Raw genomic sequence first — 288,358 nt, forward strand, 5'->3', positions numbered from 1 at the left:
TAAGTAAGTAAGTAAATAGCTACAGTGTGTCCCGAAAGGGAATTTTGGGAACCACGAATTGCCTCAATATATGTACTCCTTCGGGGAAAAGCTTTTAGGTATTGTAGCGAATATTAGCATTTTTATACATCACTATCCTGCTACTAAATAAATGCAAAACAACAGTAAAACAAGTAGCCACACATATGTGCATGTAAATATCAAGGCAAGCAGCCTACATGTAGGCAGCAGCTAAGAGCAGAAGTTATTACTCATACATGCACACGCATATAACTAGAAGACAAACGTGAATATCAGATACATAAAGGAGAAATAAATAAACAGCTTTTCGCAAAAAGTTCAGACATTAGGAGAAATATGCGAACGAGACAACAGAGAGTATAAAAGCAGCACAAGCTGAGGAAAAATCAATCAGTTTGATTTTAACACGTATAAGTGAAGTACGCGGTTGTTGTAATTGTGAATTACTGCTACTACAGTAGAGTTGTAAATAAAGGGCAACTGAATATTTGATTTATTTATTCGACAGTTCAGCGATTCAAGCTCTAACAGCAGGTGAAAAATAATGAGGAATTTCCCCAAAATTCGTTACATGATTATAAAAATTCATATATTCTCTACTAAGAAGTTCTTATCAATCTGCAAATATCAAGTTATTGACGGTAACGATATTTACATAACAAGTCCAACGGATTATAACCCTTAACAACAAATGCTACTTTGGACTGAGTGCACAATTTAAGAGAAAAAGTCGCACGACGATCAAAAATCTCGTTCTATAGGCTTCTCATCCTAATGTATTCCTCAGACTTACGGACGGCGTCGAAAGAAGATAATGCGTTGCTCCGCCAAGGCTGTACCTGGACATGCACTCTGACTCTTTGATGTGTTAACATCTTTGCTCACTGTATAGGGGAGTACAGAATGTAAGCGTTAGCATAGTGTAAACATAAGCGTAGTCTTTAGATGTGACATGTTATATGAAAGAATTCAGAATTTAAGCGTAAATGTAGTCATTTTACTGTTGAATGGTATAAAACCAATGCACATACCTAATAGAAAACAAGTAAGGAAGTCTAAGTTCGGGTGAAACCAAACATTACATACCCAGCTGTACACTTGAAATGCTGTTGTTGTTTGTTTTGTGTGCTTAATAGTGTAACAAGGCTGCGCGATAATACATATACATATGGTTCAATTCTAAACTAATTTTTCTTCGATTTATCGCCTCCTAAACATAGAAAATTGCTAATCATAAAAGGGGCGGTGCCACTCCCATTTTTAAAAATTTGAAGTTTTTCCTATTTATTGTTATAAATCCACTTGGGAAATGGAATACCATTGATATAAAGCTCTTTCTTGCAAAGATATAGCTTATTTTATTCGTCCACGACCCTTTTAAAAATCTTTTATATAAAAGTGGGCATGGTCCTTAACCGATTTCGTTAATTTTTACGATAGGTTTACGATTTTTTTACGATAGGTTTAACGATTTTTGATTTATGATTAATAATATTTGTAAAATTGATTTTATCACAAATGGGCGGTACCACGCCCATTTAATTTTTTTTTCAAATTTGTATCAATAGTCTCAATATCAGTCCACACGTCAAATTTTAACATTCTAGGTGTATTATTTACTAAATAATCAGTTTTTTTCTGTTTTCCAAAATGTTATATATATAAAATAACCACATCATCTGATTTCGCTCATTTTCATTACCAATCTATTCTGGGTCCAGATAAGCTCGCGTACCAAATTTGGTGAAGATATCTCAATAATAACTGAAGTTATCGTGTTAACGGACAGACAGACGGACGAACGTGGCTCAATCAAATTTTTTTTCGATACTGATGATTTTGATATATGGAAGTCTATATCTATCTCGATTCCTTTATACCTGTACAGCCAACCGTTATCCAATCAAAGTTATAATAGTCTGTGTACAAGTACAGCCGGGTATAAACAAGAGCAGTATAATAATAATGACGATAATGATGCGGCAGATAAAAAAGATGCTTATGGTTATCGTCACGGCTACAAAGATAAGGCAAGGCAAGAAAAGGCTGGGAAAAGAAAAAAAAAACGAATTATCGATGACTTAGCGACTTCTTCGACGAGCTATCGACGTCTTATTGCAAATTAACGTTTTCGATATGTTATAAAAAAATCATCGATATGTTATGAAAAATTTGTCAATTTTTTATCGGCGTGGATTCAAAAGTCTAGATTTTTTTATCGGAAAATTAGCTACTAATTTTGAGCATTTATCGCTATATTATCAAGAAAATTCTATTTGTTATCTAAAAGTTATCGATTTACGTATCTGTATTTAATTAGCGAGACACGCTCATATTGCTTTATATAATTGTTTTTATAACCAGCTGTACTTGTACACAGGCTATTATAACTTTGATTGAATAACGGTTGGTTGTACAGGTATAAAGGAATCGAGATAGATATAGACTTCCATATATCAAAATCATCAGTATCGAAAAAAAAATTTGAATGAGCCATGTCCGTCCGTCCATCTGTCCGCGCATCAGTCTGTCCGTTAACACGATAACTTGAGTAAATATTGAGATATCTTCACCAAATTTGGTACACGAGCTTATCTGGATCCAGAATAGATTGGTATCGAAAATGAGCGAAATCGGATGATAAACACGCCCACTTTTTATGCATATAACATTTTGGAACGTGGAGACTGATATTGAGACTCTTGACAAAAATTTGAAAAAAATTTTAAAATGGGCGTCGCACCGCCCACTTGTGATAAAATCAATTTTACAAATATTATTAATAATAAATCAAAAATCGGTAAACCTATCGTAAGAAAATTCGGCATAGAGGTTTCCTTTACTAAAAGGAATGCTTTGAAGAAAAATTAATGAAATCCACGCCCACTTACTTGTAATGCCATAAGTCGAAAAAAATTTACCAATCCTTATGAAATTTGGTAAGGGCATAGCTTCTATAACGATAACTGCTTTCTGTGAAAATGGGTGAAATCGGTTAAAGCCACGCCCAGTTTTTATACACAGTAGATCGTTAACACGATAACTTGAGCAAAAATCGATATATCTTTACTGAACTTAGTTCACGTACTTATATGAACTCACTTTATCTTGGTATTAAAAATGGGCGAAATCCGACTATGACAACGCCCACTTTTTCGATATCGAAAATATCGAAAAATTAAAAAAAATACCATAATTCTATACCAAATACGAAAAATATAACTTTAGAAAAAACTTTGTAAAATGGATGTGACACCATTTATAAACCATCTATGAAACCCTACGAAACCAACGCAGCTAAGCTCTCAGCTGAGTATGTAATGTTCGGTTACACCCGAACTTAGCCTTCCTTACTTTTTTATGCAACCCTATTGATCGCGGCTCTTACAAGTCTCAGGGGGCAAACTAGACATACATAAGTATACTCAAATATAGTTTATTCTAAATGACTACTTTAAAACTTTTTAGTAAACACTTTTCATCTACACAATTCAGTAAATTAGGTTCCATTGAACTGCACTAAAAACAGAAATATTTTTAAAGTGCACTTTCTAGTACACTTTCAATTAATATGAATGCTCATAAAACTAAAATTTCTCCCATTCCCAAGCGCAAAGTTTTATTCACCTTAACAACAAATCTGTGAAAAGTAAAATTGACTTAATCTTCTTTAGTAGTTCTTATGCGTTCTTAAATAAAAGTAAATAGTGAGAAAACACACATAAATATACAAACACAAAAATGTATGAATTCACTTGTATGTGTGTACATATTTATGGTTAAGCTTACTTTCATTGCACTTTTTAACTAAAAAACTTTTGTAAAGTTGCATTTTTAAACTCAACTTTGCTTAGCAAAGAGAATAAATAAGATAAAATTATTGATGTACGAGACAGATATAAAATTCAATACATTCGCTCCGATGGAAAAATTACTATATGGAGTTATGCCCGTCAGTTCGGAAGATACAATTTTCTAAAAATAGCGAATAGTAATGGGCGTACCGGAGTCAGGTACAAATCACAGTTTTAAACTCTTTCAAAATACGACAACACAATCCTGCACATATACCTGGAGTACAAGAAAAGCTTATACTCAGTTATACTGAAGTGAGTGGGACTAAACAAGTGCGTACCTAAAATACCCAAAGTTTTCTCGAAGGAGTGTACATCCCGAGCTAAGAAATCAAACGGATGATAACTCTTTGCAACAAGTGCATGAAGATGCTCCAGCCATGATATACTTGATCTTTGCACACAGTACTTATACGTTACTTGCGGAATTGTGGACGCTCCGTTGATTTCGTCATGACTATTGTCATACTTAATGCAAATAAATACTTGTGACCTTTAGAATATAGCTGGATGTCCCTGTAACTGCCCTCTTATGAGAGAAGGAGAGAGAAGAGAGGAAAGTGTTTTTTCTTAACTATCTCCTTCATGTGAGCAAAATTGATTTAAGTGAATTAAGAAATCCAATGCTTCCGTAACAGATAGTAGGCCTTCATATCCTTGTATCCAATTATAAGTGCTAACGTTTACCATCTTACATATTTTAATTTCCATTGCATGAAAGAAAAAAATTCTGACAAACCTTCGGAACTTGAATTGTGATTTTCTGAGCTCCAATTATAACTTTCTGAGCTTGGATTGTAATTTTCTGAACTTGAAATGAAAATTCTGAACTTGAACTGTAAATTTCTGAACTAGAATTTTAATTTGCTGAGCTTGAATTATAATCTTCTGAACTTGAATTGTAATTTTCTGAACTTGAAATGAAAATTCTGAATTTAAACTGTAATTTTCTGAACTTGAATTTTAATTTGCTGAGCTTGAATTATAATCTTCTGAACTTGAGTTGTAATTTTCTGAACTTGAAATGAAAATTCTGAACTTGAATTTTAATTTGCTGAGCTTGAATTATAATTTTCTGAACTTGAAATGAAAATTCTGAACTTGAACTGTAATTTTCTGAACTTGGGTTGTATTTTTTTATACTCAGTTGAGCAGAGCTCACAGAGTATATTAACTTTGATTGGATAACGGTTGGTTGTACAGGTATAAAGGAATCGAGATAGATATAGACTTCCATATACCAAAATCATCAGTATCGAAAAAAATTCGATTGAGCCATGTCCGTCCGTCCGTCCGTCTGTCCGCTAACACGATAACTTGAGTAAACTTTGAGGTATCTTGACGAAATTTGGTATGTGGGTTCCTGGGCACTCATCTCAGATCGCTATTTAAAATGAACGATATCGGACAATAACCACGCTCACTTTTTCGATATCGTAAATTTCGAAAAATCGAAAAAGTGCGATAATTCATTAGCAAATACGGATAAAGCAATGAATATTGGTAGGTGAGTTGAAATTATGACGCAGAATAGAAAACTAGTAATATTTTGGACAATGGGCGTGGCACCGCCCACTTTTAAAAGAAGGTAATTTTGAAGTTTTGCAAGCTGTAATTTGGCAGTCGTTGAAGATATCATGATGAAATTTGGCACGAACGTTACTCTTATTACTATATGTCTGCTTAATAAAAATTAGCAAAATCGGATAACGACCACGCCCACTTTTTAAAAAAATTTTTTTTTAATTCAAATTTTAAAAGAAAAGTTAATATCTTTACAGTATATAAGTAAATTATGTCAACATTCAACTCCAGTAATGATATGTTGCAACAAAATACAAAAATAAAAGAAAATTTAAAATGGGCGTGGCTCCGCCCTTTTTCATTTAATTTGTCTAGGATACTTTTAATGCCATAAGTCGAACAAAAATTTACCAATCCTTGTGAAATTTGGTATAGGCTTAGATTCTAGGACGAAAACTGTTTTCTGTTAAAAGGGGCGAAATCGGTTGAAGCAACGCCCAGTTTTTATACACAGTCGACCGTCTGTCCTTCCGCTCGGCCGTTAACAGGATAACTTGAGCAAAAATCGATATATCTTTACTAAACTCAGTTCACGTACTTATCTGAACTCACTTTGTATTGGTGTAAAAAATGGCCGAAATCCGACTATGACCACGCCCACTTTTTCGATATCGAAAATTACGAAAAATGAAAAAAAAATGCCATAATTATATACCAAATACGAAAAAAGGAATGAAACATGGTAATTGGATTGGTCTATTGACGCAAAATATAACTTTAGAAAAAAACTTGGTAAAATGGGTGTGACACCTACCATATTAAGTAGAAGAAAAAGCTCTGCAGGGCGAAATCAAAAGCCCTTGGAATCTTGGCAGGAATACTGTTCGTGGTATTACATATATAAATAAATTAGCGGTACCCGACAGATGATGTGCGGGGTCACCCTGGTCCACATTTTGGTCGATATCTCGAAAAGGCGTCCACATATACAACTAAGGGCCACTCCCTTTTAAAACCCTCATTAATACCTTTAATTTGATACCCATATCGTACAAACACATTCTAGAGTCACCCCTGGTCCACGTTTACGGCGATATCTCGAAAAGGCGTCCACATATAGAACTAAGGCCCACTCCTTTCTAAAATACTCATTAACACATTTCATTCGATACCCATATCGTACAAACAAATTCGAGAGGCACCCCTGGTCCACCTTTATGGTTATATCTTGAAAAGGCGTCCACCTATAGAACTAAGGCCCACGCCCGTTTAAAATACTCATTAACACCTTTCATTTGATACCCATATTGTACAAACGCATTCTAGAGTCACCCCTGGTCCACGTTTATGGCGATATCTCGAAAAGGCGTCCACATATAGAACTAAGGCCCACTCCTTTTTAACACCTTTCATTTGATACCCATATCGTACAAACAAATTCTAGAGTCACCCCTGGTCCACCTTTATGGCGATATCTTGAAAAGGCGTCCACCTATAGAACTAAGGCCCACGCCCTTTTAAAATACTCATTAATACCTTAAATTTGATACCAATATCGTACAAACACATTCTAGAGTCACCCCTGGTCCACGTTTATGGCGATATCTCGAAAAGGCGTCCACATGTAGAACTAAGGCCCACTCCTTTTTAAAATACTCATTAAGACCTTTCATTTCAAATTCTAAAGTCAACCTTGGCCCACGTTTATGGCGATATATCGAAAAGGCGTCCACCTATAGAACTAAGGCCCACGCCCGTTTAAAATACTCATTAACACCTTTTATTTGATACCCATATCGTACAAACAAATTCTAGAGTCACCCCTGGTCCACGTTTATGGCGATATCTCGAAAAGGCGTCCACATATAGAACTAAGGCCCACTCCTTTTTAAAATACTCATTAACACCTTTTATTTGATACCCATATCGTACAAACAAATTCTAGAGTCACCCCTGGTCCACCTTTATGGCGATATCTTGAAAAGGCGGTACCTATAGAACTAAGGCCCACGTCCTTTTAAAATACTCATTAATACCTTAAACTTGATACCCATATCGTACAAACACATTCTAGAGTCACCCCTGGTCCACGTTTATGGCGATATCTCGAAAAGGCGTCCACATGTAGAACTAAGGCCCCCTCCTTTTTAAAATACTCATTAAGACCTTTCATTTGATACCCATATCGTACAAAAAAATTCTAAAGTCACCCCTGGCCCACCTTTATGGCGATATCTCGAAAAGGCATCCACCTATAGAACTAAGACCCGCTCCCTTTTAAAATACTCATTAGTACCTTTAATTTGATACCCATATCGTACAAACACATTCTAGAGTCACCCCTGGTCCACGTTTATGGCGATATCTTTAAAATGCGTCCACCTATAGAACTAAAGCCCACTCTCTTTTAAAATACTCATTAACACCTTTCATTTGATACCCATATAGTACAAACAAATTCTAGAGTCACCCCTGGTCCACCTTTATGGTGATATCTCGAAAAGGCGTCCACATATAGAACTAAGGCCCACGCCCTCTTAAAATACTCATTAACACCTTTCATTTGATACTCATATCGTACAAACAAATTCTAGAGTCACCCTTGGTCCATCTTTATGGCGATATCTCGAAAAGGCGTCCATCTATAGAACTTAGGCCCACAGGGACTGGGGTATTGGGTAAGTCGAATCCCTTCATTCGCTGCACAAATTTGAGTGCTTATGTGGCCTGCCAAAAGGAGTTCGTAGCGTGGATGCTGGTACTATGCCTGTTGTCAGACGGCTTCTGAATTCCGAGATATTAGCCTTTGTTCTTATTATGCTGGAGTTTGGCATTGCAGTTGACTATACCAATTATCAACCGTAACATGTTGTATTGTGGAAGCTGAATTTTCCGACTATAGGATCAAAGGGGTCTTCTTTGTTCAACCTGGCTACAGCAGAAATAACTTTGGCAGAAACAAATAATTTTGAGCTATTTGAGAAGAGCTTTGCCTGCTCTTAGGTGTAACAATCGATATCGACGCGTTAAAACAAATAAATACAAGGCGCGTTATACCTACGAGGAGATTTAAACCAAACTTTTCTCCCAATTTAGGTGAAGCTATTTTTTTCATACGAATTGGCGGGACGGAAGCTGCGAACTGCATCTGCAAGGAAACGGCTTTTCGCTGAGTAGTTTTGCATAGCAGAAATACAGCTGGCGAGGAGTGACCACACTTTGACATTTCTTTTTTTTTTCTAATTGAAAATATCTTAAAAAGGTCGCAATACCAAAGGGTTATTGTTTTACTATCGGCTTACTATCGATAGCGCATTAATAGTCGAGACACCGGTTTGTTATCGCCGGTTAATCGGTTTCTTATCAGCTTTTAATCGACGGAATGTGGTACCAATTTTATTTCGTAAAAAAACCGATAAAAATCAATAATATAACGAAACCAAATTGAAGACACTTCGATAACAGATCGATAATCTTTCTATAATGAATCGATCACTTTTGAAAGTCGATAACTTTTCGATACAAAATACGAGATTTTTTGCCCTCGTAACTTAGGTGCGCGCTTAAAATCGCCCCAATTATGTTTATCAGAAATCGGCTCAGCGTCGCCGTACACTCCGGATTGGTCTGTTTATACTTTTTTCTGCTTAGGCATCTCACATAATTCTTCGAGTCGTGGTAAGGGTTATGATAAAAAAGGTTTCAGATCCAAGTGGAAAGTTCACAGGATCACCTACGCCAGGCAAACTTTCCTTGGGAAGTTATGTGGATATCCTGTACATATAGAATAGTGGCGTGTTAAAATCACTTGTTATTTACACCCTAATGGAACAGTTCTTGATAGATTTTCCTACAGGGATACGCAGTTTGTACAATGAATCGGAACCATATTGTTATTATGAATGGTCGAATGAATGCGAAAGAAAAGGATGACGGTTGTTTTATGAAATGTTGGAGGTTTGCTTACTTTGAGCTTCTAGATAATTTAAAAAAGTTATGCATTATCTCTAGAAAATGTTGCATTCGCTACTTGAGAATTTTACAAGACCATGCGACAAGCATATGCAAATACATACCAATGAACATAAATACATACATACGCATGTACCTACCCTGCAAAAAATCGTGCGATTAATCCCTAAAGAGATTGGTCTCCGATTGATGTCTTTTATCTAAATTTGGGCATAATTGATCCCCTATAGTCCCTTTCGGGTACAGATGGGATTAGTCAGTTTGATATCTATGTAGAAATATTACAAAAAACAGCAACGAAGTAAAATAAAAAAGATTACAGGTGATTGAATAGAATTATTCAAGAAAAATGCGAAGCCCTATTTGAGTCATTATACAACCGAAAAGGGAGTAGTCTTCTTATGTACCCATATAGGTACAAAGGGGATTGATCCTATCGATCCCTTTCGGGTACACTCAAACAAAAAAGTGCACGTGTACTAAGAAAAAGTGCGAATATTTTTAGAAATGTTCATTGAAAACCTCTCCAAAAACCGTATTCATAGAATTTAGGAATATAAATACAATCAAAAAATTTAGTCAAGCAGTTTAATGAATATGGTTCTTATATTATAAGAACGAAGCTTGGTCATAAATATAATTTTAAGAATTTTTTCTTAGATCATACGCAAGTTTCCTAAATTATATGCAATTTTTCTTATATTTTCAGAAAAAATTGGAGTGAATTTCTATGAAACTTTTTCTTAAGAAAACATGTACGTTTTTGGTTCAGTGTATAAATGGGTACAATCGACTGATTCATCGGACACGCTCAAACAAAAGGGAACAGTTCAACTCATACAAAGAGATCAAAACTGGGATTGGTCGCATACTCCTTTGCGACTCATCCCGGATTCATCCTAAACTAATCGCATTTTGTGCAGGGTACTTAAATGTTTTTTCACATGTGTAAATGCATACATTTGCATTGTTATCCTTGCCGGCACAACCATTGTGTAAAATGAGGTTTTGTTATTGCGAAAAATAGTAGAAGAAGAAGAAGAAACGTGAAAGTCTATAAAAAATGTAGTTACACTTTGTTCTAAACTCATAATTCACTTCAATTCACCTTCAAGTACATACTTGAATACATACGACTTATGTATGTATGTGTATGTGCTTGTTGATACGGAGGTATAAAAAAAACTTTGTAGTTTGTGGCTCTCTTTACAGAAAATCAGAAATCTCTTGCAAGAGTTCCAGATGGATCAAGCGTTGCATTTTTTCCAGTCACCCCCTTCAAAGCCCTCTCTCCCTGCCCTAAGCCGTGTACATATTGTAACGAATTTAATGCAGTTCCGCTTATTTGCAACTTTCTGCTAACGTTCGAATCACTAAACTGACTTTCGTGCCTCAACTGTTGCCGCTTTTATACTGTCCGGTTTCCTCGCCGACATATTTCTAGGCGCTTCTATTTCCAGAATATACTAGTTAGTTATCAGCTATAAATTTCTCAGCTATAACTACAGATGCACGATTTTATAGCTTCTCTCATACCCCATTCGCGTGTATATGTGAGTGATACTTGCACAATTATTGCATACTTTCGGGAGTATCTCAGATATATGCATGTGGTTGTGCGTTGCTTCTCCGGTGCATGTACGTACATATGTGTAGACATAATGATTGATTCGTTTATGTAGATACAAGTGACTGTCTGCTTTATTGTTGTTGTGGCTTCATTTACTTAGCATCAGACTGGTGATATATCACTTAGTGTCACTAATATTTGTCACACTGCCCTCCACCTAAGTCTGATCGTCCCGTTCAGACAAATATCTCGATCTAACCACTGCTTTCATCTCCAAATGAACCACCCTTCTATTTCGTGGTTTCCGAGTGGTTTGTATTCGGTGGATGGTATCACTGATATTCTTCACAACTTTGTACGGGCCTTCCCAACTGCACCGAATTTTGGATGGAACACTGCCGGTGAGGGTTGTATAGCAGTACCAAATCTCCCTCTAAGAAACTTTCCGAATTATAGTTCTTGTCGTACCTGTGTTTTATCCTACTACTCATTACCATGAGCCGTTCCTTCACACTCTGTTCTTTGGCCAATGAACCACTTCGCAGAGCTTGCCCTTGACGGATTGGCTTCGCATAATCAGTATCGTTCCCACGTTTCAGAAGAGTAGTGCGCCCTGGCTTGAAACTAACCTCGCATTCCTTCTGGGAAGTTCTTTCCTTTGTTTTCGTGAGTCCCTTTGGTTTTGTCAATGCCAGTGTTTCTCTCGAAGGTACTTTTGATTTCGCTTTATTTGGCACATTCTAACCATCAACCTTTACCTTTGACTTTCGTGGTCTTTGTCGACTCTTCTCCACCAGTACTCGATTACTGCTGAACCCTTTTTCCAAACTGAAGTTAAGTGGCACATTTTATAGTGCATAATCTTTCTCCGCATATCCATCCTGATGTCATGGTCAACTTAGAAGTCCACTCCCAATATGACTTCATCAACGGTCTCCGCCACAACGAATTTGCGTAGAACCATGATCTTCCCAATTAAGACTTCACAGATCACTTGTCCCAGGACTTGGTTATACCCGCCAGTGACCGTACGCAACCTTGCTCCAGGTAATGGCTTTATTCTCCTGTTGAGCGAATCAGATCGAATCAAGCAATGAGATGCGCCCGTATCTACAGTCAGTACACATTCTTTGCAATCGACATTCCTCTGATGGTAAGATTGCTTGATTTCCTTCCAATTTGCGCACAGATATCACAGTACATTCAATAGCTGGGGCAAGTTTTCGATCTTTACATCTGACTCGCTCTTGCTTATCTCCTCCAGCTTTGCGTTTACGGTCACCCAAGGTGGAACTACTAGGACCGGTGTTGCAATGACGAGCAATGTGACCTGGGTTACCGCACTTGAAACATTTCATAACTCCGGCATTTTTCTGTTGTGATCCCTTCAGTGCTTCCAAAATTGCGTCTACCCAATCTGACCTTTCCACTTCCACACGATGAGCTTTGTATGCTGGTTTACTCAATAGTGAGGTAGTTTCCTGAGTCAATGCATGTGATATCGTTTCTGCAAATGTTGGCATTGGGTTTGCGTTATGTGGCTCGCTTCGTTTCGACGTCCTGTATGCCATTTATAAAGCTCTGAATTTTTACCCTTTCGGTGTATTCCACGGGTGCGTCGGCATTCGCCAAATGTGCACGCCTTTCGACATCTGACGCAAACTCCTGCAAAGTCTCATTAGCTTTTTGGTAGCGGTTTTGCAACTCTATTGGTATATTTGCTTCCTGTGTTCGCTTCCGTATCGCCTCTCTAGAGCGCTCATTAATGTTTCAAAGTTGTTCCGTTCGTACTGTGGAATTGTCTGTAAGATTTCAGCTGCAGGCCCTTTCAATTCAATTCCTGAATTTATTTTGAAAAAGTTTTCCCAAAATAAATTTAAAATTGATAGTGTAATAGATTTGATAAAGAATCTTTAGGGCAAGGGAGCGCTTAGGTTAGGTTTAAGTGGCTGCCATCCGCATCGGAGCGGCAGAGCTAGGCCTTTATAGTCCCATTGTGAAACCACACGGATTTGTTCCTAATGTCCTAATCAAACCACTTCATTGAGTTTGTGAAGCTAACTTAGCGTCGTGTATTGCCCTCAGCTATATCAGTCAGATATACGAGAAACATCTTGCCCATAAAACGTTGTCTTCCTCTACCGAGCGCTGGACATTCGCGGAGTAGATGCCTAACAGTTTCAGGCTCTTCTTCGTTGCCACATTTTCTACAGTAATCATTAAATGGAGCGCCAATCCTTTCCGCATGCGGTCCAATACAAACTGGGCCAGTGAGAAGACCTACAACTAAGCAAAGCGTGAGAAGCTCTCGCGATCTCTTCTCATTCCATTCCGTGCATGTGAGTTTTGCCGTGTGGCATCTATCATGATGCTTCCACCTGGCTCCGGATTCCATCAGTAGAGCCTCCTTTATCTGGAGTTTGCAGGTGGAGAGTGGCATGCCCAACCTCTTCCAGGATGGCGAAAGTGGAAGGAAGGTACCCTTTCTTGCAAGCTCATCCGTCATCTCATTACCTGGTATGCTCTTATATCCCGGAACCCATACCAGATTCATAGTAAACTGTTCAGCCACCACGTTAAGTGATCTACGACAGCCTACTACGGTTTCGGAGTTAGTTGTGACAGAGTCGAGTGCTTTCAGTGCTGCTTGACTGTCTGAGAAAATATAAATGTGCTTCTGAGAGACTGCCTTCTGCCTAAGGCAGTCCACAGCATCTTGTGTGGCCGCAAGCTCGGCCTGAAATACGCTACAGTGATAAGGAAGGCGAAACGATATTTGTATGCCCAATCGTTCCGAATAGACACCCCCTCCGACCCTTTTATCCAGTTTAGATCCATCTGTGTAGATCTAAATGCTGTTAGTGGGCCTATCAGGGTCATTCACCCACTGTTCGCTCTCAGGGATTAATACCTCGCTCGAGGGAGCTCTTACAACTTAAAAAAAAAATGGAGTGAGTATTGAGTACTCGTGGAATTCAATGTGTGAGCATATAGACATACGTTGGGAATACTTTGACTCGTCGATAACAAATCGATAACGTTTCGACAAGAAATCGATATTTTTTCGATAGCCAGCCGAACTGCCAGTTTTTCGTAATTGCCTCAAGCCTGGACACATTAGCAAACAACTGCAAAAAGTGACAAACCAGTAACTTGACGGTAACGATTGTTACCTACCATAGGCTCAGTTATTGCTGGGAGCTCAGTCTGTCCAATCAGTGCAGTGTCTGCAATTCAGAGGTCACCGCTATAAAGGATGTGGTCGATGGGATGTTACCCGCCGATGTTATTACAGAGAATTTAATATTTACTCAGGTAGTCAGGTAGTTATTAAACTCTGAAACCGTGAGGTTGGTGGCAGTGAGGGATTGCTTGCCGTCTTTTGCGTTCGCAAGTAACATTTATTTTCATAAACAATATTGGGGAACCAGGATAGCCCAGGAAACTACCAGGCTAATCTCTTGCGCCGACCAAGCTTTGGTGAGCTGAACGTGTCTGTCCGGGTGACTTTGGGACTTCGCTGATCACTTGTCCTCTAGTTCTGGAGAGGTGGGCATCGAGTCAGCTAAGCAAAAGCTTGTGTCGAGGTCTTTCTGGCGCGATGTTGAGTCCAAGCGGAACGTACCGGGTCCATATTCGGCCAAGGACCACTAACAGCGCTAATAATCCCCAAAACTTTCGAGTAATGTCTTTATCGCTGTAACAACAACAACAACAGCAGGAAATGCTGTAGCACCTACTGGGCGAATATCGAAGAAAAACAAAGTTTCTTATAAAAAAAAGTCGCCTCGAAATTAAAAACTGTAGGCTTTGGAAACTGTTTCAAATTTAGACTACTTGATGATTATAGTAGGGCGGGATTCTCACAGCGAGGGAAAAACTTTCGTCAGGTTTCATACAAGTTAATTTTTGCCTCGGCGGAGCTATTCTAAGCTACAAAGCTAAGCTATGCATGATTATTCGAGTATTAACAGGGCACTGTACGATAGGAGATCATGCGATACGTCCTAATATACTGGAAAGTCATAGCTGCGTTAGCCGTATGGAAGGCGACGAGGTGCAAGCCTCCAGTCATTTCGGCTGGCCAGCCTTTGTGAGGACAGGGCGTAAATATATAATTCGGAGCATATTTGACTCTCTGCAGGAAATTTTCAAAATCCATGTGATCCTTATTCGTAACTTTATCCTTGCCAATTGCCATTGTTCAACATCTATTCATCGTTCTACTATTTTATTGATCATTTCAACGTTAACCCTTTCATTCTTACCTTACATTGAACCCACAACTAAGTTATCTAATGCTCGTATCTCTTTCATCCCTACCAGTTGAAACTTTTACTAAATGCATAGGCGGATCTACCTAATGGCTTTTTGGGCTTCAGCCCAGGGCCCCGTAGATGCTAAAGGCCCCAGCCACCAATAAAAATAAAAGACGAATGAGCTACAAGACGCACAGTGTATGAGTAAGTTATTAATATTATAGGCAAACAGATAGTGAAACAAATTATAAATTAAGTAAATAACGACGACACAAAGTATTATTCAATCGTGATGGATTCAACTCCAGATCTGTCTCACAATGACCAGCTTGCTATTGTATTACGATGCTGTTTTCAGGGAAATGTGTACGAAAGATGTGTCTCGTTCATCAAAATTAGTAGTCATACTGGTTTACACTTATTTAATATTCTACAAAACTTTTTAGAAAAAAATGGGCTGATACTGGATAATTGTAGCGGACATACCTATGACAACGCAGCCAATATGTCGGGTCAGTTCAAAGGTGTCCAAGCATTAATTAAACAACAAAATAAAAGTGCGGATTATGTACCATGTGCTGCACATTCGCTTAACCTAGTTGGTGAAGAATGTGTTAAAGTTGCAACCGAAATTGTAAATTTTTTTAGAGTGGTGCAAAAAATATATGTTTGCTTTTCATCTTCAACCCATACGTTGGAATTGTTACATCGTGAAATGTAACTAAAATTTACGTTAAAAAGTTTAAGCCAAACCAGATGGTCTTGTCATTATGAGGCTGTCAAAGCTTTAAAAAATCATTATTCTGAAATTACGAAAATTTTAAAAACTTTTAGCGAAAATGAGGGTGAGAAAGCTGATTTCAGAAAAGAGGCACGAAGGTCATTTAATAAACTGGTGAAACTCTCATTTACAATTTTGATCACATTTGGGGAAGAAATTTTGGAGAGATTTCATTTAGTAAATAAAAAAATACAGAGCCCTGGCATAATAATTGCGAAGGCAATAAACTAATTGTTTCGTTGAAAGAATTCGTATACAACGTACGACAGCATTCAGATCAGAAGCCAAAAGAGTACGAAGAGAAAGCTAAAAAATTAAGTACTAGTGTGGAAACAAATTACAGCGACGTTTACAAGAGACAAATTACTTCAAAATTTGCCGATAAGTCTACAGCTGAAGTCTCAGTGTGCGGCGCAGAAAAATTTAAAAGAGACACGCTAAACGTTGCATTGGATAAGCTGATTATGGATTTAAATGAAAGGGTTCAAGTAAATGAGACAACCAGCAAAAATTTAATTTTCTAATGGATTTTCAGAATAAAAACCAGGAAAGCGTGGATCTGGAAAGTGTACGCAATATTGTAAAATATTATTCAGATGACGTAGATGAAAACTTAGTAAATGGATGCATTCAATTAAAATCATATTTACTACAATCTAAATCAGACTGCTACACATCTTGCAGTGAAATTTATAAGCTTATCTATGAAAAGGAACTTGTTGGTGTATTTCCTAATTGCTACACCATTTAAAAAATTTGTTTGACGTTGCCCATGACCAGCTGCGAGGCGGAGCGCTCTTTCTCCAGGATGTCATATATTGAAAATAAATATAGGACAACAATGTCGAACGATCGACTTAATCATTTATCTCTCCTTTCTATAAATTGTGACCTAACAAAGGATTTAGCAGTTGATGAGCAAATAAAGGAATTCGATGCACGAAAATGCAGAAAGGTTGATTTGTAATTTAATATTCTTTATTGTCATATTTGTTTTGATAAATAAATGTTTTTAATAAGCTGATTTTTTTTCTGATAACTATATACTGCATCACCATAGAAAACAGGGCCCCCGAGTAACATTAGCCCAGGGCCCCATAATATCACGATCCGCCCCTGACTAAATGGTGCTTATGTATATCTGGTTATAACAACACCAATAATTAATATACAGTAATCAATAAGGGAAATGAAGTGGAACTTCTATTCTCATCTGTATTAGCAGCGTACTAGCCCAGCCTTCCTGTCATAGCTTCATTGTTCAGGGGGCTAAGGAAACTGTTGTGTGTGTTGTCTTCGAACTACATACAATGATGTCCCTTGAAACATCCACTTTTGCGGATCTCTTAAAATGGAAATTTGTTAGTCAAGAGGAGCTTCTGAAATATTTAAATTTATTTCAATGAATAAAGTGGAATGCTATTCGTGCAGGGGTTTTTAATCATTCATCACTCTTCCTACAATATTTTAAATAGTTAATTTATGAAATTATGATAGCTAATTGAAGTCAGAGGCGACTTGCAAAGTAATCAAACTATGCGATGTTGTTGTTGTGTTAGCATTGCTTCCTCCCATTCAATGGTGCGACCACTCATAAATTGTCATCAAACTCCTCTAATGGAAGTCCAAGGAAACTGGCAGTTTCAACAGGGGTGGCCCATAGGGAAATTGATCTTAGAGGCATAGGTTCCTTGTAACAGTTGAAAAGATGGTTGGTGTCATGTAGGGATACATCGCATGCACGACATACATACATTCCGTATGTCGCGACACGAGGATTTTGTTGCGGCTTTGTACTTTAGATACAATTTCGGTGGCATGCACCTAGAAGGTGTGGGTATTATCGAAGGTCACCCCTAAAATCTTTGGGTGACTGACAGTAGGTAGCGTAAAACCATCGGAGTCAACGTCCAATGTTTTTGTCATCTGTTCTTTCCACGTCCTAAGCATAATGGCCGTGGATTTTGTCTGTTAAAATTCCAGATTGCGCGACGTAAAGAAACTAGAAAGACCTTGGAGGTAGCTTTTTAACGTACAGTCGTCGGAATAGGAAATTATTGTAATACCTTCTGGATGGGAAAGGAGCTTTGATATATAGTAATCAAATAGAAGCGGAGATAGGACACCAGCCTGTGGTACCCCCTGTTTAATTCCTCTAGGTTTTGAGGTTTTGCTCCTGAATTGAAGCAACGCTTGCCGACCATTCAGATAATTTGCGGTCCATCAAGGGGGAGGCGGACAAGGAGGAAGGGCGAGCCTTCTATGTCTTGGAGTAGCGTGCCGTGGTTGACTGTGTCAAAAGCGTTTGACGGGTCGGGAGCAAAACTGTTTCCAATGTCTTCGCTATTGGCGAAAAGAGTGATATCGATCGATATGACTCGCCTTCGTTAGCTGGTTTTCCAGACTATGAAAGGAGATGGCACTGCTGATCGTGGCATTTATAATAACTTATGTACGTGCCTTTTCTTACTCCAGCCAAAATCTTCATTGGTAGCGTCTGACCACCATTAGGTATGGTTGCAAGCTGAGGTCTGTTTTGGATCAAGGGAATCGCTATCAAAAGTGGGACCCGTCAGGTAAAACCACACTCAAATGAAAACCACAAACATGCCTTAGATTCTAGATAAAGGTGTAGCTAAAATACTCAACAATGTATTCTCTTTAACCTTTACCAAATCAGAGTGAGTGTAAAAAAAAGTGGTCCACTGCATTCTCTTTTGTTTTCATGTGTGTGTTTGGTAGCATAACATTATCAAATATTGGCGCGAAAACCGAAATGCCGAGCACACATGCACTAAATAAAGAACGAATGAATGTAAACATGATAATGATTGTTTTGAAACGAACTTCATTATTATGATTTACATATGTTATAGCAAATGCTTCCGTAGCGGCAGCGGCAACTAACAACAGCATGCAGATAACCATTGTAAAAATGCCAACTGATGCTGCCGTGAACTTAGTTCGCAACGAAGCTTCAATGTATGAACACGGCCAGTGCTGCTGCAGCGGGTGATTTAAAAGCGAGTGACGTGTTTTTCAAATATCAATAAAAATACGAAAGCGTGTGCACTGTCGACAGGTGGCGCCAGTAGCAACACTAGAAATATTGCAGTAAATGTATGCAAATAACAAAAACAAATACGAAAAAAATATATGTTTTGTGTACTTTCAATAAGAGGAAGCGGCAATTTTCGCTTTTAAAAGCCATTAGCGCTATCGCCAATAAATGCAATTTTTTTGTTTTTTATTTTTTATTGCCGCGCGAATTTGTGCAAATTTCTCGAGAAAAACAAAGTAAGCGCGTTAGTTACAAATACATATTTATGAAATATTTGCATACTCATGATTGGTGTGTCTTTTTTGCAAACAAATAAACATATATATAGGAGTATGTATGTCTGCATTCATGTAGACCGATAAAAGCGAAATTTTGTGAATGCTCGTGGGTGCACAATTGTTGCTTTGTTTTGCTTTAGCTAATTCTTTAATTGACATATGAGCATACACATTTTTGATTCGTCGAAAATCATCATTTTTCTCAGAGTTTGTTAAATTTATACCTTTCATGAAAATGAAATGGTATATTAAGTTTGCCACGAATCCCAAAATTGTATACCAAAATGTTCAGGATGAAGAGCTGAGTTGATTTAGCCATGTCCGTCTGTCTGTCTGTGTGTTTGTATGCAAACGAGTCCCTGAATTTTTGAGAAATCTTGGTAAAATTTGGTGAGCGGGTATATTTAGGTGTCCGATTAGACAAGATTGTCAGAAACTGCCGGATCGGACCACTATGGCATATATCCCCCATAAAACCGATTTTTCAGAAAAGAGGATTTTGGCTTATCTTCCTCTGTTTGTCAGATTGAAGCTTCAAACTTCACCATATGCTTTCGTATATTGTTCACATTGTTGTCTGAAAAAATTAATGTGATCGGTTGTATATATAGAATATGTATCCTACAACCGATTGTTCAGATAAGAAGCTTTTCGTAATTACAGCCCCATTTTAAAAGCTAGCGGCTTCAAATTTCACCGAATGCTTAAGTATGGGGCAGTTATTGTTGTCTGAAAAAATTGTACAGACCGGTGGTATATATAGTATATATCCCATAAAACCGATTGTTCAGATAAGAAACTCTTTCGTAATTTCTTCCCCCTTTTTAACGGCTAGAAGCTTCAGATTTCATTAAATACTTACGCTTACGTCATATATTGTTGAGATAAATGATTCATGGTCATAGTTTTTTCATACAGACCACAAAAAACGTAAAACTTTGCATCCTCACAAAAAGTACCTACCAATTTTTATACTCAGCTGAGCAGAGCTCACAGATTATATTAACTTTGTTCGCATAACGGTAATCCGTAACGGCATAAACTAATCGAGATAGATATAGACTTCTATATATCAAAATGATCTGGGCGAAAAAAGAAATTCATTTAGCCATGTCCGTCCGTCCGTCCGTCCGTAAACACCATAACTTGAGTAAATTTTGAGGTATCTTTATAAAATTTGGTTTGTAGGTTCCTGGGCACTAATCTCAGATCACTATTTAAAATGAACGATATCGGACCATAACCACGCCCACTTTTTCGATAAAAAAATTTCGAAAAACCGAAAAAGTGCGATAATTCATTACCAAAGACGCCCCAAAGCGATGAAACTTGGTAGGTGGGTTGAACCTATGACGCAGAATAGAAAATTAGTATAATTTTGGACAATGGGCGTGGCACCGCCCACTTTTAAAGGAAGGTAATTTCAAGGTTTTGTAAGCTGTAATTTGGCAGTCGTTGAAGATATCATGATGAAATTTGGCAGGAACGTTACTCCTATTACTATATGTGTGCTTAGTAAAAATTAGCATAATCGGATTACGAACACGCCCACTTTAAAAAAAATTTTTTTTTAAGTCAAATTTTAACAAAAAATGTAATATCTTTACAGTACATAATTAAATTATGTCAACATTCAACTCCAGTAATGATATGGTGCAACAGAATACAAAAATAAAAGAAAATTTCAAAACGGGCGTGGCTCCGCCCTTTTTCACTTAATTCGTCTAGAATACTTTTAAGGCCATAAGCCGAACAAAAATTCACCAATACTTGTGAAATTTGGTAGGTGCATAGACTCTATAACGATAACTGTTTTCTGTGAAAATGGGCGAAATCGGTTGAAGCCACGTCCAGTTTTTATATATAGTCGACCGTCTGTCCTTTCGCTCGGCCTTAAACACGATAACTTGAGCAAACATCGATATATCTTTACTAAACTTAGTTCGCGTACTTATCTGAACTCACTTTATCTTGGTATAAAAAATGGCCGAAATCCGACTGTGACCACGCCCACTTTTTCGATATCGAAAATTACGAAAAATGAAAAAAATGCCACAATTCTATACCAAATCGGAAAAAAGAGATGAAACATGGTAATTCGATTGGTTTATTGACGCAAAATATAGCTTTAGAAAAGACTTTGTAAAATGGGTGGGTATTAAGTAGAAGAAAATTAAAAAGTTCTGCAGGGCGAAATCAAACGCCCTTGGAATCTTGGCAGTAATACTATTCGTGGTATTACATATATAAATAAATTAGCGGTACCCGACAGATGATGTTCTGGGTCACCCTAGTCCACATTTTGGTTGATATCTCGAAAACGCCTTCACATATTCAACTAAGGGCCACTCCCTTTTAAAGCCCTCATTAACACCTTTCATTTGATACCCATATCGTACAAACATATTCTAGTGTCACCTCTGGTCCACCTTTATGGCGATATCCTGAAATAGCGTCCACCTATAAAAGTATGGCCCACTCCCTTTTGAAATTCTCTTTAATAACTTTCATTTGATACACATGTCATACAAACAAATTCCAGGGTTACCCTAGGTTAATTTTGCTAAATGGTGATTTTCCCTTATTTTGTCTCCAAAGCTCTCAGCTGAGTATGTAATGTTCGGTTACACCCGAACTTCGCCTTCCTTATTTGTTTTTATTTTATATTTATCTTAAAAATCGCTTAGGTATGTACATCTGTTCACTATATATTTCTTATCGTATACAACCGATTATTTGGATATTACGAATGGGATAAGATTATTGTTCAGTCCCATTCATGAAAGGTGTGAAGTCTTTGGCACAGCCGAAGACAGTCACGGCCTTACGTATTTAATTTAAGATTCAAATTTCTTATTAATTGTTGGACGTCAACGAAGTTAAATCGAATATTAAGCAGAGTTAATTGGGCGACATGGCGTATGAGTGACTTTTAATAGCTTGGTGGTCTTCAAAGGAAAACAAAAGACATGTTTTTAAATGAAAGCTTTCAGATATCGTTTTATGCGTACAAATAAATTAAATGTCTAAACTGGAATATTTTAATTAAAATACCAAAAATTAATGAATGGATAAGTGAGTTATAGCTGAAGAAACAAGTCTTCAAAGTTTAGAGTGAAATTACGGAAATAATATGGAATAGATCCCAGAGCATGACGCAACAAAAGCAAATAGGTGAAGTCAGTAGTATAACAACAAAAATTGTATGGGTCTCATAACACGATCATGAATTGTGAAGTAGTAGGTAGGGTAAATTGTTGGTACTATTTTGCTACTTTTTACTAGCTTAGTAATGCAATGAGGGGAAAAAAGCCAAACTCAATATATCTCCACATTGGATACGGTGACACGAAAGAAAAGAGAAAACAAGGAAATGGAGAGAAAAAGTAGAGGAAGTTGGACGGAAGACGGATATAAGAGAAAAAGAGGGTTATACATAGGAAAGTTAGGTGGATGGATTTATAAAGTTAGAACAATGCCTGTGGGATTTGATCATACGGCTAAACATTTTCAGAGTCAGCCAGAGCTGTTTAAAATAAAGTTCTGATAAGCCAAAATCTTTTTTTTTTACCTTGTGAATCTACTTGTTGAAGCATTGTTGCTGTAAAACCTCTGCCACTATATATTTTCACACTACGCTTTTTAGCAACGCTTGGTTTTCATAGATAATGTTGGGTCTTGAGACCGTATACCGTCAATCCCGAGTTTTTATATTACAAGCGTCCCAGATACTCAATCCCAACGTTATAATATTGTTCAAATCATCTCATTGACGTCAGCAGTATGTTTCGATATTACTTAGTTGTAGACAAAGTGATACTCTGAAGACCCAGCTACTCAGTTTCGTTGACTAAAACTTGTCCATTTTTTTAAAGATAATTTTAGACATTTATTTATTTAGGTCCCAATCCGTTTGGGAGAAATGAAAAGGAGACAGGAGTTGCATATGATCCATCAAGCAGGAAAGACGTAGCCGAAAGCGCAAATTTTTTAAAATCATGTGCAAAGCCTACGATAATAGCCTCTTAAAGTGGCTCATATATCTGAAGAGAGAAGACTTAAGCTTCACCATGAGCATACTAACTGGACACTGTCTTCTATGCTTATTAGTTAGGCCTCGTCAGTAAAAGCAGATATAAGAAGTGCGAGCTGTAGGAAAAACGGTTGAGCAAGTTCTGTGTTCGTGCACTGCGCTCGCCAGGCCAAGGCTCGCTATTACAACCGGAAAAATTGCCAGATCTCGAGGCAGCAATTAAACTTGGTCCTAGAAAACTTCTACAATCTGTCTAAAGGACACAAGTTTTCTATAACATAAGTCCTGGCACCTAATTAGGGTTCTTTCGTTTAAGGGTAGGTTGAACTGGCCGGTCCATGAGGACGTGACATTGAATGAAGGAGTCCGTAGCGTTTTCGGAAGTTTGCTTAGCGTCCGAGCCGAAAAACCCTATCAAAAAACAGGACATATGTTGGAAAATAACTCCGTCCTCTTGGCAAATGCTAAAAGCTTTCTAGTGCCTACGCCACTTGCTGCTGTATCACTTCTTATAGCTGGATTATCAGCCTGGCAAGCGCAGGGCATGAGCACAAATCGTGCTCGATCGATTCCTCCTCCAACGCGCATTTCCTACATCTGCTATCACTGTTAAAGTCTAATTTAAAAGTATGTGACGTCAGAAGGCAGTGCCTAGTCAGAATACCCTTCATGAGTCTACAGTCCTGCATTTTTAAAGATAGAAGTAAATTTATTTGTTTAAGGTTGTAAGAAATACACATGATTTTCGACACTTTACAGCCCCGTGCTTGGTTCCAAATTTTTTCTGCTTGGTCGATCATATGCAACTCTATGGAAGGTCTAAGAGCGAAAGTTTAGGAAGCTGCCATGCACGTTCTCTAAACCCAATTTAGCCTTAAAAAATGTTGAACCTAGGGGGGTTCCCCCTTTAAGCCCCAAATAACGTTAATTCTTATAAAAAAATGTAGGGTTTTGTGAGCTCGAGGCATTGCTTTAAATAAAACACTGTGTTAGTATTCACACATTTATTTGGTCGATATTTCGACTTCAATCTGAAGTCATTTTCAAGATTGCATGTAAATGCCTGATAAACAAGGCCATCAAAAATCAAAAATTATGTTAATGTTTATATTTTTTCACTTTAGATAAAAATTCTGTTTAGTAGTTTAGGGGAATCCCCGCTTAAAATTGATAACACTTTATATAACCTCCCTTCCCTTAGAACGCAATGCGCAGCATCCAAATTTGTTGGTTAGATTATATGATAACAATGAGCGAATTCATATTAGAGAGAGATAGCTAGCGGGAGAATATATAAATGATTTAAGAGTAGAATCATCACCATTGTTTTCATTATTACGCACAAATAAGTAAACACAATAATTACATTGTGTTAGCAGCATCAACAACAACAACAAGTTCTATAAATATGTGTGTGTGTGTACTTCCGGTGCCTATAAGTGCCAACTGAAGCAACAATAATAGCTTTGGTAGTAGCCGCTTTAGCAGCATCCACGATATGGCAATCATTGATAAAAATGCCAACGGATGATGCCATGAACTTAGTTCGCAACGGACTTTTGACGAATGCAGACCTACCAAGCAGTGTCAGATGTCGGCAATTCTAAGCGGTTGTTATACCAATATAGTTTTACAAACATACATAGATATGTACACATCTAAAATGACATAATTTATTCGTAATTTGACTTCTTGCTTGTTGCTTGTTGGCAGCAAGATTTTGTGACAAAAAGAAGCAAAGAAAATATAAACAACAACAACTTCAGTGAAACTATTTAAAAGTTGTTAAAAAAAAAAAATAAAATAAAATAAGAAAAAGAAGAAGCAGTGATTAAGGGCATACTGCTGTTTATGTTTGTTTGTGTGTGCGCGCTAAAAAAAAAAAATTGTTGAAAAGAAATTGGGGGAAAAAGTCAAAGTGCATGTGACAAATTAAGATTTCAAAGCGCGTCCACCTATTTTGGCGTTATTGAGTCGTTTCAACATAGAACGTGCTGCATATTTGTAGATGCAGAGTTGCAGCTGTGCGCGTTCTCATCATCTCATTGCAGTTTCGAAGAATATTGTAAACAAATGAATAAGTTATAAAGCTAATAAGTACATGCAAAAAGGTGCATACTAACTCAAGTGCTTAAGATTGATTTAAGTGTGTTAATGCTTGCGAGCGCTATTTGTTTGTGTGTGTAAGTGTGCGAAGGCAGGCAGATTTTGTGACGCTTTCAGTGAATTACTAAGCTCCAATATCTTTGACTTGTATCAGTTTTGGTGGAATTTCGTCGCATTTGTAAAAGTAAGTGAATAATATTTTAAGTATAATTGTATGGCTACTGAAAGCAAATATAACTGCGATTTGTTAATTTATAAGAGATTCATGTGATAGAACAAAACAAAATTTTTTTAAATATATGTACAGCAGCGAATACGAAAATAGCAGTGGAAATTTTTATGAAATTTGCTAGTTAAATTTTTCTTTTTTCGATAATTTACGTAGAAACTTTTATGAATGGTATAACTGAAATTACTAAACTGGCGGCCGCCGTGGTGTGATGGTTGCGTGCTCCGCCTATCACACCGAAGATCCTGGGTTCTTGCCCCGGGCAAAGCAATATCAAATGTTTTGAAATAAGGTGTTTCAATTAGAAGAACAGTTTTCTAAGCGGGGTTGCCGCTCGGTAGTGTATGGCAAACAATCCAAGTGTATTTCTGCCATGAAAAGCTCTCAGTGAAAACTCATCTGCCTAGCAGATGCCGTTCAGAGTCGACATAAAACAAGTAGTTCGCGTCCCGCCAATTTGTAGGAAAAATTAAAAGGGGCACGACGCAAACTGGAAGAGAAGCTCGGCCCAAAATCTCTTCGGAGGTTAACGCGCCTTACATTTATTTTTTTATTTTTTATAACTGAAATTATGCCAGTCAATCTTTAAACTTCGAACTTTTCATTTCTTAAGGGTATTTTATAGGTTAAGCCATACGAAGGCCGTGCAGTTTTATTTTTTATGTGGAAAAAAATCTGAAACAATTCAACATCAAACTACAAAACTGCATACTCAAACAAATTCAGTAAACTCGAAATTTTCTTAATATCTCCTATACTTTTACGACTAATTCAAACGTCTTCTTCTTCACGAGTTTCGCTTTTGTTTATGCATTATTTCGCGCTTCAGTTCCTCTTCGGTTTTTTTTTTTGTTTGAATGTGGCAGAGTGATAGCCTCCTCTCCCTGGGACGTCTGCGTACCTCTCTTGCGAACTTACCTGAAAACAGGGCTTACGGGCGATAAATCGGCATACGACTGTACCGACCGTATATGCATGAAATTGAGGGCCGATTTATGCTCTTTTAGTTCCAACGACTGAGTTCTTGTATGCTGGATCTCCTAGGACGAGGGTCCGCATCAATCTCTTACTTAGACGTTCTGTGTTCTGGGAGTTTGGCAGAACATCCTTGCAGCACTTCACTCATCTCCTTTATGTGGTTATTTCCGCCTCATTGTGTAATTAATATTCAGGTACCATATGAAGATATGCCGTGCTGAAAATGGCTAAACCGATTTCGCAAACAATTTGTACAAGGCTAAAGCGCGTTTGATACAAAGGCGGATATACAAAACACAAAAAAGTTTCGAGGTATTCCAATAATGATAAGGTATACCCCGCTTTGATCTCAGCCCAGAAATAGTCCAGGAATTATTTAAAAGCAGCACCGAAGTCCATCTTGAAATGTTCCCAGTCAGGTCTCAACCCCAGCAAAGTGAGGCTTTTCAAGAGTACTGTAGGGGTATTTCCATCGTAAGTTTTAAAGCCAAATTAAACTTCCTTAACCCTAACGCCATAGTCGTAACCATACCCATATCCATAACCATCTCAATGTGATCGATTAATGGTGCCTTAACCTAAAAATCGTGAAAATTTCATAAAAATGATGAAAACGCAAAAAATTACAAACATATTCCACAAAAAATAAGTCTCTTAGTCATAACGTATCCAAAACAATGAAGAAAATCTAAAAAAAGTTATTAAATTCACCAACTCAAATATTTTTAGGTTATGGATATGGCGAGAAACCAAAACCAATTGATTGGCTATGGCGTTAGCGTTATGGTATGGCACCATTAATCGATTACATTCCTTTCCATAAGGTAGGTTCGATCAGCTGATTTATCTGGTTATGGCTTTATGGTTATAAGTCACCATTAATTCACCCCTTACTGGAAAGTCCAACTTGCCAAGCGCGCCCTGATCTTTTTTATAAACTTTGATATTTCGATTTTCATGTAAGTACTTAGTACAAGCATTGGATCGAGTTAATGGAGCCTGGCAAACCGTTGCGTATGAGCAACTTTTTAAATTTTTGTATGCACAACAGCTTGAAAGTAGAGTTAAACTCTTCATTTCTATTTAAAAAAAAACCAAAATCAAAGATTAAGTTAACTTGTTAAGTTGAAAGCTCTGGTTAATTGAACAAGGTCAGAACGAAAAGACCCAACTCTACTTGAAGGTAATACGTTTTCTGCTCATTTGTTGCTTCAAAGCCAATTTATAATCTTTCCTGGAATAACACGAAAGCTCGTGCAAGCAATTGGCAATATTTTTGAAGCCGCTTAGAGCTATCACATTAGGAGACGCTACTAGTTCAAATTCTGTTCCTTTGCAGTTCTTTATACTGACACTTGTAACATTGTGATGTTTTAAGAAGAGTTTTGCCGGCTTGTCATATAAATAAATAAAAATAAATGTTAGGCCGAGCTTCTCTTCCAATTTGCGTCGTGCTCCTTTTAGTTTTCCAACAAGTTGGCGGGACAGGAACTACTTGTTTAATGCCGACCCCGAACGGCATCGGCAAGGCAGATGCGTTTTCATGGCAGAAATACACTCGAAGTGCGTGCCAAACACTGCCGAGGGGCGACTCCGCTTAGAAAGTATCTTCTAATTGAAAAAACTAGTTTCTAAAATTTTCACGTTACTTTGCCCGGGGCGTGAACCCAGAATCTTCGGTGTGGTAGGCGGCCCCCTACCATCACACCACGGCAGCCGCACATCTTTTTGATATTAAGGAAGATATTTCAGCATGTAGTGATAAAAGAAACGTGTCTGTTTGAAGCCTGGAATTGCTAAAATTACTAAAAGTTAAACCTGATAACTACAAAAAATTATGAAAAGTCGCTAAAATAAATTTTAAATGCTTTTTAAGACTTAGAATTCTGCGTGATCTAATTAATTTTTTTTTGTTCTACTGCAAAGTTTCGTGAACGGAGCTAGCAGCTTTTATCGCAGGATATCTAGTTTATAAATTCAAGTACACAAATAGCTTTAAACTGACTGGCTCACCGACGAACATGCCTTAAAAGGCACAGCTTGCAAAACCAATCATTTGAATAAACTTTGGTCTATCCATTTTCATTCTAGTACCTTCATACTTTAACTGAAAATTAATATACAATTTCTTCCTCCTGAAAAGTACTTTAGTTTTGGGTACACCGTGGCGTATGAGCAACTTTTGCTATTCAACTAAAAATCGTTATGCACAACTTCTTAAAGATAAATACTACCTTGAGGCCTCTTAGATCTATTGTGCATGGCCTTTCAGCCTATTACTGTATGTGGAGGCTTTTAATGCATTCAAGTACCTCTTCAGGCTTTTTATTCCTCATCACGAGGGGAATGAGAGTCACGCCACCCACACAGATGGTAGAGTATTTTTGTTACCAGAGCGATGCATTTGCAAAGTATGTGAACCGGTGTTTCATCCTCAAGCTCACAAAAGCTACAGATTTAAGTATCGGATGGATTTAACATACTTAGTGATATCGTGAGAGTTCTTAGGTCCTCTCTGCTTGGAATAATGGGGTTGACTGATACCCTCGTTGCTGGGAGTATACAAAGTTTGGCCTGTCTTTGCCTGTTTTTGCTTTGGCATTCAATCCAGTGCTGGCCGAACTGTTTTGCTTTATTAGTGCCAAGAAGAGCTCTGGACCATACAATACTACTATAAATAAACACGCGAATCTTGTGTTACGATCCGTGATCGAAAACCATTTTTTAAATCACTATAGCTCTGAGATGGTTAATGGTAGTATAGGCATAGATTAGAACGGGACAATTGCTTACTCATAATAGGAATTAATGAATGTTATTTTGAAAAAAAAGGAGCAACAGTTTCTATCTATCGTTTGAATGAAAATGGTTTTCGATGCATGATCGTACAACACGATACGGGCCATGCTTGTGTTAAAGCGGCAATGCGAGGGGCACACTTAGGCCGGCTGGACCATTGTGATACCACTGTGTGCGCTATAGCCCTTCCTCCTTTAGATATGTAAGAATTTGAACCAATTTGTCCTTTTGGTTTAGCGTAAAATATTTTCGATTTCCGAAGAGTCAAGTTCTGCTAAGCAGTTATGAAATACGTATTCAGATATTCCATACGTATACTGGCCAGAGCAGGGCATCTACAGAGGAAGTGCTCGTCGCTTTCTATCTCCTCTTTATACCTGCAGCTCTGACAAAAATCGTTGGTTAGGCCTGCGACCCATATAACAGCTGCCTCGCATCGCGATGCAAGTTCGTTTAGGGTCTGTCTGCATTCTGTTGCTAATTTCGATAAGTCTGCCTGTCCATTACCTTTATATCGCCGATGCCCGGGAACCCATCCAAACAAACGTATAATGAGGATACTCTTCAAGTATAAGCCGCTTCCCATTGTTATCTTGAAGATAACAGCCCCCGTTTTTCGCCTGAACTTTCGATTCATCTGTAAGTAAGACATCTGAGTCAGGATCATTATATGGGTTTCGTATTTCTTAAAGAGTTCTGCCCACAATAGACACCTTCAATTTCCGTGAGCTTCTGACCGTACAAACCATTGCATCACATAGTTGCAATATTGGATTTTCTATGAATTTTATTATGACCTTCATATGCCTTTTAATTTTTCTGATCTTAAGCTCAAAAATATTTTGAAGTTTTAGGCAGCAAGCGCTGCCTTCTTCTCTAATAAATTAGGGAAAGGAAGTATTTACACTAAGCCATTAAGTGCATCAGCAGTAGACGTTCTCATCACACCCGTTATGCTAATACGAACTATTCGATGCAGTTTGCTTGATTTTGTTATTCCTGTTCTTTTCTTGGCCGCCAAACTAAGGAAGCATAGCTGACTATTGGTTTCACAATAGGCGACCATTCCTTTAATTTGAGGTTAGTGGGCAATATCGCTAGTTGATGGTTTCAAATCAATCTAAGGCTTGGTTGTACCGAAGCGATCAAGTACATTAAACGAGCCAGACTTTAGTGGATACTTCACTTGTGCGTTGAATAAAAACCGTTAATGATTTGTTTATCAAAAGAATTTGTTTCGGAAAAATTCCTATTTTCTTATATTGCATACATATTTCTATATAAATGTAAATGCACGAACAATGTCTTTAAAGTTGATGACAGATATCCAGGAATACAGAAAGTTAAGAAATACATACTTTTTTCTTTTCATTCGAAAAAAGGTTCGCTATGTTCTTTGACAATTTCGGCTTTCCACATTTTATAAAATTTGTGAAAAGTGTAAAATTCTAACCAAATATATGTGCAGTTGAAGTGTTGGTACAACTTTATTTATTTAAATACCAAAAAAAAAAAAAAAATTGTGTAGTGGCCTTTGAAAACTAATCTCTAATTCCGCGAATTATTTTCGTACAGCTGATGTTGTGATCTATGTATGTATGTGTGTGATGTTTACATGTCAGACACATAAACATGCAAATATTTCTTATGAATAACTCCAACACATTTCAGCATTGCGCGTGTTTTATGAAGAAATTGAAGAAATAAAAGTCTTGCGGCAATTCGGCAATTACACGTTTATTAAAAGTACTGAAAAATTATTTACTTTAAATGCAAAAAGTGTAGGTGGAAAGTTATTTTCCTTAAAATTGTAGTATCTTGCATAGGGGTTTTTTATACCCAACTGTACTTGTACACAGGGCATTATAACTTTGATTGGATAAGGGTTGGTTGTACAGGTATGAAGGAATCGAGATAGATCAAAATCATCAGTATCGAAAAAAAAATTGATTGAGCCATGTCCGTCCGTCAGTCCGTCCATCTGTCCGTTAACACGATAACTTGAGTAAATATTGAGATATCTTCAACAAATTTGATACACGAGCTTATCAGGATAGATTGGTATTGAAAATGAGCGAAATCGGGTGATAACCACGCCCACTTTTTATATATATAACATTTTGGAAAACATAAAAAACCTGATTATTTAGTAAATAATGCACATCGAATGTTGAAATTTGACGTGTACACTGATATTGACACTCTTCATAAAAATTTGAAAATATGTTTTAAAATGGGCGTGGCACCGCCCACTTGTGAAAAAATCTATTTTACAAATATTATTAATCATAAATCAAAAATCGTTAAACCTATCGTAACAAAATTAGGCAGAGAGGCTACCGTTACCATAACGAAATCGGTACGCCCACATTTATATAAAAGATTTTTAAAAGGGTCATAGACTAGAATAATAAGCTACAACTTAGCAAAAAATAGTTTTGAATCAATGCTATTTCATTTATCAAGTTTTATTGTAAGAGGAAATGGGGAGACATTTTTTTTAAACGGGCGGTGCCACATGTTATGTAGAAAAGTAATTTATCTGAAATTAAATGTACAATTGAAGCTCACGCTGAGTATATAATGTTCGGTTACACCCGAACTTAGGCACCTTTACTATACGCCCGGAGCGACCCCGCTTAGAAAAATTTTCTTCTAATTTAAAAACCTTATTTCTAAAATTTTGATGTTGCTTTGCCCGGGGTGCGAACCCAGGGCATACGGTGTGGTAGGCCGAGCAGCTCTACCATCACACCACGGTGGCCGCCAGCGACGATATGTATATGCATTATTGCGCAGCCTTATAACGCTAGCACACAAAACAAACAACAACAGCATTTCAAGTGTACAGCTGGGTATGTAATGTTCGGTTTCGCCCGAACTTAGACTTACTTACTTGTTTTTGAATAAACTACACTTTTTGCATATTTGTTTTATAACACAACAAAATTCGTAGTCGAACTGCCGCTTTAAGCAAAATTAAATTAAATTTATATAATATTTAATTAAATTAAGACAAAGGAAATAAAAAAATAGGTGTCAGAAATTAATAATAATCTAAGTCTTAGTGCAAAATGTTCTGCAAATTGAAAAATGCTCATAAACTGCTAACAGTTACTTTGTTTGCACGCTTTTTTTTGTGATAAGCATGAAAATACATATTGTAACGCATTTTGGGGATTTCTGCTAATTATGCACCTTCTAATAACGTTCGAGCCGCTGAACTGTCGCATAAATAACTCCAATATTGAGCATTGCAAAATGACCCTTATTAAGACTACTTTGGGAGTAGTACTTCACAATTATACTTCACTACTAGCGTGTTTGAATCAAACTGATTAGTTATTCCTCAGCTTCCGCTGCTTTTGTACTCTTTCTTACCTCGCTCGCATATTTTTCATTAGGTCTAGACGTTTCACCAATATGCCATCTAGAACAGTTGTATCTCATGCTTGGTTATTTAGCTATATATGTGTACATCTATGGTTTATGCTTTTTTTCTAGCCATATGCGTGTGTATGTGTGAGTAACAACTTCTGCTCTTAGCTGCCGACTACATAGTCTCTCTGCTTCAAGCCGTTGGTTATGTGTATGGAATATTCTTCGTTGCTTTGTACATAAGTGTGGCTGCTTGCTTCAATGTGTACATGTGCACAAGTGTGCTTGCTTGCTTTATTGTTGTTGTGCATTTATTTAGTAGCAGCATAGTGATGTTAATATTCGCCACAATATATAATTTATGACAGGTAAACATATTTTATTATTTTATTCTGTGTTGTCCGTATGGCCGAAAATTTCTGGAGAGACACGACATCAAGTTTTGCACAACTGCTTTATGCCCTTTTAGCGAAAATGTTCCCCACTCTCTTTTTATACACAGCTGTACTTGTGCACAGGGTATTGTAACTTTGATTGGATAACGGTCGATTGTACAGGTATAAGGGAATCGATATAGATATATACTTCCATATATAAACATCATCCGTCCGTCCGTCTGTCAGTCTGTCCGTACGTTAACACGATGACTTGAGCAGATATTGAAATATCTTCACCAAATTCGAAATACGGGCTTATCTGGACCCAAAATATGTAGATTGCTATTGAAAATGAGCGAAATCGGACGCCAACCACGCACACTTTTCGATAGCGAAAATTAATCAAAATGGAAAATTGAGATAATTCAAAAACAAATACCGGTAAGCTAATACAATTTGGTAGGTGGGTTGGGTTTATGAAGCAAAACATAGATTTCAAAACAACTTTGGAATATGGGCGTGGCACCACCCACATTTAGAAGAAGGAAATTTGGAAGTTTAACAAGCCATGAATCAAAAGCAATTAAAGATATTAAATTGAATTTTGCCAGAGACACTATCCTTGCCAAATTATATAGACTGAGTGGAGATAATCAAAATCGGTTAAGGACCACGCCCACTTTACCTAAAGGTCTAACCTTAACAAAGTTTGCAATAACCCTATGGTATTTCAATACATTTAACTGATATTCTACCTCAGTAGTGGTATGGTTGAGCTTAGAACAAAACTTAAACAAATTTTGAAAATGGGCATGACCCGCCCCTTTTTTGTTACTCTTTCCAAAATAATTTTAATGCCATAAGTCGAACAAAAATCTCCCAATCCGAACGGAATTAGGCATACACATTTTTTTCATATCTACAACTGTTAAACCGCATTTTTACCCGCTCAAGTTTATTAGTGGTGGCCTCTGTTAGTTTTTTGCTTCTTTTGAGCGAAAATGAGTTCATAATAGAACCATATTTGTATTATTGTGCAGCCTTATAACACTAATAGCACCACACAAAGCACAGTTGGGTATGTAATGTTCGGTTTCACCCGATCTTCGACTTTCTTATTTGTTACTTCTGTAATGGTTTTTGTTGGTTTCCCTATTCTCAAAGGTTTTGTTTCATCTGAGCCCAATTTTTCCTAACATTATGTACATTATTATCGTCGAACCACTTTTGGGTGACCCAAGCTTAATATTCTGTATCAAAGTCCGTCCAAAATATAGATTAACCATTATGACAACATAAAAATGTTGTTTCTGAAGACCTTCTTTCAAGAAAATGTCTACGTTTGTGGTGCCCATTCTAGAGAACTGGGTAACTAGCAACTTTCTTTGATCCATTTTCAAAGACGTTTCGTCGTTCATAATAACACAAAAATTGTTGTTTGCCAATTTGGTCTCATAGAGCTTACATGCAAAGGAAATTCTCTTTGACGTCGGTTTTTCACTTCGTTTTGGAACTTTTTGTTTTTTTTTTTGAGGTTTTAATACCATTTCTCCGCCTCATTAGTGAGGCTTGCACAAGTGTGATTTTCGTTATTTTGGCAACATCAATCTACTATTGACGTTGTTGTTTTGTCATTGGTCATACAATAGTCTACCATGTTTAAATGAAATATTACAGTAAACGGTTGGTGAGCACTCCAGCCTGTTTTCTCTCCACCTCTCCTTCTAGCTGTGCCTATGAATTTAACAATAGTTATACCGGTATCAGTATTTGTTATAAAATTCAAAACATACCACCTTAAACCGGAAAGCCCTCCTATCCCTGATCACACTCCCCTCCGTGTCTTCTTCCTACCCAAGCCTTTGAGCTTCACAATTCTAAAATAAAATATGGAAAAACCTTCCTCCTTTTTCATGTTGGGAAGAGCAATCAAATTTGGTTTCTAGTTCATCATAAGAGGAGTCCTTATCCACATCGGCCGCTTTTAGTTGCGACATGTAAACATTACGTTGAATAGCCTCGATTTTATGCGGATCGGGTCGTGATGGTCTTTCACAAAGATTAACGGCAATTGGCTGAGTTAGGTTTAACTGGCTGGTCCGTGAGAACCTCAAAAACCTGGTACTATATTATAAAATAGCTCCGTCCTCTAGGCATGCACAATAAGCTTCCTAGGATCTACGACACTTGCAGCTTCTATACGCTGTATCAGTCCTAATAGCTGGAGTCTTAGCCTGGCCAGCGCAGCGCACGATAAAAAAAAACCTGCTCGAACGTTTACTCCTTCAACCCGCACTTCTAACATCTGCTAAAACTTAATTAAAACGCACTTGACGTCAAAAGGCGGTGTCTATTCAGAATTCCCTTCATCAGTCTACAGTCGTCTCTTTTTAACAATGGGAGTAACTTTCTTAGTTTAGGTTTGTAAGACCTGCACATGATCTTGATATTTAACAGCCCCGCGCTTGGCTCTACGCCTTTCCCGCTTATTTGATCATGTGCAACTCTCGCCTTCTCTTCTTCTCGCCAAATATAATTGGGACGTGTAGGAAGCAAACTTCGAGGGATACGCTAGCTCATCCGCTTTTTCATTCCCCTATATTCTCATAACTGCAATACAAGACGAAGAAATCGTTTTCTCATCGAACAGCCAATATCATTTTTTTTAACTTTTCGGCATTCCCTGTATGGGTTCGACAGAGCCTCACATGCTAAAGAAACAGGATTGACCACGAGTAGGAGAGGTTGATAATTTGGTTGGAGAAACTGTTCCTTGCACTAGTGATCTTTGAATTTCTTGAAGCAGGCATAATAAAGCCGTGGTGTCTTCGTACCTTTCCACGCCCGCTGCAGTGCATATAGTCGGAATTATCAGACATTGCATTCACTTGAGCATAGATCAGCGGGCTAGCGGTGCCATTCCTTACAACGGATACAGACATTTCAAGTACTTGCCCTCAATTCATGGTCGTTAAAATATGTGGCTTGGTAGTCAACAGCAAAAACGTACTCATCCAAGACTTTTTACACCTACTTTTTATTGTATGTGATTTTTATGTGGCGCACAAGACGAAATCCAACAACGGTGACAGTAAACTAAATGCTTTGCATTTTTTCCTCCTACTGTAGATATTAGACTGGGTCGATTTATTAACCGATATCGTGCCATCGATTTTTCGATAGGATTTGGGCTCGGGAAAAAAATGTTCATTTGATTGTAAAATTTTCATGTATACCCTGTCCGACCCAAAAATGTCCGCATAAAACGTTGGTTGTAACAGTTTTTTGAAAACAAGAAAAAAAATACAGGGTATACATATGAAAATATTTTTAGTAGGTCATGAAAAAACCTTAAAAATCAAAGACGAAAAAAAGTCAAAATAACTAAATTTCGCAGGCTCGAAAATTATTTTTTTGGGTATGCGTAGTGGAACTCTTTTTTCCTGAGCCCAAATCCTATCGAAAAATCGATGGCACGATATCGGTTATCGGTCCTTATAAATCGATCCACCCTAATAGATATGCCTACATACAACATTTCAGTTGACAGACAAATTGCAAGCAGCCACATCATGAACAAACAAACAAGTGCTGCAACACAAGCAAAACAAAAAACTATAGCAAATACTTGAAGCAAAGCCAAGCGGATAATAAAAGATGCACAACGAAAATCAACTGAAAGCGAAAAAAAGAAACTAAAATTTGTTTACGAGTTCGCGTCATTGAATGTGACTTGCTGACACTTGTTTTTTGCATACTTTGCCCGCATATCCTTGTAGTACAATCATTTATATCAATATGTTATATGTATGTGTGGGTATGTGGGTCTGTAGTGTATATACATACTACGTTTTGAATGTAGTTAACGTCATAAATTCAAAATCACACCAAGAAAATGTATGATAAGCGTTCTAGTTGAGGCGTGAAAATACTTATGAGTAGTACGTCCAGTAGAATATGATTCGAAAGCTTATTTTTCATAAATGAAATATGCATTCAAAAGGTGAAAGTTTATGGTTAAAAACAAAACTTAAGAAAATACAAGTAAGGAAGGCTAAGTTCGGCTGTAACCGAACACCACATACGCAGCTGAGAGCTTTGGAGACAAAATTGTCTTTTTCATGGATACATACAAATGGTGATACTAAAGAGTGGAGCAACTTGCCTTTGCTATCTTTCTTCAGCTATCAATTCGTTTTATTTGAATATTTTTTTAAATCACCCCTGAAATATTTTCGAAGCGCTCTTAATTATGAGTCCGATAAGGTCCAAAATTGTAGACCAAGGGAGACATTTTTTGGAACGATTTTCTTTCATCCTTTGTCAAAGAAGGGAAAATCACCATGTAGGAAAATGAACCGAGGGTAACACTGGAATGTGTTTCTATGACATGTGTATCAAATGAAAGGTGTTAATGATTATTTAAAACGTAGTTCTATAGGTGGATGCCTTTTCGAGATATCGTAATAAGGGTGGAACAGGGGTGACTCTAGAATGTGTTTGTACGGTATGGTATCAAATTAAAGGTATTAATGAGGATTTTAAAAGGGAGTGGCCCTTAATGGTATATGTGAAGGCGTTTTCGAGATATCGACCAAAATGGGGACCAGGGTGACCCAGAGCATCACCTGTCGGCTACCGCTAATTTATTTATATATGTAATACTGCGAACAGTATTCCTGCCATGATTCCAAGGGCTTTTGATATCGCCCTGCAGAACTTTTTCATTTTCTTCTACTACCCACCCATTTTACAAAATATTATAGCTGTTAAAATGAGGCCACCGTGGTGTGATGGTAGCGTGCTCCGCCTATCACACCGTATGCCCTGGGTTCAACTCCCGGGCAAAGCAACATCAAAATTTTAGAAATAAGATTTTTCAATTAGAATAAAATTTTTCTAAGCGGGGTCGCCCCTCGGCAGTGTCTGGCAAGCGCTCCGATTGTATTTCTGCCATGAAAAGCTCTCAGTGAAAACTCATCTGCCTTGCAGATGGCGTTCGGAGTCGGCATAAAACATGTAGGTCCCGTCCGGCCAATTTGTAGGGAAAAATCAAGAGGAGCACGACGCAAATTGGAAGAGAAGCTCGGCCTTAGATCTCTTCGGAGGTTATCGCGCCTTAACTTTATTTTATTTTTAAAATGAGGCAGAAATCACGAGAAATTTCTTATTTCAACAATCGGTTGGGTGGGATAAATACCATATATACGACCGATCTCATCCATTTTTTCAAACAACAATATGTACAATATACAAAAGCATATAGTGCAGTTTGAAGCTTCAATCGGATAAACTGAGGAAGATGTGACAAAAATCCTCTTTTCGGAAAATTCTATTGTGGAGGGGGGGGGGGGGTATATTTGCTACAGTATTCCAATCCGTCCAGTTCCGACAAATGTCTAATCGGACACCTAAATATAACCGCTCACCAAACCTTATCAAAATATCTCCTAATTTGAGGGACTAGTTTGCATACAAACAGACATAATCCCATGGCTAAATCAACTCAGCTCTCCATCGATCATTTCGGTATACTTATTGGTGGGTCCATCTATTTTCCTTTAAGGACTTACAATTTTGAGATTCGTGACAAAATTAATATACCATTTCATTTTCATGAAGGTATAAAAATGTAATAAAAAATTTTAAATTCTGTGTACTTCAAATTTAGTACAAAATTGAATTATTTCTGTATACAAGTTTTTTTCGGACTAGTTGGATATCAATCGTCTTCATGTTGTAAACTAATATTTTTACCAGTTCGGTATCTCCCAGCAAGATATGGAAAAAAATGCAAATGGAACCACCTCAAACTTATACTTAAGCACATAAAAATACACACTTTTTAAGTGCACACGCAAAATTTAAATTAATATTGACAATTACCAATTTGTTGAAGAGGCACAAAAAAATCTTAATCCACGAATTATATTTGTAATAAGTAGGCCTCTTTTTTAAGAACACTTCAATTGTCAGCTTAGCATTTTTGTGAACAAAATTTGTATTTATCTGGAGCAAGCATTTATTAAAATATTTAAGAATGATAGGCTGTTGCATAATAAAAAAAAATGTGTGGCGTTACGGGACGCCTGGCAGATGTGAACCATCGACCATATTTTCTAAAATTAATATGCATAAAAGAACAGATTGCAATAGGAACTATATATGGCATGATGATAAAAAAAATGAAGTGGTACACGGTCATTTGGGTGATCCAGAGTGAGTCCACAAATTCACTTTCAACTAAATGCGGGTTGACTCCGAGAGATCTCCCGAAATGACCTCCTAACGGCCCAAAGTGATCCCCACCATACCCCTAGAGGATCCCGATAGAGTCCCTTAAAATTGTAGTTATCGTCATAGAAGCTATGCCCTTACCAAATTTCACAAGGATTGGTAAATTTTTGTTCGACTTATGGCATTGAAAGTATTCTAGACAAATTAAATGAAAAAGGGCGGAGCCACGCCCATTTTGAAATTTTCTTTTATTTTTGTATTTTGTTGCACCATATCATTACTGGAGTTGAATTTTGACTTAATTTACTTATATACTGTAAAAATATAAAATTTCTTGTTAAAATGTGACTTTTAAATTTTTTTTTTTTAAAGTGGGCGTGTTCGTCATCCGATTTTGCTAATTTTTATTAAGAACACATATAGTAATAGGAGTAACGTTCGTGCCAAATTTCATCATGATATCTTCAACGACTGCCAAATTACAGCTTGCAAACTTTTAAATTACCTTCTTTTAAAAGTGGGCGGTGCCACGCCCGTTGTCTAAAATTATACAAATTTTCTATTTTGCGTCATAAGGTCAACCCACCTGCCAAGTTTCATCGCTTTATCCGTCTTTGGTAATGAATTATCGCACTTTTTAAATTTTTCGAAACTGTCGATATCGAAAAAGTGGGCGTGGTTATAGTCCGATTTCGTTCATTTTAAGTGGCGATCTGATATGAGTGCCCAGGAACTGACATACCAAATTTCATTAAGATACCTAAAAATTTACTCAAGTTATCGTGTTCACGGACAGACGGCCGGACAGACAGACGGGTGGACAGACGGGCTGACGGACGGACGGACATGGCTAAATGAATTTCTTTTATCGCCCAGATCATTTTGATATATAGAAGTATATATCTATCTCGATTAGTTTATGTCGTTAGTGGGTACCGTTATGCGAACAAAATTAATATACTCTATGAGCTCTGCTCAGCTGAGTATAAAAACTGTCAACAAAAGACAAAATGATATTTTTTTTGGAACTACAGACAGAAAGACATTCGAAAAGACATTATCAAAGCCTTATACAGGGAGTCCAAGGAAACTCACCATAGGGAAGTTGGTTTTAGAGGCGTGGGTTCCACATTATAATTGAAAGAGATGGTTTTTGTCATGTGGGGACACATCGCATGCAGGACGTGAATCACGTATGCGGGTGCTAATTCTGGAGTATCCAGAACGAAGTTCAGCCAGGGTGTCTCCCTTTCTATCGTGCTCTCTTTTTACGCCGCAAATCTGCGGTTCGCTAACCATCAGCATGTTACACTGCCACCGCGCTAAATGCCATTATTGCTCAAACATACTGCGGATTGAACCAAGAAGATCACCATAGAACAGTACTTGTAGCGCTAGACCAGTCAAAGCTTTTGACATGGTCAATCACTTTTACATAGTCCCAAAAGGTAGATCGATAGCTATTTGAAATAACGAAAAGCATCGGTACATTTTAGGAACACAACATTAAAACCATGCAGAACTCAACGAGAGGTTAATTCATTTTGGTATCCTATCTGCACTTTTGTTTAATTTTTTCATCTCGAAGCGTCCTTTTCCACCGGCAGGTGTCACCATTATCTCCTACGCCGCAAGCATAAGTTCTGGCCCTTCCATAGGCGAATATTTCTGCGGCGACTTTATTTACGACATGATTATTGCATATGTAGGAACAATTGGACATATCATCCGAATAAAAAAATATGAGAATACAACCGCAATTGTACCTTCAGTTTAGAGCTGTATCGAAATCCTCAAGTCCCTTGCTGGCAGCACTTGGAACACAAAGACAGAGAAATGCTAGTAGCTACTTAAAAAGCAATTGACCAGCCGCTTGTGTGCTACGCATGTGAAGGAAGCTATTAAAACACCGCGCGATGTCTTGCTATGGCTTCAGAACACAATATTCCCAAGTTATAAGTTCACGCAAGTTATAAGTCTCTCAAAATTCGCATAAAGCTTTGAATTTCTTTTTACTGCTCAGTGGTGGTAGAGATATTGCACTAACCAATTCCTTGTAACTTTTGATCTGAAACATCTTTAGGCGCACGTATAATCGATTTCTGACGTGCCGACGCCTGACTTCTCCAGTGTCCTACCAGGGTAGTTTTTGGCTAATTTCGGACTGAAGTTTGGGAACTCCGTCGGAATTATCCCGGGGTAATTTCGGTATATTGTTGGAGCTCCCGGTCATGGTCATTTCAACGTAATTTCGTGATGATTTTGGCGACTCTCTCGAAGCACTCCCAGGGTAATTTGAACGTAATTTCGTGATGATTTTGGCGACTCTCTTGGAGCCCTCCCAGGGTCATTTCGAGGATGACTTTGAGGACTCTGTAGGGATCCTCCTGAAGTTATTTCGGTATGATATTGGCGACTCCCTCCGGATCCTCTCCCTCTCTAGGGGTATGGTGGGGATCACTTTGGGCCGTTAGGAGGTCATTTCGGGAGATCTCTCGGAGTCAACCCGCGTTTAGTTGAAATTGATTTTGGGGACTCACTCGGGATCACCAAAATGACCGTGTACCACTTCATAGTAATATTTTATTTTATCATCATGCCATATATAGTTCCTATCGCAATCTGCTCTTTTATGCATATTAATTTTACAAAATATGATCGATGGTTCACATCTGCCAGGCGTCCCGTAACGCCACACATTTTTTTTTATTATGCAACAGCCTATCATTCTTAAATATTTTAATAAATGCTTGCTCCAGATAAATACAAATTTTGTTCACAAAAATGCTAAGCTGACAATTGAAGTGTTCTTAAAAAAGAGGCCTACTTATTACAAATATAATTCGTGGATTAAGATTTTTTTGTGCCTCTTCAACAAATTGGTAATTGTCAATATTAATTTAAATTTTGCGTGTGCACTTAAAAAGTGTGTATTTTTATGTGCTTAAGTATAAGTTTGAGGTGGTTCCATTTGCATTTTTTTCCATATCTTGCTGGGAGATACCGAACTGGTAAAAATATTAGTTTACAACATGAAGACGATTGATATCCAACTAGTCCGAAAAAAACTTGTATACAGAAATAATTCAATTTTGTACTAAATTTGAAGTACACAGAATTTAAAATTTTTTATTACATTTTTATACCTTCATGAAAATGAAATGGTATATTAATTTTGTCACGAATCTCAAAATTGTAAGTCCTTAAAGGCAAATAGATGGACCCACCGACAAGTATACCGAAATGATCGATGGGGAGCTGAGTTGATTTAGCCATGTGCGTATACCTGTTTGTATGCAAACTAGTCCCTCAATTTTTGAGATATCTTGATAAAGTTTGGTGAGCGATTATATTTAGGTGTCCGATTAGACAATTGTCGGAACCGGCCGTATGGGCCCACTATAGCACATATCCCCCATACAACCGATTTTTCATAAAAGAGGATTTTTGTCATACCTTCCTCAATTTATCAGATTGAAGCTTCAAACTTCACCATGTGCTTTCGTATATTGTATATTTTGTTGCTTGAAAAAATGGATGAGATCGGTCGTATATATGGTATTTATCCCATACAACCGACTGTTCAGATAAGAAGTTTTCGCAATCTCTACACCATTTTAACAGCTAGAAGCTTCAAGTTTCACCGAATGCTTAGATATATATATATATATATATATCGTTAACTCAATGTGAAAATGTGCTAAGTCAACTTTTACGAATTTTACAGGAGATGAAAAAAACTTAATAATTTTTGAAATACCCTTCTTTTTTCAAAACTGTGAATGAGGATGCCTTAATTGCAATACTTTTGAGTGTAGAAGCTTTGAAAAAGATAAATAAAAATCATGTATGCTAACCCAGCAGCTATTTTATGACTTCGCACAATTTCCGCACTTAAAACAAATTTTTTCTCCTGACTTAGCACTTTTTACTCAATATGTTTTCCCATCACTCCTCCCCTTTAATGATTGAAGTATAACACTAAAACTATATATTTCAAAAAAATTACTATGTCTGATAGTTCTGATCTAGACTCTTTTGGCGGATGGTGCGCAGACAATAATTTATTTTTAAATCCAAAAAAAAAACTGCCGCATACTTTATCTACGAACTAAATGCTAAATCTCTTAATCGCTGTCCAGAGAGTAATCGCTTGGGTGTAATTTTTGACTCCAAACTCTCTTTTTCTAGTCACATTGGCTTCATTGTTTCAAAATTTGTTGCAATGGTTGGCTTCAGTAGCCGTAACACCAGTGCCTTTAAGGACCCTATGACGGTGAAGGCACTTTATATATCCTTGGTCAGAAGTGGTCTTGAATATTGCTCAATAATATGGAATCCTTTCTATGAATCTAACTCCTATAAAATTTAGGGAGTTCAAAAAATGTTTACAAATATTGCTTTACGTATGCTTCACTGACCAGACGGCCCCCATCATATACCAGCAGGCGCAAATTGCTTGGCCTTCAGGCTTTGCATGTCAGAAGAACTTTTATTTCACTCATGCTTGCCTATAGTGTACAAAACTTAGGCACGAATTGCTCTGATTTATCTAATTTTTTCATTCCATATATTCCACTGCGTGATCTTCGGCATAATAGATTACACAGGCCGACAGCATCTCAGACCCAGGAACCGGTTTTGCCCATATTTGAGGTTATGTAGCCTTGATGTTGTTTTCTTTCACCAAATTTAAAGGATGGCATCTTTGAATACAAGTCTTATTCTTTCAAATGGGGTTGAGTTTGCTCAAATATCATTTTTTTTCGCTAAGATATCGCATTCTGAAATTTTGTGGTGTGGTAGGAGTGGTTTCTAGGGGTTAGGGGATACGGAAGTGGATGGGTTAACAGTTAAGTTGGTTAGCCCACTTGTGGTGTGAGATATCTAGATAAATAAGACTTATTTTAGGAAAAATATGCGAATAAACGCTGTCCCCAGGGCTAAGAGGGTTAGCCTGCTTGCGGTTTGATAGGGGTGGTTTCTAGGGGTTAGGGCTGTATGTGACTTGGTACCCGAGTGTTAGATAGTGTAGGGGTGTGGTGAGTTAGCAAACTTATGATGTGAGACAAAAATTTAAGAAAAATAAGACTCAATTCAAGAAAATAAGTAATCAACTATATCATGTCTATGTTATCTCAATCGATTTTCAGGTGTAGGGAAATTTAGAAACATGAACATTTCAAAATGCGATATCTCAGCGAAAGAAAATGATATTTGAAACTCAACGCCATTTGAAAGAAGAAGACTTGTACTTAAAGATGCCATCTATTAATTTTGGTGAAAGAAATCATCTACAAGGCTACACAACCTCAAATATGGGCAAAAACGGTGTTTTTTGCACTTTAAGGTTAGGATATCTCAAAAACCAGAGCTGATAGAGCAAGGCCAGATTTGGATTCAGCGCATCATAAACCTTCGGAAATATATAGTCTGGTTTCTGGGTCTGAATAATGGTTGAATTTTGTCGGCCTGTGTTATTTATCGAAATAACTCATAAAACGAATTATGCTATGAATGAACCTATAACTAGAACTATACATCTATATAGATTCAGTAGAGTTATTAATTTTAGTAACACCTTATATAAGTTTAAGCTTGAATTGTTTTCTATTTTTAACTAGTCTGTAAGAAAGCATGTAGTTATCGACATGTAAAAATTGAAGTAGATGAAAGTCAGCGCAAAGCATTTATCAAACACCAAATTCATGTCTCCATTGGGTGAATCCAATTTCAAGGGGTTACGTTCGCAACCCTCTCAAGGGGTTGCCAGCGCAATATACAGCTTCTCCAACCCAATTGTCAACCTCGCCTTCCCGTGGCGAATCATGTTTCATTGACAGCCGAGGCTCTGGCGACCTCAAGTTCCTCATGGGGCTAGGGGTGGGGAGGGCGGGATGGCCTGGAAGGTTTAATGTGGTCATATAAATCGTTCCCGAGATGGTCGGGCTAGTGCCTTAATAGTGCTTTGTTATCGGAACGTACCGGATCTATATCCGGCAAAGAACCATCAACATGGGCCCAAAGCTCTCGGGGAGTGTCTTTATCGTTAATACAACAACAACAACACAGCATGTACTTTTAGACTGAATGAATTAAATAAGTAAATAAAATGCGCGCACAAAGAAATGACTAGTAATTCAGATTGATATTACTCACTGGTTGACTTAGCACATTTTTTTTGAACAACTGACGACTTAGCACATTTACACATCATTGCCCACAGCACGTAAAAATTAAAAATTAAATTTTTTTTTTGTGATCGTTGTATTTTGAATTCAGTTTTAAAACTGCATTAAAATACAATTTTTCTAAAAAAGTTACTTAGCACATTTTCACATTAAGCTAACGATATATATATTCATTGTTGTCTAAAAAAACCCCCTTGCGGAGGGACTGTCCTCCATTCACTTACTCCAGGGAGGCTTCGTACCTAACCTCGGTCTAAGGGATTGGTACTGCTGCGTCTGCCGAAAAAAATTTAAGTACTTAAAATGGTCTCACTTTTGCCTGTATGTCTCGTACAAAGCGTAGTTTCACCGAAGGAGATATTCTGATCTAACACCTAATACTCGTTGTCGACACGATTTCCTTAAATTATTTGTGGCCCCTTGCTGGTCACGCACAAAGGCGACTTACGATTGCTATTAATGGCCTCATGGCTCTCGTGGCACAGTTTTAACGATTAGCACCAAAGCTGGCCTATTATTGATCGCGGCAAAGGGCTCCTCTAGTCTTTTAAGAGCTATAATTCACGTTGTGCGAACAGTAGTAATCCTGTGCACCACCACTTTATCACTTTACTATGAGCTCTAGGTGTAACTCCGAAGACTTTCTAACTGATTTTTTTATCATGCTATGCTGCCAAGGTGGTGTGTTAGTAGCGTGCTCCCCGGGCAAAACAACATCAAAATTATAGAAAAAAGTTTTTTCAATTAGAAGAAAGTTTTTCTAATGGGGTCGCCCCATGGCAGCGTTTTGGCAAATACTCCGAGTGTACTTCTGCCATGAAAAGCTCGCTCATCTGCCGTTCGGAGTCGGCATAAAACAAATAGGTCCTGTCCCGCCAATTTGTAAGAAAAATTAAAATGGGCACGACGCAATTTGGCCTAAAATCTCTTCGGATGTTATCGCACCTTACATTTATTTATTTATGCTACCGAGCACTACCAGAGACACCTTAAAACATTAGGGAGTAACTATTCGGCCAAGGATGCCTCCCTCGAAATTATAAGCAGTTCGAGTGGATATACTTGCATAATTTATAGGTGAAAATCGTATAATGCTACATAATTTAAATTTAACAAAGACCCTGGGTAAATTTTTTTTAAATGTTGACCAGAATTTGCAGACATTTGTGTTTAAAACATTGATTTTAATAGTTTTGTTAAACCAAAACTTTATTTAAGAATGAAATTCGACCGATTTTATGTTGAAAGAAGTTAATGTTAGGCTCAGTCCAAACTGTTTTTTCCAGCCTTTGAATACAAGAATTTCATTATAATAACCGCGTAGCTTCAGTTTTCAGACTAGTTGGACTGTTCACTGCGTTAGGGTAGTAGCATATCCGGTCATTTGTTCCACTGTCTTGGGAAAGCCACCAATTTGAGTGTTCTTGCGAAGGACAAAGCCTCACCTCGTAAATATACATATGAGACTACGTATACACATATGTAACAGGAGCCGTAACGTCGTATAGATTATGTTGAAACTTGGTTGGTAGGCTATAATCAATGTGATTGCCTCTACTGGGCTAGTTGGCGATATGTCCGCCAACTTTAAGAAGTATCAAACCAAGAGATTTGGGTATTGAATGATGAAATGTGAAAATCAAAATTAACATTTCAGACGCTATTTTAAAGTTTCGCAAATAAACAACAGATGTGTGATTATACGCCAAGTGATTTTTCAAACCCTTCTCATACGTGCATATATATTCAACTTAAGTATGAGGTGCAAATCATTTCAAAGGAGTGTTAAAACCGCTAGAGCCTACTAAAGGATTTTGCATCACTGATTTCGCTTATTATTTTAGTCAATCGGAATATAGAATTTTTGAAAAAAATTGTCACTTTTTTCAGGTAACTTGCTTTTTTAACAATTTAAGGACAATTTGAAAACATGTTCGACTTGGGTCATTTTATTTGATTTCATTGTTCCTTAGTAATTTCTTGAAAAAATTATGCAAAATGAGCGTTTAAACTTTTTATATAACTTTTCTTGTAGTGCTTTGTTTTAATAACTTCGTGAATTGGATGATGCAAAAAAATAACTTTTGAATGGATGGAAAGAGTTAAATTTCGCAATTGATTTCTTATAACTGGCAGTGATGCGCATCCGTTGATACCCCTTTCGACCATATTGGACTAATTTTCCAAATGAACTGGCTTAGACAGTACAAGTAGAAAATGTAGTAACGCGCCGAACGTCGCCGCCGCCTCGTCGAAAATTTTGACATTCGGCGGCGTATATCTCTATAAGGCATGTACATCTGTTAACTATATACTTCATATCTTATTTAGTCGATTATTTGGATATTACGAATGGGATAAGATTATTGTTCAGCCCCATTCCTGAAAGGTATGAAGTCCCGTGCTTACTTGTTTCATTTAGCTTGTGCTGTTTCCGGTCCAAATGATCGTACACATGATTTCTTTCAAGTGAGCGGAACACATAGATTACTTAGTTTTAGGATATTTTACAACCGAGTTGGTTTGGCTGCAGGGCAAAAAAGAGTATTGAATTCTTATTCGAATAAAGCAGAATCAAATTTAATTGCACATAAGGGTACAAGTCGAAAATATGATAAAAGTTACCTGTACATGCATACATACAAATACATATATATATTAGACTGGGTCGATTTATTAACCGATATCGCGCCATCGATTTTTCGATGGGATTTGGGCTCAGGAAAAAAGTTCCACTATGCATACCCAAAAAATAATTTTCGAGCCTGCGAAATTTAATTTTTTTTTTTACTTTTTTCAACTTTGATTTTTAAGGTTTTTTGTATGACCTACTATAAAAACTAAAGTTTAGTTGGATCAAGTATTTTTTCTCGATACTATAAAATTTTTTTCATAGCTCTATCATATGATATGTACAGTTGTTAACATCTGTTTCAAACGTGTTATAGAAAAAAAAAAACGTGAAGGTGTTATGGCTGTTACAGCAGAAAGTCGTGAAAAACAACCACGAATGGAGAGCAAAAAAGAGTTTAAAAAATAATAACATAACATAAATTTTATTTTGAAAAAAAAAGCATTAAAATCGTCAATTCTAAGTAAAAAAAATATTTTTTTAAATAAATTACATTAAAATTATAAAAATTTTGTTTTTTTGCAAATTACTTGAAAATATAGTTTTTTTTTTGAAATTTTTTTTTCTACTAAAACGAATTCGAAAAAAGAAAAACTGTCTGAATGAAAGTTGTTGGAAATGTTCTGAACTTATTGTAGCTGTAATGAACAAAAAAAAAAATGTCCATAAGAAATTTGTTAAAAATGATAATATAATAGGTAAACGTTCATTTTAGGCTAATTTATCATAATTTAAGCCTGACATCTCTACTAAAATTCAATAACACTATAGATATTAATACAGATTCTTAAATGTACGCAAAATACCTTTAAAGTAAGCTCAATGTGATATTTTTTCTATAATTCTACCAGAAGCTAAGAGGCGAAACCCTACATTCATATGGCAAAATATCTATTTTACAAAAGTGGGGACTCAAAATCGGACTTAGAGCTATGGTGTCTTCAGCAATTTTTCTTAGAAGCATCTGTAGATTACGTTTTTGTATACTCCTGTTGAAAAAAAATCCATCAATACAATTTGACCCGCTCTAATATATATGTATTAATAACACACGTGTGACGTTTGAGTAATGTGATATGTATGCATGTATTTGTATCTAAAAAAAATGTTACGACATTTATTGAAATTTGTACATTTCCTTCTATCATGATGGAAAGTTTTTCTAGATTTATACTAAAACCACAATCGCCTAACTGCGGTCGGTCACCTTTGCCTTTGGGTCATTAAATTTTGTATAATTTTACGGTTACGCTTCTAAATACAAAGCATTGGTGGCAATGATGTTTGGTTTAAAACTCATGTACCGTAAAACGTTTGAATCATTTAAAACATGTAAAAATGTTAAAATTTCCAAAGTAGCCACAGATAGATAAAAATGCTAAGCATTTGGCTTTGCGCTCTACCAACCAATTGGGATGTATAAATCGTGTAGTCTTATGGGCGGATCGAGAGACATTTGGAGGGGGGGGGGGGGGGGGGGGGGGCGGTGTCGCCAGAATTTCGGCTGTTCATGAAACAGGATTCGCCACGGGTAGGTGAGTTTGACAATAGGGTTGGGGAATCTATATATTGCGCTGGCAACCCCTTGAGAGAGTTGCGCTATACAACCCCTTGAATCAATTTGGTATCTTAGTCACCTCCTGCGACAGGCATACCTATCGCGGGTATATTCTATGCCCCCTAAATCGCTAAGGGTGGCAGTGATTTGTACCGAAAAAATTGACTCTGCTTATCCATACATCTGTGCATCCGTCAGTCTGTCCGTCAGGGGAGTCATTCTCAAGTGTTTTTTGCTAATACTTCCATTCAAACAAATATATTTTGATGAAATTTAGCATGCTACTTACACAGCCTCACCTAAAATTCGTATTTAATTATTTAAAGAAAAAAACGGGCATGGCAACGCCTTCTACGACCGCTCGTATCTTTTAAAAAAGCTTTGCATGGACTTCGAGGACGCTGTGCAAGGTTCACAAAATCAACTGTCTACCACGACCATTTTGTATATATAAGTGGTAAAATACACATACAGGACACACATAGAAACTCGCGATCTGTAAGTGTCCCGTTTTTTTTTGCATAAATCCGGCTATGAAAAAATATATATGGATGGTTCCAAATTAATGGAAGGGGTCAGGTCTGCTGTTTTCTGTGTCGATCCAGAAATAAGTAGATCATACAAGCTGCAAGATTACTGCAGCGTTTTTCAGCCGGAAATTATAGCCGCGAAGAAAACTGCGGAAATTTTGAAGGAAGCGTGCTTAAGCTGCAGTCGCGTCAGTATATTGTAACGAATTTACTGCAAATCCTCTTATTTGCAACCTTCTGCTAAGTTCGAATCACTAAACTGTTGAATAAATAACTCCACTCTTCAATAATGCAAAATGGCCTTTATTAAAGTACTTCACAATAACACTTATACTTCGCTTACTGATAACTTGCTTAACTCAAACTGATTGATAGCTTAAATGAAACTGAATTCTCGCACCTCTACTGTCGCGGCCTTTTATACTTTTAATTTCTCGTTGCATACTTCTAGGCTTTTCCATTGCAGAACTTACTAGTTAGTTATCAGCGACAACATCACCAGCCACAACTATGTTTATAGCTTCTCATATGCGCGTGAATAATAAAAAAAAAAAATAAATGTAAGGCGCGATAACCTCCGAAGAGATCTAAGGCCGAGCTTCTCTTCCAATTTCCGTCGTGCTCCTCTTGATTTTTCCCTACAAATTGGCCGGACGGGACCTACATGTTTTATGCCGACTCCGAACGGCATCTGCAAGGCAGATGAGTTTTCACTGAGAGCTTTTCATGGCAGAAATACAATCGGAGCGCTTGCCAGACACTGCCGAGGGGCGACCCCGCTTAGAAAAATTTTCTTCTAATTGAAAAATCTTATTTCTAAAATTTTGATGTTGCTTTGCCCGGGAGTTGAACCCAGGGCATACGGTGTGATAGGCGGAGCACGCTACCATCACACCACGGTGGCCGCCAATAATACTTGCGCGTGAATAATACTTGCACAAATTATTGCCCTCTCTTGTGAGCACCTCAGATAAGATATATGCATGTGTTTGTGCGTTACTTCTCCGCTGCGTGTACGTACATATGTGTAGACGCAATTATTGATTCGTTTATGTAGATACATAATGATTGATTTATGGATGTGCATACAAGGCGCTGCTTAGCATCGGCTTAGAAATGGCAGAACCCCTTAGTGTTGCTAATATTCGTAACAATATATATGTAACCCGGTCTATGAAAAGGTGGCTTATGACTCAAAAAAGAAATTGCGAGAAACAGCTGTTAAAGATAAACAATGCATTGCATCTGCGAAATGTAAAGCTGCCATAAGCGGATGAAAATACCTCACTCACAATGAGTTATCACCAATATAACGATACCAGACATTATTTTCGGTTGGTATCTGAGTGGTTCAGGAATGGAGTCGTCACATGTATGCAATGGCCAGGTCAATGCTGACCTCAACCCGATTGAAAAATTGTGAAGTGACTTTAGGAGAAGATTGGCGTCCTTTTCATTTCACAACAAGCGTGTTATTTTGGCAGAAGACAAAGGGTTGGAATAGGATAGCACTCCATTGGAAACATACCAAAAATTATTTTAAGCCATGCTCAAGTGGAGTAAGGAATTATAATTATAATTTGTAAAAAAAATTTCATACACCTATTATTTTGACCAACAAAATTTTTTTATTAATATACAGTTTCCTTGTAAATGGATGAATTGTAATTATTTTCATATATTTAGTATAAGTTACTAAAGTTATTAATATTACCACACAAAATTTGTTTTCGTTTGCAAAATCTTGTAATGATAGAGAACCAAAGCTATGTACACCAATTATTTTGTCCATGAGTATATGTGTGTGTTTGCATAGTAATACACGCGTGTACACATTGCATCAATGGCTAATATGTATGCATATTTTTTTCGATGATTTAAGAACAAAATATGTGCTCAAATCGATGCATACATATGTGTGCACACAAGTGTAGAATATGTAAATTTTAAAATATGTAGCATACTTTTTGGCATTGAGCATTGTCAGCAAGCTACTACAATGCTAACAAAAATCGCGGTTTGTCTATTATACCACAAACCCCAAAAGTGACGAATGAGCAGCTGTTAAGTCAATGTGCATATAAAATATAAACCAAACGAAAAGAGAGAGAGGTGGGGGAGAAATATCGCATACGCCGTGTCAAACCAATATCAAAGACATAGCTACATGCATATATGCACAGGTGCATTGCTAACACAACAGCTTATGCATAATTCAATGTATTTATGAATATATATTTTATTCATACATACATATATGCAAACCATAAAAAAGCTCCCTTGGCTGAATGGGACTTATTGAAGTTATTCTTGAAGATATGTAGATCGTTAATTTTCAACCATAAAAAAAGACGAACCAAATCTGAATTCTGCTTTTGACATCATTCTTACACTCTTAATTATATACCAACAGGTAAGGAGTTGAAAATAAAAATTAAAACGATTTTTAATAAAACCAGAAGAATCCGCTGCTGGTAATATGCGCACAAACCCGAGCACAAACGGCATAAACTAATCGAGATAGATATAGACTTCTATATATCAAAATGATCTGGGCGAAAAAAGGAATTCATTTGGCCATGTCCGTCCGTCCGTCCGTCCGTAAACACGATAACTTGAGTAAATTTTGAGGTATCTTGATAAAATTTGGTATATATGTTCCTGGGAACTCATCTCAGATCGCTATTTAAAATGAACGAAATCGGAAAATAACCACGCCCACCTTTTCGATATCGAAAATTTCGAAAAACCCAAAAAGTGCGATAATTTATTATCAAAGACACCTAAATTTTGGACAATGGGCGTGGCACCGCCCACTTTTAAAAGAAGGCAATTTCAAAGTTTTGCAAGCTGTAATTTGGCAGTCGTTGAAGATATCATGATGAAATTTGGCAGGAACGTTACTCTTATTACTACATGTGTACTAAGTAAAAATTAGCAGAAACGGATTACGAACACGCCAACTTTAAAAAAAATTTTTTTTAAGGTCAAATTTTAACACAAAATTTAATATCTTTACAGTATATAAGTAAATTATGTCAACATTCAACTCCAGTAATGATATGGTACAACAGAATACAAAAACAAAAGAAAATTTCAAAATGGGCGTGGCTACACCCATTTTCATTTAATTCGTCTAGAATACCTTTAATGCCATAAGTCGAACAAAAATTTACCAATCCTTCTGAAATTTGGTAGGGAAATAGATTCTATGACGGTAACTATTTTTTGTGAAAATGGGCGAAATCGTTTGAAGCCACGCCCAGTTTTTATACACAGTCGTCCGTCTGTCCTTCCGCTCGGCCGTTAACACGATAACTTGAGCAAAAATCGATATATCTTCACTAAACTTAGTTCACGTACTTATCTGAACTCACTTTATCTTGGTATAAAAAATGGTCGAAATCCGACTGTGACCACGCCAACTATTTCGATATCGAAAATTACGAAAAATGAAAAAAATGCCATAATTCTGTACCAAATATGAAAAAAGAGATGAAACATGGTAATTGGATTGGTTTATTGACGCAAAATATAACTTTAGAAAAAACTTGGTAAAATGGGTGTGACACCTACCATATTAAGTAGAAGAAAAAGCTCTGCAGGGCGAAATCAAAAGCCCTTGGAATCTTGGCAGGAATACTGTTCGTGGTATTACATATATAAATAAATTAGCGGTACCCGACAGATGATGTGCGGGGTCACCCTGGTCCACATTTTGGTCGATATCTCGAAAAGGCGTCCACCTATAGCCCTAAGGCCCACTCCCTTTTAAAATACTCATTAGCACCTTTCTTTTGATACCCATATCGTACAACACACATTCTAGAGTCACCTCTGGACCACCTTTATGGCGATATCCTGAAATGGCGTCCACCTATATAACTACGGCCCACTCCCTTTTAAAATACTCTTTAATACCTTTCATTTGAACCCCATGTCATACAAACACATTCCAGGGTTACCCCAGGTTCATTTTCCCACATGGTGATTTTCCCTTATTTTGTCTCCATAGCTCTCAGCTGAGTATGTAATGTTCGGTTACACCCGAACTTAGCCTTCCTTACTTGTTATTTTTCACAAGTTGTACAACACTAGCGAGAAGCATTCAATTGAAAAAATTATATCATAGAGTAAGCGCAACCAAATCAATTCATCTGCGCCCACGCATCGACAGAGTAGTAAGACCACGAAGTGAAAGACGGTTTAGAACGCACATATGAGTGCTGCCCGAACCATGATATAAAATTCGTGTTTGGCGAATTCACCGCCAAGGTGAACGGTGTTTTTGGCCCCGTAGTCGGAAAGTTCAGCCTCTGCAATTAAATCCCTCCAAATGGGCAGAGGCGGATCGACATCGCCGGTGCTCGACACATGGTCATATCCAGAATAAGGTTCATGCATAAAAATATAAATCAAGCTACATAACTGCGCGGCTAAAAGCAAGGAACAAAAAACACAAGAAAATCAAGACGTCGAAGGGCTGCATCGCAATAGAGTGTCAATGATTTCTCAAATCGACTTTCAAACTTGCTCGCTGAGATCACAAGTAAGGAGCATTTATCTAAAGCACTGCGTACCGTCGCCGTTGAAAAAATTGGTTACTGGCGGCCACGGAAAAAACAAAAAGTGTATGTGAACGATATCGCGAGTTGAAAAGGGAAGCGAGTCATCTTAACAGGAAAAAAAGCAGAGACAGAAAGATGAGTGCGAGCAGCATAACCTGCTAGCCATCAGAAATAACGCTCGCAAATTTTACCAAAAATTAAGTCGGGGCAAACTCCTGTAAACGATGATCTTGCTACCGACTTCCAGAGAGAACTACTCGCCTAAATAGAGACAGCGATGTACCGCCCAGGGATGATCAAGCCGATCAAGCAATCGATGGTGATGGATGGAGTTAATGTCCCCCCATACGATTATAGCGAAGTCATAATAGCAATAACCAAACTACAAGGATGCGGGCGCTGATGGAGCCGGCAGGGCTATTGAAATATTGTGGCGAGAAGTTGGTAGGGCGCATGCGTCAGCATCTTTGCGAAATATAGTCGGACGAGTGCATGGCTGCCGATGGGAACTTAATTGTTCTTTTACCAGTCCATCAGAAGGAGGATCGTGCAGGGATCACGACCTTATCAGTGCAACCTCACGCCGGCCTAACTGTCGCTATCTCCGAATTTGGTTTCCCCGCAAAACGTATATGGTTGTGCAAAAAGACGTTGAGCAACACCATCAGCTCAGTCAGAATTAGGAAGAACCTCTCCGAGCCGTTCAAAATCAAACGAGGTTTTAGACAAGGTAACCCCCTTTCCAAACGACGTCTTTTATTTGATGCTGAAGAAATTTATGCAAGCTGTGGAGCAATATTTTAAAGGGTCATTCAATTAATGGCATATGCTGATGACATTGATATCATCGGCCTAAACCGCCGCGTTCTGCTTACTCCAAGCAGGAAAAAGAAGCGGTAAAGAAGGGCTTGATGATGAGTGAGGACAAACCGAAATACCTGCTGTTATCACGCAACGAGTCAGCGCATTTGCGGCTTGGCCACAACGCCACTGTGGGCAGCCATAGTTTCGAAATAGTAAAATACTTTGTTTATTTGGGAACGAGCATTAACACAAACAACAACGCCGGTCTAGAAATCCAGCCATTAATTGCTCTTGCCAAAAAATGCTACTTGGGCTAGGCAGGCAATTGAAAAGCAAAGTTCTCTTTCGGAAAACGAAAATCCAGCTCTACAAGTCACTTATCGTACCCGTCCTGCTATATGGTGCAGAATCGTGGACCATAACCACATCAGATGAAACGGTTCTGGGAGTGTTTGAGAGGAAAGTACTTCAAAAGATTTACGTTTGCAACGGCGAATACCGAAGCAGATTTAATGTTGAGCTGTGCGAGCTTTACGCAGACATCAATATTGTCCAGCGATTAGGTTACGTTATGTGAATGAAAGATGATGCGCCGGCTTAGAGGGTATTTTTGTCGAAACCCGCCGAACAGAATTTCGGTCGAGTTTTTCCTCCAATTTGCGTCGTACTGCTTCTTAATTTTTTCCTACTAATTGGTTGGACCGGACCTACATGTTTTACGCCAACTTCGAACGGCATCTGCAAGGCAGATGAGTTTTCATTGAGACCCTTAAGGGCAGAAATACACTCGGAGTTCTTGCCAAATCACTACCAAGGAGCGGCTCCGCTTAGAAAAACTTTCCTTAATTGAAAAAACGTATTTCTAAATTTTTGATGTTGCTTTGCCTGGGAGTTGAACCCAGGATCTTCAGTGTAGTATGCGGAGCACACTACCATCACAGACAAAAGTTTATGCAATTTTCCCAGCTCTGACGCAAGTAACCAAAAATTCAACCAACTTAAAAAGTAAAAAAAAAACTGCTAAAGCGTAAAACTCACAAGTACCAAAGTGGTTTGTAAAATTGAAATAATACGAAAGAAAGAAGCAGAAAAAATATACCGCAATAATAATTGAAAGTGAAGGTACCCAGTCAGTTGAATATATGTAGCCCATTTTAAGAAATATTAAAAAAAACGGCAACGAAGTAAATAAAATAGAAGAGATTACAGTTGATTGAATCAAGTTATTTAAGAACAAGTAAGGAAGGTTAAGTTCGGGTGTAACCGAACATTTCATACTCAGCTGAGAGCTTTGGAGACAAAATAAGGGAAAATCACCATGTAGGAAAATGAACCTAGGGTAACCGTGAAATGTGCTTGTATGACATGGGTATCAAATGAAAGGTATTAAAGAGTATTCTAAAAGGGAGTAGGCCATAGTTCTATAGGTGGACGCCTTTTCCAGATATCGCCATAAAAATGGACCAGGGGTGACTCTAGAATGCTTTTGTACGATATGGGTATCAAATGAAACGTGTTAATGAGCATTTTAAAAGGGAGTGGGCCTTAGTTCTATATGTGAAGGCGTTTTCGAGATATCAACCAAAATATTGACTAGGGTGACCCAGAACATCATCTGTCGGGTACCGCTAATTTATTTATATACATATGTAATGCCACGAACAGTATTCTTGCAAAGATTCCAAAGGCTTTTGATTTCGCCCTGCATAGCTTTTTCTTCTACTTAATATGGTAGGTGTCACACCCATTTTCAAAGTTTTTTCTAAAGTAAAATTTGGCGTCAATAAACCAATCCAATTACCATGTTTCATCCCTTTTTCATATTTGGTGTAGAATTATGTCATTTTTTCATTTTTCGTAATTTTCGATATCGAGAAAATGGGCGTGGTTATGGTCCGATTTCGTTCATTTTAAATAGCGATCTGAGATGAGTGCCCAGAAACGTACACACCAAATTTCATCAAGATACCTCAAAATTTACTCAAGTTATCGTGTTTACGCACGGACGGACGAACGGACATGTAAATTTCTTTTTTCGCCCATATCATTTTGATATATAGAAGTCTATATATATCTATATTAGTTTATGCCGTTACTGATTACCGTTATGCGAACAAAATTAATAAACTCTGTGAGCTCTGCTCAGCTGAGTGTAAAAATGCGGAGCCCTATACCAAACCTGAATTACTAGGACTTAACGACTACGCCGGAGTTAGGGTTAAATTTTCGGATAATATTTTTTATTCCTTTTTGAAAGACGGCCAATCAACTTACATCAAATAGATTTGGTGGCTTAGCAAACCCTTCGATTGTGTTTCTGCCATGAAAAATGCGACTGGCCCTATTTGAGTCTTCGTTGAACCTAAAAGGGACTAGTCTTTATATGATTTCGTATGGGTACAAAGGGGATTGGTCCTCTCTTGATCCCTTTCGGGTATAAATGGGTACAACTAGTCTCTTCATAGACATGCTTAAACTAAAGGGAACAGTTCAACTCATACAAACAGATCAAAGTTGGCATTGGCCGCATACTCCTTTGCGACAAATCCCCGATTCATCCTAGACTAATCGCATTTTTTGTAGGGTAGCGATAATGTGGGATATGTGTGCAAGCATTGTCGTTGTGGTATTAGTGGGATTGCAAATTGTGAATAATGCGCCGGAAATGTGATAATGTACCGCAAATAACAAAAAAAGGAAATTGAAAAAAATTTTATAAAAAAAATGTAAATATTTTGCGGAAAATGGAACAAGTGTACCGCACTAGCAAAATGTAGGCAAGTGCCACAACGACATTTCATAATGAGATGGTAATTAAAATCAATTTATGTAGTCGACGTTTACAAATATATGTACAGATGCACTCACAACCAGGCCTGCCTCATATCCACTACAATGAATAAGTCCTTTTGGCAACAAAGTTCTGATAATTTCAAGGGATTTAAAAAATTTCAAGGGATTTAAGATTTAAACTGTTGAATAAATAACTCCAATATTCGATAATGCAAAATGGTCTTTATTAGACTACTTTCAAAATAACACTTCTATTGCTCGACAAATAGCGTGCTTAATCAAAACTGATTGTCGTGCCTCCACTGTCGCTGCTTTTATACTGTGCAGTTTCCTCGTTGACATATTTCTAGGCGCTTCTATTTCCAGAACTTACTAGTTAGTTATCAGCTATAAAATTACTCAGCTGTAACTATAGATGCATGATTTTATAGCTTCTGTCATTGCATGCTTTCGGGAGTATCTCAGATATATGCATGTGGTTGTGTGTTGCTTCTCCGCTGCGTGTACGTACATATGTGTAGACATAATGCTTGATTCGTTTATGTAGATACAAGTGACTGTCTGCTTTATTGTTGTTGTAACTTCATTTACTTAGCATCAGACTAGTGATGTATCACTTAGTGTCACTAATATTCGTCACACTGCCCTCCACCTAAGTCTGATCTTCCCGATCATACAAATCTCTCGATCTAAATGCTGTCAGTCTTTCCAAATGAACCACTTTCATTTTGGTTCGTGGTTTGCCAATGGTTTGTATGCGGTACACTACATCGTTGATCCGTTTTATAACTTTGTATGGGCCTTCCCAATTACGCTGCAATTTCGGGGACAAACCTTTTTTTCGTTGTGGGTTTATAACAGCACCAAATCTCCTTCCTGAAAACCTTCCAAATTAATTGCTTTATCGTATCTGGCTTTCATCTTGTCACTCATAATCTTTGATCGTTGCCTTACAAAATCGTGTATCTCTCTCATCTCTTCTTCCAAGACACCAGTGGATTTCTTGACATGTCTCTCCGCATCGGCATCTATCCCAAACTTCAAATCAGGTGGCAGTCGAAGGTCATTGCCAAAAATTGCCTTTGCGAGAGTTTGGCCCGTTGTCTCATTTACTGCCGATCGGTAAGCCATCAAGAATAATGATATGTGTGTATCCCACTGCTTATGGTACTTGTCTACTACTTTCCTTAAATGCTCTTCCAAGGTTCTATTGAAACGTTCCACCATACCATCGGACTGAGGATGCAAACCAGTTGTCCGTGTTTTTCGAAAGCCCAATGATTTACACATTTCCAGAAACACAGCTGATTTAAAATTCCTGCCTTGGTCAGAATGTAACTCCATTGGTTTGGGATTGGGTATATCTCTGGCCATTTACTGAAATAATCCATAACCACCAGCACGTATTTGCTTCCGCGGTTGCTAGTAGGAAATGGACCTGCGACATCCATGGCGTTCCTTTCAAATGGTGCACCTGAAATATACTGCTTCATCTGGCCATGATTTCGTGTTTTGGGCCCTTTCGCTCTGTTGCAAACCTCGCAGTTGGCAATCCACTCGGTGACCGACTGCCGGCAACCAACCCAATAGAATATCTGATTAATCTTCTCAAGCGTCTTCGTGGTTCCAAAATGGCCTCCACTTGGACCATTATGCAGCTCGCTGAGCACGTCAGGAATCATCTTTCTGGGAACAACTATCAGTTTCTTCTTGCATTGAACATCCTCACTCTCCCATACTCGATGCAAGCAACCGGATATCAATTCTAAACTGTTCCACTGTGCCCAATATGACTTCGCAATGGGAATCTCTGCTGACATCTCCTCTCTGTTTGGTCTTTCGTTTCGTTCGAGCCCTTGCATAACATGTGACAGATCTGTATCTTCTAGCTGAAACTTTCTTAGTTGTTCCTTGTCCCATTCATCCGTACACGTTATAGTCATTAGCCGTACATCTATAATGTCTTATTTAGCCTCGGCCTTTCAACAGTGCTTGCATTCCAAACTACATGGTCTTCGTGACATTGCATCAGCATTTCCATGGGTACTACCCTTTCGATGCTCAATGGAAAAGTCATAGCTTTGTAGTCGCTCGATCCACCGTGCCAATTGTCCTTCCGGATTACGGAACTGCAGAAGCCATTTCAACGCTGCGTGATCTGTCCTGACGCGGAATCGCTGGCCGTAGGGGTATTTGTGAAAATGTTTAATGCACTCTACCAATGCCAACAGCTCTCTCTGTGCACAGCGCAAGGAAACTTCTTAATTCATGCAAGTTCTGTGGTCTTGGCCAATCCTTTACTGCCTCTATCTTTTCGTTCGCTGTACAGATGCCTTCTGTCGTTACCTTGTGACCCAAATAATTTACTTCCTTTTTAAACTCCGAACACTTTTTGGGACTTAGTTTCAGACCAGCGCCGCTATTCTCTGGAAAACTTCCTCCAAGTTCTTAAGATGTTCATCAAAGTTCTTGCCCAATACGATGATGTCGTCCTGGTACACCAAGCATGTTTTCCAATATAGTCCTTTCAGTACCTGGTCCATGAGTCTCTCAAAAGTAGCTGGTGCATTACAAAGTCCAAAAAGCATCACTGTAAATTGCCAAAGACCATCAGCGACACTGAAGGCTGTTTTCTCTTTATCTTCCTCCTTCACCTCAACTTCCCAGTAGCCGCTTTTCAAGTCCAGTGTGGAAAATCATTTCGTACCAGATAGCGGGCCCAGAGTATCGTCAATTCTTGGCAATGGGTAGCTATCCTTTTTCGTGACGTCGTTCAACTTGCGGTAGTCTACGCAAAACCTCATTTTCCCATCCTTCTTCTTCACAAGTACCACCGGTGAGCTCCACGGACTAGCTGATGTTTCGATGACGCCGCTGTCGCCCATTTTTTTTGTACGATTTGACTCACAACTCCCCGCTTCGCCAGTGGAACACTACGAGGAGCTTGACGTATCGGCTTCGCGTCTCCGGTGTCAATTTGATGTTTCACAACATTGGTGCGACCTGGTTTGGAACCATCATGGTCAAATATGTTTGCGTACTTTAGGAGCAGTTACTTTGCCTTACTCTGATAATCTTGATTTAACCCCTCCGTCCATGCCGTGATGTCATTTGAAAGATCAGTCTTGCTAGTTGAAACGTGTTCCTGGAGCTGTTCACAGTTAATAACTATTTTAGCCTCTTGGTATCTTCCCAATATAGCTCCTTTTGTCAGTTTGAGTGGTACCTTGAACTCACTGAGTACTTTTGCCGGAATAAGTCCATCCTGTTTTGTCATAGCCAGGGTTTTTCCTACAAGTATGCTCGGTGTTGATTTGTTTGCTGCCTCGACAACCCACAATTTGTTTGTACCACAATCTCCATCAACATTTGCCCAGATGACTGCTTCGGATTTTGGTGGCATTTACTGACTCTCTTCCACCAGCACTCGTTTACTTCTGAGGCCTCTCTCGTAGCCGAAACTAAGTGGCACATCCATGTTCTTATATCGCATCATCTTGCTTTGCATATCGATCTAGATGTCTTGGTCGATTAAGAAGTCCACTCCAATTATGATTTCATCAACAATCTCTGCCACTATAAAATTGTGTAGTACCGTGACGTTCCCAATTGCTACTTCTCCAATTACCTGGGTGTCCTCTCCCGTGGCTGTACGCAATCTTGCTCCAAGCAATGGTCTTATCTTCTTGTTGACTAAATCTGATCGAATGATGAAATGGGATGCACCTGTATCTGCAGTCATTAAACGTTCCTTTCCATCCACATGTCCTCCGACAGTAAGATTGCTTGACCTTCTTCCAATTTGCGAGATAGAGATTATGGGGCATTCAATTGAGGGATATATCAAATAGAATTGCAAAACCGGTACCAAAAAGCTAATGAGACTTTGCAAGAGTTTGCTTCGGATGTTGAAAGGTTGGCTCATTTGGCAAATGCGGACGCACCCGTGGAGTACACCGAGAGGGTAAAAATCCAGAGTTTTATAAATGACATACGGGACGTAGAAACGAAGCGAGCGACGTATGCAAACCCAAAACCCACATTCGCAGAAATGGTATCCCATGCACTGACTCAGGAAACAGCGTCACTTTTGAGCAAGCCCGCATACAAAGCTCATCGGATGGAAGTGGAAAGGCCAGACTGGGTAGACACAATTCTGGAAGCATTAAAAGGAATGCAGCAGAAAAACGATGGTGCCGTCAAATGCTTTAATGTGGAAAGCCAGGGCACATTGCACGTTATTGCAGTACCAATCCTAACAGTTCCAGCAATGTGGGTGAACGTAAACGCAGAGCTGAAGGAGATGAGCCAATCTTCAAATCCACTCAATCGCTTATTCGCTTCCGTGCCTTCGTTCTGCAGCAGCCATCAATGCGTCATAACTGTTCCGTTCGTACTCCGGAATAGTCTGTAATATTTCGGCAGCTGGTCCTTTCAATGCTACGAAGAGTGCAGCAACTTTATGTTCAGCACTCCAGTTGTTCACTGCTGCGGTCTTCTCAAATTGCAGCTTAAAGACATGGATAGGGACAGAACCGTCAAAGGATGGTGTTTTTACCTTTGGATTACTCGCTGAAACTGCTGGGCGATTTATTTGCAACTCCTGTATGCGATCTTTCAAAGCATCCATCTCGGCCTCCATTTTATCTTGTCGTTCACTAAAAGCCTCCAGCTTCGTTGAGAAACGCTCTTCCTTGCATCGAGTTGTAATGTTATGCGTGCCTCTTGCTCTTTTAATTGTTCTGCAATTTGTGACGCCATGTTTGTTTTCTGTTTATCCAATTGTGCTTCAATCTTCGATGTGATGCGTGTCTCCTGCGATTCCAGTTGGGATGACATTTGTGACGACATTTCTGAAATGCGTGCCTCCTGTACTTCCATCCTGGATGTTACTGTCGATGTTTGTACAGATATTGCAGCCAAAATCGTGTTCAAGTCTGTGCTCGTAACTGTCTGCGATGTTTCGTTTTTCTCTTCAGTTTTTGTTGTTGTCTCGTCGACATCAAGATGAAGGACATACTCTTCCACGTTAGTTCCTTCTGCTTCCATTGCCTCTCGTAGTCGTGCCTGAATTTCGAGTTTAATGCCGGTTGTATTCAATCCACGGCTCTCCAACTCCTTCTTCAGTTGCTGGATCTTCAATTCACTTAACTTTGCCATGTCCTTGTTGTCCTCTGGAATTTATTCAACAATTGCTCTTCTGACACCAATTGTAACGAATTTACTGCAATTCCGCTTATTTCCAACCTTCTGCTAACGTTCGAATCACTAAACTGTTCAATAAATAACTCCAATATTCGATAATGCAAAATGGTCTTTATTAGACTACTTTAAAAATAACACTTCTATTGCTCGACAGATAGCGTGCTTAATCAAAACTTATTGACGTGTCTCCACTGCCGCTGTTTTTATAAGGTGCGGTTTCCTCGTTGACATATTTCTAGGCGCTTCTATTTCCAGAACATACTAGTTAGTTATCAGCTATAAAATTACTCAGCTGTAACTACAGATGCATGATCATTGCATACTTTCGGGAGTATCTCAGATATATGCATGTGGTTGTGCGTTGCTTCTCCGCTGCGTGTACGTACATATGTGTAGACATAATAATTGATTCGTTTATGTAGATACAAGTGACTATCTGCTTTATTGTTGTTGTGACTTCATTTACTTAGCATCAGACTAGTGATGTGAGTATCACTCAGTGTCACTAATATTCGTCATAATATTGAATTTTGTAGTGCAGCTAGGTAGTACATTCTTGTATGTATATTAGGGTTGGCTTAAAATATACTGAAGCTTGTTTTTCTCAACTCTAATACATAATTCCCATACTTACTTGCTTACTTAATTGGCGCTTAATCGTCTAAACCTATGCCACTTGTTGCTTCTATATTTGATAGCCGTATCTCTAGTAGTAGCTGGAGGTTAACCTTGGAAGCGCTAGCATATAACGCGCTACCTCCATTGGGTTAGGGGCTTAGACTACACCCGCGACAGGCATGCTTATCGTAATAGGTGACTAAAATACGAAATTGATTTAAGGGGTTGTGTAGCGCAATCCTTTCAAGGGGTTGCCAGCGCAATATATAGCTTCTCTTCGACACTTTACGCCCTGCACTTGGGTCCACGCATTTCCCGCTTGAACGATCATTTGCACCTCTCCCTAATCGTACCCAACCTACATCTACGGAGTAAGCTTCAAGGGATGCGCCCTTTTAAGCTAGTTCATCCGTGTTTTCATTCCCATCTATTCTCATATGCCCTGGGACCCAACATAGATGTACGATTTTCCCTGCCCCTATTCTTTCCAGGGATTGCTTATACTCTAACACACTTTAAGATGCTGTGTTATGCGAAAATATTGCTTGTCATAAATGCTGCTTGGCTATCAAAAGTTTACACGGCTGCAGTTTAACTTATTTTCTTCCAGTGTTTCTAATGCTTTGCTTACAGCTGCTTCTTCCGTCCGAAAAACGCTGAAGTGATCTGGCAGCTTGTAGCATCTGTTTATTCCTGGATCAGCACGTGTTACGCCTCGTCCGCCATTTAAGCACCCTGCGCCGAGGCAGCCTGAGCCTGTTGTTGTTGTTGTTGTAGCAGTGCTTCGCCCCTCGAATAGGTGCGACCGATCACAAATTGTCATCAATATCCTCTGAGCCTCGTTGTAGCTATTAGCGCTATGCTCTTTGCCATCAGGTCTACATTTGGAATGTGCAGAAGGGCATACAGTGCAGACGTTGGGTTCGTTTTCAGGGCTGGTGTAACGTTAAGCATTGATAGCCTGCACATACCTTCTAATTTTTTGAGGCAGTTTATTTTTTGTGTGACTGTTCACCAAGTATGGACAGCACAGTTTAGGATAGGCTCTACGATCGCTGTAAATACCCAATGAGAGAGAGAGAGAGAGAGCGATAAGCCCCACGTACACTCCAGCATTCTTCTACATGCATATAGTGCCTTCTTCAATCTCTCCTCCACGTTTAGCTTCTACGACAACTTATTGTCTATAATGATTCCCAGATATTTTGTGCAAGGTTTGTCCTCCTAATTTTGCCCTGTCCTATTTGGTACCTTGAATCTCTTAGTAAACAAAACCAGATCAGTCTTCTCTGCATTGCCTGTCAACCCGACATTAGATCAATATCCCGAGGCGCCTGATCTATCAAAGAGCTAATCGCTGGAAGGCACTTTTCACTTATGACAATTGCAATGTCATCTGCGTAAACCGTAAGTTTAACGGGCCACCCATTAAGCACTTCCTTTATATAAATGGACAAAAATCAGCGAAATTGCAAAAATATTTATGAGAAGTAAAAATATAAAGGTGGAGCGCAATTGATTTACTAATAATATCTCATTTCCTACCAACTTTCCAATCGAAGTTGTGCGCTCCACTTTTATATTTTTTCTTCTCATAAATCTTTTTGCAATTTCTATGTCAAAATTTAAAAATCAAAGTTTAGCAAGAATATGTCTTCATATAAGGATACATTTTTCGCAGATTTTTGCCCATTTATATAAAGGAAGTGCTCATAATTTTTTTTATTTAATTTTTATTATCTCCTTTTCTTACATTTTCTCGGTATCTTAACCTATCTGTTAAGTGTTACGCTTGTAGTTCAATAAGAACTTACATAAAAATCAATCCCAAAATTACCCCTCCCCCCCCCCCCCCTTCCGTTTGATTTTTCTAAATATCTCAGTCCGTGCGCCCCCTAGCGAAACTTTTTGTATTGTGTCATCTGCTGTCATCGACCTCTGAATTAAGCCCTAAATTTTTAGCCTCTAACTCATCGAGAAGTTACTTAAAACCCGGTTTGAAATTTCCAAATTATTATCTAATTTTTTCGATCCGTGCGTCACCTAAGGGAATTTTTTCTCCTCTTCTTTAATTTTCTCGGCGTCTTATCCTATCTGAAAGTTTTACAGTTGTAGCTCAATGAGAACTTACATAAAAATCAATACCAAAATTCCCTCCGTTTCGTACGATTTTTCTAAATATCTCATCTAGTGCGCCCCCTAGCGAATCTTTTTGTATCGTGTCATCGGCTGTCATCGACCTCTGAATTAAGTTTGAAATTCCATGTCTCTAGCTCATCGAGAAGTTACTTAAAAGCTGGTTTGAAAAATTTCAAATTCCTATCTAATTATTTCGATCCTTGCGCCACCTAACGGGTTTTTTCCTTTTGTGGCTTTGTTACGGTGTTCTAACCTATGTGTAAAGTTTCACGTTTGCAGCTCAACGAGAAGTTACTTAAAAATCGATTGCAAGATTTATATGAAAAGCAGGCAAACATTCAACCGACCTAATATAAAGGAAGTAAAATTGGATATTTTCCAAAAGAGAAAATCTTTTGAATTTTGAAAGTTGTCACAAACAAACGAATTTCTAGAGATACCTCAATAACTTTTTGTATGATTTGATTGTCACAATAGCTTAATTCGATATATAAAAATATGAAAGAAACAATGACCTAATTTAAATGCGCACAAGCAGAAACGAAATGAATTGCAGTCAAAATCGTTGATTGAAATATTAAATCATATGATAATAGAAAACAAATTTCTTTATGGCCATCAATTTTCATTGTGCATAGCAATTATTTTGTCAATCATTGCAATCGAATGCTTTTAACAGACAAACCAACAGAAAACGTTAATTTTCAGTAGCTTATTAAGATCTAAAAACTAAAATTATAACAATAAATAATTATTCTGACCACTTAAATAAAAACAAAGTAATATCTAAAATTTAGTTCTGAGAAAATGTTTTAATTATAAAGGGATTGTTGAGATGAAATAATAAATTGTTTACGTTTAGTTAAGCGTATAAACAATTGTTATCTTATCAAGTCTAAAATGATTGAGCAACGTTGACAATAACAATTGAATCATTATCACAGTTTACTATTGAAGCATGTTTCTGAACAAATTTCTTATTGCTTACAAAAAAATCATGCTGTTTTTAATGGCTTTATTATTATTTATGTTGGGATACCGAAATATATAGCTCTTTCTGTAATTGTTGTTGTGGTAGCACTAAAGACACCCCCGAAAGTTTTGAGGAAGGTTGGTAGCTCTTTGCGGACATAGACCCGGTAAATTTCGGTAGCAAACATCATTAAAGCATAAGCCCGACTATCTCGGTAACGTTTAAATATAACACAATGAACATTCTAGATCATCCCGTCCTCACCCGCTAGTTCAATGAGGAAATAGGGGTCGCCAGAACCTCGGTGGCTTTAGAAATAGGATTCGCCACAGATATATAGGTGCGGTTGACAATTAGGTTGGAGAAGCAGTATATTGCGCTGACATCCCCTTAAAAGCGCTGCGCTACACAACCCCTCGAATCAATTGGGTATTTTGGTTGCCTCTTACGACAGGCATACGAACTACGTGCCGGCATATGTGCCGCGGGTATATTCTTAGGCCCCTAGACCGCTGGGATTATTTATAGCTCCTTTTTTTGATGTGTAAATATCTTTGCTCTTGGTATTGTAGAATTCAGAACGTAACCGCTTATCGATTTACTATCAAATATAGATCGAAAAGTTTTCGATATGTTATCAAAAAGTTAGTGATTTGTTATCGGAACGTTATCAATTTGTTATCGAAAGTGTAGAAGCTATCGCTATGTTATAAAATGGTTATCGATTTGTTATCAAAAATGTCTCGATAGGAGAACAGAAGGCCTACTAATAGTTCAAGGAAAGAAATCTTAATGATCCCTGCCACAACAACGGGCCAGACGCTTGGCCTGCATTCTGAGGAAATGGGGATCCCTTTTAACATATTTTGCTAGAGCTGCGGCGAGGAGAGCAGCAAAGAAACAGTCGCGCACTACTTGTAAGAGTGCCCAGCTCTGACAAACACTGGGTTTCTAACTATGGGCAGTTATATACTGCCGGATTTTAAACTAAGTGGCTAAATGCTCTACAAAAGATATCAGCAGGTTCACCGTCCGCTCCAAATGGCTCGAACGGAATCAGCAGCAATTCGTTCCAGAGAAATGTGCATCAACATGGCGCCCCGTGCGCTACTTGGGCTCGGATCTTTGGTATCCGGGCGGTACAGCAAACAACCAACCAACACATTAATCGTCGATAATAATTCCCTATAAAATAATAAAATATTAACGGTATCTGTTGTTCAAGATAAGGAGCCGACGACGCTCTTTTCAATAAGACAAAAATTAGTTGTTTCTAAACCAGGCTAATCCTGTTCATGTACCCACACCTCGTAGGACCGCTGACCGTTACGGGTAGAAAAGCGATTTAATCACCACTGCTCCGCATGCGCATTTCTCTGCGCTACTTTTCAGGATGCATCACTCGCGTCATAATTAGAAAAGTCATTTTCCTCACAGCTGTCCAACAATCTATGTGTCTGCACATTAGGGGAAATAAATTCTTAATGGAAGGTACCTCTTCAAAAAACTCTGTGTGCAGAGAAGCTTTCGCCAAGATGAGAGGCCAACGAAACATTACACGTTCAGCGTTTTTCAATTCGTTGGGATAGTGTGAACAGAAAGAATCCTCCTCTAACCTACGTTTATGTAAATACTCCTTGAAGCTGCCGTGCTCACCCACTATCTGCATGAGATGGTAGTTTAGTTCGCCGTGCTGCCTCTCATACCATTCCTCTATATTCCGATACAGCACTCTTTCTTCGATTCTTCTAACCATTCTTGCCACCTTACTATTGTTCCTGAGCCTGCGCTTGTCTTGGAATCTTCAAATGGTCGCCTGATTCCAATGTCATACACATCGGCCATTTTTCTTGACAGCAATTAAACTAGAATTTTGTGAAAAAAAAAACAAAGATCGCGTCGTCGGACATCGTCGGATAAACAACTGTTACTCGTGTAGCATAAATTCGGGAAGCTGCTAAAATATTGTCACGGATATTAGCATCACTAAGCTATACCATCACTAAGGCCATGCTAAGCAGTATTTACGTCAAGAATCAAATCATGTATACACATATATAAGGCAGCCGAGAGATGTCACACACAGATGCATTTACGCCTATGTGTGCGCGAGGGACTGGAAACTACAAACATTCACATCAATAATTCAATCATTATGTATCTACATAAACGAATCAATCATTATGTCTACACATATGTAGGTACACGCAGCTGAGAAGCAAGGCACAACCATATGCAGACATCTTATTTGAGATGCTCCTAAATGTAGGCAATTATAATTGTGGAAGTGTCGCTCACACATACAAGCATGGGGTATGAGAGAAGCTATAAAATCGTGCATTTGTAGTTACAGCTGAGAAGTTTGAGAGATACTGGACTAGTAGATTCTCGAAGCGTCTAGAAGAGGCGAACGAGGAAACCAAAGAGTATAAAAGCCGACAGATGTAGAAGCGCTGTAATTCAGTTTGAGTTGAGCTATCAATCAGTTTGATTAAGCACGCAATCTGGCGGCCAATAGTAGTTTCTTTTGAGTTATCAATCAGTTTGGTTATTAAGCCAGCGAGTAGCAAAGTATACGTGTGATTGTGAAGTACTTTAATAAAGGCCATTTTTCCATTCTTCAATATTGGAGTTATTTATTCAACAGTTTAGTGATTCGAACTTAGCAAAAGGGCAAATAAGAGGATTTGCAGCAAATTCGTTACAATATATTTTTGATGCGGTGTTGGGTACTAGTCGCATTAGGGTGTTACTATCTTTAGAAACTTTTGCCCCATCGGCCTGAAGTGCTTCTAGAAAGTTAGTTTTGAGCCAATGTATACTCCTAAATATTTTAGGAAGGGCTTTGAATTTATTTGAATATCTCTTATGGTTTAGGCCAACTAAACTACAGTCCTCTTCAGCTCAATTAGATCACTTCTGTCTTATTGGTGGCCATCTTCAGCCCTACATTCGTCAGCCATTCTTTTATTGTTGTGGTTTAACTTCAACCCCTGCGTGAGCTCTAGTTAACCTAAAATATTACTTTTCTAGACGTGTACCTGTGTACTTATACACCGAACTTCAGGATTTTTTGGTACTTTCGCTTTGTTTGTGGTTTAGGTTAGGTTACGTTGAGGGGCTGCCCGAGGGCACACTAGGGCCAGTAGTATTAGGCCCGTTGTATACCACGAAAATACTCCGTTACCTTTCCTCTTCAAATAATTTTGAGGACCTGATGAAAGCTGCCAGGTCCTTGACGTCATGCTCCACAACCTGGCTCAGATTATCAAGAAATGGAGCACCCAGAAAGCGCTGCCGTGCTCCGTTTAGTGCTGGGCAGTTGCAAATGAGGTGAACCACCGTTTCCTCATCCTCTTTACAACTCCTACAGCATCGACGATAAGGCGCGCCTAACCTTTCTGCATGCCTACCTATGAGGCCATAACCAGTTAATGCCCCCACAAGTGTGGAAATTATATCCCTTCCTAGGTTGTACACGTGACGGGGTATTTGAGGATCCCATTTAGGCGAGGTTTCTTGCGATATTCGACACTCCGGTGTTTGTAGCCATCTTTCGTCGGCTTGACGGTGGATATGCTCTTTTAGCATTAGCTTGCATGTGGACAGGGACATACCAAAGCGTTCTTGGCCAGGAAGAATCTGCCTGGATGTACCCTGCAATGCAGTTTCCTCGATGTCCCTAAGTCCAGGAACCCATGTTGGGTGTACACGGTTATGTTGAGCCATCTCTTGAAGAGATCGGTGACAGTTTAGTGCTAGTTCAGAATTGAACGAGTAGGAGCCAAGAGATTTTATGGCAGCTTGGCTGTCGCACAAAATAAAAATGTCTTTGCCGACGGTGTATGTCCCTATCCTAGCTGCGGCTTCCATTATGGCTGCAAATTCTGCCTGGCATACACTACAGTGGTCGGGTAATCTGAAGCAGAGCAGTAGCTCAAGGTTCCTTGAGTATGCTCCACCTCCAACTCTACCGTTTCGATTGGAGTCGTCCGGGTATATCGAAACGCTGCTGTCAATAGCAAGGCACCTATCCGACTCCGTCCAGTCATCCCTGCTGGGGATGTTTATATTAAAGTTGGTTTCCGCAACTGTTGTGGTCGCACAGCCATCCGTGCTAGGAGGAAAAAAACTGTATTTGTTTAGTATACTTGAGTGTTCTGTGGCCTTGTTGTTCCAACACGACAACTCCCTTAGACACAGGGCTTACGTTGCCACCGCTCTATAACCAGCTAGATTTGTGGTTTACTCAGAACAAAATATATATTTACTAATGAGATTAATATTTCACACCATAAACGTCTCACCACCTAGGTCCAAATTTGTATGAGATATCGTGCCGTCCATAAAAAAGAGGCTGTATGGTTTAAAAATTAAAAATGGAAAAATTTGAATTTTTATTTCGGAGGTTTACTGTACCACATCAAGGAGTGTACTGGAATGCAAAGAAGCATTGCAGAAACTTCGCTCAGGCTAAACCATATATCGATGCTGGATTCCCGGTCATAAAGAGATTGGAGGCAACGAAAAGGCCGATGAGTTGGCAAAGGAGCCAGCAACTCTCGCTGAATCGACGATACACGTCCCAATCTGTCTGTTTGGGAGAAATCAAGAGGAGACAGGAGTTGCATAGCATCAATCAAGCAGAAAAGGCGTGGACAGAAGCGTAATATTTCTAATACCATGTTGGAATCCTACGTTAACTCACAAATTTGTTCATATCTCCAAAGATACAACACTTAAGGTAAGGCATATTAACTGGACATTGCCTTCCGGTATCACATGCTTATAAGTTAGGCATCGTTGGTAACATTAGATGTAGGCGGTGCGAGCTGCAGGCAGAAACGGGTTGAGCACGTTCTGTGTCCGTGTTCTGCGCTAGCAAAGTCAAGACTCCAGCGACTAGGGGCGGCAGAGTTGCCAGATCTCGAGGCAGATATTAAGTTAGGTCCTATTATTATTTTCCAACATAAGTCTTGGTACATAATTGAGATTTGCCCATTTGATCGTCAAACAAATTCTGATTGCACTATGGACACATAACATAAACGCCGTTAACATCACGAACATTTTATAAGACCAGGCGTGATGAGACACTTGAATAACATGATTTTATTCGTAGGGGGATTCTATTCTAATATTCGCTGCCTATTCCCCTGCCCAAAAAGATGACGTCTTTCACAGTTTCAATTTTATGTACAACCATTAACAGAGACGTTGCGGCAAATATGCGAATACACCTCTTCTTACTTCGATGAATGGAAACACCTTAACTTTTTTTTTTTTTTGCTGTATACCGGTATACATATGTATAGGAATTCTAAAAATAACTGCGCAACGTTGTTTTAAATCATTATACCCCAATTAATGTAAATGACATATCTTATTCTAATGTGAATGACAATGACATATCGTTAATATTTTCTTCAACATCTATATCATAGCTACTTTGTTATACCTTTCATGAAAATGAAATGGTATATTAACTTTGGAACGAATCTCAAAATTGTAAGTCCTTAAAGGAAAATAGATAGACCCACCGAAATGATCAGGATGAAGAGCTGAGTTGATTTAGCCATGTCCGTCTGTCCGTCTTTCTGTTTGTATGCAAACTAGTCCTTCAATTTTTGTGATATCTTGATAAGCTTTGGTGAGCGGCTATATTTAGGTGTCCGATTAGACATTTGTCGGAACCGGCCGGATCGGACCCCTATAGCAAATATCCCTCATATAACTCATTTGTCACAAAAAGAGAATTTTTGTCATATCTTCCTCAGTTTATCAGATTGGAGCTTCAAACTCCGACATATACTTTCGTAAGGAAGGTTAAATTTGGGTGTAACTGAACATTACATACTCAGTTGAGAGCTATGGTGACAACATAAGGGAAAATAACCATGTAGGAAAATGAACCGAGGGTAACCCTGGAATTTGTTTGTATGACATGTCTATCAAATGAAAGGCACTAAAGAGTATTTTAAAATAGAGTGGGCCATATTTCTATAGGTGGACGCTATTTAGGGATATCGCCATATAGGTGGACCAGGGCTGACTCTAGAAATTGTTTGTACGATATTGGTATCAACTGAAAGATGTTAATGAGAATTTTAAAAGGCGTGGGCTTAGTTCTATAGGTGGACGCGTTTTTGAGATATCGCCATAAAGGTGGATCAGGGTTGACTCTAGAATTTGTTTGTACGATATGGGTATCAAACGAAAGGTGTTAATGAGTATTTTAAAAGGGTGTGCGCCTTAGTTCTATAGGTGGTCGCCTTTTCGAGATATCGCCATAAAGGTGGACCAGGGCTGACTCTAGAACTTGTTTGTACGATATTGGTATCAACTGAAAGATGTTAATGAGAATTTTAAAAGGCGTGGACTTAGTTCTATAGGTGGACGCCTTTTCGAGATATCGCCATAAAGGTGGATCAGGGTTGACTCTAGAATTTGTTTGTACGATATGGGTATCAAACGAAAGGTGTTAATGAGTATTTTAAAAGGGAGTGATCCCTAGTTCCACATGTGGACGCCTTTTCCAGATATCGCCATAAAGGTGGACCAGGGGTGACCCTAAAATTGGTTTGTACGATATGGGTATCAAACGAAAGGTGTTAATGAGTATTTTAAAAGGGAGTGCGCCTTAGTTCTATAGGTGGTCGCCTTTTCGAGATATCGCCATAAAGGTGGACCAGGGCTGACTCTAGAACTTGTTTGTACGATATTGGTATCAACTGAAAGATGTTAATGAGAATTTTAAAAGGCGTGGACTTAGTTCTATAGGTGGACGCCTTTTCGAGATATCGCCATAAAGGTGGATCAGGGTTGACTCTAGAATTTGTTTGTACGATATGGGTATCAAACGAAAGGTGTTAATGAGTATTTTAAAAGGGAGTGATCCCTAGTTCCATAGGTGGACGCCTTTTCGAAATATCACCATAAAGGTGGACCAGGGGTGACCCTAAAATTGGTTTGTACGATATGGGTATCAAACGAAAGGTGTTAATGAGTATTTTAAAAGGGTGTGGGGCTTAGTTCTATAAGTGGACGCCTTTTCGAGATATCGCCATAAAGGTGGACCAGGGGCGACTCTAGAATGTGTTTGTACGATATGGGTATCAAATTAAAGTTATTAATGCGGGTTTTAAAAGGGAGTGGTGGTAGTTGTATATGTGAAGGCGTTTTCCAGATATCGACCAAAATGTGGACCAGGGTGACCCAGAACATTTTCTGTTTGATACCGCTAATTTATTTATATATGTAACACCACGAACAGTATTCCTGCCCAGATTTCAAGGGTTTTTTATTTCGCTCTGCAGAACTTTTTCATTTTCTTCTACTTAATATGGTAGGTGTCACACCCATTTTACAAAGTTTTTTTCTAAAGTTATATTTTGCGTCAATAAACCAATCAAATTACCATGTTTCATCCCTTTTTACGTATTTGGTATAGAATTATGGCATTTTTTTCATTTTTCGTAATTTTCGATATCGAAAAAGTGGGCGTGGTCATAGTCGGATTTCGGCCGTTTTTTATACCAATACAAAGTGAGTTCAGATAAGTACTTGAACTGAGCTTAGTAAAGATATATCGATTTTTGCTCAAGTGATCGTGTTAGCGCCCGAGCGGAAGGACAGACGGTCGACTGTGTATAAAAACAGGGCATGGCTTCAACCGATTTCGCCCTTTTATACAGAAATAAGTTATCGTCCTAGAATCTAAACCTCTTCCAAATTTCACAAGGATTAGTAAATTTTTGTTCGACTTATGGCATTAAAAGTATCCTAGAAAAATTAAATTAAAACGGGCGCAGCCACGCCCATTTTGAAATTTTCTTTTATTTTTTAATTTTGTTGCACCATATCATTACTGGAGTTGAATGTTGACGTAATTTACTTATATACTCTAAAGATATTAGATTTTTTGTTAAAATTTGACTTTAAAAAAAATTTTCTTTTTTAAGTGGGCTTGGTCGTTCTACGATTTTGCTAATTTCTATTGAGCATACATATAGTAATAGGAGTAACGTTCCTATCAAATTTCATCATGATATCTTTAACGACTGCCAAATTATAGCTTGCAGAAATTTTAAATTACCTTCTTTTAAAAGTAGGCGGTGCCATGCCCGTTGTCCAAAATTTTACTAATTTTATATTCTGCGTCATAAGTTCAACTCACCTACCAAGTTTCATCGCTTTATCCCTCTTTGGTAATGAATTAGCGCACTTTTTCGGTTTTTCGAAATTTTCGATATCGAAAAAGTGCGCGTGGTTATAGTCCGATAAAAAAAAAAAAAAATAAATGTAAGGCGCGATAACCTCCCAAGAGATCTAAGGCTGAGCTTCTCTTCCAATTTGCGTCGTGCTCCTCTTGATTTTTCCCTACAAATTGGCCGGACGGGACCTACATGTTTTATGCCGACTCCGAACGGCATCTGCAAGGCAGATGAGTTTTCACTGAGAGCTTTTCATGGCAGAAATACAATCGGAGCGCTTGCCAGACACTGCCGAGGGGCGACCCCGCTTAGAAAAATTTTCTTCTAATTGAAAAATCTTATTTCTAAAATTTTGATGTTGCTTTGCCCGGGAGTTGAACCCAGGGCATACGGTGTGATAGGCGGAGCACGCTACCATCACACCACGGTGGCCGCCAGGTTATAGTCCGATATCGTTCATTTTAAATAGCGATCTGAGATGAGTGCCCAGGAACCTACACACCAGATTTCATCAAGATACCTCAAAACTTACTCAAGTTATCGTGTTAACGGACGGACGGACGGACATGGCTTAATCAAATTTTTTTTCGATCCTGATGATTTTGATATATGGAAGTCTATATCTATCTCGATTTCTTTATACCTGTACAACCAACCGTTATCCAATCAAAGTTAATATACTCTGTGAGCTCTGCTCAACTGAGTATAAAAAGAAAGGTGGTAGATACATATAGCATGTTGTGGGGGATAACCGATTGTTCATATAAGAAGCTTTTCCTAATTACTGCCCCATTTTACCTGCTAGAAGATTCTAATTGCACCAAATACTTACGTATATAGCAAACATTGTTGTCTGAGAAAATCATAGAGATTGGTCTTATATATGGTATGTATCCCATACAAATGATTATTCAGATTAGAAACTTTTCGCAATTTCTGTACCATTTTAATAGTTAGAGCCTTTAAATTTCACCAAATGCTTACATTTATAGCATGTATTGTTCTCTGAAAAATTCGAAGAGATCGGTCGTATATATAGCATATGTCCTATACAACCGATTATTCAGATAAGAAACTTTTCGCAATTTCTACACCATTTTAAGAGCTAGAAGATTCAAATTTCACTAAATGCTATATATATATAGCATATATTGTTGCCTGAAAAAATCATAGAGATCGGTGATATATATATTATATACCCCATATAAACTGCCATTTTCGGCACAGCCGAAGATAATCCCGTCATTACTTGTTTTTGATTTGCAAATTTTTTAGTTATTATGTATTATGATTTTTTTATGCAAATATTCCTGCCTAAAAACGGGACAGCACGCAGCAAACGCAATGTAAACATTTTTCTTTTGTATGTATGAATATTTGATTTAAACAAATATTTATGAGAATTTTCCAAGTGCAATGCATCAGTGACAGATGCCACAGAGCGATGCGTAATTGGCGGTTTTATGACAACTTCACGTTCGACTGAATAGTGATTATATAAATACATACAAGTACATATGTCGAAAATTTTGTTATACATATGTAAATATATTTATACACTGTTAAAAAAGGACTAGGTTAGTTTAGATTAGGTTAAGAGGAAAAAAAAATAAAATTCAGGAAAATCTGAGAATTGATAAAAATCTATTTTTTTATTTTTTTAATTTGACGTTTCTACGAGTCTGCCTACAAAAATTCAGCTCGATTGGATCACGGAAAAATGGTTAAAATTCTATCCAAAGTCTTTCACACAGGCGGACAGACGGACACTACGAGCTTTATACTTTATACATAAAAAAAATTTCTGACGTGTACATGAAAATCGCCGATACACGTGTATTTACATTTTTTCTCCCCTTTACGAAAAAGTATATTTGGTTCATAGGACAGAACTAAAGCTCGTTTTTGTAACGCAATGTAAGTTTTATAATTGTTACGGATGCGACAAAAAAGAAGCTATCCATCAGTGAATTTATATATTATAAATACTCTGTGAATATATATACATATACGAACATTTGGGGAATCCAATGGTGTAAAAGTTGGTAATTTTCTTAAATGTAAAATATAATCGTCACGGTTGGGACAGATTTCTCACGGATGTATCAGGCTCGAATTAAAAGCCTTTGATGAACTAATTAAGTTACGGAAAATTTTAAGAATTTTCAGACTCTAAGGCTATGACTCAGTTCCAAGAGCCATGAAAAACCCTACTTCATAGATGACGTATTGTGATGAATATTAGCAACACTAAGGGAAACTATCATCTCTAAGCCGATGCTAAGCAGTGACTTGTATGCACATCTATGTATCAATCATTATGTCTACACAAATGTACGTACACGCAGCAGAGAAGAGAAGAGAAGAGAAGAACACATGCAGATATCTTATCTGAGATGCTCCCAAAAGTATGCAATTATAATTGTGTTTACACATACACGCGCATATGAGAAGCTATAAACGTAGTAATTTTATAGCTGATAACCAACTAGTTAATTCTAGAAATGGAAGCGCCTAGAAGATGCGAACGATAAATCACAGAGTATAAAATGCAGCAACAGTAGAGGCGCGACAATCAGTTTGATTTAAGACGCTATCTGGTGTTATTGAGAAGTACTTTAATAAAGGCCATTTTGCATTATTGAATAGTGGAGTTATTTATTCAACAGTTTAGCGATTCGAACGTTAGCAGAAGGTTACAAATAAGAGGAATTCCATTAAATTCGTTACAGTATTTTGATAAAAAAATGTCTACTGTACGTAAATAGTTTATATCGCTTTTTGGGATTATAGGAAGTATTAGCAATGCTTACTCATTTCTAAAAAATATTTTTGCGTACTTGTCACAGGTGGGACATATTTCATTATTGAATATGTAATACCATGAGAACTTCGAAGAAGTACAAACTAATTTGTTGGACTTATTTGAAATTAGTTTCTAAAATTGTATAACAAATATGAATTAAGAGAATGACATGCAAAATTTAGAATAAAAACTTTCGACTTTTTCTGTCACGTGTGGGACAAAGCTAATACTGTTCTATAGATCTAATAAGAAGCATATAGGTCTTATATGAAATAGTATTTAAATCAACTTCATCAAATAAAGGTGAGTTATGGTAGTGATTTTTCTTAATAGTCACTTAAATGTTAAAATACAAACTGTGTCACAGCTTTTTCAAAACAGGCAATTTCAACCTAATTGAAATTGTTAAGCGAGCATCTTATTTTAAGAGAAAAAAATGGTACTGAAAATTCATTTAAGGATAAAATTAAGGGCTTAGAACCAAAAGGATCTAAGTAACATCGACGTTGAATTGAGATAATTAAGGTTAATGTAAATTACTTATTGTAAAATCTGGGTAAATGCGTTTGAAATGATTCATGTCCAAATGAATGCAGGTTAGTCAAATAATTCAAAGGATGTTTACTGCAGATGGCAAATAACTGTAAATTTCCAAAAATTATTGCAAAAATTTCCAAAAATTATTGCAATAAAATCTCGAACGTTGATTGCTCGGCCAAAAGAACATGTAGAATTTTTTCGAGTATGCAGTCCTGTAGCCCGTTTAATTTTAGTATGATAAAGTGCTAAACTTAAGTTCGTAGGAAGTCTCGCTGATTCTTGGCAATTTTTTTTCTGGATCCAAGCGCACTTAGACCCTTTTGGCTCCAAAAATTGTTGCAATAAAATTTCGGACGTTGATTGCTCGGCCAAAAGAACATGCAGAATTTTTTCAAGTATCCAGTTTTGTAGCCCGTTTAATTTTAGTATAATAAAGTGCTAAACTTAAGTTCGTAGAATGTATCGCTGATTTTTGGCAATTTTTTTTTTCTTACGAGGATAAGGACATTTTACATATAAAAAAAATTACGTTAAAAAATTCCTATGGGGTATAACTCAAGAAAAAAATTGCCAAAAATTAGGGACATTTTTTACAAAACTAAGCCTAACTTACTTACTGACTTCAAAACTGCCTACTCAAAGGAGTTATAAAAATCTTGAGTAAAAAGTTGAAAATTCGGCAAATTTTCGAAAATTTGGCATACATTAGGCATAGTGACATTATATTAAGTATTTACAGAAAATATACAACGTACAGTTGCAGCTCAGCAAAAATTTCGCTATTTTTAACCCAGATATGCCTAAAGACTTATTAATACAAGAAATCTTAAAATTTTTCTCTAATTGCGATACTTAAGTAGATATTAGAGCAAATCCGGAAAGAAACTTAAAAAAGGATAATTTAAATCGGTTTATAGGCCGTCCTTTTTTACAGGACACCAAAAATTTTTTGTGGCGATTTTCAGCAACAAAATCGTGTAATTTTGCAAAATTTTAATCACCATCATAATATTTTGTTTATCTATTCTTTTTTTATTTTGTATATCCATTCTATCTTGTCAAAAGAAGTAGTTCTTGTTGAAATTTGCATTTTTCATGGTGGACGATTTGGGCTGTGAGCCGCCGTGTGTCTAATTATCGTAATCAGATAAAATAGTGTCGTGGGCTTCATCAAGTTCTGCATTTCCTTCTTACTTTGACTTTTTTTTTGTGCACTTAGATCCTTTTGGCTCCAATAATTAATGCAATAAAATTTAGTACGTTTTTGGCCTGGCAAATATATGGCACTAAAATGTCCAAAATGGCTTGGATCGCATTGTCAACAAATATACACTATATTAAATATACAAATATGGGTATAACTCAATTTTAAAAAAAATTTCACTTAGATCCTTTTGGTCCTAAGCCCTTCAAATGTAATATTTTTAGGACGATTGAAGGTTTTTACAACATTATTATGCGCACTGTCTCCGGTTTTATAAGATAAATTATCTGCGCACCAAGGTTCACTTTCTCGTGGAACCTCCCTGTAAATACCCAACAGGAAATGAAGATAACCACAAGCATGAAATTTAAACTGGTCAAAGGACACTAAATAAGTATTTGCCAATTATTTTCGTAATTTTTAAAAAAAGGTTTGATTCTAAAACCTCTCCAAAGGACGCCGTTAAGAGGCACAATTCTACAGTGGTTGTTATAGCAACGCTGTATGACTCTAAAACCACTTTACCTTTTGTAGTTAACTATATGTGAGCTACTTTTCGGGTCTCGGCGTGTGTGTGAAATAGAAAAAAAAAACTGAAAACAAATCTAAGTGAGAAAACAGTTATTGGAAACAAGTTTTAAATTTCGTAAAATCTTTGTCGTTTAATTACGTATTTTAGATAATTTTTGAAACTCAAGCAAGTTCTAAGAACTTGCGAAAATATGCAAATATATGTTTCGGCTCGTATCCTCAGATCTTAACTTTATTGACTAGTAGTTAGTTGACAAGTGATGTAGAAATAACCAACTGTTACGATTTCCAACCAACTTCTAGTTAGATTGTAGTTAGCTGCATTTCATTTAACAAAACGGTTTTTACATTTGCCTTTCTTTGCTCAAAATATAAGTCTAGTATTGCCAGCCTTTCACTTATAAAGTATGCTAACAAGGGGATGTCTTCACTTTCTAGATATTCCAGAAAAGATCCAGTCAGGAGCTTTTAGAACGATTGCTTGTCTATCTGTATGCAAATATGTTGTGCAAGCATTACTCAAACACTACTATCTATAACTGAATTAGAGATATGCGCCGTCGATAAACGCCGCCGCCGCCACCACCGCTGCCGATTTTTGCAGTTTCTGGAATGCCGTGGCGTTCGACGCGTTACTATATTTTCTATTCATTTAAGACTGTCTAGGCTATTCAGTGTTCATGTCGAAAATTGCTCCGATATGGTCGAAAGGGGTATCAACGTATGCGCATCACTGCTACTTATAAGAATCCAGTTGCGAAATTTAACTCTTTCTAACGGTTCAAAAGTTCTTTAAAAAACATGCGCTTTCAATGCCAACTTAAAACGAATTTTGCATCACCCAATTCACCAAGTTATTAAAACAAAACACTAAAAGAATATTTATATAAAAAACTTAAATGCTCACTATGCATAATTTTTTCAAAAAACGAATAAAGAACAATGAATTCAAATCAAATGACAAGTTATTAAAAAAGCAAGTTACTCGAAAAAGGTGCCGATTTTTCAAAATTTCTATATCCTGGTTGTCTAAAAGAATAAGCGAAATCCAAGTCTCCCGATTTTACATTTCCTGTAGTTGGGCGACCTTACCTTCAACTAGGCCTTTGGAGTGAATCACATTGATTATAGCCTATCAACGTAATTAAAATATCACTTACATGTTACGGCACCTGTTACAAAGGTACTTGAATACGTAGGCACATATATTTACCAGGTGAGTCTTTGTCCTTTGCAAGAACACTTAAAGTGGTGGCTTTCCCAAGACATTCGAGCAAATGACCGGATATGCCACTACCCTAACGTAGTGGACATTCCAACTAGTCTGAATGGCATATAACGTGAGGGCCAGGAGGAGTGGTAGCGGCTGGTGGTCGGTATTGCTACCGTTTGCGCATCGGGAATTGTGATAACCAAGTCTCTAGCCTAAAACCAATCACATCTGGTGTTCCACAGGGATCGATCCTAGGCCCAATATTGTTTTCACCCTTCATCAATGACGTAGTTACTTGTTGCCACAATGCCTCCATGCATTTATATGCAGACGTTACCCAATTATACATGTCTCGGCCTATCGGTCTTTCCGAAGACTTATTTGCTAGACTGAATGAAGATTTAAGACGTATAGCATTATAATACACTCACAAAAGCCACCGTACTTATTTAATAAACTAAGTTTCTGCCAATCTGCACGGAATTTGAATCTATTAGTCCCGAATTGTAAGTACGCAACGTCATCCAGAATGTTCTTTATCAGTACAATCCGTCTATGGAACTCACTCCCAAACGCGACTAAAGCTATTAGGAAAGCAGGATGTTTTAAGGAGGCAGTACTATCATTTCTCAACCCTTAACTTACTTTTTAATTATATATCTTTATCCTTGTCACAAAAATTTTGAACTGAGGATGTTTAATTGTTAAAGAATAAGTTTATTATCTTTCTAACTCTTGTATTTAAATTATATTATATTAGATTACTAGCAGACTCGGCAGACCTTGTTCTGCCCTAAATTTGGCCTATATGCATACATTTTAATAAGCTTTTTCCGTTTAACTCTACTCTCCCCCCCCTCTTCACTTTTTCCTGATCCTTTGATTCCCTCCTCCCTCCGTCTTTTTCGCTTAATATATCTCCATCTTCTTCGTTTCTCTTTCTCAGTTTCCTCCTTCTCTCTGTTCTCTTCTTTCAAGTTCTTCTCATTCTTCTTCATCCCTTATTGCCTGTCCCAGAGGGTGGTATGTATTTTATTCTAGTCCCAGTCCCACTCCGAGTCTCAGTCCCAGTCCATTTCCGGTCTACTTCCCGCAAAAAGGGTCGTAAATACTAATATAGGCAAATTTAATACCAAATTGCAGGCAAATCGCATAGGACGTATGTAAATAGGTATGTGGGTATTATTAATTCATGTCCTTATTTCGGCTTCGAATGCATATTTATCAGTTTTTCCAGTGTGATGCGACTAAATCGAATATCACAATGAAAATTACTTAAGAGCTCTCAGCAACGGCTTCATTTGATATCCATATTACCCACACATTCTGGGGGTACCCGGGTCCATTTTTCGGCCTATATCTCTAGACCCTGTACGTCGATCGCAACCAAAGCTATGTAATAACCACCGCGTGAGGTATACGCCATTTGTGTGAAAGCTTGAACAAAATCGACTGACGCATCAATATTAAAACGAAATGCAGATATTCGTTGCTTTTAAAATTCGGCTTAAAAATTTCACATGGAAAAACTAAAGACTCTCCTGAATTAAAAAAATGTATTAGTACCTCTAAGCCGCGGGCCCCCTCAGAAACCCCGGGCCCGGGGGTAATCCCCCATTCCCCTCCCCCCGTCTCGACGACCTGGTGATGTGTTATACTTGATATCATTCGCTATAATATTTTTTATTGATAAGCACGTTGTTTAATTAAACACCAACCAATTACACGGAAGTACCACCTGAAAATATGAGTGCCGGTGCGTATACGTAACATTTTATTAATACATATAAGCATTTAAAAAAAATTGCAATAAAATAATATTGCGACAATAAACTGAGATAGAACCTATCCAATATTTCAAGTTAGATCAAACAACACACGTGGTGCAAAATAAATTCAAAATCGGTTAAGTAGTTTAGGAGTCCATCGCGGACAAACATTGTGACACGTGATTTTTATATATAAAGATATTATATTATATCACTATACTTTTATTTTTGATAATGTAATACGATTAATGTACTATCTAAAAACTATGTCTTACTTGTACAAAAAACTCAAATAAATGAAATGAAATTGTAGCTCTTGAAAACAGGCGAAAAAGTTGGAGGTGCCTTTAACGCGATGAACAATAGGCCAGCGTTGATGCTATTCGTCAAAACTGTGCCACGAGGGTCATGAGTATTAATAGACAATTAATAATAACCACAAGTCGTATTTGTGACCAGCAAGGAGCCGCAAATTATTTAAAGAAATCATGTCGATGACTAGTATTAGGAGTTAGTCCATAATATCTTCTTCGGTGGAACTACGATTTGCACGAGATATACAGACAAAAGTGTGATCATTTAAATTTTTTTGTTTTATCAGACCCAAAGGCCGGGGCTAGGTTCGAAACTTCCCTGGAGTAAGTGAACGAAGGACAGTCCGTCCGCAAGGAGCTACTCCTGAAAATATTTTAACGATCCGTGAGATTTTAAGGCAGAACACCCGGATCTTTTCGAAGTGGCCAAAACGTTGATTCCCTTAAATGCATATAAACAAAACCTTTCCTAAATATTATTATAATTTTTTTTTTTCGAAAAGGTCGCCGCCGCCGGTATATAATAGAGCCTACGGCGCCGCCGCCGCCGATAAATTGATCGGCGTAAACCTCTAAACTGAAAGCAGTTTTGATCGATGTATTGCCAATAAATATTCCAATTAAATTTCAGATCATGCTAACCGCGCTACTACAAACAAATTTAAAAATAAAACAAAACAATTTTTACGCTGCGCTTCTCTGAAGCAACAAATTGGTATTGTTTGCACATTTGCATCAATAATTCGGAAGAAATAGAAAGACAGTTCAATTTCCACCTAAATACCAGATTGCTTGCGTACATAGTCATTAGAAAAGAAGTAAGGGCGTCTAAGTTGTAAGGGTGTAACCGAATATTATACATTCAGCGAAAGTTTCAATTGTACAGTCCATTTCAGATAAATTTCAGAAATGTTGTGTAATGCTTGATAGGAATATGGGCGTGGCACCGCCCATTAAAAAACAAAATTACTCCCGATTTGCTCTTACAATACAACTTGGTAAGTGAAATAGTATAAGTGATACAAAACTATTTTTCGTTAAGATATAGCTTGTTATTCTAGTCTACAACAATTTTGAACATCTTTTCTATTAAAGTGGGCGTGGTACTTAACCGATCCTGATTTTTACTATAAAGAAAGTATTGTAACGAATTCTGGGGATTTCCGCTTATCTCAAACCTTCTCTTAACGTTCGAATCGCCGAACTGTCGAATAAATAACTCCAATATTCCGTATTGCAAAATGGTCTTTATTAGATTACTTTGGGAGTAGTACAATTATACTTCACAATTATACTGCACTTCGCAACTAATAGCGTGTTTAGATCAAACCGATTACTTATTACTTAGCTTGCGCTGCTTTTATACTCTCGGTTTTCTCGTTCAACTATTTAATTTTTCAAATATAACTGAGGCTGAAACAATACAAGCCATTCTTTCAATAAAATCGAAAGCTACGGGAGAGGATAAGATCAGTTTAAAATTCATTAAATTAATTTTACCTTATATTATTGCGCCTTTTATACATATTCTAAACTTTTCACTAACTTCCTTAAATTTTCCTGATGGAAAGTAGCTAATATTGTGCCTGTTCCGAAAAAAGTTAATGCCTCCCAACCATCTGATTTTCGGCCTAGCAGTATTCTTCCGTGTCTATCAAAGATTTTTGAAAAACTTTTATTGAGCCAAATTATGAACTATCTGACAAAAGAAAATCTGCTTTCACAAAACCAATGAGGTTATCGTAGGGGTCATAGCTGTTCAACGGCTATGCTTAAGGTAATGGAAGATATACGGCCTTCCTTTGATAACGGTGACCTGACAATTCTTGCACTGTTGGATTTCTTCAAGGCTTTTGACACTGTCTGCCATAAAATTCTTATTCATAAGCTTCAAACATACTTTGGTTTCAGTTGGGATGCTGCAAGGCTCATAAATAGCTACTTGACAAACAGGTATCAGAGGGTAGTGTGTAGAGATAGAAAATCCAGCTCATTGCCGGTGAAATCTGGTGTACCTCAGGGCTCTATTCTTGGTCCAATTTTATTTAGCTTGTATATAAATGACATAGAGAAATGTTGTCAAAATGTATCTATGCATCTTTATGCTGATGATGCGCAAGTATACCTCTCGGCACCTCTGGGGTTAGTGGAGGATCTTGTTTGTCGAATAAATGAAGACCTAAAAGCTATAAATCAATGGTCAAACAATAATAAGCTCTATCTTAATGCATCTAAAATACAGGCGATTGCCATTTCTCATTATTCTTATAATTTGGATGACGTTTCTCCAATACTACTTAATGGGAATATTGTGAAATTTGAGAAGACTGTTAAAACGCTTGGATTCATAGTAAATAAGCATCTTACTTGCGCTGATCATGTAAATTCATCAATTAGTAGGTTAATTTATATATTGAGACATTTATGGAAAACGGCCAATTTTATTAGTGAAGATACCAAGCTTAAACTTGTTAAAACTCTATTACTGCCAATAATGTCGTACCATGAGCTGATATATGGATGCCTTGATAAAGGTTCAATGAGGAAATATCAACTTATAATTAATAATTGCGCCAGATATATTTTTCTTAAAAGGAAATACGATCATATTTCCAGCTTCTCAAGAACGATTCTTGAATGTAGTTTATCTTCGTTCTTTGATCGCCGTCTACTATTTTTTATACATAAAATTATTTACTCGCGTACCCCAGAATGTCTGTTTTCGAAGCTTTCGTTTGCGCGGTCAACTCGTACTTGCAACCTTATTATACCGCACTTTAAGTACTCGGTGACATCCAGAATGTTTTTCGTTAGAGCGGTGCAATTGTGGAATGCGTTGCCTAATAAAGTAAAGTCAGAACTAAATCCTAAGCGCTTCAAGTTAGCTGTAAACCAGATCCTTTGTTAATGAACTTATGAAAAATATCTATGATTTTGTCTTACTTCATCTTCACTTTTTGAATTGATCTCACTTTTTGAATCTCGCTCTGTCAGTAACTAATATTAAATATATAAATAAGTAATAAGTTTGAACTAGTATTAAGTAAACATTTCAAATATGACACTGTAAAAGACCATGTCTTATATGTGCATTAAATAAATGAATGAATGAATGAATGAATGAAAATGTAACCCTGACTCCGGCGTAGTCGTTAAGTTCTAGTAATTTAGGCTCGGATAGGGCTCAGCATTTTTCTTAAATAATTCGATTCACTCATTTGTAATATTTTTTATTTTACCTCGTTGCTGTTTTTTCTAATATTTCTACATATACTTATATCGAAGTGACTAATCCCAACTGTACCCGAAAGGGACTGGTGTGAGTAACTACTTCGGCTGATGACTACATGTGTGTGTGTGAGATATCTCTTCGTCGCCTTCTACGTATGTATGTATATAAATGATGATTGATGTGTTCATGTACACATGTATAGCTTGCTTTAATGTCTTTGTTGTTGTGCCTTTATTTACTAACAGCTTAGTGATGCTAAAATTCACCACAGTATGAATTCCGAGTTTCCTTACGATATGTTAATTCTTCTTCGGCGTATGGCTCCCGAAACATGGAAAATCGCTTAGTGAAAAAAGGGGCAGTGTCACGATTTATGATCAGATTGTTATCATCGATTTGCTATCAGCTTCTTATCGTCTTCTTATGGGTTTCCTGACGATTTGTTATCAAAGGGTTGAACAACTGTCATCGATTTTATATTGGAATTTAATAGGTATCTCATAACAGACCTATGAGTCTTCGCTAGCAAACTGATAACATGCCCATAACAAACTGTTAACACTCTGATAAGATGATGATAACTTCCCGGAAATAAATTCATATTGTTACGAATATTAGCAACACTAAGGGATACTATCAGCTCTAAGCCGATGGTAAGAGTGACTTGTAAGCACATCCATAAATCAATCATTATGCATCTACATAAACGACTCAATCATTATGTCTACACATATGTACGTACACGCAGCGGAGAAGCAACGCACAAGCACATGCAGATATTTTATCTGAGATGCTCCCAAAAGTATGCAATTGTAATTGTGAAAGTGTCGCTCACAAATCCACGCGCATATGAGAGCTACACACGTGCATCTTTACTTAAAATTATATACCAGTAACTAAGTAAATTCTGGAAGCGCCTAGAAGATGCAACGAGGAAATCACACAGTATAAAAGCGGCAACAGTAGAGGCGCGAAAATCAGTTTGAGTTAAGCAAGCTATCAGTAAGCGAAGTATAAGTGTTATTGTGAAGTACTTTAATAAAGGCCATTTTGCAATATTGAGGAGTGGAGTTATTTATTCAACAGTTTAGCGATACGAACGTTTGTAGAAGTTTGTAAATAAGAGGATTTGCAGTAAATTCGTTACAATATGTTTTTGAAAACGAAGTCGATAACTTTTCTATAACACGCTGATAACGAATTTGTTAACATCCTAAAACAATTCAGAAATGTTTCCGAAAACAAATTAATATACTTTTTATAACATATCGATAACTTTTTGATAAGTAATCGATAAGTTTCTGAAAACAAATTGATGACTTTTCATAAGCATTTCTTTTATAAATTTAAAAATCTCAGGTAACAAATCGGTAACATATTTACACCATTTAGATAGTTTTTTCGTAATACAGCAAACACTTTTCGATAGCAAACGCATAACTCATCGACTAAAAATTTATTTAGATTAGTTTGATTTAACTAAATTTGGTTTAATTTAATTTTGTTTCATTTGATTCTATTATCATTTTTTAAATTAATTTAGTTTATTTTATTCCTTTCCAGTTCATTTCACTTTATTTATATTAACTTTGTCACGAATCTCAAAATTGTAAGTCCTTAAAGGAAAATAGATAGACCCACCGAAATGATCAGGATGAAGAGCTGAGTTAATTTAGCCATGTCCGGCTGTCCGTCTGTCTGTTTGTATGCAAACTAGTCCCATAATTTTTAATATATATTGATAAAATTTTGTGAGCGTGTATTTTAAGGTTTCCGATTAGACATTTGTTGCAAGCGGCCGGATCGGACCACTATAGCACATATCCCCCATACAACCGCTTTTTCAGAAAAGGGGATTTTTGTCATATCTTCCTCAATTTATCCGATTGAAGCTTCAAACTTCACCATATGCTTTCGTATATTGCACGTATTGTTGTCTGAAAAAACGGATGAGATCGGTCGTATATACCGCATATATCCCCCACAACCGATTGTTCAGAGAAGAAGCTTTTCGTATTAATTAAATTTAATTTTTCTTAGATGTTACAACCAATGAAATATTGTATGAAAAAACAAACTTCAACCTGAACCTCTGGCTCGAACAAAAGAGCAGTGTATAAATCTCTTCGTGCACATGCATGCAATTTTAATTTATTTTCAAGTGACCTGCTGTATGATTTCGCTCATATCAACTCTTCAAGTAAATTCTTCCTTAATTACCCTACAGTCTAGTGACCATTACTCTTACATTCTATATTACTCCATACATCATACCAACACTTACGCTTACACATTCTACAGTACTCCATACAGTACATATATCAATACCACACACTACGCCTGCTTAATTTCTGCCTGGCCACCTGGAAACTCTGCCACCCCTAATAGCTGGAGCCTTGACCTGACGTGCGCAGAGATATGAGCCACTCTGTTATATCGTAGGATTTGCACATGAGCTTAGAAATTTTGCAGCCCCGCGCTTCTGTCCACAGCTTTCCTGCTTGATGGATCATATGCATATATTCCTCTCTCCTTTAAATTTTTCTCAAACAAATTGGACGCTTACCGCTGCCGATTCAGCGAATGCTGCGCCCTCTCTTGCCAATTTATCGGGCTTTTCGTAATCTTCTCTCCCTTTATGACCGGAAACCCAGTATAGATGTATGGTCCGGCCTAAGCGAAGTTTTTCCAATGCTTTTTTGCATTCCAGGACACTTAGTGATGAAGTACTATGTATAATTATTGCCTTAAGTGCCGGCTTACTATCAACTGATGCGACTGCAGCTTAAGTACGCTTCCTCCAAAATTTCCGCAGCTTTCTTCACGGCTATAATTTCTGTCTCAATGACATTGCAGTAATCTGGCAGCCTGTATGATCTGCTTATTTTTGGATCGACATAGTTAGCAGCAGACCCGACCCCTTCTGTTACTTTAGAACCATCGGTAGAGACGTGTGTAATATTATTAGTACTTAAAACTCAGTACATATGCTTCAGTACATATGCTCTAAATATAAAATTAGGATTTTTCTTTCAGCCTATAATAAAATATTTACTATAGGTATGCTATAAATAAATTAAGAAGCTTTTGAACGCATGTGTTAGCATTAGGGTGGGTAGTGAAAATTTAGTGCACAGTGTTCAAATATGGTATGTTGTGTTGCTTTGTGAAGTAATGATTTGCATTTGAATTCTTCTATATCGTCGGTCTCATGGAAGACTTATGTTTTTGAATTGTCCAAGTGGAGAACTAGCACGTTTCACTTCTTCGCGTGGAAGACTAACACAGTTTGTTAATAAAAGCTTAAATTCAGATTTGCAGGGTCGTGCGGATAATTGTCATTATCGGCCACACTTTTTCGCGAATTTATCGAGCTCCGTGGGCTTATCAGAAAACAGTATTTAGGATAAACAAACCTTTCCCATATGGAAAAGGCATGAAGATATTTAGTGATCTTTGGAAAACCCATACAGAACATGTGAGTTATCCTCCCATCCTTTGAAAGTATGTGGGTATCTACATTCTTACTGAAACTGACATTATAAACTTAACTTGTTTGTAACTTTCCAGCATATGCAATTTTTGTGCTGATAATAAGTATATTGAACTGATTTGCGTGTGATTTTTCTATTTATGCAAAAAAAATTCAAATTTGAACTCTTTATGCGCGAATTAGACGCTTTGTAAATGACTAATCTTTGGAACAAAAAATGCAGATACCCTCATTCTTTATTAGGACGGCAGTATTGAAATCTAACGACTTTAAAGTAACTTCTCTAGGAGCTGGAAACTTGAGCTCTTAAGTATGCTTGGATCATGGCACCGTGGCAAATGCAACAAAAGGAGAAAAAATTTCCGCAAGATGGCGCCAGTCTGTATAATAAAAAAATTCATATGAGATTTGAAATGTTACGATCGATTTTTATATAACTTCCTGGAAAGCTAGGGCTGAAATTTTATTAATATTTTAGGGGTAATCAATTTTTAAGGACTGGCTATTGAGCTACAAACTCGAAACTTTACGCATGGCCTAATTTATAAATATAAAATATAATATAAAAGAAAAAAAAACATTTTATATAACTGAATCAAATCGCAGCAGCAAAGGTTTAAGGACACACACACACAAACATATTTAGAAAACATTGTTGAACAAATCTCTTCATGTACAATGACCCACCCTAATGTGCCGAATACCCTGCATTGTTGCTATTACCAAGTGTGTGCATCGACCATAACTAAAATTGTCCACAGTAAAAACCGCATTTATGGAAATTGTGAGGCCATTAATATCTGGAAAATAGATTTTAATATGAATCTCATTAAGCATTGAAATCCTTCGTTTGAATGGAATTCTATGAAATTAAATGTGTGGTTGCATACCGACCATATGTCGAACATACGAATACAAATATAACTGCTGTTGTGCGCGTGGTATATTTTGACTTTCATTAAATTAAATATGAATGTAAGTGGTATGGTCAATTCAACATTGGAAGTTTGATATTTTCATACCCCTAGGTGACTAGGGTCTCGAGATATAGGCCAAAACGTGGACCCGGGTACCCCTAGAGTGTGTTTATAGAATATGGACATCAAATGAAAGCTGTTGATGAGTGCTTTAGTAGAGGGTAATTCTCATACCCCTGGATGACTAGGGTCTCGAGATATAAGCCAAACCGTGGACCCGGGTACTCCTAGAGTGTGTTTATAGAATGTGGATATCAAATGAAAGCTGTGGATGAGTGCTTTATCAGAGGGTTATATTCATACCCCTGGGTGACTAAGGTCTCGAGATATAGGCCAAAACGTGGGCCAGTGAATGCCTAGACAGTGTTTATACAATATGGATATCAAATGAAAGCTGTTGATGAGTGCTTTAGTAGAGGGTAATTTCCTTACCCCTGGGTGACTAGGGTCTCGAGATATAGTCCAAAACGTGGACCCGGGTACCCCTAGAATGTGTTCATAGAATGTGGATATCAAATGAAAGCTGTGGATGAGTGCTTTAGCAGAGGGTTATATTCATACCCCTGGGTGACTAAGGTCTCGAGATATAGGCCAAAACGTGGGCCAGTGAATGCCTAGACAGTGTTTATACAATATGGATATCAAATGAAAGCTGTTGATGAGTGCTTTAGTAGAGGGTAATTTTCATACCCCTGGGTGACTAGGGTCTCAAGATATAGGCCAAAACGTGGACCCGGGTACCCCTAGAATGTGTTCATAGAATGTGGATATCAAATGAAAGCTGTTGATGAGTGCTTTAGTACAGAGTAATATATTATCCAGAGACGGACTGGGACTGGGGTTAGGACTAGGACTGGGACTGTGACTCGGAGAGGGACTGGGACTGGGACTGGAATAAAATGCATACCACCTTCTGGGACAGGTATTAAGGGATGCAGAAGAATGAGAAGAAATTGAGAGAAGAGAAAAGAGAGAGAGAAGGAGATTGAGAAAGAGATAGAATGAGACGAAGATGGAGATAGATGAAGCGAAAAAGACGGGGGAGGAGTGAATAAAAGGATTAGGAAAAAGTGTAGAGGGGGAGGGTAGAGTCAGACGGAAAAGGCTTATTAAAATGTATGCAGATTGGCCAAATTTAGGGCAGAACAACGTCTGCCGGGTCTTCTAGTATATGTGTAAAATATGAATTAAATAGAGGGATGTATTCCTCTGTGAAGCCTACGAAGCATATTTTGGCTGTCCTCTTTAGAATCAAGACAAGACATGGGCTCCACATGTTGCTTGTAGTTATTGTAAAAGATGTTTGGAAGGTAAGCCAATTTTAGTTAAATAGTAAATTAAATAAAGTAGACATATTGATTTCTCTTCCTATATTTTAGGTTGGTATCCAGATGACAAAAGATCTATGCAATTTGCAACACCAAGAATCTGGCGAGAACCAAAGACCACGTTAAAGACTACTACTTTTGCATTGTGAATCCGAGTAAAAGAGGTAGAGATAAAAATGCAAAACCTATCGAATATCCTGATATTTAATCTTCTTCTGCTCCAGTCGCACACGATCTGACACTACCAGTACCAGAGCCACCGAAAAAATTATCGCAGAGAAGTGGCTCATCTCTTAGTTTTTATAAAAGCAATGCCGATAAGGAGTTTTTACCGACACCAGAACAACCAAAAAATCATTTCATCCCTACTGAAGTGGGTGATTTGATTAGAGATTTAAATTTACCAAAAAGTAAAGCAGAGCTTTTAGGCTCTTCTTCGAACAACGCTATCAAGGCCAATATAATGAAAACATGATGGGAGACTATATTTGGGGTTTACTGAGGGATAGTACCTATGAACATAAAAGAAAAAGTAAAAGTGTACATTTTTAAATCATTTTCCACTTTTTTGTAAGTTATTTCGATATTAAAACTTAATAAAAATATTTATTTGAATTGTTTCATTTTCAAGTAAATATTAAAACCACAGATTTTGAAACATTTCGTTCAAGCGTCCTAAATAGGAAAGCAAACTTTTTCATGCCATATATTTTTTGTTCGTCAAATTACGACCTAGAGAATTGAAATTTAATGCTTTGAAGTCAAAGTCAAATTTTGTGTTGACCCGTGTTATGTGCAACAAATGACACCTGCAACCACTCACGAGTAAACTACTGCAATGAGTAGCGTCGCACTTTCAGTTCAGTTTGTGAAGCACCAATAAAAGGACCGGTAGTCTGCCGTATTCGACAGCTTTGTTATTTTCTAGTCTAAATATTGTCATACTCATTTCGCCGTCGGTTGGCGGAACGTACTGTGACGAATATTAGCAACACTAAGGGATACTATCATCTCTAAGCCCATGCTAAGCATTCACTTGTATGTATACAAACAAATCAATCATTATGTCTACACATATGTACACACAACCAGCGAAGATATACGCACAAAAGTATGCAGTCGTCATTACGCACATATACACGCGCATATGGCTATGCGAGAGGCTATAAACTACAGATACACACGCGACGCGTATAGCTAGTAACCAAGTAGAAAATTCTAGCAGAAGAAACGCCTAGAAGTATGCGAACGAGACAGCAGAGAGTATAAAATAAGCGAAAGCTGAGTAGGCAGTAATATGATTTAAGCAAGCTATCAGTTGCGAAGTATAAGTGTTATTGTGAAGTATTTTCAAAGTAGTCTAATAAGGACCATTTTGCATTATTGAATATTGGAGTTATTTATTCAACAGTTTAGCGATACGAATGTTAGTAGAAGGTTGCAAATAAGCGGAATTTCATTAAATTCGTTACAGTATATTCAGCTGTCGCTAATGGGGATATCACATTCGTCATGTTGTTGTTGTTGTTGTAGCAGTGGTTCGCCCCATCCAATAGGTGTGACCGATCACAAATTGTCATCAATATCCTCTAACGGGAGCCCAAGGAAACTTGCTGTTTCAACAGGGGTGGACCATAATGAGAGGGTGTTAGAGGCGTGGGTTCCACATTACAACGGAAGAGATGCTTGGTGTCATGTGGGGACACATTGCATTGGATAGGTAAGAGTTTAATCTGTTACAGTATCCAGATCGAAGTTGAGCTGGGAAATGTGCGCTCCTTTTCTGCAAGTTTTGAATATTCTTCTTTGAGTACAGGATTCACCGGGCAATTCCTGGCATAGAGGTCCGACGCCTGTTTGCGGATTTCACTGAGGACCTGCTTATGTTTTTATACTTCATACGGCTTTGTTTTCTTATTCCTCATAATGCTTACGGAGATGACTCCTTAAGCCCCTGGGCGGTGTTGGCTCATCAATCAGATGTCTGTTGGGATGCCCAGGTTTCTGGGTATTCAACAGAAACTGTTTGGTTAGCATTTTATTTCTCTCCCTGATGGGGAGTATTCTCGCCTCATTATGTAGATGGTGTTCTGGGGACATAAGAAGGCAACCCGAAGCGGTTCTTGGCAGGCTTGTAGCTTCTTCTAGTGAGCAGTTTTTAGGCTTGGTGACCATAACGGGGACGCGTAGTATGCAATCGGCTGGCCAATTGCTTTGTAAGTGGTAATGAGCGTTTCTTTATCTTTTCTCCAAGTACTGCCAGCAGATTTGAGGATTTTATTACGGCTCTCGATTTTTGGTACAATTGCCGCTGCATGCTCACCAAAATGTAGATCCTGATCGAACGTCACACCCAAGATTTTGGGGTGTAAGACAGTCGGTATCGTAGTGCCATTGACGTGGATATTCAAAATGGTCGACATTTGGGACGTCCATGTTGTAAGTAGGGTCGTCGATGATTTAGTCGGTGATAATGTCAGGTTTCGCGAGGCGAAAAAACTGGAGAGACCAGAAAGGTAGCCGTTTATTTTGTTGAAAAGCTCATCGATCTGTGGGCCTGGGCTTGTGGCCATTATTGTGCAGTCATCGGCGTAGGAGACGATAGCGACTCCTTCTGGTGGCGAAGGTAGCTTTGATATGTAGAAGTTAAACAAAAGTGGGGATAGGACACCACCCTGTGGCACCCTTGTTTAATTCTTCTTGGTTTTGATGTGACATTTCTGAATTGCACCGATGCCTGCCGTCCATCCAGATAATTTGCGGTCCACCTTTTAAGACTTGGGGGAAGGATAGACCCTTCCAAGTCTTGCAGTAACGTGCCATGGTTGAAGGTTTCAAAAACTTTTGATAGGTCTAGCGCAACGAATACTGTTCTATGGTGGAGGTTTGATTTAAACCGCAATTTATCTGGGTGCTAATTCGTCAACATTCGTCATCTTCCTTACTAACTGCTAATACATGCTCTCTATTTTGAAATCTTCTATCATGTGGATAACTTTTTGGTATGATTTATATGCATTATTCTTATCAGCCAGCACCCAATGGCGTCACCTTTCTTTCTTCGAATTGGGCATCCCTCTCCTGTCTTGGAGTCTCCATAATGCTCCCGTATGTTGGAATCAGGTTCTATAGTTGACCATATTTCGGATCAAGGCCACGTCGATTAAAGTCAACCAGTTGAGAGATGCTACATATTTACTAGCGTTAGGACCGAAACACATAATTGTTCATAATGACGCCAAATTCGCAAAGAATAAGATTTTCTTCGCCTTGATGTTCTGAGAGGAGGTATTGAGCAGGTGTTTTTCGAATAATATTACCATTAAGCTAGTAGCTCGGGAACGAATTGATATTTCCACGCTGAAACTCCCTAGGCCATCCAACCCTCTCCTTCCGTGAGGAAATTGGGATCGCCAGAGCCTTGCTTTCTAAATAAACAGGATTTGCCATGGGTACGTGATGCTCACAATTCCGTTAAAGGAGCTTTGAATTGCCTTGGCAACCCTTAGAGGGGGTTGCGCTACACAACCTGCTAGAATTCCTGGGCTCAGCTATCGTATTATTTTTATATGTAATTATAAAAAGTTCGCCTATCAATGCCGGCCACGTCGTCCGTCGGCGAAAAGATAAACATTATGCCGAAAATGGATTCAAGACTTTATAGCTTCACAGCTCAACCAACCCAATTGTCAACCTCATTTGAACGAGGCTATGTGCTAGAATGAGGTCTGTTAAATCGTTACCTTAATGGTGCATCGTCAAGGGTTGAAGTACCACTCAGCTTCCTCCGAGTCGAACAAATTCTTTTCCAAGCCACCGCTCGATCGCTGACGGAAGATTCGAAGTTAAAAAAAAACAGCGGGGCAATGAATGGTGAGCCGATGCCAACTAGGAGGTGTATAGGCGGATGAAGAATCGATGTCCAGACAACCAATAGAAGAGTAAATGGTGAACCAATGTGCAAATACCCGACCACATTAAACCTTCTGGGCCATCCCGCCCTCTACCCCCTACTTCCATAAGGAACTTGGGGTCGCTAGAGCCCCCGGCTGCTATAGAAATAGAATTCGCCACGGGTAGGTTAGGTTGACAATTGGGCAGGCATACTTGCCGCGGGTGTTTTCTAACCCGCTGGAGGATAAAAATACCCTCAATTTATTCAGCGTCTTGGAGACGGTAAAGGTATGAGCTGTAAGTTTTCTCTTACCCCCGTTCTCTTAGCATAGCAAAAAACAGTTCTTAACGGAGTTCATCAACAAAAATAGCTTTCCAGGTTGAAGGGTTTGTGTAGAGAAAAGAAAGTAATCGGCTCACCCAAGATTTTGAAGTAGGTCTTTATAGAAACCGAGCTTTCGAGGTTTTTGTGTGTAAATATCTTTGGTCCTGCCTAGTAGCTATAAGTTTATGCTAAGTTGTAGTCATATGCGGCATGTGGGAATACATAATGTAAGTTTAGGGTAACTGTAATGGTAAAATGTAGGAATGGTAACATGTAGAGGGGAATTCCACTATGTAAGTGTAGGCGTAATGTACGGTGTGGTGGTGGGAAATAAAAGGCAAAAGGGCTAGAGAAAAGGAACGATAGGAAAATAAAAGCGAAACCGGTACCTTAACCGAGGAGGAGATATTGATAAGTTATCGAGGGTTGATGGTTTTTATCGATATCAACCATTTACGACGAGTTATCGGAGTAAAATCGAAGGGCAATGTTATTGATTTTCATCGACGAGACCGTTATAGCCTCATCGAACAAATTTGTTATCGAAAATTTATCGACTTGTTCTAGGAAAGTTCCATTTGTTATCAAAAATTGTTTCGATTTGTTATCGGGGATTTATCGATTTGTTTGCAGTGTTATCGATTTTTTAATGGAGAAATATTCATTTATTTATTATGGACCAGTTCTAGGTGTATCACGAAACGTTATCGGTTTTTTTTTTATAGAAGTGTTATAAGTAGAGATGCCACGAATAGTGAATTGGCCGAATACCGAATACCGAATATTCGGCAACGCTGATGGCCGAAGCGCCGAATATTCGGCACGAAATACATGCTTGTCGGGGCGAGTTAGTTATAATGAATCTTAGTTGTGATGAATCTAGTAGTACCGATGACGATTCTTCTCCAGTTCATAAGAAAAGAAACTTGAATGAAAATGATAGGACCACTGAAATACACGACAGTTTCTGGAACTGCTTTGAGGAAGTCGCTACAGATAATATGCGAAATGCTAATGATGAGGAGGACGAGGAGAAGAATGCTGTTGCAAACGAGTTGGATTTTTATTCGCCTAGATCGGAAGGCCGATCCTTACAAGTGGTGGTTAGTAAACGAAAAACAATACCCAAACCTTTCGAAATTTGCTAAAGTTTATCTTTCTTCTCCTGGAAGTAGCGTGTAGAGTGAGAGGTTATTTTCTGAGGCTGTAACATTTGCGATGAAAAGCGTAATCGTTTGCTACCCAAAAATGCTGAAAAGCTTGTTTTTATCCATCATAACTTACCACTGATGAATTTTAAATACTAAAGTGTTTTAATTTGGAAATAAATACATAATTTTTATTAATATAACGTGTCTTTTTTACATGATTTGATATTCTAATAAATAATATATAATACGCACTATTCGGCCGAATACCGAATAGCAAAAAAGTGGCCGAATAGGCCGAATACCGAATAGTTGCCGAATATTCGTGACAACTCTAGTTATAAGCTTGATATCAAAAACGTTCTCTAACCCATCTCTTTAGGGTCCAGACAATATTTTGAAAGGATTCTACATGAATACTGAAGAAGGTCAATAAATAATACCGAAAACCAGTACAATTCACTACATCTCATTATCTGTTTAGCACATTTTAATATACACAGTCTCGTACAATGTCCTAAGCAATATATAATAAGCTAAACAATAAGGCAAATTATTTTATTATTTTGCATTCGGTCTGGTGTCATGCATTGAACTAAACCGAACAATCTGTGGAGGCAAATATAGGCGCATTTCTAGACAGTAGAAAATGGTGGTTGAATATCGTATGGTTTTTCCTTGAATTATAATTTCCTACATGTGAGTATCAAGCCTTAAGCAGTTTTTGTGGTATTTTTGTATAAGGTCAATAGCCCATTTACAAACTAAGAGGTAATTAATAGCGTCACCCACACTTGCATCTGTACATAAGCAGGTGCATTAAGAAGAAATTTTAATCTTCTAAGTTCTCTATGCTAACTATCGGTAAATATGCAAATTAAATGCATTCGAATACATACATTCATTGAGCAGCAGAAGTAAGTAATGCAATTTTATGCACCATTAAGTTATTTGTTCCCAATCTGTTTATACCTACATAAGTAATCAGACACCGGGGCGTATACGTGATCAAAATTTGGATCCGATTATGTAAAAGTTATTGCACAATATAGTACAAATGAAATGGCAAATGGTTGGGCGAGACATAATAAAAACAAGAATAAAACAAGTAAAGGTGTCTAAGTTCGGGGGTAACCGAACAGCGTGAGCTTCAATTGTACATTTCATTTCTTATAAATTACTTTTCTACATAACACGTGGCACCGCCCGTTTAAAAAAAAAAATTTCTCCCCATTTCCTCTTACAATAAAACTTGATAAGTGAAATATCATTGATTCAAAACTATTTTTTGCCAAGTTATAGCTTTTTATTTTAGTCTACGACCCTTTTAAACTTGTTTTATATCTAAGTTGCCGTGGTGTTTTTTACTAGAAATATTTTCTGCTATAAGGAAAATATGTGTACACAATTACGATATGTTAATTTTTCGTCGAGTTATAGCTCCCGAAACATAGAAAATTGCTTAGTCATAAAAGGGGCGGTGCCACACCCGTTTTCAAAAATTTTAGTGTTTTCCAATTTAATGTTATAATTCAATTTAGAAAGTAAAATTCAACATGGAAAATTTCAGCATTCTAGGTGTATTGCTTACTAAATAATCAGGTTTTTTGTGTTTTCCAAAATGTTATATATATAAAAAGTGGGCGTGGTTATCATCCAATTTCGCTCATTTTCAATACCAATTTATTCTGGGTCCAGATAAGCTCGTGTATTAAATTTGGTGAAAATATCTCAATATTTACTCAAGTTATCATGTTAACGGACGGACGGACGGACGGGCGGACCAACGGACATAGCCCAATCAAATTTTTTTCGATCCTGATGATTTTGATATAAGGAAGTCTATATCTATCTCGATTCCTTTATACGTGCACAACCAACCGTTATCCAATCAAAATTATAATACCTTGTGTACAAATACAGCGGGGTATAAAACAGAGTAAAGGCACAATCAGATGAGGCGTATGCAAAGAAAGCAAAACTAGTTAAAGTAAAACGTTGTATAGAGAAAATACCAACGGTGGCATATGAAACCAAAGACATAGGCATTGGTGGCTAAGTGGCGTACCATTTCAACCATGCACATTAGGGTGGTACTAAGTCAAACGCCTCCACCACCTAATGACTAGGAAATGTTCTACGAATGTGTATACGGCCGGGTGTAGGGTGAATTTTAAATAAATTTAACAGAAAGATAGCAGTGTTAGGTAAGGTTGAACTGGCCGGTCCATGAGGACCTCACATGGACTGTAGTGTTACCAGAAGTTTATTTTAACGACCAAACCCTATCAAAAACCAGGACCTATGTTATAAAATAATTCCGTCCTCTTGGCAAATACTAGAAGCTTTCTAGGACCTAAGACACTTGCTGCTTCTAGATCTGACAGCTGTATCACTCCTAATATCTGGAGTCTTAGCCTGTCAAGCGCAGGGCATGAGCACGATCGTTTCCGCCTCCAACCCGCACTTCCTACATCTGCTATCACTGACCAAACCTCATTTTAAGGCATGCGAGGCCAGAAGGCAGTGTCCAGGCAGAATATCCCTCATGAGTCTACAGTCCTCTCTTTTAAATGAGAGAAGCTACTTTATTAGTCTACGGTTGCAAGACCAACACATAATCTTCGACACTACCCCTCGCTTGAACTCACGCATTTCCCGCTTGGTCGATTATGTGCACCTCTTGCCTTCTTTTACTCTCGCCCAATCTAATTGGGACGTCTATGGAGCAAGTTTCAAGGGATGCGCCCATTTTAGCTAGTTCATCTGCTTTTTCATTCCCATCTATTCCCATATGCCCTGGGGTCCAATATAGATGTATGCTTCACCCTGTCCCGATTCTCTCCAGAGACTGCTTACACTCTAACACTCATTTAGATGCTGTGCTATGCCTTAACTGCTGCTTGGCTATCAATATAAAAACTGACACTGTTCTCTTCCAGTCTTTCTACTGCTTTGGTTGCGGTTAATACTTCCACTTGGAAAACGCTACAGTGATCTGAAAGCTTGTAGGATCTGTTTATTTCCGGATCATCACAGTATACCGCAGATCCTAAATGTTAATTTCTATAAAATTACGTCTATTAAATTCTTTTTTGTTTTCAAAATTTTAAGAAAAAATTTCTAGAATTTTGAAAGGGAAATTATACAAAGCTAATCTCATAACCATTTTCGGAAAGCTCGATAATTCAGGAATATATTATGATAATTTCGCAATGTTTATTTGGAGTTCTCTGAATCGTTTGAGTATGCAGTTTTGCAGCCTAATAAATTTTAGTCTAACAAATTTTGGAGAACGGCTCGAGTAGTTTGCATATCGAAAGCGGGAAAAACCAGTCAAATCCATCTGAAAGACTACAGGCCAATTAGTTTGACATCTTTTCTGATCTTGTGATGAATATAGAGAAAGCCCTGCAACACCAGGAATATGCCCAAGGTGTTTTTCTGGACTTTGCCGGAGCTTTCAAGAATGTCTCGAAATGAGTAATCATGGACAGTCTCAACTCGATTGTAGTTTATCCAGCCTGAGGGTGAGGTTTATCACAAATTCTGTAGACGCTGATTATAAAATAATTGCTTGGGTGCTTTGACGGAAGACCAGTGAAACTTACGTCTTATGCACATGACGTTCCAGTCATCATAAGCGAGCATAACGGGTTACTTTGATATTGCAGTAATACTTTGACGATGGCATATACCCACAAGCTCGCTCTTCAGAAGTTGTCAGGATGAGAAAATGGTGGAGTAGATACTTCACTCTTTTTGCCGATATCATGGCTGCAGACAAGAATGCTAAAATTTCTGTGCTAGAGAATTTTTAACTACCTGGTGGAGGCAAGACCTGGTTGAGGCCAAGAGTATCTTTCATTGCTTTTTAAGTATATATTGTGACGAATATTCACATCACTAATAAATGCACAATAACAAAAACTTTAAAGCAAGCTATATAAACACATTAATTATCGTGTACACACATACACAAGCAGCAGAGAGATACTCGCAAACGCATGTCATCATCAGCCGAAGTAGTACTTACATACACACGCATATGGTTACACGCTACAAATACACGCGCGTATGACTGGTGACCAGGTAGAGAATTCTAGAAGAAGAAACGTCTAGACATTTGGGCAGAGAGTATAAAAGCAGCTCAAGCTGAGTAGTCAGAAATCAGTTTGATTTAAGCGCGCTATTTGTTGTGAGGTTAAGTGTTATTGTGAAGTACTTTCAAAGTAGTCTAATATAGACCATTTTTGCATTATTGAATATTGGAGTTGTTTATTCAACAGTTTAGCCATTCGAACGTTAGCAGAAAGTTGCAAATAAGCAGAATTTATCTAAATTCGTTACGATATTATAGTTTGCGGAATTAAGAAATATACTTCTCCTAACTCATGCTTATCTTTAATAACATGTGTTTATAAGTTTTACATGAAAGCTTAACGACAGTCACACACACATACACAGTTAATGCAATGTTGCTGGTTGCTTCGAATTATTTAAAGTTGGTTATTTTTGGCCATTGGATATGTTTCTCTTCCATTATTTATCCTACATAAAGAGGTGATAAAATGATGACCAAGCATGGCTGAAGTAGTTTCTGCATATATTTGTGCCAAAACTTGAACAACGAACCACCTAGCCCTACTTAAATACTATGCGCGTATAAAGATAAAAGTGTATATGTATGATTGCCAATACAGAAATAGACGTATATGTACTTATGAATATGCAATTGTGGGTGACGACTCAAATGCTTTGCAACTTGGTCAATTCATTTTACTGTGCGGGCATAGTTCATTTTAAACTCGTACAAGCCTTGTGGCAATGTTAAGTGCATCTTGTGCGCCTTATGATTGGCATTTCATATTCATTCATTCATGATTGTATATTAGAGCGGGTCGAATTTTTCCCCATGAGGAGTATAGCAAAAACGTAATCTACATATTTTACGTACATTTCTGTATAAATATCTATAGTGTTTTTGAATTTTAGTATAGATATTAGGTTTAAATTATGAGAAATTAGCCTAAAATGAACTTTTAACTACTATTGTTGAGTTCGAATTAACATAATCTTAAAGTTTTCATAATAGCACTGAAAGGTTAATGCGCAAGCATCGTCAATCATGTTTATTCACATGTTCTTATATTTTTGCATTCGCCTTTGAATTTTCTACTTATCTACTTGCTTTTTTCGCTGTACACTACATACCGCCACAATTAATTAATTGTGAATATATTTATCAGTTGTATTACAATAAAGTGTATTTTTATAATTAAGGCGAACTTAATCGAAACACGGCATTTTATGATTTTCATTGGAAAGGTATCTCCGCATCCACATACAGTCCACCAAATCAACTCGCAGCTGCTACCAACACGCAACCCGCATCACCATTTTTTGGTCTGACGAACCGTATTCAATTTGCAAATTCGAAATTCGCTAGTACAAGTATAAGATTGCAGATACAATATGTTATTCATACATTTTCAGAATTATAACTTGTATATACAAATATATTACAATAAATTCGAGCCATAGGAAAAAGTGCCGCAATATATTTTGCACTGGAAAAATCCCTAACATTCATTTGCCCTCTACGATCCCTTACACACGTCGGCTCGTATGTTTTTTCGTAAGACATATTAACTTTGATTTTCCCTCTGCAGCAGCAACAAATAAAATATCAGCATAGATATCCTTTACATATAGGAACATTCGTACATTTACATATGGGGTATTCCATCCCATTTCGATCAATTTTGAACCCGACCCCTTTAGAATTGGCTGAAACTTTATCTTCTTTTTCTTTTCTAGCTTACGAAAGACGTTTTTCAGAAGTTTTTCAAATTTTTTCATCCAACTCAAAAAAAGTTATGAATTTTTAAAAAAACACCGTTTTTGTTTTCAAAATGCTATAACTTTTTCAAAAATTGACCGTTTGGGATCTTTTTTTTTTAAATTTGTTTTTAAATGTACTTTTCGGAAAAAATACAAAAAAAATTTTATAGTTTTTTTTTCAATTAAATAAAAAAAAAAATCGGCCCACTCCGGGATTAGTGGGGATGATTGCATAGTTGATTGAAGTTTTTTATGAGAAAAAAAAAATGGCGAAATTCGAAAAATCTCGAAAAACTGAAAAATTACAAAAAAAAAAAAAATTTTTAAATTTGTTTGAATTTTTTCCGAAAAGTACATTTAAAAACAAATTTAAAAAAAAAAAGATGCCAAACGGTCGATTTTTGAAAAAGTTATAGCATTTTGAAAACAAAGACGGTGTTTTTTTAACAATTCATAACTTTTTTTGAGTTGGATGAAAAAATTTGAAAAAATTCTGAAAAACGTCTTTCGTAAGCTAGAAAAGAAAAAGAAGATAAACTTTCAGCCAATTCTAAAGGGGTCGGGTTCAAAATTGGTCGAAATGGGATGGAATACCCCATATATAAACAAAATTTACAAAAATTATAACATTTATATAATATTTTCAAATTTCGAGACAACCGCGTCGTCCTTCATTTGCCCTTGCAAGTATCGTACGATATTTAAGAGCTACGAACAAATCGCCAAAAGCAAACAAATAAAATGTCCAATTCCGTCAAAACTCGCGATTCTGCACTCAATGCCATCAAGCGGTAAATGACCAAGACTACCGATGAATCACATGTAATGGATGCCGAAAATATAAATAGTTATCTTCAGTTACTAAGTGAGCAGTGGGTCCGTTTTAATACTGCACAGGATGCGGTTGAAATCTCGTGCGGAACCGAAAACATGGAGGTAGAGGAAAACACGAGAATACAAGCTGAGGCATGGTATACAACTGCCTTATCCAGTCTTAATCGCATTAAGAAATGTTGTGAGGAGTTGAAATCAACGCCTTCGGCAGCGCCAGTATCTGCTGCAATACGCCTACCAAAGATGGAGCTTCCTACATTTTCCGGCAACGCTACGGAATGGATTGGGTTTTTCGACGCATTTTCTTCGTTGGTTGATCGCAACACCGCATTGTCAGCTGAACAAAAACTTCACTATCTGCGCAGTTGTTTGAAAGGTGAAGCGTTAAAAATAATAAACGGCTTTCAAGTAAGTGATGCAAATTATGAAGAAGCTTGGGAGCTCTTAAAATCACGTTATAAAGTAGTGCGTGTAATAGTGGAAGGTCATCTGAGAGCTATGTCCAACGTAAAAAAAAGTAGCTTGTGACTCCGCTGAATCAATGAAGGGGGTAATTGACACATTTCAACAACACATACGCGAAATTAAGGGTTTAAGGCGCCCAGTCGACTTTTGGGATGATTGGCTTGTATACGAGGTAGTAAATAAGCTGGCTTTCGAAACGCGAAAACAGTGGGAGTTGTCACTCGTCAGTGATGAGCCTCCAACATTCGAGCAATTAGTATCGTTTTTGGAAGTCAGATGTCGCTCTCTGTCGATGCTTCCCTCAACAGCTACGTCCGTATTAAATAAAGGTAAAGCCAATACAGTTAGCAAATCAACGAACGTGTTTCACGCCGTGCAAGATCAAAACAGCCCCACTTGCACCTCTTGTAATGGCACGCATAAAATATACAGCTGTGACAGGTTTCGTGATCTAGATGTAAAAGCCAAATCTAAATTCGTATCAGAATCCCGCCTGTGCACAAATTTCCTCAGCTCCGGCCATTACAAGGCGAAATGCAAAAGCACGTCCGCATGTAGGGTGTGCCGTCAACGCCATCACACATTGCTGCACAATACTAACCTGGCAAGTAATAGCGCAACCAGTTCGCCTTTGGCCAACAACGTATCTAACGATACTCCGTCTGCACTAACCGCAACCAGTACACCGCAAGCAAGCGCAACTGTCTCTGGGTTTGAGTCCACCGCACATACCTCGTCCGGATGCACCTCCTCGTGTTTGAACACCAACTCTAGCACCCTGCTTAAAGAAAGAACTGTTTTGTTCGCCACTGCGCTTGTTAAAGTACGCGATTGTTCAGATCGCTTCCAACTCGCACGTTTGTTGTTCGATTCGGGGTCGCATGCCTCTTTCGTAACCGAGGCACTAGTTCAACGTTTAGGCGTACAACGGAAAGCGTCAGCAGTTTTCATTACGGGAATTGGTTCATCTCAAGGGGGTCTCTGCAATGCCTGCGGTCATAGCGTAGCGATGCGTTCTGAAGCGCGTTAAAACAGAAAACAAATCGGATTGCAATTGGGGGCCGACGAATAACGCGTCTTAATTTAGTTGTAATGCTCGATTCCTTTACAACAGGGTGATGCGGCATGTAAAAAGTATTGTAAGGTGATTCTGATGCAACCTCCATATGTTTCATATCGATAAGTTCCTGCATGAACTCATTGTAGCCTTGTCGTAGGGTTTCGTCTCGTGTATGGTGATACGCTCTTCGCTGGGCCCCGCATTATGCAAACAATACTACAGCGCCGGTATTGGGTTATCGGCGCCCGCAATCTAATTCGCATCATTTACCAAAAATGCGTGAAAGGTACATTGGTGAACCGTAATCTCGCTACCCAGTCAATGGGAGACTTGCCTGCGGCTCGAACTACCTTCGCTCGATGTTTTACGCGCACCGCTGTCGATTTCGCTGGGCCATACAACTACAAATTCACCCATGGAAGAGGTGCGAAGGCTACCAAGGGGTATATCTGTTCATTCGTCTGCATGTGCACTGGGGCGATGCATTTAGAGTTTGTTAGCGACTTGTAAACGCCTGGGTTTCTTAATGCCTTTAAGAGATTCATGAATCGCAGAGGGAATTGTAAAGTTATGTCGTCGGACAATGGCACAAATTTTGGCTCTGAGAAGGAGTTGCGCATGGCATTCCAAAAGTGCATGGCGGACACCAAACTCCATTCTTTTTTCACCGAGTCCAAAATAGAGTGGCGCTTCAACCCCCCATCAGCGCCCCACATGGGAGGTTACTGGGAGACTGTTATTAAGCGAATAAAGTACCATCTGAAGCGCATGCTAGGCGAAACGCTGTTGTCCTACGAAGAGTTCACCACATTGTTGACGGATATAGAAGCTTGCGTAAACTCCCGCCCGCTCTGCGACAATTCTCCATCCACGGCTGACCTGGAAGTCGTAACTCCCGGTCATTTTATCATCGGCGAACCGTTGAAATCAATCCCAGAACCTGAGGGTCAAGGGTTCTGTGGAAGTCTTCGTCAGCGTTGGCAAGCGATCTCTGCTATGAGACAGCATTTCTGGCGTCGGTGGAGAGACGAATACCAAGCCAGTCTACAGCGTCGATCTAACTGGTTTCGCCCTTCACGTAACTTCGCAGAAGACGATATAGTTGCCGTTGCCAATGAATCAACACCACCGACGAAGTGGACTATGGCGAGAGTATTAAAATGCCATCCCGGTACAGACGGGCGTGTACGAGTGGTCACTTTGAAGACGCCAAATGGGGAACTGGTTAAACCTATCGTAAAACTTTGCCTAATACCGACGAAGGAGGATTTATTCCACGAGGAAAATTCATAGGCTTCATATATTTATCAATAGAAATGAAATTCATTGATTTTGATATTTTGCATTGTAAATTAGTATGCTTCATTAATCATGCTATGTAAATTTTTTATCATAGATAGTTCAAGGGCGGCGGTATGTTGAGTTCGAATTAACATAATCTTAAAGTTTTCATAATAGCACTGAAAGGGTTAATACGCAAGCATCGTCAATCATGTTTGACATTTGCCTTATTCACATGTTCTTATATTTTTGCATTCGCCTTTGAATTTTCTACTTATCTACTTGCTTTTTTCGCTGTGCACTACATACCGCCACAATTAATTAATTGTGAATATATTTATTAGTTGTATTACAATAAAGTGTATTGTTATAATTAAGGCGAAGTTAATCAAAACACGGCATTTTATGATTTGCATTGGAAAGGTATCTCCGCATCCGCATACAGTCCACCAAATCAACTCGCAGCTGCTACCAACACACAAACCGCATCACCAACTATATTATCATTTTTAACAAATTTCTTATGGAATTTTTTTTTCTTTACAGCTAAAATAAGTTCAGAATATTTCCAACAACTTTCATTCAGACAGTTTTTCTTTTTTCGAATATATTTGCAAATAATAAGCAAAAAAACACAATATTTTTATACTCAGTTGAGCAGAGCTCACAGAGTATATCAACTTTGATTGGATAACGGTTGGTTGTACAGGTATAAAGGAATCGAGATAGATAAAGACTTCCATATATCAAAATCATCAGGATGGCAAAAAAAAATTTGATTGAGCCATGTCCGTCCGTCCGTCCGTCCGTTAACACGATAACTTGAGTCAATTTTGAGGTATCTTGATGAAATTTGGTACGTAGATTCCTGAGCACTCATCTCAGATCGGTATTTAAAATGAACAATATCGGACTATAACCACGCCCACTTTTTCGATATCGAAAATTTCGAAAAACCGAAAAATTGCGATAATTCATTACCAAAGACGAATAAAGCGATGAAACATGATAGGCGAGTTGAACTTATGACGCAGAATAGAAAATTAGTAAAATTGTGGACAATAGGCGTGGCACCGTCCACTTTTAAGAGAAGGTAATTTAAAACTTTTGCAAGCTGTAATTTGGCAGTCGTTGAAGATATCATGATAAAATTGTGAGGAACGTTACTCCTATTCCTATATGTATGCTTAATAAAAATTAGCAAAATCGCAGAACGACCACGCCCACTTTTAAAAAAAATTTTTTTTTAAGTCAAATTTTAACAAAAAATTCAATATCTTTACAGTATATAAGTAAATTATGCCAACATTCAACTCCAGTAATGATATGGTGCAACAAAATGCAAAAATAAAAGAAAATTTCAAAATGGGCGTGGCTCCGCCCTTTTTCATTTAATTTGTCTAGGATACTTTTAATGCCATAAGTCGAACAAAAATTTACCAATCCTTGTGAAATTTGGTAGGGGCTTAGATCCTGGGACTATAACTTATTTCTGTGAAAAGGGCGAAATCGGTTGAAGCCACGCCCAGTTTTTATACACAGTCGACCGTCTGTCCTTCCCCTCGGCCGTTAACACGATAACTTGAACAAAAATCGATATATCTTTACTAAACTTAGTTCACGTACTTATCTGAACTCACTTTGTATTGGTATAAAAAATGGCCGAAATCGGACTATGACCACGCCCACTTTTTCGATATCGAGAATTACGAAAAAAGAAAAAAATGCCATAATTCTATACCAAATACGAAAAAAGGGATGATACATGGATTTGGATTAGTTTATTGACGCAAAATATAACTTTAGAAAAAAAACTTTGTAAAATGGGTGTGACGCCTACCATATTAAGTAGAAGAAAATGAAAAAGTTCTGCAGAGCGAAATAAAAAACCCTTGAAATCTGGGCAGGAATACTGTTCGTGGTGTTACATATATAAATAAATTAACGGTATCAAACAGAAAATGTTCTGAGTCACCCTGGTCCACATTTTGGTCGACATCTGGAAAACACCTTCACATACACAACTACCACCACTCCCTTTTAAAACCCGCATTAATACCTTTAATTTGATACCCATATCGTACAAACACATTCTAGAGTCACCCCTGGTCCACCTTTATGGTGATATCTCGAAAAGGCGTCCACCTATAGAACTAAGGCCCACTCCCTTTTAAAATACTAATTAACACCTTTCGTTTGATACACGTCATACAAACACATTCCAGGGTTACCCTCGGTTCATTTTCCTACATGGTTATTTTCTCTTATGTTGCCACCATAGCTCTCAACTGAGTATGTAATGTTCGGTTAAACCCGAACTTAACCTTCCTTACTTGTTTTACTTAAAATTGAGCATTTTAACGTATTTTAAATTACATGGTAGGTATCGTGTCCAACGAATAAACTTTGATAAAAGTACACTGCCGTATACAACAGAATTATAGTATTTTACATTGAAATACATTGGCACATAAATTCTGCTAGAGTTTTCAAATTTTCCGATGGTGTATTAGTTGTTGTATATAGACGTAATACCCTGCTTGCTTTGGTTAGCCATCGAGAATGTACAACTGCTCCTGGTTTTATGTTAGCTAAAGCAACTGAAACAGCACCATTTGAAATTGCTTTGGCCATTTGATATAAATATTTAAGATTTGTAGATAATTCTCGTTCTTGTTCATCACTGATCATACAAATGGAGAGCAAAAAAGATTTTAAAAAATAATAACAAAACATTACTTTTGTTTTGAAAAATACGTTAAAATGGTCAATTCTAAGTAAAAAAATAATTTTTTAAATATATTACATTAAAATTATAAAAGATGTATTTTTTATGCCTTTATATTAAGTCGCTTTCATGTTTGTCCCCTCATTTCCATACGAATTTTTGACCCACGGAAAAGTCTTTTTCGGCAACTTCCCGTCGAGCTAAATACTTAATTCTCAGAGCATAGTTCAGATCTGGGAGACATTACAATGCAAGTGAAAAAAAATCCGCTAGGTGGCGCACGGATCGGGATATACAGAAAATTAATTTTAAAATGGAAATTTTGCGATCGACTTTTAACTAACTTCTAGTTTGCGAGTCGATGGCATTACAATTCGTGGAAAAAAAATGCAGCCAGATGGCAGACGAATTGAGATAAACGAAAATCCCTGAAAATCCTTGAAAAAAAACGCAGGGAATCTTGCGATCTGTTTTTAAATAACTTCCCGGTGAGCTGGAGACCAGAACTTTGGGCCGTGAGTCAGAACCCGGTGACAATGCAATATTTGATCAAAAAAATTTCGTTAGGTGACGCATGGATCGAGATATTAAGAAAATTAATTTTGATTTGGTTTCAATCCATTTTTTACTAACTTCTCGGTGACCTAGAGACTTGAAACTTGGCACTTAGTTCGAGGCTTTGTGACAATACAATTTATAGAAAACAAAGTTCCGCTAGGTGGCGTGCTAATTGAGATAACTACAAATCCCTGAAAAGCGAGGGGAATCTTGCGATCGGTTTTTGAGTAACTTGCCGGTGAGCTAGAGACTTGAAGCTTGGCACACAGTTCGAGGCTTGGTGACAATACAATCTACAGAAAACAAAATTTCGATAGGTGGCGCGCTAACTCACTTAGCAATCTTACAATCCTTGAACACGAGGGGAATCATGCAATCGATTTTTTAGTAACTTTCCGGTGAGCTGGAGTTATAAAACTTGAGCCGTGAGTCAGAGCTCGGTGACAATGCAATATTTTATCAAAAAAAATTTGCTAGGTGGCGCATGGATCGAGATATTAAGAAAATTAATTTTGATTTGGGAATCTTTCAAACCATTTTTAACTAACTTTCCGGTTACCTAGAAACTTGTAACTTGGCACATAATTTGCGAGTCGATGGAACTACAATTCGTGGGAAACAAAATGCAGCCAGGTGGCAGACGAATCAAGATAAAAGAAAACCCCTGAACATCCCTGAAAAAACGAAGGGAATCTTGCGATCGATTTTAGGTAACTTCCCGGTGAGCTAGAGACCAGAACTTTGGGCCGTGAGTCAGAACCCGGTGACAATGCAATATTTGATCAAAAAATTTCGCTAGGTGACGCATGGATCTAGATATTAAGAAAATTAATTTTGATTTGGGAATCTTTCAATCCATTTTTAACTAACTTCGCGATGACCTAGAGACTTGAAACTTGGCACACAGTTCGAAGCTTTGTGACAATACAATTTATAGAAAACTAAGTTCCGCTAGGTGGCGTGCTAATTGAGATAACTACAAATCCCTGAAAAGCAAGGGGAATCTTGCGATCGGTTTTTGAGTAACTTGTCGGTGAACTAGAGACTTGGATCAGAACCTGGTGACAATGCAACATTTGATAAGTAAGTAAACAAATTTTAATTTGGGAATTTTTCAATCCATATTTAACTAACTTCCCGGTTACCCAGAGACTTGAAACTTGGCACTTAGTTAGAGGCCTATTGACAATACAACTTATAGAAAACAAATTTCCGCTATGTGGTCCTTTAAAAACGGGGGGAATCTTGCGATCGATTTTTAAGTAACTTCCCGGTGAGCTAGAGACCTGAAACTTGGGCCTTGAGTCAGGACCCGGTTACAATGCAATATTTAATCAAACACAATTCTCTAGGTGGCGGATGGATCGAGATATTAAGAGAATTAGTTTTGATTTGGGAATCTTTCAATCCATTTTTAACTAACTTCCCGATTACTTAGAGACTTGAAACTTGGCACTTAGTTAGAGGGCTATTGGCAAGACAACTTATAGAAAACAAATTTCCGCTAGGTGGCGCGCTAGTCAAGATAACTGCAAATCCTTAAAAAAGAGGGGAATCTTGCAATCGATTTTTAAGTAACTTCCCGGTGAGCTAGAGACTTGAAACTAGGGCCGTGAGTCAGAACCCAAAATTGTGGCAGCACTAAAAAAGTGAAAATAAAAAGATGATAAAAAAAATTTTAAGGACTACCTTTATATAAATGGACCAAAAAATAGAAGGCAATTTTTCCTTTAATACAGACATAATCTGGTTGAATTTTGACTAAAAAACTTTAACAATAGCTCTTGTAAAGGAATTTTGGGATTTAAAATTATAAAGGTAGAGCGCGTGCTTAAATTTTAAATAATCAATTAGTTAATCCCAAGTACATGGTTTGCCTTAAATTGAAAGATTGCGCTCCACCTTCATAGTTTTAAATCCCAAAATTCTTTTACAAGAGCTATTGTTAAAGTTTTTTAGTCAAAATTCAACCAGATTATGTCTGTATTAAAGGAAAAATTGTCTTCTATTTTTTGGTCCATTTATATAAAAGTAGACCTTAAAATTTTTTTATCATCTTTTTTTTGCTTATTACTTGAAAATATATTTTTCTACTAAAACGAATTCGAAAAAAAAACTGTCTGAATGAAAGTTGTTGGAAATGTTCTGAACTTATTTTAGCTGTAAAGAAAAAAAATAATTTCCATAAGAAATTTGTTAAAAATGATAATATAGTAGTTGAAGTTTCATTTTAGGCAAATTTCTCATAATTTAAACTTGATATCTATACTAAAATTCAAAAACACTATAGATATTAATACAGATTCTGAAATTGAAGTAAAATACCTTCAAAGTAAGCCCAATATGATATTTTTTCTATAATTCTATCAGAAGCTATGAAGATTTTTTGGCCAAACCCTACATTCATATGGCAAAATGTCTATTTTGTAAAAGGCGGGGACTCGAAATCGGACTTAGAGCTATGGTGTATTCAGCAATTTTTCTTAGAATCATCTGTAGATTACGTTTTTGTTATACTCCTGATGAAAAAAATCCATCCAAACAATTTGACCCGCTCTATTATATATATACATATATAGGAATTTAATAAATCGATAATCCGTTCAATATGAAAGCAATGTGTGTCGAGTGTTATGCGGCATTCTTCAATAGCATTTAAATATGTAGGCACTGGCTTACTTATTTTCATATTTTTTTATGCACGTGCAGCCGGCTGCTGAATTCTGTGATTATATATTAGGAATAACAGCCAAAGCCAAGTTAGGACAAACTTCAGTTAATACCAAAAAGTGTGTTCGCCTTTCTTCACTTTAGTATGCATTCGATGTGTTCGGATTAGCTAGTTTTAAACCTGGATATACGATAAAAAGTATATGCATAAGTGACTTTTAGGAAATCAAGGCTGTTGTTCCGCTTAATGGAGCGTATGTGAATAATCTCTAACCTTGATAGGTTGGGGTTTTTCTTTTTCTTCTTCACGAAAAGATGCTCTTAGCAGTTTCAGCGCGCCATCGCAGAAAGAACAAGTTCCTTGTAGCCCATTTAGTCAGTTTGCGCATGTAACTTCTGAGTCTGAAGCACTTTGCCGTTAACCAAAATCCCTAAGCTATGTTAAGCTTTACTAAACTGCTCAATTACTTTGTGAAACGAAGCAGCAACTCAAACGCTGGGCTACTCTTCTCACAAGTTCCCGAAAAACACTATGGCGACCTGGCTATGAAAAAGGCTTCCCTTACACCTAAGAGGGAATAACTCTGGATTTCAGTAGCCAGGTCTTATAGGCCTATTGCTGGGAATACGTTCGCCACTAAGGTTGCTGACCTATAGATGTGTTTATAAATTTCTATCATTGAACTTATAATCAAGGATGTAAGGCAATTTATAACTGAATATCAAAGAGTAACCAAAAATCTATTCGTGTAAAGCGTAGATTGATTGGTTTGAACAACTTCTCCAAAGAGCAGTCCTTTTTATACCTTTCATGAAAATGAAATGGTATATTAATTTCGTCACGAAACCGAAAATTGTAAGTCCTTAAAGGAAAATAGATAGACCCACCATTAAGTATACCGAAATAATCAGGTTGAAGAGCTGAGTTGATTTAGCCATGTCCGTCTATCCGTCTGTCCGTCTGTCTGTTTGTATGCAAACTAGTCCCTCAATTTTTGAGATATCTTGATAAAATTTGGTGAGCAGGTGTATTTGGGTGTCCGATTAGACATTTGTCGGAACCGACCGGATCGGACCACTATAGCATATATCCTCCATACAACCGATTTTTCAGAAAAAGAGGATTTTTGTAATATCTTACCCAATTTAACAGATTGAAGCTTCAAACTTCACCATATACTTTCGTATATTGCACATATTGTTGCCTGAAAAAATTTATGAGATCGGTCGTATATATAGTATATATCCCCCACAACCGATTGTTCAGATAAGGAACTTTTCGTAATTACTGCCCTATTTTAAGAGCTAGAGGTTTCAAATTTCAGCGAATGCTTACGTATGTAGCATATATTGTTGTCTGAAAAAATCATAAAGATCGGTGGTATATATAGTATATATATGGTGGTATATATAGTATATATATATAGTATATATATATATATATTTTCGCAAATTTTAGCCCCATTTTAACAGCTAGAGGCTTCAAATTTCACCGAATATTTACTTATATATATTGTTGTCTGAAAAAATCATAGAGATCGGTTGTATATATAGTATATATCTCATACAACCGATTGTTCAGATAAGAAACTTTTCGCAATTTCTACCCCATTTTAACAGCTATAAGCTTCAAATTTCACTGATTGCTTACGTATATAGCATATATTGTTGTCTGAAAAAATCATAGAGATCGGTGGTATATATATTATATACTTCATATAAACTGTCATATTGACCCCTTTTTTACGGCTAGAAGCTTCAAGATTCAACAAATTTCATCAAATAGTTACGTTTACGTCATATATTTTTGAAATACGTGATTCGTAGCCATAGTTTTTACATGCAGACCACAAAAAACGTGAAGCTTTGCATCCTCACACAGATTACCTACCTATTTTTATACCTTTCATGAAAATGAAATGGTATATTAATTTCGTCACGAAACCGAAAATTGTAAGTCCTTAAAGGAAAATAGATAGACCCACCATTAAGTATACCGAAATAATCAGGTTGAAGAGCTGAGTTGATTTAGCCATGTCCGTCTGTCCGTCTGTCTGTTTGTATGCAAACTAGTCCCTCAATTTTTGAGATATCTTGATAAAATTTGGTGAGCAGGTGTATTTGGGTGTCCGATTAGACATTTGTCGGAACCGACCGGATCGGACCACTGTAGCATATATCCTCCATACAACCGATTTTTCAGAAAAAGAGGATTTTTGTAATATCTTACCCAATTTAACAGATTGAAGCTTCAAACTTCACCATATACTTTCGTATATTGCACATATTGTTGCCTGAAAAAATTTATGAGATCGGTCGTATATATAGTATATATCCCCCACAACCGATTGTTCAGATAAGGAACTTTTCGTAATTACTGCCCTATTTTAAGAGCTAGAGGCTTCAAATTTCAGCGAATGCTTACGTATATAGCATATATTGTTGTCTGAAAAAATCATAAAGATCGGTGGTATATATAGTATATATATGGTGGTATATATAGTATATATATATAGTATATATATATATATTTTCGCAAATTTTAGCCCCATTTTAACAGCTAGAGGCTTCAAATTTCACCGAATATTTACTTATATATATTGTTGTCTGAGAAAATCATAGATACCGGTGGTATATATAGTATATATCCCATACAACCGATTGTTCAGATAACAAACTTTGCGCAATTTCTTCCCCATTTTAACAGTTATAAGCTTCAAATTTCACCGATTGCTTACGTATATAGTATGTATTGTTGTGTCAAAAAATCATAGAGATCGGTGATATATATAATATATATATGATGGTATATATAGTATATATATATAGTATATATATTTTTTGTTTTACGATTTCGGCCCCATTTTAACAGCTAGAAGCTTCAAATTTCACCAACTGCTTACGTGTATAGCATATATTGATATCTGAAAAAATCATTGAGATCGGTGATACACATAGTATATATATCATACAACCGATTGTTCAGATAAGAAACTTTGCGCAATTTCTGCCCCGTTTTAACAGTTAGAAGCTTAAAATTTCACAAAATGCTTACGTATATAGCATATATTGTTGTCTGAAAAAATCATAGAGATCGGTCGTATATATATTATATACTTCATATAAACTGTCATTTTGACCCCTTTTTTACGGCTAGAATCTTCAAAATTCATCAAATTTCATAAAATAGTTACGTTTTCGTCATATATTTTTGAAATACGTGATTCGTAGTCATAGTTTTTACACGCAGACCACAAAAAACCTGAAACTTTGCATCCTCACACAAAGTACCTACCTGTTTTTTATTTTATATTTATCTTAAAAATCGTTAAGGTATGCAGATCTGTTCACTATATATTTCTTATCTTATACATCCGATTATTCGGAGATTACGAACGGGATAAGATTATTGTTCAGCCCCATTCATGAAAGGTATGAAGTCTTCGGCACAGCCGAAGACAGTCCCGTTCTTACTTGTTAATCTTTTTTTTTTGGTAGTTCGATAGATGTCGTCTGCATCTGAAAGTGCCCATTTCATCGCAATTTATGATATCGTTAAGGGCATAATTGATTGTACAATACTTCTTGAGTCCTTGAACGTTCTTGTGCAATATCGTGCCGTACCTTACGTCAACGTAATATTGTGGCGAATGTTGACATCACTATGCTGTTATTAAATAATCGCAACAACAAAACACAGCAAGCAGCGACACTTATGTACAAGGCAAGGAAGAGATATCTCACACACACACACATGTAGTCATCAGCCGAAGTAGTGTGAAGTTCCATTTCGGAACTTCTTCAAAAAATTGTCCTTGTGCGCACTCTAATGCACACACGCACTTATCAAAAACCAAACACGTAGTTTATGTTTAACTCTATGTACTTTTGTTTTATTCAGTTTTCGTTTGTAATACAATAAATGTTTTTGAGTTTTTTGCACTAAACTTAGTTTGTACACTTCAATTAAATGTTTTAGTTCTCCAGACACTTGCTTCGTGTTTTTCTTAACATGTCCAAAATTATAATAATGGCCGCCTTTTCTTTTTTTGCCGACCTCCCCGTTTCCAACTTGTTTCAACACCTGTTGTCTATTGTGAATGGAAACAGGGTAAGATCATAAGGCTGCTGTTACACCATCCCCCTTTTCGAAAAAAAGGTTGAAGTCGACAAGTTGATCAAGTTTGTCGGCTTCAACTTTTTTTGGTGGTATGGGTTTCAAATACCTTCCGAATAGCAAATTGAACAAATTGAGAGAAAACAAAAAATGGATTTTTGTGGCAGATATAGTTAAGTTACTCTAGTTAATGTAATTAATTACATTTATTTGTAGTTTTCCATTTATTGTAAGCCTACATATTTACATATATGAATATTAATAGTTTTTACACCTTTTTGTTTGTTTTCTTTGTACTTCAAAATTTCATTTACATCGGTTTTGTATAGTAACTTATACATACATTTTCTATTTGTTTATTTTACTTACAATACGTATTGTTTTCATCGTTGAAATATTTTTATTTAAATTTGCTTTTACTTAAATCAAGTATGGTTTTAAAGTGTGATAAATTTTGATTTAAATTTGCTTTATTAGCGTAATGAAATAGTAAAAAAAATTTTTTGACTATCTCAAAATGAAATTGGGTACATCCGATTGTATTTATCTAGGTACTCCTCTTATGAGGTTTTTATGTACCATTTTGTATTTTTTGTTTTCATTACCAAAAATGGTTACATTTACACCGTCTATATCTGTTACTAAATATGGACCTTGATATATGTTTTTATGTTTTTCCCGTGGTTCTTTTTGAACTAAAACCATATTGTTTATGTTTACTACTATTGGTTGTGCATTTTTGTCATATGCATCTTTATTCCTTATTTTGTGTTTTTCTACTAACTCTTTAGCCAAGGCGTGGCATTTTTGCATTCGCTACTTTACTTCTTTTGAATAATTTTCGATATTATAAATTGTTTCAATTCTTTCGTTCTTCAGTTCAGATGGCACAATGGCCTTTTTACCAAAAATTAGTTCAAAAGGAGTAAGTTTATTATCGAATACCGTATTTGGCGTTGTGTTATGCCAAAACGTAAAATATCTCAAATATGTATCCCAATAATCAAAGGAATCATCTAAGTATGCACGTAGGTACTCATTAAAAACTCTATGGTTTCTTTCGACAGTTCCTACTGTTTCGTGGTGAATGGTGTAGAAAAGTTGTGATCAATATTTAATAAACTGGTTAAATTTGCAAAAATTTCATTTTTGAATTCAGTGCCTAAATCTGATTTAATGGATTTCATAGCACCGTATATTAAAATAAAGCCTTCGAATAGTGCTGACGCGATGGTTTTTGCACTTTTATCAGGTATTGATATTGTAACTAAGTATTTTTTCAGATCGCAGATTATGGTAAGCGCGAACTTATTACCATATCTCGATTCTGGCAATGGGCCTATGGTATCAATTACAACAATGTCAAAAGGTTTATTAGGAGTAAGAGTTAGAACGAGTTCTTCTTTATTTCCTATTTTGACTTTATTCAGAAGACATTTTGCGCATTTTCTAACATACCTAGCTATGTCTTTTGTCATGTTTTTTCAGTAAAATTTGTTTCGTAATTTGGCGTATAATTTTTTCGTTCCACAGTGACCTCCAATGATGGGATAACTTTGATAAATTGCTAATAATTTTGATTTTTGTTCCTGATCAGTGATTGTTTCAATTGGATCCATTAAAATAATTTTTAAAAATTGTAAAAGCTTATTTCCTCTTTCTTTAATGTTTATATATTTTCACATAAGTCTATATTTTCGATAGAACTACATTTATCCTTTTCCTTATTCATAGCCCTAGTCTGAACTGCAAATATATTTTTGGTTGATTCTTTTATTTCGCCAATGGTTATACGAGAAAGTGCATCAGCTCCTACATTTGATTTTCCCTTTATGTACTCTATTGTGAAATTGTATTCTGCCAACTCAAGTCTAATTCTAGAAAGTTTTGAAAATAGGTCTTTCATAGTGAATAAATAGACTAAAGGCCTGTGATCTGATTTTACAATAAAGTGATTTCCATAAACGTAGGGTCTGAATTGTTTAATGGCAAAATAAATGGCTAATAATTCCAACTCAATGATGGCTTTCTTTTGTTCTGCCTCATTAAAAGATTTTGACGCATAACATATGGGTAAATCGCTGCCTTGATGTTCTTGGCTGAGTATTGCTCCACATCCCGTCTTAGAAGCGTCTACTGTAATGGTAAACTGTTTGGAAAAATCTGGGTATTGTAATATCTTTGGTGACATTAGGGATGCTCTTAGTACATCAAAGGCTTTATCGCATGATTCGTCCCAGTTAAATTCTACTCTTTTTCTATTCAGTCTATTCAGAGGTGCTGCCAGAGATGCAAAGTTTGGAATAAAGCGTCTGTAGTAGTTGGCAAAAGCTACAAACCGTCTTACGGCGTCCTTGTCTGTCGGCTTAGTATAGTTACGAATTGCGTCTATTTTAGATTCGTCTGGTGACAGTCCTTCAGCTGAGCATTTGTGTCCTAGGAATGTTACTTCTGGTCTTAGAAAATTACATTTATTTGGATTGAGTTTAAGGTTGAATGATCTACAAGTATTGAATACTTTAGACAAATTTTTAATGTGATGGGATTCGCTACAGCCGATGACTATACTGTCATCATAAAGAAAAGCAAATGCGATGGTCATCCTCCTAGAAAACGAATTTGGTGCAATGTTCAACCCAAGTGGCAATACCTTCCATCGATACGCTCCGCGATCAGTAGAAAATGATGTTATATCGCGTGAATCTACGTGTAATGGTATTTAGTGAAATCCAGAAAAAAGGTCTAAGGTTGAGAAGAATTTGGCTCTGCCAAGATTGTCTAAAATATCATCGATTCGTACTAATGGAAATTTATCTGCTATTAGCTTCTTGTTAACTGCGCGAAAGTCAACACACATTCGGTATGCTTTTTTGCCATTTATTTTCTTTTTAGGAACTAAGATAAGAGGACTGTTGTAGTTAGAATAGCTTTCTTCTATTAAATCATTTTCTAATAATTTTGTAACTTGTCTGTTAATTTATTCCCGCTGCGAATAGGGTAGACGATAACTCTTTATATACATTGGTTCGTTGTCAGTTAACCGCAACTTATGCTCATAAATATTATTTAACGTCATCTTATCGTTGTCAAGCGCGAATATGTCAGCATATTGTATGCATAGATCCAAAAGTTCAGATGGTGTATCTTTTGGAATTTGATCTTTTAATATCGAAGTTATTTCGTTAATTCGCTTCTCATCTGACTTAGTTTTGTCGATTACGTAGACGTGATAATTAGATAAGTTTTCTGCTTTAATAGAATTTTTGTGTACGAATTGTACATCACTTGTGGTATTGATTAATTATATGACTGGCTTATTGGAATTTGTGATGCATCTTGCGGTAAATACGCCTTTTTGTATTTCTTGAGATTCAACGAAAAGTGGAGTTGTTGAGTGACCTAAGTCGAAAATTCGATAAACTTCGCATCTTGGTGGTATAACACACATATCTCTTTCTGTTCCGTGTAGGATTGGCATAATGAATTTTTCTTTATTTGCCCAGAATGAGATCCTACTATTTGAATAATTTATTATACATTTGTTATAATGAAGAAAATCTTTTCCTAGTAGACCGTCTGATGGGATATTGAAGTCATCGTTTACCACATGTAAGCTATGTTCGACTAGATTATTAGAAAAATTTAGGTCTATGTTTATTTTACCTATGGTAGGAACAGAATCTGATGTAACTCCTGTGATATTAACTATATCGTCAGAATTAATTGGAATTTGCTTATTGAAGCTTGAAATTTTAATCAGCGAAATATGAGCTTGTGTATCTAGTAAAAATGTATATAATTTGTTAGATCCGGTTATAAGAATTTCTATAAAATCTGAGTAATTTAGGTTTAGACAAAAAATATTTTTAATATTTATTCGTTTATCTCCTCGTCCCTCAGTGTTCGCTGCTGAGGGGCGTCCAAGTTTAAAGAGCGAACGTTTGCATTATTTCGCGTAGTTGAACTTCCGGCGTTAGTTATTGCCTCTATTGTTATTGCGAAAGTTGGTTTGATTGTTAAACCTTGATCGAAAAGCTAATACCTGTCTTTCTGTAGCCTGATTGTTTTGTTCGACTATCATTTTTGCTACGACGTCTTTTGCGGCACTAAAAGAGGTTGATGCGAGAATTGATTTGACTAAGTCTGAGCGCGTATTTAGCCTACAAACATTTACTGACTGTTCGACTGTCATCTCGTGCGCTTTGGCTTTTGATATGCCCTCGATAATTAGAGACCTCTCTAAAGCATCAGATAATTCCTCTAATCGTTTAGCAAACTCGGTTAAATTATTGTTCGTAACTTTTAGTGAAGCTATTTTCCCTGCAACGACTTTTGAATTGTCTGGCTTTATTCGACTTTTAAGCGCATCTTTAATTTCTTGAATAGATGTTATATTTGTCGGAATAGCTTCTCTTGCTTTCCCTTCGAGCTTCGATTTAACAAGTGAAATGAAAGTTGGCATAACATCTGGATCTATACAGCCTTCTACTAGTTCAATTTTATCTATGAAGGAGTCTAGCGCTAAGGGGTCACCGTTATAGTTTTCCCTAAATAATGGCGCCCACGACCCAATATACTGTCTCTTTTGCTCTGGTGTAGCCATTATTGTTGGTTCTAGAAAATTAGTACGAGATTGGTTGGAATTTGAGAAAGTTGTTAAAAGCCCTAAAGAATTGTTTGATATAACGACTGGGTTATCGAAACCACAGAAGTTTTCTTGCAATGAAATATTTTCGGTATGAGGTAAAGAACAACTTTGTTCACCGATACGGCTGTCGAGTGTTTCCGGCTTTGATGAGTCAGAGAATTCTTCTTCTTCCTCAGATTCGATTTTGTATGCGTTGAAGGATTCTTTTTCTTCCCGATCCGTAACTGATATAAAAGTGTTATCTTGGACTAAGTCGCTGTAGTTGGTTGGTACTTTAACTGTGCCATTGAGTTTTGTAAAACATTTAATTAATTCTTCCCTACAACGTGATAAACTTTTATTCACAGCAACTGGCCTAGGTCGGGTTTCAAAATGACCATTTACCTCTACTAAAATGTTATTATATGCCTCAATTAAAGAATTTTTATATTCATCTAACTTCTCTTGCCTTGTCGGTAAAGAACGGCCTGTATGCAAAACGCGTTTTTTAATTTTAAAGAAATTTTCTCTCAATTTTTTGATTTTTTTTTTCGAAATTTGGCATTAGCCGAAGAAAAACTCTTACACTTGCGCTTTGTATGCTTGGATATTAACAAATTTGAATGAAAACGAAGGCTGAAATGATTTTATAATCTAAATCGAATTGTGAAAAAGTTGCAAGTTTGAGGTAAGAATGTGAACGAATTTGAATGAAAAAGGAATTTTGAATGGTTTTATAACCTACATTGTTTGAGTTTTGAATAAGAACAAATTTGAATGGAAGAGAGATTTCAAATGGTTTTGTAACCTAAATTGTATTAACCTAAATTGAATTGTTGCTGCATATTTGAGACATGAATGTGAACAAATTTGAATTGAAAGGGAATTTGGAATGGTTTTATCACCTAAGTTGAATTAATAAAAGTGGCAAGTTTGTGGTATGAATGTCAATTTTAATTGAAAAGAAATTTAAAATGATTTTATAATCTAATTTGAAACCGCTTTACTTGAACTGTGCATTGAATTTTAGCATAAATTTGTTAGGGTTATTTGAAGTTAGAATTGCTTGAAAGTGGATTCAATTGTATTCCAGATGAACCGTCAATTAAGTTTTGGCTTGAAAAATTTTGTTTTGTACCGGCTGTGCTACCATATACGATATACAAGAGAGAATCCTGATCTATTTTTCCAATTTTCCAAGACAATATTAATTTTAGACGTGATATGTTTATTGCAATTTAGTATTTATTACAATATTTTTTAACGTGACGGCCGCACCGTTGCACAAAAAAAGTATTCAATTTTAATATTTAACGTGTCGGCCGCACCGCTACACAGCAAAATGTGGAGTATATAATTCTAAAAATTTATTAAATTTTCATCATTATTTTACGTGTCGGCCGCACCGTTTCACCAAAATGTTTTGTTTGTTGTTTTTTTTTTTTTTTTTTTTAATTTTTTTGTATTGTGAGTTAATAAAGTTTTCGATGTATTGAATTTTTAAGGTTTGTTAAGGTATTTCAAAGTATTGGATATATTCAAAATTCCTTAAATCTTCACACAATGTACTATGTATATGCATATGTCTTTCCTTTTTCCTTAAATGCCTCGCTCTTAGCCGCAATTTATGTAATATATGCATATACATACTCATTCTATAAAAATTTATTGAAAATATATATATGTATGGCCAATTTCGTTTTTCGATTTGTGTCAAAAAAATTTTTTTTAAAGTCGTAGATAATTTAAAGTGATGCAAAAAAAATTCAAAATGTATGTGTATCAATTTTGTTTCGATCTACATCTATTACGTATATGAGAATATCGGAAACTACTTTAATTAACTAACAAATTTGAGAATATCCATTTCGCTTCAATTTTGAACAATGTTAAAGTATGTATTTGCCAGAATGTTAGTACTTACATTGGTTGAAAACAAATTTGCTAGTTATACGTATACAAGTGTGTTTAGACTGATTATATTTCAAGCGACACACTTTATTGTTGCAGATCTGAATTGCTTTACTTGTGAAAATTTAAAGTTATTTCGTATGAAAATATTATGGAAATAGGCAAAATTGAAGAAACAACCGATATTGCGATTAAGTTTTAAGAATTTTTCCAAAAAATATAGATTTGAGGTTGATCGGATTTAAATGAATTTTAGAAATCATATCGAAAAATATTTATAAGAAAAATTATGTATACATATGTATTTCAAAAGCAACTACATATTACATCTCATACATACATACATACTGCAAGCTACGCCTCACCATACGCTGTCACCGCTGCGGCTGTTCTGCTGCTGCCGTCATCACTTCGCTGCTTCCAATTTTTTCGTTCAGCTTCCTTGTACAGCTGCTATTTTGATGTGCCGTTACTTATGGTGGCTTCGCTTGTTTCGGGGTGCCGTACCTTGCCTTATCCCGTTATGTTGAGTACAGCTTCCCTTCAATTTGTATGCCGAAACCTCTGTTGTGTTGAGAAATTTTCTTTGTAGATTTTTATGTGTTATATTTTTTTTGTAGGTTTTTGTATTTTATTTATATATTTTTTGTAGGTTTTTGTATTTTGTATTTTTTTTTGTGACGATTTTGTATTTTATATTTTTTTTGTAGAATTTTATATTTTTTTTTGTAGATTTTTGCATTTTATGTTTTATATGTTTTCATTGAGGCTCGTTTGACGGTTTTGAAGAAAATTGTGGCGCCTTACGAAGGTGGCCTGGTGCTCCATCCTTCATTAAATTTGGCAAGCTGCCTCACGGTCGCCATGTGAAGTTCCATTTTGGAACTTCCTCCAAAAATTGTCCTTGTGCGCACTCTAGTGCACACACGCACTTATCAAAAACCAAACACGTAGTTTATGTTTAACTCTATGTACTTTCGTTTTATTCAGTTTTCGTTTTTGCCGACCTCCCCGTTTCCAACTTGTTTCAACACCTGTTGTCCATTCACAATAGACAACAGGGTTGCACCAAGTGGGAAACAGGGTAAGATCATAAGGCTGCTGTTACAGTAGTTACTCACACATACACACACACATATGGCTAGTAGAAAGGCATAAACTACAAATATAAATGCATATAGCTCGCAACCAAGCATGAGATACAACTGTTCGCGAAATTACTAGACCTTAGGAGAAATGGGTGAACGAGAAAACCGAGAGTATAAAAGAAGCGCAAGCCGGGGAATCAGTAATCAGTTTTGATTGAAACGCCCAGTTGTGAAATACGTGATATTGAAGTATAATTATACTACTCCCAAACTAAACTAAATAAAGACCAGTTTCCGATACTGAATATTGGAGTGATTTATGCGACAGTTTAACGACTCGACCGTTAGCAGAAGGTTTGAAATAAGCGGAATTTCCCAAAATTCGTTACAATATGTTTTCTAGCGAAACTCGGAAAGTCTTATTACGCGCTGAATGGGCCAATCACTCGCGCTCTAATTGCTTTCAACTCGATAAATTTCATTAACTGTCTAAATTTTTCTATATGTCGGCTCTGCTTTAAAAATATATGTTACTTTCTGCGTTAAGGCAATGTTGTTCTCTACTATCGACGTCCTAATGTATAGATTCTAGTCTGTAAGATTTTTTGGAAATCATAGACTAAATAAAGAAATATGAAGTACTTCGCACTATTGATATTAGAAAAAAATAAAAAAGTGTAGACGGCGATAGTGACTAGGACATGTTTTTGAATAAAAACTTTAACAACAGTTGGGGGTTCGGCACGCAAAAAGCTGGCTGACGGTCACTCCTGTAAACATACCTATCCATACTCAAATAAAACAATTAAAGAAGTGTAAGTTCGGGTGAAACCGAACATTACATACCCAGCTGTACACTTAAAATATACAAACAGTGTGTTTAATAGTGTTACAAGGCTGCGCAATAATACATATACATATTGTTCTATTCTGAACTAAATTTTCTTGGAGTTATGGCTCCGGAAACATAGAGAATTGCTTAGTCATAAAAAGGGCGGTACCACGCCTATTTTTTTAAATTTGAAGTTTTTCCTATTTATTGTTATAAATCCACTTGAGAAGTGAAATACCATTGATATAAAGTTCTTGTTTGCAAAGATATAGCTTATTTTATTCGTCTAAGACCCTTTTAAAAATCTTTTATACAAAAGTGTGCGTGGTCTTTAACCGATTTCGTTAATTTTTCTTCAAAGCATTCCTTATAGTAAAGGCAACGTCTCTGCCGAATTTTGTTACGATAGGTATAACGATTTTTGATTTATGATTAATACTATTTGTAAAATTGATTTTATCACAAGTGGGCGGTGCCACGCCCATTAAAAAAATTTCAAAATTTTATCAAGAGTCTCAATATCAGTCCACACGTCAAATTTAAACATTCTAGGTGTGTTATTTACTAAATAATCAGGTTTTTTGTGTTTTACAAAATGTTATATATATAAAAACTGGGCGTGGTTATCATCCGATTTCGCTCATTTTCGATACCAATCTATTCTGAATCCAGATAAGCTCGTGTACCAAATTTGGTGAAGATATCTCAATATTTACTCAAGTTATCGTGTTAACGGACAGACTGACGCGCGGACAGATGGACGGACGGACATGGCTCATTCAAATTTTTTTTTCGATACTGATGATTTTGATATATGGAAGTCTATATCTATCTCGATTCCTTTATACCTGTACAACCAACCGTTATTCAATCAAAGTTATAACACCCTGTGTACAAGTACAGCTGGGTATAAAAATACCGGCGCAAAACTCGTAATACGTGAACATGAATACGTGATTGGAAAAATTGTTGACAAAATAAATTACATGGCAAATTCACAAACAATGCCAAAAACTAACATATGTACATTTTTATGTATGCACATATGTACATGTCTACATCTTGTTTATATATGATTATATATCAATATATGCATGTAGACAATTTTGGGTAGCTTTGCAGAACTTTACTCGGATTTGCTGTTTATTTAAGCGTAACAAAATCTTTTTCACATTTAGGTAATTCAGTAGCAGTAAGTTGCCAAAGTCACCACAAGCTTTAGAGATTGAACAACTAAATAAATATGTTGGAGGACAAATACATAGATATTTTCTCGGAAAATAGAAATAAACAAAATCCATTTTATGTTTGTTTGTTTTGTAATGGTATGTTCAATTTATACTTATTACTAGAAGACCCGGCAGACGTTGTTCTGCCCTAAATTTGGCCTATCTGCATACATTTTAATAAGCTTTTTCCGTCTGACTCTGCCCCCGCCCCCCGTCTTCACTTTTTCCTAATCCTTTTATTCACTTCTCTCTCCGTCTTTTTCGCTTCATCTATCTCCATCTTCGTCTCATTCTATCTCTCTCTCAATCTCCTGCTCTCTTTTCTCTTCTCTCAATTTCTTCTCATTCTTCTGCATCCCTTATTGCTTGTCCCAGAGGGTGGTATGTATTTTATTCCAGTCCCAGTCCCAGTCCTAGTCCTAATCCCAGTCCCAGTCCGTCTATGGATAATATATTACTCTGTACTAAAGCACCCATTAGCAGCTTTCATTTGATATCCATATCACTGGCCCACGTTTTGATCTCGAGACCCTAGTCACCCCGGGGTATGAAAATTACCCTCTACTAAAGCACACATCAACAGCTTTCATTTGTTAGCCATATTCTATAAACACATTCTAGGGGTACTCGGGTCCACACTTCGGCCTATATCTCGAGACACTGTCCGTCGATCGCAACCAAACCTATGTAGTAACCACCGCGTGATGTCTACGCAACTTGTGTGAAAGTTTGAATAAAATCGACCCACGTATCTCTTCAAACACCGACGACCAACTAACACACATTTTGCTTTTGAAATTCGGCTTAAAAATTGCACATGGAACAACTAACGACTCTCCAGAATTAAAAAAAATGTCACAATACCTCTAAATAGCTGGCCCCCTCAGAAACCCTGGGTCCGAGGCTAACCCCCCCAATAAAATAATATTGCGACTATAAACTGAGATATAACCTATCCTATATTTCGAGTTAGATCCAACTACACACAGGGGGCAAAACAAAGTCAAAATCGGTTCAGTAGTTTAGGAGTCCATCGGGAACAAACATCTTATTAAGATTAAGAATTCATGAGCTTAACACCGGCTTATAATAATTGAATATTCAATATTCAATTATTATGTTTTTTCTAAGAGAAACTGAAAAGAAAGAAAGAAACATTTACTAGCATATTGCGATTTCGTAATGTTATCAAAGGTTTCACCGGGATTCGAACCGCGAATCACACACCATTAAACAAACAAACATAAATATGTAAAACTGAGCCCGAGTTTACAAAGTTTCTCATTCGCAACGAAAAAGAAACTTTACAAAAACAAATCTACATACACACAAACTAATAGAGGCAGAATGTCTCAGTTGTGTTGTTAGTGTAGAAATAAGATGAACTGAATTAAGCAAGGAGACAAATACAAGCAGGATAGCCTAGTGGTTAAGGCAACTGCAGTTCCATCGTGTGATTCGCGGTTCGAATATATATAAGCCTTATATCAAAGGTCCTAATACATCAAGTAGTTTATTTTAATAAGGCCTTATGTAAGTAAGCCTTATTTTTATTGGTCCATAAGCCTTATAATAAATTCGTTTTATTCTACCTTATGGCTTATAATAATTCCTTACGTAAGTTTTACTTTATATGAGCTATACGTCTTACACACAACGGTATCTTTCAAATAAATACTATGCCTGTTGACACAAGTAGTAAAGAAAAACCAGTAAGGAAGGCTAAGTTCGGGTATAACCGAACATTACATACTCAGCTGCCAAATTACAGCTTGCAAAACTTTTAAATTACCTTCTTTTAAAAGTGGGCGATGCCACGCCCATTGTCCAAGATTTTACTAATTTTCTATTCTGCGTCATAAAGTTAACCCACCTACGAAGTTTCATCACTTTACACGTCTTTGGTAATGAATTATCGCACTTTTTCGGTTTTTCGAAATTTTCGATATCGAAAAAGTTAGCGTGGTTATAGTCCGATTTCGTTCATTTTAAATGGCGATCTGAGATGAGTGTCCAGGAACATACATACCAAATTGTCATTAAGATACTTCAAAATTTACTGAAGTTATCGTGTTCACCGCCAGACGGACGGACGGACGGACGTAGCTAAACGAATTTCTTTTTTCGCCCAGATCATTTTACATAGAAGTCTATATCTATCTAAATTAGTTTATGCCGTTTGGGGGTACCATTTTGCGAACAAAATTAATATACTCTGTGAGCTCTGCTCAGCTGAGTATAACAAGTAAAGAAGGCTAAGTTCGGGTATAACCGAATATAACATACTCAGCTGAGAGCTTTGGACACAAAATTATCTTTTTCATGGATACATACAAATGGTTATACTAAAAAGTGGAGCAACTTGCCTTTGCTATCTTTCTTCAGCTATCATTTCGTTTTATTTGAATATTTTTATTTAACCACATTTTCATATTAAAAAAAAATAAATAAATATAGATATGTGTTAATGAGTATTTTAAAAGGGAGTGGGCCTTAGTTCTATAGGTAGACGCCTTTTCGAGATATCGCCATAAATGTGGACCAGGGGTGACTCAATTAAAGGTATTAATGAAGGTTTTAAATGGAAGTGTGGCCCTTAGTTATATATGTATGTGAATGAGTTTTCGAGATATCGACCAAATCGAAATGTGGACCAGGGTGACCCAGAACATCACCTGTCGGCTACCGCTAATTTATTTATATATGTAATACTGCGAACAGTATTCCTGCCATGATTCCAAGGGCTTTTGATTTCGCCCTGCAGAACTTTTTCCTTTTCTTCTACTTAATATGGTAGGTGTCACAGCCATTTTACAAAGGTTTTTCTACATTTATGCATATTTTGCGTCAAATGGATTGGTTTGTTTCATCCCTTTTTTCGTATTTGGTATAGAATTATGGCCTTTTTTTTATTTTTTGTAAATTTTCGATATCGAAAAAGTGGGCGTGGTCAAAGTCGGATTTCGCCCATTTTTAATACTAAGATAAAGTGAGTTCAGATAAGTACGTGAACTAAGTTTAGTAAAGATATATCGATTTTTCCTCAAGTTATCGTGTTAACGGTCGAGCGAAAGGACAGACGGTCGACTGTGTACTAAAACTGGGCGTGGCTTCAACCGATTTCATTTTCACAGAAAACAGTTATCGTCATAGAAGCTATCCCCTTACCAAATTTCACAAGGATTGGTAAATTTTCGTTCGACTTATGGCATTAAAAGTATTCTAGACAACTTAAATGAAAAAGGGTGGAGCCACGCCCATTTTGAAAATTTCTTTAAAAAAAAATAAATAAATGTAAGGCGCGATAACCTCCGAAGAGATCTAAGGCCGAGCTTCTCCTCCAATTTGCGTCGTGCTCCTCTTGATTTTCCCTACAAATTGGCCGGACGGGACCTATATGTTTTATGCCGACTCTGAACGGCATCTGCAAGGCAGATGCGTTTTCACTGAGAGCTTTTCATGGCAGAAATACACCCGGAGTGTTTGACAAACACTGCCGAGGGGCGACCCCGCTTAGAAAAATTTTCTTATAATTGAAAAACCTTATTTCTAAAATTTTGATGTTGCTTTGCCCGGGGTGCGAACCCAGGGCATACGGTGTGGTAGGCGGAGCACGCTACCATCACACCACGGTGGCCGCCGTATTTTTTGCACCATATCATTACTGGCGTTGAACGTTGACATAATTTACTTATATACTGTAAAGATATCAAATTTTTTGTTAAAATTTGACTTTTAAAAATTTTTTTTTTAAAAGTGGGCGTGCTTTTAAATTGCCTTCTTTTAAAAGTGGGCGGCCCAACGCCCATTGTTCAAAATTTTACTAATTTTCTATTCTGCGTCATAAGGTCAACCCACCTACCAAGCTTCATCGCTTTATCCGTCTTTGGTAATGAATTATCGCACTTTTTCTGTTTTTCGAAATTGTCGATATCGAAAAAGTGGGCGTGGTTATAGTCAGATTTCGTTCGTTTTAAATGGCGATATGAGATGAGTGCCCAGGAACTTACATACCAAATTTCATTAATATACGTCAAAATTTACTCAAGTTATCGTGTTCATGGACAGACGGACGGACGGACGTGGCTAAACGAATTCCTTTTTTCGCCCAGAACATTTTGATATATAGAAGTCTATATCTATCTCGATTAGTTTATGTCGTTACGGGGTACCGTTATGCGAACCAAATTAATATACTCTGTGAGCTCTGCTCAGCTGAGTATAACAAGAATCTATCCCATTCGTATGGACGCGATTTGCTGCGGGTCGAGTCCATCGTTTTACGCAGCATATATGTATCATTGCATAGGTCTTTTGTCTTTTTTGTGGACTTAGAAACTTAAATGTTTCTAAAAATCAAAAATTTAATATCCCTCGGAAGCGGTTCACAGACATAGAATCGATTGGCAAAATATACGGAACGAAAATGATATTAGGTTGATGTTGGCTTAATAAAGTTACTACGCCTCGATTTCTGCCTACCAAAATGCCAACATAATCTGTGCCTTAGCCCCTCAAATTTTTTAAATTTAGCCCAAATTCATTCAAAGTTCTTAAAAGTTAATCTACATAAAACTGTAAAATTTTGAAAAAAGTTAAAAAGAGCTCAAAAATTTCTTAACAAAAAAAAAAGCTTAAAGCTAAATCGCAACTTTTCAAGAAAAAGAGCTAACTGTAGCTTGAAAGAAGCTAAAATGGCAACACTGAGTATAACGCGTTGTATGTGTGTATGTGGTTGGTATTTTATAAGCGTTTAAGGCAGCAAACCACAACTTAAAGCGAATTCAAACCAAAATCTTGTTAATTTGTAACCATAGCAAAATTTTTCTCACACTTCATAAATAATTTCATTGAAGAATCTGAATTTGATCGCTTAACACCCAGCAGGGTAAACGGCTAAACACTCATAACACGGGTCAACACAAAATTTGACTTTGACTTCAAAGCATTCAGTTTCAATTCTTTAGGTCGTAATTTGACGGAAAAAAAATATATGACATGAAAAAGTTTGCTTTCATATGTAGGAAACTGCTTGAACGAAATTTTTCATGGCCTGTGGTTAAATTTTTACTTGAAAATGAAACAATTCAAATAAATATTTTTATTAAGTTTTAATATCGTGTACACTTTTACTTTTTCTTTTATATTCATAGGTACTATCCCTCAATAAACCCCAAATATAGTCTACCATCACGTTTTCATTATATTGGCCTTGATAACGTTGTGCGAAGAAGAGCCTAAAAGCTCTGCTTTACTTTTTGGTAAATTTAAATTTCTAATCAAATCATTAAAATCTTCAGTAGTGATGAAATGATGTTTTGGTTGTTCTGGGGTCGGTAAAAACTCCTTATCGGCATTGCTTCTATAAGAACTAAGAGATGAGCCAATTCTCTGCGATAATTTTTTCGGTGGCTCTGATACTGGTCTACGTCTTTTACTCGGATTTATAATGCAAAAGTAGCAGTCTTTAACGTGGTATTTTGGTTCTCGCCAGATTCTTGGTGTTGCAAATTTCCTAGATCTTTTCTCACATCGATACCAACCTTATATATAGAAAGAGAAATCAATATGTCTACTTTATTTAATTTAATATTTAAATAAAATTTGCTTACCTTCCAAACATCTTTTGCAATGGAGCATATGTCTTGCATTGATTCCAAACAGGACAGCCAAAATATGCTTCGTATGCTTCACAGGATGAGAGATGCATTTAATTCATATTTTATATCTCAAACTTCAATAGCTTGCCCACATATATAACAAAAAGCATCAGCTCCATATTTAGACGTTCGCGACGACATTTTAGGTTGCACAAAACACCTGTAGTGGAATTCACTTACTTATAACGATGCGATTTGTCGAGACTTTAATTTACGATTTTGTCGTTTGCCTTATCGATTGTACTATTCACTAACTTACACCCCTATTATGAACTCATATGATACACGATAAAAGCTTGCCATCTTTTCTACCGTATTATGAAATAAATTCCAGCGTGTCAAACCCGATCGTTAGCGTTTATCGTTTATCGTGGTATTGCCATATGCTAACTATCGCATAAGCTGTTAAATTTTCTACGCTAACTATCGTTGATAAATTTTTCCACGATACTTTGGGAACTATTTAAATAAAAGTAAATATAAAATGATTACATAATCCAAAAGAATCCAACTATAGCCTCATTCCCAACACTATATTGCCATACGCTAACTATCGCATAAGCTGTTAAATTTCTACGATAACTATCATTGATAAATTTTTCCACGATACTTTGGGAACTATTTAAATAAAAGTAAATATAAAATGATTACATAATCCAAAAGAATCCAACTATAGCCTCATTCCCAACACTATATTGCCATACGCTAACTATCGCATAAGCTGTTAAATTTCTACGATAACTATCATTGATAAATTTTTCCACGATACTTTGGGAACTATTTAAATAAAAGTAAATATAAAATGATTACATAATCCAAAAGAATCCAACTATAGCCTCATTCCCAACACTCTATTGCAACACCCTGGGCAAGAAACTTTACACCCCTATTATGAACTCATATGATACACGATAAAAGCTTGCAATCTGTTATACCGTATTATGAAATAAATTCCAGCGTGTGAAACCCAATCGTTACCGTTTATTGTTTATCGTGGTATTGCCATACGCTAACTATCGTATCAGCTGCTCAATTTTCTACGCTAACTATCGTTGATAAATTTTTTCACGATAAGGGATCCTTGTGAGCTATTTAAATAAAAGTAAATATAAAGATATTACAAAATCCAAAACAATCAAACTAAAGCCTCATTCCCAACACTCTATTGCAACACCCTGGGCAAGAAACCTCAAAGTGACACAAACCTTCAACATATTTGGGATGGCGACCAAATTTTACGGGCGCGCAAACTGCCTCTGTTAAGACATACTCTGCAATATATTTTTTTATATAAAATTTTTTTTTTACTTTTAGTATGTCAAGTACTTACAGTGTAGAGTTCATTTCAAGAAGATTGGAAGCATCTCTCAATTTTCTTCTTTTTATGGCATCTATGCAAGTTTCGGCAATTTGTTCATTTGAGTCTATATAAAAGGTAACATAGGTTGCAGAAAACATTTTATTGTTACAGCTTTTAAAAACTTTTGCCACTTTTACGTACAAGACAAATGAATTGCTAGTATTTACGTTTTGTCTTGCTATCTGCTTCGTATATATTCACAAAAATTTGTAAACAAAACTCTGCTGTCATTCACAATAGTACATCGATCGGGCGTGTGGAAATCGCAATATGAAAGTGGACTTTTTACGATACGCTCGCAAGCGTTTATCGTCTATCGTATGAAAATTTATAATAGGGGTGTTAGTTTTAACGACTCGAAATAAATGGCATTTAAATTTCGTTTTAATAGTAGCACAGCACAGTTTAACGAAACCTAAAAAATTACCAAAGCACAAAAGGAATGCCAAAAATAAATAAATTCCGTATACTAACTGCTTTTAAAAGCCATTATTGTGCAATTTTTTACATATTTTAACAAATGGTAAGTAAATGCGTTATTAATTTCTTTTTTTTTTTCTCTGTTGATATCGCAGTTATTCTTGTACCCCTTAATTGACCATCAAGTTGAGAAATAATATCATGAGCCAAGTCTGGAGTTAGTCCGTACAGTTTTTCGAAACTCCGTTGCATTCAAGGGGAGTGGGTTACCTACTTCTCTAAGAAGGTGTATGTCCATTGGCGATGGACTTAGTAATTCTTGATCTTGTGATAAAACGTTCGCCAAGTACTCAAATGCCATTTGATTTATAAATAAAGCAGCTTTTCGTGTTTGAAAGTATTTAATTAAAGTTCCGATTTTCTTTTTTAACTAACATTGCCAGAAATACTAATTTCGTCATTTTTAACGCAGCCAATTTATTTGCCGTTTATTTAACAATACAGCTGATCGTCGATAAACAAATATCGATAAAAAATAGTTACGAAATCGCTATAGTTATCGATTTGCAAATAAAGCGATGGCAAATGTGGTTACAAAATTTAGTGATTTCCACTACTTATCGTTATTTAGTTATCATTCTAGCGCCATGAGTATTGTTACTGTAACTATTACGAAAACAAACTTTATACCGCAGAAAGGTATTTTCTTTTCGTTTTTGTTTATAATAAAACAGAAAATCATGAAATAAACTTTAGGACAAATAACAAAATATTGTTTGTAGAGTGGTGTAATCAATTACCCAAAAATTGTTCAGTTCAATTAGTTTAAGTTTCGCAAATTGCCTGTCACAAGTGAAAATTTTGGCGCCTCATTTTATGCTTCAAAATTGTTTGCATTTTGCGAACTTTTGCGTGTTTCTCCATAATGAGGCAGCTGACAGCTGTCGATGGGGTTTAGGCGTGTGCATGGCGCATGTAAGGGTCTAATTACTGCACACAAGCACACACTATCAAACTCTGATACACATGCAAAGTTTATCCACATTTAACTTTAACTAATACTTATAACAATTTGATGCTTAACACCGATGTATAAATAGCATAATTGCCCTCTTTACACTTGTTGTTCCAAATCGTGTGTTCACTTTCACTGATTGCATTTCAATTAGGCTTAGATTCTATGTTGTGGACAACTAAAAAAATTTAAGCGTTTAATAATGAAAGTCAGACAACCGGAAGCTTTGTAAGTCCAATAAGTAGCTTTTTCACTGGGCTAACTGATGCCAGTTGGTCACAACACGGAAATTTAAATCCATTTCCACCTAGTCCTTCAAGCGGAGTGGGGCTGTCCTCGGCCGTAGGCGGGTTCTGATAAGTATAACGTTTTGGCGAGGGCATCATACTTCATTCGAGCAACATAATCAGCACGTCCTTAAGAACTATTCTCCCGAGTACTCCCAGAGCGTCTAATCTCATTTTGCTAGGGTCCATGCTTCTACGTCATGCATTAGTATGGATACTAAACTTTTCAATTTCCCACTCAGTCCAAACTAGCATTTGGTGGCCAGAGTAATTCTACGCTGGATTTTTGGGCTGACGTTGCTGTTGGTTCTCAAACTCCAACATTTGGCGCATAGTGAAAATATGATCTATGTTAGATTTACCAGGTTTGAAACCACACAAAGAAGGTCAAATCAGCCGATCCACGGTGGGCTTTAATATGCTCGTCAGAACCTTAAATTCGATACCAAGAGCACTAATGTTGCTTTAGTTCACACAGTTTGCAAGATCCATCTTCTTGGGAACTGGACAAATTCATCCTACCAAATTTCGCATAGAAGTTAATGCTAAGGCACATGCAACTCCTCGCCATCATATTTGGATAGCTCTGCAGACAATCGATCAGCGTCCGCAGCCTTGTTGTTTTTTAATATGTTATTTCCTATTCTAACTTGGCTGTAGTCGTATACATAAATTCCATCATCATCGACTGCGGGCTCAGATAAATAGGATAGAGAAGTGAATGCATTCTTCAATCGGTTAAAAGCAATGACTAGAGGTCGTAGTTAAACACTTACAGAAGGTCTGTGTAGCATATCTTCTGTCTGATTGTTAGTGTGCTGGATAATTCGTAATGATCTCCGGTACTGCAAAAAGGTCCACTGTGTTTCATATACTTCCCAACTCTTTTTCTCTATTCAGATTTGAGCTAACTTCGTTTCGTTCAAATTTAATTCTTCACTTGTAGCGTTTTCATCTCCACTGGCTTCGATGAAATTCTGCATCCCCATCCTTATCTTTACTATAAGCTTCTGAGTGAGGCACTTTAGGCATACGACCGGCTGCCTCACAAAGCAGACTCAGCGGTAAATGTATCTGAGTGGGTATCCGAAGAGTTATTGTCTTATTATCGATAGCAGAATTATTGTAGAGTTATCGGCTTGTTAACGACAGGCTACAGATGTGTCATCGATTCTATTTTTAAGATTTATTTGAGTATATCTGTTTCATAACAAACCGATGAGTCAACAAATTGATGACAGGCCGTTAATAAATTGGTAACACTTCGATAAAATATCGTTAATCGCAAATCGATCACCTTTTAAGAAAAAATCGATAATTTTTCTATAACAAATCATAACTTTTTGATAACATTTCAACAACTTTTTGATAAATTTTCAATAGCGGAACGATTACTAAGATAACAAATCGATAGCAAGCCGATAACTTGTCTGTAAAAAGTTTATACCTCGATAATTCGTCGGAAATAAATTAGGTGTTGGTTTCGGCTTTGGTTTTGACTTTCAGTCTTTTCTTTCCTCTTCCCTCTATACGCTTGCTTTTTCCACTTATAGGGTCACATATTAATCAACTTAGACTTACCTAACACTTACATTCAGCATTCCCGCATACCGCGAGCGCGGTGATCTGAACAATGTTTACTTAGCCTCGAATATATTTACTTTATGAAGGTTTCACTTCTACAGGATCAGGATGTGCACTGCACATATTTGTTTTTTTTTTTTTTTTTTTTTTGTATTTATGTACATGTAAATAATTCAGCTCAACTAAGCTCTAAATATTTTTTGGCCGCTCATCGACCGCTATTATTTGTGTTTGCAGTTTGTGCAAAAATCTTATTTGCTTAACTCCACATATTCAAAGCATGTACACTATGGAGCAAAAGTGAACACTTAAGAATCAATTTTGCAGGTTATGTCATACACAAAACGTAGTGTTATAATATGACAGAAATCAACCAGGTAATTAGCATTGCCATTGTTTTTGGAGCAAAAATTAATTTATAAACAAAAACAACAACAAATGCATTTAACACAATTCGTCATCGCCAAATTTTTAAATTTCTTCAATTTCATCACTTGTGATTGGGAGAGTTTAGGTTGCTTTGCAACTTCCCATGTAGACTTGCCCAGTTGAAGCAACTTTTCTACCTCCGTAATCATTTTGTTGTTACGAGGCTTCATTTTTTAAATAAAGGTTAATATTTCCACTTTTCACAGCGAACTAGGACAAACTGATCATAGCTGGAATAGCAAATACCAAGTCAACCCCTTATCTTAGTAAAATACTGAATAACGGTATTTATCGCCGCTCCTACTTTATCCAAGCGCAAAAAATTTGAATGAGTGCAAAAGTGAACACTATACCTATCCTTACTTAAAGACGAATTGTGTTAAATGCATTTGTTGTTGTTTTTGTTTATAAATTAATTTTTGCTCCAAAAACAATGGCAATGCTAATAACCTGGTTGATTTCTGTCATATTATAACACTACGTTTTGTGTATGACATAACCTACAAAATTGATTCTTAAGTGTTCACTTTTGCTCCATAGTGTATATGCATCAGCGATAACATGATAATAACCGTGTTTTTTTATACACGCGTATACGTTTACGTTTGCGCGTAAAAAAAAAACGCCTATCCTCGCTTAGACAATGCTTAGGAGACCCATCTAGCGGCAGTTGTTAAATAACTAGCTACAGCTACAGGGTGTACCGAAAAGCGGAGACACTACCCTCTGATGGCCATAGGGTATAACATATAGCTGAATCAGTTGCGTTGAATTGTGGACACACATAGAATACATAGAATTAGTGTAGAGGGTGAAACATATACACATATTTCAGTTACATCTGAGTATAATGCGTATTGAAATTTAGTAGTATACATTTTATGCGCAGCAATTTCAGAGGTGTATTTAAAGTTTTACGCTTAGCAGTCCATATAAAGTTTAAGCCTATAGACGTTTACGTGTAAAAAAAAAACACGGCTAACATATTGCATTCAGGCATGTACAGTAGAAACTCGAAAACGTTAACCGACATGTCGCACTAATAAATTTTCGTAACGGCCTTTACAGTTAAAAACCGGATATCAGTAGCGGAATTCACTAACTTATAACGATGCGATTTGTCGAGATTTTAATTAACGATTTTGTCGCTTGCCTTATCGATTGTGCTATTCACTAACTTAGTTTTAACGAATCGAAATAAATTACATTTAAATTTCGTATTAATAGTAGAAAGGTGACAGCACAGCTTAACGCAACCTAAAAAATGCGAAAAGCACAAAAGGAGTGCCAAAAATAAATAAATTCCGCATACTAACTGCTTTTAAAAGTTTTTACATATTTTAACAAATGGTAAGCAAATGCGGTATTAATTTTTTTTTCTCTGTTGATATCGCAGTTATTCTTGTACCCCTTAATTGACCATCAAGTTTAGAAATAATATTATGAGCCAAGTCTAGGGTTAGTCGGTACAGCTTTAGAAACTCCGTTGCATTCAAGTGGAATGGGTCATCTACTTCTCTATGAACCACTGGCGATGGACTTAGTAATTCTTCATTTTGTGATAAAACGTACGCCAAGTACTCAAATGCCATTTGATTTATAAATAAAGCAGCTTTTGGTGTTTGAAAGTATTTAATTACAGTTCCGATTTTCTTTTTTTAACTAAAATTGCCAGAAATATTAATATCGTGATTTTTAACGCAGCCAATTTACTTGCCGTTTATTTAACGAAACAGCTGATCGTCGATAAACGAATATCGATACAAAATAGTTGCTGAATAACAAAATCGTTACGGCGTGGGTGTTTAGGCCGAAGATATCAATATCATCAGTATCATCAGTAATTGCACGCTTTTATGGGATATTGTTACAGAGCGGTTAAGTTTTGTAGCTAGTATAATTTTTTCGCCAGAATCAAATCAAAGAATCCAGACGAGAAGGGGTCACCATGTCTGAAAACTCGTTTAGTTTCGAACGGTTCGGAGAGGTCCTTCACAATTCTGACTGAGCTGACGGTGTTGATCACCGGCATTTTCCACAGCCGTATAAGTTTTGCGAGGAAACCAAATTCAGACATAGTGGCATATATGCAGCTCCTTTCCGTGCGTGATGTGTTTCAATTATTTTTTCGCGGGTTTTTCCAAGATTTGGTGCATTGTGAAAATCTTGCCAATGGTAGATTTACCAGGTCTGAAGCCGAACTGTTCAGTTCCAATCAGCGCACTCACGGTGGATTTCAATCTTTCGTACAATACACTTGACAGGATCTTGTGTGCGATATTAAGAAGACTGATGTCGCGATAGTTTGCGCAATTTGCAGGATCCCCTTTCTTGTGAACCGGGAAAACAACACTTAGATACCAAGCGTCGAGCATGCACTCGTTGGACCATATTTTGCAAAGAAGCTGATGCATGCGCCTTACCAACTCCACGCCGCCGTATTTAAATAGCACCGCAGGCAATCCAACGGCGCCCACGGCCTTGTTCTTTTTTAAATATAATTATTGATTGTTTTTGTTTTTATCGGCCTATTGATAAATCATTCAAGGTTCGAATCGAGCTCAAGGCCAGAACAATAATTTTTTTCTAATGATAATTATTGTTATTTTTTTAATTTTTCTAAATTTGAAAAATTGAATTTTGTTTTTGGAATAGTAAGTAGAAAATTTTCCAGACAACCTGCCATAGCTGCGCAGATAGATCCATTTCGAAGGGTGCTAAGCCCTCATCATCAGTACGCTTTAGGCATGCTGCGCTAACCATTTAGCTATACAGCGGTGGTTTGATTGACTGGCAAATTTGCTACTTCTATTCCTTTTTTACCAACTATATTTATTCAGTGTTGCGCCATCTGGTGCAAAGCACTGATAATGCTGGATTTTTGTTTATTGTCAATTACTTTGTTTGACATTCCCAAGTGCTCATGGTTTATTAACAATTGTTTTTGTTTTTATCGGCCTATTGATAAATCATTCAAGGTTCGAATCGAGCTCAAGGCCAGAACAATAATTTTTTTCTAATGATAATTATTGTTATTTTTTTAATTTTTCTAAATTTGAAAAATTGAATTTTGTTTTTGGAATAGTAAGTAGAAAATTTTCCAGACAACCTGCCATAGCTGCGCAGATAGATCCATTTCGAAGGGTGCTAAGCCTTCATCATCAGTACGCTTTAGGCATGCTGCGCTAACCATTTAGCTATACAGCGGTGGTTTGTTTGACTGGCAAATTTGCTACTTCTATTCCTTTTTTACCAACTATATTTATTCAGTGTTGCGCCATCTGGTGCAAAGCACTGATAATGCTGGATTTTTGTTTATTGTCAATTACTTTGTTTGACATTCCCAAGTGCTCATGGTTTATTAACAATTGTTTTTGTTTTTATCGGCCTATTGATAAATCATTCAAGGTTCGAATCGAGCTCAAGGCCAGAACAATAATTTTTTTTCTAATGATAATTATTGTTATTTTTTTAATTTTTCTAAATTTGAAAAATTGAATTTTGTTTTTGGAATAGTAAGTAGAAAATTTTCCAGACAACCTGCCATAGCTGCGCAGATAGATCCATTTCGAAGGGTGCTAAGCCTTCATCATCAGTACGCTTTAGGCATGCTGCGCTAACCATTTAGCTATACAGCGGTGGTTTGTTTGACTGGCAAATTTGCTACTTCTATTCCTTTTTTACCAACTATATTTATTCAGTGTTGCGCCATCTGGTGCAAAGCACTGATAATGCTGGATTTTTGTTTATTGTCAATTACTTTGTTTGACATTCCCAAGTGCTCATGGTTTATTAACAATTGTTTTTGTTTTTATCGGCCTATTGATAAATCATTCAAGGTTCGAATCGAGCTCAAGGCCAGAACAATAATTTTTTTCTAATGATAATTATTGTTATTTTTTTAACGCCTAAAGCGTACTGATGATGAAGGCTTAGCACCCTTCGAAATGGATCTATCTGCGCAGCTATGGCAGGTTGTCTGGAAAATTTTCTACTTACTATTCCAAAAACAAAATTCAATTTTTCAAATTTAGAAAAATTAAAAAAATAACAATAATTATCATTAGAAAAAAATTATTGTTCTGGCCTTGAGCTCGATTCGAACCTTGAATGATTTATCAATAGGCCGATAAAAACAAAAACAATTGTTAATAAACCATGAGCACTTGGGAATGTCAAACAAAGTAATTGACAATAAACAAAAATCCAGCATTATCAGTGCTTTGCACCAGATGGCGCAACACTGAATAAATATAGTTGGTAAAAAAGGAATAGAAGTAGCAAATTTGCCAGTCAAACAAACCACCGCTGTATAGCTAAATGGTTAGCGCAGCATGCCTAAAGCGTACTGATGATGAAGGCTTAGCACCCTTCGAAATGGATCTATCTGCGCAGCTATGGCAGGTTGTCTGGAAAATTTTCTACTTACTATTCCAAAAACAAAATTCAATTTTTCAAATTTAGAAAAATTAAAAAAATAACAATAATTATCATTAGAAAAAAATTATTGTTCTGGCCTTGAGCTCGATTCGAACCTTGAATGATTTATCAATAGGCCGATAAAAACAAAAACAATTGTTAATAAACCATGAGCACTTGGGAATGTCAAACAAAGTAATTGACAATAAACAAAAATCCAGCATTATCAGTGCTTTGCACCAGATGGCGCAACACTGAATAAATATAGTTGGTAAAAAAGGAATAGAAGTAGCAAATTTGCCAGTCAAACAAACCACCGCTGTATAGCTAAATGGTTAGCGCAGCATGCCTAAAGCGTACTGATGATGAAGGCTTAGCACCCTTCGAAATGGATCTATCTGCGCAGCTATGGCAGGTTGTCTGGAAAATTTTCTACTTACTATTCCAAAAACAAAATTCAATTTTTCAAATTTAGAAAAATTAAAAAAATAACAATAATTATCATTAGAAAAAAATTATTGTTCTGGCCTTGAGCTCGATTCGAACCTTGAATGATTTATCAATAGGCCGATAAAAACAAAAACAATTGTTAATAAACCATGAGCACTTGGGAATGTCAAACAAAGTAATTGACAATAAACAAAAATCCAGCATTATCAGTGCTTTGCACCAGATGGCGCAAAACTGAATAAATATAGTTGGTAAAAAAGGAATAGAAGTAGCAAATTTGCCAGTCAAACAAACCACCGCTGTATAGCTAAATGGTTAGCGCAGCATGCCTAAAGCGTACTGATGATGAAGGCTTAGCACACTTCGAAATGGATCTATCTGCGCAGCTATGGCAGGTTGTCTGGAAAATTTTCTACTTACTATTCCAAAAACAAAATTCAATTTTTCAAATTTAGAAAAATTAAAAAAATAACAATAATTATCATTAGAAAAAAATTATTGTTCTGGCCTTGAGCTCGATTCGAACCTTGAATGATTTATCAATAGGCCGATAAAAACAAAAACAATTGTTAATAAACCATGAGCACTTGGGAATGTCAAACAAAGTAATTGACAATAAACAAAAATCCAGCATTATCAGTGCTTTGCACCAGATGGCGCAACACTGAATAAATATAGTTGGTAAAAAAGGAATAGAAGTAGCAAATTTGCCAGTCAAACAAACCACCGCTGTATAGCTAAATGGTTAGCGCAGCATGCCTAAAGCGTACTGATGATGAAGGCTTAGCACCCTTCGAAATGGATCTATCTGCGCAGCTATGGCAGGTTGTCTGGAAAATTTTCTACTTACTATTCCAAAAACAAAATTCAATTTTTTATAATTATTGATGTTCTGACTGCGTCCTAATCGGGTGGGGAACATTAATTCCATCATTATCGATTGCGGAATTGGATTCATCATCACTGTCCCCAATTAGGAGAACACAGAAATGTTCCCTCCATAATCTAAAAAAAAAAATAAATATAAGGCGCGATAACCTCCGAAGAGATCTAAGGCCGAGCTTCTCTTCCAATATGCGTCGTGCTCCTCTTGATTTTCCCTACAAATTGGCCAGACGGGACCTACATGTTTTATGCCGACTCCGAACGGCATCTGCAAGGCAGATGAGTTTTCACTGAGAGCTTTTCATGGCAGAAATACACCCGGAGCGCTTGCCAAACACTGCCGAGGGGCGACCCCGCTTAGAAAAATTTTCTTCTAGTTACAAACCTTATTTCTAAAATTTTTATGTTGCTTTGCCCGGGGTGCGAACCCAGGGCATACGGTGTGGTAGGCGGAGCACGCTACCATCACACCACGGTGGCCGCCGATCCATAATCTAAACCTGCATAAATTTCATCTTTAATTTAAAGTTAAGAGGTTCCATATAAAGTTTGAGTTTAAACTTGAAATTCCCTTTTTCCTTTCTTGTCCTTTCCTTATAGTGGACGTGCAGTACCAGCCAATTCTTGGTTGAGCCGAAAATGGACCTAAAGGGTGGCAGCTGAACTACCTTCTGATGAATTGGAGGAGTTTAGACGTGCAATCCTACCCTAAACGGGATTTAGGGAATGTTTTTACACTCCCAACAGGAAGTATTGTGAATTAAAGTGGTGTGATCAACACTACTGATTTTGTGCCTGGCGTGGTGACATTTAAAAACCAAGTTTTACGACAAATATATTTGACATATAAATTGAAAAAAAAACTTATGAGGTTGTGCCTGTCATATTGCCATTAAAATAATTAATTGAACAAAAAACTTTGAATTGAAATTAACATTTGTACGAGAAATAATGGAGTTTAAATATTATTAAATAACGGAGTTACTGTGAATAACGTAGCTTTTGTGAATAACGGAGGAACATGTGAAATGAAACGATAATTTAGAAAGACCATTTCGATTTTGTACCTGGCACTGTGGTCATAGAACCCTGCCATTAATCCCAAATATAAAAAAACCTTGAACCTCAAGCCTGCTTGTGAAATATTTTTAGACCCTCTTTCGCGATGAGGCTTTTGGACGTCCCGAAATCAGAAAAAACACCCTAATGCTCGATCTTATTAACGAGATTAGGCTGATTTCTTTTCGATCAGTGTGATGAAATCTGTGTCATTAAGATGTGTGTTAGAAAAAAATTTGTTGGCCCACTCTTCTTTTAGTTCCCGAAAACACCGTTATTTAAAAAAATGCGTTAAGTCCAGAAAAGTTTATCCTAAATTACCATTTTAGTGCAGTACGTGTACGCAGAAGTTTCATAACTTTGGATGGTTTACTGAGTTTTGCGCGAGTTAGTGCCATTCTACTGTATTTTATATTCAAAATTATTTACATACCCAAGTTAGTGGACTTATGCCCATATTTTTGTGCACGTGCAATGCATATTGAACATTTTTTAGATTTTCATTCATTTGGTTTTTCTTTTTATATTAAACATTAATCTTTGTTTTTTGCTCTGATTCAACCACAATGTAGCTTGAGGAGGCTGGAAAAAACTAACGACATTGTTTTTATACTCAGCTGAGCAGAGCTCACAGAGTATATTAATTTTGTTCGCATAACGGTACCCCGTAACGGCATAAACTAATCGAGGTAGACATAGACATCTGTATATCAAAATAATCTAAGCGAAAAAAGCAATTCATTTAGCCATGTCCGTCCGTCCGTTAACACGATAACTTGAGTAAATTTTGAGGTATCTTTATGAAATTTGGTACGTAGGTTCCTGGGCACTCATCTCACTATTTAAAATGAACGATATCGAAAATTTCGAAAAACCGAAAAAGTACGAAATTCATTACCACCAAGTAAGGAAGGCTAAGTTCGGGTGTAACCGAACATTACACACTCAGCTGAGAGCTATGGAGACAAAATAAGGGAAAATCACTATGTAGGAAAATGAGCCTAGGGTAACCCTGGAATGTGTATGGCATGTGTATCAAATGGAAGGTATTAAAGAGTATTTTAAGAGGGAGTGGGCCATAGTTCTATAGGTGGACGCCATTTAGGGATATCCCCATAAAGGTGGACCAGGTCTGACTCTAGAATTTGTTTGTACGATATTTATTTATTTATTTATTTATATAGTAAAGAATGGCTGTATCGTTAAGACATAGTCTTTTATAGTACATCAACTTATAGGTAAATACAGGAATTATAAAAAATAATAACTTAAAAATATTTATAAATAACTAATTGCGTATGTTTATATTAGAATGTATGAGAATTAAATATGGTATTTGTTGGAGAAAATAAGATTTTACGTCAAAGAAGTAAGGACTTAGAATAGCACACTGAGATAGAAATAGAAATAGGATGGAGCTGAACCGCAGTTACATTTACCCATTAGTTCCAAAGTAATTCTGTATAACGATCTTATAGTTACCTCGATTTATGATTGCCTTAATAGATTCAGGAATGGAGTTCCATAGTCTCACAGCATGAACAAAGAACAACCGCGAAGAAGATAAGTAGGAGTACTTAGGGAGAATTAAATTATGATGCCTATTAGATCTTGTGAATTTTAGCTTCTTGTAAAGATAGCTAGGAGTTTTGAATTCAATAAGCTTATACAGGAATATACAGTTCCTAGCTGCAAGATAATCTAAGATACTGCATCCCATAAGTTTATTCTTCCAAAGGAGATGTGGTCATATCGCTTTAAGCCGTAGACGTAGCGGGTAACATTATTGAACAGCACTAGAATTTTATGAGAAGAGACAGAGTCCAGCTTACTATATACAAGATCGGAATAAGTAATATGAGATAGAATTAATTGCACAGCTAATTTTTTTCTTATGTCTAACGGTGTAAACGAGGCTGACATACTTAGCCTGCGCAAAACAGTGTACACGTTGCTTACAACTTTGTTTATATGGTTCGAACAGCTCAGCGAAGAATTCATAATAAAACCCAAATTTTTTATCTTGTCAGTAAACATGAGACAGTTATTACCAACAAAAAGCTTGGGAATATCTTCAACATGGACAGTACTATTACTGATGGGTAACACATACGACTTGGACGCGTTTAGACGGAGACAATTTTTCCGGACCCATTCGGAAATGGCTAGCAGATCACAGTTTATTTTAAAGCACAAATCCTCGACAAGACCAATTCGACTGGACAAATACAACTGAATGTCATCAGCATAGGCATGCACACTGACATACTGGCACACAGAGAACACATCATTAACAAAAATCCGGATCCAACACCACTTGACAACGAAGACCCAGCTCTACCCTTTACCCTTTGAGATCTTCCTGTAAGATAGCTGGCCATGAGTTTAACGGCACTATTTGAAAATGCAAAGTAGTATTTCAGCTTTTTACAAAGTAGATCATGGCTTACCAAGTCAAATGCCTTAGAAAAATCCAAAAGGCAAAGAAGAGTCAGATCTCCATCATCAAATTTTATACGAATGTCGTCCATTATTTTCATCATAGCTGTAGCACAGCTATGCTTAGGTCTAAACCCTGACTGTAAAGGAGACAAAATATTATGTCTTTGTATGAACGACAATATTTGAGAGGCCATTAAAGACTCACACACTTTAGAAAAGGTCGGCAAAATACTTATCGGCCTGTAATCAGAAGGGTTAGTGGGAGTATTCTTCTTCGCAACAGGGATTATGATAGCCATTTTCCATGCAGAAGGAAAAGATGAGACAGTGAAAATATGATTAATTACATGTGTTAGCGTTCCCAGGATGAAAGGCAATACCAGCTTGACGAATTTTAAGGAAATTCCGTCCTCTCCAACTGCATTGTACTTAATGGCCATGACTGAAGTAACAACTTCTGTCTCAGTGACACCAACGAAATTGAACTCCTCAATCAGCTCATGTTGCACTGTGAAGTCTTGCGCCGGAGGACTTTCACTGTTTTTACTTGTGCTATTAAAATATTCATTTAGTACATTGGGATCAATACTACATTCTGATTTCAGTCTTCCATGTACATTCAAGTTTCTAAGATTGCGCCATAAATCTTTAGATGAAAGCGAAGGGTTTAACTTAAAATTGCAGAATTTACGCTTGGCCTCTCTGGTTATTGCAGTAGCTCTGTTTCGGGCCTTGTAGTGTGCCCAAGCAACATCAGTTTTGATTCTCCTCCACTTTGAGTGAAGCCTATTACGCACTTTAATAGCTAATTTAACACTATGATTGTACCAGGGACAAGACATATTCTTAACATGAGTACTACGAAGAGGAACATGACTACAAAAAACATTGTTTAAAGTCTTATTTAAAAAATCAAGTTTTTCATCTAGTGACGGTAGAAACCAGCAATCACCCCAGTTAATATTAGACAGGTCATTGAAAAGTACACCAACGTTAACATTTTTCAAATCACGATACAAAAAGTTAACATTTTCAGGAGAATAGTTAAACGCAACATCAAATTCACAAAAAAGAAGATCATGGTCAGAGACAAAACACATTTGGTCAAATTTAAGGACATGGTCAAGATTAGAGGTGATTACAAGGTCCAACAACGAGGAATTACAATTATTGGAGTACCTTGTTGGTATAGTCATGTTAACTACTTCAAGGCCTGCAGTAGAGATATGGTCCAATAGCTTCGTGGAATACGGGTCTTTCACAAAAAGACTTACGTTAAAGTCTCCACATATAACATATCGTTCATATTCAAGTAAAAACGCAGACAGCTCAGTAAAAAAATAATCTAATATTAAACACTTATGAGGGTTATATACACAAGCAACTAGTACCTTTGCAATGCCATCTGAAATTTCAGCAACAATAAATTCGGTTTCTAGGCTATCCGATGTTGATAGAATTTTTATATTAAGGCTAGATTTGCAATAAATTGCAACGCCTCCCCCTTTCTTACTAGTTCGGTCATGTCGTACGAATTTAAAATTAGGTATATTATAATAAAAATCAGGAATATCAGGTGTAAACCACGTTTCTGAAACACATATGACATCAATATCCAACTCTTCAAAAATGCTCCTTACATAATCGAGTTTGCCACCACTAAGGCTACGCGCGTTAAAATGTACCACCTTAAAGCCTTTTGACTCTTTGCATAAAATATTAAGCATAATCTTGTGGTTGCCTTCAATGATATGGGTATCAAATTAAAGGTACTAATGAGGGTTTTAAAAGGGAGTGGTGGTAGTTGTATATGTGAAGGCGTTTTCGAGATATCGACCAAAATATGGACCAGGGTGACCCAGAACATCATCTGTCGGGTACCGCTAATTTATTTATATATGTAATACCACGAACAGTATTCCTCTCATGATTCCAAAGGCTTTTGACTTCGCCCTGCAGAACTTTTTCTTTTTGTTCTACTTAATATGGTAGGTGTCACAACCACAAGTTTTTTCTAAAGTTATATTTCGCGTCAATAAACCAATCCAATTACCATGTTTCATCCCTTTTTTCGTATTTGGTATAGAATCATGGCATTTTTTTCATTTTTCCTAATTTTCGATATCGAAAAAGCGGGCGTGGTCATAGTCGGATTTCGTTCATTTTTTATAGCAAGATAAACTGAGTTCAGATAAGTACGTGAACTAAGTTCAAGTTATCGTGTTAATGGCCATGCCGAAGGACAGACGGACGACTGTGTATAGAAACTGGGCGTGACTTCAACCGATTTCGCCCATTTTCACAGAAAAGAGTTAACATCATAAAATCTATGCCCCTACCAAATTTCAAAAAGAATTGGTAAATTTTTGTTCGATTTATGGCATTAAAAGTATCTTAGAAAAATTAAATTAAAATGGGCGGAGCCATTTTACTTATATACTGTAAATATATTAAATTTTTTGTTAAAATTTTGGCCGATTTTGCTAATTTTTAATAGGCGTACATATAGTAATAGGAGTAACGTTCCTGCCAAATTTCATCATGATATCTTCAACGACTGCCAAATTACAGCTTGCAAAAGTTTTAAATTACCTTCTTTTAAAAGTGGGCGGTGCCACGCCCGTTGTCCAAAATTTTACTAATTTTCTATTCTGCGTCATAAGTTCAACCCACCTACCAAGTTTCATCGCTTTATCTGTCTTTGGTAATGAATTATCGCACTTTTTCGGTTTTTCGAAATTTTCGATATCGTAAAAGTGGGCGTGGTTATAGTCCGATATCGTTCATTTTAAATAGCGATCTGAGATGAGTGCTCAGGAACCTACATACCAAATTTCATCAAGATACCTGTTAACGGACGGACATAGCTCAATCAAATTTTTTTTCGATCCTGATGATTTTGATATATGGAAGTCTATATCTATTTCGATTCCTTTATACCTGTACAACCAACCGTTATCCAATCAAACTTAATATACTCTGTGAGCTCTGCTCAACTGAGTATAAAAACAGAAGTAATACAATTTTCTAATAAAATACACGCAAATCTACAAGGAAAAACAGAGGTAATACAAATTTCTAACTAAAGGCCATAAATTCATAATTAATTTAACTAAATTTTACAACGGCGGCCACCGTGGTGTGATGGTAGCGTGCTCCGCCTACTACACCGTATGCCCTGGGTTCACACCCCGGGCAAATCAACATCAAAATTTTAGGTTTTTCAATTAGAAGAAAATTTTTCTAAGCGGGGTCGCCCCTCGGCAGTGTTTGGCAAGCGCTCCGAGTGTATTTCTGCCATGAAAAGCTCTCAGTGAAAACTCATCTGCCTTGCAGATGCCGTTCGGAGTCGGCATAAAACATGCAGGTCCCGTCCGGTCGATTTGTAGGAAAAATCAATAGGAGCACGACGCAAATTGGAAGAGAAGCTCTGCCTTAGAGCTCTTCGGAGGTTATCGCGCCTTACATTTATTTTTTTTTTATAAATTTCACAACTAAAATTTATAAAAAGCAGCAGAAATAATAAGAAAATTTTTCAACTAAATCTACGTCTACAAGCGAATATAAAAAGAAGCATCGTTTCCATAGGGAACACACACACAGAATTTGATTTTTATAGAAGATAGCTTTACCCGGCGTACATTGCAACGCCCGAGATCGAATGAATTTTGCGTTATTTTTTTCTGTTTTGTTTGTTGATAATTTAATTTATTGTTCTGTAAATTGAATTTAATTTTGTACGCATATTTGGTGAAATTCTCTGTTAAAACATTTTATTCTTTTGTCTTATTGTAATGCATGTGGGTAGACAATTGTTTTGGTTTATACGTTCGGTGCAAAGATAAACAAATTTTTTGGTGTTCCAACTCTAGAGCAAACGACATATAGCTGGCCATGGGAAAAGCACAGGCTCTCTAAATTTAAGCCTGCAACATTAAGCGATTGTCCTTGTGCTTTGTTGATTATAATTGCAAAAGCAAGGCGTACAGGAAACTGTAAGCGCTTAAAATTCAATGGCAAATCTGTAGGAATCATTGGGATTCGTCGTATGAGCACATCTTCACCTTTGCTTTTACCGCTGATGATTGTTGCTTCGGTTACATTCGGCATTAATTTCTAAACGCAAAGTCTGGTTCCATTGCATAATCTTGGTGGGTTTAAATTCCGAAGAAGCATGACTGGTGAGCCAATTTTCAAAGTTCCTTTTGGTTCTAAGGAGTTTAGAAATTCATTTGGATAATTCACAATTTTATCTTCATCTGTAACTGTGTCGATCGATTTGTATTTGGTCACATCCCCAGGAAATTGGGTTTGAATGCGATCATTGATTTTGTTAACATGATCAGTTTTGGGAGCTAAGATAGTTCGTTCGCATAGCCAAAAAACAAAAACATTTAAATTTAAAATTCTTAGTTCTGAAATATGAAAAATTTTCGTCTTGATCGAAGGAACCTACAGCCAAAATTTGGTGATGACTGAAGTATGGGAAACATGTTTTCATAAGGAACACACACACAGAATTTGATTTTTATATATATAGATGTAGATAGACTGAAGCTAACAAATTTTTTTTAACGGCGGCAGATTACTAAACGTCCAAAAGGAATAACACCCAAACTCAACAATGCAGTCAAACTTTAGGTGTTAGAAAAACCTAAGTAACGCAGCCATAGTTCTGAAAAATCCCATTTGTAGGGAAGCGTTGATGATATATGTACGTATGAGAAGGGTTTGAAAAACTATACAAAGCGTCTGAAATGTTAATTTTGATTTTCACACTTCATCCTTCAACACACAAGTCTCCTGATTTGACATTTCCTAAAGTTGGCGGCCCTATCCAAAGCTAGTCCCTTGGAGTGAATCACATTGATTATAACCTATCAACCAAGTTTAAATATCACCTACACGTTACGGCTCCTTTTACAAATGTGAATACGTAGGCACATATATTTACCAGGTGAACACTCAAAGTGGTGAAGCAAAAGCTTTCCCAAGACAGTCGAACTAATGACCATGTGTGCTACTACCCTAATGTAATGGACAGTCGAACTAGTCTGAAGCTACGCGGTCATCTATAATGAGCTCTTATATCATAAGGCCGGAAAACAGCAGTTAACATCTTTTAACTTAAAATCGGTCGACTTTCATTCTAAAATATCGTTTGGATTTAACGAAGACTATTGAAATCAATGTTTTGAACACAAACATCTGCAAACTTTGGTCTACATTTTAAAAATTTTATCCAGGGTCCTTGTAAAATTTTAATTATGTAGATGCGCCGAGGAGTATACGATTTTCACACATTCCGCAATGACATCCACTTAGACGAGGGCGGCATTCTTGGCCGAATAGTCACTCCCTAACGTTTCAAGGTGCTTCTCTGGTGTAGCTCGGCAGCATAGCGCGACAAAAACATCCGTTAGAAAGTCTTCGTAGCTATACCTGGAGCTTCTAGGAAAGTGACGTCGAGGAAGGTATGAGTTCGAAGTCGCAGTCCTTTGGCTTCTGTGCTGGCATATGGTGTGAGGGTCCCGACTGGTGGTGGGGATTGCTGCTGTTCGCGCATCGAGAATTGTAGCTATTAAAAACAGCCGAAAAAACTGGAGGCGCTCTGCACCACAAGAATCATGAGTACTAATAGACCATTAATAGCAACCGTAAGCCGCCTTTGTGCGTGGCCGCCAAGGAGCCACAAATAATTTAAAGAAATTGTGTTCGTGAGGATTATTGGAAGTTAACCCCAGGTGAAACTACGCTTTGCACGAGATATACAAACAAAAGTATAACCATTTTATGTATCTCTATTTCTTTTCAGCAGACGCAGCAGTGCCAATTCCAAAGACCGGGGTTAGGTTCGAAGCTTCTCTGGAGTAAGTGAACGGGGGACAATCCCTCCGAAATGAGTTACCCCTGAAAATTTTTGAATTATTTGCGAGATTTTGAGGCAAAAAACCCGGGTCTTTCCAAAATGGCCAAAACGTTGATTTCCTTAAATACATATCAACAAAACCTTTCCTAAATATTATTTTTTTAAATAGAAAAATTAAGCTTTTTAAAGTAAGAGCGCAGGCGAAAGCCGGCGCGCCGACCACGCCGCCGCCTATAAAGTGGTCGGCGTAAACCTCTAATCCAGAGATATGCACTATGCTATATTCCATTTGTATGGGAGGTGCCACGCCCCCTTTTAGATTTCGGTTGCATTTTAAATATCTTGATAAAATGAATAATAACCACTTTTTTCCATATATACAGGTACGTGTACGTTGCAGTTTAGTACTAAAAACCTCAAGGAAAAAAGGTAATATGGTGATCAGAGCTAAGCTAGACGTTATTTTGAGTTTTATAAAACTGTTCCACTGCATTGATTTTCTTCCCGAATAATTGTGGAAAAAATAAGGTTTCTTCAGAAAACTTCTATAAAAATCTACCACCTAATTTTAAGTTTGCGTGGTAGAAGTGGTAGAACTTATATTTCAGGAAAAAAGGTGGTAGATCTACCACTTTAGTGGTAGAAGTCCGAACACTGCTCACAGTTGAACTGCATACAAACTAACGGAACATAAGCGTCGTTTGTATAACAAACACAAAGCACTAGAAATGTTCAGCCAGCGAGGAAATGTGACCTATGTTTGTGTATGTGTGCTGAAGCATCTCTCATAAACAGTGTACAAACCTCGGTGTTTATGTTTACTCTCCTTCGAAAAAAATTTGCAACTTAGCAGCACGACAGAAATCGAAAAATTCGTATATTTATTCAAAAAATGTTGTACACATGAAATGATCTCGAGACGCTCGTCGCTCGTCACCCAGAGAAAAATTACCACTCATCAGCACAGCTTCCTTTTGATACCCATATTCAAGTACTCATTAACAGCTTCCATTTGATACCCATAATATAAAAACACATCCTAAGGTTATTCTGATCCACGTTTTGGGCAATATCTCGAGGCCCTAGTCACCCAGATGTATGAAAGCTACCCTCTGCTAAAGAACTCATCAACAGCTTTCATTTGATATCCATTTTGTATAAACACATTCTTGGGGTACCCTGGTCCACACTTTGGCCTATATCTCGAGACCGTAGCCACCTAGGGGTACGAAAAGTACCCCATATTAAAGTACTCATGAGAAGCTTCCATTTCATAGCCATATTATACAAACACATCATGGGTTATCCGGGTCCACGTTTTGATCTATATCTCAAGACCCTAGAAATTAAAAACAAAATTTTTTTGCTAAAAACCTTCCCCTATTTGATCCCTATAATATGAAAAAAGAATGAATAAAATTGGCCTCGTATCGACCCCAAAACTTGGACAGGAACGAACATCATTTCATTTTTATATATATAGATTAAATAACGGAGTTACTGTGAATAACGGAGGAACATGTGAAATGAAACGATAATTTAGAAAGACCATTTCGATTTTGTACCTGGCACTATGGTCATAGAACCCTGCCCTTAATCCCAAATATAAAAAAAACTTGAACCTTAAGCCTGCTTGTGAAATATTTTTAGACCATCTTTCGTGATGAGGCTTTTGGACGTCCCGAAAGCAGAAAAAACACCCTAATGCTCGATCTTATTAACGAGATTAGGCTGATTTCTTTTTGATCAGTGTGATGAAATCTGTGTCATTAAGATGTGTGTTAGAAAAAAATGTGTTGGCCCACTCTTCTTTTAGTTCCCGAAAACACCGTTATTTAAAAAAATGCGTTAAGTCCAGAAAAGTTAATCCTAAATTACCATTTTAGTGCAGTACGTGTACGCAGAAGTTTCATAACTTTGGATGGTTCACTGAGTTTTGCGCGAGTTAGTGCCATTCTACTGTATTTTATATTCAAAATTATTTACATACCCAAGTTAGTGGACTTATGCACATATTTTTGTGCACGTGCAATGCATATTGAACATTTTTTAAATTTTAATTCATTTGGTTTTTCTTTTTATATTAAACATTAATCTTTGTTTTTTGCTCTGATTCAACCACAATGTAGCTTGAGGAGGCTGGAAAAAACTAACGACATTGTTTTTATACTCAGCTGAGCAGAGCTCACAGAGTATATTAATTTTGTTCGCATAACGGAACCCCGTAACGGCATAAAGTAATCGAGGTAGACATAGACATCTGTATATCAAAATAATCTAAGCGAAAAAAGCAATTCATTTAGCCATGTCCGTCCGTCCGTCCGTCCGTTAACACGATAACTTGAGTAAATTTTGAGGTATCTTGATGAAATTTGGTATGTAGGTTCCTGGGCACTCATCTCAGATCGCTATTTAAAATGAACGATATTGAAAATTTTGAAAAACCGAAAAAGTACAAAATTCAAATTATGGCATTTTTTTTAATTTTTCGTAATTTTCTAAATCGAAAAAGTGGGCGTGGTCATAATCGGATTTCGGCCATTTTTTATACCAATACAAAGTGAGTTCAGATAAGTACGTGTACTGAGTATATCGATTTTTCCTCAATTTATCGTGTTAACGGCCGAGCGGAAGGACAGACGCTCGACTGTGTATAAAAACTGGGCATGGCTTCAACCGATTCCGCCCTTTTTCACAGAAAACAGTTATCGCCCTAGAATCTAAGCCCCTACCAAATTTCACACGGATTGGTAAATTTTTGTTCGACTTATGGCATTAAAAGTATCCTAGACAAATTAAACGAAAAAGGGCGGAGTCACGCCCATTTTGAAATTTTCTTTTATTTTTGTATTTTGTTGCACCATATCATTACTGGAGTTAAATGTTGACATAATTTACTTATATACTGTAAATATATTAATTTTTTTGTTAAGATTTGACTTTAAAAAGTGTTAAAAAATTTAGTGGGCGTGGTCGTTCTGCGAGTTTGCTAATTTTTATTAAGCATACACATAGTAATAGGAGTAACGTTCCTGCCAAATGTCATCATGATATCTTCAACGACTGCCAAATTACAGCTTGCAAAACTTTTAAACTACCTTTTTTTAAAAGTGGGCGGTGCCACGCCCATTGTCCAAAATATTACTAATTTTCTGTTCTGCGTCATAAGTTCAACTCACCTACCAAGCTTCATCGCTTTGTCCGTCTTTGGTAATGAATTATCGCACTTCTTGTGTTTTTCGAAATTTTCGATATAGAAAAAGTGGGCGTGGTTATAGTCCGATTTCGTTCATTTTAAAAAGCGATCTGAGATGAGTTCTCAGGAACCTACATACCAAATTTCATCAAGATATCTGAAAATCTACTCAAGTTATCGTGTTAACGGACGGACGGACGAACATGGCTCAATCAAATTTTTTTTGATACTGATGATTTTGATATATGGAAGTCTATATCTATCTCGATCCCTTTATACCTGTACAATCAACCGTTATCCAATCAAAGTTATTATACTCTGTGAGCTCGGCTCAACTGAGTATAAAAACGGATAAAGCGATGATACTTGGTAGATGGGTTGACCTTATGACGCAGAATGGAAAATGTAATTTTCGGTTGCACCCGAACTTGGCCTTCCTTACTTGTTTTTTACATAAAGTTTATTGCAGAGTTATGCTTAATTTATTCTAATAAAAAATCAGGTTAAATCATTTGAAACTCAAAATTTATTCAGATAAAAGGGTAGTCATGTAAGTTGCTTATAAGCTTATCTGGTTACACTCTAGTCTGTTTATTATACACAGCTGAACTTGGGGTATTATAAAATTTGATTGAATAACGGTTGGTTGTACAGGTATAAAGGAATCGAGATAGATATAGACTTCCATATATCAAAATCATCAGTACTGAAAAAACTGATTTAGCCAAGTCCGTCTGTCCATCTGTCCGTCCGTTAAAACGATAACTTGGGCAAATATTGGGATACCTTCACCAAATTCGATATCGGTCTTATCTGGACCCAGAATAGATTGGCATTCAAAATGAGCAAAATCGGCCGATAATCACGCCCACTCTTTCGATATCGAAAATTTTGAAAATGGAAAAAAATTAAATAATTCCAAAACGAATACCGCTAAGCTAATAAAATTTGGTAGGGGCATTGGCTTTATGTCGCAAAACATAAATTCCAAAAAATTGTGGATTATGGGCGTGGCACCCCCGACATTTAGAAGAAGAAAATTTTAAAAGTTTAACAGACCGTAAATCGAAATCCCTTAAAGCTATTGCATTGAAATTTGGCAGAGACACTATCCTTGCAAAATTATATAGACTAAGTGAAGAAAATCAAAATCGGTTGAAGACCACGCCCACTTTTCCTAAAGGTCTAACCTTACCAAAGGTTGCAATAACTCAATGGTTTAACTACATTTGACTGACCTCAGTAGTGGTATGGTTGAGCTAAGAACAAAACTTAAGCAACTTTTGAAAATGGGCGTTCCCGCCCCTTTTTTATTCTTTCCAAAATACGTTTAATGCCATAAGTTGAGCAAAAAGCTCCCAATCCGAGCGAAATTTGACATAAAAATTTTTTCATAGCTACAACTGTTTGCTCTGAGAATGAGCGAAATCGCCTGAAAGCCACTCCTACTTCAGCGTTTCATGTGCACAGCTGGGTATATAATGTTCGGTTTCACCCGAACTTAGACTTTCTTACTTTTTTTTTTTGTAAATTTTGTAAAACAAAAAAATTTGCTGCATAAACAGATAACCAGCCATATATAAATAACCTACTTTTCATCAACATCACCGTCAATCGCCGCTCAGCAGTCTAGATCATATTGACCGTTGCTAAATTCCACCAATTACGGAAGTTTTCCCTTCCCCTGCTGACAAATTTGAGTGTAATCTTTCTCTTCTTGTAGACAATTTCTGAAGGGTCCGTTCTGAAAACTATCACCATTAGGTACTAGCCGAACTATCAGGGGAATGATTTAGTGGTCCCAGTTGACATCTTTTCTTAGCCCCTTTTTGTCTCTTGCTGTTCATAATAGCGACCTTCAACTGCTTTTTCTCATCTTTATATGACTCTGTTTCAACAATAGGTGGTCTCAGGTGTATGGCGATTGTGTATACAAGCCTGAAGCATAGGTAGGTTCGCTTTATGCTTGCTATTTCTTAACAGAAATTTGTTGGATGTATGTTTGACGACCAGCATATTAGCTTGATGAGGCGATATTTCTTTGAGGGGTATGTGTCGATTGCATCAATTAGCTCTTTAGTGTTTAGTTTCGAAGCGTTGCATCTGCGATTGCTTCGAAATGTTTCCACCCTACGTACTTCTTGTTACCCTACTAGATAGGAGACGTATTGGTATTGCGATATCTGGCAGTGTTTCTTAGCAGCCTGGTGTCTTGAATGTGACCGATGAGCCACAGTTTATGATTTGAAACCTCAGCCTAGCTGCCATGTCCAGTACTTGCCTTCCTCTTGGGTAAGTTGTTGGCATTCCTCACTCAATGGCTCTTAAGTTAAAGATGCCCGTTCCTTCTGTGTCTCTGTCCGTGACCTCGACCAGGAGGCTATCACAGGGTGTTAGGTAGGAGCTTATTACTGCCTGTGTCTGAAATTGGATCCAAACATGGCCGATTTCACATCCGTTAATTGTTAACTTACTTCCGGGCCGCAACAAAAAGCCAGTGATAAATTACTAACTTATTTCACTCGCGCTTAGCCCTCTTCCTCTGCTTCCATAATGTAGCATTATGCATGGTGCCCGCTTATGTCAATACATTTGTAGCACTATGCATCATGCTCTACTACGCCAATGCACTTTCTATGCAGGCCGCACACAGTCATATTGCATTCACATTACAATATCAACCTAAATACATTACGTTTACCACAACGCAGCGGGAGTTCAACATCACATACAAATGCCGATAGCAACACCTACATATATCCGGTTACATTTAACGCGACCGCGCGTCAATGACAATTTATCAATGCGCCTGCCAAAAAATTTCTACAGTTACAATTTCTAAAATTAGGTTGAACTCATATGCTGACTCATAATGTAATGTTAAGAATGTATTGTATTAGTGTTAGCGTAATTACGTACATATGTGTAGAATAGATAATTTTGTATAAAAAAAAAAACATTTTTCTAATAAACTCAATGACTACTTTGCGCTACAAATCAGTGGTCTTGGTTTCATTCTCGTTAAACATTAAAATAGGCGGATTCCCATAAATTGATGAGTTAAACTGGTTTATATTGAAATTGGCGCCCGCCGTGGTGTGATGGTAGCGTGCTCCACCTACCACACCGAAGATCCTGGAGTCACGCCCCGGTCAAAGCAACTTTAAAATTTTAGAAACAATTTTTTTCAATTAGAAGAAAATTTTCTAAGCGGGATCGCCCCTCGCCAGTGTTTCGCAATATCTCCGAGTGAATATTGTTAAGCATCCTTGAGATTTTGTAAGGGTCTCAAATATAAGGCAGTCGTAAATTGCCATATAACAAAAGTAATTTTTTGGCCCTTACCGCTGGTGGGGGGAACCAAAGAATACTTTAAAGAAGCAAAACAATATTTCTAAGTGAGAAGCCAAATACATTCTCAAACGTTACAACAAATGCCCTATACCTCTGGTGGGGGGAAGCAGTTTGTATTAAAATAAGAAGTGGTTGGTTTGAGAGTTCAAAGAATTCTGATCTATTTACAAAATTATCTTACTTTATATACACTTGTCTTATCCTAGCTTTCTTATAATTTGTTGTTGTATACATAAATATTTTTTTATTTTTTTTTATTTTTTTTTTATATACATGTGTTTGTGCGTGATTGTCTTATCTTTGTTTAAATAGGTCGCTCAATCGCTAAAATATAGTTTCTAACAGTGGACTGTATTTACAAATCGGTTAACTACTATTATCCTGTAAATAAGAAAAAATGTTCAAGGTTGCTTTAACACCGAGTGTATTTCTACCATGACAAGCTTCACAGTGCAAACTCATCTGCCTTGCAGGCCAATTGTAGGAAAAAGTAAAAGGAGCACGACGCAATATTGAAAGAAGTTCGACATAACATCTCTTCGGAGGTTTTCGCGCCTTACATTTATTTACGTTTATATTGAAACTGAAGCTTCTTGTTTGGTAAGATCAGAATCTTTGTAGCATATAGATTCTACTTTAGTTTGATTGTTGGTATGATGACCCCTTCTGACTTCAATTAGCGCTAACTTTCATTTCAGCCAGTATGGCTGAAGATCGTTTATCGCTGCATGATCCACGTCATGCTAACTCAACGGCCATTCCGTTTTCCTATATTTTATAATGCCCCATAACGATAATCAGAAACATGCTATGTGCATTAGCCATTCATTTACCAACCAATATTGATGTCATCGTCGTTTATCCGAGATCCCCAAGAGCTGCATGGCTTACGGGGAGGATGACACACCATTTCCGGCACAATTTTGATACTGTGATGCTTTAAATGCCTCCTGGATAGAAAATCTGTGATTGAAAAGTACTTTTTGTGTTTGGAATTTTCGCTCTCACTGAGCAATCGATTTAAGATCAGTCCTTGAAATATGTAGTCTTTTATGCTGAAATGGTTGATTGAAAATTATCATATATTTTTCACTGCCGAATCATCATTACAAATTGCATAAGCATTTCTGTGCAAACGTTACTTACAAATTGGAGCCGAATTTTTTATTTTATTTTTTTTTTTATTTCAAAGAAAGCCATCATGTGGTTAGTAGTATCGATATTCGGCATACTCGATATTTTCGATATTTAAGAGGGAGGGTATCGATATATCGCGATATATATCTAATTTTTTGTTATATTGAAAAGCACTTACTCGATTTAAAAGCAATATCAGGTATATATCAGACATTTATGTAAATATAATATATATATACATATATGTAATATTGTCTTCATAACTTCGAAACGATCATAAAACACATTTTGCAAAGTTGTCCGCGATGGTAGCTTATACAGCGAAGCGAGAGTATATACAAAGTTACGACATCCTTTGTCATCCACTATGGGAAAAGGTCGAACGTCTGCGGTGGCTAAACCCCAGTAGAGTGCTGGCAACAGCCTTTTACGTGATGATGGATCTTCATATATTTTTTCATATAAAAATTAATCTTATTTGGCGAGCTATGTGAATCTAAATTTGCAGTTGTATGGGATCGTTCTAGATGGTGAAACAAATTGGACGCATTACCACTCGTTTTATAACATATTTTGCAATAGTATTACTGATTTTGTCAAAATGGGTCCAAATTCTTGACTTTGTACTTCGTAGCTTTTTGGCAACACAATTTTCGTCTTCAAACTCAATGATGTCTTCTGTTGCGTGTATATCTACATATACGAATACATGTATATATGTGTATATAATATTGTTACGAATATTAGCAACACTAAGGGGTACTGCCATCTCTAAGCTGATGCTAAGCAGTGATTGTATGCACATCCATAAATCAATCATTATGTATCTACATAAACGAATCAATCATTATGTCTACACATATGTACGTACACGCAGCGGAGAAGCAACGCACAAACACATGCAGATATCTTATCTGAAATGTGCAATTATAATTGTGGAAATGTCGCTCACAAACACACACGCATATGAGCGCTATACACGTACATCTGTAGTCATAATTATAGCAGATAACCAACTAGTAGATTCTAGAACAGAAGCGCCTAGAAGATGCAACGAGGAAATCAAAGAGTATAAACGGCAGCAACAGCAGAGGCGCTACAATCAGGTTTAAATTAAGTACGCTATCTGTCGGGCAATAGTAGTGTTATTGTAAAGGCCATTTTGCATTATTAAAAAGTAAATTCGTTACAATATGAAAAAATAACGTAACTTTCAAATTGAAATTTTGTAAGAATTTTTCAATATTCAGAGCCACCAACTTGTTAGGTATTAATCTAAAATAAACACAAATCTGACATAATGTATGTAATTTTATTTATTCGTGTTTTATTTGTCTTACCAAAGTTTTAGACGCTGGTAATTCCGCCGCTAGAAAAAGAAATAAGAATTGGGAATAATTAATATTTAGATAATCGCACCACGAACCTGGTATCGATATTTATATCGATACTTTTGCAGCTCTAGTGGTTAGGGCATGTCATATACGTCAATGTATAAGTGTATGTTAAAGATGCATGCGTATAATTTCTACTTTTTTGTTTTAAATGTATGAATATATGTAGATTAGGGTTGCCCTTACAAATGAAATGAACGATTGAACGAGACTCGCTACGCGTAATAGCACGGTCAAAAATATAACATAAAGTGTTGGTCCTTTTCTTGAGACCATTTTTTTTCTAAGTAAACTCATAAAATCTCTTTCTGCCTCTTAAACCAAAAATCGTGATTTCAATAGGTAAAGATATCACACCTTAAATTTGGCCGAGATTGAAGGCGAGGGCGGGTCTCACAGAGGTCAATCAACGTACCGACTACCCTAATGTAAATATGTAAGAACACAGCAGCTGTATTACGAAAATCACAAACAGAAACGCAAAATATTTTTTGACATGATGGTGTGTATCTAAATAAAATTTAGCTAGTGCATATGAATTTTTGGAGATATGTATTAAGTTTTGATATGATGTGGATGTGACATGATGAGAATGATATGATATAACGATGTCACAGTGACGATGTGATGTTATGATGACGCATTGCCTAATAGCTGAAAAATATGCACTATTTATTAAATTAAACTGAATTAAATTAAATTAAATACAAGTAATTTAAATTAAATCAAATGATATATTAATATCGCCAACACAATAAATTATAAATTTCAATTTTATTGTCTCTCTTAGTCTTTAGTACGAAATTGAACTACAGTTAAACTTAACTAGAATTTAACCTTGTAATTTTTGATGCTTAGGCTCAGTTATTCAACGCTAATTTAACGCTGTTGCTCTCAATATAACCCTACCATAATGGTCATTTACATAATATATATGTGCTTATTACAGTTAAGGTGGCCAAAATAGCAGGTTCGAACTCTAGTTAACTTAAACTCGCACTGAAAAACTGGAGCTTAGATTATGAGCCGGTATTTCTGAAAGTCGCTTCAGTTCAGTTTAGTGTAAATATGATTTAATGTTAGTTTCATATCAATAAGTATCCTTTTTCTAAATCTATTATTACACTATCGTGTTGTATGAGTTCCTTACAAGCTCTTGGGTATAAGTTTCTCGAGTTATTTAAGTCTGAAAGTTAAATAACTATGTTTTGTTGGTAATTAATAATATCAGAGCATCACTATCACATCGTTCCATCATAACATTTTATTGTCATTACATCCTATGATAAGTTTTTCTTTTCTTCAGGCAATCTCTTCACTTTTTTTCACTTCAGAGGAAATTTGAAGCCATGGGTCTTTATGCTTCTTGACAATAACCGCATATTAAGCTCATTTTCCAAACTGTAATACCGAATCTATGTCTAAATGACATAGCTGTCAGTAGCAGATAAACGTGCACTACGGGGTTGCTAGTCTTACGCACCAAAACGGATAGAAACTCATGACGCATGTTTGCTTCCATGGAGCTTCTGTTTTAGGAATTAAGGTTGAAGTGAAAGCCTTCCACGATAATTTCATTTTTAATATAATTCTTTTTGATCGGTTGTGTGTGTAATTAATTGTGTAATAACATGCGACTGAAATTTAATAAGAAGTAGTAAGGACAGGACTATCTTCCTCTTAGCCTTCATAAATGGAGCTCAACAATAAACTAATCAAATTTAAAAAAAAAGGAATATCTCGCTTATATGGGGTATAATAAACACCCCCTATATCACCGATCTACACGATGGTGTATGATGGTAGCGTGCTCCGCCTAACACATCGAAGATCCTGGGTTGGAGCCCCGGGCGAAGCAACATCAAAAATTTCGAAACAAAGTTTTTTCAAGCGCGGTTGCCCCTCGGAAGTGATTTGGCAAGTACTCCGAGTGTATTTCTGATATAAAAAGCTTCTTAATGAAAACCCATGACGTTTCAGAGTAAGCGGAAGACATGTAGGTCTAATCCCGCTAGTTTGTGGGACAAATTAGAAAAAGCCCGACCCAAACTGGAAAGGAAGCTCGGCCTTAAATCTTTTCGGAGGCAATCGCGCCTTGTATTTTTAGTAAACGTTAGCACATGTTGAAACTTCAAGATTTTAGATATTAAAAAGAGGTAGAAATTGCGCAAACTCTATTATCTGAACAATATGTTGTATGGTATCTGTTTATGCTATCAAATATCTTAATTCTAGTTCGAACAGATTCAGCTGTCATCAGGAGATACCCCGTGGTAGTTCAGAGAGCAGTGTTTCTGCAGACCTATAGCTTGTTCTGGTTTGCTTCTTTCAACTCTAGCGACCTTAACGGAGATACGTAGTACGTGACTGTGTGACCGATTGCTTTCTTTATGTTTGTCCCAAGTGTTGCCAGCGAGAAACTTGAGCATTTTTGTTGTGTTTCTGTACCTAGGACGCTATTGCCGTTTTATGTTTATGGAAGTTTAGGTAAGTATCGAACGCGGCGCCTAATGTTATTGATTTAGCCCGGAATGTATTTGGGTGATATTTAAGATTTATCACGATGGCGGTGCTATGCCAGTTTTGAAACTCATACTGGTGGCTGGCAAAATAAAGGAGAAGTATGATTTCCTTTTATTTTGCTACTGGCGATAGGGAAATTTTTGGACGATTTGGGTGAGTAGGCTTCCCAGACTTTGGTAGTGGTGCCATTCTTGCTATTTTCCATTTTCCAGGAATGACAAAACTAGAAATATTGATTTGGAATGTTCCCTTTGAGGTTTGTAGCTCAATGGGTTAGGTTAGGTGGGTCTGGTTGGTCCGTGAGGAGTTTATAGTGTTACCAGAAGATTGCTCAACAACTTAGCTGAAAAGCCATACCAAAACCAGTGCCTACATATGTTATAAATTAACTCCGAAAATTTTTCTAAGCGGGGTCGCCCCTCGGCAGTGTTTGGCAAGCGCTCCGAGTGTATTTCTGCCATGAAAAGCTCTCAGTGAAAACTTGGCTGCCTTGCAGATGACGTTCGGAGTCGGCATAAAACATGTAGGTCCCGTTCGGCCAATTTGTAGGGAAAATCAAGAGGAGCACGACGCAAATTAGAAGAGAAGCTCGGCCTTAGATCTCTTCGGAGGTTATCGCGCCTTAAATTTATTTTATTTTTTTTTTTTTTTCAAGTGTCTAACTTAATGATTGAATGGATTTTTTAAAGGAATCCAAATAACTCGATCCCTACCCCAGGGAGTAGGTTTTATTTTATGTGTATACATATTGCACACGGAGAATAGGGAATGTAAGCGTATGTGCAGTCACTACATTGTAGCGTGATGTGAGAACAATGAAGGTCTTAGAATTTATATAAGCGAACTTAGATAGCAAATCAAAGCAAAGTAAGGAAAGGAAAGAAAACAAAAGGTAAAGAGAGGGCAGATGAAAGAAAAGATAACAAGTCAAAGCTGAAGCCGGAACCGAACCCGGACGGTTGCCGAAATATTAACATTTACCGATGAGCTATCGTTTTTTAACGACGGGATATATGTGTGCTACGCATTTCTTATCGGTATATTATCGGTTTTTTAAAGGTTATTGGCTAAATATAGACGAGCTATAGATCTGTTATCGAAACTTTATAAATTTGCAACCGAAAAAAAATTATCAATGAGTTACTTTTTTCATCGATGAGTGTCGGTGTGTTATCGGAAAATCATATATTTAATATCGGAATGTAATCGATGATTTATCGAAAAAATTTCGATTTACTATCAAACAATTTTGGAAAAAGTATCGATTTAACATCAAAAAATGATGGGTTTCTTATCGGAAATTTATCGATATATTTCCAAAAATGTTTCAATGTGTTATCAAAAAGTAACGGAATTGAAATCAAAAAGTTATCGATTTCTTATCGGAATGCTACCAATTTGTTATCGGCCTGTTGACGACGGCTACCCGGTTGATTATGAAATAGATAATAATAAAACTTCAATATAAAATCGATGACACATTTATATTTGGTCAATAAAAAACCAATCAGGGCCCGATGACTCTGCGAAAACAAGCCGATAAAAGATTATAAAACAATAACTTGTCGGTTGTTACCGATGAGGAGCCGATGAAGCTCTTTGAAGAGGTCCGAAATTGTTTATTTCTTGTAAAGTTACTTACTGTGTTTAACCTCAACTTCTAGGTGAGCCCATGTTAATGAAAAAAGTTTCTAGACGTGCATCTGTATGTTTACATATGTATCAAACTTTGTAAGTACTTGATATTTACGCTTTTGTTATCACGCATATACAAGCTTCACTTGTATACTTGTTTTTATGTATGTAATGGAACACTTCTATACCATACTAGCAGACCCGACAGACGTTGCTCTGCCCTAGCTCTGCCTATCTCCTTTTTGCGTCTCTTTTCCCTTGCCGCCTTTTCCCTCACTTCTTTTCCGCTCCATCTATCCATATCTCTCTATCTTCGTGTAGCTCTATATCTTTCTCCTTCCCTCTTTTCTCTTCTCTCTAGTTATTCTTGTTATTCTCCATCCCTTTTTCCCAGTCTCATCTAGGCAAAGGGCCACCTATATACTGTAACGATTTTTGAGAAATTCCGCTTATTTCCAACCTTCTGCAAACGTTCGAATCGCTAAATTGTCAAACAAATAAATCCAATATTCAACAATGCAAAATGGTCTTTATTAGACTACTTTAAGGTACTTCACAATAACACTTATACTTCACAACTAATTGCGAGTTTAAATCAAACTGAATACTGACTACTCAGCTTTCGCTGCTTTTATACTCTCTGTTGTCTCGTCCACCCATTTCTCCTATGGTCTAGTAACTTCGCAAGCTTCATGTCTGGTTATCAGCCATATATGTACATGTATATTTGTAGCTTATAGCCTCTCGCATAGCCACATGCGTGTGCATATGTGAGTACTACTTCGGCTGATGGTAAGTATCTCTCTGCTGAGTTGTATGTACATGTGTAAATGATGGTTGATTTGTTTACGTACACACAAGTGGCTGCTTAGTATCGGATTAGGGATGCTAGTATCACTTAGTGATGTGAATATTCGTCACGATACCAGATTCCAGGCTAATCGAACCATGAATGGAATTTATTCGACAGATCTTTTCCTGGTCCACTTCCCGGGAAGAAACCTCACAGGAACGCTTTCTTATCTTTCAAGTTGGATCAAACTGCACACTGTGATCAGATTTGATTGAAATCGATTAAGTAGCTTAGGAGTTCATCGCGGACAAACAACGTGACACGAAATTTATATATATTAAGGTAACAACATTCAAAAAACTATTTTGGTACTCTCAAAAGCATTTTGATCCGTTCTTTGTTTTTTTTTTTTTTGTTTTTTGTTTTTTTTTTTTTTGGTACGAAGAGAAATATGTGCGCACGGGTTGCATAGGAAAAACTTAAATTTGTATCACTTTTTATACGAAATGGAGAAATGTTGCATATAGGAAAGGGGTGTAACAGCAGGTACAAAAACAGCCAAAGTAGCAGGAATAATAGCAGCCAAATTAGTTCTATTAACTAAAATATTTATCAATTGCGGATTTTCCAAAAAGTTTTTGCTATAAATAAACGCCTAGTCCTTTTCAATAAAGGAAAGAAAAAATAATTGAAATCGGATAAACCGTTTCTCAGTATTAGCTAAAATATTTTTCAATTGAATCAAGCATAGAAATGGTATTAAAACCTACAAAAAGAAAAACTTTCCAAAAGTATTGAAAAACAGACGTCAGAAACCATTTCCCTTGCACGTAAACTCTATGAAACAAAATTGGAAAACAAAAATTTTTTTGATATCATAGTCGACGAAACGTCTTTGAAAATGGACCTCAGAAAGTTGCCAGGTACCCAGTTCTACTGCTTGCAGTCTGGAGAGAATATTCCTGTTCGGAAAAAATCACGTTAAAAGAAAAGTTTGGCAGAAAGGTCTGATTTGGCAAGCTATTTGTGAATGTGGCCATAAATCCACGCCGTTCTCTACGACGTGAACCATCGACGCAGAAATTTACATGAAAGAGTGTATTCAAAAACGCCTTCTGCCATCCTTACGTCGTCCTAATGGAAAGTCTATATTTTGGACGGTTCGGAGCTAACAATGCACATTATGTTAGGAAAAACTTTAGTTCACCCAACTTGCCTTAGTTGCGACCAATTGAGGGATATTGGGCTTAGATTAAAGCAAAATCTTTGAGAATAGGAAAACCAACAAAACGCCGTAATAGAAGTAAAAAGAATAAGGCGAACAGTTTCGCTAAAAGTGGATAAAGCAGCTGTACAAAACTTGATGCCGGGTCTCTCAAGAAAAGTTTGGTCATACGGGCAGGAGCAAATAAAACTGCTTTTCTTGTCATTGATATGGTGGCGAATATTAGCATCACCATGCTGTTAGTAAATAACCACAACAACAAAAACAGCAAGCAGCCACACTTATGTACAAGTACACATTAAACCAAGTAGCCACACTTACATAGAAGGCGACGAAGAATATTCCACACACATAACCAGCAGCTTAAAGCAAAGAGATTGTCTCTCATACACATATGTAGTCATCAGCTAAGTGCAGAGGTTGTTACTAACACATACACATGTATATAGCTAAATAACCAGGCATGCGATACAACTGTTCCATGTTCGTGAAAAGCCTAGACCTTAGGAGAAATATGCGAACGAGGCAACAGAGAGTATAAAAGCAGCGCAAGCTGAGGAATAAATAAGCACTTTGATTTAAACACGCTATTACTTGTGAGGTATAATTGTGAAGTACTACTCCCAAAGTAATCTAAATAAAGACAATTTTGCATTACTGAATATTGGAGTTATTTATTCGACAGTTCAGCGATTCGAACGTTAGTAGAAGGTGCATAAATATCAGGAAATCCCCAAAATTCGATACAATATAAATAGGTTTTTTCATGCTAATGAAAAAAAAAATACAAACAAAATTACTGTTAGCAACTTAAGAGCATTTTAAAATTTTCAGAACTTCTTGTACCAGTCCCTATTTGAAATTTGAAGGAGACATTTACAGATTGGAACGATTTTTTTTAATTTCCCGATCCTTACGTCAACTAGCGAGAATTTTTTTACGTGTGTATAGAAAATGGCACAAATTTGTTTTTAACATTCAAAGATGTAGGCCCGTAATCATACTCGCTGACTAAAATACTCCTTAGTTAAAATCTTGCCTAAATTAAATTGGAATTTAAAATTTTGGTTTGCCATAGTCATATTTAAACACAGTTTTCAGCTAAAATAAGCATGAACAGGGTATCCGCATGAAAAAAAGGTATTGATTGGCGCTATGAAGATTTTTTTTTAGAAATTTTAAAAGTTCACCCTGTTCCTTACAACCGTGGTTACTTGACTCCACGTATAAAAAATGGTCATTTTTTACTTGACAAAAAATCTTACAATACCCCAAAAATTAACAAAGGAGTACCTGAAAATGCATTTTGATCATAATACGGTGGCGGATAATTATCATTCAATTCTGTTTAAAAGTTATTAGCAAACGTTTTGTAAAAATTCGCTGTTTTTTATCAGCGGTCAATTTAAAATTGAGTGCACAATCCTTTAATTGAACATGAACATACTTATTTAAAGCAAATTTACTTAATTTCATTCTTAAAAAATTATATAAATCTCGCAACATAATAAGTAGTTAAAGCGGATTTGGGCTCCTTAAAGCAAAGGAAGCAGCAAGGCTATTCACTCATACATTCGTATTCATATTGAATAGTTTATATAGTTTGTAAGAATGTTGTAAAGACAAGTTTTAATATTTTGTTTTTAGTCTATTTGACCTATTGTGGGTTCCAGTAGGAAATAAAAAGATGGTGATTATTCCACTGTTGCGGCCTTACGTTTCGCTAGCCGTCCTAGCTTCTTCAGGGGCGAAGTCTATTTTTTTCAACAATAAAACATAAGAAATAATTACATTAGTTTTTGGTCACAATTTTTGAAATTATTTACATCAACAACAATAAGGTGTCACAAAACAACAATTTTAGCTAAGCTAATACTAATTGAGGTACAAAAAGGACGCACGCGTAAAGAAAAGTTGTTTTCATTAAGACAGTTGTGACGGCCAAAATGATGCAAACATTAAATGTTAGGTGGCCCTAACCGTTAAAGCCGTTTAATTTAAAATACCCGAAACCGAATAGGGATTTCTCTAACCCCGGTACTATTAAATATGCAGGACATACAATGATAAGGTTAAATCAAATTTAGGTTTGTCTTCGCAAATTCAGCATAAATAAAGGGAGTTTAGTATAGTTTTCCATAGGAAAGAAGTGACCTAGAATGCTGAGCCATTGTACATGGACCTGCAAAGTTAAGCCCTTTTACATTAGAAAATCATCGAACTCAAGTCGCTCATGACATACACTTAGAGGATGATAAAGTGGGGAAGTAGTTCAGCAGCGCCCGTACCAAGAAGTTCTAAAAATTTTTGTTGCTAATTCTTGTTGTATTCCGTGTTTTATTTCACGCTTTCTTTAAGAGGAATTGGCAAATGTAAAGGGGAATAGAAGACACAAAAGGAAATTCCCGCAGAATTTAATTCAAGAATTCTGTAATGTAATTCAATAATTAGAAGTCGGAAATAAGAAAATGTTCTTTTATTAATAGATATTCACAAAAAACCGAATAATTACCCTCAAACGGCTGCGAAACTGGTGTAAAATGCATTAGCGCAAAACGCCTTCTAAGTTAATTCTTTTGAATGAACTTTTTTTTTTTTTGCAAAAATATCCTGACAGAGTACACATATTACTTTGCCGCCTTTGGATTATTGCTTCCGAAATTAAAACGCGCCATTTGACACCTCTCCCGATTTTTTTTTACATGTATTAAGAGTCGACGCTTGTGGTAAATAATTCCTTCCTTTGAATATTTATTCCTAAATTTAATGCCAAAATCAGAATAGGCAAAGGCTCTGTAAATATAAGATGGTGCATTGTAGAGTTCTAAAACTTTGTGGAAATTGTAGGACGGCTGTAAGAGGAATTCACCATACCTTTTGCTATGTTGTCCGTTTCAACATAGCTGACTTTTTAAGGCTGTATAACTCTGCCATTTATTTTGCCTTTGGAAAAATTACCTATTTGAAAATAAGCTCGCTGAAAAATATTGGCATAACAGCTTAAGTAAAATCAACAATTGAAAATCTCAGCCAAGCGATTTGTAAAAAAAGCTAATTTGTCTATTTGTTTCTTACTTTCTCGATATAGGGTGTATTCGAGCTGCAGCAGTGTTACTTTTTATGACAGCGGATAACGTTCTTCAGCAAAATTTGAGCAGATGTGGCAATTTCGCGCGTTCGTTGAACGAAATGTTGACAATCTTTTGATCATCTCTAGGAAATTAGCGACATTCCAGCAAATAAGCAGCATTTTAGCAATACTACTGTTATTATTTGGCTGCTCAAACACTCCCATATTAATTGTGCATTAAATCTAAAATATAAAACTCAAAAATGACTCCTGTTGTTATGTCCGCAGCATTTATTTGGTTCAAATACACAACCAGTGATAGCCAAAGCCACAGTAATTTACATTGGGCATCAATTATTTCTCTGGTTCAAAAGCTGAACTACCAGCGCTACCGTAATCAGCTCAGTGTCATCATTTCCAGTAGCGCCAATAACACCAAACTCGTGCCTGACACACAAAAATCGTGTCACTCAATAGCGCAAGTAAAATGTACTACGCACTCACTACTGAGCAGCGTCAAAAATTCGCTTGGAGTCATTGCGTCAATGAGCTGGCATCGGCATTGGCACTGGCGCCATGCAATTTACATCACTAAAATTGGGCGAATGACCAGGCTTGTGACTTTTTTAATCCAGATGGTGAAAACGAAGCAGCGGCAAAACGTATGGTGAATTCCTGTTGCAGCCGTTCCACTTTGTGGCGAATGAACGATTCTACAATGCTCCCTCTTATTAATCTACTCTCTTTGTTATAGGATGCTACTTTTTCCTCAAAAGATACTAAAATATCAAAACTCACAAATATCTTTGAATGCGGAATAGTCTTAATTAATAATTTCGCATATGTGGAGCCAAGTAACCATCGCACATTTTAAGATTGCGTAATTTTTATTTTTTTATACTCAGTTGAGCAGAGCTCACAGAGTATATTAAGTTTGATTGGATAACGGTTGGTTGTACATATATAAAGGAATCGAGATAGATATAGACTTCCATATATCAAAATAATCAGGATCGAAAAAAAATTTGATTGAGCCATGTCCGTCCGTCCGTCCGTCCGTTAACACGATAACTTGAGTAAATTTGGAGGTATCTTGATGAAATTTGGTATGTAGGTTCCTGAGCACTCATCTCAGATCGCTATTTAAAATGAACGATATCGGACTATAACCACGCCCACTTTTTCGATATCGAAAATTTCGAAAAACCGAAAAAGTGCGATAACTCATTACAAAAGACAGATAAAGCGACGAAACTTAGTAGATGGGTTGACGTTATGACGCAGAATAAAAAACTAGTAAGATTTTGGACAATGGGCGTGGCCCCGCCCACTTTTACAAGAAGGTAATTTAAAAGTTTTGCAAGCTGTAATTTGGCAGTCGTTGAAGATATCATGATGAAATTTGGCAGGAACGTTACTACTATTACTCTATATGTGCTAAATAAAAATTAGCAAAATTGGATTAAGAACACGCCCACTTTTTAAAAAAAAATTTTTTTAAATTCAAATTTTAACAAAAAATTTAATATCTTTACTGTATATAAGTAAATTAAGTCAAAATTCAACTCCAGTAATGATATGATGCAACAAAATACAAAAATAAAAGAAAATTTCAAAATGGGCGTGGCTCCGCCCATTTTCATTTAGTTTGTCTAGAATACTTTTATTGCCATAAGTCGAACAAAAATTTACCAATCCTTCTCAAATTTGGTAGGAGCATAGATTCTATGACAGTAACTGTTCTCTGTGAAAATGGGCGAAATCTGTGGAAGCCACGCCCAGTTTTTATACACAGTCCACCGTCTGTCCTTCCGCTCGGCCATTAACACAATAACTTGAGCAAAATCCGATATATCTTTACTAAACTTAGCCCACGTACTTACCTGAGCTCACTTTTTCTTGGTATAAAAAATGGGCGAAATCTGACCATAACCACGCCCACTTTATCGATATCGAAAATTACGAAAAATGAAAAAAATGCCATAATTCTATACCAAATACGAAAAAAGGGATGAAACATGGTAACTGGATTGGTTTGTTGACGCAAAATATAACTTTGGAAAAAACTTTGTAAAATGGGTGTGACACCTACCATATTAAGTAGAAGAAAATGAAAAAGTTCTACAAGGCGAAATCAACAGCCCTTGGAATCTTGGCAGGAATACTGTTAGTGGTATTGCATATATAAATAAATTAGCAGTACCCGACAGATGATTTTCTGGATCACCTGGTCCACATTTTGGTGGATATCACGAGAACGCCTTCACATATACATCTAAGGGCCACTCGCTTTTAAAACCCTCATTAATACCTTTAATTTGATATCCATATCGTACAAAAACATACCAGAGTCACCCCTGTCCCACCCTAATGGCGATATCTCGAAAAGGCGTCCACCTATAGAACTAATGCCCCCTCTCTCTTAAAATGCTCAGTAACACCTTTCGTTTGATACCCATATCGTACAAACATTCTAGAGTAACCCCTGGCCCACCCTAATGGCGATATCTCGAAAAGGCGTCCACCTATAGACCTAGTGTCCACTCCCTCTTAAAATGCTCAGTAACACCTTTCGTTTGATACCCATATCGTACAAACATTCTAGAGTCACCCCTGGCCCACCCTAATGGCAATATCTCGAAAAGGCGTCCACCTATAGACCTAATGCCCACTCCCTCTTAAAATGTTCAGTAACAGCTTTCGTTTGATACCCATATCGTACAAACATTCTAGAGTCACACCTGGCCCACCCTAATGGCGATATTTCGAAAAGGCGTCCACCTATAGAACTAAGGATTACTCCCTTTTAAAATACTCATTACCACCTTTCATTTGATACCCATATCGTACAAACACATTCTAGAGTCACCCTGGCCCACCCTAATGGCGATATCTCGAAAAGGCGTCCACCTATAGACCTAATGTCCACTCCCTCTTAAAATGCTCAGTAACACCTTTCGTTTGATACCCATATCGTACAAACATTCTAGAGTCACCCCTGGCCCACCCTAATGGCGATATCTCGAAAAGGCGTCCACCTATAGACCTAATGTACACTCCCTCTTAAAATGCTCAGTAACACCTTTCGTTTGATACCCATATCATACAAACATTCTAGAGTCACCCCTGTCCCACCCTAATGGCGATATCTCGAAAAGGCGTCCACCTATAGACCTAATGCCCACTCCCTCTTAAAATGCTCAGTAACACCTTTCGTTTGATACCCATATCGTACAAACATTCTAGAGTCACACCTGGCCCACCCTAATGGCGATATCTCGAAAAGGCGTCCACCTATAGAACTAAGGATTACTCCCTTTTAAAATACTCATTACCACCTTTCATTTGATACCCATATCGTACAAACACATTCTAGAGTCACCCTGGCCCACCCTAATGGCGATATCTCGAAAAGGCGTCCACCTATAGACCTAATGCCCACTCCCTCTTAAAATGCTCAGTAACACCTTTCGTTTGATACCCATACCGTACAAACATTCTAGAGTCACCCTTGGTCCAGCTTTATGGCGATATCTCGAAAAGGCGTCCACCTATAGAACTAAGGATTACTCCCTTTTAAAATACTCATTACCACCTTTCATTTGATACCCATATCGTACAAACACATTCTAGAGTCACCCTGGCCCACCCTAATGGCGATATCTCGGAAAGGCGTCCACCTATAGACCTAATGCCCACTCCCTCTTAAAATGCTCAGTAACACCTTTCGTTTGATACCCATATCGTACAAACATTCTAGAGTCACCCTTGGTCCACCTTTATGGCGATATCTCGAAAAGGCGTCCACCTATAGAACTAAGGATTACTCCCTTTTAAAATACTCCTTACCACCTTTCATTTGATACCCATATCGTACAAACACATTCTAGAGTCACCCCTGGCCCACCCTAATGGCGATATCTCGAAAAGGCGTCCACCTATAGACCTAATGCCCACTCCCTCTTAAAATGCTCAGTAACACCTTTCGTTTGATACCCATATCGTACAAACATTCTAGAGTCACCCCTGGCCCACCCTAATAGCTGTATCTCAAAAAGGCGTCCACCGATAGACCTAAGGCCCACTCCCTCTTAAAATGCTCAGTAACACCTTTCGTTTGATACCCATATCGTACAAACAAATTCTAGAGTCAGCCCTGGTCTACCTTTATGGCGATATCCCTAAATGGCGTTCGTCCATAAAACTATGGCCTATTCTCTCTTAAAATACTCTTTAATACCTTTCATTTGATACACATGTTATACAACCACATTCCAGGGTTACCCCAGATTGATTTTCCTTATTTTGTCTCCATAGCTCTCAACTGAGTATGTTATGTTCGGTTACACCCGAACTTAGCCTTCCTTACTTGTTTTTATTTAATTTTATTTATATTTTTCGAAAAGTCAAAAACAACAATGGTTCTTACGGACTAAAATGAATAACTAAGCCTAGCTACCAAACAGAGTTAAGTAAATTAAGAAAAATAGACTTTGGATAAGAAAAATCAAGCATAATAGAATTCGAGATCTCATTAAGTTCACGTAGAGAGCGCGACAATGGAGCATTTATCGCATAGTTAGTAAACTTATGTTTAATATAAAAGGGGTTATGAGAACGAAGAGACCTCGTAGGAATAAGAAAATGAATCGCGTGCAGTAAAGAGGAGCAATCAATATCTGCATTAACAACTCCGAAAATGAAAGACAAGGAAAGGGTTGAACTTCTGAGCTCTAATGGTTTCAAATTAATTAGCAGCAAGTGGGAATGATAAGAAGGGACTGGGTCTGAGAAATGTAAGGATCTTAGGCAAAATTTTAGGAATATCTTTTGTACTCGCTCAATCCTGTCGATTGCAAACTTGTGATAAGGTCTCCAAATAAATGCAGCATATTCCAGTTTGGAACGAACAAACGATGAGTATAGCAATTTCAAGGTATAGGGATCTGAGAAGTTTGTGCTATTACGCCTCACAAAACCTAAGGAAGCATACGCGCTTAAAATTACATAGTCAATATGGTTATTGAAAGAGAACGAGGAGTCAAAGATGACCCCTAACTCTTTAATCTCATCAAGGAAGTGAAGGGTAGTACCCGAGATCGTATATATCGTTGGTAAAACATTGCGAATTTTGGAAAATGTGACATGAAAGCACTTTTTGAGATTGAGAGATAGACGCAAATTACGGCACCAAATTGCTAATCTATCTAAGTCTTCTTGCAGACGCTGAGCGTCATCACTATTTTTAATACTGGAGAAAACTTTTAGGTCATCAGCGTAAAGTAAGAACTCCGATAACACAAAACAATTTCCTATATCATTGATGAATAAAATGAAAAGAAGAGGACCTAAGATGTTCCCTTGGGGTACCCTAGAAGTGGCAGTAAAAGAGTTGGAAGATACACCTTCAATAGAGACCATGCAGCGTCTTTTACTTAGGTAGGAATACAACTACATGAGAAATACAGAGTGAAAACCGAAGGAAGCGAGTTTACGTAGTAGCATATTGTGAGATACCTTGTCAAAAGCTTTAGAGAAGTCGGTATAAATGCAATCGACTTGATGGTTTGAAGAGAACGCATCAATGCAATATTCACTAAACAAGGCTAAGTTTGTGAAGGTAGACCTTCCTACAACAAAGCCATGCTGATTTGGTAGTAACAAATTTTTTGCGGCAAAATACATTTTATCCTTAACAATTCCTTCGAAAAGTTTAGAAATGATAGATAGCTTAGATATTGGCCTATAGTTAGAAGCATCATTCTTTTTGGCATTTTTGAAAATTGGGGAAATGTATGCAAGTTTCCAGGCACCTGCAAAGACACCAGAACCTAGAGATTGGTTAAACATGGCCAATAGTGGGGCTACAATAGCAGGACAATTTTTGAGGAGGGCTGTACTAAGATCATCGTGATCAGTCTGAGTAGAGTTTTTCAGCATATTGATACCGTTAATAACGTCGATTGTGGTAAGCCGTAGGTCATTGAAATTCAAGGCTGATTCATGGTCAGAATGACAAACATAGTTTGGTAAAACAACCTCATAAACTGTGAAGTTGGATTGAAAAAATTTGGCAAATAAGTTTGCAATGTCTACGGGGGAGGTAGCAAGCTTATCACCCTGGCAAACAGCAGCAGGCACCTTAACTTAAAGGATATTTTGTTATCTAATTTAAACGCAACAAACTCGTAAAATTCGACCTTCAGACACAACGGAACATGATGTCGATCAACAGGTGAAATAGGAAAATAGAATAGAAAAATGTTCGTCACAAACATATTAATACACATTCTAGGTATAATAAATTAGCTCCTGACGTATATTTTCTTGTCGGGGAAGTCTTTTTATACTCAGTTGACCAGAGCTCACAGAGTATATTAAGTTTGATTGGATAACGGTTGGTTGTACAGGTATAAAGGAATCGAGATAGATATAGACTTCCACATATCAAAATCATCAGGATCGAAAAAAAATTAGATTGAGCCATGTCCGTCCGTCCGCCCGTCAGTCCTTCCGTTAAAACGATAACTTGAGTAAATTTTGAGGTATCTTGATGAAATTTGGTATGTAGGTACCTGAGCACTCATCTCAGATCGCTATTTAAAATGAACGATATCGGACTATAACCACGCCCACTTTTTTGATATCGAAAATTTCAAAAAACCGAAAAAGTGCGGTAATTCATTACCAAAGACAGATAAAGCCATGAAACTTGGTAGGTGGGTTGAACTTATGACGCAGAATAAAAAACTAGTAAAATTTTGGACAACGGGCGTGGCACCGCCCACTTTTAAAAGAATGTAATTTAAAATTTTTCCAAGCTGTAATTTGGCAGTCGTTGAAGACATCATGATGAAATTTGGCAGGAACGTTACCTCTATTACTATATGTACGCTTAATAAAAATTAGCAAAATCGGAGAAGGACCACGCTCACTTTTTAAAAAAAAAAATTTTTAAAGTGAAATTTAACAAAAAATTTAATATCTTTACAGTATATATGTAAATTATGTCAACTTTCAACTCAAGTAATGATATGGTGCAACAAAATACAAAAATAAAAGAAATTTTCAAAATGGGCGTGGCTCCGCCCTTTTTCATTTAATTTGTCTTGGATACTTTTAATGCCATAAGTCGAACAAAAATTTACCAATCCTTTTGAAATTTGGTAGGGGCATAGATTTTATGACGCTAACTGTTTTCTGCGAAAATGTGCGAAATCGATTGAAGCCACGCCCAGTTTTTATACACAGTCGTCCGTCTGTCCTTCCGCATGGCCCTTAACACGATAACTTGAGCAAAAATCGGCATATCTTTACTGAACTTAGTTCACGTACTTATCTGAACTCACTTTATCTTGGTATAAAAAATGAACGAAATCCGACTATGACCACGCCCACTTTTTCGATATCGAAAATTACGAAAAATGAAAAAAAACGCCATAATTCTATACCAAATACGAAAAAAGGGATGAAATTGGATTGGCTTATTGACGCGAAATATAACTTTAGAAAAAACTTTGTAAAGTGGGTGTGACACCTACCATATTAAGTAGAAGAAAATGAAAAAGTTCTGCAGTGCGAATTAAAAAACCCTTGAAATCTTGGCAGGTATTACATATATAAATAAATTAGCGGTATCCAACAGATGATGTTCTGGGTCACCCTGGTCCACATTTTGGTCGATATCTGGAAAACGCCTTCACATATACAACTACCACCACTCCCTTTTAAAACTCTCATTAATGCCTTTAATTTGATACCAATATCGTACAAACACATTCTAGAGTCACCCCTGGTCCACCTTTATGGCGATACCTCGAAAAGGCGTCCACCTATAGAACTAAGGCCCACTCCCTTTTAAAATACTCATTAGCACCTTTCTTTTGATACCCATATCGTACACACGCATTCTAGAGTCACCCCTGGTCCACCTTTATGGCGATATCTCGAAAAGGCGTCCACCTATAGAACTAAGCCCACGCCCTATTAAAATACTCATTAACACCTTTCATTTGATACCCATATCGTACAAACGCATTCTAGAGTCACCCCTGGTCCACCTTTATGGCGATATCTCGAAAAGGCGTCCACCTATAGAACTAAGCCCACGCCCTTTTAAAATACTCATTAACATCTTTCTTTTGATACCCATATCGTACAAACACATTCTAGAGTCACCCCTGGTCCACCTTTATGGCGATATCTCGAAAAGGCGTCCACCAATAGAACTAAGCCCACGACCTTTTAAAATACTCATTAACACCTTTCTTTTGATACCCATATTGTACAAACACATTCTAGAGTCACCCCTGGTCCACCTTTATGGCGATATTTCGAAACGGCTTCCACCTATAGAACTAAGGCCCACTCCCTTTTAAAATACTCATTAACACCTTTCGTTTGATACCCATATTGTACAAACACATTCTAGAGTCACCCCTGGTCCACCTTTATGGCGATATCTCGAAAAGGCGTCCACCTATAGAACTAAGCCCACGCCCTTTTAAAATACTCATTAACACCTTTCTTTTGATACCCATATTGTACAAACACATTCTAGAGTCACCCCTGGTCCACCTTTATGGCGATATTTCGAAACGGCTTCCACATATAGAACTAAGGCCCACTCCCTTTTAAAATACTCATTAACACCTTTCGTTTGATGCCCATATTGTACAAACGCAATCTAGAGTCACCCCTGGTCCACCTTTATGGCGATACCTCTGAAAAGGCGACCACCTATACAACTACCACCACTCCCTTTTAAAACCCTCATTAATACCTTTAATTTGATACCCATATCGTACAAACAAATTCTAGGGTCACCCCTGGTCCACCTTTATGGCGATATCTCGGAACGGCGTCCACCTATGGAACTATGGCCCACTCCCTCATAAAATACTCTTTAGTGCCTTTCATTTGATAGACATGTCATACAAACACCAAGCAGGGTTTCCCTCAGTTCATTTTCCTACATCGTTATTTTCCCTTATGTTGTCACCATAGCTCTCAACTGAGTATGTAATGTTCGGTTACACCAGAACTTAACCTTCCTTACTTGTTTCACTTCCATTTAAGTTCATCGCGTTTAAATAGCAAATTGTTTAATTTCTCGAAACTTTTGACAGCAGACCACCAACTTAAAACCTATTTTAAAAAATTAAAATTGGGCTCATGTCATTTTAAATTTAAAATACTTTTTTAGAGATAAAATAGTGTTTAAGTGGATTATAACAGACTTAAAATGATATTTAATTTAGAACCATGTTTAAACTAATAAAACTCAATTTTATTTCGACTATGATTACGGGCCATAGAATCACAAAGTGAGAGATAACTTTTTTCTCAAAAATGCATTTCATTGCAGTTCTTTACCTGAAAATCACAAAAAAACAATAAATGCCAATTAAGAAAATTGTAAAGATTTTACATTGAAAGAAAAACGGTTTTTGGCTGATTGTTTAATATAATTAGTTAATTAGACGAAAATACAACATTTAAAAGAAAATAACAATTATTTCTCTTTACAGGTAATGAATTTACAAGCGAGCCATAAAAAGGACTGCAATTTATTTGCGCTTTAAAAGAGACCGCCAAGGGAGAGAAATAAAAATAGCGACACGCTGTGCACGATGTGCCATAAATGCCAACGGAGCAGCGCTCCTTTACAACATCAAATCCGATTACTTGGGAAAACACTTTAGAGAACATTTTCTTCAGCTGTTGATTTGTTTGTGTTGGTAGGCGTGTGTGTGTGAAAGGAAATGTTTTTACTGTTAAGCTCACAGCATGATTGTGTTATAGCAACAATAACAAATATAAATAGCAAGTACTTCGTGAGTTTATAACGGTTAAAAGCGAGTGATTAAAACAACCATTTTTGAGATTGGTATTGAAATGGGCAGCAGCAGCGACAGCAGCAGCAACAGCAAAAGTAGTAAATCAGCAGCTGAAGCAGTTGGCGATTGCATGCAAAGCAACAACAACAATAGCTGCAACACAACAGTAACGACAACAAAGACAAAGCAGCAGAGCAAAAAGAGGGCAGAGCAGAATGCAGTGAACAAACAGTTTTTATTACAAAAACAATTAGAGCAAAATAACAAAATTGCAAGAGCACAAATTAATTGGGACACAAAAATTGAAAAAGTGACGCCTAACGAGCTTCACGAAAAAGAAGAAGAAGTAGGGAAAGTAGAAGAACAAAAACTGCAACAAAAACTGCATCAACAAGCAAACGTGAATGACAACAACAAAAGCAGCTGCTGCCACAACATTAAATTTATTATTTCACTCAACTTAAGGAGAAGCAACATTGCCATTGCTGTGAACGTGTTTGTGTTATTGTTGTTGCAATTTATACGCCACACATTTGTTAAAATGGTCACGCGGCATGGTCACATCTTGGCTCATGGCAGCCGTAAGCGGGTTAATAAGAGATTGAACAAAAACAACAAAATGAATATGTATGACATAACGACAATTATTGGCAATAATGCAAGCGGCAATAGCATTAGAAGCAACAACAACAACATGCACACTAGCACAACACGTAGCTACAATAACAATAACAACAAAAGCAATAACCAACAGAATAACAACAACAACAACAACAACAATACCAATAATTTTAGCACAAATACCAGCAGAGCCATTATATCTGTTGCAACAACAATTGCATCTACCTCAGCTTCAATAGCTATAGCAAATATGCCCACCTCTTTTCTAGCACCCACAATTAGTACAACAACAGTTGATCATCTAAGCATTGGCATGACTGCTGAAAGTTATGATAACAACTGGTCACTTGACAGCGGCAGCACTTGGTCAACTTTGAATCAATCATCGACTGACAAAGATGTCGATTTAATTGAAATGGATTTAGCAAATGAAACATTAAGGTAAGTGTAGGATTGATGCGTGCGTGAATATATTTTTGTTCTATGTCACAGGTGTAATATTTATGAGGGCGTAAGGTAGTGTCAAATGAAAATTAGTTAAGTGTAAGATAGTGAACGGTGTATGTATGTATTTATGCTGGTGACTTCAAGGCGAACTGTGAATGGGTTGGTCCTAATCATAGGAGACTATGCAATAAAGTCAAAGACTTTATTGAAATACTTAGGAGTGAACGTTTACTCAAAACTTACTTTTAAGAAGCACTTCAGGGCGGTGAGTGAGAAAGTATCTAGAGTTAGTTTAGCCCTAATGCGAATATTGCCCAACATCAGCGGCCCAGGCGAAGTTACCCGTCAGCTATTATCCAACGCAACCAGCTGTATAATATTATATGCAGCACCAGTATGGAACGAACCTAAAATGAACCACCAAAGAGAGATACTAGCAGCCTACCGTGTTACTGCTATACAAATAGTATGTGCTTATCGGACGGTGTCCGACGACGCGATCCTGGGTTTATCTCGAACGGTCTCAGTAGATTTACTCGCAAGTGAATTGGCCGATCTGAATGGCTTTGGAATCGGCCGACCAGCTAAAGATGCCTAGATAACCACAAGGTCACGAATATTAGTTAGGTGCAAGAAAGGTGGGCAGAATCGAAGAAAGAGCGCTGGACTTTCATGTTAGTTCGATTTATACTAGAATGGTACGAACGGAAGGACGGCGAACTAAACTACCACCTCACGCAGATATTGAGTGGCCACGGCGGTTTCAAGGAGTATCTACATAAGCGTAGAATAAAGGAGGATACTTCCTGTCCACACTGTCCCACTGAATTGGAAAACGCAAAACAAGTAATGTTTCATTGCCCTCGTTTTCACGGCAAAAGACACTCTGTACACAGAGTATTTGGAGAGAAACCTTCCATTAGGAATTTAGTTCCCCTAATGTGCAGAGACATACAATGTTAGACCGCGGTGAGTAAAATAACGTTTCTAGTGATGATGCAGAGGAATGGGCATGAAAAGCAGTGGCGACTAAATTGCCTTGTGATGTTGAGCACGAAGGCGGTACCACGGGGTGTGAGTACATGAACAGGATTAGCCTGGTCTCATTGTGCCACTTGAGCACAGTGCGCTGCCCCAACGTCCAGGGAAAAAGAAAAAAAAGATGTATGTATGTGGTGTAGGTATGGCATTTTTTTCGGTACTGTCACCCAAACGGGTAATAACTTTTGCTAATGTAAAGGCTTCTCTTGACGAAGCAAAATCAAGCTCTACAATAGCCTCATCCTGCCTGTACTGATGTATGGCTCGGAATCATGGACGCTGGTATGAGAAGATAAAATCGCCTTTAGAGTGTTCGAGAGAAAAGTTCTCCGGAATGTAAAGGCTTCACTTGACGAACCAAAATCAAGCTCTACAATAGCCTCATCCTGCCTGTACTGATGTATGGCTCGGAATCATGGACGGTGGCATGAGAAGACAAGATTGCCTTTAGAGTGTTCGACAAAAAAGTTCTTCGGAATGTAAAGGCTTCACTTGACGAACCAAAATCAAGCTCTACAATAGCCTCATCCTGCCTGTACTGATGTATGGCTCGGAATCATGGACGGTGGCATGAGAAGATAAGATCGCCTTTAGAGTGTTCGAGAGAAAAGTTCTCCGGAAGAGTAATGGTCCTATCCATGATGTTAACGGCGGCTATAGAAAGCGGTATAATGATGAGCTCAATAAGATTTACATTTTTTAGAACTCTTTATTCCTTCTTCTTCTCTCATTGGCCTCCCAACTTGTTCCCTACCAATGCTTTCTCTCTAATTTTTAGCTTTCTATCACCTTGTTGATTGTGTTATCAGTCTCTCTCCATCTTTTCCTCTCAGCTTCCATTTCAATCACCCACTTCTCCCCACCTTCCGACGCTCTCCATCTCTTTATTTCTCTGGCTCTACTACTCCCTCGCCGCTACTTCTTTTTTTCCCTCTCCTTATCTCTCTCATCTCTCCACATATCCTTGTCTTCTCCCTCTGTCTCTCTGTGTCTTTCCATATCTCTCTGCTTCAGCCTCTGCTTTCCCTCTCTCTGTCTCTGCCCCGGTTTTACTCCACGTACCTGTGACATGCTTTGCCTCCTAGCCATCTCTTTATCTCTGCGTACGGGCGCTGAAGCATTCGATGTATGGGACCGTTGCCGGAGCACTAATAGAGTAGAAAGAGGCTACTTATCGGAAAGAGTCGTGATGGCGAACGGAGTGAGTGAGAGTAGCTACATATATATGCGCATAGGAATAAAACCAGAAGTTTCTATCCGCAAATTCAGCGGATGAAGGCAGAAATGGTAGTGAATCCCTGCAAGAATGATAGTGGCCAAGTGATAACCGATATGCAGACCATGTTTAGGCTATGGGGAAAGTACTCCACTTCTCTGCTAGATAGCGGTATAGACCCCTCAAGACAGAATATTCACTCTTTCGTCCGACTATGACGAAGTGAAAATAATACTATCCCGGCTAATACTTAATAAAGCCTAGGGAAATAACGGGTTATTGGCTGAGCTGTGCAAATACGGAAATGACAAGCTAATGAACAGCATCCATCCACTCTTGTGTCAAATATGGTAGGAGGAGCGCATGCTTGTAGAGTGGAACCCAGGTGTTTGCCTAATCCACATGATAGATGATTCCGGAGCCGTCCTAACTACCACGGAATTGGGTGCTTGTGCGAATGTTTGACCTTACCAATGCGGCTTAAGACCAGGTAGATTTTTTCTATAGATGAGATTTTCAAAGAAGTCTTTGACAATGCGATATTAACAAACGGGTAGTAAGTTCTGTTTTCCCTGGCCTGGATAAAAGAGAGCAAAAAGAGAATCTTTCGATGAACAAATACCAAACACTTTCCGCCATATTGTAAGTACCGGCACACTCACGTCTTAGGATACTTGTTGCTGTTAATGAAACTTGAACTTTTTTGGTTTGGTAGTTCGGTTCGAGTATACAGCTACAAAAGCCGAGTGAATGCGAAAGAAAACAGCTTTCTAAATTACGGACACCCTAATGTTCTTAATTGCATACATATATTCGCATAACAACAAAATTTTTTATAGAAATCAATGTTTATTGTTTTTAATCATTACAGTCCAGCATATCCAACGCTAAGACGTTACTATGGTGAATATGATGTGACATACATAGCAAAAGTAAATCCATTTTGGTTGCAATTTGATCCGCCCAGCAAGCGCACCTTCTACATTATGGCTATTGTCTATGCTATCTTAACAAGCATCGGTTGTCTAGGCAATTCACTTGTCATATATATGTTTTTACGGTAAGTGGAGGTGTAAAATTAATAAACGATTTTTACCCGGCAGGCAAAATGGGATAGAGCCAAGCAAAGCGATAGTCTCGAACTGCAGGTTTAATTTCTACCTTCGAATTGGTCCTAATCGGATGCAGAGCAGTGCAGTTGGTAGCCACAGTGGCTGAACTCGTCATGTACGCGTTGTAAAGGCCTTCAAAGTGGTTAGTTTCCTTTTCGTAAGACATCGCAATGTTAAGTGTGCGATTTTAGAAATTTTGCAGCCCCGCGCTTCCGTCCACGTTTTTCCTGCTTGATGTGTCAAGTGAACGCCTTTGAACATCTACCGTCGACTTGTTGAGTGTTCCATACTCCTTTTCCAACTCATCGGCCTTTCCATTTCCTTTTATCCCTTATCCCTTTATGGCCGAGCATCTAGTATATCAGGTGTATGCATATGAAACCGGTATTTTTTATTAAAAAAAAAAAAACATATTTATTTCAAGAGAATGGTAACGAATATTTTATTCAAAGTAATCGCCCTCGCTAGCTACACATTTTGACCACCTCTCAGGCAATTTATGGATACCTCGCCGAAAAAAGTCTTCGTTTTTTGAAGCAAACCAGTCATCGAGCCATTTACCAACATTTTCGTAAGAAGTGAAGCGCTGTTTGCTAAGTGCGTGCCCCATCGATGCAAATAAGTGAAAGTCGGATGGAGCCAAGTCTGATGAGTAAGCGGGGTGGGGTAACGGTTGCCAGCTGTACGACTCAACCAATTCCCGAGTCTGTTTTGTTCGGTGTGATGGTGCATTGTCATCGAGAAAAATCACTTTGTCATGCCTAGTTTCATATTCTGGCCGTTATTGGCGCAGAGGACGGTTCAAATTGGCCAATTGTTGTTGGTAACGTTGACCATTAACAGTTTCGCCTGGTTTTAGAAGCTCATACGAGATTACACCACGCTAATCCCATAAAACACACGAGCATTGTCTTTTTTTCCGAAGCGATTTGGTCTTGGGTACGATTGTGCTGGTTGGCCAGGGTCCATACACGATCTCTTGCGTTTGGGATTCACGAAATAAATCCACTTTTCATTGCCAGTAACGATCCAATGCAAAAACGACTTTCTTTTTTGTCTGGTGAGCAGCATTTCACATGTTGTTTTCCGATTTTCCCGCTGTCTGTCGTTCAGCTAATGTGGCACCCATCTTCCGCTTTCATGATCTTTCCCAACGTGTGGAGATGGTTGTCTGGGACACATATAGTTGTTCTGCGAGCTGCCTTTACGTCTGACTATCGTCTTCATTCAGCAAAACCTGCAATTCGACGTCTTCGAACAATTTCGGTGGTTTGCCGCGGTCAGCGTTTCTCACATCAAAATTACCACTTTTAAACTTGTTGAACCACTCATTATACTGCGTACGACCAGGAGCGTGCTCTTCGTAAGCTTCAACAAGCATTCGATGAGATTCTATCGCCGATTTACTCAAATGGAAGAAGAAAATTAATGCTCCCCGCAAATCGTTGTTTTAAGGCACGTATTTCGACATTTTCAAGAGCGAAAAAAACACGATGTTGTATGAAACTTGAAATGCTTGGTATTGGATATTGTTGACAGATCATAAGACGCCAACTAGTGCCAATGGGGAGTTTTGACTGTTCCTACAATTGTGCCTACTGATCTCTAGATGCCAATACAGGTTTCATATGCATACACCTGATAGATGTATGGTCCGACCGGAACGAACCCTCCCTAATGCTTCTTTGCAGTCCAGTGCACCTCTTGCATGAAGTACTGTAGGGTTCTTATATTTAATTCGTTTATTCTTTATACTAAGTTATATTTATTCTACTTTAATATTTATTGCTTTAAAAATTTGTTATTGTAAATATAACAAATTATTTAATTTTCAGTTTTGATTTTTCTGTTTTTCAAAAATTTTTCTGGTTTGAGAAATATTCAAATTTTCATCTTGGAAATCATACATTATAGTTTCTGTAATAAAATATATTAAATTAAACCAACACCTAGTTATCTTCCTTAACTGGATATCTATAAGTACTATGTGAGATGCTTGCCTTGATCGTCGCCTGATTATTAACATATACGAGCCTGACCCGTGCGCATCTTGCGCAACCAATATAAAAGTCTCTTATCTAATATCAACAGAAATCAGCTGTTTTATTAATTTACAGCTTGCGCTTCCATCTAGCGTATAATATCAACTGCCGCTAATCAATTAAAACGTACAGCTTGCGCTGCCATCTAGCGTACTGCAGTGTAAATATTCCCAATAGAGACATAGTACTGTTACGAATATTAGCAAAACTAAGGGGTGCTGCCATCTCTAAGCCGATGCTAAGCAGCGCCTTGCATGCACATCCATAGATAAATCATTATGTATCTACATAAACGAATCAATCATTATGTCTACACATATGTAGGTACACGCAGCTGAGAGCAACTCACAAGCACATGCAGATATCTTATTAATGCTCCTAAAGTTATGCAATTGTGATTGTGGAAGTGTCGCTCACACATACAAGCGCATGGGGTATGAGAGAAGCTATACAAATTATACATCTGTAGTTGTAGCTGAGAAATTTATACATAACTAACTAAGTAAATTCTGGAAACGCCTAGAAGATGCTACGAGGAAATCACAGAGTATAAAAGCATCAGCGGTAGAGGCGCTTTGGGCAGTTTTCAGTTAAGCACGCTATCTGTCGGGCAATAGTTTAGTTTCATCAGTCAGTTTGGTTATTAAACCAGCTAGTTGCAAAGTATAAGTGTTATTGTGAAGTACTTTAATAAAGGCGATTTTTCCATTATTCAATATTGGAGTTATTTATTCAACAGTTTAGTGATACGAACGTTAGCAGAAGATTGCAAATAAGGGGAATTGCGGTAAATTCGTTACAATTGGTGTCAGAAGAGGAATTGTTGAATAAATTCCAGAGGACAACAAGGGCATGGCAAAGTTCAGTGAATTGAAGATCCAGCAACTGAAGAAAGAGCTGGAACTCGAACTTCAGGCACGACTACGAGAGGCAATGGAAGCAGAAGGAATTAACGTGGAAGAGTATGTCTTTCATCTCGATGTCGACGAGACAACAACAAAAATTGAAGAGAAATACGAAACATCGCAGACAGTTACGAGCACAGACTTGAACGTGATATTAGCTGCAATATCTGCACAAACATCGACAGTGACATCCAAGATGGAAACTCAACTGGAAGAACAGAAAACATATATGGCATCTCAACTGGAATCGCAGGAGACACGCATAACATCGAAGATTGAAGCACAAGAAACACGTATTTCAGAAATTTCGACACAGATTACATAAAAGATGGAAACACAGTTAGAAGAACAGAAGACATATATGGCTGAGCAGTTGAAAGCACAAGAAACTCGCATATCTTCGCAGTTAGAAGCACAGGAAGCAAGGGTAACATCAAAGCTGGAAGCGCAAGATGTAAAAATCGCTCAATTTCAGGCAGAAGTCGATGATTTGAAGGGTCGTATGGAGCAGCTACAACTAAATCGCCCTGCAGTTTCAGCGAGTAATCCAACGGTAAAAACACCATCCTTTGACGGTTCTGTTCCTTTCCAGGTCTCTAAGCTACAGAATGCGGAAGATAAAGTTGCTGCACTTTTCGTAGCATCGAAAGGACCAGCTGCCGAAATCTAGCGTAATGCAGTGTAAATATTCACAATAGTCCCATAGTACAAATAGATTTCTTTGTGTGCTCACAATCGTTTATTTTTAACAAATTATTTTAATAAAATATAGCTAAACAAAAGCACTACGACCAAAATTGCCCACAGCTCGACACAGGGGGTGTTCCTTCTATTCTGCTTTGGGACGTAGCATTGACAAGCTGCTTTAGAACCTCTCGGGTAGGGGCTGTCGAGTGGTGGCTTATGCTGATTTTCTGGCAATTCTTCGCCATGACCAAGATTCCTGAATTTAGATCACCCTCTATTGGAGAAGTACTGCTGGTGCTGTTGGTAAAGTACCTTGGGAATATCCTTAAAAGCAAGTTGTCATAGAAGCTTGATTTTGAAGTCCAATGATTGCCTGGTACTGTTGTGGAGGGGCAAATTGCAAACACTGGGAGCTTTATCCAAGTGTGGTGCATTGGCTGTGCGGTATTGTAGTCAAGCCAATTAGTGTATTTGAGCGTAGCGATTGGCGATAGTTGAAATAAGCGAGTCCCTTCGTACAATACCTACACTGGCACAAAATGCGATGCCGAATCTGTACCCAGTTGATAATGTGGGTCGCAGTTACAGACGGCAATGCGGTTTAGTGACGCGTAAAAAGCTTTTAAATTACGGGCACTCCAACATTCTAATCAGCTTCAGCCCTGGTAAGGCAGACTGCTGTGCGACGGATTTCGACAAGAATTAATGAAAGCCGGGGTGTGGTGAAATTGTTCACAGATGGGCCTAGACTGGACGGGAGGGTTGGGTGTGAGGTAGTCTGCCAAGAGATCGGAGTAAGTCGAATTTTAGGCGGTCCGATCACTACAGCGTATTTCAGGCGGAGATCAGTGCTATAAAGGATGCGATGTAATCTGCCGCTGTAACTGATAAGGTATTTAGCAACTGCTCAGTTAGTCAGCCAGCTATCAAAGCGCTTAGTATTGCTACGGCGTGGTCGAGAGCTGTGTGGAATAACTTGAACTCACTTGCGGTGGCAACTAACGACTTTTTGTTTAAATTATCTGGTTGTCAGAGCATAAGGGTATCACTGGCAACTATCAGGCCGACCTCTTGACCCGGGCAGGCATTAGCCAACTTAACGTGTCAGTCAATGGACGATTTGCGATGCCACTGGTTCCTTGCTATTTGCTCCAGTATAAGTGGTCCTCGATTCAGCTTAGGAAATGCTGGGCTAACAGCACCTCTTGCTGTGTGTCATTGTCTTTCTGACTCGTTGTTCAACCCAAGCAGCTGTCGGAGCTATTAGGGTTTACAAAAACTCGACGATCCATAATTATTGAAGTGTTTACAGGACACTGTCCATTGATGGACCATGCGGCACGACTTTATATACTGGGCAGTCCCATCTAGGTTAGCTGTCTGGAGTACGACGAGGTGGCTTCATAGTTGGTAACTTTATCGTTTCCATGCAGCGATTCGCTAAATAACTGGAAAACAGTTTCATCGTTAGAGTATGCGGTAACATAACTGACCAACATAAAAGCAGGACGTTCCTTAAGCAGCTGTCCAGTGCCCAAACCTAAGTTGTAGTATTCAAAAGAAGTATAATGATTCATCTACACTTAAAAGCGATTGCTAAGTATACATAAATCCTAATTTGTAGTACACCAAAATGGTACTAGGGACCTATTTTGTGAGGAAAAATAAAAAGAAACTTGCGTTCTTAAACGGTCTAACTTACCCTGCAGTGTACAAACGTAAAGTTAGATGAACTAGAAAAACTTAAAGCTAACTCCGCTAAAAGGCTTAGAAAACCGCATTCAATCCTAAGGACCCCAACCAAATTTTCATTCTTACGGCACTTTTCTGAGCTTCGTTGACAAATCGTTAACATTGAAGAGGGAGACATTATTATTAACCATAAAAGAATTATTATTAACCATATCCCAAACTGTCTATCAGATACAACCAAAATCGTGTTATTGCATTATATGGAAGATAAATAAAACAAACATAACAATGCATACAAATATACATATAATGAGTACATAAGTTATTGAATTGATATATGAGAGGACACACCTACACCTTTCACAAGGCTCAACAATGTTCTGAATAAGCTATTGAATTTCTGAAATTGTTGCAAAATGAAAAAATGACAATGCAATAACACATTAACCAATATAACCGCACTTGCTTCAATGCAATTACTTCGACTTATATTTAAATTTTGGAAGGCGGGTAGAGTATTTGCCCACCATACATAAGCCATACATAGATACCAGATTCCAGTTCTGAGTAGAGGGATGTAACGGAAGCGAGTTTACCGGCACCGAAATCGGAACTCACAAATTTGCTTTATCGGAGACGAAATCATAATTGAAACTGAAAGTGAAGTGTATACCAATCAGCAGCTTCTCCCTCAGTCGAAGGTTAGGTAAGGTCTAATACTATGTACAAACACACACCAAATTGGAAATTTATACAATTTATTACTCAATTTATCATATAATAAATTTCAAATTTAAAAAAAAAATTGCTTAATAAATTGTTTCAAACTGTACTCTTGTAAAGTGTGTTTAATGAGTAGATTTAAACGTCAGTTACGCATGGCTATATGGTCGGGTCATCACATCAGCTGATTTTATTTTTTTTTTCATTTCACTGGAGTAGGGATTGTCAAAAGATGAGGGCAAACTCAAAATGAAACAAAATATTCAACAAATTTTCTTACAACACACACAAATTTCAAAGTTGCACGTTTTCATTAAATTCCATTCGCCCAAACCAAAAACGTACATTTTGACAGTCTGAACAAAGGTATGTTGTTGCTGTACACTGAAAGAAATGGTGCTAGTAAAATCAACACATCGGTTCTGTTGTTCTTGACTTAACGGAGATTCGGTGAAATTGATCGAATTACGGTTAATTCGACCGAGTTCTTTGTCAAACGAACAAATTAGTTTAGTCATTTCTACAGAAGAGAAATTGTCGCTCTTAAGTTAACAAAATTCTGTAAAATTGACAGATTCCTGGTCAATCTAACTGATTTTTCTGTTAACACAACTAATCTCACTGGTCATTTCAACAGCGATCAACAGTCAATACATGGGCAAATTTCAAAGAGAATTTTACGCTCACTGCGCTCTCTACTTTGTACTTATGACGATGGTGCCACTTGTTTAAAAAAAATACCAAAAAAAGAAAACCACCAAACCGAAAAAACACGCAAAATGGGAAAACAACAAAAAATTAGTTTTTCAGTTATCAATACAAAACGAAAAACCCTTTTTTGAATTTACTGTGCAAAAAATTATGAGATACCTGGACACCTATTTATCGGGTAAAATTTTGACACTTCTCCTCCAAGCCAAATGCAAAATTTCGCCCTCTTGTTGCAAAAATTTTGTTTGAACGAACAGGATTTTTTCCAAAGTTAATAACATTTTGTTCAAGTTTTTACGAATTTTGACTCACGCGAACGAATCTAATAAGATAATAAAAAACATCCTTTTTATACTCAGTTGAGCAGAGCTCACAGAGTATATTAAGTTTGATTGGATAACGGTTGGTTGTACATATATAAAGGAATCGAGATAGATATAGACTTCCATATATCAAAATAATCAGGATCGAAAAAAAATTTGATTGAGCCATGTCCGTCCGTCCGTCCGTCCGTCCGTTAACACGATAACTTGAGTAAATTTTGAGGTATCTTGATGAAATTTGGTATGTAGGTTCCTGAGCACTCATCTCAGATCGCTATTTAAAATGAACGATATCGGACTATAACCACGCCCACTTTTTCGATGTCGAAAATTTCGAAAAACCTAAAAATTGCGATAATTCATTACAAAATAGAGATAAAGGGACGAAACTTGGTAGATGAGTTGAACTTATGAAGCAGAATAGAAAGTTAGTAAAATTTTGGACAATGGGCGTGGCACCGCCCACTTTTAAAAGAATGTAATTTAAAACTTTTGCAAGCTCTAATTTGGCAGTCGTTGAAGATATCATGATGAAATTTGGCAGGAACGTTACTCCTATTACTATATGTACGCTTAATAAAAATTAGCAAAATCGGAGAAGGACCACGCCCACTTTAAAAAAAAATTTTTTTAAAGTAAAATTTTAACAAAAAATTTAATATCTTTACAGTATATAAGTAAATTATGTCAACATTCAACTCCAGTAATGATATGGTGCAAAGAAATACAAAAATAAAAGATGCCTAGGATACTTTTAACGCCATAAGTCGAACAAAAATTAACCAATACTTTTGAAATTTGACAGGGGCATAGATTTTATGACGATAACTCTTTTCTGTGAAAATGGGCGAAATCGGTTGATGCCACGCCTAGTTTTTATACACAGTCGTCCGTCTGTCCTTCCGCATGGCCGTTAACACGATAACTTGAGCAAAAATCGACATATCTTTAATGAACTTAGTTCACGTGCTTACTTGAACTCACTTTATCTTGGTATAAAAAATGAACGAAATCCGACTATGACCACGCCCACTTTTTCGATATCGAAAATTACGAAAAATGAAAAAAATGCCATAATTCTATACCAAATACGAAAAAAGGGATGAAACATGGTAAGGTAATTGGATTGTTTTATTGAAGCGAATATAACTTTAGAAAAAACTTTATAAAATGGTTGTGACACCTACCATATTAAGTAGAAGAAACTGAAAAAGTTCTGCAGGGCGAAATAAAAAACCCTTAAAATCTTGGCAGGTATTACATATATAAATAAATTAGCGGTATCCAACATATGATGTTCTGGGTCACCCTGGTCCACATTTTGGTCGATATCTGGAAAACGCCTTCACATATACAACTACCACCACTCCCTTTTAAAACTCTCATTAATACCTTTAATTTGATACCCATATCGTACAAACTCATTCTAGAGTCACCCCTGGCCCACCTTTATGGCGATATCTCGAAACGGCGTCCACCTATGGAACTAAGGATTACTCCCTTTTCAAATACTCATTAACACCTTTCTTTTGATACCCATATTGTACAAACAAATTCTAGAGTCACCCCTGGTCCACCTTTATGGCGATATTTCGAAAATGCGACCACCTATACAACAAACACCACTCCCTTTTAAAACCCTCACTAATACCTTGAATTTGATACCCATATCGTACAAACACATTCTAGAGTCACCCCTGGTCCACCTTTATGGCGATATCTCGAAAAGGCGTCCACCTATAGAACTAAGGCCCACTCCCTTTTAAAATACTCATTAACTCCTTTCGTTTGATACCCATATTGCACAAACGAATTCTAGAGTCACCCCTGGCCCACCTTTATGGCGATATCTCGAAACGGCGTCCACCTATGGAACTAAGGATTACTCCCTTTTAAAATACTCATTAACACCTTTCTTTTGATACCCATATCGTACAAACACGTTCTAGAGTCACCCCTGGTCCACCTTTATGGCGATATTTCGAAACGGCGTCCACCTATAGAACTAAGGCCCACTCCCTTTTAAAATACTCATTAACACCTTTCATTTGCTACCCATATCGTACAAACATATTCTAAAGTCACCCCTGGTCCACCTTTATGGCGATATCTCGAAAAGGCGAACACCTATAGAACGAAGGCCCACTCCCTTTTAAAAATACTCATTAACACCTTTCATTTGATACCCATATCGTACTAACAAAGTCTAGAGTCACCCCTGGTCCACCTTTATTGCGATACCTCGAAAACGCGTCCACCTATAGAACTAAGGCCCACTCCCTTTTAAAATACTCATTAACTCCTTTCGTTTGATACTCATACTGCACAAACAAATTCTAGAGTCACACCTGGCCCACCTTTATGGCGATATCTCGAAACGGCGTCCACCTATGGAACTAAGGATTACTACCTTTTAAAATACTCATTAACACCTTTCTTTTGATACACATATTGTACAAACAAATTCTAGAGTCACACCTAGTCCACCTTTATGGCGATATTTCGAAAATGCGACCACCTATACAACAACCACCACTCCCTTTTAAACCCCTCATTAATACCTTTAATTTGATACCCATATCGTACAAACACATTCTATAGTCACCCCTGGTCCACCTTTATGGCGATATTTCGAAACGGCGTCCACCTATAGAACTAAGGCCCACTCAATTTTAAAATACTCATTAACACCTTTCGTTTGATGCCCATATTGTACAAACAAATTCTAGAGTCACCCCTGGTCCACCTTTATGGCGATATCTCGAAACGGCGTCCACCTATGGAACTAAGGATTACTCCCTTTTAAAATACTCATTAACACCTTTCTTTTGATACCCATATCGTACAAACACGTTCTAGAGTCACCCCTGGTCCACCTTTATGGCGATATTTCGAAACGGCGTCCACCTATAGAACTAAGACCCACTCAATTTTAAAATACTCATTAACACCTTTCGTTTGATGCCCATATTGTACAAACAAATTCTAGAGTCACCCCTGGTCCACCTTTATGGCGATATCTCGAAACGGCGTCCACCTATGGAACTAAGGATTACTCCCTTTTAAAATACTCATTAACACCTTTCTTTTGATACCCATATCGTACAAACACGTTCTAGAGTCACCCCTGGTCCACCTTTATGGCGATATTTCGAAACGGCGTCCACCTATAGAACTAAGGCCCACTCAATTTTAAAATACTCATTAACACCTTTCGTTTGATGCCCATATCGTACAAACAAATTCTAGGGTCACCCCTGTTCCACCTTTGTGGCGATATTTCGAAACGGCGTCCACCTATAGAACTAAGGCCCACTCCCTTTTAAAATACTCATTAACTCCTTTCGTTTGATAGCCATATTGCACAAACGAATTCTAGAGTCACCCCTGGCCCACCTTTATGACGATATCTCGAAGCGGCGTCCACCTATGGAACTAAGGATTACTCCCTTTTAAAATACTCATTAACACCTTTCTTTTGATACCCATATTGTACAAACACATTCTATAGTCACCCCTGGTCCACCTTTATGGCGATATTTCGAAACGGCGTCCACCTATAGAACTAAGGCCCACTCAATTTTAAAATACTCATTAACACCTTTCGTTTGATGCCCATATTGTACAAACAAATTCTAGAGTCACCCCTGGTCCACCTTTATGGCGATATCTCGAAACGGCGTCCACCTATGGAACTAAGGATTACTCCCTTTTAAAATACTCATTAACACCTTTCTTTTGATACCCATATCGTACAAACACGTTCTAGAGTCACCCCTGGTCCACCTTTATGGCGATATTTCGAAACGGCGTCCACCTATAGAACTAAGGCCCACTCCCTTTTATAAATACTCATTAACACCTGTCATTTGATACCCATATCGTACTAACAAAGCTAGAGTCACCCCTGGTCCACCTTTATTGCGATGCCTCGAAAAGGCGTCCACCTATAGAACTAAGGCCCACTCCCTTTTAAAATACTCATTAACTCCTTTCGTTTGATACTCATATTGCACAAACAAATTCTAGAGTCACCCCTGGTCCACCTTTATGGCGATATCTCGAAACGACGTCCACCTATGGAACTAAGGATTACTCCCTTTTAAAATACTCATTAACACCTTTCATTTGATACCCATATCGTACAAACGCATTCTAGAGTCACCCCTGGTCCACCTTTATGGCGATATCTCGAAAAGGTGACCACGTATACAACAACCACCAATATACATCATTCAACCACCACTCCCTTTTAAAACCCTCATTAATACCTTTAATTTGATGCCCATATTGTACAAACAAATTCTAGGGTCACCCCTGTTCCACCTTTGTGGCGATATCTCGAAACGGCGTCCACCTATGGAACTAAGGATTACTCCCTTTTAAAATACTCATTAACACCTTTAATTTGATACCCATATCGTACAAACGCATTCTAGAGTCAACCCTGATCCACCTTTACGGCTATATCCCTAAATGGCGTCCACCTATAGAATTATGGCCCACTCCCTCATAAAATACTCTTTAATACCTTTCATTTGATACACATGCCATACAAACACATTCCAGGGTTTCCCTCGGTTCATTTTCCTACATGGTTATTTTCCCTTATGTTGTCACCATAGCTCTCAACTGAGTATGTAATGTTCGGTTACACCCGAACTTAACCTTCCTTACTTGTTTAATATTGATGTTTCCGACAACATAAAAGTTTGAGTTGTTTTAGAATCGTTTCAAATATATATAATATAAAATTTGGTGAAAGTGCGTTTAATAAAACAAAATAATAAAGTGTATAATGTTTAACATATGCCAGCATATTTGATGTAAGCCCAATTGACGTTCGGTTAGTAAGTGCTACCGTGGTGTGATGGTAGCGTGCTCCGCCTGCCACACCGTATGCCCTGTGTTCGCACCCCGGGCAAAGCAACATCAAAATTTTAGAAATAAGGTCTTTCAATTAGATGAAAATTTTTTCTAAGCGGGGTCACCCCTCGGCAGTGTTTGGCAAGCGCTCCGAGTGTATTTCTGCCATGAAAAGGTCTCAGTGAAAACTCATCTGCCTCGCAGATGCCGTTCGGAGTCGGCATAAAACATGTAGGTGCCGTCTGGCCAATTTGTAGAGAAAATCAAGAGGAGCACGACGCAAATTGGAAGAGAGCCCGGCCTTAGATCTCTTCGGAGGTTATCGCGCCTTACATTTATTTATTTATATGGCAACATAGGTACTTTCGTACAAAACGGTCGCAAGAACTTTTTTTGTTCATTTGACCACTAAAACGGTCAATTGCGAATCAACGATTTGTGCGCAGTTTATTCATCTTGTTGCGATGGATAAAAATTAACAGAAATTTCGGTTGAATTGACCCGTATTTCGGTTAATTTTACGTCTTTTTCTTTCAGTGTAGAGATGAGCCAACTACCTATCAAATTACTATTGTTTAAGCTAAATTGAGTTGTATGAACACCACTCAATTATTATCGAAATTGCCTCAATTTATTTTTCTTTGTAAACATAATTTAACTGGCTGGTCCGTAAGTACCTCATATAGACTGAATGAGTCCGTAGTCTTACCAGAAATTTGTGCAATGACCATATTGAAAACCCCTTCCGAAAACCAGGACCTATATTATAAAATAACTCCATACTCTACATGATACATGAAGCTTTCTAGGGCATATTTCACTAGCTGCTTCTAGATCTGACAGCTGTATCACTCTAAATAGCTGGAGTCTTAGCCAGGAAAGCACAGGACACGAGCACTAATATGCCCGATCATTTCCTGCTCCAACCCGCACTTCCTACATCTGATATCACTGACTAAGCTTTATTTAAAGGAATTTAACGCCAGAAAGCGGCCACCGTGGTGTGATGGCAGCGTGCTCCGCCTACCATACCGTATGCCCTTGCTTCACACTCCGGGCAAAGCAACATAAAAATTTTAGAAATTGGGTTTTTCAATTAGAAGAAAATTTTTCTAAGCGGTGTCGCCCCTCGGTGGTGTTTGGCAAGCGCTCCGGGTGTATTTCTGCCATCAAAAGCTCTCAGTGTAAACTCATTTGCCTTGCAGATGCCGTTCGGAGTCGACATAAAACATGTAGGTCCCGTCCGGCCAATTTGTAGGGAAAATCAAGAGGAGCTCGGCGCAAATTGGAAGAGAAGCTCGGCCGTAGATCTCTTCGGAGGTTATCGCGTCTTACATTTATCTTTTTATTTATTTAACGCCAGAAAGCAGTTTCAAGTCAGAATACCAGCCATGAGTCTAGTTGCCTCTATTTTTAAAGATGGGAGTAACTTTGTTATTCAAAGACCATACATAATGTTTGAAACAGCCCCGCGCTTGAGTCCACGCCTTTCCCACTTAGTCGATCATGTGCAAATCTGACGTTTTCTTTATCTCGCCCAACCTAATTGGGACGTCTACGGAGCAAGCTTCGAAGGATGCGCGCTTTTTAGATAGTTCATACGATTTTCCATTCCCATCTATTTCCATATGCCCTGGGACCCAATACAGATGCATGCTTCTCCCTATCCCAATTCTTTCCAGGGACTGGTTATGCTCTACCATACTTTTAGACACTGTGCTATGCAAGGCTTTTGTAGGAATTGCTGCTTGGTTGTCAAATATAAAAGTTGACGCGTCTGCTTTTTGAGGTTTTTTCTGCCAGAGTTTCTACTGCTTTGGTTACGGCTACTACTTCCGCCTGGAAAAACTCTACAGTGATCTTGCAACTTATAGGATCTGTTCATTTCCTGATCACACAGTATAGCGGATACCCTTCTCCTTCCACTCTTTTGAAACCATCGGTGTACATATGTATCGTCTCGTCCGCCATTTGGGCATCCTTGCGTCAGCGCAGATACGGAATCAGGTAGTCTGTTCGTCCTGTATTTGATGACGCGCTACTACTATGGTCGTATGGTCTGCGCTCAAGCTGTCCTGAGGCACAGAGCCTCGTTGCAGTTGTTAACGCTATGTTCTTTGCTTCCAGATCTACAGGTGGTATGTGCAGAATGGCATACAGTGCAGCCGTCGGCGTTGCTTTCAAGGCTCTCGTAATGCTAAGCATTGATAGCTTGTATACCGCCTAATTTTGCAGGCCTAATACGCCTAATAAACACCAAAGTACCTGCTACAGTGGTTTACAAAATCTGTGGTTTGCAAACTTTATAATTATACCTCCATAGTTGCTATATTCTTATAGTTCTTGGTGCATAAGTTATTAAGCTAAAACTTATATTTATGTGGAACAGTATATGGAACGAGAATAAGCATACAGTTGGAAGGGCAAATGTTCCTTTTCATAGCGCTTGATATTGTGGCGAATATTAGCATCACTATGATGATAGTAAATAATCACAACAACAACAAAAAGAAAGCTACCTCACTTATGTACATAAACACATTAAAACAAGCAGCCACAGCTATGTACAAGGCAGTACCACAGACATACTCAGCAAATCGAAGCAAAGAGATTATTCCACATACAGATATGTAATCGTCAGCTAAGAGCAGAAATTGTTACTCAGACATACATAGACATATAGGTTAATAACCAAGTATGAGATACAATTGTTCCGGAAGGCATGTTAGTGAAAAGTTTAGACCTTAAGAGAAATATGCGAACGAGGCAACAGAGACTATAAAAGCTGCGCAAGCAGAGGAATAACTAATCAGTTTGATTTTAACACGCGTGTTGTGAAGTATGCGATAATTGTAAAGTGCTAATACTTCAGTAGAGTTCTAAATAAAGGAGATATTGCTATCTTGAATATTTGAGTTATTTATTCGACAGTTCAGCGATTCGAACGATAGCAGAAGGTGCAAAATAGTCGGAATTCCCCAAAATTCTTTACAATATATATGGCACTATCTAAGCGAATTCATCCTAGCCAGTGAGACTTTGCTTCACCTCTTCGCTGTCTGGACTACTTAAACTTATCTGCTTGTATTATCATGTGCTTATAGAACTATTCATTTTCTTATATTTACAGTTGCAAATCTTTGCGCACACCCGCCAATACATTGGTCATCAATTTGGCTGTGAGTGATCTTCTCATGTTGTTAAAGTGTCCCATTGCGATTTACAACAATTTTAAACAAGGTCCAGCTTTAGGAGATGCTGGTGAGTTGTAAATTTTAATTTTATATTTATATGAAGAATTTTATGTCAGATACTGTCAAAAATGAGGGAATACCACTAGTTAATGTCTGCGAAGATGTGCCTTATTTTATAAAAAAATAATTTTTTCTGATGACCCGGAAATTCCCTAGGTGTTTTTCTGCACATTGCCGCAGCTTCCAACAATGTCTCGAAAAGAGTAATCATGGACAGTCTCAACTCGATTGAAGTTCATCCAGCTTTAGCAAATTGGATCGGCTCCATGTTAACGTGCAGAATGATCACATCGCTATGGGGTCTGTGCCAGGCTGCGAAATCTGTAAACAGAGGAACGCCGCAGGGTGGGGTTTATCACAAATGCTGTGGACGCCGATTATCGAACATGTGCTTGGCCGGTTTGACAGAGGACCAGTGAAATTTACAAAATATGCAGATGACGTTTCAGTTATCATTAGCGGCAGATGCCTAACAACAATCAGCTCTCTGATGGATCAGGCACTTCAAGATATACATGCATGGGCATCTGGAGTCGGCTTAACCATTAAAAAATAAAAAAATAAATGTGAGGCGCGATAACCTCCGAAGAGATCTAAGGCCGAGCTTCTCTTCCAATTTGCGTCGTGCTCCTCTTGATATTCCCTACAAATCGTCCAGATGGGACCTACATGTTTTATGCCGACTCCGAACGGCATCTGCAAGGCAAATGAGTTTTCACTGAGAGCTTTTCATGGCAGAAATATACCCAGAGCGCTTGCCAAACACTGCCGAGGGGCGACTCCGCTTAAAAAAAAGACAGGAGTTGCATATGATCCATCAAGCAGGAAAAGCGTCAGATTTCTAAAGAAATAAGACGCTATATTAACTGGAAATCGCCTTCTGGCGACACATGCTTATCAGTTAGACCTCGTCAGTAACAGCAGAAGTAAGAAGTGCGAAATGCTGGAAGAAACGGTTGAGCACATTCTGTGTTCGAGTCCTGCGCTCGCCAGGTCAAAGCTCGAGCTATTAGGAGCAGCAGAGTTGCCAGATCTCGAGGCAGCAATTAAGCTAGGTCCAAGAAAAATTCTAATATATGCCAAGAGGACGGAGTTATTCTACCTAGATCTACATAAGATCTGCTACCTGATTGGAGTTCTTCTGTTGGGTCGTCAAACAAATTCTGGTAACACTACGAACACATTCATTATATGTATGGTCTTTATTAACCGGCCAGTTCAACCTTACCTAAATAGGTGAGAAATGGAATTTCTAAAAAAAAGTTCTGAAATAGAACGTTCTTCACAGCCTTCTGATGTAAAGTTTTCGAACGAAATACTGAGATTTGTCGTTCTGAAACCGTTTGTTGAGATTGGGTGTTTGAAAGACCCGTTATAGGCCGAACTTACACTAAACTTCGAAGTTGGTTACTTCTTTTAGGTAGTTTCTTTAATATAAGGGCATCCAATCTGTATATTGGAACGATTTCCCGTCGTCCCTTGTCCATTTTGGATTGGAGACAAACCGCTTTCGCCGTTGTGCCATCTTCAGTGTCATTTTTTCAATCTGGTGGATATGAAAAAAAAATATATTGAATAACTGCTAATGTTTTTTGATTTTGTTTTTACCATCATTTTTTTTTTTTTTCTCTTTCTACATTATAATTTCCATTCGCTTTTTATCTTTACCGCTTTTTCCCTAAATTCTTTACAGCTTGCCGCATTTATGGCTTCCTCGGCGGTCTAAGTGGCACTGCATCCATAGCAACCCTAACTGCGATAGCATTAGATCGCTATAATGTTGTTGTGCATCCGCTTGATCCATTACGCAAACCAGCTAAAGTGCAGTCTACATACATTATATCGATTATTTGGATGTACAGCTTTGCATTCTCCATTGTACCAGCACTGGATATTGGTTTCTCCGTTTATGTGCCAGAAGGTTTCCTAACCACATGCAGTTTCGATTATCTAAACAAAGGTTTACCGGCGCGCATCTTTATGTTCACATTCTTCGTTGCAGCCTGGTGTGTACCCTTTACAATAATATGTCTCTCATATTTTCACATATTAAAAGTCGTAATAGCGGCCAATCGTATACAATCGAGCAAAGATAAGAATAAGACTGAACAAAAATTGGCTTTGATTGTGGTGGGTATAATTGGCTTGTGGTTTCTTGCGTGGACGCCTTATTCAATTGTGGCAATGTTGGGTGTTTTTGGCAAAGAAGAATATCTAACACCATTGGGCTCAATGATCCCGGCACTATTTTGTAAGACAGCAGCTTGTGTAGATCCATATTTTTATGCTGCAACACATCCACGTTTTCGTATGGAATTTGGACGCCTTTTGTGGGGTCGTGGCTATTTGCGTCGCTCATCAACGACACCTTCAACGTATTTGACACGTTCGTCAGCGCGTCGTTTACGTGTCATAAGTGACGTGGATATGCGTAATCGTAGTAGTGAGAGTGCAAAGAAAAATAGTAATTTACATGCTTTACAAGAGGTGACTGAGGAGAATGATGAAGATTATGAATTTTCGATTGGCGGTCTTTTCAGCGATGGGATTATAGAACAAAGTCGTTTCTAATATATGGAGACCTTTTTTGATTCTTTTGTTGGATAAAATCAGACCTGTTAAATAATGATTACTACTGGTAATGATTACTCGTTTAATTGATTATTTTCTTTTTAATTTATTGATTACTTGACATTATTTTCTATTTTTAATGATTACTTTCCAATTGATTAAAAATAAAATTAAAAATTATGATTTTTTACGATTATTGAAAAAAATCATGATTTTTTTTTCTAATGGTAATCAATTATTAATTGTTTTTTTTTCTGAAAATAATTGAAATAATCATAATCTATTAAAATAAGCATCCAACTAATTGATTACTAATGCTAATTCAAATTTAACAGGTCTGGATAAAACTAATAAAAGGTTCATGTATGTATATGTATCGATTCATACTTGTAAACATGTGTGCTTTGTATATAGTATTGTTGTATGTGTACTTGTGCATTTGAACTGTATAACATATTTTGTTTTCATGTTTGATATAGAAAGCTTTGTTTCAAATGGTGAGTAACACGATTCAATTACTAGAGGTTTGTTCTCCAATGATAACAGAGCTTTGACACTCCCAAATTTAAAAATCTGGACGGGTTGCTTTAATGGTGTAAGGAAAACGGGGAAAAACTCAATCTCCTTTAGCGAAAATTGTAGTAGAAAAGTACCTTTAGTAGTATATTAGTAGTGATAATAAATTTGTAAATGCCAACAAGTTTTGGGGGAAATAATTCATTTTCTACTAAATATTTTGTGAACTTACAAGGCTATCAAAAATCATCAATAATATATTGTGAATTGATAAAAAAGAGTTATGTTGGTTTGGTCATTCTTTCAGAATTTGTTTGAGGAATGCCGCACGTAAGAATTTTATTCAAAAATATACTTTCTCAAAATTTGTTTCAAAAACTCCCTATCTGAGCATAAGTTCAATGCAGGGAGTCAATGAAAATCATTCTGCGATAAGACGTTTTTCAATGTAATTCTAATATGGGGCGGTTTTGTGACCAATCCTGAAATGGGCAATTTTTGAAAAATATTTTGAGATAGGACGATTTTGAACAGGCAGCCGACATGGGGTGATACTCTACTCAGCAGCCGCTATGAACAACAAAAATAATAGAAAATGGCTTATTGTCTTAGAACTTTATATTCCTACCTTGACTTTGACAGAAGAGTTAAGGTTTTGTGCGGTCCTGCTACACACCGAGTATTCACCTTCTTATTCTGAAATTTCGGAAAGCTCTTTTCCGTTACGTATTCATGGAAGCGTTCCGGATAAACTGTTAATTTAGAATATTCGGAATGCGTTCATTTGATACTACCTCACGAGGTCCGAATATATCAAATAAGTATATACATAATATTCTAAAAATAAACCGATTCCCCAAATTCTTAAATGGAGACGAATGTTCCGAACATACGGAATTAATAGAACAAAAGGTCGACTTTTCGTACGCGCGCAAAAATATCCAGAGAAGTGTCAAAAGGCGCGTATTGACCTCGATAACAATAATTTGAAGGCGGAAATAAAAATGTTAGCTCGTTCAAAAGGTATTGACGAAAAATCGAAAAATGATCCCGGGTTGCGTTGGCGGCCTTCAGCCGAGCTTATAAAAAATTGCCGTGGCCGATCCACCAATGGGGTGGGATCAAAATTAAATGCGTGCAAAATCCCTTTGTACACAAAATCTTTTTCAGAATTACCAACTTCAACTGCAAATATCTCCAGACAGAGATACAATTTTCCTTTTTCGCCTTCGGATTATTGTTGGCGAGGTCTCTTCTCTCGATATTTTTGCCCCATGAGTACATTTCGTTATGGCATCTCAATTATTTACTAATGACATTTTTACGTGAATCGATTTAATAGTCGGCGTTTTGACGTTGAACGATGAATTTTGAAGTGGTTTAGGTTTCGTATGTTCATAGGTTTACGAAAGCGCACGATTTCTTGGTGTCCTCACTTATCATAAAATTACCTATGTTCAATGTTCAGCCATACCTATAGATCGAGGCATAGTTAATAAATTCACTATGCAGCTCAGTAGGTACTTATCGGGTTCGAAAATTCGCAAAGATACAACACAGTTAACAGATGTCAATTCGATTTGGGAGCAAAATGGCTGCAATTGTCAAAAAAATGTGTCTGTCGAGCAAACCTCTTGTGATTGAATCATGGGTGAGTAAGATATTTTCATTTACATTTCCCCTAAATGTTTGTATGTATTTGTTTTATTTGTCATTTCGAATATTGTGTATGATGTCTTGTTCAAGTTTATATAAAATATGGAAATGTGTATGTTAGGGTGGGCCGATTTGTATGGACGAAAGTTAACCGATATCGCGCCATCGATTTTTCAATAGGATTTGGGGTCAGGAAAAAAAGATTTTTTTTCATGACCCACTAAAAAAATTTTCATATGTATACCCTGTCCGACCCAAAAATGTCCGCCAACGTTTTCAGCGGACATTTTTGGGTCGGACAGGATGTACATGAAAATTTTACAATCAATTTAAATTTTTTTAGTAGGCCATGAAAAAACCTTAAAAATCAAGGTCGAAAAAACGTCAAAAAAATAAAATTTCGCAAAAGCTTAACAAAAAAATCAGTTAGATTGATTAGGGATCTGTCAGTTTTACCGAATTTTGTTAACTTAAGAGTGACAGTTTCTCTTCAGTTGAAATGGCTAAACTAATTTGTTCGCTTGACAAAGAAATCGGTCGAATTAACCATAATTCGATCAATTTCACCGAATCTCCGTTAAGTCAAGAACAACAGAACCGATTTGTTGATTTTACTAGCACCTTTTCTTTCAGTGTAAGAGCGAAAAAGGGACCCGTACATAAAAATAGCAATTAGAAATAATATATATATATATATAATATATATATATAATGTTTATAGAAAATTAGGTACATATAGAATAGAGGTGTACTCACTAAGAAATAAGCTTCAATATTTAATTATGATGCCCAGCAGCGACTACCTGCACTGAAAAAGAAACACTAGTAAATCATCCGAATTACAAATCAGCTCAACCGAAATTTCTGTCAAATTGTATATATCGCAATAAAATCAACTTATTAAAAATCATTGATTCTTAATTGACAGCTGAATAGAGCTCGTGGGATTCAGTTAATCAAATATTCGAATTATTCGAATGGTGTAATATTCGATTCTAAAAATGCGATTAGTTAAAATCGAATAATCGTACACCGTCGATTATTCGAATAATTGCTCCTTGTCGATTACTCGAATAATCGCTGCTGAACGATACGTTGGTAACCTTTAAGCATAAAAACTCAATAATTTTTCATTTCAAACCAATGTTTGTATTTGCGTTTTAAAAGTCATCACCATTAATTGACGCTTAACCGCCTAAGCGATTTTGGCCGTTTCGTAGCAAGTCACGTCAGCTATCCCTGTTGCGCGATAACTGACGCAAATTGACAGCACCAATTGAAGTACAGTCTTCCTCCACCTGCTTCTCCCAATTTAGTGCAGGTCGCACCTCCCTCTGCTTTCAAGCTGCGTCTTTGTTCATTCGCATAACATGCCCTAGCCAGCGAGAACCTTTGAGGTTTTATTCGTTGCACTTTTGTTATATCTGCGTAAAGCTTGTATGAGCTCATCATTATACGCCTTTCGAAACTCAACGCCGGCTACACGAACAGGACCATCTCATCTTCTTTCGACACCGTCCATGATTCCCATCCCTACCCAAGAACGGGTATGATGGCGACTTGTAGAGCTTAATTTATGTTCGTCGAGAGAGGACTTTACTTTTCAACTGCCTACCCAGTCCAAAGTAGTATCAGTTGGCAAGAGTTTTTTGATTTGTCGTTGAAAACATTACTTTAACAAATATAAGTCATGGATCTTGAGCAACTTTTTTCATTTTAAATTTTTTCTATCCACATTTCGCTTTGTACTGACAGTTGCTGATTTGCTATTCAATATTGAAACAATAAGCTACGGTATTTGATACTGCGTATTTGCAACGACGTAGAAATTGCATAGCCCTGTATTTAGTTAGTGCATAGTAAATAATATGATACGCAAGTTTCCAAATACAATGATGCTAGACCATTTGCAAAAAATCCAGAACACCCTACTGCATTATGCAAATATACTTCATCAGCTTGCAAATGCAATGTGGCTAGACTATTTGAACAAAATCCTGCACTCCCTAAGTGTATTATGCAAATATACTACATCAGTTTGCAAATACAATGTTGCTAGATCATTTGGAAAAATCCAGAACACCCTACTGTATTATGCAAATATACTTCATCAGCTTACAAATGCAATGTGGCTAGACTATTTGAACAAAATCCTGCACTCCCTGAGTGTATTATACAAATATACTACATCAGTTTGCAAATACAATGTTGCTAGATCATTTGCAAAAATCCAGAACACCCTACTGTATTATGCAAATATACTTCATTCGTTTGCAAATGCAATGTGATTAGGCTATTTGAACAAAATCCTGCACTCCCTGAGTGTATTATGCATATGTACTACATCAGTTTGCAAATACAATGTTGCTAGATCATTTGGAAAAATCCAGAACACCCTACTGTATTACGCAAATATACTTCATCAGCTTGCAAATGCAATGTGGCTAGACTATTTGAACAAAATCCTGCACTCCCTGAGTGTATTATACAAATATACTACATCAGTTTGCAAATACAATGTTGCTAGATCATTTGCAAAAATCCAGAACACCCTACTGTATTATGCAAATATACTTCATTCGTTTGCAAATGCAATGTGATTAGGCTATTTGAACAAAATCCTGCACTCCCTGAGTGTATTATGCATATGTACTACATCAGTTTGCAAATACAATGTTGCTAGATCATTTGGAAAAATCCAGAACACCCTACTGTATTACGCAAATATACTTCATCAGCTTGCAAATGCAATGTGGCTAGACTATTTGAACAAAATCCTGTACTCCCTGAGTGTATTATACAAATATACTACATCAGTTTGCAAATACAATGTTGCTAGATCATTTGCAAAAATCCAGAACACCCTACTGTATTATGTAAATATACTTCATCAGCTTGCAAATGCAATGTGGCTAGACTATTTGAACAAAATCCTGCACTCCCTGAGTGTATTATACAAATATACTACATCAGTTTGCAAATACAATGTTGCTAGATCATTTGCAAAAAATCCAGAACACCCTACTGCATTATGCAAATATACTTCATCAGCTTGCAAATGCAATGTGGCTAGACTATTTGAACAAAATCCTGCACTCCCAAAGTGTATTATGCAAATATACTACATCAGTTTGCAAATACAATGTTGCTAGATCATTTGCAAAAAATCCAGAACACCCTACTGAATTATGCAAATATACTTCATCAGCTTGCAAATGCAATGTGGCTAGACTATTTGAACAAAATCCTGCACTCCCTGAGTGTATTATACAAATATACTACATCAGTTTGCAAATACAATGTTGCTAGATCATTTGCAAAAAATCCAGAACACCCTACTGTATTATGCAAATATACTTCATCAGCTTGCAAATGCAATGTGGCTAGACTATTTGAACAAAATCCTTCACTCCCTGAGTGTATTATACAAATATACTACATCAGTTTGCAAATACAATGTTGCTAGATCATTTGCAAAAAATCCAGAACACCCTACTGTATTATGCAAATATACTTCATCAGCTTGCAAATGCAATGTGGCTAGACTATTTGAACAAAATCCTGCACTCCCTGAGTGTATTATACAAATATACTACATCAGTTTGCAAATACAATGTTGCTAGATCATTTGCAAAAAATCCAGAACACCCTACTGCATTATGCAAATATACTTCATCAGCTTGCAAATGCAATGTGGCTAGACTATTTGAACAAAATCCTGCACTCCCTGAGTGTATTATACAAATATACTACATCAGTTTGCAAATACAATGTTGCTAGATCATTTGCAAAAAATCCAGAACACCCTACTGCATTATGCAAATATACTTCATCAGCTTGCAAATGCAATGTGGCTAGACTATTTGAACAAAATCCTGCACTCCCTGAGTGTATTATACAAATATACTACATCAGTTTGCAAATACAATGTTGCTAGATCATTTGCAAAAATCCAGAACACCCTACTGTATTATGCAAATATACTTCATTCGTTTGCAAATGCAATGTGATTAGGCTATTTGAACAAAATCCTGCACTCCCTGAGTGTATTATGCATATGTACTACATCAGTTTGCAAATACAATGTTGCTAGATCATTTGCAAAAATCCAGAATCCCCTACTGTATTATGCAAATATACTTCTTCAGTTTGCAAATGCAATGTGATTAGGCTATTTGAACAAAATCCTGCACTCCCTGAGTGTATTATGCATATGTACTACATCAGTTTGCAAATACAATGTTGCTAGATCATTTGCAAAAATCCAGAACACCCTACTGTATTATGCAAATATACTTCATCAGTTTGCAAATACAATGATGCTAGACCATTTGCACAAAATTCAGAACACTCTACTGTATTATGCAAATATGCTACATTAGTTTGCAAATGCAATATTTTTATAGAATAGAAAAAACTAAAAAAAATTAAATTTTTGCAGATATTATAACTATTTCGATCCCACCAAAGATCTCTTTAGATATCTTAGTACTTTAAATTAAAAATTATATACCCTCGAGTTGAGAATCGGATTCGAGTAGTCAGATTTGTCATGCTGCAGGCCTAGGACTAGGTTATGACTGCACCTTTTTGTATGATGCTCAATTTATTTTTAAATAAATGTATGTACCAAATTAAAAATAAAAATTGCTTTAAAATTTAACAACAACAAATAATATACTCAGCTAGTCCCAGCAGTGGGTTAGGGGGTTAGAATATACCCGCGGTAGGTATGCCTGTCGTAAGAGGCGACTAAAATACCAGATTGATTCAAGGGGTTGTGTAGCGCAACCCTTTCAAGGGGTTGCCAGCGCAATATATAGCTTCTCCAAACCCAATTGTCGACCTCACCTATCCGTGGCGAATCCTGTTTCACTAAAATCCGAGACTCTGGCGACCCCGAAACTCCTCATAGATCTAGGGGGTGGGAGGGCGGTATGGCCTAGAAGGTCGCATGTGGTCATAACATCTCGTTCCCGAGATGGTCGGGCTTAGAACCGGAACGTACCGGTTCTGCATCCGGCAAAGGACCAGCAACATCGATAACACTCCCCAAGGCCTTCGGGGAGTTTCCTTATCGCTACAACAACAATATACTTAGTTAGTTATTGTACTTTTAGAAATATATTTTTTAAATCAACGAAAGAAATACAAGAAAAAGAAATATTAGTGAAATTGTTAAATAAAATCATAAATGTGTGTTTTTAAAATATTTATATTAAATTATTAATAAGAAAATTATGCAATAAGCTAACATTAGTTTGCTGTTGTTGTAAGCTTAACAATTCATGCGTTTGATTTTCATATGTACATAGCAAATATGTTTATCATGACTGGCTACTTAGGGATATACTTATGTATGAAATAAATATACAAACATTTTAAAGCTCATTCTACGGAGACGTGTGTGACATCATTTAAAGGTTTACTTAACTCTTAAACTATACTTAATAATTCATTACACAGCTCATATATGTTAGGTAGACAGCAACAGATAAAGCGTCTAATTTCAATATTTCAAAAAATTGAATTGAAAAATACAGACGTGTCAAGGCACCGCTCTCAGAATCACTACGGGTTGTCTTCTTGTGACTCCTGAGAGAGTACTCATCAATAGAAATGAGTTTCTGCTGAATAACCATAAACCTGGGCATCCCAACAGGCATGAAGAGACCCCGCCTATCATGGACTTAAGAAATCAAGCAAGCATTAAATGCGGTATCAGAGAATTCAGAAGTATGTAGAAAAAAAACACATATCTAATGTCTCCAGAGATATCCACAAAAGGCGTCGGACTTCTATGCCAGGAATTTTCCGGTGTACCCAGTTCTTAAAGTCACACTTAAAGTCTTAAAGTCAAACTCGCAGGCAAACTCCCCAGGGAGCCGCGCATCAGGCTAGATCAACTTCGATTTAGATACTGCAACAGGTTAAACTTTTACTTATCCAGAATTAGCACCGAAATACGCAATGTATGTCCTACTTGCAACATGTCCCCACATGACATCAACCATATTTTCAATTGCAATGTAGAACCAACGTCTCTTACACTCCTTTTTCTCTGGCCTACCCCTATTGAAGCTGTAAATATTACGGTCTCCCGTTGGAGGATATTGATGACGATTTTTTCGTAGTCGCATCTATTGGATGGGGCGAAGCACTGCTACAACAACAACAATACTAAAAAAACAACAATGAGCAAGAAAACGTCCATACCATTTCACTTAACGCTTTAATCATCTCTTATTTAGCTAGAATTTAACTGGCGGACAGCAATCCTTTAGATAGCTTCATTTGAAATTTTCGGTTTCACCAACACAAGATATCAAACACCAATTAAATCGTTAATTGTGAATATTTTGTAGTACAAATCTCAGAAATCCATTGTGAATACACGAAAACCAGTAGAACAGCTGACTTTTGTTTACACTTTTTCCTGGCACTTCACTGACTGTTGATGCTTTAGTTAGTATAGAGAAAACGAGAATTTCGATAACTTATGGATAAAAGACTTACTGAAAATGGTGAAAACAGCTCTAAATATTGCCCGCTTGATAATGTTTACCGTAGAATGAGCATTAATTAGAATAAAAAATTCGTTGGGGACAGAGCTTTGAGATACTCAATTGACATTGTTTATAGTGCTGTGAAAGTAAAGAAATAAGTTTATGTGACCTAATTTGTATGATTACAGAATAAGTTGTAATAAGTTTTAAGTAATTAATGCCCAGTTGAACCTGCCACACAGTGAGAACCTTCAAAATAATTATAAATGGTTTGTAGCTTACATGAATCTTTTGCGCTGCATGTATATATGTAAATCTGATGAGCTTGATGGCTTGTGCAAAATAAATCATTAAAAAAAAATTTGTTCTCATAGCTTAAGAAATGTTTGTAAATAATAATGGTTTTTAAGGCAGCTACGCTTATGATAAGAATGTAATAATAAATTATTTTAAATTAATATTTATAGCGTACCGTACACACAAAATAAAAGAAGTGAGGTAATACTATGTTCAAACATAAAAATAAATTGAAGCAATTTCGATTTAAATTGAGTGGTGTTTATACAACTCAATTTAGCTTGCACAATAGTAGTTTCATAGCTGGTTGGCTCTTCTCTACAGCAATAACATACCTTTGTTCAGACTGTCAAAATGTGCGTGTTGGTATTAGGCGAATGGAATAGAATGAAAACATAAAACTTTGTTGAAATTTTTGTGTGTTGTAAGAAAATGTGTTCAATGTTTTGGTGTCATTTTTAGTTTGTCATCTTCTTTTGACAATCCCTACTCCAGTGAAATGAAAAAAATAAAATCAGCTGATGAGATGAGCCAACAATATAGTTGAGCCATGCGTAACTGACGTTTAAATCTACTCAATAAACAAAACACTTGATAAGGTTGCATTTGCAGTTTGAAACAGTTTGTTACTCAATTTTTTTTTAAATTGGCAATTTTTTGTTACAACTTATTATGTGACAAATTGCGTAAAAAATTGCCCAAATGGTATAAATTGCCAATTTGGTGTGTGTTTGTACATAGTATAACAGCGTTAACCAATTTAATCGAAATTATGTGTGCTTATGAATCCGATTCTTACTCAGCACGTCAAAACATTTGGATCTGGCTAAATGCACACACCACTTCTTTTGTTTTTGTTTGTTGTAATTGAAAGTTGAAAATTTACAATAGCCGCTTTTTTTTAATCTAGTGGAAATAAAACAGTAAATAGATTAGTGAATTGTATGAAAAGCAACAACACAAAGTAAGCTAGCTCAGTTGACTAAGCGGTTTGAGATGCAATCGCTTAAGCAACAGTCGACCAAAAAAAGGGCAGTATTATGTACGAACGAAGAGAGAGGAAGATAACTTCCACCACCTGAATGGTTCTGCCATGATGAAACCGTTAAGCTAGTTTAAGCGTTTTTTTTCAAGCTCACTTGCAGAAGAAAGCAGCTTATAATGTTTTCCCGCTTAAAACAGCACATATTTATACATAGTTCCATATATATACTTACTTACATATAATTAGATATTTATAGCATAGGTTGATCACATCCCATTTTATCTTAAAATACATAACTCCATAAAGAGTATGTTGTATTGAGCGTAACTTTCTAAAAAAATACAAGCCAGATACAAAATTTTGATCAGTGGCTAAAATCAGCTCTAAAAAGCTGAAAACATATGTGCAGTGTTTCTGCACGTAGTACTGCAAGTTTTTTTGCTATTAGTTTTTGTTTATTAATACTTATAGCGAGATTTATCATGCACTGACGTTTGAATGATCTAAAAACATGATTTGTTGACTATAATCAATATATTGTGGCGGATTTTCGCATTACTATGCTGTTAGTAAATAATCACAACAACACAAACAGCAAGCAGCCACACTTATGTACAAGACAGCGAAGAATATTCCATACACATAACCAGCAACTCGAAGCGAAGACATATTTCACATATATATATGTAGCCGACAGCTAAAAGCAGAAGTTGTTACTCACACATAGACATGCATATGGCTAGAAGAAAAGCATAAACTACAGATATATATGTATATATGCCAAATAACCAAGCATGAGATACTATGAAAAAATGAAAGACTGGTAGGAAAGTTCTGCAAATTTAGAACTCCTTAGGGGGTTTTTATTATAACATAGAACGCTTTGAATAAGTTGTTTCTAAATTTGTGTTTCATGAAATTTTTGAGGATAGATAAGCTTCTGAAGTCAACCCTTCAACAGAGAGAAAAATTACTGCGAACGAACATCCACTTAAACAAATAAGGTTGTCTAAGTTCTGGTGTAACCGAACATTACTAGACTGGGTCGATTTACTAATCGATATCGCTCAGCGTGAGTTTCAATTGTACAGTTCCTTTCAGATAAACTACTTTTTCAAATTTGGTTACGAGGGATTTTTTTTTAGGCTCTAGAAATGTAGTATAATGCTTGATCAGAATAGGAGCGTGACACTGCCCATTAAAAAAACATGTCTCCCGATTTCATTTTACAATAAAACTTGCTAAGTGAAATATCATTGATACAAAATTTGTTTAGCTTATTTTTCTAGTTTAACCCTTTTAAACATCTTTTATATAAAAGCGGGCGTGGTCTTTAACAGATCCCGTGCATTTTTAATTTCCTCCTATAAAGAATGTATGTACACCAAATTTTATTACGATCCGTTAGTTTTTCTTCTAGTTATGGCTCCCGAAACGCAGTCATAAAAGGGGCGGTACCATGCCCTTTTCAAAAATTATACTTTTTTCCTTTTTCTTGTTATATTCTCACTTGGGAAATGAAACGCCATTGATATAAAGCTCTTTTTTTTTTCAAAGAAATAGCTTATCTTATTCATCCATGGCCCTTTTAAAAGTATTTTATAAAATAAAGCGATAATTGTAAATGTTTTGAAGGACAAATCGTAAAATCGATTGTGAATACACAAAAATTGACAAAACAGCTGATTTTGTTTAAACTTTTGCCTTGCACTCGACCATTGTGAATTCATACAAGTGGCGAATGTTTGAAGAAAAAAACCGTTCACAATAGTAAACAGCCTGGATCACCTGCTAAGCCGCTGTTCGATTACTTAAACCATTTTCTCAATTGTGTTTCTCAAACATTTTCGTAGACGACTGATACATTGCATTATCCACATATTTTAAAAAGTTTGCTTAACTGGCTGCTCATATTTTCTCTATTAACTAGATTCTAAAAGTGAGTATGAATATGTAGTCTAATTTTATGGAAGGTTTGAAATACAAATGGGCAATTCATGGCACTTAATTTTATTAACCGCGAGCAAAAAAACAAACCTTTCTTCCATTCTCTGATCATTCGCGACAGCCATTCTCCCTGTCAGCTATAATTTGACAGGTAGGTATGACAATGGAGGATTGGAAAGATTTTTCACTTTTATGAATTCACAATGGACTCGACTGACAGTCGGAAGCTCTGTTAGCATGGGGAAATCGCAGGAATGAAGATGGTAAAAATGGTCCTTAGTATGTGATTTTCTATAAACAAATGAAGAGATCAAACTCTGCGAAAAGACTTTTCTGTATTGAAGCACATCTCATAAACAAAATTATGTTTGTAATTTAACGGCATCTAGATATGTGATATTAAATTCCTTTCATACATGCACGCCTCATATTTATTAAGAAAAATATAGAATATTAAGTAGAAAAAATTGTGCTTGCTTATTAAAAAGATCTCCTTATGAATTTAAAAAACAGAGAGATAGAAAGTACCTGTATTTGCAATTGAAGGAATTTTTTTATAATTAATATCTTGTTAATACATACTAATCCCATTATTCATACGAAATGAAGTTGGCCAAGAAGACACGAGTTGAAGTTTTTAATGTTTGGTCGTCAAACAAATTCTTGTAACACTGTGGACACAAACAGTCTATGTGAAGTCCTTTTTGACCGACCAGTTCAACCTAACCTAAGCTAACTTTGAAATTTGCGTGGAGACGTTATTACTAAAATGCTTCAAAAGCATTTGATATTTTTTATGAATAAGGGGGAAATAAATCAATATTATGATTACGTAGTCAAATAAATAAAAATAAAAAACATTCATTATGTATGGTTAAATTTAAATAGATTAGTCTGTAAAATATTTATCAACAGAAAAATATGATATTTTTTCCAATTGGTTCATTAACGTGCATGGAGTAGGAAATAAATTCAAAAAAATGATGTATTTGTACCTCTTTATTATTTTTTTAAATCTATACATATGTAAATTGGGGTGGTCCTTAAAAATCAAATGAGCAGTTTTTCACCTCTTATTAGCATGCTCCGTTTACCACATCGAAAATCAATTTTAGAAACCAGTTTTATCAATTAGAAAAGTTCTGCTATGCGGGGTCGACCCTCAAAGTGATTTGGCAATTACTCCGAGTATATTTCAGCCATTAAAAGCATCTCTGTGAAAATTTAACTGTCTTGCAGCTGCCTCCAAGGAGTCGGCACATGTAGGTCTCGTCACGCCAATTCATAGGAAAAATTATAAAGAAGAACGACGCAAATCCAAAGTGCAGCTCGCCCAAAATCTCTTCGGAGGTTAAACACTCCAAGTATTTATTTATTACATATTTTTTTATCTACGACTTTAGGACCGTTTGCGCCATCTTAAGTTAGAAGTTTACTGGAGATTTAACAATTTAACAGATAGCTTCAGCTTTTCATTTAGGTTTTCACTAGAACAACGTTACCAACAACTAGTTAAAACGATAATTGTGATATTTTGTAGAACAAGTGACAAAACTCTATTTTGAATACGCGAAAACCAATAAAACAGCTGATTTTTGTGTCCTTGCACTTAACTGATAGCCGATGCTTTAATTACCATGAAGAGAACGAGAATTTTGTTAACTTATAGATAATTACTAACTGAAGTGGGCAAAAACGAACCCTAAACGACAATAACATGGCCAAGCATATAACAAACAATATTTTTTATCTCGAATGAAGATTTTTAAGTGTGTGTCATAACCCCTATGCGACACGCTTTAACCTTCTTTAACACAGGTCAAAATATATATATTTTTTTATTTTTGATTTTTGGGGACACCTTAATGTACATACATATTCATATATATATACATTTGTTATTGTGAAATTGCTGTATAAAATTGCTTTATGACTCGTCTATTTGCTGCTGCGTCAGTTGGTTGAAAAAATATCAAAGACTATTATTGTAAAAGGATAATATTTACCTATGTAATTGCTTGCTTTATTATCATTGTTAATGAGCTTTAAATGCAACTACTACAAGAAGAAGAAGAAACTTTACATACAAAGGCACGCAAACGAAAACAGTAATGGGCAAGAAAATGATGACGCTCAAGTTTAATTTTAACAAACTTTTGTGATTTCAGCAGAAAAGAAATAGAGTGATTAAGAAATAGGGTGACCCTCAAACTGCAACGTAGTTTCTCAACTCTAACACAAATAGTGTATAATCATGCTCAGCATTTATTTATCATTCTGACCCCTTTTTAGAAGTTAGCATAAAATGCGACATTTTTTAGCTTTTTCCATAAAAATGTTGACACTAAAGTGCATTTTATCGCAGCCTCATTTTTGCATTGGCATCACACATATGGAAATCAACCCTGCATGCTTTGAAAAAGTTTGGCAACGCTAGTTATTTTCCTTCACTTTGTTTCAATCTCTTTTTGTATACAAATTCACGGAATTTGCAAATATTCGCACGTGTTTTCTTTTCTACAATAATTTTGTTTTTAAAACAAATTATTTTATGATGCTGGTTGCATAATATGTAATTATATATATTGAACGATAAAATGGCAAAGTGTACATGCATACAAACGCAGTACTGATATAAAAAGCAACCAGAAGCTGCTGCATACAGTGCTGGCCATCTTTGTACAACCAGTTATGCGTTAGTGGATTTAGTATTTAGTATATTTAATATTTGATTCAATGCATGATGTTAATATTGTTATTTATTATTGAAATAAAGCAAATTCATCAAAAATTTGCAATATAAATGAAATTGTTATATAAACAAAAGGCACTTGGTTGGACAGTTGGCAAGAAAAAAGACATATGATTCATATTTTGGCAAATGCGAGCAGCATGAACACTTTTTGAAGCCATTTGTTTAAAAATGCAAAATTTCGCTTTTTAAAATTAGCATTAGCACTATACAGGTCATATGTCTTACCGTATTTCATGAAAACAAACTTTTTTCGGCACCCTGTATAAACAACAAAATTTACTTTCGCGCAGGAATCGTGATATTAAAATAAAACCTTCGAACTTGAAATTTTTTTTCATTGAGCTACAAACTTCCCTGCAGAAAATGAATTATCAATTCCTAACAAGAACTAAGAGAACTTTTAATTGATTATTTTTTCACTACGGAAAGTAACTCACTTCTAATTAACTACGAGAAGTCAGATATCAACTGTTTGGAGTGCGTGTTTTACTTCCAACGTAAGTTACCTAGAGTTTGACACTATAATTTTTCTCGATAATATACAATGTGTCTGCTCATCTTAGTTCAAGCGGCCAAGGTGGCAGGATTAAACTCTTGTGAACTTTTTAGTGGAATTTAAACTCGCACTAAAAACCAGGCCTAACAAGTAAGGAATGCTAAGTTCGGTTGTAACCGAACATTACATACTCAGCTGCCAAATTACAGCTTGCAAAACTTTTAAATTACCTTCCTTTAAAAGTGGGCGGTGCCACGCCCATTGTCCAAAATTTTAGTAATTTTCTACTCTGCGTCATACCCACCAAGTTTCATCGTTTTATCCGTCTTTGGGAATGAATTATCGCAATTTTTCGGTTTTTATAAATTTTCGATATCGAAAAAGTGGGCGTGGTTATATTCCGATTTCGCTCATTTTAAATAGCAATCTGAGATGAGCGCCCAGAAACCTACATACCAAATTTCATCAAGATACCTCAAAATTTACTCAAGTTATCGTGTTTACGGACGGACGGACGGACATGGCTAAAAGAATTTCTTTTTTCGCAAAGATCATTTTGATATATAGAAGTCTATATCTATCTCGGTTAGCTTATGCCGTTACGGATTACCGTTATGCGAACAAAGTTAATATACTCTGTGAGCTCTGCTCAGCTGAGTATAAAAACTTACATGGAAGCTTTTGCGTATTGAAAGCACTTCGAGCATTTGTCGTAGTTTGCAGTCCTTCGCTTTGGAAATTTGCTTTCATACATATGTACGGTACATACACTTAAATAAATAGGTAGCTTGTAATGCCACAGTAATCCGAGGTTCTATAACCATTGTTCTATATGGTTATACTACGTAAGAATAATGTTAAATTAATCGTAATTAAGTACAACATAAGAATAGCGCAGAATGAATGGTTGAAGAGAGAACATAAACAAAGAACATAAACAAAAGAATAGTAGTACTAAATTAAACAAAAACAAAAAAAAAAAAAGTAAGGACGGGACTGTCTTCATGAATGGGGCTGAACAATAATCTTATCCCGTTCGTAATCTCCAAATAATCGGATGTATAAGATAAGAAATATATAGTGAACAGATGTACATACCTAAACGATTTTTAAGATAAATATAAAATAAAAAATGGCAAAAAACCCCCTTATCTGAACGATCGGTTGTATGCAATATATATTATATATAGCTCCGATCGAAATAATTTTTACAGGAAATCTTCTATGATATATTAGAATATATATCACCGAGTTTCACGTTTATACTTTTTAAATTGCGGTAGGAATGACCAAAACCGCCTTATCTGAACGATCGGTTGTATGGGAGATATATGTTATAGTGGTCCGATCCTACAAATGTCTAATATAAGACAAAAATACATCCTTGTGCCCAATTTCATTGGGATATCTCAAAATTTGGGGGACTAGTTTGCGTTCAAACAGACAGACGGACAGATGAACGGACGGACGGACAGACGGACATGGCTATATCAACTCAGTTCGTCGCCCTGATCAATTCGGTATGCTTAATGGTGAGTCTATCTTCTATATTTCTCAACGTTACAAACATCGGACCAAAGTTAATATACCATTTCATGTTCATGAAAGGTATAAAAAATGAATAACTTTTCAACAAAGATATTCTTACACTACATTAGGGCGTCTCATTTTCAAGCGAATTAAATAATTATTTATTTTTTACTTATCACATCTCACTTTTTCTGTTCTATGCCTCACACAGGTATGCACTGTGTACACAAGTTTTTAGGATCAAGCGAAAATTAAGAAAAAAAATTTTTGTCACACTCCAATCTCTTCATTTTTTTCTTCACTTTCTGACACCTCCTACATTACCTATGCATCTCTCTGCCTCTGTCGTCTTTAATCGTATTCTCGTTCTATGAACTTAGCGCCACTCATTTCACATTACTCTTAACTTTAAAAATCAGGCTATTGCTATCTCTACAGTTTTCCAGGCCTCTTCTATCTATCTCTATATCGTCATATTCTTTTGTATCCTCGGCAGTGGCTTGGCAAATATGCTAAATGTACTTCTGCCTTACAAATTAAAAAAATAGCAGGATGAAAATTGAAATAACACCTCGGCTTAAATCTGTTCAGGGTTACATAGCGCTTCGTATTTATTTATATATTCCTCTTTTCTTATACTTTTATCATCCCTACCCCGCCCTTTCGCTCTAAGTCACCCTATGTATATGTTCCCCGCGTCATCAAATTCAATCTTCATTTCCCCATCTCTGAAAATATCTTCGATCTTCAAGTTTAATTGGAGTAGTGTTTGGAACTGTTTCGGAAAATAATCCCCCGTAGTTGTTCTGTGGAGTTCTTATAACGAGTACAGTAAAATGAGAAACATTGATATATGAATATGAATAAGAATAAGTTGTGGAGTAATCAAAAGCTCCTTAAGGAGTACTCCTTAATTGCTCCTCAGGGAAGAGAGCGAGTACTCCCCAACTATTTCGGTCTTCACTCTTGCGACAGCGTCCATTGGAACGATTGAGCTTTGGTTTCTACGTTATGATAATAAGATTGTATTTTGTCACCGTTGTGACCTCTAGAGCAAATTAGTTCGATGCTGTGTAAGCAATTCAACTGTAAAAAATTAACTGAACTTACAAAATGGCCGATCTTGTCGGTTGTGTGTGGTTGGCTTTATAAAAAGTGAGTTCTGAGGCCAGAACTCACAATATGGATGTAGATGGCGGTTACTCGACCGATCCCAAAACGCGGAGAACCAGTTTGATGGATGGCAGTTGAGGTGAACCACAAAAATAATATGCTAGAAAATGTTCCGCGATCTGCCTATAGATCGATTACAGGGGCGACTAGGTCCTGTCATTCAGAAGCTTTAAACATGATAAGCAAGGTCCTCTTCATCGTCCTCTTTATCTAGTCGAAAACATCTCAAAGTGCATTAAGCTTTGTGAGATGGGCATTCGCATGAAGCGTACATATCCGTTTTTTGCTCAATTAAAAAGACTCATGTATCACAAAAAGCGGACTTCATATGTCCTATAACAGTCTTCGATATAGACTAAGCAAACTTCTGTTCCACGAGAAAGAATTGGAATGATGAGAGCTCTTTCTAAAATTGAACATTTCAGTTTTCGCGGATCCAAAAGGGCACGCGGAGTGGAAGCGGTAATCTTTGCAAACCTTTTTGGCCACGTTCGTCTTTCAGACTCAGTGAGCCTGTTTCAATCCGAGGATTTTCCAGGATTTTCAGGATGCATATAAATCACCATTGGGTACAAGTAGTACTTGCAACAGATTAGGCTGCTGTTTCTGCTCTCAGATTGGCGACGGCTACATCAAATCTGGTTGATATGTGTACGGAAAGGGCCATGGATCTGGCAAGTTTATGTAGCATTACCCTGTTTTAAACGCGATTGGCTTTTTATAAACAGGAAAACCAGATGGATCATGAGCTGGCACGGCGAGTGCCGGCTCCTGATGTCTCAGACGGACTATAAAAACTGTAGAAATCTGAGTAATTTTGCAGTCCTAAACATCGGCAGAATATATAATGAATTGTCTACTCTTCCTTCTCTTTCTGGCAGCTTCCGCAGAAAAAATTATTTGGTATACATACGTCAATTTCATAGTCTCGGTGGCAATAGCTCAGTGACCTGTGATGGTGCTCTTTACATACTTGAATGGTATGAGAAACAAGAGTTCGTTGCGGGCTCTAGGCATCCGGCTCACAGCAATTTCTTTGCGCAAAAAAGTATTTCTCGATATGAACAAACCATACAGGAGATACGGAGTAGTATGCCTCGTTTATAACAATTTCGTATCTTTTCCTTGCCATCTTATCAGCAAATTAGCTTCCTCCTTTACTGTTCCGCCCGGGGACCTAGCAAAGTGAAATAAACAAGAGACGCCCCAATGGGTAGATGGGGTATCGATGTTGATGGTCATTTCCCGGATATGGATATGGTACGTTCCGGTAACAAGCACCATGAATGTAGAACCCCGACCATCTCGCGAAAGATTTACAATGATCACATTGAACCTTCTAGGACATAACGCCCTCCCACCCCTTAGTTACATGAGGAGCTTGGGGTCGCCAGAGCCTACATGCTAAGGAAACAGGATAACGCCACGTCTAGGTAAGATTGACAGTAAGGTTGGGGAAGCTATTAATCACGCTGGCAACGTCTTGAAAGGGTGGAGCCACATACCTCCTTAAATCTCATCATGCTGTCCTGAAGCAGGCTAGCTACTCTTTCAAAGGCAGCAAAGACCTGAAGTACACTGCAAGAGCGAGAAATCCGTCAAAAGTAACTGACCTGCAGTTAATTCGAACAAAGTTAACCTCAGCTCTGTTTTTCGATTTCTGAACCGTCCATATAGATTATAATTACCCTCCTGTTGTTACGATAAAATAAAAAAAATTATTTGTAAATTAAGCACCCCAAAGTAAATTAGAATATAACAAGCCACCACGAACCAGCGATGAAGCAGGAAGGAAAACATATCAGACTAATCGCTCTTAGCCATAATTTGTAAAATATTGAAATGGGTTTTAATTTTTTTGTTTTATTGTGTTTTGGCTTTTATTCTAATGGTCTCAGTCAAAGAATGCATACAAATATTGAACAAAAAGACTTGTCAACGTTGGACAAGTAATTTTAAGGTTGGTTGTATTATTTACAAAGCAATGGAATAATTAAACGAATGAGCAGCCAGACAAAATGGAGATAAAGGCGAAAAACGAAGAAGATTGAAATTAATTTGTGGCGAAATGGTAAGAAAATCAAAATAAGTACAAATTTTCCTTCATAAAAATTTAAAGAAAAACTTGCGAAAAACACTAAGGGCTGGTTTTTCAGTAGTGGGTTAAGCTAAGCTTTAACTCTAGTCAAATTTAAACTCCAATTAAAATGCTGAGAAATTTTTCAGTCACAGTTTAAGGCCGCCTTTGGGGTGGCTTTTTGTAAGGCAACATTCGTTTAGACTTCCATATATCAAAATCATCAGTATCGAAAAAAAATTTGATTGAGTCATGTCCGTCCGTCCGCTCGTCAGTCTCTCCGTCTGTCCGTTAACACGATAACTTGAGTAAATTTTGAGGTATCTTGATGAAATTTGGTATGTAGGTTCCTGGGCACTCATCTCAGATCGCTATTTAAAATGAACGATATCGGACCAAAAATTTCGCAAAACCGAAAAAATACGATAATTCATTGCCAAAGACGGATAAAGCGATGAAACTTGGTAGAGAAGTTGACCTTATGACGCAGAATAGAAGATTAGTAAAATTTTGGACAATGGACGTGGCACCGCCCACTTTTAAAAGAAGGTAATTTAAAAATTTTGCAATCGGTAATTTGGCAGTCGTTGAAGGTATCATGATGAAATTTGGCAGGAACGTTACTACTATTACTATATATGTGCTAAATAAAAATTAGCAAAATCGGATGAAGGCGTGTTCTACTTTTTAAAAAAAAAATTTTTTTAAAGTCAAATTTTAACAAAAAATTTAATACCTTTATTGTATATAAGTAAATTATGTCAGCATTCAACTCCAGTAATGGTATGGTGCAACAAAATACAAAAATAAAAGAAAATTTCAAAATGGGCGTGGCTCCGCCCTTTTTCATTTAGTTTGTCTAGAATACTTTTAATGCCATAAGTCGAACAAAAATTTACCAATCCTTGTGAAATTTGGTAGGGGCATAGATTCTATGACGATAACGTTTTCTGTGAAAATGGGCGAAATCGGCTGAAGCCACGCCCAGTTTTTATACACAGTCCACCGTCTGTCCTTCCGCTCGGCCGTTAGCACGATAACTTGAGCAAAAATCGATATTTCTTTACTAAACTTAGTTCACGTACTTATCTGAGCTCACTTTATCTTGGTATAAAAATGGCCGAAATCCGACTATGACCACGCCCACTTTTTCGATACCGAAAATTACGAAAAATTAAAAAAATGCCATAATTCTATACCAAATATGAAAAAAGGGATGGAACATGGTAATTTGATTGGTTTATTGACGCAAAATATAACTTTAGAAAAAAGTTTGTAAAATGGGTGTGACACCTACCATATTAAGTAGAAGAAAATGAAAAAGTTCTGCGGGGCGAAATCAAAAGCCCTTGGAATCTTTGCAGGAATACTGTTCGTGGTATTACATATATAAATAAATTAGCAGTACCCGACAGATGATGTCCTGGGTAACCCTGGTCCACATTTTGGTCGATATCTCAAAAACGCCTTCACATATGCAACTAAGGGCCACTCCCTTTTAAAACCCTAATTAGTGCCTTTAATTTGATACCCATATCGTACAAACGCATTCTAGAGTCACCCTGGTCCACCTTTATGGCGATATCTGAAAAACGCGTCCACATATAGAACTAAGGCCCACTCCCTTTTAAATTACTCATTCACACCATTCATTTGATACCCATGTCATACAAACACATTCTAGAGTCACCCCTGGTCCACCTTTATGGCGATATCTCGAAAAGGCGTCCACCTATAGACCTATGACCCACTCCCTTTTAAAGTGCTCACTAACACCTTTCATTTGATACCCACATAGTACAAACACATTCTAGAGTCACCCCTGGGCCACCTTTATGGCGATATCTCGAAAAGGCGTTCACCTATAGAACTAAGGCCTTTCATTTGATTCCCATATCGTACAAACACATTCTAGAATCACCTCTGGCCAACCTTTATAGCGATATTTCGAAAAGGCGTCCACCTATAGAACTAACGATCACTCCCTTTTAAAATACTCATCAACATCTTTCATTTGATATCCATACCGTACAAACACATTCTAGAGTCACCCCTGGTCCACATTTATGGCGATAAAGCGAAATATATATCTCGAAATGGCGTCCACCTATAGAACTATGGCCCACTCCCTTTTAAAATACTCTTTAATACCTTCCATTTGATACCCATGTCAGGCAACACATTCAAGGGTTACCCTATGTTTATTTTCGTACATGGTGATTTTCCCTTATTTTGTCTCCAATGCTCTCAGTTGAGTATGTAATGCCCGAACTTAGCCTTCCTTACATGTTTATTATCTAGATAATTTGCAGGTACGACAACAGCTGGATTTCGCTTACCCAACAAACATTTAAAAGATATTTCTAAAGCGAAATATATATCTAGTTCCGGAGGTGATATCCAACATCATTATTTAGTTATTCTAAAACCAGATAGTTCTCAAGTTGATATCCAACTTCGTTCTCCAATCGATATCTATAATATTTATTGTTCTCGAGTTGATCTCCAACGTGATTAGCATTTTCATATTATTATCCAACCTTTGAGAGATTTTTTGAAATGTACAGTTCTCAAATGAATATTCAACACGTTTCTCCAGTTGATATCCTACATTGGATATCGAGTTGAGGTGAAGTTAAAAAGAAAATCTCCAAGGTTGTACCACCAAATCCAACAGCTATATATTGTTGCTGTAAAATGGTACTATAGCACATATGTAAATATTCTAATTAGAATTCGATATTGCGATTGCTTCGTGTTGCAATCAGATTTTTGTTTTCTTAGTCTTATTGGAACGCCAATAAGACATTGGAAACTCTCTCTCTCCAATCACTTAAAAAAATATCACTCTCTCCTTTTCTAACTTGAACATTTATTTATAACAAACTATATTTTTATACTAATTTTACTTTAATTTTCATGAACCATGAAACTCAAAAAGATTATAATTTTCTTTGTTAAATTCAAAGGAAGTTCATTGATAACTTTCGCACACATTTAATTTAATAAAATTATGTCACCTATACTATATTTTTCTCTCTCTTTCATATTAAGTATGTATATACTTGTGTCTTATTCCAGAAGCAAGTATACATATTCATATATTTTTTCTTTTATTCCAAAGATTTAATTTTTACATTTTTTTATGATAAAAATTGTTTCCGGGTTTTTCCCTTTCTTTTTTTGAACATCCCATATTCCGAAATTTGGTTAACTTAAATTTTTCTATTATATATGTTTTTTTTTTCTCGATTTTCACCTCGAAAATATTTTTAGTCAGACTATTACGACTATACTGCGGCAAAACTAGTTGTATACTGGAAGTCAAGAGGAACTTGGAATTTCTCGATTTTTTCACGATTCTTGACTGCATTTACTTATGTATGTATATACCTTTTTTTTCTTTAAACAAAAAGAATTATTATTATTTTTTTTTTTCAAAGGTTTAAATATAATACACTTATACAACTATTTTATCACTCCAAATTTTGTCACTGCAACCAAGCCTGAGAGTTTTCCATGGTGAAGTTGATGATGATGTAGCCCCAATCCGTGTCATTGTGAGTACCAATCCGAACATTGATGGATCTTTTAAATATTATAGCTTTAATTTGCGGGTTACGCGTTAAGATTTTCGAAAACCCAAATTATTTTACTCTAAGAAGGTTTAGCGCATATTTAACTTTCCGCTTTACTTGTGTAACTTAGATCCGAACGATTTTTAACTTTTCGCCGATACTAGGATCATCGCGCGAGTATACGTTTAAGGTAAACTTTATCCAGCAAAAAGACCCCGCTATGCCTAAATCTGAAGCTTTTATAGGCACGGACAAACAAGTCAAAAAGGTGGCGTGATGCGAAACAGAGATAATTAAACAGGGATGGAGATCGATATTTATATATATTTGTCCTTTTTTAGTTGTTTTATAGCATATTATCTGTAAATTGTATTTAAACACTTGCATTCCTTAATATCTTTTCCGTGGTACCACCCTATCTTACCATGTATGTCTTGCAATTGATACATGGAGTTTCCTTTTGTGGCGAGATCTGTAGCTTTAACAAAAACGGGTGCTAGCTTGGCGTTAAACTTATTTGCTTTGTCGCTCAGAACGGAATTGTGCCGATATACATTTTCACCAACACTAAATGGTTTTACTCTGCTTCGGAGGTTGTAGCGTTGAGCTGATTTCTCAAAAGCGTTTTGTATATTGTTGGCCAACTCAGTACGCACGAGTCGGAGTTTGTCTATGCGGTCTGTTACAAAACTTAAGTAATAACATCTTTCGGTCCATAAACAATTCCCTCTTTTGCTTAGTACACAATGATTCTCAAGTTGAGCCACTGTTTCGTAACAACTGTTGAGATTTTAGAGGTATGCTAATTTACAACATGAGCTCTAATGGTACTCAAGCCCAAATGCTTGTTGGGTGTATTCGACGCCATTTCGAACGAACGCAAATCACAAATAGGTTAACTAGAGTTTAACTCTGCCAGATCGGCCGTTTAAGCTGAGACTAAACTTCAGTGTACTTCAATGTAGAATGAAAAGCTGCAGAATAAGTTTAAGCGTAGTTTAGCTGACAAACTGAGTTGAACTTGTACTGAAAAACCGGGCCTAAATGTTCTGTTGAGGAGTTATTCATATTGGACATCACGGTGGATATTTTGTCATTCTGCTTCGTCGAATTGGAGAGAGGCTTAACGATTGACCATAGCCCACCAACAACTCCAAAGAGTTTAAAGTTCTTCAGATGTTGCTCCGCGGTAATTTGGCCAACATTCCGAGTGCATTTTTGCCATGAAAAGCTTCTCAGTGAAAATTCAAATGCAGTTGGCTTTCGGAGTCGGCATAAAACATGTACGTCCCGTCCCGTCCATTTATAGGAAAATTAAAGGAGCACTAGTTGGAAGAGGAGCTCGGCGCAAAATATCTTAGCATTTATTTTTTTAATTTATTTCAGAAAGATCAGTTTTAGTATTTATTTTTTTTATCTAATTTAATTTATTTAAACATTTTCCTCGCACAACAATTTGGTAAGTTATTTTACAGTGCTAGTCAGGAATTGTAAATAGTTAAATTTAAGATGAATTAATATGGCAATAGAACTAACATGAAGTAAATAAAGCTAAAGCTATACAGCAATAATATCAGTAAAAATAGAAATGATACTTATACAAATATGATTATTAGATTAAGCAAGTAGAAATCAGCATTTAGACAATAGCGGGAAAGGAAAAAGGAAACAAGATGAGATAATACAATTTCATTTGCAAGAATACAAAAATAGTTTCGGCTTACAAATCATTATAAAAAGTGGTTAGCTCATTTTTGAAGTGCCGAGCATTTCCTATTTGTCTAAGTCTTGCGGGAAGAGCATTCCAAAGGCGTATGGAAGTAACGAAGAACTGCCGTCCAGAGGTTAGCAAACGGTATCTTATGTGCGTGAGAAGAAGCACTGATCTCAATGAATGAAGAAACGGAAGCCTCCAATATAAATAATCAGGTTCTTTTGTATATATAATTTTGTGAAGGATAGTCAGTGTTTTAACTTTTAAAAGATTGCGAAAAGAAATATTTAGCAACCTTTCAGCGTGATGTGAAACGTGGTCAAGTATTTTTAACCCAAATACATATCTAGCAATATTATTGTAAGCAACATTAAGTTTATTTATACACACATAGTCACAATTTGAATAAATTTCACATCCATAAAGGAGTTTAGGTATTAAGTACGCTTTCGCTAGAAGTAGTCTAATATGTAGCGGAGTGAAATATTGAGTTAGCCACAGTGTACGAAGCATTCCATACACTTTTCCTACCGTGGTAAAAATGTGGTCTTTCCATGTCAAGGCCTTATTAAAAATTACTCCTAGGTTTTTTACAGCGTCAACGTATTCGATGACAGAATTGTCCAAAGCATGAGTAGGGTACAACTTTCTATTAATAACGATGCATTTCGACTTTTTGGGGTTAAGACATAGGCCGTTCTTAGAAGCCCACGCACCTATTTGATTCAAATCATAATTCAGATTATTTACACACAAAGCGGTACCATCACAGGGACAACATGCATACAATTGCACATCATCAGCATAAATAAGGACGTTACAAAACTTAAGCACATTTGGCAAGTCATTGATGTACAGAACAAATAGCAGAGGGGCCAGAATAGAGCCTTGTGGGACGCCTCTGGAAACATGTAGAAAGTCAGACTTTCTACTGTCTAAACAAATCGCCTGTGTCCTGTCGCCAAGATACGATCTAATAAGTGAAATTGCATGACTTGAGAAATTAAATAAACTTTTCAGCTTCTTACAGAGTAGGGTGTATTCGACAGAGTCGAAGGCTTTGGAGTGGTCAATTTTTTTCATATTATATTTTTTATTAAACTTGATTTTTATTCTTTATAACAAATGCACACACCTTAGTATACAATAACGGGAAACAAATTTGCAACTTGCATGAAACGGTGAATATTAAACATTCATTAAGTTGTACATAAATACTTGTTTAATGATTTAATTAGAAGAATCGGAATCAACTGATTATTATTGCTAGAGTTCACCCAGTGGTTGTAATTCAACCAGTACAGATGACACCACAACCTTACTTTAATTTCCTTCCCTTTCGTTTGCTTTCTTGTTATTTCCTTTCCATTCTTTTTGTTTCCTTTGCTCTTCTCTCCTTTCCTTTCCTTTCCTTTCCTTTCCTTTCCTTTCCTTTCCTTTCCTTTCCTTTCCTTTCCTTTCCTTTCCTTTCCTTTCCCTTCTGTTTCTTAGTTTCCTTTTCTTCCTTTACTTTAATTATCTTCCGTTTGCTTTTCATTTCCATTCATTTCCGTGGCTTTTCCTTCCTTTTTTCTTTTCCTTTACTTTCCTTTTCATTCCTTTACTTTCTTTTCTTTTTTCCTTTTCCTACATTTCCTTTCGTTTCGTTTCGTTTCCTTTCCTTTCCTTTCCATTCCTTCCCTTTCCTTTCTTTCGTTTACTTTCCTTTCCATTTCTTTTCTTTTCCCAAACTTTCCTTTCCCTTCTCTTCTATTTCTTTCCTTTCCTTCCCTTCCTTTACTTTCGATTGCTTTCTTTTCCTTTATTCCTCTCTTCATTCCTATCAGTTCATTTCCTTTCCCTGCTTTTCCTTTCCTTCCCTTTCCTTTCTTCCGTTCCTTTCCTTTCTTTCCTTTACTTTACTTTCGTTTGATTTCTTTTCCTTTCAATATCTTTCCCTTCCTTTTTTTCTTCTCCTTTCCTTTGTTTTCCTTTCATTCATTTTCTTTTACTTCACTTTCCTTTTCCTTCTTCACCTTTCCTTTTCTACTCTTTCCTTTATTTTATTTTATTACTACTAAAAAGTAGCACACAAAATTGTTTGAACTAACAAAAGAAAAAAGTACCTCAACTTGGCTATTCTTGCTTACTTTTGTGTAAACACTGAATATCAGTAATGAAAATTACACATTTACTCACATTTGCTTACTCTTGCGCTAAACTTCCAACAATAAAGAATTGTCCGATTTGGTTTATCCATTGAGACTGATATTCAATAAGTCTCTTATATCTGGGACTTTCATTAATGATTGGAAGCACACTTCCATAATGTCCGTTTTCAAGAGCGGTAACAAGAATGATGTCCGAATCTATAGACCTATATCCAAGCTATCCATGATTTCAAAACTTTTTGAATATGCGGTCAACGCAAAGTTGAGCTTTGCTGTTAAGCCTCTCATTTCTCCCATCAGCATAGATTCATCGCTGATAGATCAACAGTTTCTAATCTAGCTGTATTTAGTGAATACTGCATTTAATCCTTTTCAGCAGGTTCCAGGTGGATTGTATTTACACAGATTTTTCAAAAGCTTTCGATAGAGTATCTCATAGTGTATTAATTAACAAATTGCGTTATATCGGGTTTCATTCTACATTTCTGCTGTGGATAAGTTCCAGCTTATGCAACAGGCATTGTGTTGTTACTATTGACGGCGTATCCTCCAGTCCCTTCAAAGCGATTTCTGGTGTTCCCCAGGGAAGTATTTTAGGTCCCTTTCTATTCATTTTATTTATTAATGATATTGTTAGTTGTTTTTCATTTGCTAAGTGTTTACTGTATGCTGATGATTTAAAGTTATTTTCAATAATTAGGGCACCAGAGGATGCCGTGAAGTTGCAAAACGATATCAATAAACCACATCTGTGGTGCGAGAAATCTCGTCTCTCTTTGAACACGTCTAAATGTTTTCAAATGACTTATTCTAAGTCGGTTAACATTTTGAATACAAAATATAGTATATCTAATTATGATCTTCAATCCGTAGTGAGATTAAGGGCCTTGGCGTAATCTTTGATACTAAGTTTTCTTTTTTCAACCATATTAATTACACAACTTCCATACTCTATGCTTGGTTTTGTTAGACACAATAGCTCGAAATTTTCTGACCCCTATACTATTAAACTGCGCTATACCTCTTTTATCAGGTCTCATTTAGAATATGCTGCTTTTATTTGGAGACCAAGTAATCTTACAGCTATAAACAGAATTGAGAGAATACAGAAAGTTTTTCTGAAATACGCCCTTCGGCCGTTAAACTTCTCGAAACACATTCCTTCTTATTCGGGTGGTCTTATGGTCTTAAGTTTGAAGTCTCTTGAAAGTCGTAGATTCATACTTTGCTTATCCTTCACGTATGACATTATTAATGGCTCAATTGCCTGTCCATATTTGTTGGAAAAGATTCATTTCAATGTTCCGCAACGAACTCTCCGGAATTTGTATCCTTTCTATGGTGATAACTTTAGAACCAACTATGCAAATAATGCCCCTATTAATCGCGCTATTCGTGGGTTCAAGTCCCTGAGTAGTATAGTTGCTCTGAACTTGTCGCTTCCTAGAGTTAATTATACCTTTTGTGAACATGAAATGGTATACTAACTTTGGTCCGATGTTTGTAACGTTGAGAAATATAGAAGATAGACTAACCATTAAGTATACCGAATTTATCAGGGCGACGAACTGAGTTGATATAGCCATGTCCGTCTGTCCATCCGTCTGTTCGTCCGTCTGTCTGTTTGAACGCACACACGCGTCCCTCAAATTTTGAGATATCCCAATGAAATTTGGCACAAGGATGTATTTTTGAATTATATTAGACATTTGTCGGATCCGGTAGGATCGAACCACTATAACATATATCTCCCATACAACCGATCGTTCAGATAAGAAGATTTTGGTCATTCCTGCCGCAATTTAGAAAGTATAAACGTGAAACTCGGTGATATATATTCTAATATATCATAGAAGATATCCTGAAAAAATCACTTTGATCGGAGCAATTTCTCCCTTAATTTCCAATATAAAAACGTTAAACTTGGTGATATTTATTCTAATATATCATAGAAGATTTCATGAAAAACTCATTTCGATCGGAGCTATATATAATATATATCCCATACAACCGATCGTTCAGATAGAAAGATTTTCAGCCATTTCTCCGTTAATTTCCAATATAAAAACGTTAAACCTGGTGATATGTATTCTAATGCATCATAGAAGATTTCCTGAAAAAATCACTTCGATCGGAGCTATATATAATATATATCCCATGCAGCCGATCATTCAGATAGAAAGATTTTTGGCCATTTCTCCCTTAGTTTCCAATATAAAAACGTGAAACTTGGTAATATATATTCTAATATATCATAGAAGATTTCCTGTAAAAATCATTTCGATTGGAGCTATATATAATACGTATCCCATACAACCGATCGTTCAGATTAGATGGTTTTTTACCATTTTTTATTTTATGTTTATCTTAAAAATCGTTTAGGTATGTACATCTGTTCACTATATATTTCTTATCTTATCCATCCGATTAGTTGGAGATTACGAACGGGATAAGATTATTGTTCAGCCCCATTCATGAAAGGTATGAAGTATTCGGCACAGCCGAAGACAGTCCCGTCCTTACTTGTTTTTTGATAATATCATATTCAGCTATATAAGTAGTTGGATTCATACGGAACCATAAGTAGATTGTTCCTAATATTTTAAGTAAATTTTATAATTTAGTCTGTAAGGATTGCAATCCAAAGGCTTAAAAAATAAAATAAATAAAAGTAAATGTAAGGCGCGATAACCTCCGAAGAGATCTAAGGCCGAGCTTATCTTAAAAAATAAACAATAAACAAATACAAGTATGTACACTAGGGCGGGTCGATTTAAAAATCGCTCATTGCTCTGTGAAAATCGTATTCTAGGGATCAAAATAAGAAACTTTGCGGAAGGAACCATACCTCTAAAACGAATTCTGGTGTCCCCCAATTTGGGTCGAACTTTGGGTAGGGGCAAATTTTGAAAAATCCCACTTTGACCCATTTAGAGTGCTCCAATCGAGTCCAAATGTATGACCGACCCCCACTAGCTTTGGAGGCCCGACCCGCCGATGCCAGTGGCACACCCCCTGCAACACCCCTGGTGGTTCTCCATACAAACATTTCACATTATTTTATTGCAAATTTTTTTATTTGTTTATACGTAATAATAAAATGTTACGTATACGCAGTGGTGCACCTCTTTTCAGTTGGTATGGATATGTTTGTGCTGATTTTTGCATGTAAAGTGCAAAACCGTCGATTTTTTGAAATCTTTGTATGGTGAACCCCCAGGGGGTGTATTACTTTTTTTATATAAACCTTGCGAGTTTTTGAAGGGTCAAAGGGAAGAAGTCATACATAAGGTGCACCTAGCTTAAATACTCAAAGAAGGAATGTGCATACATATATATTTTTTGCCCAACATGAGTACATATTCCAATTGATAAACGATTGTTCTCAAACTGCAATAATTTAATATATAAACATATCTGTAAATAGTTCTACTGTATACATACATATACGAATACATATATCTTTATATACATGTATATAAGTGCGCTCAAATGTTAACTAAGAACTTATTATATATAAACCAATTAAAATCATGTACCTCTTAGTGTGTAATTTAAATGAATTAGTACAAATCTATGTATATAAATGTCGAAGAATGTAAGAAAAACAAACAAAATTATATTTTAATGAATGAATTTCAATTAAATGCAAATCCGCAAATAAAAGTGCTGTAAATTAAAGCAAGTGTGCTTAGAAAAATATTTGTGTATATTTAATAAAAGTAGGCATAGTAGTATCCTAAAGAAACTTCCGGATGGTACATGTAGTACAGAGACAGATTACTACCCTCGCAAACTGAAGTTTGAGTACGGTTGTAATACCGCCATTCCAAGCAGAAACGAGTGGAAGAGAAACCCAGAATCGGGATTGGGGGCCGGTGTCTTCTCTGAGTCCCTAGATTTGTCTCCATCATTCAGGCTCCCATCGCACTGCAGCGTGTTTCAAGCAGAAATCCTCGCGATTTGGCAAGCCTGCAAATCACTGGAGGGCTTGGATGTAGCTGGTAAAGTTTGCATCCTGTCGGATAGCCAAGCAGCGCTAAAAGCGATTTCCTCGCCACACATTAACTCAAAATTAGTGTGAGCTTGTAAGCAGCTCATATCCCAGTTATCCACCTATCTAGAACTACGCGTTATCTGGGTCCCGGGTCATAGGGGGATAGATGGTAACGAGAAGGCCGACGAGCTAGCACGCAGGGGCTCATCGGAGATCAACGAGGAAATAATAAGTGTCGAAGTAGGCTTACCCTTAGCAGTAGCCAAGGGGAATATCCAAAGATTCTACTTGAAGAAAGCACAAACAAAGTGGAATAACATCACCACCTGAGCAATATCAAAATCCATTTGGCCAAACTATGATGGAAAGAGGACGAGAAGTCTTCTGAACAAATCCAGGGCTAACACACGCAAACTGATAGCAGTCTGCACCGGTCATTGGGCAGTAAGTATCCATGCGGAAAAGATGGGCATTCCGTATAACGACTACTGCAGAAGCTGCAAAGAAACAAATGCCAGGGAGACAGTAGAACACTTTATGTGTAAATGCCCGGCTCTAGCTAGAGCCCGGCTAAGGTTCCTTGGAACCCCGTTTCTAGAAGACTTCAGAGGTTTATCTGTGATAGCAATCCCGATTATTCTTAATTTTATCAACAACTCTGGCTGGTTGTACATTGTACATTGACCGTAACATTCCGTAGATTTTTAGACGAGTTACATGGCATCAAAACGGCTTTAAATAGCTACATGGGTGACCAGGGTCGCAGCCATTTCACCTACCTACCTACGTAATAAAAGAAATGTCATTGATGTATTGTATAAGGAAATGTTAGAACTTATTAAATACATAAATAAATTTTTAAAAACTTAAGTTTCGGCTATCCGAAAGACATAAATGGTGTTGTTTATATTTTTCATTGGAAAAATTTTACTTAACTGTAATAGCAATGGAAAATACCTTCAAACCCTAACCAGGCCCCATTACTTCCGTGGAAGACTGCAAAAGTGAAGGCGGTCTCAAACTGAATGCCGCAAAGACTAAAATGGTTCTTCTTATCGCACTACGAAATCCGATTCAATCAAGCAAAGGCTCATAAATTAGGTAAAGCTTTAACATTCACTGGACGTTAAATATCTTTCACTGGACGTTCGTTAAATATCTCTAGCTTTGAAACAGTGAACTAAACTGCTGAAAGTAGCGTTACCATAAAATGTCCGCCACTGTAACTCAGTGCTCATCCCGGCACCCCTACTTCTACAACTAATGAAGAGGTGCCAGTATATCCGTACACAACCAAACCTACTTTTCTGCCAAAACGGGAATCTGTGGTCCCCCTACAATCTCAAACGTTGGGTGCGTTCAACATTAACACATAAATACTATGTTTTTACTCAGGTTGTGAGACCTCAACTTGGCACTAAATTGACTGAGTGCTACCTCAGACTTCGAATAAGCCGTCACACAAGTGGCAGTATTATGTCGAGAAGAGCTGAAACGTAGTTACAGTGATTCAGTCTTCCCTAGGAGCGTTAACATTCCAACCAAAACAAGAACAAACCGCCCATTGTAGTAGCTATAGCAGATTATCTGAACGTACGGCCATCCGACTCCCTCCCAAGTCCATTTTATCTTTTTCTAGTGTATCCTTTTCCGATGGTAAGTACGTAAGTATTAAAAATATCTCACAGATGAGTTTATGCTTAAAATGTTTGGCCAGAGTAAGTATTGTAGGATAAGTCTCACTTATTCCAACCAAAGTTATGCCCTGTACGCTTTTCAGCCTAGTGCATCATATTAAATATGAAATTTATCTGTTTGTCCAAAATTTTGCACCCGAGATAGCATCAGAGTGACGCAGCTGGTGCTTATGACAAGAGGGCGTGGCTACATGCATACTATGCCCATTTTTTAGTAGGAGTCTTAAAGTCAAAAGAGTCGAATGTTGAATCCCAATACGTTACATAATGCAACGAATTTTGGGAAATCCTTGTTTCTATTAACCTTCTGCGAACGTTCGAATCGCTAAATTATCCAATAAATAACTCCAATATTCAGTAATGCAAAATGGTCTTTACTAGACTACTTTGAGAGTACTTCACAATAACACTTATACTTCACAACCAATTGCGTGTTTAAATGAAACTGAATGCTGACTACTCAGCTTGCGCTGCTTTTATACTCTCCGTTGCTTCATTCGCATATTTGTACTAAAGTCTAGACGTTTCGCCTTCTAGAACTGCTGTATCTCCTGCTTGGTAATCGAGCTACATATATGCGTGTGTATGTGTGAGCAACTACTCCCACTGATGACCACAAGTGTGTGCTTGAGTTATTATTCGTCACCTCTTATGTACGTGTGTAAATGGATTGAATTCATTTATTCATGTACACAGGAGTGGCAGTTTCCTTTATTGTTGTTGTGCCTTTATTTACTAACAGCTAAGGGACGCTAAAATTCGCCACAATATTTTAAATGAAAATTATTGCAAAAAACTTGTGAGTATGATTCTTTGGCGGAATAGGCTGTGGGATGCACCGATGAAGGAATGAGCAATGTTAACTTAAGATTTCTTTCAGTTGAGGCTATCGATTTTTGCGGTTGACTTAAATCGGTGAGCCACCTATCAAATCTGTAGGAGCTACAGAAAAAAGGTGCCGATTTTTTTTTTTTTTTTTTTGTTGCTCCCCCCTCCAAATTGTCACTCTGAATTCGCCCCTTGTGGTGATAGAAAGTGCGTGTTCTTAATCGGCGTCAACTACGACGAAGCTGAGATGATCAGTCACGCCAGATTGCGCAACGTCCCAACTCGGCTAGTCAGCTAAGCGCTAAATAATGGTTTGAAGGGCTAAATTAGGGTCCTATTTGAAACTCATGCAGACCTCTGATCTGTTGTTTCTTTTCACAATCGTTCACACATTTACCCCAATGTATTTTCTGTATGAATGTATTCGTTTCCCTATATATACTTTTGATGTTTGATGTTTCGAATAGGAAAGTTATCAAGAACTTTTTAAATTCTAAATCTGTGTATGTACTGTGGCGAATATTAGCATCACTATGCTGTTAGTAAACAATCACAACAACAAAAACAGCAAGCAGCCACACTTATGTACATGTATACTTTAAAGCAAACATACACATAACCATCAGCTTGAAGCAGAGAAATTATTTTACATGAGATACAACTATTCTAGAAAGCTTGTTTGTGAAACGTCTAGACCTTGGGATAAATAGGTGAACGAGGCTAACTGAGAGTATAGAAGTAGCGCGGTGCAAGCGATAATCAATCAGTTTGATTTGAACACGCTATTAGTGAAGTATAATTGTGAAGTACTAATTCCAAAGTAGTCTAAATAAAGACCTTTGTGCAATACTGAATATTGTAGTTATTTATTCGCCAGTTCAGCTATTCGAACGTTAGCAGAAGGTGCATAATTATCAGGAACTCCCCAAAATTCGTTACAATACAAACATATGGAACCATATTACGTAGAGCTGGCTAATGGTACATTAATTACTCTGTAATTATCCTAATTGACTTGTGTATGTGACACTGAGCAAACAAGTTGCTTCTGTGTCCGATTTAAGCATACTCTTTTCGTACATATTTATAACGAGAGATATACATACATTAATATATAAATACGAATGTATATTCATGGATGTAAGATCCATGCGAATTTAATCTATTTCACACATACAACTTTATTTTTTTCTGAACGCAATTTAAATGCTTCATCGAAAATGCATTATTCATCATTAGCATCTAAAATGGTTTGAACTGGTTTTGTCGATTGTCATGTCGATGCACTATCTATATGTAGATTGTTGTTATTGCAACAGCTTTTGATCCAGCAATTATTGTTATCTTTATACCCACATATAATGCAATTGTTTAATCCTTTAGGGCACATTGGAATGTACATATGTATGTAGGAAAATCAATACGAGACAACTAGAAATTGTAGCTCGAGACCTAGCTTTTAGATTTTCCCTTTTTATGTTAAGAGTATTCCAGGCAAAGCATAACAAGATTTTTGACAGTTTGTAGGAAAAATGTATGTGGTAGACTTGATATGGGTGTAATTAGACAGCAAATCAAGTCAGGGAAGGCAAGGCAAGAAAAGAAAAGGGATGGAAAGAAAAAGATGGTTAGACGACGAAGCATGGACTAGTTATAGATTTGTTATCGAATAATTAAAAATTTTTTATCGATAGCAAATTCATTTTTCAACGAGTTATCGGTTTGTTACAGAAAAAATATCGATTTACTATCGAAAAGTTATAGATTTGTAATCGAAATCCTACCAATTTTCTATCAGTGTTTTATCGATCAGTTGTCGAAAAGTTATCGATTTGTTATCGAAAGGTTATCAATTTGTTATCGAAAAATTATCCATTATTTATCAAAAATGTATCGATATTTTATCAAAAATATATCAATTTGCTATCGGAGTGTTATCGATGTCTTATCTTTGATTGTAAGCGACGACCCACTTTTGGATATCGGATTCACTACCGATAATAAGTCGATAATAAAACCATAACTTTTGGAGATTGGTCAAAAAGCGGACACTTTTATGTTCCTGGTAAACAACCCCTGACCTCCCTTGGTGCTCCCAATTGGCGTCAGTTATCGCCAAACAGGTATAATTGGCGTGTCTTGTTACGAAACTGCCAAAATCGCTCAGGCGGTTAAGCGCCAATTAATCATTGTGATGATGTTGAACGCCTGATAGTTTCATAGTGTTCTGCTTCTGCTGGGTCGGCTAATACAGAAAACTAATAGTACAGGACACAAGCCCGAAATGGGCCAGAAGTTATCCCGAAGTTGTATCGAAAAGATCACTAAAAAATTCTGAAATGGTCTAAATTATTTTGCTGAATTGAGTATCGAGACATTTCCGATGTAGGACAGCAGTGACCCCGAACTCATTCCGAAGATATCCTGAAATTATGATGAGTTGGTCTCGTACACATATTCGAAATGGTCTCAAAAGAACACCGGAATGGACATAAATCATTCCTTTAGTATGATTTTGAAATGATCTTTGAATTAGTCCAACAATTGGACGATCTGTATATATCTGCGAAATCCAGAACTATTTAAAACTTAGCGAGAACAGTTTTTCACTAGATTGTGTATGTCAACTTCACACACGTGTTTCGTGCTCGTTATAAGTAGAACCCAAAAGTTGTCTATTGATCTATTGACGATCTCAATCAATATGACCTTAAAAAATGTATCCCCAGACAGTCTAAAAAACAATAAAAAATATTCCTAAAATTATTACGAAGAGGTTCAATAACAAATCTGCATGCAGCTTATTTCACGATGAGCCATAGATGGCCAAAAAAATATCTCGAAATTTTCCCGAATTTTTTGCTGAAATCATTCTGAAATATAAACGAAATCTTCCGAACACAGACCTGTAATTCTCCCAAAATTCAACAATTTATCCCGAAATAATCCAAAACGTTTCCAAAGCAATCCCAAATTGAGTCCGAAAACAATATCTAAGTTATTAGGAAATAGTTGCAAAATGTTCCTGAAATTACACCGAAATAAACCGGTTACATTACAAATGATCCGCATGAAGCGCTGAATGATCTCGAAACTATACTAAAAATTACATACTTTTTCACAGACCCCAATTTACATTAATGAACCAATTTACCAAATATTATTTGGCTAAATCAAGAAGAATTTGCTTAAGGGGACTGAACGGAGAGTTGCATCCCAGCCCGAAACTTAGGGTACTAATTGGCCTATTGTGTGCCAGCTACCGCGGACAGAATTACTTCGCCCTAACTTTGAGCTTGATCCCTGCACAATTATTGAAAAATGGTTTTCCGACAGCAGCTAACCTCCTTCTACTCACGACCGGAGACTGACATAGAAGATACTACACGCTTTCCTACTCCATCCTAGCGGCATTAGTGTACTTCAAACAGTAACCAGTGAGAGCCCTTACCAGGGACGAAAGGCCTGGCTCATTCAGGATCGAAAGAAAGTTAGTGCGTCCTTTGTCATAGGAAAGGCAAATCAACCTTGACGACTCACGTGCAGGAAGTGCTGACCAGAGCACAGAATTTAAACGAGGCCATAGGTATACCTATGGAAGAATGTCGGTAGTAGTAGACCTAATGACCTGCTCATCAGCACACCAGCTGCCTTTAATTACCCTGTATCCACATATCTATATAATGCTGATATTGTAGCGCTGGGCCATCTTATTGAGAGATCTGCGGCAATCAGTAATCGACTTTGTGGTGTCAAAACATGAGCCCAAACTCTTAAGCTCAGCCTGGTTGTTTAAAAATGGATCGCTAGGCTCAGGTCCCGTAAACAAATGACAACCACACTGTGCAATTTCTAGTGAAAATGTAGTCGGGTGTACAATAGTCAGTGAGTACTGGTACTCAAACTGGCGTTTTGGTGCTCAAGATCTTCTCAAGCGATCTTCCTTCATTATTGCAATGGCCGGTCTCTTTAATTAGTAGGGTCGCGATGATATATATTTCCTTCGATACTAAATCCAGTAATGGAAGGTGTAGAACAGCGTTGAATGCCTCCGTCGAAGTGGGTACAAGAGCGCCGCTAACGCAGAGCTCCGAACTCCTCTGTAGCTTTGGAAATTTGTGGCCCTTTTAGGCGTAGGCCGCCAAACCAGAACTTTGTTACAGTAGAATCGGACGTATAATGGCTGTATATATCAAATGTACTACTTTGGGAGAAAAACTTCCTTGCATGAGAACAATAACTTTACTTCAGCGAACAGCGCAGCGGTTGTTTTCTTTTTACGATCTGCTATATTGTCTCTTCAGAGTAGTTTCCTTTTCCGAATGACTCCCAGGCACCTAAGATTATCCCTGGAAGCCAGGCTTTCGCCGCAAGCCCTAGGTGTTATAAGATTCGTCGTTTTTTACCTTCTTGCAAAGAAGATCAGTTCAGTTTTTTTCGGGTTGACGCCGTGTGCCGAAGTTATTGCCCATGCAGTTTCCATTACATTGCAGAGTTTGAAATAATTTTCGTCGCATAATAACACAAATATAGTCCGTGTAGACAATTACTTTATAGCTTTCTACCACCATTAGCTGTTGTAGTACGTTTACGGTCACCACCCAAAGTAGTGGAGAGAGCACACCTCTCTCTATTAGCTGCCTATGGAGCGTATTTCCACCAGAAGAGGGTTATCCAGACACCAAATATTATTGGTACTGGACAACTGGACTTAAAGCTTGAACGATTCGACTATACAGTTCACAAAGGGGACGAGGGTGCCACTTTCCGAAATTGTTAAGCCTCGTTATTAATGGTATATATACTTTGTACCATTGCTCGAGGTTATTATATTTAGTGTTAAAGCAATTTAAAAAGTAACTGTACCCAGGGGCACAGGGCCCCTTATCTTTTTCAAAAGACGGTAGCGAAGGGATATTTCCAGACTATTATCTTACAGGTAGTAAGTCAAATTTCATGAGGATCTGTAGAGATGTTCTACCGTTCCGCCGCCATGATTATGTCACTAAAATTAGACAAGTATAATTTAAAACAAGTAAGGAAGGCTAAGTTCGGGTGTAACCGAACATTACATACTCAGCTGCCAAATTACAGCTTGCAAAACTTTTAAATTACCTTCTTTTAAAAGTGGGCAATGTCACGCCCAGTGTCCAAAATTTTACTAATTTTCTATTCTGCATCATAAGGTCAACCCACCTACCAAGTTTCATCGCTTTATCCGTCTTTGGTAATGAATTATCGCACTTTTTCGGTTTTTCGAAATTTTCGATGTCAAAAAAGTGGGCGTGGTTATAGTCCGATTTCGTTCACTTCAAATAGCGACCTGAGATAAGTGCCCAGGTACTTACATTTCAAATTTCATTAAGATACCTCAAAATTTGCTCAAGTTATCGTGTTTACGGACAGACGGACGGACATGGCTAAATGAATTTCTTTTTTCGCCCAGATAATTTTGATATCTATATCTATCTCGATTAGTTTATGCCGTTACGGGGTACCGTTATGCGAACAAAAATAATATACGCTGCGAGCTCTACTCATCTGTGTATAATTAGCTGTTCTCAGGAGGCGTAGAGCCCCACTTTTGAAAATTTAATACAATCTGTTGATATGTTGAAACTATCAGCCATCTGCTATGTCGTAATTGAGTCACAAAGACAAATATCCGCCTATCGAGGCAAACCTACTTTCACAATTATAATACTAAACAGTTTTGTATGCATTATTTTGTTCTTTAGTGACCTGTCCTAATGTAAATTTACTACATATTTACGTTCATCATTCACATTCATCGTGCAGACTCAACCGCTCATTAAAAAATATTTGAATATTCATATTTGCACATACTCATATATGAATATTGTTAACAGGGATTCCTCATTATTGAAAGCTGCCGATAAAGCTTTTTGCTCAATACGTAAATGATAATGGCAATAATGAAAGGAAAGAGATAAAACTATATACTTAATTATAATAATAGTGAAGTACAATGATGGTTTTCATGATGCGGTTAAAGAGTTGCGAAAATGTACATTATTGTCCTACTAACAAAGAATCACACACTGACTGATAAAGCTTACCAAGGGATGGAATTAAATTGAATTTCACAAGAATTTGATGCAATATTTAATACGCGCTCCTGTTTGTCATCTATTAAGCTTAATTAAGTATGTGACAAATACCATAAATATGAGAATGTCAGCAAGGTTACCAACCTCATTTCTTTTAGCTGCAATAACACTTGCAATATAGAAAAATGGCTGACCTTGAAGGACTTCATGTTATTAACTTTTCAACACAGTCAGTGGCTGCATATACGCACCAGAACGAGATCAGCACCCAGTAAACTTTCTGGAGCTTGTTCTTGCTAACAACACCATTCAACCGAATAAACGCATATGTTTTCCGTGGCCATCACCAATGAGGTGTTCTCACACACTGGTAAGGAGCCTTACGGTTACTTACCAAATTAATTGGCGTTTAATTGTTTAAACGGTTATGCCCGTGCAAGAAGGCGTGCCAGTCGCTTCTTCACTCTGCCAACTGGCGCCCAAGTGGTTACACCAAGGGAGTTTAAAACGTTTTTTCCCTGAACCTTTCAGCGTAGTGTGGGCCGCCCTCTTCCTTTGCTTCCGTAGGCGGATTCCGTCATTTTCATTCGCGTATCATGGCCTAGCCGCAGCGTTTTAATTCGTTGGACTATGTTGATGTCTGCGTAAAGCTCGCACAGCTCATCATTAAATCTTCTTCGGTACTCGCCATATCCAACGCGTAAAGATCCGTAAATCTTTCGAAGAACTTTTCGCGCGAGCACTACCTGAGCCACTTCATCCGATTTTGTCATGATCCATGCCTCTGCACCATACAGCAAGACGGCTACGGCAACTGTCTTGTATAGCATAATTTTCGTTTGCCGAGAGCGGACTTTACTTTTAAATTGCCTACTTAGGTCAAAGCAGCATTTATTGGCAATAGTGATTTTTCGCTTTTTGTTGCTGTTTGTGTTAATCCTGGTTCCCTTTTTCGAAATTATGGCTGCCAAAAGTAGCGTGGTTGCAAAAGCGTAAATGCGCTGACTCTATGACAGCAGGTACTTTGTTGTGTCCTCATTCACCATCAAAATCTATATTTTCTGCTTCCTCTTCCAGTTGGGAGTAAGCAAAACTTACGGAATCAATGATACCAGCATACGCCAGTAATTGCACGCTCTTATAGAATATTTCTCCATAGCGGCTAAGTCCTGCAGCTAGTATAGTTTTCTCCAGCATCAAATTAAAGAAATCGCACGAGAAGGGGTCACACTGTTTGAAACCTCGTTTAGTTTCGAACGGCTCGGAGAGGTCCTTCCCAATTCTGACTGAGCTGATGGTGTTGTTCAACGTCATTTTGCACAGCCGTATAAGTTTTGCGGGGAAACCAAATTCAGAAATAGCGGAATATAGGCAGCTCTTTTTCATGCTGTCGAAGGCGACTTTAACTCAACAAACCCACGGATAAAAAAAAGACAAATTAGCAATAGCTTTCTTTTATTTGTCACCAATAAGGCAAGGTGTTTAACGACTTTCACGTGCACAAACGATTGTGGATAACCAAAGCAAACTTTATAAAATAGCACTTTTTTCACGATACAGTCACGGTGAGGAATACAAATTTGGGGCGACCAAAACGTGAAAGTCACAAATCACGTTAGAAAATCACGGTGTCAGGCAATTATGCAAACTCACCTGGTTATTTATACGGGAGCATTCGAGATGAAGAAATTTACACTCAGCGTGCTTTGCACATAACTTCGATTGGATAACGGTTGGTTGTACAGTTATAAAGGAATCGAGATAGATATAGACTTCCTTATATCAAAATCATCAGGATGGAAAAAAATTTGATTGAGCTATGTCCGTTGGTCCGCCCGTCCAACCGTCCGTCTCTCCGTTAACACGATAACTTGAGTAAATATTGATATATCTTCACCAAATAAATTGGTATTGAAAATGAGCGAAATCGGATGATAACCGCGCCCACTTTTTATATATATAACATTTTGGAAAACACAAAAAACCTGATTATTAGTAAATAATACACCTAGAATGTTGGAATTTAACACGTGGACTGATATTCAGCCTTTTGATAAAAATTTGAAAAAAAAAATTTAAATGTGCGTGGCACCGCCCACTTTTGATAAAATAAATTTTACAAATATAATTAATCATAAATCAAAATCGTTAAACGTATAGTAACAAAATTCGGCAGAGAGGTTGCCTTTACTATAAGGAATGCTTTGAAGAAAAGTTAACGAAATTGGTTAAAGACCACGCCCATTTTTATATAAAAGATTTTTAAAAGGGTCGTGGACGAAAAAAGATATATCTTTGCAAAAAAGAGCTTTATATGAATGGTATTTCATTTCCCAAGTGGATTTATAACAGTAAATAGGAAAAACTTCAAATTTAACAAGTAAGGAAGGCTAAGTTCGGGTGTAACCGAATATTACACACACAGCTGAAAGCTTTGGAGACAAAATAAGGGAAAATCACCATTTAGCAAAATTAACCTAGTGTAACCCTGGAATGTGTTTGTATGACTTGGGTTTCAAATGGAAGGTATTAAAGAGTATTTTAAAATGGAGTGGGCCTTAGTTCTATAGGTGGACGCCTTTTCGATATATCGTCATAAAGGTGGACCAGGGTTGACTCTAGAATGTGTTTGTACGATATGGGTATCAAATTAAAGGTATTAATGAGGGTTTTAAAAGAAAGTAGCCCTTAGTTGTATATGTGAAGGCGTTTTCGAGATATCGACCAAAATGTGGACCAGGTTGACCCATAACCACGAACGGTATTCCTGCCAAGATTCCAAGGGCGTTTGATTTCGCCCTGCAGAACTTTTTCATTTTCTTCTACTTAATATGGTAGGTGTCACACCCATTTTACAAAGTTTTTTCTAAAGTTATAGTTTGCGTCAATAAACCAATCAAATTACCATGTTTCATCCCTTTTTTCGTATTTGGCATTTTTTCATTTTTCGTAATTTTCGATTTCGAAAAAGTGGGCGCGGTTATAGTCGGTTTTCGGCCATTTTTTGTACCAAGATAAAGTGATTTAAGATAAGTACGTGAACTAAGTTTAGTAAAGATATATCGATTTTTGCTCAAGTTATCGTGTTAACGGCCGAGCGGAAGGGCAGACGGAAGACTGTGTATAAAAACTGGTCGTGGCTTCAACCGATTTCGCCGATTTTCACAGAAAACAATTAGCATCATAATATCTATACACCCACCAAATTTCACAAGGATTGGTAAATTTTTGTTCGACTTATGGAATAAAAGTATTTTAGACGAATTAAATGAAAAAGTGCGGAGCCACGCATATTTTGAAATTTTCTTTATTTTTGAATTTGGTTGGACCATATCATTACTGGAGTTGAATGTTGACATAATTTACTTATATACGGTAAAGATATTAAATTTTTTGTTAAAATTTGACTTAAAAAAAAAAATTTTTTTAAAAGTGGGCGTGTTCGTAATCCGATTTTGCTAATTTTTACTTAGCACACATATAGTAATAGGAGTAACGCTCCTGCCAAATTTCATCATGATATCTTCTACGACTGTCAATTTACAGCTTGCAAAACTTTGAAATTACCTTCTTTTAAAAGTGGGTGGTGCCACGCCCATTGTCCAAAATTTTACTAATTTTCTATTTTGTGTCATACGGTCAATCCACCTGCCAAGTTTCATCGCTTCAGCCGTCTTTGGTAATAAATTATCGCACTTTTTCGGTTTTTCGAAATTTTCGATATCGAAAAAGTGGCTGTGGTTATGGTCCGATTTCGTTCATTTTAAATAGGGATCTGAGATGAGTGCCCAGAAACCTACATACCAAATTTCATCAAGATACCTCAAAATTTACTCAAGTTATCGTGTTTACGGACGGACGGACGGACGGACAGACGGACATGGCTAAATGAATTTCTTTTTTCGCCCAGATCGTTTTGATATATAGAAGTCTATATCTATCTCGGAAATATTTCTAGAAAAAATGGACCAGATCGGTTAAAGATCACGGCAACTTAGATGTAAAAACAAGTTTAAAAGGGTCGTAGACTAGAATAATAAGCTATAACTTAGCAAAAACTAGTTTTGAATCAATGCTATTTCACTTATCAAGTTTTATTGTAAGAGGAAATGTGGAGAAATTTTTTTTTTTTAAACGGGCGGTACCACGTGTTATGTAGAAAAGTAATTCGTGTTTTAGTGTGCTGAGAAATAACCCATCTAGCCATGTGATAGGTCATGTTATTGATGGCGAAGGACTCGCAGAAGGTATGATGTACAAATCGTCTAATTTTCCGTAGTGCAGGCAGTTCGGATGTATGGAGTAATCGTGTCCGGTTAGAAATTGGGTCAGATATAAATGCACCTCTCCGTGTGATCGCTTCAGTCCTGGCTTCAGTTGTCGAATTAATTCCCTGTTCCTCTTTTCTGCATTGTTGTTGTTGTCAACGTTGGATCGATTTTCCTGTCGGCTATATAGCAACAGCTTCTCTACTCTGTTTTTATATTGCTTTTCTTTCCTCAGGAAGAAGATATATTGGTATGTTTCACGCAACGACCCGGACAGTTCCTGCCGATACCATTCGTTAAGTCGAAACTATTCGCCGCAGCTGTTATATTAATGATAGTGGGTATCGTGAGGATGCTTTGATGTTGCCAGCTAAAGACCATGATCATTTGTGACCTGGTTAAGAGTAAGCTACGCTAACATGTGCTAACATGTAGCTTCGTATTGCTATGAAGCTACTTTCTGGCATGTCCAACCGAAGAAGGCTATCGCAAGAAATATTGTTATTGTTATTTTAACTTTTTTTGACCATGACCGGTTTTGTGCGCTAGACACCGGTCTCTCAAATAGTTCCTCAAAATCTATAGCAGATATTGCGGTACTTTGAAATAGGGTTCTAGTGCCTCAAGTATGTCGTCCCACTTGGCTAAGTTATAAGCGTTATTGACGTCCGGCGTAATCAGCAGGACTATCGGTCTTGCTTGTTGGCACGCTGTCTCGTATTTTTGATTACATCTATTATATCTGCCATGACATCTATTGGAAAGTGTCCTCTCCGAAAGCCACGCAAGACTTCGGAATTGGATGGCAATATACCTATGTAACTCCAAAGCCTGCTGCTAGCTGGCCATTATTTACACCAATTGGTGTCTCCGCTTCCCCTGCAAACGTTTGGAGCGGGTTGGAATTGCTATGGGAATCTCAGCATGTCTATTGCAAGGGCTTTACAATGAATGCAGCTCATTATTCCATTGTAAAACAAATTGAAGTGTCCCTACAAATACAAAGAATTTGGTCTGGGTGCCTTTTCAGGCGTTGAAAGGGTTTTCACCACAAAGAATTTGATCTCGGCGCCTTTCCAGATTTCCAAAGGGTTTTTAGAAATGTCCTGCCATAAGAACTGTAGTTAGTTTATGAATTATATAATTCATTGACAAACTTCGGTGAAACATAAGTTTCGCATCGGAGGGCATGTTCTGGATCTTCTATTCTGAGCGGAGGTAGTAAACGATCCACTGGTAGAGCTGGAAGACAGTAACTATCGAGTGCTAAGAAACGTATATCAACCTGCAGATCCTGCGCGATATTTTGCAAGCTAACCAAGACATGGTGAATGGGTGGGTCGAGTCATTTTAATAGGCTGATATCCCTGGAAAAACGATACTAGTTCTTTTCTTCAAGTTCTTGAGAGTTCATAACAGAGGGCTAGGCTCTCATAGGGCCTCTTGGCAAGGTCTCTATGAGGTGCTGGTGTGGTGCAATTTATTGACACAGCGAGGACAAACTGGTTGCTAAGAGCGGCGCTCTGATGCTGTAATGCTGAACATACATACCGTGGTTAAAGCGAGAAAGGCGACTGCATCTCACACAGAGGCTTACAGATATAAGCTCTCTTACAAACTTCGATTTTATTCTAGGGAGAACAGACTATTGTGTTCCGAAAACACTTTCAACTGCTTCACGGATGTGTTGCAATTTCAAAGCACTGTTTACTGTCAGGAACTCGATAACTACAAACATTTCAAGATGCCCGAGCACTATAGTATTTTCTAAGCGGAAGTTGCTTAGAATATGAGGCGCTAGGTATGCCAGTCATAGAACTCAAGCCCACAGACACGTGTAGCAGAGGGTAACGAATTCAAACCAGTGAACGACTGGATATGGCAGTAATACTCATTTAACCTTCGGCGAATAACAAGAACATTAGCCATACAGTGTATGAAATTGAAGGGGCAACAATTACTCTGAGCTCAGCTGTATTGTGTTCGAGGGTAGTATGGGAGTGTATGAAGTTTCATGCGATATTTGGTGTAGTTTTCTGTTCGACTAGACGTCGACACTTCTCAAATTTTAGCGATTGGGGCATCAGTATGTTCAGAGAGATCGCCGCCAGGAGCAGAAGAGTAAGGAGCGCAAGGAGTTGATCTACGGATAGCAAACTTGAAATGGTTAAACCTCGACCTTTTCCAGTGCATATTCTAGTACAGCTGTATGCTCGTCACTCCTGTAGGAATGAAAATGGCGACCTTGTAACTGATGTCCAGAGAGTGCTTAGATTATGGAGGGAACACTTCTCTGCTCTCCTAAATGGAGGCAGCAATTCACCGCGCAGAGATGAAGAACCCGATCCCGCAATCGATGATGATGGAATATATGTCCCCCCGCCCGATTATGACGAAGTTAGAATAGCAATAACCAGATTGAAAAACAACAAGGCCGTGGGCGCTGATGGATTGCCTGCGGAGCTATTCAAGTTCGGCGGCGAGGAGTTGGTAAGGCGCATGCAGCAGCTTCTTAGCAAAATATGGGCGGACGAAAGCATGCCCGACGGTTGGAATCTAAGTGTTCTTTGCCCAGTCCACAAGAAGGGGGATACTGCAAAATGCACCAACTATCGTGGAATCAGCCTTCTTAATATCGCATATAAGGTCCTTTCAAGTGTATTGTGCGAAAGATTGAAGCCCACCGTGAACCGGCTGATTGGACCTTATCAGTGCGGCTTCAGACCTGGTAAATCTACCATCGACCAGATTTTCACAATGCGCCAAATCTTGGAAAAAACCCGTGAAAAGAGAATCGAGACACATCACCTCTTCGTCGACTTTAAAGCCGCTTTCGACAGCACGAAAAGGAGCTGCCTATATGCCGCTATGTCTGAATTTGGTTTCCCCGCAAAACTTATACGGCTGTGCAAAATGACGTTGAGCAACACCATCAGCTCAGTCAGAATTGGGAAGGACCTCTCCGAGCCGTTCGAAACTAAACGAGGTTTCAGACAGGGTGACCCCCTATCGTGCGATTTCTTTAATTTGATGCTGGAGAAAATTATACTAGCTGCAGAACTTAACCGCACTGGAACAATATACTATAAAAGCGTGCAATTACTGGCATATGCTGATGACATTGATATCATCGGCCTAAACACCCGCGCTGTTAGTTCTGCTTACTCCAAGCTGGAAAAAGAAGCGGTAAAGATGGGTTTGATGGTGAATGAGGACAAAACGAAGTACCTGCTGTCATCGAGCAAAGAGTCAGCGCATATGCGCCTTGGCAACCACGCTACTGTTGGCAGCCATAATTTCGAAATAGTAAAAGACTTCGTTTATTTGGGAACCAGCATCAACATTAGTAACAGCATCAGCACTGAAATCCAGCGAAGAATCAATCTTGCCAATAAATGCTACTTTGGACTAGGTAGGCAATTGAAAAGTAAAGTCCTCTCTCGGCGAACGAAAATCATACTCTACAAGTCACTTATCGTACCCGTCCTGCTATATGGGGCAGAAGCATGGACCATGACAACAGCAGATGAAGCGGCTTTGGGAGTGTTCGAGAGAAAAGTTCTTCGAAAGATTTATGGACCTCTACGCGTTGGCGATGGCGAGTACCGAAGAAGATTTAATGATGAGCTGTACGAGCTATACGCAGACATCAACATAGTCCAGCGAATTAAAACGCAGCGGCTGGGCCATGTTATGCGAATGAAAGATGATGCTCCGGCCAAGAAAGTGTTTCTATCGGAACCCGCCTATGGAAGCAGAGGTAGAGGGCGGCCCCCACTCCGTTGGAAGGACCAGGTGGAAAACGATTTAAAATCCCTTGGTGTGACCAATTGGCGCCGGTTGGCGGAGCGAAGGAGCGACTGGCGCGCCTTGTTGGACGGCCATAACCGTTTAGACGGTTAAGCGCCAATTAAGTAAGTAAGTAAGTAAGTATGCTCGTCACAAAGTCAACAAAGTTAACTGTGGCTCTTGCTCTCCGCATTCACTTGGTCATTAATAGAGGAAATGCAAATTGGCAATATTCGAATCCTTTGGGGAATTAAGATAACAAATCGTTTTTACGTGGCACAATTTCCTTTTCTTTATTGTTTAGATGCAATCAATTACTTAGTTACATAAAAAAGTGACAAAACTGTATAATTGTTGTTTGAGCGCCAGTATAAAAGTGTAACGGTACAATATCTATCAGCCAGTACCACCCACAAACCAACCAGCTATATAAAAGAAAACAATCATGCACACATACATACACATATCAAATTGTTTGCGAAAATGCTCCCAATATTCAAAAGAATACTGGCGAAATATTAAAATTCCCCATATTTGTATATAGACGTACGCAAACAATTGAGAGAGAGAAATAGGCGAGAAAGAGCATAAAGATGAAGTGTAGCGCTCATCAACAGTAGATTATTTCCATAATGTTTCACATTAAACCTAAAAAAAATGCATCTACTGACAGAAAATCTCGCCAGCGAACTTACTTTCACACCCCGACCCACTGGTCAACTGCCTTAATAGAGTTCATACCCTATTACTCTCCCGAGTGAATGCAAGTGTTGAACCCGCATGGGAGAGACACAAAAGTTGACCTAACCTAGAGTAAGGTAGAACTAAATATGCTGTATTTCCCGAAGTCAAAGAGACCACAGCCTATATCATAAGTACTAAAATTGCCAGGTCTGCAGCCACTAAGTCCTCACTATCCACCGAATGTATGCTCTGCACTACAATCAAAGCCAAGCTGTGATTTGTTCTCCGTTGTACGGACACCAACATATTCGTAAAACTTGCCATGTCCGGTTAGTTCCACCACTATCGTTTCCAAAAGCAAGTGTGCGAGCATGAGTCCCCAACACTTGCCTATGCTCCCTACAGCAGCTCAAAGCCAACACGTTCTTCCTAGCTATATCCATTATTTTGAGTTTCCAAAGTTGCTTACTGCTAAGTATAACTCCTATATAATTAATCCGAAATCAAAAAGTATGGTGCTCCACGAATCGATTTGATCCCTATCGTGTTGGGATCTTAGATCCCTTTAAATGAACCAATTTAGTTTTGCTTGGGTTGACACACAAAACTAACGCAGTGTGGACATAGTTGCTAGGCTATCTGCGCAGACCACCCTTCGGCAGGCCTTGGCTACTACACAAAACATCGTCCTGTGGAATGATTCTACGCACTCATATATCATTTTGTTCTCACCGCACGAATTACGTAGGGTACGAAATTATTAAACAACTTTGCGCTAACCAGGAAAGCATCCAGATAAAATACCTTGCGATTGAGAGACTCCTAGGTTTGTTCTTCAGTCGATTAAAGAAGCATTTGCATGACTGACCTGCTCTTGCAATAGATATGATGCGATGCCGCTAAATCCTCTCCTGAATGTAAAGATCAATCAGCGGTAGTTTCCTAGTTTCCCAAAAATGTTTGCTGCGAGTAATAACGACACCAGGCGCCGCACACTTGTGAGGCCTGAAAGAATTAACAGCCCACAATTTAGATTTGATTACAAGCATTGCTACAGCGCCAAGAGCCGCATGCAGTGTACGGAGAGGCTTCCGAGCTACAAAATATTGGGAAAATAATAGTTCATCTCAAGCTTCAGCGAATCCTCCCCACTCAAAGTCTAGACAGCATTCACGTTAAGTACTTTAAAAATCAATATCGTTTCGTTGCAGCATTCAACGTTTCGCAGAACCCTCCCCATGAATTCTGTTTGATCTATCTGATTTCCAAATTGTTAACCACACCCCCGCCTTTTGGAGCACCCAGCCTTTAAGCTGAAGAGTTAATTACCAAATGTTCGCAGCAATATTCAATTCTCCAAAGCTATTGCGAGGCCATACTGATTCTAATTCCCCAGAATCACGTCATGCGGTGTCCCATGAAATGGAAATTGCACTCCTTTGTAGGCTTTTTGAGCGCGTTCCTAACTGGGCCAGTGTTGTTGTTGTTGTGGTTGTAGCGATAAGGACATTCCCCGAAGGCCTTGGGGAGTGTTATCGATGTTGATTGTCCTTTGCCGGATGCAGATCCGGTACGCTCCGGTACCGTGCCCGACCATCTCGGGTGGGTGGTTTTGAAATAGCCGCAGCTTTTGATTAGTTAACTTAAATACATATATAACAGCGCGATTGGTTATCCAACTGCCGATTTGATCCATTTCAAATATGAATAAATGATAAATGATATAGGATCTATAATATATAATATATTGTAACGAATTTACTGCAAATGCTCTTATTTGCAACCTTCTGCTAAGTTCGAATCACTAAACTGTTGAATAAATAACTCCAATATTGAATAATGCAATAATGGTCTTTATTAGACTACTTAAAATAACACTTATAATGCGCAACTGATAGCTTGCTTAAACGAAAATGATTTTCAAAATAATACTGCTATTGCTCGCTAGATAGCGTCTTAAATCCAACTGATTGTAGCGCCTCTACTGTTGCTGCATTTTATACTCTTTGATTTCCTCGTTGCATCTTCTAGGCGCTTCCAGAATTTACTTAGTTACTGCTATAAAATTATAATCACAGATGCACGTGTATAGCTTCTCATATGTGCGTGTATTTGTGAGCGACACTTCCACAATTATAATTGCATACTTTTGGGAGCATCTCAGATAATATATCTGCATGTGTTTGTGCGTTGCTTCTCCGCTGCGTGTACGTACATATGTGTAGACATAATGACTGAATTAGTGATGTGCATCAAGTTACTGCTTAGCATCGGCTTAGAGATGATAGTATCCCTTAGTGCTGCTAATATTCGTTACAATATGATATATGATATATGACATATTGTTTATGATATATGATATATGATATATGGTATACGATATATGGTATATGATGTATGATATATGACGAACGACTAAGTAATTAATTAAATCTAAGTTCAAACATTTGTTTCGACAAGGGAGGGAAGCAGTATTCAGCTATTTAGTTTTCCTAATAAATGTGGATGAAATCGTCAAGGTACCCACTGTACGTACATACACAAATACAGTTAACAGCTACCACAGCAACAATTCAAAACCAAAAATTACCATGCACACATTTTCTCTCTCGACACCCACAGTGGCTGCTCCCAAACAAACAAACAGCCGGTTAGTCTAATTCGTTCGCTCACTCGTTGATAACATTCGTGGTAGATTTCGACAAACATACATACATACATACTTATCAAACATGGTGGGTAAAAGCAAAACATATTCGGCTAGTCTCTCCGTTGCTCTTGTAAAATGTATACAACATTTTTTGCCAATCATTTGCAAAATGAGAAAATTTAATAAATAAATTTAATTTTTTTATGAATTTTATTAATAAATATGGTAAATTAGATATTGTGAAGATGCAAATTGAATAAATTAAAATAAATTAAATATATAAGGAAAAAATACTAAAGGAGTTATACCAAATGATGAACAAATGCAAGAAAAAATAGCAACAAAATAAGGAGCTAAATAGAAGAACGAAAAATAAATTGTGCAAGTATATGGTGAACACAGATATATGTATGTGATTTATATCAAAGTGTGTGTAGGTGTTGCGATTAAAGTGCTGATGATGCCATGTATGATGTACAGTGTCAAGCTAGCGAGAGAAAGAGAGCGGCAGACGAAAGGAGCTGTGGGATTTGCACGCATTGCAAAATGAACAACCAACGAAGCATCCCATACACACAACCATGCAAACATACATACACCTACATACATATTTAGGAATATATGAATTTGCAAAACACACAACATACACACAGCATACATAATTGTATATAACAACAAAAAGCAATGGAATAAGAAAGTAAACGAAAACGAAGTGAAAAGTAAAGAGAGGAAAATTGCATTTCATATGCGACTGCAATTAGAGAAAGTGTTTTCTGTTGCGAAGTGATTAGCTGGGAAAGATTTTTTTGTTGTACATTTATAAAAAATTTAGTAACGCTGAATTTCTTGAAAGTAGAGTTCGCCAAATATTTGCCAAGTGCTGCAAATACTGCTGTAATACAAAAACAAATATCAAAGGGAATTGCGTTTTAGCCGGAAGACGTAAGAAGTGACAAGTGCTAAGTGTCTGGAGCTTTCTTGTTGCATCTACAGCATCACATAAGAGACATACAATTTTTGCTGCATATTAATAGGAATACGGAAATATATTTTTGGCTGAACAACCAGCATATCGTGCAATTATATCAACAATTAGTTTCATGAAGAAAATATAATGAAAATATTCATTTCTGTGCAAAATACAAAAAAGTTTGTACGAGATAGAAAAATTATTTATTTTGCATGCTTTCAAACGATTTGTTTTCTTTTTTTGCCCTCAAGTGCAAGTTCAGTTAGAACTCTCATAAAAGCTCGCAGTCGGTTAAATATTGCTGTTCTAAATATATTTGCATCTGTACCACAACATGTGAATTAATGTACATATGTACGCAGCTTTCCAGACTGACTTATGCTAGCGCTGGATTTTGAATCCATGATGAGCATTTTTCTGTGCCCTTCGAAGTATTTTTATACTCAGTTGAGCAGAGCTCAAAGAGTATATTAACTTTGATTGGATAACGGTTGGTTGTACAGGTATAAAGGAATCGAGATACATATAGACTTCCATATATCAAAATCATCAGTATCGAAAAAAAATTCGATTGAGCCATGTCCGTCCGTCCGTCCGTCTGTCCGTTAACACGATAACTTGAGTAAATTTTGAGGTATCTTGATGAAATTTGGTATGTAGGTTCCTGGGCACTCATCTCAGATCGCTATTTAAAATGAACGATATCGGACAATAACCACGCCCACTTTTTCGATTTCGAAAAATCGAAAAAGTGCGATAATTCATTACCAAATACGGATTAAGCATTCTAGAGTCAACCCTGGTCCACTTTTATAACGATATTCCGAAAAGGCGTCCACCTATAGAACTAAGGCCCACGTTATTTTAAAATACTCATTAACACCTTTCATTTGATACCCATATCGTACAAACATATTCTAGAGTCACCCCTGTTCCACCTTTATGGCGATATCTCGAAAAGGCGTACACCTATAGAACTTAGGCCCACTCCCTTTTAAAATTATCATTAACACATTTCATTTGATACCCATATCGCACAAACGCATTCTAGAGTCAGGCCTGGTCCACCTTTATGGCGATATCCCTAAATGGCGTCCATCTATAGAACTATAGCACACTCCCTCTTAAAATACTCTTTAATACCTTCCATCTGATACACATGCCATACACATTCCAGGGTTACCCTAGGCTCATTTTCCTACATGGTGATTTTCCCTTATTTTGTCTCCACAGCTCTCAACTGAGTATGTAATGTTCGGTTACACCCGAACTTAGCCTTCCTTACTTGTTTTTTTTAACTTGGTAAAATATTTTCGAAAAATTTTCTTTTGTTGTGAAAATTTTTCCCGCGTGACATGTTTTTTTATAATTTATTGGTTTTTGATAAATTTTTTGCGAAAACTTTTTATAAAAGCGTGATTTTTTTAACGCATTTTAACAAAAAAAAGTTTGGGAGTAAAAAACGAATTTATATAATTTAATTTAGATATTTTTTAGACACATTCATATTAACTTCGTAAGTTTGTATATAATGATGAAAAAATGTTACGTGTCCACACCGGTACACCCCTTTTCATATGGTACGGATAAGTTTGCGTGTAATTGGTTGGTCTTTAAATAAAACAAAGTGGTTATATTATTTGTTAATTTTTTCACTACTTGGCGGAAAAAGAAAATTGTCCCTTTTGTCACATTTTGAATAACTAAATAAATAATTAGCTATTTTTTGATGAACTTTGCATGGGTTCGTTAAAAATTGTTTTGTTGTTTTTTTTTTTTTGCTGTCCTTATTCACGCGAAGAGTTTAGTAAGCATTCCAATTTATTTTTCCGGTATTTATGCTGCTTTCCCTAGTTGTTTCGTTATAATTGGCGCCCGAGCAGACACCATGCAAATCGTGATTTGCAAGTTTGTTGTTATTTCCCAAGTTTTTTTCTGTACGTATTATCGCTCTCTTTTTTAATGGGAAGATTAAACCATGGTTTTAATTTCTTTTATTGAGGGAAATGCATTTTATAAAGTTTATCGATTCTTCTGTTCTAGAAAACGTTTTCCAGAGAATATTTTTTTTGGTAATAAATTGACTTAAATTTTTCGACTTAAGTTATTTTTGGTGTTCGATGCATTTTCTGTAAAATGTGTTTATTAAGAAGTTCAAAAAAAGTTAAAACATGGACTTTATAATTGGTTATATAGATTTTATTAAAGTATTCTTAATAAGTTATTGCCTGTCGACCTCGTCACATCAGCTATCTTGAAAACAGTAACGGATAGCAAGTTTTATTCCATCTGTGCTTTTGAACTTGGTGCAGCCATCTCCTTTTTTTGGTTGTCTAATTAGGATGCCTGCAGAGCTATTCAAATACGGCGGCGAAAGGGGATACTGCAAACTGCACCAACTATCGCAGAATCAGCCTTCTTAATATCGCATATAAGGTCCTGTCAAGTGTATTGTGCGAAAGATTTAAGCCCACCGTGATTCGGCTGATTGGACCTTATCAGTGCTACCATCGACCGGATTTTCACAATGCGCCAAATCTTGGAAAAACCCGCGAAAAAAGAAGCGACACACATCACCTTTTCGTCGATTTTAAAGCCGCCGCATGGACCCTGACAACATCAGATGAAACGGCTCTGGGAGTGTTCGGGATAAAAGTACTTCGAAAGATTTTACGACCTCTACGCGTTGGCGATGGCGAGTACCGAAGAAGATTTAACGATGAGCTGTACGAGCTATACGCAGGCATAAACATAGTCCTGGAATTAAGCGGCTGTGCTGGGTAGGCCATGTTATGCGAATGAAAGATGACGCTCCGGTCAAGAAAATGTTTCTATGGGAACCCGCCTATGGAAGCAGAGGTAGAGGCCGGCCCACACTCCGCTGGAAGGACTAGGTGGAAAACGATTTAAGCTCCCTAGGTGTGACCAATTGGCGCCGGTTGTTGGACGGCCATAACCGTTTAAACGGTTAAGCGCCAATTAAGTGTGTAAGTAATTAGGATGTCGAAAGAGATATATTCTGGACCGGATGCCCTTTTCTATTCGTATCGCATGACCTAGCTAGCGAGCCTTTTGGGCTTTTATTCCTTGCACTTAAAGTCGTCTTGTTGAAGTGTCATTTGATTTCGAGTGGGTTGTAAACGTCGTCCGGACTATCAAGAGATGGTGCTTGTCGAGAAGTTGATATTTTGGGATTGAAACATTTACCCAGTGTGAGCCCACGCTGAGAAGTTCCAATCAGTTCAAAAATTTCAAGGTTCAGTCTTTTCTACAACTCTCTCCTCCGAAGTGATATAAAGCGCAGATTCTCTTCCAATTAGCGTCGTGCTCCATTTTTAAACGGTTTTATTTAGCTTGAGTTGACAGGCTGCACGGCCGCATGCACGGCCGTTGTGAACGAATCTTGTAATTGAAATTTAAGTAACTTCCCGATAAGCTACAAGCTTGAAACTTGCAATATAGTTCAGAACCCGATGACAATGCAATAATAAGAAAAAAATCGCCGCTAGGTGGCGCAAGGATCTAGATATTCGCAAAATTCGCATTTGTGGTCCGATTTGGCTCATATTTGGAACACATAATACATGCAAGAATAGAAATCAACCTGTGAAAAAAATCGCCGCTAGGTTGCGCATGGATCGAGATATTCGCAAAATTCCCATTTGTGGTCCGATTTGGCTCATATTTGGAACACATAATACATACAAGAATAGAAAGCGACCTGTGAAAAAAATAGCCGCTAGGTGGCGCATGGATCGAGATATTCACAAAAATCGTATTTGTGGTCCGATTTGGCTCATATTTGGAACACATAATACATACAAGAATAGAAAGCGACCTATCGAAAAAATGGTCCGATTTGATTTGGTCCATATTTGGAACACATAATACATACATGAATAGAAAGCGACCTATGATGCCCGATTTGGCTCATATTTGGAACAAATATTGCATACAGTCCAGTAGAAGTGACATCAAAATATTTTGGAGTTGGAGGAGGGACAAGCATACGTGGCGCAGAGTCGAGTAAAATTTTTGGAAGGATTATGTATTGAGAACTTAGGTTGTTAAAAATTGTCAGGAAAGAGTCCTTGTAATAATGAGTCACTAAATGAACTAAATAGAATGAGAAATAATAGGCAATTAAATAAAGATTAAAAACTTGAAAAAAGAAAATTTAAAAAAAATTTTAAGTTAAATGGTTTTATTGAAAACAATATTTACATGAAGAAATAATAATATTAAAAGCTAGAAAATAATTAGGTGGGTCCTAAGTACTAGACATCATACTCCTCATGAATCTAGGGCGTTGATCAGACAATTAGATAAAAGCGTTGGACACGACAAATTTCTATTGATAGTCATAAGTAAGACCAACTGAACCTTAATCTGGTTATGCTACGCCTCACATTTTTAGAAATTTCACGCGCCCAACGCTTTTATTTAATTGTCTGATCAACGCCCTAGATTGATAAGGAGTGTGATGACTAGTACCTAGGACCTATCTAATTATTTTCTAGCTCCTAGATGTTTTATGCCGACTCCAAACGGCATCTGAAAGGCAGACGAGTTTTCACTGGGAACTTTTCATGGCAGAAATACACTCGGAATGTTTGTCAAACCACTACTGAGTGACGACCACTCTTAGAAAAACTTCTAATTAAAATCGTTTCTAAATTTCCGATGTTGCTTTGCTCGGGGTGTCAAGCCTGGATCTTCGGTGTAGTACGCTAGTTATCAAGTTATCTTGCTAAAATTTTCCCTGCTCCTTAAACCTTCCGTCATATATCGGATTTTATATATTCCCTTTTCAATGTTCAAACAAGACGTTGCTTTTCTCGTAACTCGTTCTCGCAACTCTTACTACCAACGCGCGCTTCACTCGCACATGCAGAACTTTGCCCGCGCCGCAAAGCAACATCCTTCCTGCAGGAAGTTGCACCTATGAGGAGTAACACTAATCATAGTATGAGCTGTATTTCTGAGGCGTCCAAGATTCTGTAGTGTCCGGCAATTGGAGTACGAAATTTGAATAGAAACTCGTTGGCTTTTGCGTGATCGTTTTTTTAATGGCACTCGCATATTACTCTAAATCTAGAATAGTTTGAACGTCTGTAACGCTTGCGCTTTGTATGCCCGCTGTCAATCATACCGACATTGGTTTGGTTTCTTGAACAGGCTACTGCCTGTTAGCTTACTGCCTTAATTGTTGAAAGAGGTAGAGGAAGAAGGAGAGGAACAGTAAAAGGAAAGAAGGAATGTATAAGGAAAGAAGCCCCCGCTTCCCAAATAGCTTAGTCGAACTGAGCAGGAAAAGAGATGCCGGGTGTGCTCATATATTATATAAATATTGTATATAACCCTTTTTAATGCATTTAATTGGATATATTCACCGAAACTTATGGTAGCATTAAATATATTGTAACAAATTTTGGAAAATTCCGCTTATTTACGCCTTCTGCTAACGTCCGAATCGCTGAACTGTCGAATAAATAACTCCGATATTCTGTATTGAAAAATGGTATTTATTAGACTACTTTGGGAATAGTACAATTATACTTCACTTCGCAACTAATAGCGTGATTAAGTCAAACGGATTAGTTATTCCTCAGCTTGCGCTGCTTTTATACTCTCTGTTGCCTCGTCCGCATACTTCTCCTACGATCTAGTTGTTTCGAGAAAAGTTGTATCTCATGCTTTGTTACCAGCTATATACAAGTATATTTGTAGTTTATGTTTTTCTTATAGCCATATGCGTGTGTATGTGTGAGTTCCTACTTCGACATCTGTGTGTGTGTGATATCTCATCGTAGCCTTATAAAAAAGTGGTGCTAGGTTTAACGTGGGCATGCATATAAGAGTGGCTGCTTCATGTTTTTGTTGTTGCGTTACTAACAGCCTAGTGGTGTCAACATTCGCCACAATATTGTCTTTTTGCTTTTGAGTTCATTTTAAGTTGTATCAAAACAAATTTGCCTGAGTAAATATATTAGACGGATTTAAAACAAGTTCGAAAACGTTAGCATTCATATTAAAGTCTCTCATTAAGCGATTTTACTGCGCGATGAATCATGACGCTTACTTCCTTGCGTCCGTACAGGGCGTGGCGCTGGCCGTAATGCCCAACCAGACGAATCACATAATTTATGTCTTGCAAATAAAGGCAAGCATTGCTATACGTCGGTGCGGACTTACTAATGAGTAATATTATGAGTTCATATTGTAATTGCTTGTTGCCCCAACAAAACTTGAATCATTGATTGACAATATTGACTAAACAAATATTAGATTACTGCTAGTTTTAGCAAACTCTATCTTTTCTGAGGCTATGTACATACCTACCTAAATGAAATCGAACACTAATTATACCCTGCTGTAAATGGAACACTGATATGGAGAAATGTTTAAGAAGCATGTACGAAACTCAATCAAACATTACTCATAGCACCATCTATCGTAGAGAGAATCGAAAACTATTTCAAAAAAGGTACTTTCAACACCAAAAATATTTACGCTACACAGTGGTCGGTTCCATAGGCCAAAAATAAAAAAAAACAAAGTGAAAAGTTTGTCACCAAATATGTTGTTAGTATTTCTTATTAGAACAGCCTTTTAAAATGTACATTTTTTTGTTGTATTCGAGCTGTACTCTTTAAGGATAGCTTCAAAAGTGAGGTTATGGTATTAGTTGGTTTTTGCAGTGTGAGCAAGTTAAAAATAAAGTGCACGTTTAAGCTATTTAAAAATACATAAAATTTAATTGTATTGAAATAAGTAGAAAGGAATATTGAAGTCAGAGGTATTTACTTAATTTTGAAATAAGCTTCGTGTTTTTATCTTATTGTGAGTTTTTTTTTTTTTTTTTGTTATTTAAAATTTCACCAGTGCCCTTATTAGTGCTTATTTGCACAAATATTTCAATTTCAGCTAAAGTTTTAGTTGGGTTCCTCACCGATCCTCACTTTGGGACTTATATCTTATTATTATTCAAAATTTTAAGATTCTAAAGTGTTAATATCAGCTGCCACTTTCTACCACTAACTATGTTTTGCGACAGTTTTCTAATAGCGTCACCCTGATAAAGTATTGTCGTTTGTTATATGTGCTCACATGTAACATGCGACATTATTTTATCCAGTCGACGATATGCAAATGTAAACTTTTGTGTGTATTGTTGTTTTGTTACTGTCATGTATGCAAGACCTTTTAATAACTTCAATTTCTTTATTTAATCCTATTAAACATTGTATTTGCGATAGACACATCTTACCACTTTTGTATGCATGCGGTGAAAGTGGGTGGTTGTGGGGGTCGGTATAAATATATTACCCGCACCGATTTTATGAAAAAATAATTCTCACATATTTGTAAAGCCGTGAGCAAAGTTTCACGTTGATATCTCTACTGGAAGTATTTTTGGCCACCAACTCCATATAAGACCGACCAGTGTGCGCTAGTATAAAAATATGTAACTTGCGCGGCAAATCGGGGAAATTATATGATGTTCAGTCAAATTTGGGCTACAGCGCCACCTCCAGTAGCAGTATTCAAAATTTTAGCTCGAAAATTATCTGCTTGTATCAAACTTTATTTCATATTATATTTTTAAGAATATTTTTCAATGATTTCCGGTAATTGTATAATGAAATATAACAGCCAAACAGAAGGGTGTGTGTAGAACTGCTAATTAACCAGCTGCATTTGTTTCAAAGCTGTTCAATTCCAAGAACTTTTTTTTTCGACTGTCTACATTTTCCGACAGGGTATGTGCAGACATAAGCACAAGTTCATATTATGTAGGTGTATTTTTAGTGGGTAAAGGATGCAGAGATATTTTGGATAAATATAAAAAAAACGGTTATCTTAGGTCTTTACTCCGGTAGGAATACAAATAAGGTTTTGTTGTATCGAGTAACATTTAAGTTTACATAGATAGGGAACAGCGTTGGCCGCACCTCAGCACAAAAGGGCTGACCAACTACTAAAAAAAAATTATAAACAGAAAGGCCCGTAGTCATAGTCGAAATAAAATAGAGTTTTATTTGTTTAAACATGGTTCTAAATTAAGTATAATTTCAAGTCTGTTAAAAAGTATTTTAAATTTAAAATGAAATGAGCGCGATTTTAATTTTTTAAAATAGGTTTTAAGTTGGTGGTCTGCTGTCAAAAGTTGCGAGAAATTAAACAATTTGCTATTTAAATGCGATGAACGTAAATGGAAGTGAAAAAAGGCTTCCCCGACAAGCAAATATACGCCAGGAGCTAATTTATTATACCTAGAATGCGTATTAATATGTTTGTGACGAAAATTACGCAATCTTAAAATGTGCGATGGTTACTTGGCTCCACATATGCGAAATTTTTAATTAAGACTATTCCGCATTCAAAGATATTTGTGAGTTTTGATATTTTAGTATCTTTTGAGGAAAAAATAGCATCCTATACTGATTTTGGCATTAAATTTAGAAATAAATATTCAATGCAGGGAATTATTTACCACAGGCGTCGATTTTTAATACATGTCAAAAAATTTCGGGAGAGGTGTCAAATGACGCGTTTTAATTTCGGAAGCAATAATCCGAAGGCGGCAAAGTGATACGTGTACTCTGTTAAGATATTTTTGCAAAAAAAAAAGTTTATTCAAAAGAATTAACTAAAAAGGCGTTTTGCTAATACATTTTACACCAGTTTTGCAGCCGTTTGAGGGTAATTGTTCGGGTTTTTGTGAATATCTATTAATAAAAGAACAATTTCTTATTTCCGACTTCTAATTATTGAATATCATTACAGAATTCTTGAATTCAATTCTGCTGGCATTTCCTTTTGTGTCTTCTATTCCCCTTTATATTTGCCAATTCCTCTTAAAAGAGAGCGTGAAATAAAACGCGGAATACAACAAGAACTAGCAACAAACAATTTCAAGAACTGCTTGATACGGACGCTGCTGTACTATTTCCCTCCTTTATCACCCTCTTAGTCTATATCATGATCGACTTCAGTTCAATGATTTTCTAATGTAAAAGGACTTACACTTTGCAGGTCCACGTATAATGGCTCAACATCCTAGGTCACTTCTTTCCTATGGAAAATTATACTAAACTCCCCTTATTTATGCTGACTTTACGAAGACAAACAATAATTTGATTTAACCGGATTATCATTGAATGTCCTGCATACTTATTAGTATAGAGGTTAGACATATCCCTATTCAGTTTCGGGTCTAATTAATTAAACGGCTTTAATGGTTAGGGCCACCTAACATTGCATCATTTTGGCCGTCACATCTGTCTTAAACAAACAACTTTTCTTTACAACATTCTTACAAACTATATAAACTATTCAACATGAATACGAGTGTATGAGTGAATAGCCTTGCTGCTTCCTTTGCTTTAAGGAGCCCAAATCCACTTTGACTACCTATTCGTTCCTGTTGCAAGATTTAAAAAAATTTCTAAGAACGGAATTAAGTAAATTTTCTTTAAATAAGTATGTCCATGTTCAATTAAAAGATTGTGCACTCAATTTTAAATTTACGGCTGATAAAAACAGCGAATTTTTACAAAACGTTTGCTTATAACTTTTAAACAGAATTGAATGATAATTATCCGCCACCGTATTATGATCAAAATGCGTTTTCAGGTACTCCTTTGTTAATTTTTTTGGTATTGTAAGGGTTTTGTCAAGTAAAAAATTACCATTTTGTATACGTGGAGTCAAGTAAACATGGTTCAAGCGCCAATCAATGCCTTTGTTTCATGCGGATACCCTGTCCATGCTTATTTTAGCTGAAAACCGTGTTAAATATGTCTATGACAGACCAAAATATTAAATCCCATTTTTAATTTAGGCAAGATTTTAACTAAAGAGTAATTTAGTCAGCGACTATGATTACGGGCCAAATTTTTTTTGTTGGGTATTGAATTTCCTTCTTTGTAAAAATTCAAAAATTAATGCTTTCACTTTTTTAACTAAAATTGAGTGGACTATAAAACTGCAAACTCAAAAAGTTCTATCAAAATATTTCTCACATTTAACAGACATCGATGATTCACATCAAACTTTTTCTCATTTTCTTGTCGATTTTTATGCAGTAAAACTTTGGAATTGTTTATTCAAAACTTGTGCATAATTGAATTTCGTCCCTTCTATACAATTTTTTAAATAGAAAAATTTTACTAACAAAATTAAGCGTTCTCTTATATAGAATCTAGTTCTAAATGAATAACAGATTTCTTTATTTAAGGTAGCCATAGCTGCAACCGTAATCGTAGTCGAAGCCAAAATCGTAGATGTAATCGTAATCGTAGTCGAAGCTAAAATCGTAGCTGTAATCGCAACCGTAATCGAAGCCAAAATCGTAGCTGTAATCGTAACCATAACCCTAACTAGTAACCTAACCAGTACCAGTAACCGCAACCAAAGCAGCAACCAACGTCATAGACATAGCCTTAACCAACACCGTAACTGTAACCAACACTGTGGCAAAAACCTAAACTATAACCGTAATCGTTACCAAAACCACAACCATTACCAAAACCGCAACCTTTACATAATCGCAACGCTTACCGTAATATTTAGCGAAAGTTTAGCCCCAACTTTTCTTTACTATAACCGTAATACGTAAATATAACCCTAAACAAAAGCTCAGAAGGACAAATGGAGAACCAAAAAGAAATAATGAAAAAGAAAATAATAGCTGGACGACTATGACATATACTGGAAAAGCAACATATAAATTGGCAAATTTCTTTAAAAAATACAACATTAACACAGCATTCAAAACATCGAACAATCTAGGGCAAAAACTAAGAACTAACATTAACTCAGAGGATCCGTTTAGCAGCCACGGCGTATACAAGCTTACCTGCGGATGTCAGCATAGTTACATAGGACAAACAGGACGGCAAATAAGAACGAGGTTCAGAGAACATATTAGAGATTACAACAAAAAAATACGGAATCCAAACATTATACCCGAGTCTAACTTCGCGAATCACATGGTCGAGAATGAATGTTCCCCAGCAAACATCAATAAAACAGTTAGGGTTCTTCACATACAAGAAAAGGGCCGACGTCTCAACGTACTCGAAAACATGGAAATCTACAAACAGAAAACATTCGACGGTAGAATAATAAACGAACAGATAAATACCATTTCTGACACAATATTCGAGCCTTAAAAACTTGTTTACAGGAAACAACTTAATCACACAGGTACAAGAGACAAACGCACAACAACAAATAAACACAAAACGATTAACACACCAAAACAAAAAACCGACAAAGAAGGTCAAACGACTAAAATCACAGATTTCTACCTACCCCAGTCAGCCACACAAATCGATTAGTAAATCACCCTCGGTTCTGAACGAACACACAGCACATACACATAACTAAATATACACAAGCATCAATTTGACAATACCTGCTCATATACCTACGAACTATAAATACAGGACAAATGACAACAACAGATCAGAACGAAAATCGACACTGATGATGACACAACGCCGAAACCGGTTTGTCTCAAAACCAAATTTGACAAGGGATGACGGAAAATCGTTCCAATATACATCATTTATCCACCCTGTCGGAAAATCAACCAAACAAGATAAGCCTAAAGAAAACAGTGTCAGATCTGTCAAAATAACTCAACCCTAACAGTTATCGTAAGAGCCAGCACTAACGTAACCATTTATGTAACCGTCATTGTAAACATATCATAAACCGTAGTAACAGTAGCCGTTCCTGTAAACAAAATATACCATAGCCATAACAAACCATGAAAACTCTAGCCTTTAACTTGTACCCTGTCTTTTAACTCAAAGTGCACCAACCTTGTTAACTGTGATAGTTCCGGTGACTGCAGCTAAAACCATAATCACAGCTGTAACCACAACCGTAGTCTTAACCGTAACCATGGTCATAGCCATAACCACAACCGTAAAATAACCGTAACTGTAATCATAACCATAACCTTAATCATAATCACAAACTGTTGCCGTAAGGTAAGCGTAAAATTTAGAGCCGGCACCATCCACAGCAACCGTCACTTTAACCATAATACGCCCCATAACCCTCAACCTGATCTGTCAAAATAACTAAAGCCTAGCCGTAATCGTAAAAGTTAGCATTAACGTAACCCTAAATGTGACTATCACCAATCATAACCTTACGACGGTTAGGTACGACTGTAGCGATAACTGTAAACGTAGCAAACGTCCAATTTTCGTCGTGCTCCTTTTAAATGTTTCCTACAAACTGGCGGCATGCGACTCATATGTTTTATGTGGGCTCCGAACGATGAAGCGACATAAGTATTGAAAATGATGATATTAAGATTAGGTGGCAACCTGCTTCTTTTCCGCTGCAGAGTTACCTTTTTAACGAAGAGTTAAGTTAAAAAATCCTTTCTTATTCTTCTCCTTCTTCTTGTAGCGATAAGCAGACTCCCCGAAGATTTTGCGGACTTTTATAGTTGAATTTTCCCCCTTGATTCCCTGTCCCGTATATTCCATAGCGCGGGAGCCACGTGTTCGTCATCTCCCTTGGTATCTAGCAATTAAGATTTAGAAGTTTTGCCTGCACTACTACAGATCGCTCTATCTTTTCTCTGTCTTTTCTTTCTTACAAAATAAGGCCTCCACTCCACGTCCTCCACGTCTTTAATTAAAAAATTGCAAACATTTCAACGCGCTTATGTATGTATATATGTAACTCTTTTTTGGAATATTAGAATAAGTATATCCCAACAATTTACGTGCGATCATTGGGTGGATGGCTTACCCTGCTCCAAACAAGTATATAATTCAAAAAAGTACTTGGTACAAAAAACTATCGGGGTTTAAAAAAGTACCCAATTCTGCAAAAGTATCCAGTTCAAAAAAACTACCCCATTCTAAGAAAGTATCTGGACCCGAGAAAACATACGGTTGTAAAAATGTATTTTACTACAGTTAGAATATCCCATCACTTTAAGTGCGTTCGTTGGCCGAGTGGTTTGCCTTGCTTAAAAAAGTACCCGGTTCAAAATAATAATAAGCTCCAAAAAAGTACCCAATTTTAAAAATATACCCGGTTCTTTAAATGTAGTTGATTCAAAAGATGACTCGGTACTTCTTGTTAAAATGTTTGCAGTTCAAAAAAGAACCCAATTTTGAAAATATACCCGGTTCTTAAAAAGTAGTTGATTCCAAAGATGACTCGGTTCTAAAAAAGTATTATGCTCTAAGAAAATATCCGGTTTTAAAAAGTTACCTGATTCTACATTGCTTGAAAAATACCAGTATACTAAAAGGTACCCTGTTCTTAGAAAGTACTCAGTCTTGAAAAAGTACCAAGCTCTATGAAAGGCGCACATTGTGAACCTAAGCCGTTGTCACGTCCCCTTAAACACACAAATTAGTTTAGTCGTTTAGGAAACACTCAGTGACATACGCACGCGTATTCGAATCTGAAAAAATACGCCGTTCTAAAACAGTACTCGGTTCTGAAAAATTATTTAGATCCGTAAAACTATATGGTTTTAAAAAAGTACCCCATATACAAAAATTTTACGGATTATAAATAAATACCCGGAACCGAAAAAAGTACAATGTGTTTACCAGTATACTTAAAGATACCCTGTACTAAGAAGATACCCAGCCTGGAAAAAGTACCAAGTTCTATGAAGGACGCACAGTGTGATTCTAAGCCATTGTCAAGTCACTTGAATACACATGCCGTCATCCAGTGAGTTTTACAGCTCCGGATCACGCTCAATTTTCACGAGAATGCTCTGGCTCATTGAGAGACTTGAGAAGCAGATGTCGTGATATTTTCGCACACGTGAAATGTGATAGGCAGATGTCGCCGCTGTTTTTCATTTAACTCATACGGCGAAAGGCTAAGCAGCGACATCTATTTTTGAAAAAGTAGGTTTATTAAAGGCAGCGTTGCCCAATTATAGACAAGTAATTAACAAATTATCTGGCTCACAAATTGAACCAGACTTCTATCTGGATTTATCTGGCTCAAATCGTTGTTGTTGCATTTACTTGCAAAATTATTTATGTGGCTCAGGCTTTTGCTACTGGATGATGGCTACAAACAAAATTGTCTCAAAATCGGTTCAGTCATTTAGATGTAAAGTCCTCAAAAACGAGCCAGTTAAAACTATTCTTAAATTTTATTTTGCTTGCTTTATATTATTCTGCGATATCAAAGTTTTGTTATTTCATGCAGGTACTTCAAATGCCCGAACAATTGTTGGCTTCATTATTTAGCAAGATATTATTAAATAACAATTGATTCCATGAACAGCAGTTATCTACAATTTTAAAATATCTGTTCAAACAAGCAGTGACCACCAAATTTAATTTTTAAAATTTAAAGGAAAACTGAAAATTGTTGACTAATGTGTTGAAAAATGTAGACATGCAAGTCAGCGTTTGAAACTTTATATTTGTTTTGTAAAATCCATGAAAATTCGTGTGACCTTCCCAAAAATGCGAATAATAACTTTTAATTTCCATGAAGATACACGAAAAAAAGGAGTGTGGTGCATATTATTAAATCTAAAAAAAAAAAATAACATAAAAAAATTTTAAGCACTTCCTTTATATAAATGGACAAAAATCAGCGAAAAATGTATCCTTACATAAAGACATATTCTTGCTAAATTTTGATTTTTAAATTTTGAGAAAGAAATTGCAAAAATATTTATGAGAAGTAAAAATATAAAAGTGGAGCGCACATTACTTGGATTGGAAAGTTGGTAGGAAAGGAGATATTATTAGTCAATCAATTGCGCTCCATCTTTATATTTTTACTTCTCATAAATATTTCTGCAATTTCTATGTCAAAATTTAAAAATCAAAGTTTAGCAAGAATATGTCTTTATGTAAGGAGACAATTTTCGCTGATTTTTGTCCATTTATATAAAGGAAGTGCTTATAATTTTTTTATTTTATTTTTATGTTCTCCTTTTCTTACATTTTCTATGTGCTTAACCTATCTGTTAAGGTTTTACGCTTTTAGCTCAATGAGAACTTGCATAAGAATCAATCCCAAAATTCCCTCCGTTCCGTTTGATTTTTCTAAATATCCCATCTCGTGCGCCCTTAGCCCTAGCGAATCTTTTTGCATCGTGTCATCGGCTGTCATCGACCTCTGAATTAAGTTTGAAATTTCAAGTCTCTAGCTCATCGAAAGGTTGGAAAATTTTGAAATTCTTATCTAATTATTTCGATCCGTGCGCCACCTAACGGTTTATTTTTTTCCTTTTGTTGCATTTTCACGGTGTTCTAATCTATGTATAAAGTTTCACGTTTGTAGCTCAATGAGAAGTTACTTAAAAATCGATTGCATGAACATTCAGCAAAAAGAAGCAAAGATGAAAAAATCACTCATACGCAGAGGTGCACATGCAGCAATATTATATATACGTTTTTTAAATACCGTCACATATGTATGTACGTACATTGCCTTTCTAGAAAAAGCGCTCTTTTGTGCTTACTCAAATGTAGATATTGTCCACGAACCCAACAACAACAAACAACTACATACGAATACTACCAGAATTTTGCTATTCATTACTTGGCACATGGCGTGGCAAACAACAAATTTTTATTCTAAACATTGGCCTTTCGTAAGTTGTTTTGAATTTGTTTCGCTTTTATTTTTTACTTTCAACGGCATGATTGTTGTTTGCAGAGCTTATGACACAGGCTTACATATTCGATTTTTTTTTTAAGTTTTTTTTCCTTTTTCCAACTTTTGCACAAAACACATGAATGAATGCAGTACTGCTGCATGCTTTTTAGGGAGCCGTTAGGTCGTTTTGCTTGTCACTCGCTGGTTATTGGTTTTTTCTGAAAATGTGTGACTCTCAGCGGGGATTTCACTCGTATATTAGTGCTATTGCAGATATGAGTGAACTTGATGTTTATTTGCGTATGGTAGTTTATGCTGCTGGTGGAAATTTTGGGAAAAACCGTGGGTGGAAAAAATTGTACTAATATACAAGTAAACTCGTGCAATGAATTCATTTCACTTAGCGTATGATCAGGCTAAGCAAAAGCAGTGGAGAACATAAACAAAGATGTATTTTTTTAATGAAGAGTAATTTTTTATTTTTGTGTTTTTTTTTTGCAATGCTCTTCGTAGAATATCTAGCAATGTAGCCATTTAATTGAAATCAATTTTAAATAAGATAAAATATTTCAATGTCGGCATGAAAATAAAGCCCTTCACTACAGATGGGTTTCTTATTTTGTCACCTTTTTTAAATTATTTCAAACCAAATGAAATTTCTCAATATCAACAAAATATTGTCGAGCATATATAACTGTTATTATTTTTATTAAGCACCGGAGCACTGCGACCTTTATTTAGATCAAATACTGTATGGGGAGGCTTTTAAGATATCGAAGTACTTCTTCAAAAAAAAAAAATTAAATGAATAACAAGACTGCGGACGCTGATGGATTGCCTCTGGAGCTATTCAAAGACGGCGGCGAGGAGTTGGTATGGCGCATACATCAGCTTCTTTGCAAAATATGGTCAGACGCTTACGCGACGATTGGAATCTAAGTATTATTTCCTCCTTCAACAAGAAAGGAAATCCTGTAAACTGCGCTACTCTAGTGGAATCAGCCCTCCTTATATCCCATATAATGTCGTGTCAAGTGTATTGTATGAAAGATTGAAGCCCACCGTGAATCGGCTGATTGGACCTTATCACTGCGGCTTCAAACCTGGTAAGTTTACCATCGACCAGATTTTCACAATGCGCCAAATCTTGGAAAAACCCGGGAAAAAAGAATTGATTTGCATCACCCCTTCGTCCATTTTAAAGCAGCCTTCGACAGGTCATTCAGAATTGGTAATAACATTTCTGAGCCGTTCGAAACTAAACGAGATTACAGACAGGGTGACCACATATCGCGCGATTTCTCTTATTTGATGCTGGAGAAAACTATAACTATATAAAGACTTAATGATGAAGCATACATCTATATTGGGTCCCAGGGCATATGGGAATAGATGGGAATGAAAAAGCGGATTAACTTGCTCCGTAGACGTACCACTTAGACTGGGCGAGATTAAGCGAAGGTGCACATGATCGACTAGGCGGGAAAGGCGTGGGTTCAAGCGCGGGGCTGTAAAGTGTCGAAGATCATGTGTAGGTCTTACAAGCATAGACTAGCAAAGTTGCTTTTATCATTAAAAAGAGGGGCTGTAGACTCATGACGGGTATTCTGACTGGACACTGCCTTCTGGCGTCACACGCCTTTAAATTAGGCTTGGTCAGTGATAGCAGGTGTAGGAAGTGTGGGTTGGAGGAGGAAACGATCGAGCACGTTCTGTGCTCGTGCCAGGCTGAGACTCCAGCTATTAAGAGTGATACATCTGTCAGACCTAGAAGCAGCAAGTGGCTTAGGTCATAGGAAGCTTCTAGTATTTGCCAAGCGGACGGAGTTATAGTTTTTGAAAGGGTTTTTCAGTTTAATCGTTAAGGCAAACTTCTGGTAACACTACGGACTCATTCAGTCTATATGAGGTCCTCATGGACCGGCCAGTTTCATCTAACCTAACCTTAGTGATGAACTGTACGAGCTGTACGGAGACATCAATATTGTCCAGCGAACTAAAACCTCACTCCACTGAAAGGACCATGTGGAAAACGATTTAAGTTCGCTTGTGTAACCAATTGCCGCTAGCTAGCGGAGCGAAGAAGCGACTGGCACGCCTTGTTGGACAGCCATAACAGTTTAAATGTTTAAGCGCCAATTAAGTAAGTAAGTAAGTAAGCTTGTTGACTTTAAGTACTCGTACTGCAGTAACGGTCTTTTGTAGTGTGAATGGACCTTTCTAATGCATTGGGTATGTGAGGCCTCAATATATCATTAGTAAGCCATTGAACTTCGCTTCATTACTATGTGAAGCACCATCGATAGGAGTTCATAACTGTCGTTAGCCATTAACATAAGCAAATGACCAGCGCTATGTTGAACTCGGTGCAAATCATTTGGCAGAGAAGGCTTAAACTAAGACACCTAAACCAGTAGAGCCAAGTGGGTTATCGCCAAAACTAGTTTTGCGCCTCCAAGTGTCTATAACTGCGAAAAAATAGTATGGCATCATAATATTTATTTATTTTTTTATCAGGAAATTATTCTAGAGTTTGAGCTGTTTTTCGTGTTCCGTATCAAAGAAAAACGTGCCACCGTAGTAAATAATCTGCAGTAAGTGTGCACAAGCAATCAAAAAGTATCTTTCTGGTAAAATCACTTCATTCAATAACTATAAAAATATTAAATTAAGGGAAGCTTATATTGAAAATAAAACGAAATCGAAGATATTTCGGACTAACACTTCACCTCATAGGTTGGGGTGAGCAACTTATGTACACTAGACTGATTGCAATAACTTAATTTAATTTTTTTTAATTTTTGCACAAGGTATATTTTTAAGAATGTGTTTAGTGTATATAGTATTAATATCAGACTGGGTCGATTTATTAACCGATATCGCGCCATCGATTTTTCTATAGGATTTGAGCTCAGGAAAAAAGTTCCACTACGCATACCCAAAAAGAATATTTCCGAGCATGAGAAATTTCATTTTTATTTTTACTTTTTTTCGACTTTGATTTTTAAGGTTTTTTTCATGACCTACTAAAAACATTTTCATATGTATACCCTGTCCGACCCAAAAATATCCGCTCAAAACGTTATCGATAACAGTTTTTGGAAAAAAAAATATTTTTGTTATCGCCAACGTTTTTAGCGGACATTTTTTGGTCGGACATGGTATACATGAAAATTTTACAATAAAATGAAAATTTTTTTAGTAGGTCATGAAAAAAACCTTAAGAATCAAAGTCGAAAAAAGTAAAAAAAAAATGAAATTTCGCAGGCTCGAAAATTATTTTTGTGGGTATGCGTAGTGGAACTTTTTTTCCTGAGCCAAGAGGCAAAATCAGTAATCTAAGCAAAGGGGACCTAAGAACTGTCACTGGGTACTATACGAGATATTGTAGCCTACGATATCACATAAGTAAGTTTAATCGATCAGACACACAAATATGCGCTTTTTGTTAGCTAGAGGATGAAACGCCGGTTCACCTTCTCTGCGATTGCGTTGCTCTGGCAGGCGGTTCCCCCATAAATTCAGAAAACAAAAATTCAGAAAGAAATTTTAATTAGAATCCTTTTTTCAGAAAGCAAAAATTCAGAAGTCAAAATTCAGAAACAAAAATTCTGAAATCAAAATTCAGAAATCAAATTTCAGAAGTCAAAATCAGAAAGTAATGAGACAGCAAAAAACATTAAAAATTGCGCAAACATTGAATTTTGACTTTTGAAATTTGACTTCTGAATTTTACTGTTGATTTTTTTCAGCCTGGAATACAGCAACGTCGAAAGAAGGCGTTATATCCAATCGAATCGATGTGTTATGAATAACAGCACTAAATTTAGTGAAGCCCGAACAAATAATTCTATCGAAGGGTGGCACAACGTCATTCGAAGTGCGTTTGGGACACACCCTAACATATTTAATTTCATAAATAAAGTAAAAAACGAAAAACGAACAGAAACAAAACTGCAGCAATTTTCAGCTGGAGGCGAGCCATATCGGAAACGCAAGATAAAATATAAAAACTTCGTATTTTTAATATTGTGACGAATATTAGCAACGCTAAGGGATACTATCATCTCTAAGCCGATACTAAGCAGTGACTTGTATACACATAAACAAATCAGTCATTATGTATACACATATGTTCATACAAGCAGCGGAGAGAAACGCACAAACACATGCATATATGTGAGATACTCCCAAAAGTAGGCAATTGTCGATGGAAGTATCACTCATATATACACGCGCATATGAGAAGCTATAACGTGCATCTGTAGTTATAGCTGGTGTGTTTATAGCTGGTAAACAAATAGTAAATTCTAGAAACGCCTAGAAATATACAAACGAGGAAACCGAAGAGTATAAAAGCAACGTCAGCTGAGACATGGCAATCATTTTGATTTAAGCACGCTTTCTGTCGAGTAGTAGAAGTGTTATTGTGAAGTACTTTAATAAAGGCCATTTTGCGTTATTGAATATTGGAGTTATTTATTCAACAGTTTAGTGATTCGAACGTTAGCAGAAGGTTACAAATAAGCGGAATTGCACTAAAATCGTTACAATATTGTAAATTCATTTGAAAATGATAAACGCGAAAAGATTGATTTAATTGCATGCCTGCTATTGCACACAATTTAAAATTTTAGATTGTACAACTTTTTCTTTATACATAATACCCTCCAAATAAAAAAACCTTTCTAAATTTGGAGAAAAATTAAATGTTTGTTCTATCGTCTGATTACTTTATGAATTTTGACTTCTGAATTTTGCCTTCTGAAATTTGACTTCTGAATTTTCACTTCTGAAATTCGACTTATGAGATTTGACTTCTGAATTTTGTCTTTCTGAATAAAGGTGTCTTTGAATTTTTGTTTTCTGAATTTATGGGGAGCGCCGGCAAGGCAAAAAATCTTCAATCAAGCTGGCGTGATTCTTAATCATTTTGTGATATGGAGTAAAAAACACCTAAAGATGTGCTTAAATATAGTAAAAGCCTTCACACGCAGTAATAGGCTGAAACATCAAGCACAATTGATCTAAATAAAGGTCGCAGTGCATCGAGGCCTAGTAATATAAATTTTAATCTCAAGAGTTTATCAATGACTTCAATTCTCATGTATGGATATTAAACAATTAAGTAATAATCGATAGTATTAACAAGGCTCCAGAAACAAAGTTTAAATCTTGTTCGAAAGACCCTATCAACATAAGTTTAAAATTCACGAAACCTTTAAGCCAGTTTGTTGGAAATAAGAAAACAATTTTTTTTTCCTGAATCAGTCCAATGTCTGTATGTTTATGAGGTCCAAGTTGAAGTATTTACAAAGTTGTCGGAAGCCGCTGTTGGGTAATAATTTTCGGCATGCACGCATGGAAAATTTCCTCTACAAATACATACACGTGTGCATTGTTTGTTTGTATGTATGTATGCTTGAACCCAAATATAAATGTACTTATATAAATATGAATTGAAAAATATCAGTTTCGTTAGCAGGATATTAAAAAGCGCTTGAATATATGTAGATACATGCCTCATAATATTCTATAAACTCTAACTAAAAATAATATTCTTTTTTGGCGACCTTATATTTAAAGAAATTGGTTTTATGTGTACCGGCTCGAGGTCAATATTTTGGTAATAAAAACACCAGTTTTTATTTTTTATTCCGATATATTTCGGTTACACATCGGTAACCGTCTTCAAGGGACTATACAAAACAATGTAAAAACAAATTTTCATACATGTAATATGTCATATATTATAAACATACATACATTTTTGAGTTAAACGTCCGTTCGCGTTGGCGTGGAGTTTTGTACTGTCGATTTTGTTGTGAGTAAGTGTCTGTACAAGTGAGCGACGTTGATCGTGTCTGTTTTGAAGTTTAGTCGTATGTCTGGTGGTGTCTGTATTATGTGTAACATTTCCAGTGTTAATCTCTTTCTATAGTGATTTTGTTGTTGTAATACTGACGCTTTCTCAAAGTTCGGACAGTGGCCACTAGATACACAGTGGGCTGTTAGTGCAGTTTTTTGGTTATTTAAATTATGACAATGTTTCATGTCCGATTTGTGCTGTGCTATTCTCGTTTTTAACTTCGATTTGGTGGTGCCTACGTAAATACTTCTGCATGCTTCGTAGTTATTGCCATTGCACGGAATTTTGTAAATGACGTTGCTTTTTTCCATAGGAGGTATTATGGACTTGGTTTTGTTGAACATGTTTTTGAGTGTGTTACAGGGTTTATGGGCTATTCTAAATTGATTATTGTTGTAACAGTTGGACTTGATTAGACGCTCTGAAAGTTGAGGTACGTAGATTACCGATTTAAACGTTTTTGGTGTTACGGATTTTTCTAGATTACCTGCACACATCGATCTTCTTATTAATGTCCTTATAATATTTTCAGGAAAATCATTTAGTTTGAGTAGCGAAAAAATTTCTTGTCTAATTTCTTGATGATAGACATCATCAGATATCTGTAGCATGCGTCGTATACAGCTCATTGCTGTATTCATAATCATACTCTTCGGGTGTTTAGAGTAAAAATTTATTAGTCGCCCTGACGCAGTTGGTTTCTTATACCATATAAGTTTTAACTGGCTATCTCTTTTTATAACCATAGAGTCTAAATAAGATAGTTTTCCTTCTTCTTCCATTTCTATGGTGAACTTTATGTTTTTATGAAAAGTGTTCAGCGCGTTTAGGGTATTCTGTATTTCATCATGTTTTACAATTGCGAATAAATCATCCACATATTTTGTCATAATTCTTGGTTTATGCACTAATTTTTCAATCGTATTGTTCAAAAGTTCTTCCATTATAATGTCCGCGATAACTGGAGCTGCCGGCGATCCCATGGGCATACCTCTTAATTGTGTATAAACCGTGTCATTGAATTTAAAGTATCTGTTTTCTTCGATACAAAACTTTAATATGTCCATAAATAGTTGTTTGGGCATATTAGTATGTTCTTTTATAATCGTCCATTTATTACGTATGATGTCAAGTGCCATTTGTGTTGGTATACTTGGAAACAATGAAACCACGTCAAAGGAGATGAGTCTTTCATCTTCGCAAATGAAGGTATTATTGATTCTATCTTTAAATTCAAGGGTGTTCTTAACGTTGTATTTGGAGTCAGCCGTGATATTTTTTAAAATATTTATTAGAAATTGGCATAGAAAGATAAACAAATTCAAGAAATACGAACACAAATAGAGAAACGGCTAAGCGCAGAAGACTTCAAAGAATTTGTGGAAAAGGAAGATAATGTAGCAGGTAAACTGATAATAGCTCTAAAACAACGGCAACAACTAAAACATGAAAAGCTTCGAAATAAACGAAACAAAATACTTACCAACAACAACCACGAGGATTGGTTTGTAAACAAGACAAAGATAGATATTCCGCAAGATATACAAGCGCTATTAGCAAAGGGACCGAAGTTTGGGCTGCCGATTGAGAGCCAACGATTCCCTCTTTTCCAATATATTGCTGATGGAGAGGAATTAATACAAACTCTTACTGACAAAGAAAAGCAAGAAGAAGCGCGCACAAAATTCTCGTTACTGGTAAAAAATCATGTAACAGCTAAAAGGGAAAGTGCAATAGACCGTGCAATATTAGATACTGTAGAGCGGACGCGGAAATTTCTTAGTAAAAATAACCACATACGAATTTTATCATCTGACAAAGGAAACAAAACCGTAGCCATGAAGATAGACGATTACAACAATAAAATGAGCGAGATTCTCAATGACTTGACGACTTACAGAGTGAATAGAAAAGATCCCACCTCAAGGCTACAAACGAAGAACAACAATTTAGTGGAAAAACTATACAGAATGGGATGCATCACGAAGGCGGAAAAAGGCAAACTCTCGACAACGACGGCACTACCGCCCAGGATTTATGGGCTACCGAAAATCCACAAGAAAGGACTTCCTCTCAGGCCGATTTGCTCAGCTTTTAACTCTCCATCATATGGTCTATGCCAATTTCTAATAAATATTTTAAAAAATATCACGGCTGACTCCAAATACAACGTTAAGAACACCCTTGAATTTAAAGATAGAATCAATAATACCTTCATTTGCGAAGATGAAAGACTCATCTCCTTTGACGTGGTTTCATTGTTTCCAAGTATACCAACACAAATGGCACTTGACATCATACGTAATAAATGGACGATTATAAAAGAACATACTAATATGCCCAAACAACTATTTATGGACATATTAAAGTTTTGTATCGAAGAAAACAGATACTTTAAATTCAATGACACGGTTTATACACAATTAAGAGGTATGCCCATGGGATCGCCGGCAGCTCCAGTTATCGCGGACATTATAATGGAAGAACTTTTGAACAATACGATTGAAAAATTAGTGCATAAACCAAGAATTATGACAAAATATGTGGATGATTTATTCGCAATTGTAAAACATGATGAAATACAGAATACCCTAAACGCGCTGAACACTTTTCATAAAAACATAAAGTTCACCATAGAAATGGAAGAAGAAGGAAAACTATCTTATTTAGACTCTATGGTTATAAAAAGAGATAGCCAGTTAAAACTTATATGGTATAAGAAACCAACTGCGTCAGGGCGACTAATAAATTTTTACTCTAAACACCCGAAGAGTATGATTATGAATACAGCAATGAGCTGTATACGACGCATGCTACAGATATCTGATGATGTCTATCATCAAGAAATTAGACAAGAAATTTTTTCGCTACTCAAACTAAATGATTTTCCTGAAAATATTATAAGGACATTAATAAGAAGATCGATGTGTGCAGGTAATCTAGAAAAATCCGTAACACCAAAAACGTTTAAATCGGTAATCTACGTACCTCAACTTTCAGAGCGTCTAATCAAGTCCAACTGTTACAACAATAATCAATTTAGAATAGCCCATAAACCCTGTAACACACTCAAAAACATGTTCAACAAAACCAAGTCCATAATACCTCCTATGGAAAAAAGCAACGTCATTTACAAAATTCCGTGCAATGGCAATAACTACGAAGCATGCAGAAGTATTTACGTAGGCACCACCAAATCGAAGTTAAAAACGAGAATAGCACAGCACAAATCGGACATGAAACATTGTCATAATTTAAATAACCAAAAAACTGCACTAACAGCCCACTGTGTATCTAGTGGCCACTGTCCGAACTTTGAGAAAGCGTCAGTATTACAACAACAAAATCACTATAGAAAGAGATTAACACTGGAAATGTTACACATAATACAGACACCACCAGACATACGACTAAACTTCAAAACAGACACGATCAACGTCGCTCACTTGTACAGACACTTACTCACAACAAAATCGACAGTACAAAACTCCACGCCAACGCGAACGGACGTTTAACTCAAAAATGTATGTATGTTTATAATATATGACATATTACATGTATGAAAATTTGTTTTTACATTGTTTTGTATAGTCCCTTGAAGACGGTTACCGATGTGTAACCGAAATATATCGGAATAAAAAATAAAAACTGGTGTTTTTATTACCAAAATATTGACCTCGAGCCGGTACACATAAAACCAATTTCTAACTAAAAATTTTATTTGTTTTATGCAAAAAGTTAATATACGTATGTATGTATATAAATTTGTGGAGCATTAAATACCAACTCTTTCCATCTATCGATTTTTTCCTACTGATTTCGCTGGGCATGCCTTTGTACTCATAGAAAAAGGTTTCTTTGACTTTTTTTAAGTTTTCCTCCAGCCAATCGAAAGATCTTTCTTTTTTGTAGCTTTGTAACAAAATAAACAGCATGCAGCTGCAACCGGAAGTGCTTGGGGTAAAGATAAAGAAACGCTCACCACCACTTGCAAAGCAATTGGCCGGCCGATTGCATGCTCCGCGTCCCCGATATTGCCGCCGAGCCTAAAAACTACCCACTGGATGAAGCTACAGGCCTGCCAAAATACTGTGCTCAGAACCGCCTCGTATCTTCTTATGTCCCCAGAACACCATCTACATATTGAGGCAAGAATACTCCCCATCAGGGAAAGAAATGAGATGCTAACCAAACAGTTCCTGTTGAATACCCAGAAATATGGGCATCCCAACAGACATCTGATTGATGAGGCTACACCGCCCAAGGGCTTAAGGGATGTAGATGCCGGATGTAGATCCGGTACGTTCCGGTAACAAGCACCATAAAGTACTAGCCCGACTGTCTCGGGAACGATTTGGTATGACCACATGAAGCATTCTAGGCCATACGGCCCTTCCACCTCTAGATCCATTAGGAGTTCGTGGTCGCCAGAACATGGAAGAAATGGATTCGCCATGGGTAGGTGAGGTTGACAATTGGGTTCGATAAGCCGTTGGGAGGGTTGCCCTACAAAACCCCTTCAATCAATTTGGTATTTTAGTCGCCTCTTACTACAGGCACACCTACCGCGGGTATATTTTAAGCCCCTAACCCGCTGGAGCATCATGTTTGTAGCTCAATGGTAAGACTAAAAAAATGTATCGCAGGAGTCTGCCCTTCCAGTTATACTAGATAGTAAGTTGTGGTGGAAACTGAATATGTAATAAAGAGCGAAGAAAGCCCCCGTGGCACTGCATGCATGCGAGGGGATGCTAGGATGCACGTTGGGTCAATAGAAAGTATCTTAAAAACTTATCGTATTACATTCGATCCCTGTGATTTCGCTTAACATCTAAATCCGCGCGACACTTAGCTAAATTTTTTGTCAAATATGTTGAACTGTCATTGAACTCTGAACAAAATTATAAATGTCAGATCTCGAACTCACCGAAAAGTTGCTTGAAACCCTATCCGTATGAATTTTCCGATTATCCCGAACCGTCGCCTGTTGGCAGTTTTTTCTTCCTTTGTTGAAATTACTGAAGATTCCACATGCTCCATATGGACTTTTTAAAGATCCCTAAATATTTCTATCCCTCCCCCATCCCATGTAATTTTTTTGGTCAATATTGCATTTTAGTAAACTCTATTATGGTCAAGGTTTGGCGTTTCTAGCTTATAGGGAAGTTTTTGAAACTCGAGTACAAAATTTACAAATTCAGCGGAGTTTTTTAAATATGACCCAATCACTTTGTTTCTTTCATGTTGCATTGTCAACGGGTTCTGAAATATTGTGCCAAATATTAGCATCACTATGATGTTAGTAATCATGTAGTTACAACAACAATAAAAAGAAAGCAGTCACACTTATGTATATGTACACAATAAAGCAAGCAATCACACTTACGGAAATGTACAAAATAAAGCAAGCAGCCACACCTATGTATAAAGCAACCAAGAATATTCCACACACATAGCCATCAGCTCGAAGCGAAGAGATATTTAACATACATATATGTAGCCGGCAGCTAAGAGCAGAAGTTTTTACTCACACATAAACATGCATATAGCTAGAAGAAAAACATCAGATATATATGTATATAGCTAAATAACCAAGCATGAGATACAACTGTTCTAGAAGGCATGTTCGTGTAACGACTAGACCTTATGAGAAATGGGCACACGAGGTAACCGAGCTGAATAATAAGTAATCAGTTTGATTTAAACCCGCTATTAGTGAAGTATAATTGTGATTGTGAAGTACTACTCTCAAAATAGTCTTAATAAAGACCATTTTGCAATACTGAATATCGAAGTTATTTATTCGACAGTTCAGCGATTCGAACGTTAGCAGAAGGTGTATAATTATCAGGAATTTCCCAAAATCGTTACAATATGTTCCAAGCTTCAGTACTCCATCTACATGGGAAGACAATCAAAACTTGATCGCAAGACTCCTAATATTCCATTAAAAATTTGCGGATAAACATGAAAACGACTTAATATAAAGAAGTAAAAATGGCGTGGCATCACTTCTTTTAACTTTCTCAATCCATAAATTAAAAGCAGTGGAAAAGAAAATGTTGAAATCTGGCAGCAGAATTATTCTTGAAAAGGATTATTCGTGAAAATTTTTAAAATCAATTGACAACCACAACCACTTTTTTTTTAACTTTGTGCCAAAGGTTAAACCGTAAAAAGTGGAAGTATGTTGTTTATGTTCCATTATAAAAATGTTCGACCTTAGTACAAAAATTAAAAAAAAAATTAGATATGGGCATGGCTCGGCACTTATTTTGTTAATCTTTCCCCAGCACCAGCGAAAACAATTGGAAAACTAAATTAACTTATCATAACTAAATTGGCTAAGAACATAACTTTTATACGTCGTTAAGTAGTTTTTGCGAAATAAGATTACTATCTATTACTATCGATTGAGAGCCACGCCCACGTTTTTGCAGTAGTTCTGGAAATTGTGTGTCTGTAGAATTTGAAACGCACCCATTCTATTAACATTTAAGCTACGTAAGCTATCCAAGTTTGTCGTTCAATGTAATTTCGGATTAATTCTATTCTTGGAGTCCAATAGTAAATATGTATGGTATTTATTGCTCAACTGGATTGTTTTTTTTTTTTTTTTTTAAAGATTTTCAACTTTAACTTTTTCGAGACCGGAGGTGTCAGCTGGCGCCCAAAAAAATTTATAAAATTTATTTCTGATAAATTCGACTATGAGTGATTGGTGAAGCAATAGTGAAGGAAAAATTTGCTTAAAGTAGATTTTCCTCTGCTAGTGCTCTCAGGTTTCAACTGCTGTTCTTAGAAGTTGCATATAATTTCGCTATCAGCAAGTATTATTTCTTAGTTTCTGAAATTAGTTTTTTTTAGTACTACAACGCAATTTCATGAACATTTCGCGATGACTTCGAAATCATTTCGAGGCTATATCGGAACTAATTCGGAATAATTCCAGGGCAACTCCAAGACTATTTTAGGTATGATCTGGGGGACAGCTTTAGAATAATTTTAAAACTATTTCGAAACAATTTCGGGCAGTTTACGCATGCTTATTGTTCATAAAATGTTGAGTCGACTTTTAAAACCGTTCCATTTATAAGCTTAAATAGTTAACATTTATTTTATAATAACTCTATGAAATTATCTAGACGTTGTCCTGAAGTGATACCTTAAATAATCCGGAAGCGATCATGAAAGTGTTTCAATATACATAGTTTTGAAATGATTCTGAAGTCATCCCGAAATGGTTACGAAACGATGCCGAAGGAGTCCCAAAAGATCCAAAAATATACTATACAGCTCCTTCACGCATGGACAAAGGTGGCACTTAGCTTTATATTAGTAAATATGGCAAGTCGCCGGAGTTTGACCTTTCAGGGCTTTAGTGCTATTGATTGGATGCTATTTGTGCTACTTTTGCTAACTAACAAGTGCGCTAATATTCTACTGCAATTGCCCACTATTCTGGTTGTAAGAGCAGTAGTCAGCGCAAACAGTTTCGAACTGTTGTAACAACAAAAACATGTCTGGACAATTTAAGCGAATATTATGGATACGGACAATATTCGATGATAATGAATCTGGTGCGCTCCGGTACTAGAACCTTCAGGTACTAGCCCGACTGCAGCGAGAACCTTTGGGTCAAAGGATTTTAGTTGCCTCTAACGAATAGTATGCTGGATATCATCAAGCTGTCTTCTTATTCGTTATCTTTTGAAACGAGATTGTAATAAATTTACTTTTTAATCGAGTTGTACTATGAAAACTGCTGGTGGGTGGCGACAAATCTAAATACACGTGGGTTTTCGGATACAAAGGCCCATAATCTTTTCGAACAACTGTCCCTCAGATGTTCTAAAACACATATATCCATCTTCTCCACCGAATAAAGATTTAACTTCGTTCCTAATCAGCTCAAAGTTGTAGTAGTGAGCAAGAGCAACAACTCTTGCTGAAATTATTCGCCCAAATAATCTGTTTCACACCCAGACGAAGTCCAACTAGTCAATAGTTTGATTTTTGTAAACCCAAAATTTATAGTCGGCCCACAAAGGGTTAATACGCTTGTTTAAAATTTTTTGAAAAAGTATTCCTACAAATAACAAAATATTTCAGTTGCTACTTCTACCTTGTTTGATTTACCTTGTTTGTATGTAACAGCTGATATACCACTTTGGATTTAATTAAGGTTAAGTTGAGCATACAAGTTTTCTGCGAGATGGCATCACCAAGGATAACGGCTGCTTAAATATTGTACTGAAAAAATAAAAATAAACAAGAGTTTAGCAACATCTATGAATTATAAATATATTTTTATTCATTTTTTTTTTAGAAATAGTGTAATACTGGAACATTTAAGCCCAATTAGAAAATCACATTTGTACACAAGTTGAGAACTAACTTTTTCTCAACTTGAGAAACAGCATTTTGAACCACTCTCAATGGGATTCAAGCTTAAATTTTTATTGGGAACTTTCGAGTGCCACGATAAATAAACTCGCTTTTATTAACTTTGGTAATATAACGGTTGATCGAAACGGCATAAACGAATCGAGATAAATATAGACTTCCATATATCAAAATTCTAGGGATGAAATAACATAAATATAGTTTAAAAAACTAATCAACACGCCGTAGCACACAGGTTTGTGTCTCCGCAATTAAGCACAACTCGTTTTGTAGCTAATAACTTAACCATTGCCTTTTTCAATAATTGCCGCTAGATGGGTCTCTTCGCGCCTAGCCTAGAGAGTTACAAACATAAAAGTGAAGCTAATATAAGCGTGTTAAAAGGAATTGATTTAGCCATGTCCGTCCGTCTGTACGTCTGTCTGTCTCTGATCACGATAACTTGAGTGAATATCGAGATACCGTATTGAAATTTGGTATATAGATTCCTTGGCACTCATCTCCCTTCGGTATTTAAAATGAGCGAAATGGGATGCTAACCATGCCCACTTTTTATATACATATTGTCACGGATATTAACATCACTAAGTTATTTACGTCAATAATCAAATCATGTATACACATATATAAGGCAGCCGAAAGATGTCACACACAGATGTATTTACTTATACGCCTATGTGTGTGCGAGAGACTGTAAACTACAAACTCACATACATCTGAGAGACGCTGAAAAGTAGAAAATTGTAAACAAGTAGAAACTATATGAGAACTATAAACACTCGAAATAGTTGGTAAGTTCTGGAAAGAGAAGAGCCTAGATGTATGCAGCGTAAACTATAAAAGCGGCACAAGCGAGTAAAAAGTAATTCAGTTTGATTTGAGTTGTCAAGCGGTTTAATTAAGACGATATCTAGCGAGCAATAGCAGTGTTATTTTGAATAGTAGAGTTTCATTGAGCTATCAATCAGTGTGGTTATTAAGCAAGCTATTCGTTGCACAGTTTCTTATTGTGAAGTACTTTAATAAAGGCCATTTTGCATTATTACAAATTGGAGTTATTTATTCAACAGTTTAGTGATTCGAACTTAGCAGAGGATTGCAAATAAGAGGATTTGCAAGTAAATTCGTTACAATATATAACATTTTGGAAAACGCAGAACACCTGATTATTCAGTAAATAATGCACCTGGAATGGTAAAACCTGATATGTGGACTGAAATTGGGACTCTTGATAAAATTTACAAAAAAATGGGCATGGCACTGCCCGCTTGTGATAAAATCAATTTTACAAATATTATTTATCATAAATAAATAACCGTTAAACATATCATAACAAAATTCAGCAAAAAGATTACCTTTACTATATGAAATGCTTCGTAGAAAAATAAACGAAATCGATTAAGGACCATGCCCACTTTTATATAAAAGATTTTGAAAAGGGTCGTGGACGAATAAAATAAGCTATATCTTTGCAGAAAAGAGCTTTATATCAATGGTATTTCATTTTCCAAGTGGATTTATAACAATAACGAGGAAAAACTTCAAATTTGGACGTGTCACGCCCCTTTTATGACTAAGTAATTTTCTATGTTTCGGGAGCCATAACTCGAAGAAACATTAACGGACCGCAATAGGATTGTGTAAACATATTTTTCTTAAAATATTTTTCGAAAAAATGGACGATATCGGTAGAAAAATAAACGAAATCGATTAAAGACCAAGCCCACATTTATATAAAAGATTTTTAAAAGAATTGTAGACGAATATAAAAAGCTATACCTTTGCAAAAAAGAGCTTGCAATAGTGTTTTACTTTCTGATTGGAATTATTACCAAAGGTTAGAAAATATTAGAATTTTTGAAATTGGATACTGCCCCTTTTTCGACTAAGCAATTTTCTATGTTTCTGGAGCCATAATTTAAAGAAAAATTAACATATCGTTAATAAGCTGGGAATGTATACTTTCTTTATAGCAGGGCATATATTTTTAGTGAAAATGGACGGAATCGGTTAAAGACCACGCCGAATAATTTTTGTTGTTATATCGGCCACTGGTTTGTAAGATCGTGGGTTTGAATCGATACATGTTTTTTTTCTTAATTGAAAAAAATTTTTAATTAGAATAGAAGAAAGAAAAAAATTTAGACAACTGCCAAAGCTC

At 37.0% G+C, this 288,358-nt stretch overlaps 1 protein-coding gene across 1 annotated transcript; it reads left to right on the plus strand.

The window, feature by feature from the left end:
* Positions 1–24,738: 24,738 nt before the first annotated feature.
* On the plus strand, positions 24,739–204,825 carry Rh7 (Rhodopsin 7). Its single transcript, XM_067792363.1, has 5 exons — positions 24,739–25,643; positions 181,436–182,806; positions 185,941–186,129; positions 201,261–201,391; positions 203,078–204,825. Exons 2-5 carry the CDS (start codon positions 181,803–181,805, stop codon positions 203,953–203,955), a joined length of 2,202 nt encoding a protein of 733 aa, XP_067648464.1. The 5' UTR covers positions 24,739–25,643; positions 181,436–181,802; the 3' UTR covers positions 203,956–204,825.
* Positions 204,826–288,358: the final 83,533 nt, after the last annotated feature.

The sequence above is a fragment of the Eurosta solidaginis genome, chromosome 5, assembly GCF_040869045.1.
Source record: "Eurosta solidaginis isolate ZX-2024a chromosome 5, ASM4086904v1, whole genome shotgun sequence".
Taxonomy (NCBI): Eukaryota; Metazoa; Arthropoda; class Insecta; order Diptera; family Tephritidae; genus Eurosta; species Eurosta solidaginis.

Excerpts from the sequence above, each read along its gene's own strand:
- Rh7 (XM_067792363.1), top strand. The coding sequence starts at position 181,803 with ATGGGCAGCAGCAGCGACAGCAGCAGCAACAGCAAAAGTAGTAAATCA. Across the intron at positions 182,807-185,940 it reads TTAGCAAATGAAACATTAAG|TCCAGCATATCCAACGCTAA; the intron begins GTAAGTGTAGGA and ends TAATCATTACAG. Across the intron at positions 201,392-203,077 it reads TCCAGCTTTAGGAGATGCTG|CTTGCCGCATTTATGGCTTC; the intron begins GTGAGTTGTAAA and ends AATTCTTTACAG.